This window comes from Aphelocoma coerulescens, chromosome 5 (assembly GCF_041296385.1).
Source record: "Aphelocoma coerulescens isolate FSJ_1873_10779 chromosome 5, UR_Acoe_1.0, whole genome shotgun sequence".
Classification (NCBI taxonomy): domain Eukaryota; kingdom Metazoa; phylum Chordata; class Aves; order Passeriformes; family Corvidae; genus Aphelocoma; species Aphelocoma coerulescens.
In genome coordinates this window covers 51,338,848-51,583,162 of record NC_091019.1, presented here as the reverse complement: position 1 = coordinate 51,583,162, position 244,315 = coordinate 51,338,848, and the positions used below count along the sequence as shown (strand labels likewise).

The window sequence follows — 244,315 nt, the reverse complement described above, 5'->3', positions numbered from 1 at the left end:
TATTTTTAGAGTAGAGCTGAAAGCTTCTCTTCTGTAAATAAATAATAGTATGATTGCAATATCTCTTTCTTTGTGGGCACTATCCTTGGGTTCTTTGAGATTTCCTGAGACAACCTTTAACATTTCAAAATTTCTTCTGGTATTTCAAGACATTCATTGATGTGTTTCCATGAATGATTCCTCACTCCTACTCTTCAAAGGCCAGCCCAGGCACTTGATTCTGTTTTGTTAAAACATGAAGCTACACCCAAGCCTTTGCATAGTCACATCATTCATGGGAATTGTTCCTCTCTGTAACCTATGAGGGATTGTGTTGATTTCCTTAAGATTCTGCAGTGTTCTGAGTAATGCACGTGCATGTGATTGTCCAGACTGGGACCTTAGTCTGGAGATTGTTCATCAGCAACTTGCTGCACATGTTCTCCAACCAACATGTGAAACAAGCTACAAAGGTTAGTTTTCGACAAAAATCTTCAGAGCATGGGGTTTCTTGGCTGCCTACACACAATGCAAATACAATTCAAAAATCCAGGACCAGATTTCCCCAGTCTTCATGAGAAATTCCTGTTTTTCAGAAACATTTTGGTCAGTAAACTTGCTTTGTAGATTATGTGACATACAAACAAAAAGGAAGAAGGCCCTCCAAGATTACATGGATTTGTTATTAAAATCAGTATCCCCAAGAATACTGGAACATAATTCATCATTTAAAAATATTCCTTTGGACCATGACATCTGATGCCATTCAAGTAGGGCAGGGGGACAGAAAACCTGACTGCTTCCAAAACAACAGCAGCTGCTCGACAGAGATCCCTGGGCTCCTACAGTGACCAGAAACATCTGCTAGCCCAAGTCTACACCCCAGGTCAGTGAAGAAGAAACAAAACTCATAGAGACATAGAGCTGAAGGAGAGGTAATTTCACTGACTTCTGAATGATACCAAGTGGAGGTTTACATCATAATGTCTACAAAATTTCTCTGTATATACATCTGTATAAATGGAAAATTTAAAATTACCAAAATTAAAAGGACCAAGCTGTTACCTACTGCTCACATACTACCTGCAGGAAGGTTTAGTGTATCCCTTTGCCTTTCCTCAGGGTTGTGCTCACTTGGAATTACCCAGTCTGATTTGGTGTGAGTTAACAATGGTGTAAGTGACAGCATTCGGTTCACAGCAGTGTAGTCATACCCATGGATGAAAGAGAATTACAGAGGGATAAAATTACAATTTAACCAGAAGGTTAATAAAAAAGAACTTGCTGATTAGTTAGCCTTCAGTGCTTTGGTTATGATGTCATTGACATGGACAAAAATAATCAACTAGAAACACAAAATATTAAAAAGGAGGTTATCTCCTTAGAAAGATAACTGCCCAAGTAGCCTATAAATAGCTCTGAAATTAAGACGTCTCACACAACATCTGGAAAAGGAAGAATTCACTCCTTGACCTCTTGCACCCTTGTCTCCCACAGCAGGATTAAGCACAGTTGATCCTTATCAGGATATAGACACAATGGCTGTTTGATGGTCGAGCCAAGAAAGAAGCAAGCATGGCCAGAGGCAAGGGGAGGACACACCAAGATAATGTAGAAGTCCTAAAGAATGCTCTCTGTGTGCAGGATCTCTGAGACAGATCTCTTGCTGTATGAAGCATTTTAGCTCTGCTTGGGAAATACTAACAGTCACTTAGATAAAAATGGAGGGGGGGGGGGGCAACATTCATGTGTTTGAACGCAGAATCAGTTTTCCAAAAAATGATGCCCTAGCCAATCTGTCACCTAATGAGATGCACTAGATACCAGAAACCTCTTAGTACAATGTTAGGTATAGCACATATAGTATCACCTTATACCAAGAGGTTATCCTGCAGCCAGTACAGGTGGAAGGAGGACTCACTGCCCAGCTCGAAGGATGCTGCATGGTGTTGCTGCTTAAACAGTCATTTCCCTAACTCTTACTTGCAGCCTGTCTGGGTTAATAAACATGTTATATTTTGAAGTCTTCTTTTTTTTTTTTTTAAAGAATAATTTTGTACTATAATTTTAAATGGATAGTTTCAATGTCCCTTTAGCCTATAACCATTACTTCATTTCTAGCAGAAAATGAGCTTTTAAGTCTTGCATTGTTCTACAGCTCGTGAACAATTTGCATTGAATACACCAATTGAATACACCAATAGGGACTATTCTAAAGTTTTTTTAAAAATAAATATGTTGCTAACAAAAATTATAATTGAATTCTAGCTTATTTTGATCATCAACTGGTTTAGTGGTGTTCATACAAGATCACTGCAAGTATTCATGACAGAATTATGTAACCTCTTTGGAAAGCAAGGTGAATGAGGATCAGTGACACTGGCACACCTACTGGTCATAAACACTAGTGACATACAGGCAGTAGTAGAGAAAACTTCAAAGCAAAATGTAATTAATTTTCAAGAGGCTAATTTTCTTTCACAGTTTTTATGTTGTACAGTTGCCCATACTTGGAGGTACATGTGTGTATTTTACCTTCATTTCCTGGGGAGTTTATGTGTGATAAGGCTCACATTAACATTTTGCGTAATACTAGTTTATCTATACTAGGAGCTTGACCTATCAGGCATTTCTTTCCCCTGCAATTCCACTGAAGGTTTGAGCAGGTCACTGCTTCTGAGGGTGGGGATGGCTCCCTTGCCCAGTTCCCCCTTGAGCACCAGCCATGCTTTATCCAGCGCATGTTTGGAGGGTGCATGGGAGGGTGTACAGGCTGCATGCCTTGGAAGTGCTTGCAGACCATCCCAGGAGATGAGCTCTCCTCCCAGCCTGACATGGTGCCATACTCCTCTCCCAGTTGTCTTGGGTCCTTGGAGTCAGTGAAGGCAGGGGTTTGTAAAGTGACCATGAGGCTACGGCTAGAATTTGGCTTTCAACTGGCAGAATAAACTTGTCTCCATAACAAGTAGTGATAATTCAGACTGAGCTGGTTTCCTCATATATAAATCATTAACCAGTGGCCAGTTCTCACTCCTCCTCACTCATCTTATGACTTCAGTACAACAAAGGCTTTTCCACCCACATGATACTCAATGACCCATGCCTAATGAGGCTTGAGTTTGTTCGTTGGGTTTGTGTTTTGCAGGTGGAATGTTCTTACTTCAGCAATTTGCAAGGACAGCCAAAACTGGCTCTGGTTTGCTTTGTGGAAAGGGAAGGAACTTATGTCACACAGTTGCTCTCTCACATTCTTAACGCTCAAGTAACTCGCTGCAAAGTGAGGTAGGTAATACGCCATTTGCCGGGCTTGTGATGATTTACAAGCCACTCAGAAAGCTGATATGCACTCAAAGGAAGTGCCGCCACTCATTCCCAGTATCACGAGTATGTGTCATTTCCCTTCACTACACTGCAAACACATTAATTCTGAATCACATGCTCAAGAAAAATTACACTGAAATGAGCACACATGCAAACTGAAAGAGGAGAGGCCAAGCGCAGGAATGCTGAGCTGCAAAATTTCAGGAGAAGAAAGCAACTCTCTAGAACTACCCAAAGAAAATGAGAAAGTAGGTGTGACCCTTGATCAAAGACTTACGGCTCTACAGTCCACTCTGGGGTGCCCTGGTAGAAGTGGCCTTATGAGTGAAAGTAACAAGGAGCTGGTTTTCCACTCAGTGTGGTAGAGAATGGACACCTCAGAAAACACAGCTGCTCTGACTTTACTGTTGGCATACAGCTGAAGTAGCCCAATACAGGGTTTCCACACCTGAGACACTTTATCCTTCTTTCTCTAGTTGTTTAGAATTTGCTTTTTAGGTTGTTGTTATTACACATGCTGCCATGTTTGTCTTACATGGGGTTGCACATGGGACTGAATAGTGTGATCACCTCCCCTCTACTGCTCTTTTCACAATGCAAGACCAATCTGTTCTGACAGTGTCCTCCCAGCCAAGGGACTAGAGCTCTGTGGATAAGGAAACGATCTCTCCAAAGCTGACTCACAAATGTGGACAAACCTGAACGTAGGTTGTACTTAATCTCCTGTCAGTGCTACCCAGCCAGCTGGTAAAGGACACTCCACTGCTGGAGAGATGGGGTTTTGCTGGGCTATAAAAGTGACACCCTGCAGGGATTTAACCTCCTGCTGCACTTCCTTAAGGGTAAGCTATGAATTTTATTTCCTTGAGAAGTCCCATGGGCTGTACTCTGTGTACCAGAACTCCTGCTTTCTCCTCCCTCTCTGTTTTTGGTGGCACCAGTTCCTCCTTAGGCCTGCAAGTACTGCTGAATGTTGTTAAACTGTCCTCAGTGTCAGCCTGCACATATCCAAATCAGTGACGGAAAAAATGAGCCCTACGTGTTTTTTCCAGGAAGTCAGACAGCAGTTCTCTGTCTCATACAGGTGAACACTTTCTCACGCCGGTAACTCATTAGGACAGCATGTGTGATCTCAGCTCTTTCACAATGATGTTTATAGTCTGTGCCACAGTTTGTAAGGACTGGTCTGAATGGAGGCTGGTTGCTGATCTTTAACAGCATTTCTGCATTCCTATTTCTTCTCTTTCTAGCCTGTTTTATTCCTCCTTTCTTGGCCTCTGACACAGTTCACTCACCATACCATTCCAAAATCATCATCGAGGCCCCCTAAAATCCAGTACTGAAACACATCCTCCATCTGCCTGCTAATGAAAATCCTTGTCACTCATGGGATCACCATGTCAGTTTTAGCAAAGGAACAGCCACAGCTTTGGCTGAGAAGTGTTTGCTTAGGTTTTCTAAGATCTTGAAGAACCGATTTAATAAATCCTTGTTTGTTTGGATGACTGCACCTTCCATCTTCCACCACACTTTTCATTATGTCACTTGGATACAAATGCACGTGGTTTTAAAGTTAAATCCTTGATCTGCAGTGAAATAATTAACCCTTCACCCTTGAATTCCTTGCTACCATACAATCTAGTTTTTACGGAGCTAAGAGTTAAAGCAATAGTGACAACTGAAAGTACTTGAGGCAAGTAGGTATTTGTTCACCATGGAAGGCCAGCCTTCGTCATACATATATAAACTTTTGGGCTTGGGGAATATAGGTAAATAGCATAGTAAAGATACTGTGTCCTGCAAACAAGTATTTGTACCTACAGTTACTAGTGCTGACTCAGGATTCTTGAAAATAATCTCTCAAGAAAATACTGTCAAGAATAAATAACCTGCAGTTTTCAGCTGTTAGACTTCCTGGTAAAACACTGGTATGTGATGGCTGCACCCATCCACACAGATACATCATTGAGTTTTACCAAGTTGTAACCCATTTCAGTCTGTTTGGCGGAGCAGTCTCTGCAGGGCTGTATATTCTCTCCTCTCTGAATACTTTTGTATATAACCAAACAGAGGTTAAATATGCAAATCCTCAGCTTTGGGGTGAGAGTGCATCCTTGCTCCTATCCTACAATCACTAGTGATATCGGCAAGGGTTGTGGCTATAGCACATTCACCTCCCAGTGATTCTGGGTGCAAGGCTGAGGAGCAACCAGTGCTGCTGGCAGTTCTGCACAGGGAAGGCTGGGAATGTGGGCAGCAGGTTGGCTTTCCCTTACTTCCTGTACCTTAAGAGTGCTGTATACTGGTCTGTTTACCTGGGAACAGAGCAAAACAACCTGCAGCTGGGTTAAAGTGTTAAAATTAGGGCAGAGAGGGCTGGTAGCTTCTGTTTCTAGTTATGTCATTTCTTAAATGGCTTTAAGTACCTTGCCTTTTCCTTAGGGATGTGCCCAAAGCTCCAGCTTGGAGGTTAGTGTTTGTCTCCTTTTGAACCAAGCAATTTTAGATGGAAGAACAGCATGCCAGCTTCTGTGAAGGACCAGTCATGGGCCTCCATGGATCTTCTTCCCAGCTCCCTCACTTCCATGGGGCCAGCAGGCTTTAAACTGCAATGATTTCTGTAATGGCTTTTTGTCATCACCCTCTTTCAGCAAGGTAAATGAGGTTTGCTTTCACCTGAAAATAGAAGACCAAATAAAAAGGCTTTTTACAACTGGAAACAATAAATTATTTTTTGTGGTTTTGGGCCTTTTTCTTGACTTGCTCCCTTTCAGAAAGGACCTTTTGTGTGCTGCCCTTGCTCTGTGCGCGGGTGACACCTGGCTGGCCTCTTCTTCCCGGGGATAGGAACATCTGCTCGTCCTTGGGCAGGCCTGTGTCTGCTTTTGGGAGACAGGCCAGCCCTAAGGCTCTGAGCAGACTCTAGAGAGATGATGGTGTGAAAATACAGGGCAGGGCAGCAGCACCTGGCCCTGAGGTCCCAAAAAGAGAGAAGGGAGGAAAGGGGCCAGGCAGGTGTTTGCCCTTGGCTTGGACAGGCAGGGACCTAGGTCCCGAGGAAGCTGGGAGGATATGGAGAGCTGCTTCCTATCCCCTCTTCCACATTGAAAGAGGCATTTCTGGGCAATATCACAGGCAAGTGGGACTGTAACAGTGTTTGGGGAGACAGCCCAGAAGTACCCCACAGGGTTCCATGATCCCAGCCTAGTGGGAGATCATATCCTTGGGAGACTGGGCTTCACAAACAGCCCAGGAAACATTCCCCAGGTAGGGAAAGGGCTGTGCCTGTAAGGTTTTCACTGGCATGGGTAAGAGAGGGGAGAGAGGATAAAGTGTAGGAGTGACAGTTTCCAGCTCCCCACAGGCCTAGTGTCCCCCCCAGCCCCAGCCCAGCCTGAGCCCCACGAAGGTGTCTGATGCCTGGGGCTGGGGATGCTGCCCTGTTCACTGGATGAGGGTGCACAGGGGTGGCCTGGCTTCCCACACAGCCCTCAACTTCCCCAGCTACTGAGGCTCCCTGCCAATTCCCTCCTCACTCCCTTCATAGAGCAGGGGAATATGAAAATACAGACATACATTTAAGCCATTGCCTGCATTTGGACTTCTCCTTTCAGTCCATTTCTAACTGCAGCATTTAAGTCCCACAGATTTTCACTGCTAACTGGTCACAGCTAGCATTCCTTGATGTGCTTTTGAATCAGATGAACTGAAATAGTTCTGTAAGATCTATCATGTCTCTGGATTGTAAAATACAATTATTTCTAACTAGGTTACACTAATATTTTGTAATTCATTCTTAATATTATTCTTCAATAAAGCTCTGCGCAAACAATCTATCCCACAGGAGGAACTTCTGCCAGATCCCAGATGTCAAACACATTTCCTTCAAATACAGGAGTTCGTGACCTTTAATGTTTGTTAATGTGACGCCATGGAAATTATTTATAATAAATAAGCATATTTCAGACTCAGGTGCTCCATGGGCCCTTTTTCAGTGATACAACAGCCTTTCCTGATACAGGTATTTCCTGTTTTGTTATGGGTTTTTTTCCTCCTAACAATGAAGATTTGGGAATAATTTGAAACCCTATTATTGAACCAAGTCCAACTACTGCACTAAAAGGCAGACTGAACCTTTTGAGATAACACATCTTTCATATATTTCCTGAAATCAGCAACAGATAAGGTTCTAGCTTTCTCTTTTATCCTTAAACCTGAAAATGCAATTTTTAAACTGCAGACTTTATAAATAAATTGTCTTACAGCACCGAATCAAAGAGGAAACTACTGGAATTGTTTGGATCTAAATGACGTTTAGATCATTTGATATGCCAACTGATTTTTGCATGTAGCAAGCTCATTTTAAAGCTGGGCTAGCACCACCTACCCACAGTCTTCCTGGTATAAGAGCTCTAGAAAACATCTGAAGGTGTCAATATGTTGATAACATTTAATCTTATCTTTTTTCAGTAGGTGTGACAATGACCTCCCAAACCTGTGCCAGATTAAGAGCATCTGGGTCTTAATGAAGTCAGGCAAGAAAAGGATGCAATTAGAAAACACTGCAAGGAGCATGCCTTGGTTCTGTTTCATGCTTTTCTCAACTACACATAAAGGTTTATAATGCCTCCTGAGTTTACTGGATTAATTATCTTGGATTCCTACACCAGCCGCAGCAACAAATGCCTCCTGAGGAGGAAACAGAACCGTTTGCTCCTGCACCCACAGTTACTCCTGTTCATTACTCCAAGCTGAAACTGATGGCCTGTCCAGAGCAGCACCCTTGTGCCTCAGTGGTTATTCACCCTGGAACCTCTCCTTGCCTTTGGATAGTTTGGGGCTGGCAGCCATTTACAATGTTAAAGGCCACTGGGTAGCCCAGAAGCAACTGCTGCAGCTCACCCAGATGTGGGACTGCTGTGGAGAGACAGGACCAAAGTGTTCTGCTGCATGAAGGATGAGCCCTACTTGGATTTATTATCAGAATGTATTAATGATGTGTGTGTGCAAAGAAAATCTGCCTTACAGCATAAGGCAAAACATAACAAGCCAGCAAAACTGTTTTCAAATTCACAGTACATCAAATCTGAATGAGGTAAAGAGAATGTCTAATTTGAACAGCAAAGTACCTCCATGTAATTGCTTGTCTAGGCATTGTAGCAATATTTTCAAATGGTACTGGACATTATGCAATAAAGCTGTCCTTCTGCAGATCTGTGGGAGGAGGCAACTGGCTGCAGTCTCAGATGGTGGACAGAATTACAACAGGTAATGTCAAGAAAGTGCGATGTTAAACATGCATTTGATAAAAGGAGAAAATAAAAAATAATAGTCATGGACTGAATTATAGCAGCTTTCTATAATGAAGTGTGTGGACCCCACCCAGCATCTGTGGCAGAGGAGGGAAGGTGTCAGCTAAACCCAAAGGTTATGATGGGAATGGAAAAAAAAAAACAGGCTCCAGCTGAGAGCAGGACAAGGAGGATGAGGAAACAGTTTCATGTTTCTCCCAAAAAAACCTCAGGGGACAAAGATTACTGCTGCAAAAACTTTAATGGTAGTAAAATCCTCTGGCTGCAGAACTTGTTTGTAATGAAGGTGTATTAACTGCTTTGGGACTTCAGCTGAAAAGTACTCTGCTATTTCACTGAAATCTAAGTTGCGAAATCCTTTTTTTCTCTCAAAAATCTCTGCCTCAGAAAACTTAATTTAGTGGTTACACATGGAGTTTGGCTATAAGACATTGTAGGCTGTGTGCTGGACTTGTCCTGATAACGCCCTGCTTTTAGGTCCTGACGGCTGAGCTCATCACTTGGCTATTGCAATATATACTGGAATTTAACTCTGATCATAAGTACATCACTTGATGCTAGTTTCTGAAACGAAAATATTTCATAAGCAGTAGTGTTAGATGCTTGCTTGCTCCAAAGGATTCTCAGCTGGGAGAGAGCTGGGAAAGCTATTTGGAATCATCAGCTGCTTAATTTCATGTAATTCTTCATAAACTAGGCAAGAACTTCTATCCAATTATGTTTTCCACTTTTGTGCTTAAAAGATTTCAGTGTGCTCTGTGCAAACATTGATTCAACCTCTGAACCTATTGATTTTTAACATGGAAGTTGGCATGTCTGTAAGTGTGCACAGGTGGTGGGATCAGGTTTCTGATGCAAAGGATCACAAAGGAGAATTCAGTCCAGATTTATACAAAGCTGCAGCCTCCATCAGCATTCCTGCTGAAAACTTTGTTCACTGGAGCATTTGCACAGAGTGAAGAAAAAGTGTCTTAATCTGTTTCAAAGTGTTTGCAGATGTAAATAATTACTTGAGATTCGTGTCAGTATTTATACGTGGGGTTTTTATTATTCCAGGTCCAGTTCCTAAAGGTTTGAGGCCCAGAGATGATAATACAGACTTCTGCTTGTAGCTACTTTCTATAGTCTTCTGGCTACTCCTCTTTCAACAAGAAAAACACTGGGAAGTTGTAATCCAATAGCATAAACAGGCTCAGCAACAAGTGAAAAAGTCTGCTGTGCAGAGGTTCAAAACAGATGACACAGGCCTCACTGGGGAATATGAGAGGTGAAGCATAGCCCAGACTCATAAATTCTCCTCTATTGGCCCTGCGTGGGTCTGCTCAAGTATTTCAGCCCTGCATTTCTGGAGCTGGGAGTGCTGTGGTTTGGCAGAGCCAGCCAAAAGCAGCCCAGTTTACTAGCTTGGTGTTAGTACCAGTGGTGCCCAGAGTGGAAGCAGCATAAGGATCAAGAGCAGCTGCAGAGAACCAGGAATTAGTGAGGATGTGTGGTTGCAGTGATGGTCTGGAATGGTCACCAGAGGAGAGGGGGGCCGACAGCAGGAGCCAGTGAGGCAGGGGAGTATCACCAGGTTTCTCAAGCGAGGTTTAGTTACAGAAAGATACAGCAGAGCATGGGGCACTCTGGATGCTGCCTGGAGGCTGGCAGAGAAGGAAGATCATATTTGCAGCTGACAGAGGAGCAGGTTGGAGGAGCAAAGAAAAGATGTAAACTGGTTTCACTGTTGATCTTCAGACTAGATTTGTTTGGAACAAAAATCTTTTAAGGAAGGGGGGAAGTTTGTTTCCCATCCCAACTAAAAAAAATCACAGGACAGTAATGGTCTCCCTATCCATATAAGATCAGGTTGTCCACATCCCTTACCATGCGGAGCTGAATTTTGTGCTTATTGAAACAAAATTCCCAATTTTCAAACAGCTGAAAGAAGACTGAAAGGTGTCCAAGCCATCAAAAGAGCCACTGGGATGTGTTAATGGGCCCCCTCAAATTACAGGACACAGTCTTGCCTTGATGAAAGAAGGAAAGCCATATTGCAAACTGATTTTTTTTCCTTTAACTGCCTTGTCTAAAATACTGTTTTTAATGTATTTTCCTTCACCACAGAGGCGACGTGCAGTCTCAAAGGATGGCTGCTACTGCACTGCAACTCCAGCAGCAGGAGAGCCATTCAGACAGGACTGGAAGTCGTTGAGAGCCCAAAAAACCCTTGAGCATGACAATGCCAAGGTAACGATAGCAGCAAGCTGCATACAGGGCCTTATCAGTAGTTAAACACACTTCTGTGAACAGTGAAAATAAAGCTGTTCGGTCATGTAAATTAATTCAGTTAGATGCCTTGAAATGTGTGTTTAATGTGCACCTTAGGAGGACTCAAATAATTCTGGCAGCATATCAGGTTACTGGTATTTCTTTAAAACAGTGACCACACATAATCTCATGAGTTCCATTTACAGGAGTCAGAGCCTCTCTGCTATGTGATAACCCAGTATTTGCAACTGGCACTGTGCAGAGATGAACAGAGATGCTTTGTTAGCTCAAAATTTATGAGTCTGTGCTTTTGGCAGAGGGTCTCTCTGCCCTTACAGCTCTGGAGCTTGAAGTAGCTGTGTTACACTGCATGATGACAGGCATGAAATTCTTACTTAGCAGCAGATCTGTGGTGCTATTAAATTTAAAATGAAAAACATCGTAACAGAAAAACTACAGCCTCAGTGGATGGGGAATCCACCAAAGACTGCAAATCAAGAGCTATTAGGGCAACTGCAGTGCAAAACTTCAATGATTAGAAATTTTAATGCTCTCAGACTGTAAAGAACATTTATTTGGGGAAACACACCCTTTTTCCTACTAATCCAGCCCCCACTTTGACTCATATTTGCCTCTTGGGATATTTTAGCACTTCCAGTTATCAAAAACTAGACTCAAGGAGAGACCACCTTGAGACTCACAGAACTTTTCCTTCCTGCAAGGAAATTTCCAAACCAGAACTTCCTGCTGAAAGTTCTGAACCAATCATCTGTGTGTTATCCCTAAATTACCCTACAAACTGGGCACTCTCGTGGCAGGGGCTTTCTCACGTGTCCCTGTAAAGCTTAACTTAACACGGACCCATATTCCAACTGGACATGCAGTTTTCTGAGAACATTGTAAACCATGAAAAAATTCCTTTTTCTCTCCAAAACAGAAGCCTCGTTGTGCTTCTAGCAAAGCGAGGCGCAGCTCCGGCACCGACTTTGCAGGTGTCATGGTCCAGCAATAGCCAAAGAAGAGTTACGGGCAGCCATTGAGAGGTAAGTCTGCCCCAGCGAGTAGCTCTGGTGAGGAGGGAGAGTCCCAGGCGGCCGGGGAAACTCCCCCTCCGCGATAGGGCTCGGTGAGTAAGCGCGGCGGGGGCGCACCTGGCGGGCCGAGCGGGCGGCGGGGCGGCAGTGCCCGGCTGTGAGGGCAGGCGGGGGCCGGGCGGCACGGAAGGAGCGGCAGCAGCGCGGGGAGAGCGGCGGGCGGCAGCCCCGTCCCGGGGCAGCTCCGGCGGGCAGAGGGGCGGCGGCGCCCTCCAGGCAGGTACCGGGCCGGGCAGCGGCAGCGGGGGGCCAGGGCGGCACCGGGGGCCGCGGGCAGGGCAGGTGCGGGCAGCAGGAGCTGCCCCGGCGGAGGCGGCCGGGCGTCTCTGCTTCCTATCGAGCGGCAGGCTTTGGGAAATCTAGGCAGGTAGAAAAGTAGTAACTGTTTTGAAGTACTGGGGCATTAAATCTTCATATAAATTAGGTCCGAGGTTCAGCTGTACTTAGAACAGTTTTTGCTGTGTGAAAATGGCCTTGTAAAATTTAAATGTTCTGTGTGAATTAACAGCTAAGTGTTGTCACAGGCCAGCAATAGCTAATTAGATCATCTTCTTTAGGAACGCTTCAAGTAATTAGAGATATGGTTTAGCCAAAACTCCAAAGGAAGTTGTGAATATAGCCAGACAGTCTCCCTCTGTATGGGATGAAATTAGTATCTGAAAACACATTATATTTACTGAAGTATCCTGCTGTATCCAAGAGCACTGCTAAAGCAGCAGGTATAACTGTAAGTCGTTTCAAGCTGTTCTGTTCACTGTTGTTGAATGCATACCATGAAGCTGGATTCCTGGCTGTTTCACATGACTCTGGTTATTAAACAGCAGTCTGAAATAAATGCCATCTTTAATTAAGCTGGTCTTGCAACTCTCCTTAGATGTGGAAACATGCACAGTGTCTCATGTGATGCATTTCTCTAGATACGAATGAAAAGGTCGGTATTATGACCATTCCTACAATGCACACTTCCAGTCAGTGCTGCTGTAATTGTGCATGAGAAGAACAAGATCTCGGGATGTCCACTGGGCCACAGCTGTCAAGTGCCTTCCCATCTAAACGATCCTGTGAGCACCCACACCTTGGAGCTGGACCCTTGCAGTCCTAACCCTCAGTTTCTGATCTCAGCAGGCTCCGGTTTTTCCCAGTGATACTTGCTGAATGCATTGAGTTTTGCTGCCTTATGTGCCTTTAGTTTTTACAGTGTTGCTTAGTTGGGTGTCCAAGCTGTCCCAGCATCCAGAAGCGAGGTGTACCTTGATAAGTTATTCTTGGAGAGCCCAAGTGTCTTTAGATTACATATCAGGGGATCAGGACTACTTAAAAACCATGCAGGGGAATACATTGCCATGCTTTTTCCCCCCCTGTTCCTGTTCTTTCTAGGTTTTGTGTATAGCTGTTAGACAGATGTGAAGAATTAAGTTCTGAATTTGCATCTTTCATTTCTCAAGAGAGTGCTAGACCCGTAAACCTTTGTGCTGTCTGGGCTGGTGGTCTCTGGCTTCTTACTTAGGAAACTTTCACCTTGCTTTCATTATGTTCATTAGGTGAGCTGTAATCTTACAACTCGGTGGCTAGGGCATGAATCCAGGAGTGGGGAAGTTTAATTTCTAGTCTTTTTTCCAACTGTATGCTAAATATTAAAATACATATTTGCAGAATACATGTGGTTAAGCAATATTTAATTTCAAGAGAATATATTTATTACTAAAGTGTCCCTTGATTCTTGCCAATACTTATAAAATGACACCTACATAAAAATGCTGCACCCAGAGGTTATGCTGGACTCCACAAATGTCACATGAATTCCACTGCCCTCCCCTGCATTTAATTGAGATGATGGATCCCCAGGTGATTCATTCCTCTTTATTCTTATGCTGTGGAAAGAATGAAATGTGGGCAGGATTGTTCAGTCAGTCATGTGTGTAGGCTGTTAATTTACAATGTTGGAAAAAAAGTTTAGGCACTGGTCTCTTTTTCTTTGTCCTAAACCTCAGACTTAGTTGTTTTACTTGTTTGTTTTGTCACTTGTTTAGTATCTGCCGGTTTGCTTTTCACTCAGCCTCCGTTGATCGTCTTCGTGGGTGGGTTAGTTTCAGTTGCAAGTTACTCTAAGTGCACTCCCCAGAATTGGGGCTTGGCTGTGAAATGGGCAGTCCTGCTCTGTCCCCCATTTTCCCCACTGCATTCTGACCCCACCTTGTGCAGTCTACCACAGGGAGAGTTGGAAAACTTTTTTTTTTTTTTTTTTTTTTTTTTTTTTTTTAAGGAAAAAAAAAAGGTTTGTTTATTTTGGTCATTTAATTTTGTATCTAATCAGTGAGCTGGGCCAACTCACTGTGCAGCTGCATGTTTACTGCGCCCTACAGGAATGGCTATTGGCAAGGCAGAGTTGAACAGCCCCTCCAGTAGCAGCCAGCCCTTAAAGCGAGTTTGGGACAGGCAGATGCAGCATGTGTGGTGGGCAGAGCCAGAGGACCTGCCTTATCAGGACAGCCTCAACTAGGAAGTCAGGCTTTGGCTAGCTTAGGCCGTCTGTCTTCATGTCTGTCCTACCTGCTGTGGCTTATACCAGAAGTACACTTTGGTGGAACACTGAAGTTTTTTGCTTGATTAAGATGCTACTTACTTCATTTGGTGAATTTTATGTGATGCATATCCTGACGTATTGCTCCCCTCTCTGGACTCTTGTTTAATTTTATGAAAGAATGGCTTTGTTTACTCTGATTTGTTATCTCCCAAGATACCTTAAATCTGGTAAATATTCTCTCTAATCTAAGTAGGACAACATCCAATCTCTGTCAGCAGAGAACTTAAGATCTCGTCTCTTTAAAGTGAAAGGCAGAGCAAGCTCTGACTTGAAGCAGAACAGTCTCTGAGTTAAGCCATGTTGTCATTCTAGTTAGTAATGCTGCTCAGGCTCCATCAGAAAGATTGCTTATGCAGAGAGAAGTTAGGTTGATAGCCTTTTGCAGCCAGGATGGATCTTCACATCTAAACTGAGAAGCCTTGTGGGAAGAGGTTCAGAACCTGGGTTTTCTTGAGCTTCTCTGTGTTCCATTACATTTTTTTTGATGATCTTAATACATCAAACCATGCAGAATTAGTGAGGATACTTGTCTCAAGCTTAGTATTTGTTTGCCTGTCATTGTAGCTGAAGTTTGCACTAATTCACTGCCAAAAGAAAATTATGTCATCAATCTGATGCTTATCTTTCCTGTAAATTGTACTCTGGTGATTTTGTTTTGAATCTTTGTTTTCCAGTGATCTAATAACCAGACTTAAATGTGAGAAAACAGATAATTAGGTCGCAAATTAAGGCTATTGATGGTCTTGAAGGCTAATGGAGGCCTTGTGGTCACTGCAATGGCCTGAAGAGTGAGTTCTGGAGATGCTCCTTTGGCGATTAAAGCAGCTTTGAAATACAAAAAAAGCAGTCTAGAAGGACCGTGCCCAATGACTGAAACCTCCATGGCACTCCATTAATTTAGCACCTATGCTTTGGAGCCTGGAAGCTGGAGGTGAACTGGTGTGAGGAGCTGCAGCCTGGGCAGGGGGGGCCTGGCTCCCGGCCCAGCTCCCCTGGGCACCACGCTGGGCCCCGGAGCCCCTGCGGCCTCATCCGCAGAGTGTGCTGGGGGTACAGGGATGCACACGTGTAGTGCCTCAGCTTTGGCTGAAGCATGGAGAGCCGAAGGCTGCCTGGCTTTTGTGGGACAGCCTCATCATCAGAGGTGTGGGAGGGCCCCTTCTTCCCACAGGAATGCAACCCCTCTCTCCCACAGAGTTCTCATGCCTCTGGGCATGTGGCTTTGCCCACCCTGCTTGTTGAAGCTGGGTTAGGTGGTTCATGTGGCCAGAGATGGCCCAGCTCTTGACCAGGGCTTGACAGGGGCTGGAGAGGGCAGAGAAATGGTGAGGCTGTGGCAGAATTCTGTTCATGAAGTTCAGGCCTGCAGTCAGTCTGCTGTGCATGTACGTCTTCCAATAAGTAAAGTGCCTGCCATGCAGAGAGGAGGGTTAGTCAGGACAAGGGTTAAAAGTCACTTGAGCAGTTCCTTTGTGGTTAGTGGTCAACTGATACAAAAGCAAGTTGTGTCTCCTGTTTCTGAAAGAAATTCTGTTGTTTAGCACTCCTAAGTGACAACAAAACATTCTCAAGACCAGTTTCATTTTGCAATAGGGGGAAATTCTAAAACTTTTAATTCTGTGTTGGGTTTGTTGGTTTTTTTTCTCCATGATTTACTTTTGCAAAAGGGAATTGTTGGCCTCTAGATTGGGAACTATGTGACTTTCCTGTTCAGGTTCTCTGTCCTCTCAGCAGTGACCAGAGTTGCAAAAAAATTTCTTCCATGAAGCCTTAATAAAACATATCTGCCTAAATTACTCTGGCTTTCATTCTGTTCAGTGGTACACGTACTTCCAGATCTAGTTTCACCAATGTGTGAAATCATGGGCCCAAAATCTCTTCGGAAGAGTGTTGATTTAAACTCAATAAGATTTTAAAAAACTCCATACATTTATGGTGTAGCTATTGTTCACTGTGTTAAACAATTCTGTCCTAAGGGAAAACAGGGAATGGTAGCTTCATGCTGCCAACTTCTGCTCTCAGGACCTCTGCCTTCTCAGAAGGGAGCAGAGCCCCAACACCATGTCCCAGAGTTGTAGCAGCATTTGGCCAGTAATGATTGGAATCTTGGATACTGCCATTAAATTGAGACAGTTTTGATTTCTGCTGTTTTCTCCCAGTGTCTGAGCAAACTCCTTGAAAAATGCCTCTGTTACACAGCGCCTGGTTACCACTCATCTGCCTGGGCAGCTGCCAACAACTCCAGCCAGTACAGCTCTCCAAGAGGCACTGCTGGGGCTGTTAAAGCAGTTCTGGGTCTCTGGTCTGGGTGGATTTAATGCAAAAAGTAATAAATAGTTGTACTTTATAAAGGCAGTATCCTTCTGGACTTTTATTTCCATGTGTGTTTAGGCAGCTTCCTGAGCTCTGTACACATGCCCTGCAGAGCCATACTCCCACTCTGCTTTGGATTTGAATTAATTAAGATCAGTTCCCATTTCCTGTTCTTGATTCATTCATTTAACCTGTTTTCATATATGAAGTGTACTTGAATCACCTTTCCTTTCTTATTCTCAGACATAGTTTTTTAACTTTCATTTTTGTAGCTTACGTTTGCTTCCTCTCACCACTGTGTAACTGGTTTGACAGTGACAGTATGGAGCAGAGCTGCTGAACAGGGAATCCTCACCCACTGGAAACTCCAAAATTGACAGGCTTTTTGTTTTCATCATGAAACAGGATAATAATTATGTGCAAAATAACTATTAAAAAACCGCTTCACCTAAAACAAAGTAACAGATGTGTGTGCGCATGTATATGTAAAGAAATAGTCCATCTTTGCTCTTGTGAAACTATTTTTCCATGCAAAACTGCTTGGGTTTCCTTCTTTTCTCTTCCCCAACCCCAATATACAGGAAGAGCCATTTGCATTAGCTGTCGGGACATTATATGTGTACCCATGTGTTTTCTGTATGGCTCTGTGGTCATGGCAGTGGCTGAGAAGTCCTGAATGCCTTTTAATGCTCTTTTTCAGTGTTGCATTGAGTTGGTTTCCAAGGGCCATCTTTTCAAAACTAGACACATTTAGCCATGTTAGGGAACTCCACAGGCAGATGCTCTTGCCTAAATACCTTCTTCTTGGCTGTCCTGTTGAAAAATGAATCCAGATGTTTCCAGTTTTCTTTGGTATCAGAGCTATAGAAGGACTGCTGACAGTTCTATTTTCGTGGCTTCTTGGCATTAGCGGCAGAAAGAGAAAAAAATTTGATTAAAACCTGACACAGAATACATAAAGAAAGTCTTAAGTTTTAAGTTAGATTATAAAGTAACAATTGGTGATGTGATTTGTTCCTAATCTGCTTAGAGCAAAGGACTTATCTTATGTTGAATTCTTTCCATGTTCTCATCAAAAGCCAAGTTCTTTTAACAGATATTTTAGTCTCTTCAGCTTTCTTTTCTGGTGTCCTGACTTCAACTCTTGCTTTGCTGTTTTCCATCTGAATCCAGAAAGGTCTGCAGTCCAACATAATGGATTTATTCTTTTGTGTTTACTGCCCCAATACATACAATATTGTACATTCTTGTCCAAGTCAGTGAATTTATCTTCAGTTCACAGGAACAGTGTTGTCAGATCAGTAATTGGATGAACTGGTTACTTGCCTAATGCAGCATTAGGAAGAAACATGATACCAACTTTTACAGCCCAGAGCACAGGGGATTCAGCATATTAAAATCCCAAGTTTTAAGCTTTATCATGGGATAGATTTATAATGTTTCTTTCTTAATTCAAATATAAATCTCACACAAGAAAAACTGGATCAGATTTATGGAAATTTTTCTTTTGGCCCTTGTAAATTATATTATTAATGTTTTGTATACTGGGGTAGGATGGGATTAAATCTGTATTTAAGGGCTGCAGGTGCAAGGCTGTCATGCTGAAGCAGAGTCAGGGTGTCCCTGGGGTCCGTGTCAGAAGGACAACTTTGGATCCTGTACTCATGCCAGGGTTTGTTCCCCTTCTCCAAGGGGTGCCTGAAAAGCAGAAGCAGTTGTTCCTGTAGCACAATAGCTCAGGCACACACACCTGCTCAGCTTTATTTTTCTTCGGGGAAGTAGGCAGGAGCAATTAGTTCTTCTTTGTGATGTACTGTGTTGCTCTGTGCCTGGGCTGCATGTGCAGATGTGCTGAAAGCCATTTGGCCTCCTCTAGGCTGGAGCCCTGGGAAGAAGCAGCTGCTGAGCTGAATGAGACCACAGCTAGATTGCACAAGTGATCTTTAGGGTTCAGCTCAGGGCCTGCATGAGGAGAGACATACATTAGATCATACTTGTCTGGGCAGAGAAGCTGGAGGGAGGAGGGAAAGCTGGAGTGGGACATGGCATGTTCTCTCAGAACGGCATGTGGGAAGATGTGGTTGCTCCAGGAGAAGTTTCTGCCCTGGTACAGTTAGAGCTAGACCTCATTGGCAGGAGAACATGCAGAGCAGCTCTTGGGCTCACAGTGAGTTCTGCTGTTACTGCTATGAGAACACCCAAGCTAAGAACTGGTCTCTGAGGTGCTTTCCTTTCCCTCAAAAGAAGCTTGCTGAAGTTAAATAATATTTTTGTATAGTTGTCACATCCTGACTGACAGCAGTGACATATTAAGCACTCCTGCTGATTACAAGAGTTTAAACTTTACCTGCAACTGTTACCTGTAGGAGAGCCCAGCAAACAGTATCTTACCTGAATGCTATGGCAGTCACCAAAGGGAGTGCGGAGATGCTGTCTGCAGGCTCCTACCTTCCTCCTTCACTTGCTCAAAATACAGTCAGAAAAATGCAGAGCCAGGGGTGGACTGGTAACAATTTGGAATGTCAATACAATGCTCTGAGAGCAAGAGCAGTCTTGCCCTTTCAAGTGTTAATTAATGAAATATTTTCTCACCTTAGATTATCCTGTGATATTGTTGAGTCTGAGGTGGATAGTTCCTGGAGATAAAGTATTGGTAGTGAAGGAATAGCTATTGGAGTATTTTCTGAAATAAAAACATGTCTTTCTGCTGAAGTTGCTTAGTGTAGTGCAAGCGTAACTGGTTGAAATTCAGTGGTGTCAGAAGCTGAGGGGAGTGGGACAAGGGCTCATAATGGGTTTTCTGGACTTCTAAAGAAAAATTCTGCTTTGGCAAACTGTAAGTGAATGAGAGGAGGTTGCAGCACAGGACTATGACAGTTCAGACCTATGATCTATTCCATTCAGTTTCCTGTTTCTGTGATCAGTGAGAGGATCCCGTAAAACTTCCCCTGGTGGGCTGCTGTGTCATCATTTACCAGCCATGGGAAGGTGCTTCCTGTGCCCAGGCAGTTGGTGGTTTGTTTGCATCATGGAGTGTGACTTTACCATCTATTTCTGTTACCCGATTCAACTGCATAACTGCTTAAACAACGCTGGGAGCCTCTGTGTCCCAGGAAGGCTGTGCAGTGGTCTGTCATAAAATCCCCTTCAGCTAAACTAGGTTAACAATGAATGGTCTTCTCTTCAGCTTTAAATATGTAATTGCACTCTTCATTTGCTGTACTGGGAGAGTTTTGCATTTCTTCACTATGTTTCTGTTGAACTGTTTGTAAGATATCTCTCACAGGACTGCCTTTCTGGTTGTATGCTTCAAAAGCCTTCTCATAACTTCTCTTTTTCTGTTGTGTTATTTCAGCATCTTCTTTGTGATCCACTGCTTTCGGGGTGAAATCCCTTTTTCTTTCCAGTAATAAAAAAAGAGAAAATTAAAATAATGTGAGGCTTTCTTGGAAGGCAGAAGAAGGGCAATAATATCTAAATGCAAATTTCCAGAGTTTTCATGCTCTTCCAAGAGTTGTGGCTCTAAGCAGAGGAGGGTGTATGTACACACACCCCCACCCACAAGTTACTGCAGATATCACTGTTGTGGGGTTCTTCCAGAAACAGATATAGAAAGGAGCTTCTTATCCCGCACCTGGTAGGTGTGTGTTGGCATGACATTTTTTGTTTCCTTTTTTTAATTCCTGCAGACAACCTGCTACTGCTGAAGTTTATAATGAATGGGAACAAAAGCTGTGTCCTCTCTTTCCACATGCTCAGATCCACTTGACGTACCTGTCTTTCCTGTGTGGGCAGTACAAGTCAGACCTGCCTACAGTCCCCCCCCAAAAAAGTTGGGTTTTTTTTAACCATGGGTTTTATGTCTTTGGTGAGTTTATGTAGGTACGTGTGCTCTCCTTGCTGCTATAGTAGCAAAGTACCTGGCAGCAAATGTCTCAAAACCATTTAGCTGTTTTACTAGTGTTGGCCAGTTTTGAGATGCGGTGGTCACCAGCCATCCCTCTTCAGCTGAAGAGCTGTGCTGAGAGGGGTGCACAGCTCCCAAATGCTCTCCCCCAGAAGCAAAACCACAAAACAGCTGGCTGTGGAAGTTAAGCCTTCGGCAGCATCTGCACCATCAAAAGATAATCCATCTGACCTGCACCAGCTTTTGCTGCACTGGGCTTCTGTTAAACATCTGGAGACCTGAGCTGGTGCTGTTCTGCTCTCTGAAGGATTTATATGACTGAGATTGACTGCATCTTCTGGATCCAAAAGGCAGAAAGTCATAGGGTGGCATAAGAGGTGGCATAAGAGGTATCATAAATGGGGTGTTTGGCTGAGGTGTGAACTAGCAAGCTTGAGCTCGCTTTCTCCAGAGTGCAGATCCTCAGATGTTGCGAAGTGTCCTGGCTCTGCTGGGGCTCCTGGAGTTGTAGACGCTTATGTCATTCGAAGATCTGGCCCAAATGCTTTATAACAACTGATGCTCCCTATTTCCGGATATTTTGTTTTACACATCCTGCTGTGTGAGAACTTACTGTTACTAGAATTTTGCTGTGGTATGTTTCTAAAATGCAGATCTGAGAATGTGTTATATATGTTTATGACTGGCAATAAATCTCAAAATGTTTGAAGCCACTGGTTTAGCCGGCTTTCCCTGTTTGAGAACAGCTATTTCACCTTTGTTTCTATTGTGTGGTTATAAAGGTGTTACCTGTTCAACTCCTATGGAGCAGTGCTGTGACTAAATGCAGTAAAATGCATTGGCAGCCTGCAGTCTTGTTGCAAAACACACCCTTTCCTCGTAAGGCAGTAAAGACCTGACATTTCTTTTCAGACTACTTTCAGCTTTTAACATTTAACATTGCGATCATCCGTTTTCTATCATGTTCTTTTTATTTAATGAGTTGTTGAAAATATTTACTTTCTTCTCCAAACATCTCTGTCTTGAAATGGTTCTGGAGGCATCTGGAACTAAAGTCTTTGATACTCTGTTTATCTGATTTTAGCTCAGTCAAAATTTCTATCAGAGGAATCTGGAAATCATTAAGAGAATTTATGTTTTCCATCTAAACCCATTAAAATAATAGTGATTATAATTCTCTAGGCTCAGTGTATGTGTGTGGTTAGGTTTTAAACTGTCATTTCCAGGATGTTCTAATAAGGTTGGCTCTCTTTTTGCCTTAGTGTGGAAGTCCTTTGGCTGAGTTACATTTGCTTATCTTACTTTGGCTTTATACTGGGAAGAGAGAAATGAAATGGCTTACTGAATTTGGTGAAAAACACCAAGAAAGAGAGAATTTGACACAAGAGTGACAAGATCTGTGTTCAGTTCCCTCTTTTGCAAACTGATTTCTCTATCTCTGTTTTTTGTCTGAAAATGAGGGATAATTCTCTTTCCCCCCATCCTTTTGTCAGTTTAGAATCTCAGAAATGGAGGATGTTCTTGTTATGTGCATATTGCCTAACAAAAACTGACCCCAAAAAGTAGAGATAGTGTCAAGGAGTCTTAACTTCTTGTTAAAATGGATGACATTGCTGGGAAGTCAGTATTTCTTTGTGATTTGGTGGTGCACCTAACGAATGTCTCTATAGTTCTGGTTTATTTTATGAATATAGTCCCAGATAAATTCATGTTAGTACAACCATTTAACAACTGTTAAATTATATACTGAGGATTTTTGGGTAGCCAGCACCAGCAAAAGGATCTGGCATGTGGGATAAGTTTAACCTTTGATAGAAATGGCAGCTTCTGTCAAGATCATGAAATACTTGCTTAGTTTTGTACAATGTTTTTCTTCTTTTTCAGTTAATAAAATATACAACAGAACCTGCTAAATTTCTTTCTCTCCCACGTGGTTAAGAGAAAACTTTTGCATGCAGTGAAAGTTGTATAAATAACTGTAGGCAGCTTGGAAAGTACAGATACAAGAAAATATATTAACTGGGAGTCAAGCCATCTAATTTACTGCCAGGATTGCTCAAAAAAAACAAACAAACAAACAATATTTACCACTGTAGCTTAATTAAGTGAATTTAAACTTTTAAAAGTAATTGAGGCCATCCACGTTGGTATTCCATGAACAAAGCAAAGTGCTCTAAGCAGAACAGGGGAGCACTGTGTCCACATGGCCTGTCTCTCAGCAAATGCTGTCATTTTTTTAATAATGTGGCTGTGGTGTAAGTCTAGGGACCCAAGGGCAAGTTTTGTCACTGAAACCATTACATTGCTAAGCTTAAAGAAAAGGTAAACAGTATTCTAGTCTCTTACTCATGGAACTTTCTTCTCAAACTCATATAATTAAGCTAAAACTGAAATGGAGGCTCTAAGATATGTGTCTATATACTTTGGCACTCACTATTGATATTGCCTTGCCTATTGCTGAAGAACAATCTGTAATCCTTACTCTTTTTTACAGTAGGCAGTGATGAATAGCATTATATTTGTCTTCAGATAGAAGAACAATGTATGAACATTTGCATACTGATAAATGGGGAAGAAAGATAATGGTTAAAGAGTATCACAGCTGACTTGGCATTACTGTGAAAAACGTGGTCTTTTTTAATGATAGAAGAACAGAAGGTGTAGAACTGCATTATTACTGTTTCCCTCATTACCCATATGAAGCCCTTTCTTTCTAGGTAAGGCACTCACCCCCTGTGAAGGAAAGGCAGCTGCTTGTGACAGATGATTTCCATTTGTTTATTTGCTCACATTAATGGTTCCAGCTAAACAATTCACTACCATGAACTGAATTTTCTCTGATGCAGAAAAACAAATTTTTCCACTTTATGTAGCTAGAAAGTACGGCAGTACTAACATTTTGGTTTCTTCACCAGCAGTAGCGAATAAATTCAATCTGGACATTTTGAGATAAAAGTCTGTTTTGCCTGTGCAAACTGCCACTGAGGCTTAGATACCATTGTTGCAAAGCTTAGAGCAAACAGAGCAGCTGTTTCAGTCCAGTTTAAACATGGTGAACAAGAGTGAAGCATATTAACTCCAGCTGTGTACTGATAACAGCTGGGAAGGAAAATCACTGCAAGGAAACCCAAAGTAAATTAGCAGCCTTAGCTATCGTGAGTGTGCCTCCAAGGGAGGAGCAGCAGTGAAAATCTGATCCTTAGAACCATGGAGAATTTAATGAGAAATTCCCATGCCTCCTTTTGTGCTTCTGTAAAAATGCAGAGCAGGTTCTGGAGCTGGTGGCATTGCCTCTGAAGATTTTTGATGCAGATCTCATGTTGTACTTTCACTCATGGGCAATTTTAAGATGAAGGCAAGTACTGAGAGGGATTCTGCACAGAGTAATGGTGTCTGAGTTAGGTGAAGTGTCCCTGGTGTAGTATCTCCACTTGACATCTGCAGAATTTTGAGGAGCTTTTAATGAAAGAAAGATTTGGGGGACATTATAGCTATTTCCATAGAATTTGTATGTTTCTCTAGCTGTCTTTTAATATACAAAGAAAATTACAGCACTGTTCAAGCTGCAGGTGGGAATGGTCTCTTTGTTGGAGCATAGATGCTTTCAGAAATTTCTTGCATTTGAAATAACTAATAACAAACATGTCCATTTGTCATTTTTTGGTAAAATTGCATATTTTCTCTGTGCTTTGCCCCCTATCCTACTTGTTGTCTTCCCCGTCCCTTCAACCTATGTTCATGTTCTGTTTGGTGTCTTCTAACCTTCATGGAGTTGGAACTGTGTCCTGGTTATGTTCTACCTTATGTACTTTAAGCGGATGTAAAAGGACTAGACTTAGCTAAAGTTTTGGACAGGAGGCAACACAGCTGTCTGTGTCCCTCTGAAAAGAGAACATAAGGATATGAATAAAGACATTTAAATGAGGCCAGTTAGCATTGTCATAAAGTTCTTAAAATGTTAACCAGCTGTTAGAGACTTGTTCTCATTCTTTTGTAGATTACATGCCTCTTATTTTGTTGAAAGTCAGCATGCTCTATTTCTGTGTGCACAGCAAACAATAATATAATAAACCAGGTCTTGAGTTTCATGTGTGTACAATTATGAGAAAGCAGTTGTTTCTCAAAGAAGGCAGTTTTGGCATCATTCATAAAGCCTGTTTTTAAGTTAAAAGTATGGAGTATGTCGAGTGAAAAATGTAAACACATATAGATGTATGTGAAAATAGTAGGGGGAGGAAAGAGGATAGGAGAAACATGATCAAGGGAAACAATTAAAAACACATCTTGCAAATGACTTGACAATATCATGTCAAAGCAGCTGTAAAGCTGAGCAAACTCTAAAGCCCAGTGGCACACACAAGTATGAGGAGAATTTTAGGGTTTCCAAAAGACAGGGATCTGTCTGAGTGGATCACTGAAAGTATTTGAATGCCATATGTTAAAATTATCTCTTTCCTTGTGCTTTTATATAAAAATGATCAGTCTCAGTGAGAGAAATTTGATGGCTCTGATACTTTTATGACTGAAGTAACTTTCTAACTGATCCTGAGACTGTGTCCAAAAAGCAATTGCATTATTAAATAGCTGATAATACTGCATTCTGATTTCAGTTACTCCCATCTACTGTGGTTTGTTTTATTGTGTTTTTCAGGTATGATAGCTGCACTGGATCACTGATTGAGGTCCCCTCTAAATTATAACACTGACAACAATGGCAACAGAATGTATAAAAACCTGCTGTAAATGGTGTTTCTGCCTGAACAAGGAAAGTAAGTGAGTTCTGACATAATGAGGATTTAGGAAAAGTTTTGCTGTTTTCTTAGATTTCCCATTAATAAAGTGACCATGTTAACCCTGATAAACTTGATTTCTCTTACAACATCCAAAATTCTTTCCATACCTCCACTTGGAGATTGAATGCATGCTTGTTAGTGTTATGAATTGGAACTGAGAAATAATACTTCTCTGAAGTCTGCTCTTTGCAGTCTAGAATGCTGTCCAAAAAAGCCAGCTTTTTTACCCAAGGCTGTGTAAAGGTCTTATATCTTTCAAACTCTCAGAAATTGAACGCAGGGGTTTTTTTCTTTTTTTTTTTCTTTTTTTCTTCTTTTCTTTTTTTTTTCTGTGGATATTTTAAACTCTGTCAGGATTTTCTTTGGTGTCTTATTTGTTCAAAGAACTCTTCTATGATACAAGTGTAGCTCTTGTGAAAATTCACTTAAGAGGAAGGTAGCTATAAATATAGAAGCTTGGGCAACAAAGAGTTTGGATCAGGACAGGTGTCAGGAGGATGAGTATCTTTTCCTGGTGCTAGTCCTGAATGCTGTAAAACTGAATGCTAGCAGCTGTTAAGTAATGTATCAAGCAGAGATATTATTAAAAAAAAGAGATCTGTTCATAGTATTGTTCAAAAATTAATGCACATGTGTACTGTCTGTTTTTCTTGCTCTTTATTTTTAGCAGTTTCCATGGTGCAGGAATCTGAAGCAGTAGCTGCCAGCAAGCCAACTATTGTAGAGAAGCCTCCATTGTCTTCTGTGTCAGTGAAGCGTCAAGTTGGCTGTTCAGAGGATTATTTGCTTTCTAAACTGCCCCTGGATGGTCAGGAGGTACCATTTGTGGTCCCTCCATTCAAACTGGCTTATGTACAGCCGAAGAACCTTCCTAGTATCTCACATACTGGAGGGATTAAAGGTAAAATGCAGACAGTATTGCTGAAATAGTTGTTTATCTTCTGCTACTCCTTGAAAGTTGTCGAGTATTTCTACTGAAAACATATGTTTGCAGAACTTTTCTAGAAACCTGGTCTTGTTTCAAAGAATCATAGATTATGCTGAGTTGGAAGGGACACACAGGGATCATCACGTCCAACTCCTGGCCCTGCAAAGGACACCCCAAGAGTCACCATGTGCTTGAGAGCATTGTCCAAACACTTTTTGAACTCTGTCAGGCTGCTGCTGTGACCACTTCCCTGGGGAGCCTGGGAAGCTTGTTTCTTTTCTCTCTGGACACACAGAGAAGTTTTGGGAACTGTGTCATCCCACTGTGAATCTCTGTGATGCTGCATGAATAAAACTGAATGGGAGGATTGCACACCAGTGCTCATACTCAAAAATAATGGAAGACACTTAAAGGAAATGGAATCTTTAGAAAGAATTTATTGGAGACAAGGAAAGACCTAACTTATCCCCAGCTTCCAGATCATTCAAGTAAAAGGAGGAGGGTGTTCTGGTTTTCATGGTTAATATTCTGGTATGTTTTAACATACTAACACATCTTGCTTTTCAAATTTTGCCAATAGATGGCTTGTGCTACTACTTGGCTGAATTTTTTGTCCCTACTATTTCCTGCTCTTTTTGCTGCTTTTTGGAGGCCAGGGGGCACAGATCCCCTGATATGAGGTTTCATATGATACTATTAATTTTTTGCTTTACAGCAGTCTTGTGCTTCAACCTCTGTTACTGCCATACTCAAACTGCCAAAATGAGGTATGTGCAATTTAGACACAGTAGCATTTTAAAAGAATAGGATCCTGTCCCACTAACATGAGTTACAGAGCGTATGCTATTGTTAGGCTCTTAGTCGTGCCAGGAGATGCATACAATTTGGTAAGGGAAAATTTTGGCACAGGGACATACCTTAACAGTTGTTTCCTCTAGAATTGCTTTGCCTCAAGGACATGATAAGCTGGTAGTACATTGTTAGTCCCATGTGACTGTATTTCCTTTCTGAAGGTGAAAACCCTAATAACTGAAAGAAGTCAACCATATGTTGCATAATAACTAATGCAGTACTACCTAACTAACTTTTTTGCCTTTGTGTGGTTTTATTCCCACCCTTCCCTCTTCTCACTAGGTCCCTGCTGTTGCATCTTTCCTGCTCCCGCAGGCCTATTACCAGACTTCCTCCCACCTACTGTTGCACGTACCACTGGCACCATAGCCAAGCTAAGCAGCCTAGCAGAGCTGTTCAGTACAGATGGGCCATTCTGTGCCCCAACTTCTAGTGGGCTTTATTTGGGATGTCTCACCAGCCATTAACAGCAACTGAAGAGCTGGAGGTGGAACATGTGATGCCCCCTCATCTCTCAGCCTCACCCCTCCACTTGCCTGCTATTTCAGGAGCTAGTTCTTGTAAATCCATAGTTGGATATGCTATGGAAAAGCGGGACATGCTCCTGATAATCCCCTTCCTTACTGGGTCTAGGTTTAGGCTCTGCCTTATCTCTTGTTTTATCTTGTCCTCAAGATACTGTACCAAGAAGTTCAAGATACTGTACAGAGAAGTTCATCAAGGACTCTGAGGCATGGATGTTCTCCAGAGAGAAGGAAGATGTGTCTAACAGCCTTTAGATTAATGTTTTCCTTGTTCATGCTGTTAACAGTCAGTGACTTGTCTACACTGAGAATTCTGCTTCCTGATCATTTCTGAGGGACCTGGTATACAGACTGGCCCTTAGGGTACAAGCTGATAGGCAGGATGACCTAACTCTTCATAATTGTCTCTCTTGAGCAAATATTTTAAATGTTTGAACAGATATTTGAAAAGTGACTCTTACATCAAGTAGGAAACTTTAATTTCTCTTTCCAAATATAAATGCTGATTTTTTTAAGTACAGCTTTTTAAGCTGCATTAGTTGTGTTTAAAAATGCAGTGTTTACTTTTTAGGGAGATTTACTAAGTACAGTGAAGTGTGCTGTCGTTCTTTCTTCACATTAGCCAAAGCACCAGCATACTCAAAAAATGTCTTTAGAATACTTTTTTCTTAGACTGTTGTTAAATATCTGTAGAAGTCCAAGTTCTGCTCTCAGTTCCTCACCATTTTCTGTGCACATCTGGCCATTTTCCTTTAGTGAAACAGGACATGCTCAGTGTAAGCTCTTGGCAACCCTTCTGAAAGCAATTAAGTTCTGGCAGCTTTTCTCTTCAGTGCTCACTGCAGTGTGTCTCATGCTCTCACAGAAGTAAGCTAGCAGGAAGAAGTGTGCTCCTGGTCTGGAACACTGGATTTTCCGTCATCTGCTGTGTAGCAATTCTTTGTGGCCTGACTTTTAGTGTTCATCCTGATTTTCATCATGCTCAAGCCCATTGCACTTGAGTTCTTGCTTTATCACTGCCCGTGTTCCGCCTCAGTGTTTTATTTTTTTACTTTACTACTAGCACATGCAGGAGAGGACTCTTGAGCAGTGATATTTTGCCTCTTATGGTGCAACACACTTGCAGAACTGAAGGCCCTTTTCTGCGGGGTAAAGAACTTTTTAAGAGATAGGTTGAAGTCCAGGGAGGTGAAATGAAGGAAGCAAGTATCAGAGTTTGGCAGAATCCAGGTCACCCCATTCTCTAATGCGCTGTTACACATGGCTCCTTTTCACGCCAGGCAGTAAAGAACACTACAGCAGTGAGTGTTCTTCACCATTTTGCTGACCAAGACATACATGTTTTTTCTGAAATGACTATGGGCTGAGTAAAGGGCTGGGATTCAAAAGCATTCTCAGATATGTCTACTTATGCCTCAGCCAACAATTCAAGTAATGTTGGACCAGTGACTTTACCATGGACAGACTTCCCATGGAAAGCAGATAAGGAGACGGCAGTCACAAGCTGCATTATCTTTCTTTATGAGATCTTCCTCAGGGTCTGGGGATCTGTTAGTTCAGTAAGAATATGCTGGGGGTGGGGAACTAAATAAATTGGAGGTTTTCTGTACACATGGTGCTACTTTTCCTGTTAACTTCTGTCTTGCTGTCCGTCTTTGGAGCCTTCTGTATTTAACTACTTGGGCTTTTATTGCAAAACCCCAAGAGAGGGTATACATAGTTTTTTACTATGCATAGTAATTCCAGTGTTTGCTCACACACTGTGGAAACCTGACATAACGTGAATGTGTGTTTTCTTTTTCTTTTTTTTCCCTTTACCCAAAGTAGATAATATTGAAATATTTTGTCCTTTGCCCTGAAGGCACTCTGCCTGCCTTAGGAAGTCAGGCAGCATGTGTTATGTCTGGAACTCTTGCATTTGATGTTTACTTGTGCTCCACAGAGTCAGGCAGAGCCCCGCTTGGTGAGCGGAAGGCAGAACTGCACGGCGTGTACCAGTGGCCCAGCTATGACGTGTACAACCCCTTCTATCTGGAGCATCGGGTTTCACCAGACCTCATCAGGCGCTTCCAAGCAAAATCAGATAGTAGGAAATTATATGGGTCAGGTGAGAAGGCCCTCACCCTTGCTTTTCTGTCTTACTCCCTTTTTCAGGGTTCATAGGTAAGCGGAATAAAAGCCATTAGTCTACAGGAGACTTGTTTGGTTATTGCAGTTCCCAAGCTGGTCTGTGTGCAAGACACTTCTTGGTTGGTGAATCAATCTGCAGAGCCAGCTCTGCTTAATTTTCAGCTGCACTGTTACTTTCTGTCTTTTGGGGGCTTAACAAGGCTTGCATGCATCACACAAAGGTAGACAAATTGGCAAAACGAGATACCATAGCTGCCTCCAATCCAAACCAGGATGCAGTACTGGAGATTTCAGCTACCAGTAAGAGTGAGGGAGATGGAAAAAGGAAGCCAGGCAGTATGCTGAGTAGGAGGTGTGCCTGAGGAGTACATATATGGGGAGAGGAACAAGCACCAAAAAACATTCAGAAGCAGATGACAAGCACAGGTGCAAAATGGGGCATGATGCTATATGCCAGATTTTTTTGTAGTTCGCTTTTGAAGCTGCAGCAATGTCCCCACTTCTGTGTGTAAGAATGAGGGAGGGCTGTGAGATAGTAAAAGTTTAGATAGAAGGTGTTTGGCTATCTAGGTAAATACTGTCCTCTGTGCTGTTCGTTGGTGTATGTATCCTATAAAGAACGCTGTTCAGACTGAAGTAGATGAGTAGTTGTTGCTTGTGATTGCTATGGCAAATGCATTCAGAAAACTCAAAACACTCCAAGAAATGTACACCCTCTCCATGAAATCGGAAGCTGGCAACAGCTCGCGTTTTTAAAGATGTTTTATTTAGAATGGCATATCGTGCTTATTTTCAGCTGGGGAAAAATGTCTCAGTCTGTGTCCTGTTTTAAAATAATTCTGAATCACCACAGAGACTACATGAAAAGACTATTCTGTATCTTTTTTTAAGAGAACAAAAAAGCACATAGAATTTCAGCAGCCTTTGACACATGTGGTTTTACTAGGCTTTGTAAGCACCTGTGGTGGGAGCCAAATGGGTTTTATTAAACTGTCTTGAACATCTTCCCTTCAGCTCATCATCTCTTTTTCCATTTCTCTTCAAACTAAGTAAACACTTTACTAGTTTTGTCTTAGTAAGTGTAAACACAAGAAAGGTTATTCTAATGTGTCTAGAGTACAGTTCTAAAATGCCTTTTTCCTCCAGAGTTTTTTGACAGCTGTTTCAGAACTTAGAATTTCATGTGCATGTATAGACTATTAAAGCAAAACTCAGCCTAGTTTGTTGCAGTGAGTGCTATGATATTTTTCATGTGTGTGGGTTTAGAACTACGGAATGTGTTTATTTGGAAGATACGAAATTAAAGTCTTGAATTGTAATGTGAAGCTCCTTCTCTTCATCTTTAAAAAAAAACTCTACACAAACAGAAAAATAAATTCATAAATGTTTTTCTGAAATTCTAATTATTATTGGTCAACAACATATTTTTATGGTTAAAACCTTTCTGCTCTTTTATCAACAACTTCCCACATAAAAATTGACTTTTTTTTCCATTAAAAATTTAATTTTTTGAAAAAGCCTCTCTTCCTCCCTGTCCCATCCCCATGTTCCTGGAAAATGTTACTAGAAACAGCAGATCATACTGTCTTTAAACCATTTTGGTCATTTGTAACCTGTAGGCTTGAGCAGATATTTTCCAATAGTTCGTGAAAGTTGTTCTTAGCTGAGTTTTCTTTCTAGCAATTAAGCTAACATGATTTTTATTGTTCTCTTTGTCTTATTAGTTAGTGATTTAAGACCCAGTGCTTTGCCTGGATCACTTGATGTAAGCCGTTCGATGTTTGATCTCAGGAGCCCACCTCACCGATTCATGAAGGTGAGTTCCCTTGTCACCAAGATTATGCTGAAAACTCAGCTTACTCCGTGTATCTGTTCCCGTTGCATTGTGTTTGCAAAGTAAATACTGGAGGGCATTGCACTGTGCACTGAGAGGACTAAAGGGAAAAGTTCAACATCTTGACCAACTCGAAGAGGCTTTTTCCTGGTGTCTCCTCTGAAATTTGTTGTTCTGGCCCAGCAGGGCTGTTGAGAAACCCAAGTAGGCTGTTAGGCAGGACAGGAGAGACAGCATGTCATGGTTCATCATCTTGTGGTTTCTCCCATCAGCTGAAAAGTGGAACACTGGAAGTTTCCATTGACACAAAACACTGTGTTTATTTATTTCTTCTTTAATAGTCATGTCTTACATAGCAATAAAGTTGTGTATATTCCATGAGCAAAAAAATCTCTGCTGGTCAAATGGGTCCTCTAATGCATCAAAATAGTAATTGCATGCTGCTGGATCAAGAAACTAGCAGGGAATGAGGCAATTATTTGAAATTCAGTATTTCATTTTCATCATATGTTGTCTGATGGTATAGTTTCTGGGTTTTGCATCTGTTGCTCTGAATTTAGTGACTCTTTTTTTCCTGTCCCCAGAGATATGATTCAGTTTCCAGTGTACCTAGCAGTACCTCTTCCAGGAAGGATTCACAAGGCAGTAACAGGAGTCTGGGTAATGTTTTGTTTGTTTACCTTGTAATGAAATATTTCCCTTTGCACATGAAACATTAAGCTGCTTCTACTCTACTGTTGATGTTTTTGTTTGGAGTTTGGTTTTTTGGGGATTTTTTTTGAGATGAATCTGACTAGCAGGTCAGCTGGAGATGACTTGGCAATTTGAAATTAAGAGTTTTGGGCTTGCACTGTCGTGTTGTCTGGAGATTGAGCAAATGAGACTTTGAGAAGTTCTCATGCTTTTGAGAAATTCATACCTCAATTTACTATGCAAGTGAACTAAGAAATTACAGACACTGTGTTAGGATAGGATGCAGCACTAGGTCCCAGGTCTAGTCCTTTTTCGTGTATCAGTATTTTTCTCTGTGAAGTGCCTGAAATCCAATACCCATATTACAGTGGTAATTAGACAAGAATATTGCATACAAACCCAGTATCCTTATTTATGAAAGACTGCTGAAGGAGTGGAGCTACTGCAAAATAAACCCTCAAAAATTAATCAAGTCCCCACAAAAGTCACCCTGCTAGAAGTCAGTTTGACCCAGTCTCCTCAAAAAGAAGACTGAGGCAATGACCTGGTTCCAGTCATGACAGAGAAATGCTGGGTACTAAATGGCTCTTCTGACTTGGAGACAGCATAATAATAAAATGTGTAGTAGACAGGAATTGAAGTTTGAGAAAGATAAAGAGGAGGCCAATTTATAAACTTAACAGTGAAAGAGATTAAGGGAAGTGATAGGATATAAATGTGTTCTGGGTGTCTCAGGAACATGCCTTTTTTCTTTCTAAAAGTTGTTTGAGTATAACACAAGTTAATAAATTCAGTTGAGATAACCCAGACACATGGTGTGATTCTTGGCGTAGTCTCCTGTGCAGGGCCAGAAGCTGGACTTCTATGATCCTTAAGGGTCCCTTCCAACTCAGGATATTCTATGATTACATGATTCTATTCTATGAAATGTGAAGGCTTTTAGCTATGCAGAAGGTCAGGGTACTGGACTTGGTGGATATTTTGTCCTTAAAATGAAGGTGTTAAAATATTTCAAACTTATTTTGGGAGAAGTTTGCAAAGATAAGCAGCCCACCTACTAGTGAGTTCCCTTATTTCTGGAATGAACTTTTAAGATACTGCATTACTTCTAAAAATATTAATTGGCTTTCTTCCATAGATACTATTACATTATCAGGTGATGAACGAGACTTTGGAAGACTGAATGTGAAGTTGTGTTATGTTTCATCTGTAGAACAGATTTGGATCACAGTTTTACATGTAAGCAAATATAAATAAGTTGGTTACTTATTCAAATGACTATTCTACTATGCTAATTGGTAATTGTCATAAAATTTGTCTCTCTGTTACTTTAATGAATACTTTAAAAAAAAAATTACTTGTGTTAATATAAACAAAGTTCAGTCAAATGTAATACTAGGCTTCAAAGCATCTTCCTCTCCTTTAATTTTTTTTTCTGTTGCAATCTCTGTTCTGCTGCAGTCAGTAAGAAGAAGTAGTAGATATCTCCTTATATTACTATACATATGTTAATATGCACTCTGGTTGTGAAGAGAGGAACTGTTCAGCACAGACTAGAGAGCTGAGCTGGTCATAGGCGTGTCCTGCTGTGGACGTTTTCCTGTGGAAATCTGAAGGCAGTAAATGGGATCAACTGTGGAGGCAGCAATTAAGTGGCTTCTGTGATTCTATGACTTTAACAGTTCCTTCAGGGCAGAGCCCTAACACAACTTTGAGGACACCTAGCTTCTTGTGGCTTTTTTGTCAGCAAATGTGATACGGTTATGCTGGTTGTTTTATATACTTCCTAGAACTGTGAATAACTTTCAGCCAATGGAACTTTAAGTAGACCCTATAACTACATCAAATGGTAAAAGTCTTGCATTGTCTAAACGGACTGTTTTCAATGTTGCAGTGCAAAGACCTGAGCTGGCCTTCTAGCTGTGGGGAAAATCCTCCTATCTGTGTCAAGGGAATTCTCACACTGCCCAAGCCAGTGCATTTCAAATCTTCTGCCAAGGAGGGCTGCAGTGTAAGTAGAGGCATGAAAAACACTGAGAAATACTTTTCCCCAAAAAAACTGAATGTGACATGTAAATGGATTTTTAAAATGGGCCAAACATCCACTCCTATGCCATATTTGCCTTGGTAGCTGCCCAGGTGTGTTGTACTTCCCCCAACTTCTCAAAATCCTATTAAAAGCCTTATTTCACTTCCTACTCCTGTATCCTCTCTTGCATTGTACTCTTGCCCTCCTTCTCTCACAAGCTGGCAGGATAGATATGCTCATAGGGGACTGAACCATGAGCTGCTGGCCTCAGCACCTCCGTGGTGGGGGACCAGAGGAAGACGGGGCATACCTGTAGGTACACACTCATCCAGGGAAGGTAGCTGATGTACTGCCTCTGATTTGTCAGGAGACAATATTCACACTTTGGTCACTACAGAAAATAGTAAAAATTGGTCACATGGGACAAGATTCCAGACAGTGGCGGTAAAGGAATTTTAAGGGGGTAGAAGGTAAAGCAACATAAATCTCCCATAATATGAACCAAAGGTGAAAGAAAATAAAATTAGCTGGAGAGACTGTAGCAAAAGGCTAGAGAATCTGTTATGACAATGTGTGTGTGCTGTTGTAAAGCTCCAGAAGAGATGGCCACAACTCATTATGGTAATGAAAAATAATCCAAAACTTGACCCCTGTCAGGGTGTGACAATGAGGGGGTGAATGTGTGTGGACTTTGCCCTATAAAAGCACACTTGTCCATGGCAACCTAAAATGGTAGTCGGAGCAGTGGCAATAGAACCAGGATGCCTTGGTTTCTCGGTTTTGGGCTCAGTGGGATTCTCTTAAAATAATGATGTTACTCCTCTGTTTTTCTTTCTAGGATATTGAATTTATGGAAACTTTTGTTTTTGCTATTAAACTGCAAAGCCTGCAGGCTGTCAGATTGGTATTTAAAATCCAGACACAGACTCCCAGGAAAAAAACTATTGGAGAATGTTCCTTGGCACTGCGGGAGCTGAGCTCACAGGAGTCGAGTCATTGGCTGGATATATCTCCTCCTTCCAAAGCACCTGTAAGTGCCAATACTGTGGAAGTATGTTCTTATCTCACCTAGAAAGAGTTGCTGGAAATGAAAGTAAAATAATTCAGGAGTAAAAACTAGAGGGGTTCTTTTTTTTATTCCGTTTACCCTACTTCCTTGGAGAAAGGCATTTTGATGGGGAAAAAATGCAGACTTTTGAACTCTGCACAAAACTGTTCTGGTCATAAACTGCAGATGTTTCTAGGAAAAGAGCTGGAGCAAGCTCTTCCACACCATGGCTCACAGCTTGAGGGAGGGGCATTCTGGGGAAATGTTCAGCAAAGAACACCGGGTAATTGTCTTTTCTGACCAAAAAAGCATCAGAAGATCCTTAGGACTCACAGCAAGAGCTCAGAGCAAATGGAATCTGCTTTTTTTATGGAAGAAAAGTGCTAAGATCTCCAGTGGCCTCAAACTGCAAAGACAGCCATATATTTAATGTTCAGATTGCATGCTGTGAAGTAATAATTCAGACAGTTCATTTCCATTAATGTAATAAGAAGCAGGTGGTTCTCACAGTGGGATTTCCTTTCCCCCTACCCTCACTTTGTTTATTTCTTTTATAGATTGTGTCTAGACATTTGTATTTTCAGCAAATTAAACTTGAATTAGCAATTCAAAAGCAAATTTTATTTAAGTGTGTCTGAGTAATATGAATGATACTCTTGATTTCTAACATAAGTTACACTTGACATTTTTTAGTTCTAATGTGAAAAACCATATTGCTTCAAAAGCAGTCAGATAAAGTGACAGAGGAAGGTGGTTTATAAAGCATTTCATCTCAGTGTAAATTTCTGAATCATCTCATAGTTCCTCAGTCTGTGTTGGCTTTCCTCACCATTATATCCAAGAGCCCTCCAGATACTCTGGGATTCATCCCCTACAACCCCTGTGAGGCAGCAAACTGCCTCTCTGCCAATAGAAAACCAAAGCTCAGAGTCGACACAGAAGTTTTGTGGCTGAGCTACAAAGAGAATTTGGGTCTCTTTGATGAACTGGAGCCTGACTTTTCTTTATCTGACCTGTTGCTCTCTTGCTTAGTGCATTTTGGTTCATTGAAGTGCATTAAAACTTGAAGGCAATAAAGACTAGCAGAGTCCATTTAAATGAAGGCTGTCAGGAAAGGTGGGTCTCCATTGGCTGTTTCCTGCTGCTCTTACAGTGTTCTGAGGACATTAGAGTCTGACAGGAGAGCAATGAGGATGACTCAGTGCAACTTTGCCCCTGGCAAAAATTCTAAAAATCCCCCCCAAGAATCAGACTGGAGATCTCGATACATATACTATGTGTGTGTGCCTGTAAAACATGAGTACTTTCATAACACAGGAAACTACACAGTATGCAGTCGCCCTAAGCAATCATGACATTAAGTGACAGTATCTATGGAAAACATTGCTTATATCTCCATATTGCAAAATTCAAAAGGGTGGGAGGGGGAACTCTGAAGGTTTTTGTGTGAGTGGAGCATACACGGTCTCTCGCTTCCACACCCAGTTTAGTAAAGTTGCAATGGCACGTCTGGTTTCCCCTGTGAGTATCTGCTCTTACCACTGCAGAACCTGTACCAGGTGAAAACCAAGGACTAGTTTCTTTGCCCAGTATCCCTGGCCACAGCCCATGAGGGCCATATGTGCACCACACATAAGCAGCTCATCAGTGGAGCACATGTACTGCATCTATGACAAGTGCAAGATGCACTTACTGTGCATCTGCAGGTTCTGTATACAACACATGCTTACATTTCTCTCCAGGAAATCCCAGACAGAAATGTGGAAGCCCAACATATGACAAAATTCCTGTGTTTCCTGAGTTTATAAGCAACTTAATCCAGATGTTATGGCAACATTCTTCTGCTTGTAGGTGTGCCGTCCAGAACTTCAAATAGGAACTTGTTTTCAAGCAATAAACAGGAGGATACAGTTACAGATTCTTGAAGCACAAAACCTTCCTGTTTCATCTACGCCACTGTCATCAAGTAAGTTACATCAGCTGTTTCATGCCTCCTGTCTAAAAGCATTTGTAACAGGTAAATTGCTGCGCAAATGGGTTGGCAATTCATAACATTCCTTACAAGCCTCAGACTAACATATTGTGTGGTAGATTTCCATTGCCAAGGCTTGTTTCCCCAGATGTCTTACTTGATTATATTTTGTTTGGTTTGAAGATATGTGTTTATGTATTTTGGAAGATTTTTATCCTAGTATTAATCCTGACATACAAGAGCATTAGCTTGCACTTGCTGTTTGGATACTGTGTTAATCAGTTCAACATTACTGAACATACTCTGTGTGACTAGTCAGGAAAGCTATTGTACAGTTCTTTTGGCCAGACTTTTGAGAAATTGATGCAATTTGAACCATACATATGGATCTTGTTGGTTCCCTTTTGGGTGTGTTGTGAGTAATCCTTTGTGTGCTATGCCTTTTTCCTTCCCTGTTGTGCTAGATTTCTTTGTGAAAATCGGAATGTTTAGTACAGAGGGGATCATCTATAAGAAGAAGACTCGCCTTCTGAAGTCCACTAATGGCCAAGTGAAGTGGGGAGAAATGATGGTTTTTCCAGTTAGCCAAGCAGAACAAGGAATTAGCTTTCTAATCAAGCTCTACAGCAGAAGCTCGATGAGAAGAAAACACTTCTTAGGACAGGTTGGTTTCTGCTAAATAGCCTGATATCCTTTACTTAAAATCTAGTTCCATAGGTTTCTTGGTATGAATTTTAAAATACTTTAAATGAGGCAACATAAAATAGTAAATTCTACTAAACTCTTCTGGATGTAATCCAAGCAGGAATGGTACTGAGCTCTTAAACATGCACCAGCATCAGAATGGGAGTTGACATTTGATTTTTCTTTCAAAAAGAAATCCTAATGTCAGTTTTGTGTGGAGTATTACTATGTGACAGATTCCTTCCAAGAGAAATAGGATCTCCTCTTTGCCTTTAGCTTTCTAAAGCTAAAGAAAACAAACGTAGCACCCACAGGAGCTCCATAACCTACAGTGTCCTGTACAGCAAGGGGGTGTTGGCTCACCATAACAATACACTCACAACAGGGATGTGTACAATGGTACAATGTGTACACCACTACAATGAGACTGCTTTCCTGGGTAAAACAATACTAAAGTCAGTACAATAGTCTAACTATGTATGATCAAGTAATAGTATAAGTGTCCAAACACAAAATATTTTTCGCTTTTTTTAAAGTTTTTTTTTTAACAGACACAACTTCAGTAGTATCTCTTTGAAAGCATTTCTGTGATCATATTTATTTAACCACCATAAAACTTAGTAGTCTGGTCTCATTGTTCTCTCCATCCTTTTCCCCTGCTTGTTCTAATTTACCATCATCCTGTCCTTTCTGTCTCTCCTCTTCTTCTTGGTATAGTGAGCCATTGCTGTTTTTAATGCTCTGTGCTCTTCCTGACCCAGTTAGATGCAGTAACAGAATTTTAATATATGCATAAATTAATAATGTAGACTTGATTTGGAGACCCCAACTGTAACGTCTCATGTCAAATGGAGGACTGTGCTGTCCTTAGGTACAAAAAATTATACTGTCTCATTCTGGTGATGGTTTTTTTGCCTGCTGAAGACATGCAGCTACAGAAGATGCCTTTGTGCTATAAGCTATAGAAATGATGTGCCAGCAAGAGTTATGTGAAGTTCCTCCATTTTTTGTAGCCTCATGTTGCACCTGTCCCATCTTCCTGTTGGTAGAATTAGATTTGAAATAGGAAAAGAAAAAAAATTGTTATTTTTAGTTGTAATACCTTGGGGGCAAAATAACTGGGTATGATTTTGCAGTCACTTAGCAATATGTGAGATAATCTGATGAGTTACATTTAATCGTGGATATTATTTTTCAGGGGAGGAAAACTTGTGCTCCTCAGAGGTTATTTGGAAAAGGTTGTTTTAGCTCATGAAGGCAGACATTGCCACATAACACATGAAGACATAAAATATGGCTCAGGGAAAAATGTACTTTGAGCAATTGGCTGGGTAGCTGGAAAAAAAAAAAGGATATAGCTGGATCCATTAACTTTGTTCTTCAGAGAATGATGTTTAATTGGATGCTGTTCTAAGCAGACAATACTTAGATTAGGCTGCTTTTACAGGCATGTCTTTAATCATGAGCAAGATGTACATTGAATCTCTGTGGATGAAACATCAGCTGTCTGTGGTATTCTGGAAGACATTATTCTCACTTCTGGAGGACTCATGCCCCAGCAGTATAGGCTAAATGTACTTCATGGTCAAGGTTTCTGAGAAGTCTTAAAAGGACTCATTCTTGGAAGACTTGAGGAAAGAGAGTCCTGTAAATAACGCTACCTCCTTACATAAGCAGAATTCTTTTGGCAATGGAGGCTGGTGATAATGTTAAGGGGGAAAATTTCCTAGTTGTGCTTCATTTCCTCATTTAATGGCCACTATCCACTAACTGAATACTGAGAAGAAACGGACTCTTACTACGTGACTATGTGTGGTATGGGCATGTTAGTAACCTCTGTGGAATGCAGGTTTGGCCCTGGCTGTGGGAGTGTGCAATTTTAAATGCTCATGAAAAGGCTGGACAGCTCGTGCCGGATGCTGGATGGCTTGGAGCCAACTGTATCCAGACACACAGAGACACCACTGGCCTGGTGAGCCCCTGACCCCAGCACGTGCATTTGAATACAGCAAGGAATGCTTTACTTAAAACATCTTATTAAGTACAGAAACATTATTATGTAGTGGGTTCTCTAAACTATTTGAGAGGCTAAATTTAAACACAGACTCCTTGTGTTCCCAGCTGAAAGCCAAGATATGTTAGGACTAGCAGAACTGTATTTGTTGCTGTTATGCTTTGGTCACAATCTATACGTTGTATCTTGTTCTACACTTTATTTATTTGGAACTAGTAAAGGCTGGGCTTTTGTTATATCATGTAAACTCTTTTTTTTTTTTTTTTTTTTTTTTCCTTAATGCAGATCTGGTTAAGTCCCAACAGCAGCAACAATGAAGCAGTAGAGCAGTGGAAAGATACCATTGCAAATCCTGAAAAAGTTGTTGTTAAATGGTACAGCATTGGTCCATCTTGAAGACTGGAGATGAAATTCAGAACTGATTTTTCTATGAAAATCCATATGCTGTCTAAAATAGTATAAATAAAAAGAAAGATACTGTCTATGCAAGTTCTTCAGAAGTCATCCACTGCATCATGCCTCTGTGGAAACAGGGAAAATTCAGTTTCACCAAGAGAAATACCAGCTAAATATTATTACAAAGAAGACTTAGGAACTGGAGAAAGTGCTCATTTGATTTCACAAAATCCATCTTGAAAAAAAGATGTTTGCCCCATTTGGGCTTCATAAAAGCACAGAAATTCAATTTTGGAGAGAAGCAGCTTGAATCAACTCTATTTCACACTAGTCACTGACATCATGCTCATCTGGAGTCTTGTCTTTGGTAGACTCCAAAGTCCAGGGTATGGGTCAGGTCAGTGGCTTGATTCTGGGTACCTGTGAGCCTCTGGGGTTGTTGGCACCATTGGATCACAGTAACACATGTCCAAGCAAGTGGGAAAGCTGCGGCAGTAGGAGAAGGCGTAAAGGGAAGTACACAGTAAGGCAGTACCCACAGGCTTTTCTAATCTCCATTTTGGATGAAGGGTTGTTCAGAAGCCTGTAGCTTGAGCTTGCCCCCATCCTTTTCTCAAAACAGAGAGATGGAAAGATAAAAGTTTCTCTGACTTAGTGATCTTTAAAAGAGGGGCCCTCCAGACTTGCTCTGTTTGGGTAAATTGTGGCTGGAATCAATGGAATAGTACAAAGAGGCAATGACCCTGCCTAGGATCAGAGCCAGTATTTTTAGATTAGTTTCTTACATAGAAAACTTATATGTAAACCACTTCCTATCTAATCAACATGCTCTAGCATTTGCTTACATTGCCAAAACACAGGCTAACATGTACAAAGGAGTAAGCAAAGATTTACTCACGTAAGTGCTTTTTTATGTTAATTAAAATGCAGCACTGTAAAGGATTCAGACTGTGGTTAAAGGATGGGCTGCTACTGCAGAAGTATTTGTTACATGTCTAGGATGCTAAAAAAATTACATGTGGGAGTACATTTTCATTACTTGTTTCTACTAAGAAGAAATGACTATATTTTTTATTGCAAATGGTATTTTTCCAACAAAATCCTAATACTATATTTTCTGTTAGTTCCAATATTTTCAGGTGTTTATTCACAGTTATTTTTAAGGGGGGAAAAGACCAAGTATATAATTGATAATGTATAAATCTAAAAGCACAGACCTCTGCACTATTTTAACTACCTGATTAAAAAATTGAATAATTGATAATTGAAACTTTTTAAACTTCAACCATCCAGATTGTTGTTGAAATTTGGTATTTTGAAAACAGAAGGATTTTTACAGACTCAGACATATTCTGCTTTTCGACCAGTCATTTTAAGAAAACTGAAAAAAGGTTTTGCATATCACTTGGAGAACAAACATCACTTCTAGCTCTTACTCTTTGCAAAGCTCCCAGTAGGCCCAGAAGATCTTGACTGACACTGATAATTTTCAGCCAGTTACAACAGTCAGGAGGAGCCTGGCCTGCTGGGTGAAATGAAAAAAGGAAGTGGGCTGAACTGATATTTTTGGAGTATCTTTATTTGAATACATGGATTTTTTTTTTCATTGTGGCTGAACATTTTATTAGTCATTGTGGCAGTAAAAAACCCGTGCAAACTAACTCTTTCCTGATGCAGAATGCCATTCTGTTTAAAAGAGAGGACAGGGAATATCCCAGTGTTTTGTAGACTTTAATTACCACAGCAGTGATTCTGCAGTTTCCAACTCAGTGCATACTGTGTAAAATGGATTTCTGGGGCTGTTTTAGGACACCTACCCTTCTAAAGGCCTAACTAGTCTCTTTTTTTCCTATGTTAATATTTAATCTGTTTATAATAAAAGCTATGAACAGAAAACATTCCTCTTTTTTTCCTAATTGTTTATACCAATGTAAAGTAGGAATTGAACTTCACTTTGAGATGCTGCTAAACTCCAATCTTCTGCTAAAAATGTAAGAAGACTGTGACTTGCTATTCATCTCTTGGAAAGCTTCAATAGGGTGCATCAAGGTCTCAGAAGCAAGTGTTCAAGGCTGGAAATTTTTCAGCATCTCACATGAAAATGGGAAAAAACAACCTTCACCTATAGTCTGGACTGATGCAGAGTTACTCTAGAGATCCATGATTTATGTTCCCAGTTTTAGTGCTTCCTGATTGAAATACAGCTTCATGATCAACAAGCCTTGTCCATTTGTATCTGTCTTATTAAATAGGATTTCTTGATATGGCAGGGAAGAAGGAGGTGGAAGGGAAGAATGTTTACTGTGATCCTTGTCAACACTCCTACAAGATGCTTGAGTATTTCTGTGCACTAGTTTTCTGAGCTGCAAGCGGGAAGCCACTTTTTTTCTGTGAGAAAATGCCAGCTAACAAACTCTGTTTCATGTAATGCTGCCTGTAGGGGAGTTAACTGCTGCCACATGGAGGAGATAGATACAAAAGGCTTCTCCATGCATGATGCACACAGGTACTGCAGCACTCTGAAGAACTGCTTTGAGGCACGGCTTCATCCTGTGCTCATTCCCTGGCTTTGGCGTGTTCTGCATTTGTGTGCATTCATGTAAGAATTCAATGAGTTCTTAATAGTTGACTGTTGTCAACATTTGTGCTTTTTGTCACATAAAGCATTTTTTGTTGGTGATTCATTGGGTCTAGAGCTTATTGGTATGGTTGGTCTGTTAGACAACAGTCCTGAAAAAACCATGAGACATGGGGATACACGCACGTTCCTAGCACCAGTCCCAGGTAAAACTGCCTGTAAAATGGGCTGTTCAGCAGGTATTATTTCCATTTCAACTGTCTTAAAATGCCAGCTAGAAATCACGTGGGACATCTTGCTTTTTAAATGCAGAATATTTTGCTTTACTTCTTAGTGACTGCCTCACTAAAATGCATGTGAGACTTTAGCTCCTTCAAATCCAGCTCCTGGCTTATTTGAGACTAAGGCAGTTTTCCAGGAAAGGAAGATGATGCATCATTTGAAGACCAATCCATGATACAAATTACCAAGGAACTTCATGTACTCCAGGATACATGCAAGAAAAAGGAAAAAGAGGTGTCCTGGGGCACTCTTCTAGTGGTCACAGCTGTACGTTGTCCCTCTAAAGCATCCTCAGTCACTATTTCGGTTGTTACATCCAAGTTTACTGTCATTGAAATTACTGTTAAAGCTGTTTTGTCAGTTCACTTTATTTGTAGATAAAAGGCACACGTGGTTTATAGTTGGATTTGCTCTTGCTTCTGCTTAGTGACTCACACAGCTTCCTAACCAAAAACAATTCTGATGAAAGCAGCAGAGGTTCAGAGCTGCACCAGTTTTATTTTTGTCAGCTCCCAAATGGATGTGGATGAACTGGAGGAACAATTATGATCTTATATTAAATGTTATTCATACAGAGATCTGTGCCTGCATAGTTAAGAAACCAACCATAGACTAAACTTGATCAGATTTTCCAAAAAGTGTGTGTATAATTTCACTGGTTAATTAAACAATCCTGGTTTTTTTATTTATGGCTAATAGCATTCTGTATGTAAACAAGGTCAACAAATTTCTTTTTCAAGTTTTTACGTCTCAGTGACATGCCATGGCATTTTTTTAAGGAAAGAAAAGTGATATTCTACTGCAGAAGATGAGTGGGTGTAACAGTTTGTAAACCGCATTATCATACAACATTATTTGGAAAATAATTGTATTTCAGCATCAGATCTTATGTGATCACAACATAAATTGAGCCATGTTGTTAAATCCATTAGGCATCTCTGGTTTTTCCTTTTGTTGGCAGAACATCTGTATAAAACAAAAGGTGATTTTGTAAGCATTCAATTAAGTACATATGCTATTTGACTTGAAAACTGTTTGCCTGATGAAAGTTCCTTTTAGAGTTATGAGTCGATTTTGCAGCCAGAACATAAGCTTGTCTAGAAGTCTGGGGCAGGGTTGTCCCACGTCTTATTTTCATCCTGCCAACACATATATGACATGGCTGCATAGTTGTGGAAAGCTTGGCATATATCACCCTGGACATGATATGCCCTCCTTGTTTTTCCAGCTTCTGCTGCAAAAATTACATCACCATGTAAATACAGCCCTGTACATGATCTCATGCTTGCTGCATAGAAAAAGCCATCAGTAAAATCAGCACCATGTTCCACAAACACTGCTCCAGCACATGTACATTCTTTTCTCTAGCTTGCGGTGAGGAACAGGCCATTGTCTCTCAGTCCATGGCAGAACTCCCACTGTGTTCAGCAGAAGCAACCAGTCTTCAAAGCTGGTTTAGTGATGGTATGATTTATCTAACAAAAGGTTACACACAGCTCTTTTTTTTGTATCTATTTTTAAAATAGATTAAAATGTCTTCACAGTGATGTTTCTGTAGAAACTGAATAGCATGGAAGTGGATCTGCATATCTTAATGTAATGCAGTTCTTCCCCTAGGTTTCAGAGTCTTTAAAATAAATCCTCTGTGCTTATTTTTCCCCCATATTCAAGTGTGCAGTTTTTTCATTCCTTTGATTTGACTGTAGACTACTCTTGTCCCTCAGCATAAAGAAGTCTGTAGAGAGTGTCTGGTTTTTGCAGTTAGCTTTCTGCGTTTCTAGTAATGTTTCCCCATTCTTTACCTAGTATTGGGACTAGCATTATACACGTGTAATTTGTTGTTTAAAGAACTAGCTACAGAAGAAGGCTTTCATCCCAGGCCTTGGCTTGTGTCTGATGCTCTACATTTCTGAGCTACCTTTGTTCACAGCTTCAGTGGTATGGTTCTTTTGGTGCTCCCCAAATTTCTGTGTTATCTACCACCATTTAATACAACAATGGGACAAATTAGTTGGAATTTTTTATGTGTACCTGGGTATCTTCATTTGCCTTTTTCCTCCTCCAAAAATTACCTTAGGAAATCATTTTATGTGATGAGAAGGAGCAAACTGCTTTTGCTTCTGACCTTTGAGGACAGTAGTGTTGTTTGACTGGCACCACAGTCCTTTGAGACAGAGGAAGGCTCAAGGAAGAGTCATAAAAAAGTGCACCTCCAGGTGGAGGGAGGCCTGTACCTCCTCCATGTATGATCTGGGAAACACTCATTAGCCTGGGGACTGGGATCCCTTGTCAGATGCACATTGTATTTTTATCCTTATCTTGCAAAACTATCTGGAGCTGTGGAGTGGCTCAGTAGAGAAATTTTCCATAGGAGGAATGATATGGTTCACATATTTCTGTGAAGCAGAGGACTGACTAAAAGATCTTGAAGGTCTTTGAAAAAAACAGTCATAGGAATGTACTTTGTAGTTTTAAATATAGCCAAGCTTTGTCACTTGTCATAGGAGAGGAGTGGATTCTTACTTTGTGATACACAGCAGAAGAAAAGGGCATGTACACCCTGAAAGAGGGCTGGCTTTCCTCTGCAGTGGAATCATTAGTCCTTTCAATACTGAGGTGGAACTATGCATGCTTAGCTTCCTCTTTTCCTGCAGTAAAGGCAAGTTGGGTGGTGAATTGTTAAAAGGGAGGTAGTGAAGGAGGTATAATAAAAGCAGTGCTTTTGTTTTAAAAAACATTGCTTTTCAAAGCAATGTAACATGCCTGTAACTATTGACAAAGCTTTTATGTGACATGACTAAGGACAGATGATTACGCATTTAAGTATTTGCTTAGGTTCTACCAATACTTCTTGTCATGAGACTGGATTCTCTCTGTATTTATATGGTGCTTCATTCTGTTGTGTTCATTGACCTTTGAGCTCTAGACCTAATTATGCCTGATTTCCTATGGATTCATCCCTTGTGGCTCATTAACTTTGGTGTGCAAATCAGGGTAGACTTCTGCCATCTTTTTGCTGCACATCACACAATTACAGAGTTTCTGTCTGTGATGCATTCTCTCATTTCTAGAACAAGATGAGCTTATGGCAGCTATTCTTTCACCTGGGAAACTGGGAACTGGCTCTCCCTTTCCTACCTGCATGTTCTTGGGTTTTCTTAGAACCTTTGGAGACAGAATTATCTGTGACATCTCTGCCATCAGTCAAATTTGGCTGTAATGACTAATGGGCTCAAAAATGATTGTGGACCTTGAAGATAAATGAGTGAAAGCAAGCTCTGCTGCTTCTGGACCCTGGGGCTCAGCTGTTTTTTCCTCTGCTCTGCCACAGGCCAGAGAATCTTTTCAGATCAGTGCTGATCATGATTCCAGCAATACCAGTTCTCAAGGCAGTCTCTCTGAAGACACATTTCTCAAAGCATAGACATTTTCTTTAAGCATGTCCCTCTGTATGAAAAGATCAAAGCACTAGTAAAGGCATATGAGCCATGCCAACTGCATCAACACTTCAGAATTTTGGCAGTTCAAGCCATGAATCCAGTATTCAGGTGTAGATCCTCAGCTGGTGCAATGGAAACTGGACTGTCCCAGGTAAAACTGCCTGTAAAATGGGCTGTTCAGCAGGTGTTATTTCCATTTCAACTGTCTTAAAATGCCAGCTAGAAATCACGTGGGACATCTTGCTTTTTAAATGCAGAATATTTTGCTTTACTTCTTAGTGACTGCCTCACTAAAATGCATGTGAGACTTTAGCTCCTTCAAATCCAGCTCCTGGCTTATTTGAGACTAAGGCAGTTTTCCAGGAAAGGAAGATGATGCATCATTTGAAGACCAATCCATGATACAAATTACCAAGGAACTTCATGTACTCCAGGATACATTTTCAGAGGGTGAAAGCGGTATTTTGGGCTTCGGAATAAAGAATCTTGAACTGGCAATATATTACTGTTGCAAAAAAAAAAGAAAAAAAAAAAAGAAGAAAAAGGGAGGTACCATCCTGAGACCATAGTTAAGAGTTTTGCACAGATGACAGTTATGCATTGCTTCACTTTCTACTGGGAAAGCCCCACCTGCAGAATAGTGTTGAGCTGTAGTCATCACCTTTCCAGACAGATACAGAACAAAATGGAGAGAGTTTAAAGGAAATTATGATATCAAGAACAAGAAGATCTGACCTGTGAGTAAGGAGTAAGGTACTGGGTGATTGAAGATGGAAAAGAGAAAGTATTGAGATAAAATTCTAATATTCTAATATGCAAATGTTTGTGGAAAAGGAAGACAAAGATTGACTGTTCTCCATGTCACTAGGGATGAACGGAATACTCATGTCATCACAGATTACAAGGAAGTTCCGCTAGAAAATATCTGCTTTGATTTTTTTTAAATGGCTCAGCAATATTTTACCATCTCTATAAAATACTGAAGAAAAAGCATGTCCTCAGATATAACCTGAGTATCTTAAAAGTTTGACCATTACTGAAGATAAATGAGAAGGTGGTTTTCTTTACTTCTTTATTCTGCTGTCCTGCAGAAGAGTCTTTAAAAAACAGTTCTTACCAGCAGTTCAAAAATGAGATATGGGAAGTTTTTAGTGACATCAAAATTATATCTCTTTTTGACTGGCTTTTTAATCCTTTCATGAAAGTTTGGCAGTTCTCAGAAGTAAGACTGACCAAAAGTTAATGTTGTAGAGGGAATGTGATGCACTCACCTCACTGCTGATGAGGAAATAACCTTGAGCAATTCACCCATTGGGTAGATACCTATTTCTGATACAGTAATGGTCTACATGGTAAATACAATGTTAGTATGACCATAAAGCACGACTTTCAGCAAACACAGCATCTCCACCTTTTGTTTAATCCACTAATTCCTTACTGTCTGTTCTGTCCCACAAACTTTGCCCTGTAAAAGCTTTCCATTACATCAGGTATGAACAAAAAGCTAAAACAAAGATTCATTGACTTCCTCAGTCAGGGGCCTCATCACGCCTTCCTTGGGCACCTTTCATTTCAAGGGGTGTGTCAAGTATGCACGGGGTTCCTTATCAGGCCACCAGCCAGAAATATGAGTTTATGAAGTACTATTGAAAAAGTTTAGCAAGTGTTGTTTTCTAATCTCATTTTGGAAGCTCTTTGAGTGATTTTCACTGCCCAAGCCCACTTTCATCAGTGTAGTTATTAACAGTGACTTTTAATGAAACAAGATGAAGATGCCTGCAATAAAACCATGATGGTATACAACCAGGGTTGAATTTGTTCCAGTTCCCTCTCCTGAAACAAATGGGACCATACTGAAATCAGTAAAATGCTTTAAATTTGAGGGTTTTTTTCTTTTTAAGTCTCATCCCATGGTACCATTAGTTTTTTTTTCACTTAGAAGCTGGAATCTGATATTTCTGTCTATGGGGATGGCAAGGACTTCGTCAGAGAGAACAGCTATGCTAATAATGTAGAACAGAACACTGGCAGCAAGAAAACATAGCCTGTTATTGGTTTTAAGCTGAATTTGCCTTAACTTGGTGAACAGTTGGTTGCTTTGAACTTGAACATGTTTTGACTTAGTAACAAGTAAAAGGTAATTTAAAACCCCCCACATTCTATATTAATGGGACACATAGGGTAAAGTTTAAGAAGGTAGCTTTTGCTTATGTATCTTTAATACATAGTTGGAAACTCAAGCAGCACCACTGGAGACTTTTAAAATTAACTTATTTGCATTTCACCCCCAACCTATCCACATTTATAATATAGTCTGTAGTATAGTCCAGATGAAATTGATTAAGCATATCCTGAATTTCAAAGCCCTTCAGTCATGTTTGTAAAGAGTTTGACGCACAAGCAGCTTTGCTGATTCCCAAACAAGTTCAGGTATAACAGGACTAGGCCTACCATGTCTAATGTTGATTTTCTGATTATGATATTTTATTACACTTCATTTATACATTGAAACCATTTCTTTTTTTCTACAGTGCTTCCTGTTGGCAATGTGCCACTGTGTGAATGGCATATAGTCTTGACTCCTTTTGCAGTAACGTGTGGTCTAATGCCAACTTTTTGTTTAAAAAGGGTGTGAAAGGATTTGGTCTATGAGAAAATGATGCTCAGCATTAGCTCTGACATCATTTGAGCACCTGCCTCACGAATAACCCCGGATACTCTCAGAGATACAGAGCAGAATAGAAATTTTTTTAATCAATTTCAGCAAGAATTCTGCTATAAAATCCCAAATGTCCTTTCTGTCTTTAGTTTCTAGCTTAAATAAAAGTTTTGGTTTTGTTCATAAACAAATTTTATGGTTCATAAATCAAATACCTAACTACTATAAATATATGCTCTGGACAAAGGCCAATTTTGATAACCATACTTAGTAAGCGTCAAATTAATTTCCAAAGCTGTTTAATGTGGTCAGCAATTTCCCATCTCCATTTGTTGTGCAGCGTTGCTAGGTGCTCTTAATACCACCTGTGATACAACCTCTGCTCAGCTGATTTTGTGAGTTTTCCTCTGGGCACAGAAAGCTTTTAAAATGCATAGGTTGTGTTACAGCAAAAAAACCATCAAAACAGAAGTCATGAACAGATATTTTTATAGATGAAAATGAATATGCAGATGATCTAGTTTGTTTTCTAATTACTTAGACCTTCTGCCTTGGTATGAGTATTAATTTAAATAAAAAGAACAATGGCCATAAATGGTTCCAAGATTTGTATGTGAAGCTCTGCATGAAAAATGGAACAGAATTAAGTGACTTAACTGAGTACTTATTGTCATGTTCTCTTCATAAGATGTTATCTTGTGGAATAGACAAAACAAAATATTATTTAGTTCCACTGCTAATTTTTTGTAAAACGTTTAGGTCTCAAGGTAAGGTCTTAGGCCCTTAGAAACCAATGGAGTTACTTCTGAAAGGTCATTTCCAGTGCTGTTCTTTTCCTAAGGAGAATATGTCTGTTACTAAGAAATTACAGAATCATCGCTGATTTTATTTATTTTCTTGATAACCTATTCATTTAGGTTATATTCCTAATATTCCTATACCTATATATTCCTATATAGATTATATTTAGCTATATTCCACAAAGGTGGAATAAGAAAGAAGCAGAAGACGTAAGAATAAGCCATGCCCAAATGAGTATGGGGTATTAGAAAGATGATGCGTGCTTCTCTGTGTGAGTTCATGCATCTGGTTTGTGTGTATCTACAGAGGAATCTGCAAAAGGAAGTGTAGAAGAAACTGGCAGAAGGACCACAAGATAGTTGTGTGCAGAGTAAGGCCCCCAGAAGAGCAGAGAAGCCTGAAAGGTAGCAGGCAGCTGACACACGAGCAATAGAGCTGAGCTTGGCTTGACACTTGTGCTACTCTGGCAATACCAATGATTTCTGAAGACTATTTGATTATTCAGTGTGCTCTGGCTGCTTTAAGATGCTTTGGAGTAAATCAAACCAAATAAACCTTTCTTCATAACTATCAAGTTAAAGCATGAAAAAGCAGAGATCAAAGTAATTTTCATGCTCAAATGACGTCTTTTTCATATCTTTAATGTGCTACTTTTTCATTAATCTTAATTACAAGTTGCCTTGGTTTATCATTTTTAGTTTAGGAGTAATAACAACATCACTCTAAAGTCATCTGGAAAAAATTGTCTGGATTTTACTCTACATTATGAAATCCATTTTCAAGTAGTTTTGTCAGGAATTAATTCCCAGCATTGGTTGAAACAGCTTTTGCGGAAAATTAGATCTTTATTAAATGCACATTTTTAAACAAAAAAAAACTGATTTCTGGGGAAAATCTTGTTTTCTTTTAAATTAACTAATTAAATACTCAGAAACAGTCTTTTAGCCAAAAACTGAAAAGCCTCATTTTGGAAATACTCTCATATCTTCCTATGGGAGCTGTAGCTCAAATGACTCATTGTCCTCTATTAGGAGTTGCTCCCTGCAAGGAGATTGCAACTCCAAGGAAGCACTGCAGGCAATCGACATGACAGAAGACTGACAGACACAAGCCAAACCTGAAACCTCGGGTACAGCTCCAAGGAACCAGCAGGATGACATTTTCTAGACTCTAGCTTTTGGAACTCTTAAAGAATAGCTGGGAATGTGGCTTCCTCTTGTATTCCAAGATTCTATACCTTTTCCGGCAACGTAAAATTTCCAAGAGCAATTAAATAAAAATTGCTATCAACTTGTCTTTCTCCTTGCTCCTTTGAAGCTAGCATTCTTCATACACCGGAACATGGGAACTATACATGGTTTTGATACTGTGGGAGTTTGGCACTGGTAGTACTGGTCCCACTATCTTCCAGAACTGTCATCTGACAGCTAACTTAAATCATTTTATAGCCAGTGTCTGCACATTTGTTTGCATATACCAATTACAATTTATATAACCCTAAACTATATTGTAAAGAAAGTTCATCCACAAAATATCCATCAGCATAGCTTAATAAACAGTCTTATCTTACATTAGGCTTCCACTCTTTCCCATTCAACATATGGTTTCACTTTGAAAGATCAGACTTACAATAAACTGTATCATCAGTACGCTGATAAATGCTGTAATTCATAACAGGACATCTGTTTGAGGAAGATTTCCCATGCCTACTCAATGCTTGATTGCTTTCTAAAATACTAACTTTTGCTATATATTTAGATACTGAGTACTGTATATAGGAAAAGATATTATGGTTCTTGACCATCTCTCCAACAGTTTCAGTTTTTCATTTATCTACATGTACGTGCTGGTGTTTGGATACTTAACAGAGATACTAACCTCAATATCATTTGTACTTAAGAGACAAATGGGGTCTTAACTCTACCTCAGTGGCCCTGGGTTTGCTGCTCTTGTAATCTGACACCTCAGAAGTTCTGAATAGTAATTTACATTTCACAGTGCAAATGTAGTGGAATCACCAGGTCCCACACTGGGTGCTGGAAGGTTCCTGAAAACCTTCTGACCCAGTTGAAGACATGGGCCTGCCTGTATGAAACATTTTGCTTGGAGATCAGATGAGATGCAGAGGTGACAAAGATCCTTGAGGTTTCTGAGGTTCCTTGTGACTTTTTTTTAGTCTTTCTTCTATTTGTGACATCACTGGAATATATACAGTTTCCACTTGAGCCATCAATCAGTGCCTTTTGCCTAGGCAGTGAAACAGGTCACTGCAGTGCAACTATTTCTCTGTATGTGGTAATTGTGGATGTATCTACACAGCTCCCAAAAAAGACAAACCACACGTATCTTCAAAATAACAAGGCTAGTGTGGGTCAATGCTCAGTGCTTTTTCTTATAAACATGAGTCTGCAAAGAAATGCTCCCAGGAGAGTACTCAGGTAAGACATATATAGAGTGGTATGAAGATTGAGCACTTTGTAGGGCTTGGAGCCTGCCTGGTGATGTACTGTCATGACCTGTAAACATGGGAAGGGATTAAGGTTCTAGCAACATGCTGACGTGGGAGGTTTATGACTAAGTCAATCATCCTGTTTAAAATGCAAACTTGTACTCATCAGAAAAACATACAAAGGGGCCACTTGTAGTGCCCGGAGCCAGAAATTTCCAGGTTCTGCTCTCACAGGGCAGCTGGCAAAAGACAGATTCTGAAGATGAAACAGAGGCAAGGCAGGAGATGATGGAACTGGAAAACCAGGCACCCCTTCCCTGAGTGGTACAGAATGCTAAGTCTAGCAGAAATCATTAGCCCACCCTTGGCATTGGATGCAAATCTATGCCTCAGATAGCAAGTCCTGGATCATTTGGCAGATGAAAGAGCCAAAGCCTAACCAAGCTTTTCATCAATCTTATCACTTTATTAAATATAATAACACAAAGATAATGCAATCAAATAAATCTATAATTAATATATCATCTCATATATCATATCATATCATATATAATCTCATATCATCGCATATCATATCCATATAATATATAATGAATATAATAAATATACAATAAATATAATAACACTAAAATACATTTTGTAACACCCTTAGGTGAATGAGGTCACAAACCAAATGCTGATCCTGAAGGTATATGCCAAATAAATTACATTTGGGGTTGTTCCAGCCTCTTGGGAAAGAAACAATTCTCCATGTAATTGTCATTCTTGCGCATTTTTTGGCACAGGACCATAAGAGCACTGAAAGGTTTTTTCTTCTATGTCCCCAAATCAAAGCTTTACCAGCTAATAGTGGAGGCATTTGGATATCCAGATATGATGGAATGAACAGTTTCTCCTTTAACTTCTTGACATGTGAATAGTGTACCAAGCTGGTATCATGCTTTAGGCTGATGAACTGCTCCATAGGCTAGGGAAGGCAGGGTAGCTGGAAAAAACTAGATTTGCTGTCAAATTGCTTCAAAATTGGGCTGTAACTGAACAGATGAGCAGAAATTGGGTACAGGCTGATGCCTGTTTATTAAGTGCTTCTCTGTTTTTCACTTTGCAGTGCACAATGAAAACCAATCTCAAAAGACCACCAGTTTAAGAGGTCTATGCACAAAGATCACATGAATGAATAGCTCATTGTGAATTCAGTAAATTTGCATCACTTTTAGGGTTTTTTCCTTATTCTAGGATCTTCTGTTTGTTCCATTTGGCCATTTCTGACACGGATTTTGCTTCCTCATTCCATGTACACCCAAAGCTCTCTCTTCAAGTTTAGCCAGAGAATCAGGTGTCCAAGAAGTAGGATCAGTCTCATCATAACAATCTCTTGCAGCAACAATGTGTTCAGTTGATCAACATTAAATTTTATTACAGTTCTTTCCTGTTTAGTTGCAAACCTGTTTAACCTGTAACGAGTGCAAATGTGTTGCTTGTGGAAGTGAGGGACTTAAGAGTCTTATGCAGGCCAGCTCAGTTTTTAGCAAATAGCCCCACCGAGACTAATGCCCACATTCATGGAAATACATTCTACATGTTTTATAAAGCCAGGCAATACGCATATTGCCTTTCAGAACCAATATCATAGTTCTGTAAGACTGCCAGGAGAAACGAGAGACAAACATCTTGGCCATTGAAACACAGGTTTGCAAGACATATGTCCTCTCAAGACAAGGTATAAACCACAGATCCATTACAGAATTCCTAAACATTTCCCACATGAGCAAATAAGGAGTGAATAGTTGTATTTGCATTCCTTAAATTTTTCATTTTCATGAGTTTATATCAAAAAACAATTGCTTACCATTTGGATCATGTTTCTTGAAACTTTTGCAAATCCATATGGGTGTTTTTGTGCTTTTGCTTTTTTGTAGTCTTGGATTTCAACATCAATTGTTCCCATGGTAATGTTCAACACCGTTGTCTAAACACAGTCTGGTATCGCCTCAAGTGTGTTTTGGCACAATGACTTCTTTTAAGTGATGTAGGTTTGGGTTGTTTTGGTATGGTTTTGTCTTTCAGTACGTCAATACTTAAGCAAATGGCTGAGACTGTAGCTTATTACACACTCTACATCATAAACAATCATATTTCTCTTTTATTTTGTATTACCCAACTCTATGTTTACATCTGTTGTCTAGAAGCACACTCAGCCAATGCCATCTTTCCTCTATATGTGTGTGATTAATTCAAAGAGGCCCTGACTCACTCCTGAAGCTTTTGGTATCTAATTCAAAATTAACATTAAAAAACCTAGCATTTTTTATTTAAACACCTGGCCAGGACATACATATTGTGACTGTAATTCCTTTCAGCATCAATCTTAAATACTGAAGTGCAGCTAATTAAAATCCTGTTTGTCCTTCAGATGTCTTTCCTGCTGTTGTGTGTGTATAGTGACGTACTAGCTTCTCACTTCAGTGGCCAAACTAAACAAATGGAAAATAATTCTGGTTTGGGTAGAATGGAAAACATTTTAGTCAATCCAAAACAAAAGAGTTTATTTTTATTTCTTTTTATGCATCACCTGGAAAATAAAATTTTAAATGAAACCTAACTTTACAATTATAGTTTTGTCTCAATTTTGCATCAATAACACATATAGTCCTTTTCTGTATTGTTTTTGGGTCTCAAAAAAAACCACTTTTTATTAAGTGGTATGTGATTTTGTTAATAAGTGCTATGTTCTGAGAGAATGTTTTTCAGAAAATCTAGTATCTGCTACTAATACAGCTCCCTAGTCTACTGGATTGTAGGAGGGGGAAAGCCATTTAATTTTTCTCGCTGTGCCAAAGAGGAACTCCCGGGACTTTTATTTATTATCTTCTGTTGAGGGGATTAATTTTATATTCAGCTGTCCCGCGCAACCCGGCAGCTCCTTCTCAGAACCAGCTTCGCCCGGGCCCGCATCCGCGTCCCGCAGCCGCCACGGCGGAGCTGCCCCGGGCACGACTCTCCCGCCACCCCGCTCTGTGAGGGACGGGCAGCGAGGCCGGAGCCACCGCCCTCGGCAGTGCCAGCCTGTGCCTCTGCCCGTCCCCTTCGAGCTGCCTGTCCCCGGGTCCTTTCGCCCCGCTAATGTTAACCACCAGCAGCCAGCGGCACACCCGGCCCGCGGGCCGTGGCTCTCTCCCGGCGGCGCCGGTGCCCGGCTCCCGAGTCCCCACAAGCCGCCCGCAGGGAGACAAGATGGCGCCCGTCCCACACCGGCGGCCGCGCTCTGCGCTCCTCCTGGGCCGCCCGGCGCAGAAAATAAACCATCCTCTTGATCTCTCCTGCCACGCAGTGGCTGCTGTGGAGAACTGTCAGAAACCATGTCTCGGGCCTCGGATAAATCGGGAGGTTTGAGGGCAGATTTAATTCCCCCGCCCCGTTGTGGTCAGTTCGAAAGTACAACTACCCGCCCCCTTCCTCAGCACCGGCTCCATCCAGGCTCGTACATCAACACACTCCCAAGCCAGCTCACAGGTTGTTCTCACGCTCTTCGACTGTTCTTTTCTTTTTGGGGGGGAAATAAACACTAAGAGTGATGAGTTTAATGTATTCTAATACCGTTATTATCTGTTAAACTGAGCGTGGGGCCAGAGCCGCACTGGAAGCCAGCAGCGGCTGGTGCTGGTCTGAGGCGGCTGGGCCAGGTGTGGCCCACAAAACACTGGAGGCATCAGGGCTGCCAAACCCACCCGCGCTCCTTCAGGGGCCGCGTGTGCCCCCTCGCAGTGGTGCTGAGCAGCACTGGGCTCTGTGGGCTTAGCAATCTGCTTGGTAGCTCCAGTCTTAAATGGGGAATGGCATGATACCAGCACCACTCTAGGGACTGCCAAAGTTGAAAGCAGAAACAACCACTATTAGGCAGTTGTCGACCAAGAAAAGCAATTCCTATAGGTAAATAAGTAGCCCTGTATCGTCTTATAGATGATTCAAAGGGAATTAGGCCATCTCAAATTGGTTTGGCAATTTCAGCACATGTTGCTGCCTTCAGTCAGGTGAGAACCTGCTGCTCCCCTCGTTGCAGAGGGTATGAATAAGGAGTCTCTTTTGATTTGCAATTCACAGGACTGGATTATGATGTCCACAGAGTTTTTTGGTAAGGAGCCATCTGATGCATTTGTCTGATGAGCTGGAAATACACAGATTTAATCACTATACCTCAGAACAGACATGAATTGGGAAATATTTCTCTTTACCAGTCCAGTATTTGTCTTACCTCAAGGAGATACACAGACTACATTAGGCTAGTTCAAATTTACCCCATTGTCCAGGAAGGCTTTTAAGCCAGTGTCTTGCCTTCCATCCCATTTTTAATACTACTTGGCAGAATGAATTCCTGATCTTCCTTGAAAAGGAATTCCCTCCATTTAAGGTCACAAAATGTACAGTCAAGATGGTATTAGTTTTAATGTCCAAGGAAAGTACAGTTTAAAAATAAGGCTTCGTTATGCCATTTCATTTGCTGAAAAAAATGAGTTTCCATGCTGCTTGAAAAGGAAGACTGATGGCCCTGTGCTTCCAACAATTCACATACACATGTGCAAAACAGATAGTTTCTGAGTTGGCTCATTGACTTCTCCATCTTTCTAGCACCCAGATTGACAAGAGAGACACTTTTGATCATTCCTGGAAATAAACATTTAGAACCTATTGAGACCCTCTTTTCAGGTATTATTCCCTAAGGATCATATTCTCTCTTACTGAAGAGTCTCATTTATGGCCCATTGAAGCCAATGACAAATTGTCCCTTGACTGACCCAAAGGTCACAGATGAGGGCCAGGCAGGGAGCAGGCCTCGGTTCTGCCAAGTTTCAGCTAAAGACACACAATAAAGAGGCAATGCCTCTCCTACAGAACTTAGAATCTGAGATAAGAAATAATAGTAATATGCCATTTCCTAATGTTCCCAAGAAACAGTTTGAAGGTTCATAAATTTCAAAGACTTCATTGCAAAAAAATTCTTCCCATTTTAACATAGAATTATAGAATGGTTAGAATATAACTGGGCTGATGAAGTTCACCTAGGACATTCTGAAAGTTTTCTCTCCCCCATCTAATGATGGTTCCAGCATTAGCTGAGAAACACTTATTAGCACTAGAATGAACTTTGAAAAAATTCCTTTTTAAATGGATGCAATAAGCCAAGCACTTCCCATGTTGCCTCTGCTAATTCTGGAGCTAAATGTATTTGAAGAGAAATGTATCTCCTTAACCTTTGTTTTCTCATTTGGCTGAGTCTACAGTGATCCTGAGTTCCATGTTTGCAAAATGAGATTTGCTGCTAGAGTTTTACTGCAGGGTCAAGTATGATGAAAAAGTATGCTGAGAGAAAGCCAAATCCTTCTTAAAACACAGATGTCTTAAATTTTCCAGATGTCATCCATGTCTAGCCAATAGGGTGGGGGGCTGGATGCTGATGGATTGACAATGAATGATCAACCTTTCACTGTTAGACCACCAGTTCTAAAGAAGCATAGAACAGTGAGAATTACCAATTACAGGTTTGTATTTGATTCTAAAAAATATGCTTGCTGGCCATGACCCATTTCACAGTGAACAAATCTGCACTTCTTAAAAACTTACAGCAATGTAAGAACTCATTATCACAAATATCAACTTATACAAACTCTTTTTTCTTTCAGCATCAGATCTTTTAGATTAGGTTGGGGGGGAAGCATATATTATTCTGAAGCTGCACTTCTGCTGCTGCTAAGCAGTTCAGGCCTCAGGAATGCAAAGAGAGCACCCAGTAGTAGCAAGGAATTTAGAAAATAAAAAGTCAGCCACACTTTTATGGAAACTTATGGAGATTAGACCTGGGGACACCACTGACCTTTAGATTTCTGTGATAGGAAAGGAGCATGCTATTTACAGTAAGTATTTGGAAAGCTCTCACAGCTTCCTTGAGACTAAGAAATTGGTTTGGCAGTATGGACTGTGCTATGACCTTCTTTATACTTCCCAGTGATTGCTGGGTTTTTTCATGATTAACTTTCTGGTGAGAACTAAACTTAGAAGATAAGTCTTATTATAATAACTAGTAATTTCTTTCATTTGAATTAAAATTCTCTTTAATATAAAAGCTTCCTTTATTTCTATTTTTTCTCTTCAAATGTTCTTTTCTGCTGTTTTAAGTGGCAATTTTCCTTACTAAGCACAAATTTCCACTGCTTATTTTAATTGTCATGTTTTACTGGCTTATCATTGCTTTTGCACCACTATGTTTGGCAAGCATTGTCCTCCTCCACTGATAATATACTGATACCATAATGACAACATGATCTTATTTTTGAGAGAGTGAGCCAACAGGTTCTGTAATACATAAAAACCATTTTACAGACTACATTGTGCTTTGGATCAGTGTTGGATATCAGAAATTGAAATTCTGAGATTAAAAGTCTTTTCCTGGCTATGTTGGAGACATTTTTAGGTAAATTAGGGACAATAGTTTTCACAATGGTATCTCATTTTCATCATCAGACTGAGCCTGTCTGCTTCTCAGGCATGTTGGAACTCAGCTTGGTGACATTTTTAAAGTACTTTAACATATTTGTAAGTGTTACTTGCAATTACTATTAACTCTATGAGCTGAGCATTGTAATATAGAGATGTTAAGTTGTTCTAATGTGTATGTTGTGAGAATTGTAAAAGACTTACTGCTGTTGTGACTTTCACAGTCCTGTTGACTTAAGGGGCTGTTCTGATGTCTTATAAATATCTATTTTTGTATGTATGTATACATATACATTAATATGCACAGGGCATATATTGGCTATGCAGGGCAGTAGTGTCACTACTGATTTTATTCCTTCAGTTTCTGCTTCCACCTGTTGAACTTCCTCATTTTGTACTTTGTTCCAGGATGTTTGCCACAGATGACCAATTATTTCCTGGTTTTATTACCCTGTATTTGAAGCTTTTTCCTTTGCAACTTGGGAGGGCAGAGGACAAATTTAGATATGCTGATACCATCACCTATGAATAAGGCTTTCCTATGGACTTGTGTTTGGCCAGCTGGTAGAAGTACAGTCATGTCAGCAGTGTATAGCTGCACAGCTGTTTATGGCACAGTAACCTGTTTGTCCACACTTGGCTCCCTGTTCTGTAAGAAGGAGAAAATCCTAAGCATTCAGAGCTGACTGATGCTGTGATGTTTACTCACTGTCTATACAAGGATAAATATGGATATTTCTAAAAGAAATTACCTCTTAAAAAAATAGGGGTCTTAGTTATTTTCTTTAGATTTTGTTCTTTGCTACGTCTGGCCTGGAGTATACAAATCCTGCCATAAGTCCTTCAGAGGGAACAACATACCTGATAACAATTAACAGTATGTACAGATTATTGGAAGCAGATGTGTGAGGGCTGCTTCAGACACTGCTGACCCCTCCATTCAGCTGGCTGGGAGCACACATCTTATTGTTTCCAAGGTGAAATGAGATGTGTTAATTCCCCGGGAGGAGAGATTGGCAGCAGGTAGCTCTGGTTGTCAGCCTTTTTAAACTGCTGCTGCTGGTCTTCACAGGGTCAGAAGTGAAATGTAGGCGAATTTTGGCTCTGTAGTGACTGAAGCTATTGAGGCAAGACTGGTAGTCCAAGGGGTGAAAGGTGACAGAGTCAATATCCTTTACTCTCAGGAGGATCTGGGTATCAGGGGGGCATTAGCAGTAGCAAATTTGAAATGGAATGTGTTTCTTTCTGTGCTAGTAACCTTAATGTACATTAATGCACATTTGAAAGGCAGGCTTTGTTTTGATTTTGGTGATGACCACATGTCACTTAAAAAGTAGATCTTCTTAGGCATAGAGTAATAGATTTTCTTTTATATGCCCATTCTTTATTGAAGTAATAGTATTATTGAAGGTTTATTTAGTCTGTTGAGAGAAGTTACTACACAAACTGGTTTGTGATTTACAAAATTTTTGAACTGAAGCATGCAATTCATTGAACTGAACAGAATTACTTAATTAAATGTGACTGGTAATAAGTGGTCTCAAAATTTATGTTCAGTCATGTACTTGTCATACAGTTTTTCTATGAAAAATATAACTGGAAACATGCACTTGCTGTTGGACTTGGCATCTCAATGTGGTCCTGGGTAACAAACTCAAGGTGGTCCTGCTTGAACAGGGGTGTTGGACCAGATGCCATTCAGCAGTCTCTTCCAACTCCAGTCATTCTGTGACTCTATAGTCAGAGGCCCTTGTGGGTATTTTGAGCATGAACTCAGCCTGCCATGGCACTGACTACATTACAGTTTCTTTTCTGTACCAGTAGCAAGTTCAGCAGTTACCAGTCTTGCACCCTGATTTTAGTTGTGAAACTTAAATCTCCACCTTGAAAATACATATTTGTCACCTTTGATTAATTGCAACCTATGACTTTCAATTTGATCCTCAATGTTCTCCACTCATAAATTTGTCTTTTTGCATAAAACACATAACTTGCATATGTTAACTTCAGACTGAAAGTAATGATGTATATGTAGTTGTTTTCATTAAGATTATGGCCTCTGTGATCCTAGAATTGCTACAGCACATCTGCTTTCAAGGAAAAAAAGGTGTGTACCAAGAATTTAACCAATTCTATCAGTTATTCATCTATGAAGTCTGTGAAGTATTTGACCAGCTTAATTGCAATGAAAGAATAGCAGAAGACTTCTCAAGGTAAAACATGTATTTTTCTAAGAAAACCAGCTATTATTAATATAGCATAAATGAGGTGAATAATATGGAAATGAGAAGGAAGCTTCTACTGATGTATAACTCTGTAGGGCTTGTTTCCAACAAACAGATCATGAAAAACACCCATTCTTGCATCGTCCATTTTAAAATGAAACAGGACAGGTGACACTCAGTTTTTCCCAGTACATACGGGATTAGCATGAGTTGTAAACTAGTTTTAATGACAATGCTGACACACTTGTTTCACTAATTTTCTGTGTTGCCACAGGTCATGGCCCTATGTAGATACCCTGCCTGTCATTTATTCTTTGTCTTGTCTACTAGGCATCTTTGCAAGTTTCTCAAAATTAGACACCATTACAAGAGAAATTACATGTTTAAATACGGCTTCATCCACTCTCATTCCTTCATTCCTGATACAGTATTTTGAAGTTCAGTGCTAGAGTAAGAAATGTGATGACAGCTAATTGAAGGTGAGGTGAATAGTAGCAGGTGGCAGCTGTTTATTTCAAAGAGGTGAGTTGCAGAATAGAAACAAGTATGTAGTGGGAAGCTAGAAGCTGAAACTTCCAGACATATGGATATACTGAATATGCATTGCCCAGAAAAGAATGAGTGCACATTTTAGGGTAGGCCAAACAACTTTGAATTGTAACCCTGGGGTTCAGTTGCAGCTACTTGAATTTGACTGGGATGTTACCAGTGAATATTCTTATAAGAATGCAAAGGGATGTTTTTAAACAGAATGAACAAAGATTTGAGCTTCTGTATAGTCAGAATAATTAGATCTCCAGCGGGGGGTGGTGCTGGTGCTGCTGTTCGTTTATGTTCAGAGATTTCCATTTCCTGACTAGGAGAATAATTCGTGTGCTATTTCCTTGGAAGTCTTTTTGGAGTGCTGACCAGATTCCACCTTTCTTGCCTTGAAAAGCTTTTAAATGATTTAGCTATATCCAAATGCAATTAATATAATTCGTTTTGCCTGTTGTTATATTTGCCTGAAAGTTAACTTGTATGATTTATAGATTTATTTTTATGTCAAAGAGATTCAATCACTACTGATTTCTTTTTATTTTTCGTAGAATGATCGTTTCGCTGTGCAGCGCCGCCTAGTGCACAGACCTGCTGCTGCATCCAGGGACAGCTGCGACACTTGGCACGGCTGGGAGGGATGAGGAGCCTTTCCCGGATAGCTCATGGCAAGCAACATTATTCATTCAGCTCTTGAGAAAAAGAAGCTTTTTTATTTCCAGCTTTCCTTCTCCAACATATGTGTAGGTTTTGCCTTCTCCTGACTTTTAATTAATTCCTAGCTTAAGTATAGTCTATTCTTACTTTCTTGCTAGTCTGTATATTAGTTGCAGGGCCATTATACTACTACCTATTGATGCTTAATGTGTTATTTTTCTTCAGCTCAAGTCCATGGTTCCTGTTTGCAATATAGGAGGCCACAAACTGGAACCCCACATTTCCAAGGTTTGTATTTCCAAACACCAGATTTTTGCCACATGGAATGCTTTTTCACGTAGTAATTTCTCTCTGTTTATAGAAATGAGGTATGTATACAAGAAAAATAATTTTGAATTTGAACGTAATCTAACCTTTTTTTTTCCCCCTTAAGTAGTAAAGTAAAGATGTAAGGGGTCCAAATCTGCTGTTATAACCATTTTGGCAAAGTTCCAGAGGAACTTAGAGAGGAACCAAGCTCAAAATTATTAATTTCATGCATTTTCAATTACTGGACCTCACGGTTTTGCAGGGTTTGTACAATTTCTATCAGCGGTCTCATTTAAATTATGAAACTTTCTAAAATAATAGTTATTCAGCATCAGTACCATGAGCAGAAACTGATCTTTAGTGTGGAAATCCTTCGTTTTAGGGTTTTGTAGAGATTACCAAAGAAGCTGTCTGTAAATAATTTTTTGTTACAAAGAAATCTCAGATCAACAGGGAGAGGTTTCTTTATAAATGAGGTTCTGTGTTCAGACAATTTAGTCTATGCACAGTAGTTTACAGACAATTATGAAAATAAATGGCACTTTTACACTTGACGAAGTAGACAGGTACTCTTTTCAAAAAATATTAATTAACTAAGAAGCAGTCTCTTCAGTGGCTCTGCCTCTAACTATATGTACTAATTCAGAGGGACTATTTATTTAACAGGAGTGGCTATCTAGTGATGGAGGCAATTGTTTTCAGTTATTACATCTTGAAGATTAAAAAATTGTAAAAGCAAATATGGTACAGCCATTCAGTCACCTTCATGAGCAATAAGGGAAGCTTTTTCTTCCCTAAGGCAGGTGCAGAATTTAAACCTCCTTTTGCCATGAAGCACGGCATGACAGCTACACAAAAAAGCTCCTGCATTAGCCAGTCCTCACACATACTTTGTTAATGCTGTTTTACCATGAACATGTTCTCTACAGAAACATTAATTCTTCCTGTTAGTAAGTTCTGAGTGAAGTTCCAGGTTAGAATACTCGATAAAGAGACAAGATCTGTAGAAAGCAGTAGTAATATGCTTTATTAGTTGTGTAGTTGGCAGAATCAAGCACAATCCTTCACCTAGTTGAAGAGCAGCAGGCTCCAGGCAAAGTATTACAGTGATACCGACACACAAACAAGGAAAGTGTAGCCTGTGACCATGCTAAGCGTGAGCAGTCATGCTTCATTACTTGCTGAGAGGTCATCAAAGGACATAGCAAGCTCATCAGTCATATACCATATATTCCTTGTTCATCTGCTACAGAATGCAGATGGCTGTAATTAAATAACTCATGTATTGTCACTGTATGGATTGAATCTTGACAGAGAGACTGTCCTTTCTCCCCTTCCATTTGTTGTAGTTTGCTAAATATAACATACCAGGATAACATTGGCTTATATAGATGATATCAGGAAAGTATAGATTTAATTCAGCTGTCTTTTAATTAATCTCTTCACTTGACAAAAACTAGCTAGCCTGTATAAGGAGAGAACTCTTTAGAAGTCACTCTCTGTGGCAGAACAGTGATTCACTAATCCAAGAGCGGATTTTAATTGAATGTTTTGGTACTATATTTTGCAATGAAGGAGAATAAAATGTGTCATTATTTTTGTGTGGTGAAAGTTCTGTAAGAATTAAAATCCATTTGGCTCACTGCTCCTCTATTATAAAAAGAAACCTATCAAGTTCAATGTACATACATAAATTCCACTTTAGGAAGAAGGAAATTGTGCATAAAAAATTATTGAAATCAATGGGAATTTCACCATTATTTTTGCTGTGCTTTGAGTTGAGACCTACGTTTTCCAATCTACAGATAAGTATACAGATACAAAACCCTTTATTCTTGTAGAACCTTCTTGAATTTATTAGATGTAAGTATCCACTCCAATGACCACTGCAGGATAATGTACATGGTATCTTTTCAGGTATCTTAGGAAAAAACATTCTATTTTGTTAACTTCCCAATTTGCTTGGAAAAGATTATTTTCTTCCCCTTGCTCTTTTGCTCTGAAAGTATTTCTTTAGGTGTATACCAAAGCAAGAGATCTGATTGAAGCACTGAACCTCAATTCTACTCTGTATCATCTTAAGCAGCACAACTTTTGTCTTCCCTTCATGTGATTGTTTATTTCTAATTTTGTACGTTTGGAAACATATGCCAGGCCTGAGACTAACAGCAAGTGTTGTCAGTTTGTACTGTGATCATTTGGGAGCTTTGCATCTACCTCTTTTGAGTAGAGTCTGATAGGCTGGAAATAAAGAAGCTAAATGTTTTAAAATTAGTGGAGGTCAGCTGTCAAAAAAATTCAAATAAGGGTTGTAAAATATCCTTTAAATCTGCAAGGAACAGTTTACTTGTCATTGTACACAACTTCAAGAAGATTTGATTTCTGCAAGGAATTGAATCAAAAATATCCCTATTGTATGAAGAAATGCCAGGCCGTTACATATATACAGCTGCATGTACATTTTAAATAAATAATCTGGACTGGGTGACAACAGCAATGCAGTCAGAGTAAAATTCAGGTAAGAGATAACTATGAATCCTGTAGTACCAGTCCCCATTCTACCACAAAGAGAATGATTTGACCTCTGTATTTGTAGCTGCTCTTCAGTTCCCTCCAAACTGAGTGTGCTTGAAGAGGCCTTTTCATCCAGCCCGTGTGGCCAGGTTACACTTGCCTGCTGCAGAGGGTTTTGAGTGTTCACCTCACCCTCGGAACACAGCTCGGTGTTGCTGCATAGGCAGACCGTGCTGTATATGAAAAACTACATTTCTGACTTACACCTTTTCACTTACTCACATTGAATTTCACCTGCGCTCTTATAATCAGGCTCATGATACCATGACATCCCTCTGCAACTCTACATAGTTAGACACAGTGTGTACTGTGCTTAGAATCATTAGTGACATTCATCACCTTATTTTTCATTCCTTTCCAATTCAGTTTTGAATAATTTGAAAACAAACATACAGAATGCAAAGACTGGGGTACTCTACAAGTCACCTCCCTCCCATGGGATGCAGTCCTCTACTACCTGGCATAGGTAAATACTCTTTGCATACTTTGTTCCTGACTATAAGTGTTCTGCTGACAATGGCATTACCAGAATATTATACCTGCTGAATCAATTTACATAGTACCAGCCATCATCCAGTAATACAATCCTTTTGTGCCATTTACTATTCATTTTTGCTGACAATTTAAATGATCAGTAAGAAAATGTTCTAAAAGAATACCTTGGATGCTATTTAGAGATTTTTGACAGCAGTCACACAATCCAGCTAGTCCTTTGCTATAAAAAGGAAATACTTACGGTATTACAGATTCTACCATTTGTGATCAAATAAAGGAAACTTTAAAAATTATACCTATTCTATGGACAACATGTCCATTGCAAGGTGTAGAAACAGCCTGTTTTATAAAAACCAAGCCTTTTCATTATTTCCAATTGACAAGAGCTTTTATTATTGGATTAAGTTGCATCAAAATACATTTACATATAATAGTAGAAATTGAGAATAACTAACTACCTTTTTTTCAGACCTTTTAGGAAGTAAACAAATTATTTGGCCATGTATTGTGCCCATGATATATCACTGAGCAGCAAATAATACTTTTTGAGCTTAGTTCAACCAGAAGGAGAGGCAATATCAAGAGCTCAAAAATTCATAACCTCTATAAAGGCCAAGTGATACAGTATTGGTAGGATGAGGATACTTAATATGCTAGTATTTAATACTTTCAAACAGTAAAAAGGAAAAGAGTGTTGGCCAAATATTTCATAGCTTCTATTTTTACTTTTTTGATATGTTGTTTTAGAAGTTGTAAGCAAATAATAAATGTTCTAGCAAATGTAAAAATTCACAATTTGATTGTGGAAGTATGGTCAAATATGACATTCTTTATCAATATTTACTTTTTCAGCTTTTCCAAAACAAATCCACCAGTAGTAATTCTGATTCACCAAAGCACCTCTGCTTTGAAAGAAACAAGTTCTGAAAGCAAGGGCACAGCCCATTTAGCACAAACTATTGGGTTTGCTTTTAGCTCGGTATTGATGACATCAGTATCACTATTGCTAGTTCCAAAGATTCATAGATTCCTTAGTGTTCTGGTTTAGGAATGGTGCTCCCCAATTTAGTGCTCCCACTGAGACTCCAAACCAGGGTGCCATTCACTCACTCCTCCTTCCCCTCCTCCCTCTGGAGGGCTGAAGAGGAGAATTGGGGGCACAAAAGGCAAAGGCCACAGGTTGAGAGAAGAACAATTTACTGGGAACAGCAATGAGATAAGAAAACAACCAGTAACAGCAGCAGTATTAAGAACAAAAGACTCCCTTCCCCCATACCCAGAAAATTACATGAGGCATTCTAGAATAACCTCCATGTCCTAGACTGTGCCCCCTCTTGACTACTGCAAAAATTAACCCTGTCCTGGCTGGAACCAGGACACTTAGTCACCTACACGATTCATACAGAACTCTGGAAAAATCAGGAGATCCTTTCCTGCATGAGCTAAAGAAAAAATAGATGCCATATGTAACGGAGTATTTATGCAACTCAGCCTAAACAAAATAGTTCTGTTATCAGTCCTAAAGTTGTATATTATTGTTGTTGTTGTTATTATTTTATCAGAAGTTTTCAGACACACACAACAAGAAACAGTAAGTTACATAGCATCAGTGGGTATAGTAGATTATTAATACCAAAACTACCTGAGAAAATCTCTTAGGTTACCACCACTTCTTACAATCTATCATGTCTGCTGACAAAATCAGTTTGACAGGCATTGTAAGAGATGTCTGTCAGTCCTGAGAGATTTGTATCCTTAGCTACCCCTTTCTAGGAAATCATTTGAACTCTTCTCAGAAACTGCATATTTTCAATAGGTAGATGCTCTATGGTTTCTACCTATCTTCTTGTTTATTAGATAAGTATTTCTCCTCCACAAGAGTTCCTTGAATTTGAAATCATGGGCCTGTGTGAAGTGATTCTTCAAGTGTGTCCACTGTTAAACTGATGTATTTTATCTTTCTCTCTGGCTGTGTCAGATTTTTTTAATATATTCCAAATTTTTAGAGGTAGGTGCAAGTACAAATAAACATGGAGGGGAGACAGGGCTTTCAATCCCATGCTGGATTTTTAAGGAAACTGCTTAGCAGCATTTACTGCAGTCAGTGATAAATCAACAGAGTAAAAATTTGGTGGTCTTTTAACACTATTTCTCCATCATACTCTCTCCTTCATAATGTTCAAATAGCCTACCCTTCTTTGTAACATTCTAAAGGTCTGGGGTTTTTTAAAGAAATTTTGCCATTTAAAAGTAACAAATTCCCACATCTTTTGTCTTCTCCAAACCACAAATCTATGTATAAATGGTTCCTCTGTACATTTCAGATGTCATCATATAGAAATCTTTTACACTCTTTGCTGTCTTTACTGGCCTATTTAAGGATCAGGCAATGTCAGCTGAAATGCATGGACTACCTTGCATGAATGTGTGCTCCGAAACAGCTCTCTCAGATGTCACAAGATACTTTACTATGCATTTTAGCAAAGAAAAAACACTTTTGCTGCTTTTTATGAGTACTCACATAAGAAAGAAAGATTATGGAACTGTATTCTGTGTGTATGTGCATGCAGATATCCTAGCTATGTCTATGCATAGAGACAGACTATAAACAATTTTATTGTGGCTTCTTAGTTTGAATTTGATACAGCTGTTTCACTTATTGAACAGCTTAGGACCTTCTGCCAATAACTGGGCAATAACTGCAGAATATATATGGACAGGGCTTTATGAACTCTATTAGCTAGAAAGAAGTTAAGTAATCACTCTTTGTCTTTTTCAGCAGACAGGCAAAGGAAATACAATCATAGAATCTAAGCCTGTCCCACCAGCTCGTGGGGAGCTTATGAGGACCTACTCTCAAATATTGTTTCATCTGTGCAGGTCACCTGGCATCCACATCTGGTATTTGCCTGTTTGCTTTGACTGCAGAAATTTTTTCTTTAAATTTTTTTAAAATATTAGGAAAGACACACACTTTTTACTTAGGGAATTATCCAAAACAATAAGGAAATTATACTTCTTGTTATTGGCCAGTTGGAGCAGCTCTGGTAGTTGCAGACTTCTCACTGGGACACTGTTCACATTGTTTTTCCTCTGTGATTGTAACTGTTGTGGAGAAGTTTCCCATTGAATCTGAGGAGAGCAGTCCCTGCATAAACAGATGTTAACTATTATGAAGGGTTTAGAGGACATTGGTATTGCATTCCACCTTTCTAATCCCAGTAAGTTGCAGATGCATTTGAATATGAGTCATTAATTTGTTACAGTAAAGGGAGCATTAATATATGTTCCCTCTTATTTCAAGCTGTGAATTGTGGTCCTGTATTGCAATGCCACTGTTTCATATTCAGAATAGGCCCACCATTTCTTTGGAAGCTTCATGTGAAATGCAAGTTCCAGTATTTTACATCTCTGACAATTAGTAGCAGCTCCCAGATCACAGCTTTTCCTCAGTTCACAAGTCAGCAGGACTCAAAAGATCCTACACCTTATAGATGCAAAATTTACTTCTTGGCAGTTTGTCAGAGCCCAATACTCTCTGACCAGGTGATTTTAGATATTCCACATGAGGAGCGTTTCATATCAAATTTACTTCTTTGGTATAGTTGGTATTACATGGCAGTTCAATTTAGCAGAGTGATGCAGCAATCAGTTGAAATCACAACACAAGCATAATATAGCAGTTGCAATATTCAGCTGTAGTTAAATCTCTGTTCTAATGTGATTCTCATTACTGGTCCCTGTATGCTCACTGTCATAACACTGGGCATCCCCAGTCACCTGGAAAAAATAAATGGATGGAATCCAGCTCAAGCCTGTTAATCCCTTCAAAATTTACCATTTGTCCAATTTTTATGCTTTATGTTGTGCCAAGCTACCTATGCACTGCCTCACCACCTCCACCCCCATCCCCCAGTGTGGGTCTGGCTGGCTCACAAAGACATTGCTCTTTGTTAATAGTCTTGGAACCTGATGATTCACTGAAGCAACTGTCTGTAACTAAAACCAAGGTTACCATCCAGTTTACCTGGTATCAAAATAAGTTCAGCTTCCTTTATATTACATTATTCCCTGAACTCATTGGGGTTTGCCCTTCTTTGACCTCTCGTCCATTGCAGGGGTGTGCAGGTTGGTTACACAGCTGAAGTGCCAAAACCCCTGCTGAGTCCAGCAGTCAGTGGATGTTGGTACCCTGCATGACTTGCCTTCCTTGAGCAACAGTAAGACTTACAGAAGTCCTTGCTGAATCATGTCACTGCACAGCCCAGGATGCTACAAGCAGCCTGGTCTTGTTGTGAACAGTAAGGGATGTCAGAAGCTAGCGCTCTGTGAGTAGCAGCTCCTGCCTCACATTTCTGCTGAGTTGTAACCTAAGCTTTTAAACTCGTATCAATTTGGATTTAAATGCATAAACATTTCCCATTTATTTCAAGCATGCATATAAATGTGGTTATAGCTGTCTATAAATAAATAGGCCCTTAATTTTTTTTTCTTAATTGTGATATGCTTTGAACATTGTTGTATAATCATTTTAGAAATCACTATAGTATTTAGTGGTCACTATAGAGGCATCTGGATCTGGTGCTGGGTGATATGGTTTAGTGGTTTAGGGGTTACAGTGATAGTGCTGAGTTTACAGTTGAACTTCATGATCTTAAAGGTTTCTTCCAACCTTGACGATTCCATGATTCTATAGTAGATTAAGATGTTGTCAACTGCAAGGTGATTATTAGCACTTCAAAATCTTTTATGAGCTCACAAGTCACTTCAATACCTCATTTTACTTAGTGTTCATTCTGCTATTTCTTGGCTAATTGCTCCTTTTTCTCTTGAGTTTTTGCTTACTCCTTCTACTTCACCTTCCCTGAGACAACACTCCCTTTCAGCCAATCTCTACTCCTTGGGCATAACTTGTACTCCACTTTTCCCCATGACTTTGAGGCAGAGGCCCCTCAGATTTTGCCTCTTCCAGAAAGAAGCTCAGGCTGTTTTTATATTGCTCTTACTGAAAGCTGATTTCCATACCTACCAATACTACAAGTATAGTAAATTTGTAACATTCTTATCTTCTGTCAGCTCATAATCCTGATGAGGTTCAAAAGAACACTGCTGTAAACAGCCCTTTCCATCAAGGCAACAGTTCCTATTCCATGTGCACACAGTTACTGCCCCTCACTCACATACACAACTTCTTAAATAGCTGGTGCTTAGCAGATCACTGAATAGGTCAAATTAATAGAACAGAAGCAAAGTGAATGTAAGTAACAGAGATCAGTACATAAATAGAACCTTACTCTAACAAAACAATGTGTATGGTTTGATAATTATTTTAATTGTGTGAAAAAAATGTGGATTTTGGTAGGATATGTCTTGTAAAGCACGTTATTTCTATTGGTAACAGTTTGCATGATAAAATTGTCTAGGAGGAGATTGTCTTAATCACTAAGATAAACATCTCCCACCCAGACTTGAGAGGGGTAATTCTGCAGTAATTGGCCTTCACTAGTTAAAACTGGAGTTTACCCCAAGTGACCATTTGTTGAAAAGACAAGCATGTGGTAATGGTATTAGTGGTGTTCAAATCACTAAGGAAACCAGCATCTAGATACTAGAACTTAGCATTCTAAATCAGGAGGAAAAAATACTTCAAAGACATATTTCCTAAAGATTACAGCATTTATGAATGCAGGCCCCTTTAAGAAATTTGCAAAATTTATGCTCTTAGATACCAAAGAACACCTTTGAAAATCCCAGCTCTCAGAGGAGACAAAATCCTGTTCCATGCATCTGATGTGATATGAGCTACACTTAACCTGTCTGGGGAGGCAGGAAAGAATTCAAGGTTTTCTTGACACAGCAGTCAGTCCTTCATCCTATGCTGAGCAAGCACCCTGCTGATGATCAGAGAGTAAGACCAGGATTTATAGCTGATCATGATGGGAGTAGGTGACCTATCAAGATGCTTATATAGTCTGCATACATTTCTTGGGGTGACTTTATGATATGTATCCCCTATCACCTGCTCTATGCCCAGACATGAATCCTTTGCCTTTCTGTGCCTTTAAAACTGGGTCCGAGAGAAAGAAAAAAAGCCAGGTGAATTTTTCAAAGCAGTTTTGTGTTCAAGGACACAGATACACACTCCCCTGCTTTCTGCTCAGCTCCTTGAGCATGGGGCTTGAACCCACGACCCTGGGATTCAAACGGGGACAATACCCTTCAAGAATGCTAAAATATTGATAGTTGGTTTATTAATTTCAGGCCCAGTTATTAGTTTCAGTAATACCTGTCTGACCTTTCTCCCTCTTAAAGGAAAAACAAACAACTGTGCTGCTGCCACTGATGCTTGTCTACTCTACAAATATACTGGTAGTCTTGCATTGGTTGCTGTGGCTGGAATTCTGGCTGGAATTGTTCCCTCCCATAGCTACCTGATGAATCCATCCTCTGCATATAAGCCCTTCATTCTGTGTTCTCACTCACTGCAGAATGACTTTGTAGCCTAATTGTTGAACTCTGGTCTCTGATCTTGATGCTGTTGTTATTGGTCACTGGAGTAGGAAATCAAAACCAGTTCCAGCCATCAGCCAGGAACTTAAGACACTCTTCCTGCTGCAGTGTTACAGGTTGAACCACCATGCTTCCTCACACATGCTGTATTTCTGGCTTCATTTCCCTGTGTAAATGCCTAAGAGCAAGTATTTCTGCACTAGGAAAGATGGAAACAGCCACATCCTCAAACAGCTTTATAAACTAACAGTCAGGATTATCTCTTGAGGAAAGGGTTTGGGCTCAGGCTGTGGAGAAGTTGAACACAGGGCTTGTACTTTCTGGGTGAGTGCTCTGACTAGTAGAGTTGTACTGCCAACAACCAGCACATCCAGCAACAGCTGGCTTTGGAAAACTAAAGTAGCTACACACACATTTTAAAACTGAAGGGGGCACCTAAGATTCCTTTCACCTAACTACATGTGCCAACAGGAGAGATCTCCTTAGGAAATTGATGTGCCACTCCACTTACATTTGGATCCTTATTAACTTGTGTGGGAGCTGAGAAGTTACTTGCATAGGCCACAGCAGGCTTGGTAATGCTCAGACAAGTGTTGAAAAAACACAATGACAAAGGCAATGGTCACAAAATGAAGCACAGGAAATTAAACATAAGAAAAACCTGGTTTACTGTGAGGATGCATAAATACCACTTGGGGACTCTCCATCCTTGGAGATATTCAAAACCTAACTGGACAAGATCCAGAGCAGCCCTTTCTAGTAGATTCTATTTTGTGCAGGGGATTTAGACCAGGCAGTCTCCAGAAGTCCCTTCCAACTTCAATTATTCTGTGTTTCTGTGAACACTGAGAATTTGAAGGCTAAACAGAAAGGCAAACTCTGACCCCAGGCTCAGCTTCTTGTTCTTGAAACTCAGATAAGTCCTATTTTTAGTACCCAAATCCTCACTGAGATCAAAGCAAAGAAAACCAGCTGTGAGAACTTCCTTTACACTTGCATGTATTTTCTTTCATGTATTAACATGCTTAAACTTAAAAAGAAATGTGTGTGGTGTGGGGGTGAATGGGTGTGTGGGTGGATGGGTGTGTGTGTGCGCGTGTTAAAAAAGAAACAACAAGAAGAGGGAGGGAGCTGCTTTGTAAGAAAGAATTAAACCCGAGGGCTGGAAAGCTCCGAGCAGTTGAAGTCAGAAAGGAAGCTTTCAAATCTACACTTTGTGCAGATTTTAAGCGTGAAATAAATGGAGATGGAAGGGCTACAGACAAAAAAAAAAAAAAGTTAAATATCCTTCCACAGTTACTTCTGTAACTTCAGCCAAACTGGCAAAGAAGCAATTACTGGTTTTGCGGAGGGAGTCTGCACAGTTATGATGAAGAAATTTTCCATATTACATTCATATAGCTTTGAATGGAAGTGAGTTCTAGAGTTTGAATTTTTTTTTCCTTTTCCTTGGGATTTGCTTCAACTATAGAGAACTAAATACACGTCTTTGCTTTTCACTCAATTTTACAGCTTATCTAATGCTCCAAGTGTGTTTAATAAACTTTATTGTTGGCAATCAATCACTACTGGAAATGAATGCAAAAGAGGACTGGGATTAAATTGATAGCTACACACTGGAATTCTGTTTGTAGCAAAGTCATTACGTTTACAAAAAGTGTCCATTACAAGCCATTAAGAGAAAAAAAAATGAATTCTGATCAATGGCTTTGCTTCCACATTTTTTTATTCTGAATGGTTGTTCAAATACAGTATTATTTTATTCTGAATAGTTTTGGAAAATGGGAGAGTTACATTTAGACTGAGTCAAGAAAAGTAATTATTTATTTTATGTAGTGTAAAAAATAGTTATATAAAATTTTACTGAAATTCCCTGGTTATCTTTTCTCAGTCCTTGGATATTATATTAATAAACATCAACAAAGCATTCCTCTACATAACAAAAACTGTTCAAAAAATGTTATTCTTTATTAAACTTCAGGTAAAGGAAATGTCCCTCTTCTGGTTTTGGCTCAATCTTGTTACGTTATTATTATTTCTTATATTCTTTCATATCTTCCTCTAAATAGTCAGTTTCTTTCTGGTCTTTCTGTTTGATTCCATAGAGATGTGCATTCAATTACAAATATCTCATGAGATGTAGTTCAGAAGGATTGAAGGAAATCAAACTATAGGCATTGGGTGAGATCAATCTTTGTAAGAATGCCTTCTGATGGAATGGAACGACTTTGATACAGAAGGGAAATCTTAGATGGGTAGTGGGACATTTGAAGAACTGAAAAATAATCTGAGAACTCTGTTATGCTGATTTGTCATAAGGAAAGGTTATGAAATGAATCAGTTAAAGAAACAGTAAATGTCTGCCAGGGCATGGAAAGGTCATTCAAGAATTTCAAACATTAAATTCCTCACTTGAAAACTGTGGTGTTTAACCCAACATTTCAATCAACCAGGAGAACAGATGACAGACATGTCACTAGTTTTTAAAAACTAGTAATTGCAGGGGTTATCTGAGGAACTACAATACCTATGGTCTGACTTTCATGGGTGGCAAACTAATTGAAATTATTGTAAATAGAACAAGTAGTAATTTGAGTAAATGAAAATACGAAGAAACAATCAATATGGCGTTTGAGAAAGGAATTTGCATAGCAAATGTAGCAATCATGAGGCTGAGCTGGTGATTTTTATGTATTTGGATTTGTAAAATGCTTCTTTGAGAAAGGTACCTCACTAAGAACTTTTGAAGAAGTTAACCTCTCATGGAATGGGAGCAAGGATAATCCATGGGCAAACATCTGGATGTGAGATCCAAAGAAATTATAACTTTCCGCAAATAATAAAGAAAACAGGGTTCCACTGAATCTACAGCTGTCCAGACCCTGCTGTACAAGCTATTCACAAATGACAACATAAAGGTGTATACTGAAGCAGGAAAGTTTGCAAAGATAAAAAGTTGTGCAGCAAAGTCACAACTAAAGCAGACAGCAAGGATTTGAAGAAAGTTTAACCAATGCTGAGCAGCCAGGCAGTAAAACCTCTCATACAATGTATGCGTACCAAATTCAAACAAAGGCACTTGAAAGAAAAATACAAAACAGAGAGCTCTTAGCTGTAACTACTCATGAAAGGATTTGGGAATTATTTGAATAGGCAACACCATGCCCTGTGACAAGAAAAGACAAACTGAACATTACAATTATTTCCTCATGAAAAGAGTAGAGAACAAACCAGGAAAACCTCATGATGTTGTACCAACCTTGAATCTCAAATACGTGCACTTCCGGTTATTGATCTGCAAGACCAGTGCAGTAGCACCAGATAAGATACAGGTAAATTAAGCAGTAGGGATCAGAAATAGTGAATAGGTCCTATTCAAGGGAAACTGAATAGCACATTTCTTCATGGAACAAAGATGATGAGAGGTGTAGAGAATATAAAATCAGTGGTATAACTATGGTAATTCATTGTTTCTCAGAAGCACAAAAGCTGTATAGTAATTTGAAACAAACAAAAGGAAACTCTTTTACATGTCACTAGTTGTACAGAACACTGAAACAGATGGACCTTTGATCTGAGCAGTGTGGCAGTTCTTACAGTCTTGTGGCTGACACTTTTTCTCTGACTGTGTTCAGTGTCATGTTGAGGCAACATCAGTTGAGCAATATGAGAAGCTCAGTATAAAAATAACATCCTTTTCAAAGTATTCTTTCCATTTGTATCTACCACCCCTCTCTACTGTGACAGGCATTGCCAATAGCTAAAAATATGCAAGCACATAAATAACATCAGCACCAATCGTGTGGCAGTGATCTGCTTGTAGCATACTTGTCCACATCTTTTCTGTTACCAGTTTTACCAATTCATAATTGGCAACTGCTTCTCCCAAATACTCTGGTAAAAGTATGGCCTTTCCACATACACTGCAAACTAACAAAATCAGGCTTTGTTACATTAAATGTAAAACTATGAACTCTTCAACGACACCTAAGTACACTCTAAGGCCATTCCTAACAGAAAGAAGAATCAATGAAATGGTCTTCTGATCATTACTGTAGGAACATTACAGAAGGTGAAAGTCAGTTTTGAAATGAGTAGTTCCAAGATAAACAAATTCAAACCAGTCTCTTTATACCTTTGCACTAGATTAGTAGGCAGGAGGAGCAAATTTTGCAATGCAAATATATGTCAGTGCAAACATGGTATTCACTGCATTCTTTTAAATGGCTATCTTTGCTTTGGAAGTTACTAATTTATGTTCACAACACAGCAATCTACAGGGTAAATCTACAACAACTGTCGTTATCCCAGAAACCTCGTGTATTTGTGATATGGTAGCATGCATTATAACACAGAAGAGTGGCAGCATATGTAGGAAATCAATTCATTGCATTCCTCCAGTTCCAGTGACTGCTGAACTGTGGCTACAGAAAGATACACAAAAGATGAAAATGGTTTTCCTCTCCTCAAAGAACTGCTGTTAAGAAAGCTGAGTCACCATTAGGTGGTGCCTAGGAATTGATATAGAAAGAGAAGAACTTCCTACCTTGTGCATTTATTTTTGCAAAAGAACCATGAGCCTGTCTATTCTTTTGTGCACGTTTATCGGAAGAAATTATCAACAACAGCCTACAAATTTCTTTAAGGACAATGCACTGTGCAGAAATAAATCAACAGCAAAATCTGACACTAGATTGGAAAAGTACATAAAATAAGTGTATTTTTAATATATGCTAAAATCTGGCTTTTGCTTTTCGGATTAATAAATTAAACTGCTATTTTCCATGTAACCCTATGACCTCCTAGGGGGTTATTTCCAGTACAGTGTTTTGGAGGGGGAAAAAAAATCCCTCAGGATCCCTAAGTTCTTCTGCTATGAAAGATCTGAATGAGATAGCTGGAGGCAAGAAACAGCACAGTTCCCAGTTCTGATACCATTCAGTGTACTGCAATTAGAAAAGTGCCATTTAATTGTCATACCAAAACCATCTCCTCTTTAAATGGCTGAAATCTTGTTTTGCTAACAAGTTTTTCTTTCATTTTGTGAAATGCATGGATTTGAGTTTAAACTACTATAAAGTTGCCTAGTATGTCCTGTGCTTAAAATGCAATTGATTAACAAAACTTGTATATCCTATTAAACTCATATTTCTGATTTTCCCCCCAGACTGTTACTTTTCCCATGTCCATGCCTTCACCATAATTTGTGGCTACAGTGGATTCTCTATACAGTTATTTTGCAATATTATCAGGGATCTTTTTTCCCCCCTTGCCACTCCTCATGCCTACAAAGAGGTTATACTGAACTAAATGAATCCCCAAAGTCACTTCCTGAGAAACTTGAGAACAATATTTGCAATGTGAAGAAGAAGAGCACCACATATGGGATAAACATGCTGATTGATAGGGGAAGGCTTTCAAGGCAAGTATAAGACAGGAAAGAGAAGGATAGGAAAAAACCTCTAAAAATGTGTCTGGCTTGAGGGGGAACCAAGTTATGCAGGACCTTGCAAGCATAGAGAGTAGTCCTACAGCAGGGAACATGGTACAGCAGAGATTTCAAACTAGTGATAGCTATGAGCAGGATGGCAGGTGAGAACATAACCCAAGCACAACTCATTTGGGTGTGCTGAAAGGAATTGGGAGGAACACAGCAGAGAAATAAAGAGGGCAGCTGTATGAGTAAAGGAGGAAGATGAGCTTGCTTGGATCCATGGTTTCCTCATTGAGAAGGTCAGGGAAGGGATTTAGTGCTGGTCCATGTCATATATAAAAGGTAACAGGAAAGTATAAATCATAATCCAATGATTTGGGATTATGAGAAGTGAGAAGCGCAGAGGAAAGCAGGAAGGGATCAAGGTTTCAGCTTTACTGACTGGAATTAGTCTTGTTTTCCTTCATCTCTAGTTGCCCTAGAATACTCTCATTGCTGGAAAGCACTGTAAGATCTTTAAGTGATGAAGGCTGTTCCAGGGGACCTCAGCAAATGTCAACTGGCAATTCTGTTGTCCCCATACATGCACATTAAATTGACTGGCTATATTACACCACATATCTGAAGCAGTCGAGAATGTCTTGACATCAAGGAACCTCAAACACCTATCATAGAGCAGATGTTTACAAGATTTTTTATGCAGAAGATTTCAGAAAATTTAAAGAATTCTCACCATACTCTTTTAGTCAGTATTAAACACAAATAAACACATATAACTGAGATATATTCTTATAGATCATACATTCTCTCATTATTATTTTCTCAGGTTCTGTCACTAATGAAAACCATAAATGTCCCAAATAAATCCTGCATGCTAATTAGTTTAGACAATTGTTAGTGAATATTTAATATCTATATTCTAATAGTATAATTTCTGTACAGTGAAAAGCTGCAGTGATGATTAATGAAATTGTAGGCACTCACACTGTCTTTGTTAGTAATGTCCAAATGTGGTCCTAGTTGTACTTATTTAGGACTGTTTATTCTCTCTGTGGATTTAGTCCCACTGTCCTGCACCAGGCAGTGCACAGCAGAGCTGTGTCACTGTAGTCACCCCACACTTCAACACACTGGGGTGTGAAAGCTGCCAGATCCCTTTGCATCTCACTGCTCCAGACCTTACTGGCCCACACGCCTTCTTCCTCCTGCACATCCGCTGATAATGCCCACATGCCTCTAATGCCTTTGCCCATTAGTCACAGAAGTGTCTGACTTGAGAGCTCTGCTTCGAGGCCACCCATGCTCTGCAAGAGACCCTCATAGTAGATTAGTACATTGGACTACTAAGTTTGACCTCAGCATCGATGTCACCTTGCAGCAGAGGATTCCATCACTTTCTTCAATGAGCAATGAAAAAAGAACAATTTTTCTTGTTTTGATCATCCCACCTACTTGCTGGACTTCTTGCTCCTCAGTTCTCATATTGGAGGGAACATTAAACAACTGACCCTTGCTGACTTTCTTCATGCCTTTCAAGATGTTAGAGATGTCTGCCAAATCCTATCTCGGGTATGAGCCCAAATCCTATCTCTGGTGTGAGCCAGAAGGGAGGTAATATATATGGAAAAACAGGAGACTAGGCTGGGAATGTAGAATCAGAGGAATTTCTGTGTTGCTATTGAGGCAAACCCATTCCATAACAATTTAGGTTGTTTTTTTCTAGGTAACAATAAGAGCAAAACCTCCAGTTTTGCATTTGGTCTACTTTACTTTGCTTTTAGCTAGAGAGGGGATGCAAAGTGAGGACAGTGCACATTTCCCTCCCTAAATGCTTGGCCTCTGTTACTGCAGAGCTCCTCCACAGAGCCTGGTATCACGTTCTCACCTCTGCTTTGTTGGCTTCATATGCAGAATGGAAGACACTAGAGCCAACTATAATTAGTAAAGTAATCTCTTGAGTAGTTGGATGTGCTCCCAACCTGTTTATATTACTCAGTTGCAACTTGCACCACAATCATTCCTGTTCTGTGCAAGTCTTGAATTATTTGCATCTCTAAGGCCATCATTGTCACAAATACTGAAGTGACTCATATCTTTTAAAATTGAAAAAAACAAGCTTATATTGAATTGCTGTCAGAACAATTGCTGATTCTAAATTACTTCCTTGAAAAAACTCATCTTCCTCCTTTTTTTCAGGACATTTTTTCAGGTTTCTGACATATTTTTAAATTTATTACAATTTATTACATACAGAAGTATTGTAACTTTCACTAGCTTTTGTCCAGGAACCTGATCCTAAATTTACACAGGTCTAGTCCAGTCATCCCAGATGGCCGCTCCAATTGAAGTACGAACCTGCTGAGACTCTGTGTGTGTGTGTGGATGAGTGTCCACCTACCTGTGTCCATGTGCTGCTGTCTTGTTCTGGTTCTGACAATGTCCCTTCTCTACCCCTTTTGGCCTTTCTCCCTTTTCACTCTAAATCCGCCTATGTAGTTCTTATTTACACAAACTGGAAACACCTTTAACACCTTTAACATTCACCTCAGGATGTGCCTAAGGTAACGAGGAATTTATTTTAATGAGAGTATTGCAGCAGATAGTAATTTTTAGGTGATTAGATAGAGATATAATAGAAAAATAGAGGTAGTTTTTATCCTTATGGGTTTCTGATGGACTTTCAAATCTTCCTAGAAAAAGGGTTATGACATGGATCTCATACTCCTGACTCTCTATCCATCGCTTTCTCAAAAGACCATCAAAAGTGTGGGTCTAAGAGAAGCCTGTTGTAGTCTGAGTTATGGATAAAGTACTGGAAACCTAATTTTACAAAATACATGGGAGCAAAAATTAGGAATAGGAAGTCTGCCACAGAAAAAGGGAGAAAAAAGGACTCAATAACTCTTACTAAAAACTTTACAAACACAGTCCATGGGCAAAATAATACATGTAAAAATAGAAATATGTACTGCACAAGGACAGCTAGCACAATTCAGATGTCTTGGAGTTCCCCTCTCAGAAGGAGGGGAATTTTCACTGCTGGATGAATAAATGACCCAGGAATGTTCTCGAAATTCTTCAGTCTTTTGATAATGAGGCCTACATATTTAGATAAAACATAGCATTTCCAGAGAGGCATACAGGAATTCAAAACAAATACAGACTTTGCATGACTGCAGTTGCAGAGAACTCTTAAAAGAAAGCTCTTCTTGGAAGATAAGGGTCTTTTCAGTACTCTGAAAATTGAGATGACAATAGGAGTTGAAAGAAAAGAGATGACATTTCTGTTAAGGGGCTTCGTATGCACATTATGTAGGAGGAAGAGTCACAGAATCTTAACTGCTGACCTTCACAGGTTCATGTTTGTGGTTCAGGTACAAGAACAGGGCTACTGCTTCTCAGGGATCTGTGGCAGGATGTGAAAGCTGAGCCACAGCATCTGAGACATGATTCAGAGGGTATGGCTGCAAAAGAGTGCATGCTCCAGGAATCTGAGATTTTGGAGTGCAACAAATGGATCTGCAAAAAAATAAAGCTCTTCAGAGCAGTCCTTTCTGATCCTTTTCAATTTCTTAAAATGTGTTAACTGTGAGGACACCAGAATTATAGAATGTGGCATTAAAGCTACTTTTATTCCTGATATTACATTCTTTTACAGTGTGCTAGTTTACAATACACCCAAAAGGTATATTATAGGATCTTACAGACACAGAGCAGTATCAGAAGTTTGTGTTGGGTTGCTTGTTTGCTATGCAGCCTTGCTTCTCTCAGAGCTGCCTTACTATTTATTCCCATAGATGTGACCCTGTATTTGGCTGTATCTGAAGGGTCCCATTTAGGAGGTGTAGGTCAGAGCACAACCAGGCCACACCCTGGCTGCCTAAGCTGCTCACCCATCAGGTCTTGAACAAACACTGTTTACAGCTCAAAATTTTAAGTGAAAGTGTCACTGCTTGCCTTAAAAATGCAGTGCTTACTGGGAAGCACTTATGAGTTCACAGACATTTGAAAAGCTGGACTAAGCCAGAATCAGCTGCCAGTAACCTTCCCAGCTGTCCCAGGCTAAGCCATTCCTTCTACATCAGCACCTTCAGTAAGTGAACCTGTCTGTTTCTGATCCTTATGTCCTCATCCATTTCTTGCCATTCTTCCAGGCTCTCTGAGTCATACACAGCTTTATGTACAGAGCTTTTACATTGACTTTCTGAACATTACAAGAAATCCTAAAAAGCATAAGTCCTACTCTTGATTTCTCACAATCATCTAGGATCATCTACACTGATCAATAGGTCCTTTTGAGCTATGCCAGTCACCTCAAATCTGACCCATGCAGTGTGAGCTTTCTTCACAGAATACAATGTTGACTTTCCAGAAAAATACCTGAGAACTATTCATGTATATTATATCTGCACCATTACCCTTATGAGCAACTTTGTAATTTAACAATAAATTAAACATCTTTCTCCCTAAAGCCACATGAGCTGCTACTACTATATGCCCATCTTGTAATTCTTTATTGCATTCTGTGTGAGAATTTATTGTCTGTGACTGATGTCAGATAAATCAGTCTACTATTACTGGGTTCTCACTTGTCCAGTTTGAATATTTATAGTCAGTCTTCATGTCTTGCAGAATTTCTGCAATAATTTAAGCTTTATTAAAAGTTAATAAGGTTTCATGCTTCCTGAGATCACACATGCAAGCCTCTTTAGGACTCTCAAATTCAAATTCTTTAGGACATGCATACCTGAATATGTCTCTCTCTAAGAAAAGTTGTTTAATATCCCTCTCAATAATGACCAGGAAAGCACTTAGTCATCATCATATGATGCAAATACCTCACACATTCTTTCAAGTATAGAACAAATTTATTTATTAAACTATTATAATTTTTTTTATGTATCAATATCAACATTTTTAAAAATCTTGATAGAATAGCCCTATAATAGTGTTAAGATTTAGGAAATATGAGCTGTTCCTAAAACTACCAACTATGCATAACTCTTGACATTCTTATCCATTTTTTCTGTGCTTCATAACTTGTAATGATTGCTAGGTTTGTTTTTTGTCTACTGTATTTATTTCAAACTGCTGTGTTTGCTTCCCCACTAAACTAGAAACATATTTTTTCTGAATCTCCCCTCTTTCTTGATCACAATATTCTGACTCCTTTATAGACATCTTCTTCTTTGTAGACTCCCCCTATTATGATAATTTTTCTATATAATTTTTTCTTTTTCCTCAGTCATTCATTTCCACAGCTTTTTGGGGCACAAGTCAGAATACATACCTTGGGAATGAGAAGACATAGCAAGTGTCCATGTGTGTATTATGGATTGTAACCTTGTTTTCACATACTGAATACAGCCATAACTATATACTCAGGCAAGCACAGACTTTCATTCTAGCGATAATCTTCACCATAATAAATTCTGAAGTTGTTAGTTTCCCTAACATATTTTTTTTTTGTCAGAAAATAGTTAGCTAGGAGTTTTAGGAGCTCTAATAATGCCTTTGTACATAGGACCAAAGTTATATGTGTGACCTGAAGTTCTTCATAATAACAATGCAATTTTCTTTCCCACAATTATTTTTAGACACTGAAAGAAAAGTTACCTTGTTCTTTAGTCTTGACCACTGTGCAAGAAAGTAGCTCTGTATGGTAAACCCAGTTTAGGCTTATTCCTATTACATTGATCCATGTGCAGTTACTTTCCTAGGAATATGAAAGTTTAAAATGGTATTCAGTACTCCATCTCATCATTTATTACTCAATTCCTGGTGAGCCAAAGTTTCTGTCGGGGCTAGGTCCTTTATTATTTACAGGAACTAAAGGGGCCTAAACCTTTAAACTCAGTTAATAGCAGCCTCTCATGATGCCTGAAGATATTTCCTTCTGGACACAAACTGTCAAACCTCTAGAAATGGGGAGAAGGAATTGAGGTGTGACATGACAGACTTGCTTTATTACTCATTACTCCAAGAAAGAAAGAAATAAAGTTTCTTTCACAAGTACTTTCTAGCATGGGGAGTTGCTCTCAATGCCCAACCTTTTTTTCTGGAATGACAGGGGTAGAAATGTTTGAAAAAATCAAACCCCTTGCCAAATATAATGAGAATTGGGTTAAAACCTGACAAGTGGCCACTATTGTTGGACTGAGCATTGTTCAGACTGGTATCAAAATAAAACAAGGCCCATTAAAAGAAGCTGAGCTGAACATTTTCATAAAGCAAACTATGCAAACTGAAATCTGATTAAGTTCTTGTTTTCAGTTAAAAAAAATCAAAACTGCAGTGAGCAGTGTGGTCTCTACTTAATCTGATGGCCACAAGAGGGTACAATTTGTAAATGGTACACGAATATAAACGGTCCTACAGAGTTTTCTCTAAGTGACATCAATCTTTTCTGAAGCCACAAAAATCCATCTCCAGACTGGCTTGAGAAAAGTTTTAGCACAGCACCTGCTCAGGAACATCCCCTCAAGAGCTGCCCAGGGCACCAAAGGAAGGTGACAAGCATCTTTCTGTGCACATGCTGTGTGGTGGTTCCCCTTCAGCTGGGCCCACAATGCACAGTTCTCAGACATCTGAATCTCTTCAAACCTGTCGCTGCTTTAGCCAAGCTGAGAACCATGCTGAGAACAACAGGCACAACATACAATCAGCTATGTCACAGGCACCCGAACAACACTCTTGAAGGCTCTTGTATTCTTAACCAGCCCTGGGGCATCAGAGCAAAGACCAAATGACTTGAACTGGGCACATCAGGAATCACAGAATATTCTAATTTGGAAGGGACCCATCAGGATCATCGAATCCAACTCCGGGCTCTGCACAGGACACCCGAAGAGTCACACCATGTGCCTGAGAGCATTGTCCAAACACCTCTTGAACTCTGTCCAGCTGGTGCTGTGACCCTGCGGAGCTTGTTCAGGAAGCTGGCTATCAGTCCTGGAACCAAACACTGTCTTTCTCACTGGGCAAACAAAGTAGAAGATGGACAAAGGAAAACACGGCTTGACTAGAGGCTTCCTTGTGACACATAATTAATTCTGAGGTGAAAGCTGCAAATCTGTGGTTTTGTCTCAAAGCACCCGGAATATAACTCACTTTGATAAACAAGTATCAGTACTTGTTCAAAAGCATGAAATAACAGAGTATATATTGCAGTGTGCTCCCATGTACACTGTGTATCTAGAATGTACTGTGAAATGGACTCTCTTCTGCAGTGGTGCTGGTGTTTTCACATATTTTAGGGAAATCTGTCAAACATATGCTCAGATGTTGGCAGCAGTGGCAGAAGCAGAGCCTCGACAGCTTCTATTTGTTATTGGAATTGTTTGATCCCATCTTCGACTGCGGAGATGCAATAGACATTGAACCAAAAGCTGTTTAACTTTGGGATCACTCGGCAAGGTGTGACACGAGAGGAAAAAAAAAAAAAGAAAGAAAGAAAGAAAAAGAAAACCATAAAGCCGGGGGCCGCCGGCGCCTCCCCCAGGCCCGCGGTAGTGGCGCGGCCACAGCCACACGCGCGTCCCTCGCGCGGAGCCGCTGGCTCTTTAAATGCCGGCGGGCGGCCCGTGCCGCCGCTGGCTGGGAGACCCCGCGCCTCCAGTGAGAGGTGAAACCAAGATGGCGGCCGCGCAGTGAGTGAGGCGGAGCCGGGGCCGGAGGGAGCCGGGCCGCACCAGCCGCTGCCGCTCGCCCCCTCCCTCCGCAGGGCATAGCGTTTCTCTGCCGGCTGGGCCGCCGAGCGCCTGGAAGCGCAGCCACGTCGCAGGGCGCGCTGGGGAGTCGGGACTGAGCCGCCGCAGCACCGGGAGGAGGAGGAGGAGGAGGAAGAACAACATGGCGGCGGAGTTAGGCTGGGAGTGAAGCCGCCGCCTGCGACCGGAGCCCATGGGGAAGACGGGGCGCTGAGCTCGGCTGGCCATTCACCCCGTCCCGGGACGGGCAGTGTCCGCAGGCCCTGGGCAGCCCCGGCGGGAAGGAGGGCGGCTCCTTGGAGCCCCGCGCTGACGGACGGCGAGCGAGGGGCTTCGGGCCTGGGCAGCTGCTGCACAATAGAGCCGGGCTACAGGCCGGGGCGAGCGGCCCCTCTCCCGCCTGCCTCCCTTCCTCGGCTTCCCTCCGGCCTTACCAGCCTCCCCCCTGTTTTCCTCGGCAGGGCTCCGGTTTCCAGGAACGCCTGCTCTTGTCACGCTGGGCCGGCTGCTGTTCGCCGCGGCTTTCACTACCGTGGATCCCCTTCTCCTCTGGGATCCCTTCTTCACCGCCTCTCCTGCCCGCCCTTCGCCCTGCAAAGAGCTTCTTTCCTCTCTGCGGCTCTCCCTGCCTAGGCTTACTCGCCTTTTGTGCAGCGTCTGACTGTACCTGAAGGAGCAGCTCCCCTTTTCACATCTTCACCTCGTTTCCCCTTCTTCCCAAATCCTCTGTTATCCTCGATAATGAGGATTCTATTGGGGCACTGAAGAGGAGTACGAAGAGTTTGCTTGGCGTGCCCGTGTGGGGCTGCTCCCTTCTTTCCCGCTCCCCTCCCCTGAGGGGGGCCTGGCCCCCGACCAGCCTTTTGCTCCTCCAGCGATTGCAAGCCAGAGTGGTGGCTGCGGTGTGGCAGGCGGCAGGATGACGGACACCCGGCGGAGGGTGAAGGTGTACACGCTAAATGAGGACCGCCAGTGGGATGATCGAGGCACGGGGCATGTGTCCTCTTGCTACGTGGAGAGGCTCAAGGGCATGTCCCTGCTAGTCAGGGCAGAGAGTGATGGTAAGTGTGTACGGCTGAAGGTACAGTCTTTCCTCTGCCTACCCAGAAAGGGAACTGGGTGTAGCTTTGTGTCTGTTGCCTTAATGTTTTGCTGCGTAATTCAAGTGGTATTCCTAAAAGCAAGTAGTCACTAACCAGGGTTCATTCGTGCCAGGCCAAGTGAAAAATAGAAGATTGCCATCAAGTGCAAGCATAATAGGCACTTGGTTCATACTGAATACAGTGTTGCTTGCAAAATGCGTTCAGATCTGGTTGTAAATCTTGCATGAGTTTGGATATCTAGTGGTCTAGTTTCAGAACTGATCACTGGATGTTTCTGGAAGCGATCCCCTCATGAAAGTTGTTGTTCAAAACTTAGATCTTGGTTTTTAGTATTTGTTTTTAGGAAGTCGTTGGATGGCTAACACCCTGCTTTTTCCACCTGCTCTTTGGTAGCTTTTAGAATTATGTAAGGCATTATAACAGCTATCAACAGTTTTCAAATACAGTTACGGTAGTAAAGACAATACAATGGACAGAACAGCATTTTCAGAGATGCGTTTTGTTTTTTTTTTTTTAAATGGAGTGAGACTTCTCAGTCCTTCAGCAGTTCTAGGTCTTCCTGAAAATAAATTTTAAATGATGGATTATTCTTTCACGTTTCTGGCAATGTATGTCAGCAGTATAAGTTGAGTAGTAATATCTAGCCCTGTAGCTACATGTTTGGGCTAGTCTTGGCTGTTGGTTAAGTGACTTCGTGACTGCTGTGATCAGAGATTTTAAAATGCGTACTTTACAATATCATGCTTGTACCATTTTGCTTTTAAAGTCTGTCAGTGCATGACTTACTACTTCATTAGATGTATAGCTACTGTATTTAGTGACTTGTAGATCTAGTTGTAGCTTGTGGCTGTCAACAGACCTTGTAATTTTATTTATTAAGCTTTTTTATTGTAGGAAGTAGGATGAACAGCAACTTGAGAATCATTAATCCTTACTTTTTGAGAAAGTTCTGACAAACTGTACAATATGTAACCTCCACAGCAAAGCTCATAAACTGATATGGAGGAATCAGTCATCTAAATAGGATTTTGGTAATTGAGCTTCTGATAAGTCCCCAGAGAGATCTTGTAGTTTCTTGATTATACTTTAAAAGGTTAAACTGATACCTGATTTTTATTTATTTTACAATGAGGAGGATGCATTTAAACCTTGAGCAGCTTCATAGTGCAAGAGAAAACATTTAAAACGGAAATAGATTTAGTTTAATTTCAACATGAGAAGGGAATTAAAAAGCTATCACCAAATTTTTTGACTAATTTTTACAGTGTGTTTTGTTGTAGATACCGTCCTGGGTGCCTACATGGCTATGGGGGTCATGTTTAAAAACTGTTATATTTCCTATACATTAAAAGTTTTCTGATTTTTTTTTTTAATTTTTTTAGAAAAGAAATCAAAAGAACTGCAGTTCCTAACCTGCTTGTGAAGAAATAGATCATTCATACTAAAATCCATTTATTAACTTGCAGTGGGATATGGGTGCTTCAGACTGATTAGAACCTGAGTTGGACTTTTGTTGCCAGCTCACCTGTAAATGAACATCTATAAGAAGGAAGATAGAAATTGGTATAAAAACTAAAATTAAGTCATTGCTTTGTGTTGCATAGCTTAGATACTCTAATCAAAGCAGAACTGTCTGAAACTTTTTAATTGCACCTAATACACAGGTGTTTATTTAGTAGGATAGACACTTTAGACCTCTTTCAAATTGCATACTTTGTACTTCGAAGTATTGAGTAATATACAGAGTTAAAGTTCTTAATATAGTAGGTAGTATCATTCCTGGGTAAATGTGCACTCTATTAATAGCTAGTTTTTCTAACTTGCTTGTGTAAACACCTCATAAAATTTGATTTATATTTTGTTTACTCCCAGTGTCTATTGTTTGTGGGCTAATTTTGAAGGCAAATAGTCATTTTTACATGTGAGCAAATTATTTGGAAAAAGGTAATGCCATACCTGGGTTTTATATGCTGTGCAATTTGTGTTTCCTTGCATGCTTTCTTAACTAAATGAAATAGTTGACTGTGATTTTTAACTTTTTCCCAGTTATCAAGGACATACAAGTAGTAGGAATGGACCTGTACACCATTTGCCTCCATGTTTCCACTGCATTTTTGTATTGTCTTTGTCAGCTCCTCCTCTTTCCACAATGAAACTTCTTCCTTCCTGCATTTCTAAACCAGCTTTTCCTAGCCTTTGAGCTGAGATTCATCCTGTGCACACTGGCATGCTCTTACTGATTTACTCCAGGAAGCTGACAGAAAACCTCGGGATATGCCTGAAGGTGCAGGCTCCATTTCCTGAGTGGAGGAGGTCGTGGGGATGTGAGCAGTAGTTCCTGATGTGTGTGGGAAATTCCCACTCCTGTTAAAGGACCAGTTTGGCTATGCACAGATCAACAGCAGAATTACCAGTGGTTTCTTTGGCTGACCACGTGGGCTAGCACATAGTTCAGTCTTAGGATTTTGCAGCTGTGACTTGGTGTAGTAGGCTGCTTTACAAGTGGTTGAGATTTTATAGCTCAGGGTGTTCAGATAAGGGAAATACAATCAGTATGCCATGTCCAAGGTAAGCTGTCATTTGGAATTGGAGGAGTAAGAACTCAAGAAAAGGGATTATCTGTAGGAGTGGTTTTTTGACTTGTGCTGGTGTTTAACCAGAAGTTAAAAGAAAATAATTTAGAGCAGATAAGTGATTTGTGTTGCTAGCTAAATGTCTAAATGTTCCCAGGCACTAAACTGTTAAGAGTCATTGGCAGACAATTTGGAGTAATCAATTTTAGAACAGAAATACCATGAACTGCTTTCATATCAGGTATATTATGCTTTGAAGCATGAAGTTGTAACTTTTTTTACACTTTAATAGCTATTCACTTTTTATTTTAAACCCTGAAAGGTTTCTCTGTGTGATTCCTAGTTGCAGTGTATTCTACTTGAATTGCAGAGCAATAATGAAATCTTTTTTTACAAATTATCACCTTCCATGTGAGTTTCTGTGTGCAATCAGAAGCCTTTAATTTCTTACCCATTTCTGATGTGGTATTTTAGGTTGCTGTGGCCTGTCTTGTTCTTAAAAGGTCTTTGTGCTTCTTCGGGTTTACTGCATGGTTTCAGATCGCCTTCTTTTTGTTCTGAGCCCAGATGACTGAAGTGACCTCTAAAATTAATGTTTCTGTTCAAGTAATTTGTGTTAATTTGAAGGCTTAAACCTTTAATTAAAACTGACTGGTCTTGTATCTAAACTTTTTGACAAGCCAGTGTTAACCCCTCCATTGCAGGCCATATTTGCAAGCTGTGTTTTAGGAACTCTTACAATCTTCATTCAGAAGTTGTAGTTTGCTGCTTCTGAAGTCTGTATGTTAATAACTTCTGCCGCAGGGCAAGCACCTATCCTCGCTGTTTCTGTAGTGCAGGTATCAGTAAACCTGTACATCTAGCAGAAGGCTTAGACGAAATTTGGCTTAAGTTTGTTTTACCTTGTTCAAACTCAAAAGGACTGATTTTGTTGGCTTGTTTTTAGGAAAGCAACACAGTATTTATCTTAGATCAAAATGAAAAAAAGCGTGGGGGAGGATGAATTGGGGGGGGGGTTGTTTCTTTTCTCCTGGTTCTCCCCTTTCCTTAATATTTGGGTTTGACCCTCCAAAAGTATCTTTTACTCAGGAATAGTTTCTTGCAATTGTAGAACATTTTCTTGTGCCTTGGTTTGAGCCATTTCTTGAGTTTTTGAGGATTAGTTTCTGTGATTAGGTTGCAGCAGAGCTGATTGCCCACTTAAACTTCTGTGTGCATCTTGCAAGAAACAGCTCTTGAATTGAAACTTTCATTTAAATGTAAACGTGTTTATTCTGGTGAGGGCTAATGAGCAGCACTGTTTTTTTTCTTTTGAGGAAGACTCCATATAACAGTTTGGTGGGAGAGGAGCAGTGTTCCAGATTACCTGGTCTCTTCCATATGCATATTTGTAAACAAATCTGCAACTTTGCTGTTTAAGACTGTTCGATTGGGATATTTGATGTCTCTAAATATAATTGAAAATCTGTATGTAATCTCTTTTGAGCAAGTCTTTCCCTCTACACACATTTCTTCTGCAGCACAGAATGGTGTTTTCTACTAACAAAACCCCCAGCTGTGCTGTATTGCATTACAGTGGAAGGTAACAGAATTTTGCAAATCAGTTTTCTTTTTTATTGGTGGTTTCAGATGTTATTTTTTAGCACCAGTGTTTTGCAGTTACCTTTACAAATTCATTCAAGGCTGTAATTTTAAAAATAACTAGATCTTCATGATTTTGGAGCACTTACTAAAAACATAGCTTGTATTAAGGTGAGTTTTCAGGTCTTACCTAACTTTGAATAGATTCATTGGGTCAATGAAGATGAAATTTTGTTGGTGTATTTTTATGAAGTAGACTGGATAGTCTTAGCATTTTCTAGGATAGTACCAATGGAAAAATACCTACACAGAAGGTAATGCTTATGACAAAAGCATTTGAAACAAGTGATAATGACTTTGAATGGAAAAGATGTTTATTTGTGGTGTGTTATATCTCTGGAACCTTTTTCTAAAGACTATATCTGTGTTTCAGACATCTGTTACTACTGCCTAGTTTACATGTGCAATAGCTAAGACTTAACATTGCCTCCTACCAGGAAGGGGCTTGATCCTATAAAACTTTAGGGTATGAAATAACCTCACTGAACTAACTAGTAGAATAGTCACTGATTTTTGACTTGTTGAACCCTTTTTGGGACACTTATTGCACAAATAAAGCATCGTATTCTCCAGAAGGATGGATTTGGGGCAGTTACTAGTCATAGAGCACAATTTACCCTTCAGTATGTTTCTCTCTCCAGATCAATATTTTTCTAGTTCTTGTCCCAAATGGTGAGGAATAAGTTGAATCATGTAGTAGTGAGAAGCAATTCAAACCTTACAAAGTTTGGTTTGTCTTTCCTGCAAGCATCAGGTTTAGTAGAGAAGAAGTAATGCTCTTTTTTGATAAGTCTAGTAAAGAAGTGATTCTCTAGTGTCTGCTTCTAGCTTGAAAGATGAAGTGTCTGCATTCAATTGTTTCAATTTTTTAAAATAGTATTTTGTCAAATGGCATTCAAGTTATGTATGGTATTCTTCTAATGTTGGGATTTACATTTCTGTAGGTCTGTGTTCAGCCATTGAAATACGATGTTGAAATTATCAATTACTTTTGATTCTTAGAAGATTGCAATTCATACTTGCTGGTATTAAATATTTCTAGACATTAAAGACTTTCTAGAAGTTAGTCAGCTAATTTAATAGCACAAGTAATATTCTAAAACTTCATGTAGTAGAAGCTGGGATTTTGAAAGCATGACTGACTCTGTGTAGCTGATGATTGTAATGGAAAAGGAAATGCTGGTTTTAGATGTTCATTAGGCAAACCCAAAATTCAAAGCTCGAGACTATGGCCAAAATATGAGCAATATATTGGATTCATTGGTAAACCTCATCTTAAATGTTTTCATTCTCTGTCCTGCTCTATGGTTTGTGATTATTTTTTTCTTTAGTTATGTGGTTACACTTAAGCAAATGAGCTGCTTTGGTAAAAGAGCTTGTGCAAGTTAGAAAACTGGAAAAACTCAAAAAAAACCTGAATAGTGTTTTTGGGCTTGAGGCAAGAGAGCTTTTTCTTTGTCTTGTTTTCCCTTGAGGGGTATTTATTTCAGTTTTGTTGTTGAATTGTATCTGAGTTTGTAAACAACTTTTACTCCAAGAGCAGTTGAGACAGAGTGATAGCTTCTCAAGCCAGCTTCATTAGCGAAGGCTGCCTCTTGTAGAACAACAGACTTAAAAATTAGAAACCAGCAGCCTTTGCAGGTACATTAATTAAAAAAAAATACTTAATTGTAAGTATAAGTAAGATAGTAAGCTTACTTATAGTAAGCTAATGGATATAAAAACCATTGGTAAAGCTTCTGAATTCATTAAGTAGTAACCTTTCTTATCAGACAACAGAATGTTCTAATACTGATGTAATTCTTTAATGATACCAGTCTTACGGCAAGAGAAGTTTTGTGACCTTCTTCAGTCTCTGCCCTCACATCCCCCAGCCTAATACCTTCATCAGTGTCAGACAGGGGGACCGAGTGTGCTCTCAGCAGTTTTGCAGGTGACACCAAGCTGCAGTGGTGTGGTTGACATGCCCAAGGGATAGGATACCATCCCCATGGACCTGCACAAGCTTGAGAAGTGAGCCATTATGAACCTCATGAGGTGCAAGTGCTGCACCTGGGTCAGGGCAGCCCCTGGTATCAGTCCAGGCTAGGGGATGAACAGATGGAGAGCAGCCCATATTCTAGCAGTATGTTTGCCTTAGAACTATAGTGATGAAACTGAGAAGTTAACACTTCCTCTTAAAGAATGTTTGGACTTTTCTTAAAGAATAAATTTAAACAGGTAAGTGAATGGAGAATGCCACTTTAAAGGGGTGCTTGCAACCTTACGTTTTAGTTATATGATTGACAATGCAAGTTAATTTATCAGTATTTCTTCATGTAAGCTGAGTGAAGTTCTGCAGATATGTAAATTTAAGTCCCACTCTAGCATTAGTGCAGCTGAGTAGCAAGGTGGATGAGGGAAGTGATTGGTCCAAGAATAAAATCAGTTTTAAGGGTTGTTTTTGCATAGATCAACCCTTCAGGTCGTTTAAATGTGACAAAATAATACTAACATGCAAAAAGAAGGGAAAGAAGACCCAGACGTGAGAATGGAATTGCTGTTCTATGTCTTACATCAGTAAAACCTGCTGTAAAACCACTGTTCCTGAGTTTATTGTGTGAAGTTTTTTGGTCTTAGCAGTCACAGTGGTTACTGCTCTAAGCATTAGTTTCTAGATATGCTTCCCAGGAAAATAAATGTTTTAGCTAACCTTTAAGAACAAATACCACATGATTACAAATTTCACACAAAACAACCATAGATAATCTCTGGAGTGCAGTTGTGATGCTTTTGGTGTGCTGACCTGCAGACTTTATCATCTCTAAAAGATTTTCTGTGGAAAAGTCATTACTCAGAATAAGAAAGGTTTAAAATTCAGTCCTCAGAGCACTCTTAATTATTCTGTACTGGGTGAACAATATCTCTGAGGGACAAATGAAATATAAAGTTCAAGGATAGGGGTTAAGAGACTTATTGTTGCTTGAGGAAAGAGTGGTCAGAAAATTCATGTGGAGATTAAAATTTTAGTGCATATGTGAATAAGTGGAACTTTTTTTTTCTAGGCTCTCTTCTTTTGGAGTCCAAAATTAACCCGAACACTGCGTACCAGAAGCAACAGGTAAACATACTTTTCTTTTCCTCATGTTTAAAGGCAGATCCTTTAACAATATTCAAGCAACAGGGTAGCAAATAATTTTTTTGCCTCTATTGCAAATGATGTTTTATGTTCTTGTTCAAAAGTAGGCGACATAGTGTGCACCATTTTCGTGCATTACATGATCATGTGTTATTTCTCTGCATTTTTGGTGAAGTTATACAGCTAAATTGCACTCTGTTTTGTACCAGAAGTTTCTTTGAATGAGACAGGCAAAACATAGTTGTGAAAATCACAAAGTAGCTGAGGTTCCTGAGGGTTATAGTATCTGAAACTTAGTATCATCTGGCTTTTTTCTTCTTTATATTTCAGGTGCTATAACTTTAAATGTATTTTTATTCAAGGGAAGACTAGAAGGCTTTAAAGCTATTGACATATTAACCTTTGTTTGTCTTTTACTTGGAAGGTGGGTATGGGTTACTACTGCTCCAAAGCATTCTGTATGCATAAAAGCAGCTTCTCACCTTTAGTTTGGATCTTGCTTCAATTATTTAAGCCATATATTGTGAGCCCCTAAAGAATGCTCATGAGGTGGGTGAGAAGTGAACTGTGTGGGTTTTGTACTATATTTGCTGCCCTTAGAGGTTTAAAAATGCTGAACCAGATTGTATTTTGTTGCCTGTTTGGTCAGCTCAGACTTGTTAAAATCTTCTCAGGTATAGTTAATGTATTAAAACACTCTTCAGTCTTTTAACTTTAATAGTTTATTACAGGCATGGACATACTGTTGTTTTGTTCACAGGTAGTCCCAGTAGTTGTGTAACTGCAGCTGTTTGTAGGATTGTATTTTGAACTGAATGGGGAGAAGCCAGTATGGATTAGAAATACCCTTCCTTGAAAAATTTAACCCTTGTCTGTCTCTTGGTAGAATTCATAATGCACCATTAACCAGCCGTACTGAACAACTGACAAGGCCAGTGTGGATCTGGAGAATCAATTCCAGGGAGTGAGAAAGGACAAGACCAGCAAAAATGCTAAGCAGACTTAAGTTTTAGCTGTAATCCTGACTAGCTTGAGGTCATGATTCTATGATACAGTAACTTGAGCTTTAAAACTCCTGAAGTGACACTGAATATTTCACAGCTCTATGGCTTAAAATGCTGATCTGGTGTGAACTTGCTTTGCTGGGTTAAATTTGTTCAAAGAGCATTGAGGGGTGAGTTTTGTAGCAATAGGCTGTGTGCCAGATCAGACATGAAACCTACTTCAAGTAGGCGTAAAATTGCAAGATTGGTGCAGACCACCACACATGCCTGTCAGTGTAACAGCATTTCCTACTCTGGGTCAGACATGTATTGTAATCTAGTGCTGCATAAATCATACTGGTCATTGTGAAAATATGGCTAGAGAAATAAAAATATTAAACATGAATCTGTCCCGTTAGAATAGCACTGTACATTCTCTGTTCTGGAGAAGGAAAAGTGCTGTTTTTAAAGCTTTCAAATGCTGTGTAGACAGAAATTTTTATTTGCAGGTGGATTGTTAATATTATTTAAGCAAACCAGTTTCTAATACAGGTTGAATATGGGGCTCCACTCCAAGTCTTAGAAATACCAAATGTTTCTTGGCGTGTGTATTAAATCTGCTTTGTAGCCTGTTTTCTTTCATGTGAGGCCTACTTATCCTTTCCCTTAGTAGACGGCAAGTTCAGAGTTTAAACCTGATTCCATATGAGCTAAGCTTGGAGCTTAGCAGCTGAAAGAGTAGGTTTTTTTCCAGCTCTGCTCCTAGAACTCTGAACGGCTTAAGCTTACTAAACCACAAGAAAATCAACTTGGTACTTTAAATCCCTCTTCAAAAACTGGTAACTCTTTATGTTGGCAGAAATTTCAAGCCACCTTGCACAAGATGCATTTGTGGAACTGAGATGGAAGAGTGAGTGAGATCTTTCTTTTTGACTGCAGAAGGCCACTTAGGTCACCTCACTACTAGTGAAATTGCAGCCCGAGGTAGAAGACTTGCTTTTGAGCTTGCCTGCTGTTGTTAGTTGCACTTAAAAAATTTCAAGAAAAATCTCCCAGAAATCTAAGACTTAAAACTTCAAAGTAGCTGTGTAGTGTTATGATCTTACCGGGCTTTTATCTTAGAATTTTGTTGTGAGGGTGAACCTCCATGCTATTTTAAGGGGTACATAGCAGCACATCTGTTTCTGCTGTGGCACAGCATGTAGCTTGTGAGCACTTTGAATATCTAATGAAATAAATAGATGAGTTCTGGCCTTCGTCTAGGCTGACATGAGGCTTGTAAGAAGAAACAATTTTTTATTGGACCAACTGAAACTATTTGTGGTTGGAAGCAAGGAGAAATAATGTGTACTGAGTTCTTGGGGAAACTTGCTATGCCGGTTGCTTTGGATCCTTCAACAAAAGAAGCCTATAGATACATTTGTGATAAACAGTGAAGTCTTTCCACTGGTGAAAAAAACCTCTACCTATGCTCTCTATTACTGCCATTGTGAAACAGATGGTCTCGTTAATTGTTGATGCCACAAATTATGCAATCTCATGGTATACATATGTGTATTTTAATAACTGCATAGTTTAGATAATTATTTATCAAAATACTAGCATGAAGACCTGAGTACAAATTTGCCTTGCTGCCTTTTTTGCCTTGGTGTGTTAAAACATTCATGGAAACTAAAAACAAACAAAAGCAACTGACCCATCAAAAAAACCCCAACAAAAACTATACCTGTGAAGCTGAGCTTGTAGTATGATTTTGTCCCAGTTCATACATCAACCTGAGATACTTCTGTTTGCACAGTCTAGTTCCCAGACTTACCTGCCATCTGGAGCTTTGAAATAATTTATTAAGGCATGAAATTCATAAGACAGTCTCTTAACTACCTTTTCAGTAGTCAAATAAATTGGTCTGTCACAATGAAGAGTAGTTTTCTGCTGTGTTTAAAAAGAAAGATAGGTCTGTGTATCTGATTCTGCAACACAGAATTACAGTGGAAGTGTATTGATGCTCTGAACCATGTACTTCCTGGCAAACTCATCACTACTTATACTAAAACTAGAAGAAAGGAAGCCATATGAGGAAAAACAGCTAGAAAGAAAACAACTTGAGAAACTAATGTCCTGTGGCTCAAAAAAAGGGCTTAATATTTCTTATGTTAAGGTACTAGTTGTAGGCAGAAACTTCTTCTGAAAAAGCAAAATGTGCACAGTACAGCCACATGAGCACCTGATTTGTATTCTTGTTTACAGCTTTATGTTAAGTTTTGTTGGTGTTTTTATTTTAAAATGTTACAATAATGGTCCCATAACTTTGCCATGGAGTGAGTATACTGGATTTAATTACTGGGTAAGTAGCATACACCTTAAAAGCAGATTTTGTTTAGTAGGTGGAATTTAATTACACAAGGCATTGCTGGGTCACACATGGAATACTTAGTTTTTCTCTTCTGGTGTTGGTTGTTTTCTTAATATTCTAGTAAAGGTAGAAGATATTTTAGTTGTGGGTTGGAGGGGGTTAAGGCATTAAAATTTCAGAATGTTAATGACAAAGATGCTGTTCTTAAACAAGTGATCCTTATTCAGAAAATGGATAATTGCACTAGTATATTAGGACAACACATCTCTTCCTATGCAGCCTAAAGGATTAAAAAACCTTCTATACACATAGCATTTATCTAGGGAGAAACCTGATACAGGTGTGGACTGGCGTATAGCTTTTCAGTGTATTTTGGCAATGCTTTAAAAATAGAACAGTAAAGACTTGTATCCTCAGCTTTTTTAGATGCATCCATGTGAATCCTGTAAAGCAGTGATGAAGTATGTATTGCGTCCCTTTCTGTGCCTGATACAAGGAAGACTTGAGTTGCTTACAGCTTCCACCTACGGAGTCTTGCCTTTGCACTAGAGGTGTCTTGTGTCCTTTGCTTTTGCAGTCTCTTTTTCAGTTCCTCAGAAGAATAAAAACTTAAATTCATCCAGAGTACTATCTGCTAGCTATGTAACTTGAAGGTGGCCATCCTCTAATAATGGAGAGCAGACTTACTAATAAAAAAGCCAAGTTTTGAAAAGATCCAAAAAGGCACTGACAGAATGCTCAGAGAAGATGAACTTCATACCCTTGCTGTCATGACGAGCGAGTCAACAGTGAAACTATTTCAATAAAATTTCTGCATATTGTAGCAAAGATAGTAAGGAAAAGTGTGTGGCTTTGTGGGTTGAGGGAATAAACAAGGGGAAGGGTGAGCTGCTCTTGGGTTTGGGGTGGGCCGGTTCATCTATTTTAAATGAACATACATTTCTTTTCCTTCATGTCTCTTTTCCTGTGTATTCTGATTTTTCTGCTGTTGCTGAGTATGGCCCGTGAGTCAAGGTTCTGCTGCAGAACTAATAAACTGATTTTATTCCATGGGATTCATGGGAATGCAGCTATGAAATCACTAACTAAAAAGCTGTGTTTGATTTTTGAGCTTTCATAGAAGCTAGTAGAACACAATCTGAGTATGCCTTTGACATGTTAATCAGTCTTTTGAATAAATTGTTAGCACATAATCAGGTTCTAGGTGAAAAAGTACATGAAAAGTACATGCAGAATTGAAACTTTATATTACATTACTTGAGTGGGTTTTTTTAGCTTGAAGATTCTGCCACAACCTACCACAATACTGTATATTTAACTTAAGAAGTCTGGGTAGTTTGAGTAGTTTATTTCATAACGAGAAACCTGAAATTATGAAGCTGTACTTTTGATTGTAAATATTTAGATAGCAAGGTGCTGAAAGGTGGCTTGGCATGTCCAGGGAAGTGTCTGTAAACAATATAAGGGCTTAGATAAGGAACTAGCAATCAGGCAGTCCAAGAGGGGAAGAAACAGCCTGGCTGTGTTGAACCCTGTGTGGGCCAGGAAAGTGTCATAGGCCTGAACCATGTGAGGGCTAATAGGAAGAGATAATTTGCTTTTTTAAGGCTGAAAGCAAGAATTTATGAAAGACTTACCTAATTTAAGGGGTCACCACTTCTTGAGTGTAGCCTAAATCTCATAGGGATGATGCCAAGAGAATGTTTTGGAGCTACAGAGAAGACTTGTGTTCTCCCTGGACATGAACAGTAGTGAGAGTCCACTGTCAAACAGTAACAGTTTTGTTAATTTAATCACATTGGGAAGGAAATCGTAGCAGAATCAATTCTGAAGTACTGGTTGCTCTTAAATTCTTCATGATGAAATCCCAGAGCTTGCTTTGGAGATTGTGTGAGTGCTGTACAACACACCTGCTAATCAGCTTTCTAATAGTTAAATAAAACTGATTTAATGTCTAATAAAAGTTGATCTTTAGTGAGTGCTATGGTGAGAATTTTAGACTGATAGTATGTATCAAAAACTTTTTACTCTTGAGGAAAGTCAGAAACCTTTTGGCAATAGTTTCAAAAAATGAACAGTTGTAGGGTAGTTACTAAACCCTGTCCTTCTTAAGTGCAGTTGCCTGTTTCCTGAGTTAAACTATTGCAGGTTAGCTGCTGAGGCATGAGGTCTCAAATAAAACTGTAGTACACAGTAGTGCTTCTGGAGAACCTCTAACCACAGCTTCCTTCATGAGGGCTTGATGCAGCCAGCAGTGGGAGAAGCAGCACAGGAATCCCCCATTCTATTACAAATTTTTGCCTCAGACTATGCCCTTATAAGGACTAGAGTGTACAAAGCTATCCTCTACTTGTAGAAATGATTGATACATCTTTATGGGAATGTTAAGTACCTAGGTCTCCTAAAAAAAGGCCATACTCAGAACTTTTCATTAAATTTTAAAATTCCTCATTTTATCTGCGCAATCATAATGAGCACTATTATAACAGAAAACAAATTCATGTAAATGGTCCTAAGGAGACAGCAAATTTTGTATGGGCTAAGATAGTGATGACACATCCAACTGGCACTACTGTCAAAATATTTTTTTTGCAAAGCAGCAAATGATTTTTCAATCTTTGAATAAGATCATGAACTCTATGTAAATAGCTCCTAATTATCATTCTATTTTAAAAAGATCTTGCCACGAACTGTGATGCATCTTAAAAATATGAGGAGCTAGAATGCTGAGATTCTTGCAGAGAACTCAGTATAAGATCCTTCAATGATAAAACCATTGCCCAGGTTTGTGACAGTTCACACACTGTAGCTGTGATTTAATACTGCTGTTTTACATTTTAATTGTTTAACAAGGAGCTAGATAAGGACAAATTTTAGATGTTCTAATTATCCCATCCAGTTCCTTGTGTAGATGCTGATATTTTATATGAAGTGCAACAACAAAGGACGTGCCTTTGATCCAGCTGAAACAGAACTGCTATTATGAATCAAATAAAATTGAAGATTTAATCCTCATCAAGGTGTAATGTGCAAGACTTATCTCCCTACCTCTCTAACCAATAGCCACTATTACTAAGCATATTTATCCTTACTCCTGTTTTCTCTTTGGAGGAGGCATTCTTTAGAAATTTCAGTTGTTTTCTGGAGTTTCAAGAAGTCGTGTTTGACGTTTGGAAGCAACAGATACTCCTATTCCATAGTTGAGAGATCCAGAGTAGTTACTGGGACTCAGCTTACACTGAGGAAATGTTAGATCAAGCATATAAAAAGGTTTCTTTCAATAAAATAAACAGAAAGTAGAGTGTTATTGATGTGTTCTTCTATCTTTAATTCCATCTAGAATTTCCTTCAGTCATTTCTTCATACATGTATAAGTCTTGTACTGTTATTTTTGATGATTATAAGCTTTGTGGGATTAACAAAATGAAATTATAGTCACAACTGCCTGCATTTAACAGTGAATTTAAACTTAGACAAAACTGTATATTATGCAACAGAGTGAAGTACTTTTTGTTTCATGTTCTCTTTTTAAAAGCCCTTTGATGCAAGAAAGGTTGTACAAACAAATACAGTTTACTAAAGATCCAGAAAGTAGCAATTGATCGATTTCTGTTGAGGAACCATAATACAAAACCCTTCTGTGATAAGACAACAGATACTAATAATTTTAAATTTTAATGTTGGCAATTGGCAAACACTTTTCTAATATTGATAAGACAAACTGGATGATTATTGTTCTGCTGTTCACATTATTTCTTTTAGGAATTTTTTGTTTTGTTTTCCAAAGAAGAAATAACTAAAGAAACCCAGAATGCACAGAGGTGTGAACTTCTGTAGATGATCTTGTTAAAGGGAAAAATTGCTATGCTATGGCCAAATACACTTCTCTACATCTGTGACTGTAGTTTTCAACAGCGGGTTTAACTTTCTGTCTTCTGTTTCATTTTTCTCTGCCTGCCTTCCTTCCTCTGTCTTGATCCATGGCTGGATGTTATTCAGAGACTTAGAGCTTTTGTTTATTAAACTTAAACAGTTAATGTAAATAACACTGTCCTTGCTTGTGTTCTTCTAGTCATTTTCCCATTTGTTAGTTATGTTGTTTATCAAGAAGAAAATACATTTTGGTCTTCTGGAAATGACTCGTTTAGAAATCTAACTACTTTCACCTGAATGGAAATGTAATTAGATGGGAATGTTGCAAGTTCTGCTAGGGTCTACTTAAAATGTGGTGTTAGGGTTGTTTGGGGTTTTTAATTTAAAGAAGCACTACTCAGCATGAAGCTAAGGATAGAAAGGCCTTGAAAATTACTGCAGTAGAAATACAATTGCAGAGATAAGTGTATTAGAATTTGAACCTGATACTTTCATTTAATACTGCAGTAAGGTACATACTGTTTTTAAAAGATTGTAAACAAAAAAAAAATTTTTTGGGGGACCTTCACTTTTCAGATTTTTGTAAACTGATTTTTCTTGCTCTATTGGAGTCAGCAGTACCAGGTGCTATCAATCTGTTATTACCAGAGTATTTGCTCCATGACCTGTCTTTTAGAGAATAAACTATTAATTATGATTTTTTTTCTTCCTTTTGTATTTTGGAGGTGGTCTTCCTAAATCCCTTTCTTCTGTGTACCACCTCTTCCTCAACCCTTTGGAAAAGGAAAAGGTAAACTATTTGCCATTTACAAGGTAAAGCCATTAGTGCCTCTGAAGCAGTATAGCTGCTCTGGTAATGGCAAATTGATTATATTGTATTCCTTAACAATCCTGTTGGAGCTGGCTGATTGTGCTGTTTAGATTATAGTTTAGTTAAAGGTGTTTTCTAGTAAGTGCATATCAAAATCTAAATGTAAGGTTTCTCTTTATTGTCAGTGTTCATTGTAGTATTGCTATAAGCAAAATCTGTACTTAATGAAGTAAGAATTCTGTATATTATGTATGAGTAGAAAAATTCTCATGTCTCTTGTCCTAGTGAGTAAATGCATGGTTTAGCACTATAAATAATGTGATTTCATGGAGCTATATGTATTTACTGTGGCTATATTTCAGCTGTTACAGGAAGACAAAAGACTAATGATAAAACTTGATTCAATACATATAAACAATGCTGATTTTATTTTCTTCTTTTATTAATTTATTTTATGTAGTTATTCTAAGAGTTACTTAGCAGACTCTCTGTAAACTACTTGATCAAATACCTTATCAGTGTGTGAAATTGCTGTTTGCATCATCAGCTTCCACTTTCATGTATTGGTTTTGCATGCAGTATGAGGGCTCTGATAAACTTTTGAAGTATTCTAGTAAGCAGATGAGAGCTTCAGTGTCTGGGTAGTCAACATAGCTAAGCATGGTTTCAGCTAATTTCTAGAAATCTAGGGCAAAACTTCCTTCCAGAGTTGTAGTTTGGAATAAATAAAACTCGTGTGATTCAGTGTAGCGGGTAGGTGTAGTCCCAGGCAGTCAACTGTGCTGTTTCTCTTCTTCAGAGTTTGTAGCCATCTTGGGAGTACCTTTTAAACAGCTGTTCTGTGCATTAGCAGAGTGTTTTCTGGGGCCTACAAAAATGAAAAAATGTATTGTAACTTTGATTCTACAGAAAAAGTGCAGTTTTTTGTGGTCCAGTGGAAACATTAAAAAAAACCCCTAACATAAACCCCCACAAAACCTGTTGCTTTTGTTATAGTATTTTATTAAAGAATATGTTGAGGTGCAAGTGCATTTTTTTCTAGATCAACCTTTTTGAGATTTACAATGTTATGGTCACATAAAGTAAGAACATATGTTTCTGGAACTTCTTTTTTCTGATTTATGCAGAAATGTTTTTAATCCTAAGAATCTCAGAACATACAAAAATTTTATGAAGTGTGATTGTTGCATTTGTATTGTAATACTGTCCTGTCATAATTAGGTGTCAGGGTGTTCTTATTTTAAAATTTTACTCTTTAAATACTATTGAGGTTTGTATGATCTGAAATACATTGCCTGAAAATACTCTCCCTCTCTTTAAAGGATACCTTGATTGTGTGGTCTGAAGCTGAAAATTATGATTTGGCACTTAGCTTTCAAGAAAAAGCAGGATGTGATGAAATATGGGAAAAAATATGTCAGGTAAGTTTGATAAATGTTAGATGGAGACAACCTAATTCATCTTAATGTTTGTGTTCAAAACTTTTAGGCTGTTCTGAGAGGCAAATTTGAGCAACAGTAGATAGAAAGTAAAAACTATCATTTTAGCCAGCTCTCCCAAATTTTGCATTTTTTAAATTTGAAAACTTTCTCCTTCCTCCAGAAATTTAATACAAACCTAATCTATGTTTTGGGTACTTTTTTGGAGCTTTTTCAGGTCTTTCTGCTTAACATAACTTTTTAGCACTATTTTTGCCCAAGGAAGTGTAGTTCAAAATGAGTGCTTAAAAAGTTGCCTAACAAGTGATGTCATAATTAACTTTCTTCTGGTTGGCCATAAGGGAAAAAATTACCTAAGTTTTATTGTAGAGAGAAGAATGTATGTGAGTTCTTAGTTGAGTTTTAAAACGTATTTCTTATAGGATGTACCGTAAAATGTAATTTTATATATGGTATATGTAATAAAACCGTATTTTATTTACATTTCTCTTTCTACATTTCTCATTCTTCTGTTTCAGGTGAGGGGAATGTTGAGTTTCTCTCAGAACTTCTTTCCATGTAAATGTTTCCAGGCTAAGAAAGAGTGATCTGATAGTAGGAGATAGCTCTATCCCTGTATTATCACCTTAAAGATAATGTTTTAAGAAATCAAACAATTTATATGTAGCATGTATATATTCTAACATATGTTTTAGCACTACAACCAGATGATCGTATAGTCACTGAATCAGTGTTGTTTGTGAATAATATTTGTTGGGGCATTAACTGTTGACCCAAAAGAGTTTAATCAATGTATTCACTGATGTTAGTCCACTTTATCAGTTCTTGTTTGGTTTTTTTATTCCCTTCAAAGCATTACAGCTTCTCTTAATTCTGTGCTGCATTGTGTGGGATTTCTCTAAATTATTCTAAATCTCTGCACTCTTTCTGTTCTTAACAAACATTTAGCTCTCCCCACTCTGTGTTTTGAAGTTTGTTCTTAGTGATTTCAGAAATAAAGCAAAAGAAACCTGGTTTCACAATTACATGTATATCGATTACTCCTTTTTTTAAGAATGATTCTTTTCAGCACTTTACCACTTAGGTAAATTAAGTACAGAAACATTTCCAAGAACCTTAGCAGTCAATGGCCCAAAAGCTGAGGACAGAAACAAAGTGGAGAAAAGGGGAAGTTTTGTTCTTAGGAAACACCCAGATAGGAAGGCCAGCTTCCTCACCCTCATGTAAAGATCTAATATTTTTGTAGGAGACCAGTGTCTTTACATCCTGTTTTGAGGCCATGCTGTTGTATTTGTGTCTAGTGTACTTTATAGATCTTAAGCTTCCTCGGTCATTAAAACTTCTGAAAGGAAAGCTTTGATATCCTTTATAGAGAAAGTGGTTGCTGCTGTATTAGCAGAACAATACATGGGGTTTAGCAGCATTCGAAGTATAGGTTTGCTGTTAGAAATGAAGCATTATTTCTCCCAGGGGTTTTTTACCGATATTCAAGATTAAAAAGAACAGCACCTTCCACTGTTCTGCACAGCAGTGCCTCTCTGAATTTGACACATCAGACTCCAGGGAGATGCTAAAATTCAGATGTTATTAAAGCTGATATACTCTGGTACCCAAGCATCTGTGTGATTTTTTACTAATTCATATTTTCCACAGTTTCCTCATATCTCTGGAGAGATCTTTGCAAGTCCTGTGCATTATTTTTCTGACGGTCAGTTTTCACTATTCTTTTGTCAGTGTTGGTTTGAGCTTTTTTGTTCTTAAGAGAAGATTCTCTGTCTCTGTTGAGTATTTAGGAAGTGCACAGTAATGGATTTTGACTTGCAGCTCTCCAGGACTGAAAACAACAGATAAATTAGCAAGACTGGCCTCTCTCCTCTGTTTGAGGTAGTGGAAGCTTTGAAAAGCATCAAGAGCAGTTAATAGCCTATAGATAAATGTTTAAACTACCACTAGAATAATGTAATACAGATTTGCATTTGAAAATCTGTCTGCAGAGAATAAAGACTGGAAACAAACAGCTTAGTTCAGTAGTCTATTAAGAAGTTGCTGTCCATATTAATAATTGCAACTTTCTGGTTTTATTTGAAGTACTCAGAAAATACAGGTTTTTCCTTATTCTTCCTCCCGTTTTTAGAAAATAAATAAAGTTAAATGTCTAATGCAGAAACAGTTCTTTAAAGCTTTCTATTTGAAGAAGTCTTCTCATTATCTCTGTTATTTTCCAAACCAGCTATGCTCAGTGTCAGACTAGATTAGCATTTCTATTTTGCCCATACAAAGAAAAAGTGTGTGATACTTAAATGGTGTTTTTTAAAAAGCATTCAAGTAGCAGTAAAATTAAACTCCACTTTTTGACACATCTTATTTTGCAGGTTCAAGGCAAAGACCCTTCTGTCGATATTACTCAGGATCTTGTTGATGAATCTGAGGAGGAACGCTTTGATGATATGTCATCACCAGGTCTAGAATTGCCATCCTGTGAACTCAGCCGACTAGAAGAAATCGCGGAACTTGTGGCATCTTCACTGCCTTCACCGTTACGTCGTGAAAAACTCGCACTAGCACTGGAAAATGAGGGTTACATTAAGAAGCTCTTAGAAATTTTTCATGTGTGCGAAGACTTGGAGAACATTGAAGGACTACACCACTTATACGAAATTATTAAAGGAATTTTCCTTTTGAACAGAACTGCACTTTTTGAAGTCATGTTTTCCGAGGAATGTATAATGGACGTAATTGGATGCCTAGAATATGATCCGTCTTTATCACAGTCACGGAAACACAGGGAATTTCTGACTAAGACAGCAAAATTTAAAGAGGTGATACCTATATCTGATCCAGAGCTGAAACAAAAAATACATCAGACATACAGAGTACAGTATATTCAAGATATGGTCCTACCCACTCCCTCAGTTTTTGAGGAAAATATGCTATCAACACTTCATTCTTTCATCTTTTTTAATAAAGTGGAAATAGTTGGCATGTTACAGGTAAGTTTCAAAAATTCATAGTCTCTTACTTGCGCTTGGGCAAAGAAAGTTGGGTAAATACTCCTGGAAAGATTGAGGTGCTTCGGTGGAACCTTCACTTCTGTGGTTCTGTAAGTGATTGTGGAGTGTGACAGAAAAGGCATGGATTTGAGTACTGAGTTGTCAAATACAGGTTCTTTAATTTCTGGGTTTGGACTAGATTCTCTGTAACTGATTTAAATGGAGCAAACATGTGGAATATTGAATAAGGTTCTTTGGAATGAATAGTACTGTTTGCACTTTGAATATTTGATTTTAATGGGAGTTTTGAGGGTTAGTTTTTCTTCTTTATTTTGGGACTTTTTAGTCACTAGACATAGGGATATCTTTTGTCACATTACTATGAAAAAGATTACTTTGCCTAAATTTCACAATATAATCTCCTACCACGATGTAGCTGTTGCTAATTTCTAAGTAAATTAAATTAGCTGTTTGGAAAGTACAGATTAAGAACATAAGACTGCTTTAGATGCTTGAATGTTTTCTTAGTTTGTCTTAGTAAGTCCCTAAATAATGCTGCTTGGAATTACCAGTTTTTCATTAAGTATGTCTTACTGCAAATGTAAAGAGATTATTTGATATTTTACGTAGCTTACCCATGTCTTAGATGTTCTGCACCAACCCATGAACTTCCTGAACGGTGTTAGAAGTGGGTGGCACATCTCAGTAAGAGGAGCTTTCTAAAGCTTTCAGCTAACTCAGCAGGGTGTTACAGCACTTGTATTTTGGTTTGTAGAAGTTAATTATCATTATCTTATTTCTCCCAGAGTTTAAAAAATGAATAGTCAGTGTGTTTGTAGGGGCTGTCTGATCTGGAGAAATGGACCAAGTGTTAGATGTTACTGATTGGTTTAACCTTATTTATCTTCAGTTTGACTCTCAGGATGTACCCTGTATAATTTCATGGAAGACATAGCAAAGGAGAGTGAAAATTCCTTTTGCAAACTCATAAAGCAAATAATTGTCAAAACTAGGCCTCACAACTTTTCATCCATCACATTCAGTTATCAGAATACTGATATTACTTAATCCACTCTATCGGAGCTTTAATCTGTCAGGTGAAACACCTGGGCCATCTTCAGTAGTACTAGGCCCCAGCTTGTGCCCAGGTGAACCAAGCTGTTCATGTCTGTATGTGTGTCACTGATCAACAAAGTCACAGTTGCTTATCTGAAACAGTTAGAAGGCCTTAATCGTTTTGGAGTTGCCAATTTGAAGAAGTTTCCAAGTCTGGCTTTGAGAGAATGTTGGTGAAGATCCAGTTAAGGGATCTCAGCTGGACCATTCAGTATGACTATTGTCTCAAAAATGTCTTGCCCTCTTTGCAACAGTTGCTAAAAATCAAATTTCTGAAGATGGTACATTTTGACTTGAGAAGGAGGAGGGGAAGAATTATTCAGGAGTCTTGGTGACAGTGGCTGATTCTGAGAGGGGTCTTGAGAAACTGGGCAAGAAAAAAAGGGCCTGATCCTGCAAAATCATTAAGGGTGTGTTTGCCAGACATCCCAAGATAACTTTATTGAGGACTAGTGACTGATGAGTTTCATTTTTTTGTCTCTTACAACTTGTGTTAGGTTAATGGATGTAGAGCAGGTTTAGGTTAGTATACCAAGGTTTAGTATGGTTGCCAGACTTGTTAGTTGCAGTCTACAGTTGAAATAAAGGCTCAGATCTGATTTTGATTTGTTGTGTGACAGCAGATTTTTTAACCTTACCTTCACTTCTGTTGCTGTTCTCTGTGGTTGAGAATAAAGTATGTTTCATGTATGTTGGAGCCAGAAGAATTAACATTGCATTTCAAAGTTAAATAAACATTTCGAATTGTTGAAGTGCTTTTCACAGCTTTGAGGAGCCCAGAATGATAGCACACAAGAAAGATAATACATGCTGTGCTATATTGCATTTCCTAGTAGTTTCACAGTACAGCTCTCTAGCAAGGAGGGAGAACTCCCTGAATTTATAAGTAAAAATCTGTTGGAATTAATTTGATGTTGTTGATCAATTTTTGGTTTTGAGGGAATTAAAAAATACTCACAAATTATGTGTCCATTGCATTTCTAAGAGTTTAAAAGGTTTGATTGACAATTGATTTTTCAAGTTCTTGCAGTGTAGCTCTAACCCAAGGTTTCAGCCTACTTACCTGGCATTTATTTATTCATTGATTCATAGAGCAATAGGTCAGGTTGCACTCTTCTGTAATCTCTGTACTCTAGTTTCATTTCAGCCCCCCATTCCTACAGTCTGTGTATAAAATGTATGATGCTATTGCTTCCCATTTCTTTAAGCAGAATAAATAATGCTCTGAGAACTGAATTATAATACTTCTTTTGTTGGTTTCACTTCTGTAACTAATTCCTAAGGGCTTTCTTCCATTTGTGTGTGGTTTAACTGCGTTCCTGTAGCTGGTATCACAATACTTTGTGTGTGTGGAGGGGGTGTTACTTCATGAAGAATGTATAGTTCTCTGTAGTTCCTGCCATTCATTATTTTAGATCATCTCAGATCTTGGTACTCACTAACCTTACATGTTTGCTTAAGAAGTGGTTTCTTTTAGAAGTCATTATTAATTGAAAAGACTCTGGGATGCTTTGTGGTAGTTTATTGGAAGCCATGGATGAGATCTCAAGTTCTTAGTTGATGCATGATAAAGGTTGTCAGTGCCTTTGCTGTTGACTTTAGGTTGTCTCTCTTGGACCATTGAGGATGTGAAAAAAGAGATCTCTTCTTGGAAAGTTTCACTTGGCAGAATAAAAGTAGACTCCCTGAGTAGCTGATATCCCATGACATACTGCAGCTCTTATGTATACAACTGAGTTGTTGGGTATTCTGTTCTTTTCTCTCTCTCTCTGGCTGTGAAGGAAGGGAAAACTGTTACCTCCATCATGGAAAAACAGTGAGCTGTAACAAGGCCTTTCCATGTCAGGCTGTGTATTAACCAGAGTGGCACCTTACAGTAGTCTCATCTCGATTAACTCAGCCAGACTTCAGTTTCAGAGAAGTGACTAGAAGTTTGTACAAGACTGTACAGATTGTGTCTTAGGCTTTTTGACAGGCTGAGTGACTTTACTAAAAACTACCACTGTGTTTTATTTAAGGCATTTATGGTCAAGATAGGCCATTTACAGTCATTAAAGGTCACTGACATTTAAAGTCAGTTTTTAGTTGTAATTAATGAATATTGTAAATGAGAATATACTGATTCTTCAGAGGTCTGGCTTTATTAGAGAGACTTTGTATGTGTTTAAAAAAAATAAATTCTGTAGTCACGGAAGATATTTGCTTCCATGATTTTGCTTTCTTTGGTAGGCAAATAATTGTTGCCCTTTTGTGCTAAAACCAAAACCAGAAAATAGGTAACCTTTGGCATTAGGGTTATGAACCATATTCTTCCCTCCTTCTTCATGAAGGTTAGCTTTTCCATAAGCTTTATAAAAATGTGCTTACATTGATAGGCTTTTCTGAGAACTGGAGGTTAGTTTGTGATTGGATTTTATAAGATAGGTCAATTTAAGTGAGCATGTCACCATCCCACTAAACTGCATACTGTTGTTGCATGATGAATAGTAAAGCCATGAAAGCAGTATTTCCAACCTGCAGAATTAACTGCTGTGAAAATCTACTCAGTTACAGGTTTTTTCATTCACAGTGTGTAAGATACGAGAGAGGTTTATAACATTTTTTTGCAATTTCAGCCCCTCCTAATATGCTCTTACTGCTTGGGGTCCAACCTGTTCTAGTCTTGAGATGTCATAGCCACCAAGAAACCTTGCTGAAACATGGAGTTCACCAAGTTTTGAGAGTGGGGGTGGGACAGGTAAGTGGTGTTTCTTGCTTTATATGACGCTCTTTTGCAATTAAAAAAAATACATACTGATGTTCACACTGGAGGCCACCAGTTCTTTCCCTTTGTATTATTAACTAGTTCATAAAAAAAAAAACTTGCAAAACTGCGCCATAGAGTGAGCAAACACTATTTCCTTCTGTTCTCTCCCCCTTTTCTCATTGGTGTGCTCTTTTTGCCAGCAAGATGATGTGATGTTTTTATCTTCCAGAATAAAGAATATTGTTAGGATTACTTTTGGGTATGTGCATGTAGACTTCGGGGTCTTTAGTTTTCAGAGAAGGAGAAAAGTGGACATATGTTAAAATAATTTTTGTGCCTGGTAGAGCAGTGATCAGATGTATTATTGTACTGGTAAATCAGAATTTTTAAATACAGAAATCATATTACTGGTAGTCCCTATATCTCTTTCCAAGAGCTAAAAAATTGCAGGCATTTAGGTACATCTGTATATTTTACTGTATTTATGTGTAACAATAGGCAGGTTTTAATTTTTGAAAGTGGTTTTACAGGTAGTTGCTTATTCTTAACAGAGTCCTGTGGATGCAAACATAATTATCTGTAGTTGTTTTAGAGGAAGAATTGTGTTAGTGCATGTTGGTAGTTTTTCCCAAATCCAGTCTTCTTTCTCATAGTAGTTGGCTCAGTAATAACTGGGAATTTACTTCCAGCAAAATTCACCATGCAGTGAAGTGTAAAAGGATACTGCTTTCTGGGGGAAATGACTTGGTGAAAGACATTTGTGAGTGGTGCATGCTCATGATTTTTGGGATTAACTTCTTTGTTGTAGAAAATTATTTTCCACGTGTACAGAAACTACAAAAGTGATTTGGTGGATCCTCACTACTCTTCCAGCATGTCGATTCACGTGGAAGTAATGCGTGATGAAGGCATGTGTGGAAAGGCAGTCTGATATGAAGGAGATTTTAAACTAAGAAATCTTCTGTGTGGTAGCAGGACGGAGTGTGTGTTTGAAGTGGTATTTATCTGTTTGCTAGTAACATTTCATGAAAATTTCACTTTATGGGCTAAAATACTGTTTCTGCCGAAAATGACTGTGAAGGTGGAATTTAGGATGGAATGTGTGCTCTCTTTCCAGTTTAGGTGGTGTTGAGTTTCTTGGATGGGTTTTTTTGAGATAAGTAGGTTTTATGTCATTTATCTGTAATCACAGACACAAAAGCATCTGATAACTGAATGTTAATTACCAGAGAGGCCTGGTTTTCAAGAATCCTTTTTTAAGTGCCTTTTGGGAGGAGGATGACTACTTTGAAAGTTGAATCACAAATGTAAATAGTGTCTTTTTTTGTGACCCTACCTTACCTGTGGGTTTTCTTGTTTTTAAAGTCATAAATGATTGAGTGAGTAGTTGGCCTGGCTTGTTTTTATCTTCATGAGCTTTGAAATGTATTAAATCCTAGAAGCATCTACTTAGAACTTGCAAAGCATAAATGACTATACTTAGTGTCTGGTATACACATAGTTTAAATGTTGCACTTTTAATAATTTCTGTGCCTGGGGAAAGTACCTAGAATCCACAATTACATCATAAACTATTGTTTGCAGTTTTGTTCTCTTGGAAAACAGTTGTGACCTTCACAGCTTCTAAGATACAGCGAAATGTGTTTTGATACTTGTCTGCGTGAAAAGACCACATACTGCAGAGAATAATGCATTTGCACTGTGTTCACAGACATATTTTGGGGGATTTTTGAAAGCTGAAAAAAGAAGAAAACATGTAAATTGATGTAATTCTAGCATTGAGTGTTGGTGCTTTGTGACTTCTAAAATATGTGAACTCTGTTCTCAGACTGTGCATTTCCACAGATCCTGGTAGTATTGTTCAGAAATGTTTCTTCAGATATATTGCCCTTGTCAGTAATTTTACAGCTTGAGAGAGAGAATCTTGTATTTAGAATGTTCTTTGCAATGACAATTTTTCTATGAATGTGAGAGGATTGTGTCTCTTCTCATGAACAGCAACCTGTCTGCCTTTCATTAAGCATCTGGAATGAGATAAATGCTAGAAGCTTTTCAGGGCTAAGCCATAAGTGTGAAGTTAGTAATAAGTTGTTTTTATTTTCTTGGAATAAGTGCCATTTACTGCATATTATGCATGTAAGGGTGGGATGTTTCAAATCACTCAGATCCATCTTAACTTGTCTGATTTTAAATAGGTCATGGTTGTTTTGAAGCCTGGAGATTTCAGGTAATCTTGTTAATTTAAAAGTGCAAAGTATTTAATGGAGTTTGGGAGAGGACATGGCATAGAGAATATTTCAATATTATATTTAATGATGGATTGTAAAATACTGTATTGTGGTCTATACTTGGAATGCTGAAAAATAGTTACATACTGAACTTCTGCAAATTCTTCCTGAAACATTAAGTGCCAGCATTGAAGTCTTTATCACTTGCTAGTGTTAAGTTCCCTCTACAAGTCCCATATGTTTGCAAGCCCAATACCAGGGTGAGTGGGTTGCCCTCTGCTGCAGACAGCCACATCTTGAACGGGTCAGGAATGTGGCAGGATATGGTCAGAGAGCTGAGCTGGGGTCCTGCCCACGCCTTCCTGCCCAGCCAGCTCCTGCCTGTCCTGCTCTGCCACGTAGTGCCAGATGTGCAGCTTCCTCAGTGAACTCTATCTCTGGGACACTGAAGTCTCATAAATGAGACCCACATACCACCAACAGTACAGGGTCTCCTCCTTCCACAACATAAAAGCCCCAGTTTGATGCATTGGGTGATATTGTATACCCCTGTTTTTATTTTTCAGAAGTACACTATTCATGGCTCTTACATATGTAAGAGCCATGGTTTGCTGCTGCTGCTGCTGTTTCCATTATTTTTTCGCAGTGATCACTCTAAGATAATTTTGTGGTATTGACTTGCCTTTCTTTACTCTCAGGTATTATGGAAGAGGTGAAAAGTTGCTTTCACAGTGAGAATGGAAATAGAGGTTATGCTTTCCAGCTGGGGATAAGCATGCATCTTTTCAATAGTTTTCATAGATAAGATTAATTCTACATCTTGATCAAAACAGCAAAAAGAGAAATGAAAGCAAACTATGTAGCCTTTCCTTAAATGCACTGCTAATCATGGAAAAGAACCTGCATATTCTTCAAAAGACCTGGATTTTATGGGGTTTGGTTTTGTTTGGGTTTTTTTAAATTAATTTTAGTGACTTAAGTATGTCAGTATGTCTACTGTGGGTTACTTACGTTACCTGTGATGTCTAATGGGTTAAATATTAGAAAATTTAGAAAGCCATGTAACAGCTGGATAGCAGGTAGTCAAACATCCTTATATTCTCCCATCAAAGCTTAAGGTATGTTTCTTGAAATCAAAGACCTTAACAGTTGTTTTGAACATATTTGACTGTTGATATCTGAAAATCAAAATTTACACCTGTGCTTGATCCTCCAGAGTGAATTTTGGTATACTTCAAATGAGGTCTCTCCTATCTCCTTTTGTTTGGATTTTGAAATAGACACAGAAATAGCACCTGAACTTGTGTCCAGAAATCGCTTTTCTTCATTGTCTGTTGGGTCAGGTTAGGAGCACAGCTCAGCATCAGACAAGAGGAAACATGGCATATTCTAAATGTAGGGTTTACATTATAGTGCAGTGAGATATAGTAGCTCATGCCAGCCTGTTGTGGATTTATCTGTGTTGTGCAGTGCCATGTAGAGATCCTGATTGTGTTGTGGCAGTGGTACAGCAGCCTTAGCATGGTGTGCTGTCAGAACTGAGGTACTCACTTTCTCAGCAAGGCTGCATGGTGAGCCTGGATGAGGTATTGAGGTAATCCACAACATAAGAAAGTTTTTGTGTGTATATCTGAAGTACTTTCATGGTTTTGCTTTATGCAATGCAAACATAAGCAAAGCAGCTTGGATTTCTGGCACTGTGGTTTTGGGATGGAGGGATTGTTGCGCATGGTGTTACTGACATCACACGAAACAACACTGGCAGCTTTCTGAAAAAATATATTAGTTTCTGATGTACAGGAATCCTTCTTAGCAAGTGCTGTTTTATTATTGTATAATATTGGGAAAAGGATGGGAGAAAGTTTATTTCTGTCTTAATAATCTCCTAGTTGTTAGGACTGTAAAGTTCATGGAAAGCTAAGTGTTGCTGTTTCGTTCAATCTAAATCTTTGTAATGTGTTTGCAGCTGTTTGCAGTTTTGCTAAGGTACAGCAGTGTGAAAGTAATGGAATGGGTTTTGATTGCTGTCAGCCAGAATGCCCAATAAATTCTGCATGTAACAGTTGTTTTGATTTGGTCTCTAGAATTCACCCTTTTCACAACATTGAGGGGGAAGGAATCTCACCTCATTCCTGCTGTTAGGTGGCTTTCCCTTCATTGTGTTCTTGCTTTTGTCCTGCTGCAGACATCTAATACCATTCCAAAGATATAAATGTATGAGAGTGTGTGCACGCATAGGGCTGTGTGGGAAATCATGTTTGTAAGTGTATGTAAATAGCTGAAGCAAGGGTGGTGTGATTTAGGGGGACTGACATGTGACAAGGGGGAAGGAAGTTGAAGAAGGCAAAGACAAAACAGAGTTGCAGTAGAAAGTAGAAAAAGGGCAACTAGAAGGCAACACAACAAACATTGTAATTGAGAGTGAATTGTTGGGGGGTGGAGTGATATGAATATGATTAAAGCTCAAAAACAAGATATTAATTTACTTGAAAATTGAATTAGAAAGTTGATACGGGTGTGATTAATTACAATATACAAACATATGTTCTCTTCATTCCAGGAAGCATGGTCTAGAAGAACTTTATATTATACTTGGATGCCTTTTGATATTGTGAAATAAACAAATGGTATTGTTTTGCTTTTGTAGGAAGATGAAAAATTTCTGACAGACTTGTTTGCACAACTAACAGATGAAGCCACAGATGAGGAGAAAAGACAGGAATTGGTAAGAAATCTTTAAAATATACATGTGACAATTATCACAAAGTGACATGTGCATCCCTTTTTTTTTTTTTTTAATTACTGACTGGTATATTCCTGGTTTTCAGGTAAATTTTCTGAAAGAGTTTTGTGCATTCTCACAAACACTGCAACCTCAAAACAGAGATGCATTTTTCAAAACTTTGTCAAATATGGGCATACTGCCTGCACTAGAAGTCATATTGGTAAGTCATTTCAATTCTATTTGTCATAACAAGTTTGTTTATCTTCAGAGAGGCTTTTTTTAAAAAGTAGCTTCAGCACAAACTTCAGCAAGTGCTTTTCTTTTTATTTGCTTCATTTAGCTTGTCCTAGCTTAAGATTCAGAATGTTCAAAATATTTTTGTAAAACTTTAAAAGCTGTTACAATATGTCATTGGTAAGTGCCTTGGCATTCTTCAGTTTTTGTTTTCTCATTTGCTTTCCTAGCTTTGCTTGCTTTTTGGTATCCAAATAAGTAAGCAAATAGGGAAATAGATCAAAGGGCAGGGAAACCATAAAATTTATTTTACCTAACTGCTGTCAAATCTACAAAGAAGAAGTGAGAGTTAACTTAGTTTTAGAATATGGTTTTAGCAATAGTTAGGTATGATTTGTGAAAAGGAATTAAAGCTGTATGTTTTCTGGTTCCATTTAAGCTTTTCAAGAAAACGTAAATGGTTTTATTTGACTTTCCCAGGGTATGGATGATGCACAAGTACGAAGTGCAGCCACTGATATATTTTCATATTTGGTTGAATACAACCCATCCATGGTACGAGAATTCGTCATGCAGGAAGCGCAGCAGAATGATGATGTAAGTAGAGAGTCCTCAGAAATGTGTGTATTGTTTTTGAAATTACTGGGTTTTGAAATTACTGGTTTATATTTATGACTCTGTGAATGACATGAGCCCTTGTTTTAAAGAAGTATGGAATTTGGTCACAGGATACTGAACTGCTTTGTGTTTTTTAAAGAGTTCTGTGAGGTGAGATGAGTGTTCACCTGTTCACAGATGCTTGTTGCATTGTATAATTTCAGATTTGGCAGAAGGGAGTACCATTTGAATTGATTTTTCTTTCTCCCCCTCCTCTTAGGATATATTACTCATTAACCTCATTATAGAACACATGATTTGTGACACAGATCCAGAACTTGGAGGGGCAGTACTACTCATGGGTTTGCTTCGTACTTTAGTTGATCCAGAAAATATGCTTGCCACTGCCAATGTAAGTAAATACCTTCAAATGAAATTACGTTAGGTTTTTTTAGAGTATTTGATGATATGTGTTACATATATATTTTTTTTTTTCATTCCTTAGAAAACAGAAAAGACAGAGTTCTTAGGTTTCTTCTACAAGCATTGTATGCACGTTCTGACAGCCCCTTTATTGGCCAATACTACAGAGGACAAGCCTAGCAAAGGTAATGACACTCTGGATTTTGGGCACATCAAGGCTGTTGAAAGTCAATGTCTAGAATAACTGTCAAAGGATATTTTCTGTCTAAAAAATTTGAGTCTGAGATTATGATACATAGTTCAAAGTAAAATGCTGATTCATTATTTAGTCATTTGAATAATGCATAGGCATAAAAGCAGAGAAACCTGATTTAAGAAGTGAACAACTTTTGCTGCAAATTTGGCTTTAGCAAAAATTAAAATACCTGTATAATTTTTAGGAACTCATGGGGCAGTTCACTGACATAGACTTGTAAACATGTCTAAATGTTTTTTTAAGGTCAGGGATTACTAGAAATGTTGCAACATTTCCCCTGGGAAGGTGTGCTGAATTTGAGGGTATTGTTTCTAGATCAGACTAAGAAAGCAGAGATCAGTAATGAACTAACTGTTCATGCTGGCTACTAGCAGCAGTTTGAAGACCCCAAGATATTTCTTGCACAGTACTTTAGTTAAAAGGCATTATAGATCACATTTTTGGTGCAAACTCAGTTAAGATACTGCATATGGGGCAATAGTTTATGATGTAGATGTGTGGACATCGTAATGTGATTTGGTTAAATAAGCCTGACTGCTTGTGTTAGGGTGAAGTTTTGTACTCTGAACCTTCAAACACCAATTTAAGAAAAATGTAATTGGTTTCATATTTTAAGAGAGTTTCTTGCCATATCTGTATTTATAGAAAATACTCAATCCATAACAAGCTTGTTCAATTTCTGTTTTAAAGACTAAATATATCCTGCAGCATGTTCCATAAAATGTCTATGGGAAAATAAAAGAACTTGGAGATGTTTACTGGAGTGCAGTTGGATATTTGAAGTTAGCTTCTGAAAGCAGTATTCCAGATATGTTAAATTATTTTGATTTTGTTTTATTACAGATGATTTTCAGACAGCCCAACTCTTGGCATTAATACTGGAATTGCTAACTTTCTGTGTAGAACATCATACCTATCACATAAAAAACTACATTATTAACAAAGATATCCTGCGAAGGGTACTGGTTCTCATGGCCTCAAAGCACGCTTTCTTGGCATTGTGTAAGTTTGAAAGCTAAGGAATAAACTAGAATTTTGTGAATGTGAACTGATACATTTCTTCACTCTGCTGGAAAACTGTTCATAGATCATGACAATTTTTGACTGAATACAGAAATTCTACTGTTATAGTCTATGTTTCTTATACTAGATTATAGATATATCAGCTACTATTAGTAAATAATTTTGCAGTTTTAGATACCTTTTTATCCTGAAAAAAGAAGGATTTTGCTTCATCTTAGTGGAGAGGGGAATTGAAGAGATGGTATGTCAGTATTGAATATACTAAGAGAAGCATTGAAGTTTTGATGGTTTTTTAGTAGAAATTATCAGAGGTAGTTAATTAGAACTATGACTACCTGACTGTGTTAAACTGCACAGAAGTTCAGTGTGCTGCTCTTCATACAATGGTAGTTTCTTGACCATGCTCAGCCCAGTAGTGTCAAAGCAATGTGACTTAATTCTGGAGGCAAGTAAGAGATTTTCTCTGTAGTTCAGTTGTGCACATAGAGTTAAACAAAGCCTTAAGTTGACTGGGCAGTACCATACAATAAGAAGGACCTTTTACATTTTGTAACTGAATAACCTGTACACATGGCTGCTAAGCAAAATGTGTTGCCAGGTGATACTGTACTTTCTCTTTATGCACGGACATTTTCTCACTTGTGTACACTTTATAGTTTCAGAAAGAGCTTTAAACTGGTTGTAAATCAAGCCTTTGCCTTACTATATGTGTGAATAAAATGTCGTTTACTAATTTTAAAATTAGATAGTTTATATCCTAATCAGATAGTACTAATTAAATCTAATCAAACATTTGAATAATAGGGATGATAAGCAAATTTCTCAGTTCTTTACTGAGAAAACGTTTTACCTTTACTGTAATTTTAAAAATCAAAAATAGATTTTTATATTAGCAGTAGTATAGTTAAACAATACTATATGAATCCTTCAGTGAACAGAGATCATTTCATTTGTACAGTTATGATGAAGGATTTCTTTATGATAGAGTAGATAAGTAATCAGCAGTATAGTCAGGAGTATTGAGAAGCAGAGAACAACTGAACGTATTGCTGTATATGAACTGAGGCTGTAAATTGCCCTAACTGCTCAGTAATTTCTGCAATTTTGCTTTTAACTTTAAAAACTCCTTTGACAACACATCTGTTTCAGGTGCCCTTCGTTTCAAAAGAAAGATAATTGGGCTAAAGGATGAATTCTACAACCGTTACATAATGAAAAGTTTTTTGTTTGAACCCGTGGTCAAAGCATTTCTAAATAATGGTTCCCGTTATAATCTGATGAACTCTGCTATAATAGAGATGTTCGAATTTATCCGAGTGGTGAGTGCTATTATATGCTGAAGATAATTACTGTACTGTTTAGTCTTGTAATTCAAGATTACTTTTCTTTTTGCTTTTGCCCTAAATTATGCTATCACAATGGGACCATGTGATGCTGTATTTATATGAACCTTGTTTTATATCACTATTACAAATTTGTACATGTTCTTTTTTACATTCAAACAGTACCATTACTTGAAGATTAAATTCACTTGATACTGTACTCACAGTACCCAGATTTGCAAAGGCAGCACTAATCAAATCTCATCATGCAGATTGGATGGGCTTGTTATGACAGGAATATAATTAGAAACTACTGCTACAAACCCATCAAATTTAGCTGTGCTCTGTAATGTCAATTCAATGGAATATGGAAATACACAGAAGAGCTACCAATCTCTTTTGATTGTTTTAATGGAGTGCTACCAAGTTCCTTCCATGGAGAGTCTCTAATGGGGCCAAGCTAGGGTGCAGACAGTTGTAGAGGAGTAAGTCACCAGGCATGGTCACCTCTTGAAATCTTCAGTGTTGGTCACCTCTTTTTTCTTTGAGTTGGGACTCAAGGTAATTCCAGAATAAGATGACCTGATCATCATGAAACAGTTGATTGAAAACTGGTTTTGAAGCTATGAAAAAAGTTCATCTTTGTAGGTGGTTGTGACCTGTACAGTGGTGTATTGGGTTTGCATGGCAAGGTTTTGGTGAGCAGTGGCTAAAGGAGTGGCTTCTATAGAAGCTGCTGGAAGCTTCCCTTGTGTTCAGTAGAGCCAATGCCAGCTGGCTCCAAGATGAATGTGCCGCTGGCTCAGGTCAGAGCAGAGATTCCCCTGCAGCCTATGATGATGTCCATGGTGAGACAGCTATCCCCCTGTAGCCCACTGGAGGTCCATGGTGGAGCAGAGATCCACCTGCAGCCTGTGGAGGACCCCAGGCCAGAGCAGGTGGGTGCCCAAAGGAGACTGTGACCCCTTGGGAAGCCTTTGGTGGAGCAGGCTCCTGGCAGGACCTGTGGAGAGAGGAGCCGCACCTGGAGCAGGTTCACTGACGGGACTTTTGATCCCATGAGGGGCCCTTGCTGGAGCAGCCTGTTCCTGAAGGACTGCATGCTGTGCACTCTTACCAGTATAAAAATATCTCTAAGTTACAGTGGGAAAGACATTTTAGGCTTGAGTTGGGTATAGTTTTTATCAGGCTTTAGGTTCTGTCATATTTTGAAGGAGATACTGCTAGAAAATTGATGTTTTGCTAATCAAATAGTTGAGGCTCTAGATTTTTAATTACACTTCTAATACTCATTTTTGCATAAGCTAATGAATACAGTGCTTGCTATGGCATTCTCATTTCAAATACTTTTTATATTGTATTAAATAAACTAATTTGAATGAAAATAAGTCACTTTATGTTTGTTTCTTCCTATAGGAAGATATAAAATCATTAACAGCTCATGTAATTGAAAATTACTGGAAGGCACTGGAAGATGTAGATTATGTGCAGACATTCAAAGGACTGAAACTACGATTTGAACAACAAAGGGAAAGACAAGATAATCCAAAACTTGACAGGTAAAATGCACTAAATGTTCTTAATAGTATATTGATGCTTTAATTATCTTACCAGACTATTGATGGGCTGTTCTCTTATACTGGGAAATGGAGATAATTTAGACTCCTGCTTGCATCTCAAGCCTTGCTGAATTTACTTGATTAAAAGTGTGATTTTCAAATATGTTGCTACAGACTTTTGATCAACTTTCAGGAAATGTTAGTTGCTGGACCCCAAGTCATAATGCTAATTTATCATATCTTAAATGTATGTGCACTACTTTAATGAGGTTGGAAGCCTACCAAGTATCTCTACCGAGTTCATTTATTTAAATAGCAGATTTCCACTGCTGATTTGAAAGCCTGCTCAGTTGTGAATTACCATTCTGTGGATTTTTCTTTCAAAAATTTACACATCAGATTTCCTTTTATTTTAGTTGTGGGAATAGATATTTAGATAGGTTTTATCAAAATGCCCGAGGAATAGAATAGCCAAAGAAATTTTCAGAGAATGCTTTTTTTGTCCCTGTTAGATTTGCTGATGGAGTAAGAACAATCTGATGCAAAGCTTGAATAGTTCCTTCCATTTGCCAGAACAAAAGTTCCCTTCCATAGTACACAGGTGCCCAAGGTTAAAAGGTTGAGATGTATAAAAATAGGAAGTTTAGGCCTTTTTGCTCCATTTCTTTTTGGTTTATGTCTAGTTTCATTAAAACAAAATGACTGCTTGTGTGAGCAGATGAGTTACTCTTAAGAATTGTTAGCAAGACCTGTTTTTGTTCTGCTGTCTTGAATTAGTTTGGAAACACAGTAAAATTAATTCTGAGTAGTCCTACTAGGATATCTTGAAATTTCAGACTTCTATTTCCTGCCACAAGATTTCTTAATACTTAAATTTGAGATTTGTACAATTAAAATGAGACTGTAAGTGTAGATTTATTTTAAAACATTGAAGCACTTTCAAGAGCATGTGCAGGATCTGCAGTTTTGAGTACTGAGGTGTTAAAAGTGAGATGTTATTATTTTGGCTTATGTCAGCTAAGCTTATGACAAACAGCTGAAATTCAAGGCTGTGATTCTTACTTACATTAATGCATGTGTGGGAAAGAATACCCAGCTGCTTTCTTCAGCAGTTTCCATCCAGTATAGCAAGTAAAGCTTTAGTTTTTTTCTTGGCCTAAGTTGAACTAAGTGGTTGTGCTGCATGAGTTTACCCAACAGAAAATAGAGCTTCAAGAGGTCTGTAGCTCAACCTTCTTCCTACATTTTATATAGTGGCTGCACAAGTCCTGTCACAATCCATGTAATTTTTAAAGTGAAAACCCAGAAATAATAAAATGCACAAATAACAAGAATCTGTTTACATATTTTAGCAAAGAAAGTTCAGTAAGGAAGGAGACCAACATTTTGTGGACATGGGCCACAAAAGTATTCATTAGAGTTCCACTTAAGTCATAGTTTTGTGCTGTTAGCAGAACTTGAGTGTAAATATAACATAAAATGATGCAGTATGTATAGATAGAGATGAATGATAATGCTGGCAAGCAACTTACTTATAACGAGATTTATTATTAAAAGTACATTTAGTGTTTTTATTCAATAGTGTGTAATGTTCTGATTTTTCCCTTGTGGCTTTTTCCTGCAGTCAGTAATGCAAATGTCTAGGTTGTATTATTAACATTTTGATCCCAGCAACACAGACTTCATGAAAAACATGAAATTTCATCCAGTAAATTGTGAAGTGCTTCATCAAATGCTTCATCATGCTGCTGTTGGAAACTGACTGTTAAAATCAACATCTAGCAATGAAAATGTTTTCAACCTCTTTTCCACTTCTCCTGCCCCATTCTTGAAGGGCCACATCCCTGTCCCTCTGCTCCAAGACCATAATACTGCTTCTGTGAGAAAAAAGTACGGTGGAGCTGAAATAAACCAACGCTGATAATAGATCAAACAGGGAGAGGTAGCAGTTCATATCCAAGGCCCTGAAAAATGGAAAATACTGATAAGTGACCAAAAGTTGTAACAGATGGATGTGGCAGAGAGAGATAGCTTTCTTTTAAATGTATCTTTTTAAAACTGGAATCATATGTAAGTTAGATTTTTTTTTTTAACTTGTTGGACCTGAATACTAACAGATTACAAAATGCTTTCGGAGAATAAGTCTGTATTTCTAAACTCTTTGTTTTACAACTTTTTATTTACCAGTGCAAACTGATAAACCAAGTCTGAATGCAACACTTCAGTAAGATTTATTAAAATTACTTTTAATAGTGCTGTTTATGTGCTACAGAATTTTGTACTGATCGAGTAGTCTGTGCTATTAGCAGAGTTGTACTTGATTCTTTACATGGAAAAATTTATAATGATATTTGCATTGAAAATACAAAGGTTCACATTAGGGAATGATTTGCTGGTGTTTTTATTGCTCTGCAGTGTATGGATCTGTAAACTGTCACTAAGTGTCGAGTAGAAGTTTTATTATTGAGTTGATTTTTGAATCTACACTTTTCAAACTTACTGTTTTGCAGCATGCGCTCCATTTTGAGAAACCACAGGTACAGAAGGGATGCAAGAACCCTGGAGGATGAGGAGGAAATGTGGTTTAATACTGATGAAGATGATATGGAAGATGGAGAGGCAGTGGTGCCCCCTTCTGACAAGCCTAAAAATGATGAGGATATTATGGACCCTATCAGTAAATTCATGGAAAGAAAAAAATGTAAGTGATGAGAAGATGAATGCCATAACTTGTATTATTTAGTCCTACTGCAATGACGGATTTGCATGTATTTATTTTGAAATTGCAACATCAATTTGGTGGACCACCCTTTAAAACAGTTTTGTTGTCTTCAAAAGCAGAATGTGTTGTAGATTTCTTGAAGCATTTGAATTTAAATCTTAACTGATAGTCAAGTTTTTCTGTGTTTTATTTGGGTTATAATTCAATGTTATGTATCGAATATATATAATACTGGTTTATAACTCAAATTTTTCTACATAAATGTTCAGGTGATACCACTGGTAGAACAAAAGTGTTCATTCCTGGCCAGTGACAACAGCTGGTAGGTGGTACAGTAGTATGGAAAAAAGTCTATGATGACTCACTTAATTGAGTTATACATAAAGACATAAAGTATTAAGCCTTTCCCCAACAGTGATTTGTGATTAAATGTTGGACTCAATGCTTTACTTTTGCTTTTTTTTTTTCTTTCTTTCCAGTGAAAGAGAGTGAAGAAAAGGAAGTTCTTCTGAAAACTAACCTTTCAGGTCGTCAGAGCCCAAGTTTCAAGCTTTCTTTTTCCAGTGGTACAAAATCTAACCTTACCAGCCAGTCATCTGCAAGTAATCTGCCTGGATCCCCTGGGTCGCCTGGGTCTCCAGGCTCCCCTGGCTCACCTGGCTCAGTTTCTAAAAGCACATCTCAGATGGCAGCTATTACAACTAAGGTAATTTTGAATGGTTGTAGGTTGACTTCATTGTTACAGAGTAGGAATTTGCTTTTGCATCTCTCTGAAGTTTGTGTGAGTCCTGACACGTTAAGCAGTAATGGACTGTCTGGTTTGTGTGAGCTTCTTATCTGGCCTTCAGCATTTTTAACAAGATCTGCTGTATGTAGAAGAAATAAAAGCTCTTCTAATGCTCAGACTAGTCAAGTAGGAAGCATGCCACTAGTTGCTCTTAGCAGTGATGTTTACTGTGAAATACAGACAACACTGTACTTCTGTTAAATTGCACTGGGATATTTGACAGGTAAAAATAAATATTTTGGAAACATAGCCAAATCTTGGTAGATACCACAATGCCCTGCTGCATCCATTGAGGATTTCCACTATCACTACTTTTTACTGTTCAGAATTCTATAATTTACCTATATGAAGGAAATAAATTGCATTGAATGCTGATTGCTGTAAGCCAGAACAATTTCTGATACCCAAGTGTGACATTTTTACCTTTGAACTGACTTACAGTTTTGATTTGGAACATACTGAAATAGAAGAAGAAAGCCCCTTTAAAAGAGCATTGTAACTTGGAGTGAATATTCAAAACAAGCATTTTTAAATACACTTTAGGACACTGTTGAATTTTATCAGATTTTTGACTACAAATGTTTGAACTGAGTCAGGAAAGTAGAGGGACTGCTGTTTTCCCAGAACAGAGGGGCAGATAAGGTAATGCTGATACAGTGCAGTTCAGATAATGAGAATTTATTTTCATAACAAATGTTTCCACTTCTGAAAGGTGAGATATGTATATCAGTTGTTCAGGTAATCTTGGAATAACACTGATTCATCCTTGTTTTGCAATGCTACCATTCAGCTTGTTTATCTAACATCTAGTGAAGGTAAATGGAGGTTTAGGTTTTTTCTTTCTTCTACTCAACATGGCTTTTGTATTTGGATTGCATTATGTTGAAAACACCTGGATTAGAAGAGTTTGGCTGATGGAAGAAGCTAAGGACACTTCCTCTAAATCCCTCTGTGAAGGAAACTGCTTGCATGACCCAAGAGTTAGTCAAGGACTTTTTAAAGGGATGGAATTGGCTTGGAAATCCATTCAGTCTGTTAGAGGTTTGTTCTCTCCCAGACAGTGTAATTCCTTGAGTCTGAAATGGAGTCTTTACATATGGAACATATTGGATTCAGTATTGACTCCACAAATTCAAGTAGTGGTGGCAAAAGAAAAATGTTCAGCTTACAAAGGGAAACATGCAGTGCACTGGAAAACACTCATGGATTCAGGCATAAGGTGTCTTACCTTCTTTCAGAGTAAAACATGCCACAGCTGCAAACTAGAAACAGTGTTGAAATTGGGTTTTTCATTAATTACCAGATGTTGTTATTTTAGGTGTAGTATACTCAGTGTTATGTGTACGTGACTGTACAGAATATGTGTAATTGTTTTTCAAGTTGTATTTTGGTATGCAGTTGACTGAAATGTTCTGGTTTGGATGTCCATTATTAGGTACCTGAGTAAGTAATAGGACCTTTGAGTAAAGTATTTAACTACAACTGCCATTGTAGTCAAATGCTGGTTAAGCTTCAGAAATTGCTTAACATAGTATAGTTAGGGGAAGTTTCAGAAGTTCATGCTGCTGCTTTTTCATGGGTCCGGAGCTGCCTAATCCTAAATTTGTGGGTATTTGCAATATAAGGGAGTTTTTAATGTTACTAGATACATTTCATTTTCAGCTGACAAGTTGTTTAAACTTTGTAACCCATACACCTCATTCAGTTACATTTTTCAAAAAAATTCTTAGTCACTACCCAAGTAAACTAACTTTTGTGAAGACAACGTGTGTCCTAAAAGTATCATAATTCAAAAATTCAAATTGAAGGATATTCTGTATTTGTTTCTGAAGTGCTTCCAGATTGCTCAATGTAGTCAGCTCTACTCAGTAAAAATAAACTATGTCTTCACACATGGAGCTGCAGTGACACTTAGCAAAATTATGTAGATTTTTGGCTTTACCTAAATTTCAACTGGAAATATTTCCAGTTGGATAAGTAAAACCCTATTTTGGCTTTATTAATTTAAACATTTTTCAGAGAATGTAATTTTCATTCATGCTGAAGGATTTATTTTTGTTCTGCTTAGTTTTATTCAAAACCACCTGAACCAGTGTGCTTATGGCAAACATGTTACAATACAGTCGTGAACTATTGATGTGCAAACATTTTCTTAATTACAATAATTGTGACTGTCTTTGTAGGGAGGCCTTGTTGGGCTTGTAGATTATCCTGATGATGATGAAGAGGATGATGAAGATGAAGAGGAAACTTTACCTTTGTCAAAGAAAGCAAAGCTTGAGTCATCATAATGGCAACTGCTGAAGAACATTACCAGTTGGGGAAGGATTTTTTTTCCAAAAACAAAACAAACCCACAGCAAAGCAGCAATCTTTTGTGAATTACTGTGTATGACACAGATCAACCTATACAAATGGATTTCTGCCAATCAAGTGCCAATTCAAAGGAGCAGAAGAAGGAGAAATACTTTGTTTAGGGGAAGGACTTACGCCTTTGAGTTCTCCAGCTTGGACCACATGTTGCCCTTTTCTCAGGGAAGGAAATGGAAAACAAAACAAAACAAAAAAAAAAGAAAAAAAAGAAAAAAAAAAAAGCCAACAGGGCAGGAGTTTTGTTAGTGGAACTCTGGATTGGCTGGTCAGTTGCTACAATCAGAATATGCTTTCTTGGACCATGGATGAGACTTCTGAAGAAAAGGCAGGTTTTGCCATAGTTCTTCACTAGTTAAGAATGCCAGCAGTTTCTTTGTATAAAAGAGACCTGCCTTTGAAATCGTACATTCTGAACATTTTACTCAAGCTACAACAGGTTTTAAAAACCTCTGCGGGGGAGGGCCGAATATAAAGTTTCCTCTTTTTTTTTAAATCTGTTCCCTTTGCCCTTTAAACTGCAGAAATTTTTTTTGAGGTGGGGGATTTGTTTGTCCCTTCTTGATTAAAGATTGAGTGGAATTCTAGATGTGGTCACTTTCGTGTCATAATTTTTTTTTGCCCCCCTGAGTGTATGCTTAGTTGTTGAGTATATATTTGGGACCATTAAAATTTTTTGATGTAATATAATCTCACTGTTGTGCTGGTACCTGTTTGACACTGTGTAATTTTGTTCTGCATCACAGTTCTTACTGTTGTGTTAAGGAATTTATGGAAGATGGTATCATTTTTATTGAAAAAAAATCTTGCCACAATGTTCATAAAAGCAATACTATTTTGTGACTAAATATTTTATATTAAATTTTACAGCAGCACCTGTTGAGAGAAGAATCAGGGAAATAGGATGAAATAAAAAAAATTAAACTTATAAATAGGAAATTAGTATTCCAAAGAGACTTTGAAATTTCATAACACAGAACAGTGATGGTAACTAACTTACCAAAATGCAAGGTGGATGAATTAGGAATACCAATATACTGACTCATTTGACTTAGGAAAATGGCATTAGTAGTATTTTTTAAAAATCTCTGATTCCCTTTGGAATACCAGTTTTAATGACTAAAAGATGGTTGTAAAATAAACTCTTTACAAGGACACCATCTTTTGAAATTTATTCTAATACTCAGTTGAAAAACGGCAATTAACTTGGTCTAACTCAATGACTGCCTTTTTCCCCTTTTCCCAAAAGTCTAAATAATACTAATTTTATCCTGCTTTTAGGCATTTTTATCCTGCTTCCTTACTCCTTTTACAGAAGATGGCTTTGCACAGCAGTGCTTACTATGAAAGGGCATTTATTCAGTTCCTTTGCAAACGAGAGACCCTTTCTTACATTTGTTTTCAAGAGCCAGTTTCCTTTTGGGCATTCAAAGCACCAGTGTTGCAACTATCACCATGTTTAATACGTAAATGTGTCAGTACAAATAGAAATAAGAGAATTGAGAATCTGAGGCGGGATCATCAGTGATCACACTCAAGGGTAGGTGAGCACTTTGTTTCTGAACACTGTAGATGGCGTGGCAGGTTCTGTGCCAACTACAAAAGACAAAGCTTCAGTGCTTGGGTTTTGTCAGTATATACCAGCCATTTTGGATTTAAGTAAGAGTGTGCATTAGGGAAAAATTATTAGCCATCTTTTTCTCAAAGAGTTCATTTGTAATCACTTTCTAAGGTTGAGTTATTGCAATCTATTTGAAATGTCTGTAATAGGGCAGTTCTCAGCAGTAAATTTTACAGAGGTCAGGAGTTGTGCACGGGGTCACTACAGGATTAGACACAACCTACTGCTGCAGGCTGAGTCCCCATGCTGTCTCAACAAACTGTCTGAAACCTGATTTTTGCAACTTCGGTGTCAGAGCAGACATTGTGACAAGGAAATCTGCCAGAATTAATTAGCCAGAACCAGAATTAATTAGCCAGAACCTAAATCCAGCTCAAGCTGTCAAACTTTCCTTGAGCATAAAGCTCTCAAAATTTATCCATACAGTCGTCTTCAAGTCTTCCAGGCTATATCTCAGGAAGCCATTCTTCTGAGTTGGTCAAAGGCCCACTTTTTGTTAATGTTTTTTTCTGTTCCTTTAGCAGTCGAGTGCTTGGATCTTGTGATGTTTGATACTTCAGTCTTCCAGACTTTCAGATACTTTCATAATACTTGTAGGAATCTTGGATTTTGAAGCATTGCATCTAACAGAAGTAGTAGTATCCTGAAGTTACTGGGCTTAGTCAAAATAATAACAAAAGCAGGAACTTTTTGAAGTTCTTATATTTTTATGAAGCTCTAAAAGACTGGTAAAACATTAGGCTGCACATCTTTTAATGCTTTCTAACTTACGGTTAGTTGTCTTCCCAATTATCTAATGCTTGAAGCCTTACAGGACATGTCTGCACTTGGATAATACATTATTCCGGAAAGTTGGAAGTAGGTGAATGGTGGCTATGCTCTTGCCCAGTGATACTCACTTTTGTGTTCATAAAAATAATGAAATGTACTTTAGAGGGGAAAAAAGGAGAATACTGGGATTGCAAGAAGTGATGGATAATTTAAAAAAATAAAAAGTGGGTTTGAGTTAATAGGTGGAAAAAATGATGTTAGGGAACAGTGCTCTGTTCTAGATCTTTCTCTGGGCTGATTTTTTAAAACCATTTGTCCTCATCCCAAGACAGCTGCATGTATATTGTACTAAGCACAGCTAAGTCATCTTAGTTGCATTTTAATTGTGCCCTGAGGTGTGGTTTACAGAGCACCCATTCCATATTTACAGACAAGAGCCAAGGTGTTTGAATAATCCATAGAGACCCCTCTGCTCCTTCAGTGGCTGAAAGACTTGATGGCGATTCCTTGAATGTACTTCCAAGCTTTGAGCCTAGACTTGCTGGGAATACCAGACAGAATGTGTATGAAGTACCTGGTCCCCCAAGGAACCCACACACTAGTGAAAGTAATTCCAGGTGATCTGGAATATTCTAATTCTAATTCTAAATCACAATTCTAATGTGTGCAGAGTGTGGCAGTATTCAAGTTAACAGTGCACATCACCAAAAAAGAGATCTCCTGTGTCATGAAGGTGAAGGGATCTAAAACCTCATGTATCTAAACAGTGAGTTGTCTCTAGAATGGACTGTCACTGCTGGGTGAGACACCATGTTCTCATGGAATTAAGTGCCTAATGTACTAAGGATGGAACTGTTTGGATGAGGTTTGCCTGTGTTTTTACATCCCTGCAGAGATGTTTAATTGGAGAACTGATGGGGCTCTGTTCTCATGTTGCTGCTGTGGCGCTGTTAAGCAAGTGGCTGCCTTTTCTACCCAGCACAAGTGATGTTGGTTACCTTGCTAAATGATGTTTCCTGGCATCTGCAGAGTGGCCGCAGAAGTTCAGCCTTAGCTGTCTCAACCATTCCACAGCTGCAGAGGCATCCTGGAGCAGTGCTGTCAATGCCTGAGCAGCACTGCAGTTCCTCTGCCTTGAAGACATTGACTCCCATTCCAGGTAAGCTGTTGTATTGGTTTGGCACGGCCTGGTTTTTGCTAGCAGGGGGGCCACAAAGGTGGTTCCTGTGAGGAGCTCCTGGAAGTTTCCACCATGTCCAGCAGAGCCAATCTCCGATGGATCTGAAGATGGACATGCTGCTGGCCAAGGCCGGGCCAATGGGAGAGGCTGGTAACGCCTCTGTGATGACATATTTAAGAAGTTTTCTTAAAGTCACGAGGTTTTGGATTCTAGTCAGAGAAGAGGAGGAGGTGAGAACATGTGAAGGAAAACAACATGGTGCCACCAAGGTCCGGGAGAAAGGAGGGGGAGCCGAGATGCTTCTGCAGGCCGTGGTGAGGACCGTGGTGCAGCAGCTGTGCCCCTGCAGCCCACGGGGGATGCAGAGATCCACCCACAGCCCGTGGGGGAGGTGCCCGTGCCGGAGCGGGTGGATGCCTGGAGGGGGCTGTGATCCAGTGGCAGACCCGCTGGAGAGAGAGGGCCCTGCTTCCAGGCTGGAGCAGCCTGTCCTTGGAGGACTGCACCCCGAGGAAAGAGAGAGCCCCGGCGCAGCAGTTCGGGAGGGCCGTGTGCCCGTGGGAGGGGCTCACGCTGCAGCAGGGGCGGTGCGGCTGCTGCTCCTGAGAGCGGACCCACGGCAGGGAAGTTCAGGAGAACTGTCTCCCATGGGAGGGACCCCACGGCCTCACAGGGGAAGACTCCTGGAGCAGCGGAAGGAAATTTCGGTGATGGACTGACCAAACCCCCAGGCCCTGTCTCCCTGCGCTGTCGGTGGGAAGGAGGGAGGGGCTGGGGGAAAAAGGTGTTCTAATGGCTTCTTTTACTTCTCATTATCCTCCTCTGATTCTGTTAGTAATAAATTCACTTCCCAACTTAAGTTGAGCCTGTTTCGCCCTTGGAGTATTTCTCCCGGTCCTTATCTCACTCCTGAAGCGTTTGTTTGGTTTTTTTTTTTCCTTTCCCCTCCTCTGCCCAGCTGTGGCAGGGGAGGGCGAGCGAGCGGCTCTCGTGGGTGCCTGGCATTGGGATTGTCAAACCTCAGCAGCTGTGAAAGGAGATGAGATGGGTCACTCAGTGTAAAACCAGGCAAGCATTCAAAGAAGAGAAGTTGCCACAGCTTAAGTTTTTCCAGATAAGTTGTCCATGTGCATGTTCTCCACTTTCTCTTTCTGGCGTCCAGAAGAAATGAAGGAATATATAGTTCATACTTCAGAAAGGAGGCAGGGCATCTAGGCATGCTGTAGACACAGGAAAACCTTCTGTGGGAGGGCCTATAATGCCTACCCTCAATCAGAGCCATAATTTAATTCATGTGAGGGAGGTATAACTTACCGTATTTTGGGGTTGTCTTGTACAGAACCAGGAGCTGGACTCAACCCTTGTAGGTCCCTTCCAACCCATGATATTCTGTGGTTCTATTCTGTGGTTCTGTTCTATGGTCCTATGATTTTTCATCAGTGGCTGGTTGCCTGATGAGCTTGTAGATTTGATTTGATGTTGCTCTAGTTGCAACCACATTTACTGGCGTATGAATCTTGCGGGGGTTTTATATAAATTATTAGAACAATTGAAAGCTGAAATGAAACCCTGTGGACTGCTGGAAAAAAGGCAGTTAAGAAAGGGACTCTTTATCACTGGACAGCCTTAGTTTTGTGCCTTCTGTCACAACCCCTCAAAACTGGAATCTTTCATTAGTTCCTCAAATTCGTCTTCCCGCATATGTTTGACTCTTGCACACAGAAGTGAATTTGGGGTGCTATTTGAGCAGATAGTGGGGACTCAAGTTTCCTCATTCTCATGTTGCTCACTGTTCCAAGAAATGGCTCTGTCCTTGGTAGGTATCAGAGGTGGTGGTCCCATCCGTACTGCCATCCACTTCCCTGCTGAGGCTTTGTTAACTTCTCCCTGGAGTGTTTTCCTTGCATGTGAATTTATACTTTTCTTCAACTCTGAACAGCCTAAGTATTTCCCAAAGCTTCTTGTAAAACTTTTGGCTGTGCTTGCCTATTATTTTTACCTCACGCCCAGTGTCATCAATATGGATATTGATATACTCTTGTATAACTCAAATGTCAAAACAGCAGTCTGAAAAATGAAAATTCCCTAAAGTTTTGGACCTTCAAAATCACATTCTGTTTTTATAAGGACATTTGCTAGTTACAATTGAAAGGAATTGATACTTATGATTTGAAATATTTTTCATATTAATAAAACATAATCAAAACACGTTCTATTTGATACATTCTACCTCTTTCTATGCATTCTTTACTTCCCTATTTTTCCTTTAAAGCAGACAGTAACAGTTCCTAGTGTGGTCCTACTAGTTCTTTTACTTGTCTCATGATTCCCAGTTAGTGCTGCTGATGTAGTTCTTCTTTTACCTCCTGACAAAGAAACTGAGAAATATACACGGCAATCTTCTGCCTTCGGTATGGTTCCCTGCCCTGATGGGAACGCAAGTCTGGATAAGGTGCCCAAGCCTTTACACAATTATTCTCTTCAGTAATCACCTTCTCAACAGACCAGGACCTATTGTGTCTTCAAAATCTTCAAGAAGACACCTTCCCCTTGCTGCTCCTGCCGCTTCAGAGGACATCTTTCCCAATATGCTGGACATGAGGTTCCCACCCTACTGTATCTCCTGAACTCACTGCATTAGATCACCCGGACCAGCCTTTGCTTCTAGCACCTCTTGTGGTTATGAATCTAACTGAAATTAATTTATTTTCTCTTCTTGCAGGCCCATGAGCATTCCTCCACTGCTGTGACACTCACTGCCTCTCTGAAGGGTTCAAGTCAAAGTGGTTATGTCATCATTTTGTGTTTGCCTGGGATGTGAGTCTTCCTCCCTTGCTTTCAAGTTCATGCAAAGAGCCATAAACCACTGGTGCGCCTTCATCTCCTCCCCATATCTTTTGCTGAGTATTAACTCTGTTGTTTGCCTTGTGTATTTGACTATTTATTTTCTATGGACTCAGAGGTTTATGAGATACTCTGCCCAAACTCCCTCTCCTTGTATTTTAGATTCTCTATCATGTTGGTCTCCTCAGGAGCCTCAGCAGCTGGCTTAAATTTCAGCACTGAACAAATATGTGCCAAAGGTTAATGCTAGTTTTTTCTGAGAGTTTGTCTCTGAATGTTTCAGATACCAGCCACAGACTGTTAATCATCGGCATCCCCCCCTGCCTCTGCATTCAGATTGATTCAATGCACATTAGCAAATACTTCTGGGGTTTTGTTTGTGGTTTGGTAGCACATATGGGTTTGTTTCTTTTTACTCTCATTCAAATTTCTCTAACATTGTTTCTTTACCACCTTTGTCTAAAAATGAACAATATTGGAAACAGCACTTCAGAATCAAATATTGGGAGGAGCAAAGCTATCTTCTTACCACCTTCTTTTTCTCCTGGCACCCATTGTTTACAGCTCCAGAGTCTACTTAAAGCAAACATGCTCCATAGCTGAGAAGTTGGTTGATGAACAGTCAAGTCATACTTACAAAAAAGCTGCTTAATGACAGTCCCAAGCAAAGGAGGAGAAAAAGCTCTTTCCTGATTACCATGAGTTTAACTCTTGTATTGTAAGCACATGAATTCCGTTATTCCCATCCCTCAGCAACTTACACTTCAGACAGCAGATGAATGGTAGAGCTTTGTTGATGGTTGTACTCGTTGCTAGGGGACAGTCTGAGGGGGGGGAATCATGCAATTTACAGTCAGCCTAAAGGAACATTTAGAAATGTTTGAGCTTAGAAAGTTCCTTCTGTAGTCTGTGTTGTTGAAAATCAAGCGCTTTGTGGTTGTGAAAACACCTTTAAAAATACACATGATGATAATGGAGGCATTAAACACACTGGTGTCTTTAGTAGCTTGTGTCTATGTATGTGTCTTAAATCACAGTTCTGGTGCTTCTTAATTCTTTGATAATTATGTTGTTAGTTAAAAGCTGACCATGTGAAATGGTGTCAAAACAAAATTGTTGCAAATCACATTAAACTTAAATACTATAAGTTTTCTGCTAGTACATGTCTGGATCTGAACTTTCTTGGGTATATCCGTTGGTATTTGTTTTATTTTATCTGCTGTGGGAAGGCGGCAGCTTAGGTACCATCAGAAATGAGAACTTGACCTGTAGTAGGAAGGTGAGGTTTTACAAGACACATCTTTGGTGGAACACAAGGTGGGTGAATAAAAGTGCTCTCGCTATAAATGCTAAGGCATAGTTTGGAGAGGACGTGGAGGAAGCAGCACACACCCAGCCGGGTGTGACAGGTATGACGCGGAATTACCGACGGGAAACCCCTCCACAAGCATTTTGGGGGCTCAGAACCAGAGTATGTATTCTGCCCAAGTCGGGCAGCGTGTCCTCCGCGGCCCCGCGTGCAGGGCTGCTCTCAGCGGAGCTCCGGGCAAGCCTGGGCTTGTTCCTGCCCGGGGCAGCCGGGCTCTGCCGCCCGCAGCGTGAGGCTCGGGTGGCTGGGGGAGACTCGCAGCTACTCAGCCTCTCCCAGCGTGCGTCCCCCCGGCCCGCAGCCTTTCACAACACCGCATACCCCTTACCCCATGCGTGTTGAAGCAGTTTATCAGTGTTTTCCAGACTACATCAGTGCTCCCAGCGCATTTCAAAGCAAGGAAATTATTATTTCCCACTGCTGCTTTGCCTTCGGCATCCGACGAGAGCGCGCAGCCGCTTCCCGCGCCTCCGCCGCCAGAGGGCGCCCGGCCCCCGCCCGCCGAGGCCGAGGCAGCGGCACCCGCATTCCAACCCCATTCCCAGCCCCTGCCCGTCCTCCATACTGCCCGGGGCCAAGTATTTCCTGTAACGCAGGCAGGCACCTTGAATAACGCGTGAGCATTTGGCAGCTAACAGCATCCCCAGGAAAGTTTCCCGGGTAAGAAGTTTGGTTTTTATAACTGTGCTCCATGATGCGCCCTCCCTTTCAATTATCTCTCTACTGGCAACACCTGGATCGGACTATGCAGCTGTCGCTTCTTTTCAGGAGTCTGTTTGTCCTACAAACGAGTTGTATCCAAGTTGTGAAAAGTGGGAAAGCATTCTTCCATCTTTATTCTGTCTTCTGTGAATAGGTCTATATATTTTTCAAATACTAAGTTGTTTTTTGCTCGTAAACAAGTTGCAATTTACATGTACCAGCGTAGCAAGTGGGAGTTATCCGTCCTTATCTACAGGGCTGCCTAAAACAAGGATCGCATGAAGCAGATCATTAAACCCGATCTTTAGTGGGACAATCAGGCCTCTACAATGAACACTAGTGTCTATCATTTGGTAATAGTTTGCTTGCAAACTGCTCTAGTCCCTCAGGCACAACAACAGATGTCTCTCCCTCAGCCGATGCACAAACACACGTGCACCCACCCCCGTAACAAAAATACGTATCGAAGGTAGGTGGTTAATAATAACCAGAATTTCAGATATGTCGTGTCTGACTGTGCAAGATGCAAAATATATTTTTTGAGTTCAGTATGATCGAACAAGAAATAGTCAGAATGCACTAAAAGGTGGCTGATGCACAGGCTGATAAATACCAGAGATAAAAGATTGCATCTGTGAAAAACAGAGCAAACTGTCAAACAGAAATCCTGGCACAACACAACCCCATTATGTGACACCGTGCATTAAACTGGTTAGCTTCATGACTAAATTATTTCTCTTCAAGTTCTGAGCCTGGGATAAGTAAAGCAGCAATCATCCAGATTACCCGGCATTATTTATTTTCCTAACTGAAGATTGGGTAAATTCTGCCCCGCAGGAAAACAGCTGGCACCCCGGTGGGCGGTCTGTTCCCCGGGCTCAGCCAGCCCGGCCCGGCCCGGCCCCGCCGGACCTGCCCCGGCGGCGGGAGCGCCACGGGCACCTGCTCCCGGTTCATTCCAAGAGGGCGCGCAACAGGTTGTGCCGCTCGCTTTGCTCCAAGTTTCCCCTCTTAGTTCTTTGACCTGCACTAAGGGGTTTACGCGGCGCGTCTGGAAGCACCCCTACGAAGCACTTTGTGGTGAATTTCGCAGCTTTTAAAGCGTAAACTTCAGACCCGCACACTCCCGCTCAGCGCTGGCGCCGTTCCCAGCGGAGGAGGGCGCGGCGCCGGGCGGCTCCCGGCAGGTACAGCCGCCCCGGTCGCGGCCGCGCGGGCGAATTTCCTGGCGAGGCCGCGCATCACCTCGGTGACAGCGGGAACGAGGCGCAGCCGCGGGGGTGCGGGGCCGCCCCCGCCGGGGCGGGCAGAGGCCGCGGGCCGCTCTCGCTGCCGCGCGCGGGCGATGCCGAGCGGGCGGCGCGCCCCGACCCCACACCGCATCCCGCCCCCGCGGCCGCCGCCCATTGGCCGGCGCCGGCCCCCTCCGCCCCTTCCATTGGCGGCGGCCGCTGCCCCTCACGCCGCCGCCACCGCCCGGGTCTAATTGCCGGGGCTCGGGCACGCCCCGCCACAGGTACCGCGGCGGCCGGAGCGGAGGGGTTGTGGTGCTGCTCAGAGCCATCCTACGGGAGCTCCGCGCCTTTGCTCCTGGGCGTTTGGCCTGGCGGCTGAGCCCCCTTCTCCTGGCGTGGCTCGCTCTTGCCTGGGGAACTTCTGCAGCCGCGGGGCGAGCTCGGCGGGGGAAGACTGGCCTGTTGCTGTCGGGAGGAGGGAGCGCGGCGAGCGGCCCCGCGTGTGCCAGCGGGGCGGGGAGCGATGAGCCGCGCATTGTTTGCCCTGTAGGCAGCGCCCGGCGGGCAGTGGGGCGGTGGGCCATGGGCTCCGCGCCTTTGTCTCCCGAGTGAGCCGGCCCCGCGGCCGCAGCCTTCCGCCGCCGCCCGAACCCCGGCGACATGGACGTGACCGTCTCCGAGCTCCTGGAGCTCTTCCTGCAGAGCCCCTTGGTGACCTGGGTGAGCAGAGCGGGGCGGCGGGGAGCGAGGGGGCAGCCGGCGGGGCAGCCCTGTCCTGCCGGGGTTGCCCGTGTCCGCCAGCCGTCCCCCAACCCGCTGTCCTTCCTCCGGCAGGTGAAAACCTTCGGGGACCTGGGGAGTGGCGACCAGGATAACCTCGGTATCTACATGGACCTGGTGGATGGCGTGGTCCTGAACAAAATCATGCTGCAAATGTGAGTGGGGTCGGAGGGCGGCAGACATGAGGGGGCGCGCCCCGGCCCCTCCCGCGGGTGTGGGGCTCCGGCCCGGAGCTTTCCTCGTGCGGGGAGGGCGGCCTGGGCCGGAGCGGTTTTCGTTTTGGTTGCTCTTCGAAATTTACAAAAAACAGTGGGGGGAAAAAAGCTCCGAACTAATCCAGTTCTATAAAATATTCTTTAACTTCTCTTTCTGGTCTTTTTGCGTGGAGTGTGTTTGTTTTTCCTTCTTTTTTTTTTCTTTTTTCATTTTTTCTCTCCTAATTGTCTCAGTTATTCACGCATGCTACAGTGGAAGGTGTGTGGCAGTACAAAGAAGGAAATGAAAATACAGTATCATATAAAGCTTTACTGGGAGGGTTTCATCTGAACTTTGTCTACTCTTGCGTAAACTTCGATACTGAGTACATAATTTGGAAAAAACCCTTAGTGCTACCTCTTTCAAGTGGCACTGCAAGGCCGTTGAGGGATCTTAGAAACTGGTTAAAAGATGGAGTGCTGAAAATACCCTAACATTGAAATGAATCGTTGTTAGGACTTGTGCTGTGTTTTTAACCACATCCTTTCCTGTTGCTGATCTGCTGTGCTGTATGTAGAGCCTGACTGTTTTTTCTTTTCTCTGTATTTGCTTTTAAGTATTCTGAAATATATCTGAGAGTTTGTAGGGAGAAGTATTTGCCTTTCAGGGGAGGAGAGCTTGGAAGTCACTCAGTTTTGGCAGTGCACTCTCTTAAGTGACTGAAATCAATTGAAACTTGACTGGCGTTTTGCAGTGTTAATCAAAGTATTTAAATTAAGAATTCATATTAGATTCTTTTTGAATCTTGAGAAATAACATTAAGTCTGACAAGCAATGCCTCACCTGCTCAAGTTGCCAAGTTTTGTTATATTCTGATACCTGGTTGTTCCACGTGAGAAGGTAATAAAATTTTCTTTTTATTTGATGTTACCAACGGTGAAAATTGTGTACTGGAACTTAGATAGTGAAGCTGGTGAAGATCCATGATTCAGAACAGAAGCCAGATCAGCCAGCACACATGGAGATAACAAACTAGTGGTGTAAAATATTAGCAGGGATAGAAGCCTCTTGGAAAGAGAAGGCATAATTTCCAGCATTTTTTAAGGAGTAATTACTCTTTAAAAAAATAATTTTCTGGAAATTAAAGCCTCAAGTAGGAATGCTTAGATCCAGGTTTGTAGCTTTCCAATGTGTGGGAAATTAAATTTTGATTTATGACCATTGTGTTTGGCACAGAGATGACCAACCAAACTATCAAGGAACAGCAGCTGAGTCGGCTGCAGGTTTAACTAAACAGTAGTATTATCTAAGACATTTATTTAATTATATGTGCAATCATCTTCTTATTTAAAACCAAGAAAAAAATAACTGAGTCACATTTAGTCACAAATTTATGGAGTTATGTGGCTTTTGAATGACTGTGGCATTTTTATGAGAGCTTTATTAGGTGGTGTGTGCAAACTTAAATATTTGTATTTGGCCATTGAACTAAGTCTAAGGCGATGGAGTTGTTAAAGTCGAGGGAGCAACTGAACAGTGGTCTGGAGACAAGGAGAGAATGATAAGATCTCATGGAAATAAGGAAGATAAGCATATAGGCTGGCTGAGTGCAGTGACACCAGTTGGTATTTTGTCTGCTCTCATGTGATTATGAGAGATGCCCTGGCATGTTTACTTGTTTTAAGCAGTCAGGTAAATAAGTTGGTGGGGTTTTGGTTTTAATTTGTTTGGGTTTTTTCTCCAGGAAACATCTCCGCCAGTGGTGTCTCAGAAAGTGAAATGTGGGAGGCACAAGCACTGTGGAGTAGGAAACTGTCCCATTATACACAGTCGGGCCTTTTTTCCCCGGAGATTTACCGGTGCTTCTAATGGTGACTAAGGAGCTTGAAACCAAAAGCTTTGTACTGAGACCCCAAGACAGTTTAATTTAGGAAGGATTGCCATTTTGTTTATGTATCCTGACCTAGCAAGGTGCTCAGGAGAGGTGCTGACTGACCTTTACTTTTCCCTGGTTTTAACTTTAGAAATTGCAATGCAATTACTGCTTGCCTGTAAGTCAGGAAAGTCTTGCAAGGCATGTTTCTGCCCCACAGAGCTTTCAGAATAAAAAAACAAATGCGTTTTTAAAAATTCTTGCTCATTGTTTTTAAGTCTTGGTCCCTGAGGATAGTTTTCAGTGCTTGGCTGGAGATTTCTTCCTGCTGGAAGCGTATTAATGAGAGCCTTTGATAAATCTAGAATTGGATTTGCCATGCCGTGATAGTGTTGATTGCTTGAAAGCACAGGTGCGGACATGTGCACACATGTAGAGAGTAGGGGGTGGCAGGGTGAAAGAGGTGGGCTCCTGATGTGAGCAGCTGCATCATCACTTGTGTGTTATTTCACTTGGATTTTTTTTATCCTGCTTGCCTGATTATGGGAACAGAAATAGCAGGGGCACACAAGCTTGCATCTAAACACCAGGTGTGATGCAGTACTTTGCTGCAAATCAACGTGTTTCTTTCAGTGAAGATTTTGAAATCCAGATTCTTGGGAAATTCCTTACTAAAAATACAACATTTCTGCCCTGCAGCAAAGCAGATTTTAAGTTTCATTCAGGGCAAAAAGGATAGGTGGATCTGTGAAGAAATCCAGATGTACCTGTTCAGTGGAGATTGCTGAGTGGAAGTAAGGCTTTAGCTGTTTGAATTGCGGGTGGGCTGTAGGAGTTCAGTCAGCCCCTAATTTCTGTTGTAATGGTTTGGATTTTCCCCAAATGCTGTCTGGCAACTTTGGGTGGAGAAGATTCCAGCTGCTTTGTGTTGTGGTGTCAATGTTTTTTAGGTGATGGGTTCATCTCAGCAAGGCAGCTGTGTCACCAGAGAGATATGTGACAGCTATCTATCACTTTTCCTCCTGTCAGGTCCCTGTGGCTCTTTGACAGGAGGTGAAAATAGGGCTGAGCCTTCATTTCATCCTCTTCAGAAATGAACTGCCCCCGGGAATGCCAGCTCTGAATAAAATGTGGTTTGCTCAGGCTTGCCAAATGTAGCCGTGGCACAAGGGCAGAGGAAGGGAACCTGGCCTGGGTTTAGGCAGACTGTAGTCAGTAGGACACCAGCTGTTGGGCTTTGCTGGTGATCCCTTTGCTTACTGGTAATCTCTAAAACAAGCAAGGCTATTTTTAAGAAAGTTGGGCATTGTTTGGTTCTCAGTAGGGGCACCTAGCTGTTAAACAAGTTAAATTTAGTAGCAAGAGTCAGACAGCAGTGTTTGGTTTCCCCACTTAGATTTTAAAACAAAACAAATGATTTTTCAAATAAATCTGTTGTAAATGAGTGGTTTTGTGTGCTTATGTCCTGCTCAAGTGTATATCCCAACCTGATAATTCATGAAGGACAGCGTTGATTTTGCAGACTTGCAGTACTGGCTGAAAGCTCTGCATACAAAAATGTTTGTTAATCTTCAGAGTGCTGTTTCAAGCTTGTGTTGCTGATGGATTTATGTATACCAGGTTAACGAGTTTCTCTGCAGACATACTTAAAAGAACTTTGTTCAGATGGCTGTGTGTCGCTTCCTGGTATGAAATCAGCACGTGGTGACGCTGCATAGTCTGCCTTAGCGTTACAGTTGCAGCTGTGGTATAATACCTACAAGAATAAGCAAATATTTGCCCCATTTAACTTCCCAAATGAAACTTCCTATAAGAAATAGTGTGGAGGTTTATGTAGGCATGTAAGTGTTTTCACGTTGGCTTATTCTAATTCTTCTAATTGATAATTGACTGCTTTTCTGTCAAAACATTTAGCGAACAGGAATGTGTGTTAGGAATACAGCCGATAACACTGTATAACTAACACTGTATTTGTGTTAAAATCCCATTATAAAAATGCACAGTAATAGGTTTTTTCCATTTCAGTGGCAGCTGTCATGGTTTGTGGTGCTGTTGATACGTTGTCTTTAATTTAGACCACGTGACAGGAACAGCCACCTTGTGAGTGCCCGCTCTTTGTGGTTTCTAGAAAATGGCATGAATACCAGAAGGTTAGAGATGTGCATCTGTTTAATTAAAAATTTTAGAATCTTATTTAGAGGTGCATTTTTCCATCATTTTCTAGGCAATTTAGGAATCTGCCAGCCTTAGTAGCATTGCCTCACTTGATGAGAGAGGAAGAACTTGGGTGGTAGGAGGGTTAGAGTGGCCCCAGAGTGGTGTATTTTTGATTAGTGCCTTGCCTGCAGAGCGAAGTGCTGCAGGATGCTGGGTCAGTCAGTTCCTTCTGGCGTCTTATAACCCTTGGGCCTGACTTGAGGGGTTTCCCCTTGCTCATCAAAATGGCTTGTCAGAAATTGTAAGAATGGGATTGTCATTTTAAAATTTAAGTGGGTTTTTTGTGGTTACTTTTATTAACTGATGACTTAAGGGATTGCATCTTCATGCACTTGTGTTGCTAGCCCCATGCCTGCTGAACTTGTCACTTGATCTGTCTCCTGACCCTTCCTTTTCTCTCTATTCCTAGAAGAGTCATGAGAGTGTACAAACCAGATGACTTCTTTAAAATGTTTGGGTATATAGTGAGGTTTGAGATTTTTCCTTCTGTTTATTTGTCTTGGATGGGTTTTTACTGGTTTATGGAGTACCTCCCTAAGTCACACCTCAGCCATGCAGTCTCAGTCTTATTTAGATAACCTTTTTGATCTTGAGGAGTAGGTGGTTTTCAAAAAAAAGAAATGTCGTTTTCATTAGATTTGTATGTAAGGGAAAGACCAAACATCAAAAGACTGAAAAGGCATCTGAGGTGGTGTTCATGGATTTTTCAGATATATCTAGACGTTAATTTGTTTGGGTTATCTGGTTAGTGTTGGAAAAAAAAAGAAAATCTCTCTTTAATTTTCACTGTGATCCTTGGAAACAGTTCCTTTCTATAAAATTCTTGATTTCACCATACAAGATGCTATAATGTACAAAGTGTGGTACCAACAGCTCTGTATTCTCTAGGATAGGGTTGTCTTTAAGCACAGAAAGAAGAAATGGGATCTTGCCTGTTGAGAAGGAATTGTTTCGTTTTCCTGCAAAGACAGTTAATCCCTGTTGCAGTTTGAAGTGTTGGTTGTGCTGGACTTGCACATCTTGTGCAGAGGGTCCTCTCTGAAGTGAGCTGAGGTATGAAGCTGGTTACACAACATGTTCAGAAAACTAGGGTTTTTGAGCTACCTTCTATTTTCAGAAAAGCTTTTAACTTCCTTGTGATGGAGAAGTGGCAGGAGTGCCAGAGCTACACTGTGCTGCAGCTTGGCTGCAGGTTAAGAGGACCCTGAGGTCAGTGGCATTAAGGGCTCTTGGAGCAATCAATTACCCTTAACGAAGATGATAGGATAAAAGCTCTGCAATTGCTTCTGAGGGCCTGATCCTGCTAGTGCTTCTGTTTTTGTAACACAATCTCCACTGTGCAAAAATGAGCAGATCTTGTCTAGGAAGTAGTTGTTTTGTGCCTTATGTGCCTTTGAAAACCTCATCCAAGTCCTGCAGTTCCACTGCTGCAGCTGTTGAAGAAATAGCCTCTCCTTTCCTGTGGCTCGTCAATGTGTTTTGTGGATTTTGGCCCCATTTTGTGCAGTTCTGGGAAGGATTGTGGAGTAGTGACTGCTAGCCAGTCAAAGATCTCCATTCTTGGCCACAAACCTGGAACACTGCCAGACAGTGCCATGGCAGCATGCTGCCTACATGAGCTTTCTCATGGAAATGAGAGCTGTAGGCTGACCCTTCTGTTTGGCCAGCTTCTCTTTACTGAATGTTTCTTCCCTTTTAGCTTCCCAGTTTGTTGTCATGGCCTTGCCTAAAAAAGCTGTATCCAGCTTCCTTTGAGGTTCGGCATCTGCTCAGACAGTACTGAAGGCAGGGTACTGTCTGAGCTCAAGCCCAGGTGGCATTTATGCTTTGCCCTCAGTGTCGAGGACCCATCCTGTCAAACTGTTCCAAGTATGGCTTCTGCACTCCTGTATCTGAGCATCAGTAAAATGGAATACTTACTACAGATTTTACTTTAAAAGCTTGTTGCAGTTGCCTCTTTTTGTTCTTTCTTTCATAATTTATTACAGTACTAATCCACATGCAAAATCCTGTGTTGCTGGAAAGGCTGTGTAGTGTCTTGCTAGTTTCGGTCATCTGTGCTTCACATTGCTTAAACCTTTGTACATAAATACTGTGTCTGATGTTATCTGCTCTCAAGGCAGTTTTCTCTCATCTGTGGAATATCTGTGTATTTTTTCATACTTATTCACACAGCACTGCTTTCACTCAAGAGGTGCTCTGGAATGGTTGTGCATTTAGAAAAAAAAGTAAAGGCTCTTTGACATACTTATGTAAACGTTGGCAGATATATTTTAAACATAAATATTGGATCAGTTCGTCTTTTATTTCCTTGTCAACGCTCGAGTTCAATAGCTGGCCCTGGAAGAGCTGTGAATGGCTTAATTAACAGCCACAGCAGAGCTCTGGGAGGCAGGTGTTTGGATTGTGTAGGAGTCTGCTGATAAGAGTCATTATTAGAGAGCAAACAAAATGCTTTGATCTGTGCTATTGGCAGATAAGGATTTTTGGGTTCCTTTTTTTGCAATGTCTCAGAGTGTACAGAGAGGATCTGACATTTGTATGAAATTATTTGCAACCTTTTTCCCATGTCTTATTTTTTATTTTAGAAATAAAGTTGCTTCAGGTACAATTTTGATATGTTTTCTTTAAAATCAAACAAGAAACATAGCATGTATATGAGAGATCTAGTTAGATGATATGGGTGTAATAAGTACAATATTCTTCTTTTCCCTTTAGTTTGTAAGGCCTCTGGTCTTTGCAGTTTTTTTTTTTTACATCACTGATCAAGTATTAATACCCTCTTCTTGTTGTAAAACTCCAAAGCCAAGGAAGGCATGATAGTATTTCCTAGACTTGCCTTTATTTGAATAAGGAAAACCCCATATTATCAGAGACTGCTTTGATCTAGCTTGCACAAGCTAGGTAAGTTCTCTTTTCAGGGAAATATGGGTAAGAAGGGAAGCTGCCCTGAAGTGCTGTGTGGGTTGCAGTAGGGTACTTTGTGAAATGCAGGCAGTATTGCCAACTTATACATAGGTGTAGAGGTAATGAGCCTATTCTATCATGAATTAATGTATACATACCCTGTATAGTTGTCAGTGTATTTATTGCATAAACTTAAATGTGTTATTGAGATCTTAAGTCTTAACACCTGTTTAATTAGTAATATTTTATTTTCTTCTTCCTTTTTAATAGAGATCCTCGACCAACCAACCAACGTGTCAACAAGCATGTAAATAATGATACCTATCTTCGGGTCCAAAACCTGACCATCTTGATCAGAAACATTAAGACTTACTATCAGGTGAGCTTTCTGCTCTCTGCTCATTGGTCTGTGGTGACTGCTGTACTGTTTTAGCTAGTGCAGGGGCTGGGGGCTCAAAGAAGCTTGCTGCAGGTGATGCCTTAGGTTTTAACTTCATATTTTTCAAATTCTGTACTGCTTAGTGTGTAACTCTGAAGCTTCTTGAAGCCTGTTAATTTCTGCTCTCTCGTGCTAGGTAGACATAACAAAGTCTCTCCGGGCCTGCTCTTCAAGGACACCCAGACTGTCCTAGGCCCAAAAAGTATAAACCGAAAGCCTTTGAGGGGGCAAGCTGAGGGGAATTACATCATTAAACTGAAGCTTTAATTGGAGAATTAACTCTGATATGCAAATGAATCAAACCTATAAAAGTGTGAAGAACTCGTGACCTGGCGTCCATCTTGGCAATAGCCTCTGGCTCCCCAGGGGGCACCTTTGAAGGCCTTTCAAATAAATACCTACCTTATTCCCTTACTCCTGTCTCGTCTCTGTTTCTGCGAGGCCTCTCAAGGCATCACAGGAAATGGAGGGGAAATTGTGTTTGTGTAAAAGTACTTCCAGCCATGCTTTCTCTTCTGAAATTGACAATACGGTTATCTTCTCTATCTATTCCTCACGGCCAGAGGCTGCTTCCTTGCCTTCCTCTTTTTTTTAAAGAAGTTTTTGTGCTCAAAGACTGTCATAGCATTTGGAGATGCATATACTAAAAGGGCTGTTTTGTGGTAGGATTGTGTATGTGAAGGGGTTTGCTGAAATGGAAGTAGTGTTTCTAGACAGAAGACTTTTTAAAACAGGAAACCTTTTCTTAAAGGGGCTGCTAGAAAATAAAATCTTGATGAAGAAGTGTTTTTAGCACCAGAATATAAACCTTAAATTGACAGGAAAAGTAAATCTGTGCTTTGCTTGAAGGTAGACTTTTTACACTCTGTACTTTGGTGTTCAAGTAGTTGTTTGTTCAGAACTCGCTCTAAGAGAGCAAGTGCAGGAATGACTGCAGAGTCTCACAGTGCACTTGTTGGGTGCCTTTCTTGAACTGTCAGTGTTCCTGTACTGTAACAGTGCTCCCCTAAAACCAGGGTGGTGACAGCTGAGTGCTTTTGCAGAGTTACAAGCAGTTGACTGCTGCTGGAGAGCCACAGCACAAGTTCAGTTACTCTAAATAGATTTTCTGTATGCACACTGTTATGTATATTTGGACTTCTTAGTGAGAAGGTAACTGTTCTGCTGTTACCTTCTACACATCTTTTGCCAGATTTGAATGCTGTGCAGTGTAAACCAGGCTGAAACCACTTAGGATTGTTAAAATGCTTCTCTGTGTGTCTCAATCATATAACGAACAAGCAAACTAAACTGTAGGAGTTGATGTCAGTGTGTTTACCCTGGACACTTCATCTTTTTTGTATATATAGAAGAGACTGTGTATTGGTTTTGTCTTCAAAATACAGAAGAGATGTAGAGTAGTGCCTTTTCATGCCATTCTCTTCCAAAGCTTACCTACACTGCTATTCCAGATTGCCACAACTCTGCTCCTGGACTTGCTTAGGAAAGCCTGAAAGACAGGCACTTGTGGAAAATGACAAATCCAGATGGGGCATATGAGTCATCTGTGCAAGTTCCAGCAGCCTGCTAGGAAAATGAAGTAACTTAGGTTTGAGATGGTGTAGGGGAAGGGTATCATGTGTTTCTGAGGATAACTGATCTGTGTCTCTTGTTGAGATCTGGAGATGCTGATGCAATGTGATGTCATTCCTGAGACTTGTGATTTCTAAGGGGAAATTCCATTTGGTCATAACTAGAGGCTGAAGTTTGGGGGTTAGTGGGTTGGTTTTTTGTTTTGTCTTGTTGTTGCTGTTTCTGTTACTCAGTAAATAGTTAAAATGTGTATGGAGTCTACGAGAGAGATTAGTCCTAACCTTCCTTCTCCTTGCCCCCCACAAGATTTAATGTCTGAGAGTCTGGTTCTTCATGTGTTGAAACTTTCATTCACGTGCCTTTTTTTCTTTCCTTGAAGCTGATACTCTGACCTCTTTTAAAAGTACCTGGAGAGAGATCAGAGTCAGGAAAAAAGAAAAGTGATTCAGAGTCATGTGTTATGTTACTTGTTGACCTAGCTGTTGAGCTAATCCAATAAAGCTAGCAACAACTAAAATAGGTTAAGACACAGAATTTTCAATGGGAAACAGTAGCTGAGGCTTGCAGTAGCAGTTGTAACAGTCATGTTCCTATTGTAATCCAGAAGTTAAGTACTATGAATCTTGCTGCCTGAGGACAACATATACTGTATGTAAACTAAGTAGTCATGAGAGCTTATCAGTCTTTGCATTTGGTCCTGAAAATGTAATTACAACAGAGTTTAAAATAAAATAACTTTTTTTTGGTGATAATAACATTATATAAGAAACTTATTTTTCCTTGACACAATCATATCTTCAGGGCAAATCCAAGGTCTTGTTGCTAATCTGAGATTCCCTTTCATGTGGTGTGTGCAGCCTTCAACTTCCCATAGTCTGGGGGTAGTTGAGGCCATCTATGCTGTAACTGAGCTCTGTGTGAGATTGATGCCAAGTATAGTGTTGCATCTCTACTCGTGTCTCTGTTAGATGTTTGGAGGTTTTCTTGTCGTTTAGGATATGATTTAAGTAGGTTTTACTAGGATTTTTTTTAACATGCAACCAAATAGATGCTTTGGAATATTAAATATTCTTAATAATTAAATATTGTTAGGCTGCTTCTCTCCTGAATATTAGAGATGTTTTTAAATAGGCTGAAGTTGTGGGCATTGTTCGATGAAGTAGTATTAATACATTAGCCGAAGTTAAAGTGAGGGTAGTGTCTTACTGACTGAAAACATGTCTGCAGACTGTGAGGGATAAGTTCCTGACAAACAATAGGAACACAAATTTTCTGCTTCCTCAAGAGAAACAAAAACTCCTAAATACACAATACTGGCCTTGACATTTTACATTCCTTTTTGCTTAATGGGCTAAAGTCAAGTTTACGGCATAATTGCTGAATTTGGTAGACCAGGTCATCTAGAATGAAGTGGCATTTTCCTCATTGTTTTTCAAAGGACATTGGTAGGTATGTAATAATATTTGTCTTTCTCTGTACTGGGCAGGAGCAATCAAGAATATGACATAAATTCATGGTACTGTAAATAGTATCTGAGGAAGGTGACGTAAGTGCCTACTAAAATTAATGCTGATATTCAGAAGGTAGCTGAGATTTCAGATCATGTAATTGTCTAGTCTTTCTGTATCTAATATCAGATTTCTAGTATATCTGTATAGTTGATCTCTTCATTAAAGCAAAATTCTCGTTTATAGAGATAATACTTCAGAAAACAAGGACAGGTCTGATCCAGAAGCACAGTTCCAAGTATTACAGTGTTGGCACTTTACTGATCTCATAAGCTGAGGGTTTCTGCTGGAAATAAGTATTAACAAGACAGGTTATTGGTGGAATTTGGGTTTGATTTAAGCTTTAAAGATCAACCCCTAGATGTGCTTCACCGGACATAACTTGGGAGGGATACGTGCAATGAAGAGGCTTTTTTTTCCATTTGAATAACCTCTCTGTTTTAGAAATTTCCCAACTGAATTTGTTCATTTGCAATTTTCTGAAGAGTTGCCATCTTGCAACTTTCAGTTGCATGAGACTTCATTGCTGGTGGCTGCTGAGAAAAACAGTGTCAAGACTCTTAAAACAGAGGACAACATTGGTTGCTGCAGGCTTTGGTGGTTTTTATTTATTTGTTGGCTACCAGTGGTACTATGCAATGTCTTTGCATTTCCCACTCTCTCAACAGTTGCACCTTTGCAGGGTTTTATTGACTTGAGAGGCCCCTCTTTTGAAACTGAGCATATGACTCATTTTGCTGTGGGATTTTATGAGCATTCAAGATAATGTCATTAATTGCATTTAATAATGGTTATGCTACTGGTTCACTGGAGAAATGGCTGATCATAAAACTTCTGGAATTGGTGCCATATCTTGGAAAAGGCTGAACACAGCACAAAGTTTTCTTTCCTCATAGTGTGAATTTTATGTGACTCTTCTTGCTCTGACTGAATTCCAATGCCTGGCTGTCTTTAAACTGAAAGAAGATGGAAGGAGAAAGCTAGAAAATCTGAAGGGTATTAGCCTTTCCCTTTGCTGTATTGTACAGAATATATAATCCTGTAGGGGCTGCTGCTTGAAGATTCCGTGTAAGTTCAGCTGTCCTGATATCTGCAATGCTTGGATAATATGCTCATACCTGTAGAGTTTTAGAAGAAGCCTAAGGTAGGCTGCCAGGGGAAGCTTGAACTGGCTTTACTGTGCTTCCTCTGCTCATGTGTCAGTCTTTGGGTTGAATGTTTTTTCTAAGGAACTAAAAATCACTTTGATACCAAAAAAAAGGAGTTTTGTGAAAAGGTCTGTTTTGATAACAGGTAGTTTCCTAACCTTCAAAAATGTCAGCAATCACTCCAGCAGTATATACTGCACTCTCAAGCAAAAATTCCTAGCATTTACATGAAAAACTTAAATCTGACAGAAGACAAGAATGTGATCATCCCTTGGCTAGGCCTGGATGGGTATTATGGTCACATCTGGAGTATGCAGATGAGAAATGCTGTTGGAAGAAATGCTACACTGTGGTCACGGCTGTATTTTTGTTGTGTCTATTCCCTGCAGTTGTGGCCACTAAATACCTAGCAGATTACCTTGCATTTCTAAAAAGTTGGAAATGTCTCTTAATTAAAAAAGAGTTGTACTGAGCCACAACTCTGAAAAGAGTTGTGACTGTGTGACATGTGCAACTTAAGTAAAAAACTCGTAATAACCCTTAGTGTTCTCATTAAAAGGAGAGGAGGGGTGGGTGAAGAGGAAGCAATTCACTGAATTTTTAGGGACACTTTATCACCGCAAATCCTACTGTCCCCACCTAAATCACTTAGCTGGGCCCAGAGATCATGGGGGGCAAGGATGCCTTAATTTTAGGGCATATTTCTTCAGACCCGTGTCTTCCTTTTACTTCTCTGCTCTATACGTGAGTAAAACAAGTACAAGCAGCAGAGTTTTTATCAGGTGCATTAAAAGGGTATTTAGCTGCCTGTGAGTTGCTGAGGCTGTTTCTAACCTATGGAATAGAGATGAGTTTGTGTTCAGGCTGAGGCAAATGCTGTTTTTCCTTGTGGATCAGTGAAGGTCTTGCAATACCAGTAGGTTCCAGATCAGTAAACAACTCCCACTTCTGTAGTTGAAGCACTGAGTCGGGTTTGGAGCTCTTAACTGAACTGCAAAGAGCAATTCAAACTTGGAGCTCCAGATTTGGGCACAGCTTAGGGACTGGCAACTGTACTCCTACTATAAATAAAGTTCTGGAAGTAGCAGTGTCCTCTTGTGTGAGCTGGAATCTTTCCCTACTAGGCAGGCTACTTCTAGAGGGCTAGTAATCTAGTCCTTAGCAAAGTAAACACCAAAATGCTAGAAATGCACATAAATGCACACACCCTGAAGTCAAAAAAGTATTTTTCTTTTCTTAGGGGGAAAGTTTGCACTCCCAATGGCCTACTGAAATTAGGTAAAACTAAACTTCTTTTTGCTAGCTTTGTGAGCTTGATGTGTTAAGCTACACTGTGCCTGAGTGACTGCTTTCCTTTGACTCCTGTTCCCTAGGGAACAGTTTTGGCTTAGGGACAACCTTTCTTCATCTTGAGCTTTAAATTCCAAAATTATTAACTGAGAGTGTCAGCTTTCTCATGAGCAAGGTATCCGAAGCTTTAACAGACACACTTTTTAATTCAAATGCTTTACTGATCTCATGCACTCCCGAGTGCAGCTCTCTCCCTTTTCTGTACAGTTGAGTGGGCTGTATTCATAGAGCCTCCCAAATTTTCTGCTTTGGCAGTTGTACTGTTGTGCCTACCAGAGGTAGTGTGCATGTTCTCGTGGCGTGAAGTTACAGCTGCACAAAGCAACAACAGTGAGCAGCCATGAAGCCTCTCTGTCTTTTTCACAAGCCTACAAGAAATAAACAAACTCTTAGGACAAATAAGTTATTTGTAAGGTACTGTTGTAGGGATGGGCTGTGTTTCAGTAAGGCAGTGGGCCTTTCAGGGCTCGAGATTCTGCCACTGGCACAACCTGGAGTAGAACCTTATTAGCTGTGTGTTTGCTTCCGCCTCAGTTCTTCATTTGACTTCTAGTTAATTTAAACTTGCTACAAGCACAGACTATCTATATGTATTTATGCAGTACTTAGCTTAATGAGGCCTTCTTGGTTCTGCAGTGACAAAAATATTTTGAGTTAGGCTTTCTCTTCTGCAGGAGCATGATCATGAGACATGAAGGTTGTATGTAAGACTGGTATTGTCCACAGTGAATTGTGAAGACATTCACTTATTAGTGGTGGGTGCAGGGCAAGGGAATGACTGACCTTGGTGCAGCCATTCTGGGAAATGCTGAACCAGTGATGTTAGTCTTTGGTCTAGTTCTTCAGCTGAAAAAGAGTACCACTCTGCTGCAGTGGAACAAACATAAGAATAACAAAAATCATGATCGTTGTATGGTCCTGTTATCAGGTATTTCAGTGGGAAAGAGACAGACAGGTGACTCATCACTAGCAGCCAGACTGTCTGATGCTTTGTTAGTGAAAATTATCTTGGTCATTTCCAGAAGAACTAAACAAACATTTCTGCTTCAGAGTTGAAATAAGTTTCTGCAGAGGTCAGTTTTAAAAGTGTTCCCAGGTTGGTGAGAGGTACCTATTCCAGGTGACTCAGTAGCATGATGTTGGACACCTGATTGAGATTACTGGCTGTGACTCCAGAATGCATTTTGGCTGATAGATTGAATTTTATCTGGAAGTTTAAGGGAGGACTAATTTTAGAGACATGTTTTTTTCCCCTTGAGGCTCTATGTGCATTTTAATGCAGAATGAAATAGTGACCTCAAACAGATGGAAGAGAATGGGTTGACTTTTAAACTACTTTTTTCCTGGAGCTAGAATATGGGAAAGGGCAGAGTACCCTGACATATATCTGCAGTCTTGTCTTTGTTTTGCTTAATAGGCTTGAGGGATGTAAATATATTGTGCAGACAAATGAAGAAACTGAGCCAAGGAAAGAGAGGAGCAGTGGCCTAAAATAGGCAAGTGGAGGTGACCTGTAAAATTTTACAGTATGGAATAGCTGTTTGGTTCCCACACAGAAGCATTTACTTAACCTCTGACATGTTAATGAGAGCAATTCTTGGGATGTCTGAACTGCAGAGCGCATCCACAGTGTCCTTTATATGGCTTTAAAAAGACTAATGTGAGTGTGTGTGACTTTCCTTAACGAAAGCCAAGGCCTAGTGTTAATCTCCTTGACTGTTGCTGTGATTACCAATGCTAAAGCCACAGAGTATTTCAGTCCTCTACTTCATATGTATTTTTGGATATTAGGTTTGAGATGTAAGTCACTGTTCAGACAGCCATGTTCAGTCCTGCTGCCTCAATTTTGGACAAATGTCCTATTTTTGTCAGCTGAAATTTTGTGAAGGAGGGAATTAAGTTTTATAGAGCCTACCAATTTTGGGCAAGTTAGAAAACAGCCTGCATGCCACTTATAGCTGAATATAGAGTTGAGGTTTATTTTTTGCTAAAAGATAATAAAAAATGAAAGCTAAAGATTGCTTTGTTGCCTGTGTTTCTGTAATGAATTCCATGTCATTTAGTACTTTTCATTCAAAAGTCTTTAAAGAGAGAAGATGAATTCCACAAATGTATAAAGTATGATTGCCAAACAGTCCCCTAATTGCATACCAATTCCCAAAGCAAATAACTTCTGCTTTTTAATGGCAGGTAGTAAAGGAAAGTGATTTATATTCTTATTTTAAAGGCATGTTCTGCCTGTGAAAGTGTTTCTTAATCCAGTGTCACTTTCATTGAGGTTATTGTTACATTCTGTATTGTGACAGGGTTCAGTCCACAGTCTTGCTTTCACACAGCTCTGACTCTGGATTAAGGTTTGGTGCTCAGGCTTGTTCCTGTCAGTTCCAGGCAGTGATCTGAGGCCCTGTGGTGTGGAGCAAGCAAAGGTGTCTCTTTGTGCCTGTAACTCAGCTGGCCTTGGCTTTCCACTCAACAGCATCCTAGTTCAGCTTGTGATACAAAGCTCTGTAATGAACTTTCACCTTTTTAATGGCTTATTAGACCCGTAAGGAATTCTTCCACAGTGTATTTTCATCTGAGACAGGTATTTGAGATATCTCTTAAAGCAGTGCTTCTCTGTCTTTTAGAAGGAGCATCAGGTTTCAGAAATGTGTGGGAGATCTTGGATCTAACACAGAGTTTTATTTACTTCTGAAAACTTCTGTGGTTTGTGTTGTAAAGGTGTGCTTGAGTTTGTGATGACCTCCAGTACTTTGGCAAATGTGAGTGCTCTTGGGCCCAGAAATAGGTGTGAAGGTTGTGGAGACACCTACCCTGGTTAAGAGTGGTGGGATTTACCCTGCTGAGCCCTGAACCTGAGAAAGTCATGGACCTGGGGACAGGAGGGAATTTTAGCGTGCTGATTTCTTTGCTGAAGACAACTCACAGGAAAGGGTATATTTCCTATTTTACCTGGTGTCTGGACTTTGCACCAATGCAAATTAAGGAAGGCACCTGCTCATGAGTGCATAGAAATTGTAATGCTATCATTTCCGCATGTGTGCATGCATCTCCCATTTGCACGCATTGGTTTTTGAAGAGAAGGATTTATAAAATGAGCAAACTCTAAGGAGCAAATAAAGCGGCAAATTAAAGTGTGTGCACATTGTACTTTGAGTAAGCAGAGTGACTTTTTGAAATAGCTGTTTAGATGGGCTGTTTGAATGTAAGCTGTGTGTGAGATTAAGAGATGGAGTTGAATGAGAGTTAAGTGTTTAAATTCTGCTGGGTCCTCATATGGCCAGTAAAAGTGCCTAAATAAAAATCAGCTCAGCAGACAGAAATGGCCCCTGTGGAGCTGCTACTGTCTGTTTTCTTTCATAATTAGCATTATTAAAAGTCTCTAGATGTTTGTTTAATTTGTTTTTTAGACTTAGAATGACATCAGTTGTGTGTGTTAGGTGATCAAGATAATAGTGATAGACATCTGCTCCTTTGGGGGCTGGTAGGAAAGACTTGTCTTTGCACAAAGGAAGAATATTGTATGAATGCCATTTAATCATTTTCACAAGACAGGAAGATATTTATTTAGTGCGAAATTAATATTTTTTAACTACAGTAGGTGATGCTCTTTCTCTAAAAAAAGTCACCTTTATTTACCTTACATTAAAGAACTGCCTTCAAAAACATCTAAGTTGTTTGCTGTATGTTTAAGAACCAAAAGAAGATAAGTTCCCTGTCGAACCTTAGAGTTCTTGTGTGTCTTGGGTTTTTTTCTTCTTTTTTTAATGGTGCTCCTATCTGTAATATATCCACTGGAAACGTATTTGCAAGGGAGTGGAGCATCAAATTTGTATCGCAGAAAGACCTGTTAGATGTGCAGTGTATTTTATAGGAGGAGAGGTTGGCACTGAGTTTAATGCCTGATTCATTTTGGAGCAGCTGTGTTACAGTAAAGCTAAATGACTGGGGTCCCAAGGGAGGCATGAGCATTTACTGGTAGAAATTGGAAGGAGCTGAATTTCTTTTAATTTTCTTTATACTACAGGCAGAACTACCAAGTATGTTAAAATACTCATTTGTCAGGATGAAGTTTCTGAAGAAACAGCATCAGTCCCAAGAAGCAGTTATTCTAAAAGTAAAATACATTTCACTTAAAAAAAAACAAAAACAAACAAACAAACCAAAACTAACCAAGCATAAAAAAAAGATGAAAAAATCCCAAGCAAAACCAGCCAACCAAAAACCAACAACAAAAAAATCCAACAAAAACTGCAGTCACCAAAAACCCTACAGCCAAAACTCTTCTCATTTGACTAGTAACCTGTTTGAGTTGCTTGGAATCTCTCAAGACTGTGTAGTTACTTCAGAGCAAAACAACAATTCAGCTACAAGGAGTTGCCCCTTTAAGAGGTAATAAATGTCTCAAGGTCACTTCTTCAAAGTTGATATTTTAAAAAGTGAAAGAAAACCCCCAACAACCAAACAAAAAAAAACCCACTCTCTCTTTTCCTGAATATGCAAAAGTGTCAGTGTTGAAAGCTTTCTCTTTGTTTTCAGAGTTTGTGGCAAATGCTTATCTGAACAGCATGTGGATGTATCTTTACAGTTTTACATGCAGAAGGAATGATTCTGTAGTAGAAGACCACAAAAGCTGCCATTATTAGAAGCCTTGCTTACACTTCAGTGCTCTGGCACTTAATCTAGCTCCCAGCATCCAGTCATGCAGAAGAAACTAAACCAGAGTGCTCTAATTCTCAAACTTGGTTGAGTTGTCTCGCATTTCTTCCAGTATGCATTTCCTTTGTAGCCTGAGCCAAAGTCTTGATTAGAGAGGTGATTTTCATCCCCCCTTTTTCACTTAGCCCATTCTGTTCTTATAAATTGCTAGGTCCAAATTCTGTGCAATTGAGGGATTCAGATTTCAAATAATTTGTTTTTGCTTGAAGACTTGTCTTCCCTTAGACACAGCTGCAGTTTGGCCTTTTGTTTCCTAAAGCATTTCAGTTAACTTGCAATTGTCCTTCCTTTGTATGGCATAGGATCTGATTTTAAGTGACACTGACTTGATAGACTAGAGGTGCTGAGCATCTTGCATAGCAGGGTCTTCAAACAGTTTTGGTTTGATACCCTTGGATATTGTGAGACCAGAGCTGTCTGCCAGACCATGATTTGTTTTGGTTCTTCTTGACATATTGCTAGCATATTGCAGCTTTTACCAGTGTCAAGGTATGTATCACACTTTATCAGTGCTTAGAGGTTTTGTAGTGTTTATGGCAGCCGCTTTTAGTATCTGCAGAAGATACACTGGCTTGCTTTCCCAGTCTTGAGCTTAGCAGGACACCTAGTTTTGGAGGCTTTGAGTCCTCTGCCAAACCTGCTGTAAGAGACACACTCAGATGAGAGAGCTGAGTTGGCATGAGAGAGTAAAAAGCAGTTGTTTTTGTGACACAGTAAACTGCTGTGCTCTTCTAGCACACAGATTTTGCAGTCAGGTTTGTACTGTCACCCATTTATAAAGGACAGTTCATTTAAAGCTTCTTTTCAGTATGCTTTTAAACAAGTAGAAATACACTTATAGCCAAGTAGATATAGAGTTATTACCAGTAGCTCTTGAGACTCTAAAGGAATAATCTTAAATACCAAATACATTTAAAAAACCCCAACTTCAACAACAAAAAAAACCCAAACCCACAAGCCACTTTGATCTTACTGATACTCATGCAAGTCTCTCCCTTCAGGTTGTATTAATCTTAATTCCCCTAAATGTTTTGTAAGTTAAGAAAGCTAATGGTGAAGAGTGATTTATTTTTAATTGGTTAAATGCCATTGAATGCTGCTTAAAACACAAGCAAGTTCCTGATCAGCTGTTTTTGCTGTAATAGGTAGCATATAATTCCCAGCTTAAAACTTCAGCAGTAACTCAAATAAAATACTTCAGCTGCTTCTGCCAACTATATTTAATATGCAAAGGAGGTGACAAGCAGATTGGCTTTCAGCACGTTTGTTTTAAATAAGCTTTTCTATGTGTGATACTTTTGAATCAGTGAATCTGGGATATTAAAGCAGCTGTCTGACCAGCATGCCAAAGGAGGTTATCAGGTCAACACTAGATTTAAGTCATTGTAGTCGTGGGGGTTTTCTGTGTGTGGGTTTTTTTGTTTGCTTTTGTTCTGTGTGGGGTGTTTGTTTGGATTGTTTTTAATATATAGTGTTGCAGTTTGAGAGGTTTGTGTAACTGGTAAAGAGGTGCTGAAAGATATATCTGCCTAAGCAGAGAAGAGGCTGGGAAATACCCAGTCCTTGTGTTTTTCATCCCCAAAACAAAGCCATATTAAAAATAAAATCTCACACACACACAAACTCCTCTCCCCACCACCCACCCCACCCCCCATAAATCTATATCAAAGACTAGATTTCTGAGGTGTAGGTTTTATTGTATTTGTGTGTGTAGTTTTTGGAGTGGTGGTTGGTTTTTAGTTCTTTTCCTAAGAAAGAGTAAATTCACTCTGCAGGTATATGCTGTGACCTTGTGGTTGTTTCCCTGTTTATCCTCTTTGTCTGGTGCCTATGATGGGGAGTGTTTGACTGCCACAGTGTTCTTTTGTTGGGTTGTGTACAACCATTGTCTTTTCTTTGCTGGGATGATAAAGAATGGGTCTTGCCTAACACAGTACCAAAAAATTGTGAAAGGGACAAGTGTACAAGTCTGGAGATACATACCTGGAACTCCTTTCTCACCATGCAGATTTCTTGTACTGTCAAGTTAATTTAAGAGTTACAATGAAGGGTGCTTGAGTGTAAAGAAAGAGATTAAACTGCAAAAATGTATGTCTTAGTATTCAATACTGGTCAGTTCAGATATGTTTTTGACGTGTTTGATGTAACACTTGTTTAATATTTCAAACATCTGTTTGATTCTACAGCAACAAAAATTACATGAGTACATAGGATGGATTTTTAAACTAGTTTTATGCACTGTGATAATTTTGTTTTAATTGTTGTCTTACTCCACTTTCAACTAGGACTAAGGGTTTTTTTTTAAAAAGTGCTTCTTCCCCTTTCCTACCTTCTTGGCCATCAGATGAAAAGTTTAACGTGCCCCAAATGAAAGATTTCAGGTCACTTGTAAGAAAAGAGATAGTTTCACAAAATGAGAAGAAGTGGTATCAAAGTACATCTGTGTGACTTACATGAGATAGGTTAAGAACATGAAATAAAATAAGTTGAACAGCTGTCAGAGAAAAAGACTATGAAAGCCCTGACCCCAGAATACCTGCACTCCAGATGTTGGTAGATTTACCTGGGAGAAAGGGAAAGTCTGAAATACGATCCCATTTGCTGGATTTGTGGCAGCTATGGCACCAACAACTGTGAAATCTTTGGTTTATTGCCAGGTAGATCTGCTGGTGTTGATGGCAACTTTGACTTCCTTAAAGCATGAATCTATACAAACTGAAATGTGCAGCTTCCCAAATGCCCAAACCTTGCAGCACAAGCCTTCTGTCAGATGAGTGCCAGGTTCTAAGGACTGGATTTCTGTCTGTTGGGTGTGTTGTGACTGTGGTGGGCACAAAGCCTTTCCAGGTGGGCTCATGTGGGTAAGGCACAAGAGCTCAGGCAGCAGGGACTGTGCCTGGAAGCAGAGACCTCTGGTGAGGTACAGGGAGCTCAGTTTGTGTGTGTTCCCTTGGAGTGCTGACACCCACCTGCCTGGACAGACTGGAGCTTTGCAGTCTTGAAATACAAAAGGAAGCTCCCATTGGATAGACTTTTCTCCCCCCAAGTACAATGGCTGAGAACTGCAGCCATGGGCAGCTGCTTCAACAAGGCAGCTCCTCCCCACATTCACTCATGAGCCTCTGGGTTTATTTATCTCAGTGTAATCTGTCCTGTTGGTATCTAGCTGGCTGGTGTAAGGCATGTCATTTAATTACTCCCGTGTGTACGTGAAGAAGCATTCAAGTGTCAGGATGGAAGTGCAGTGCTTTTTGCTTGGTGTTCCAAGAAGTCTCCCAGAAGGGTATTCTGGTCTCCTTTTGCTAGTCTTAAATTAGGAAAGGATTTTAAAGGATTGTTAAATTTTTGTAAGCTCTGATGCAAATCTTAAGGTATTATGGAAGCTGTGTGTTCATAAAAAGGGTGAATTTGGCTTAACTGAGATCAACTCACTGCCCTTACTAGGGGAAGAGAGAGGTTTTTGCACTGTTAGTCAGTTTAAGCACTCCCAGTTTGTTTAATCATCATTCCCCCTGTGTGATACAGGCCCTTTTGAGTTCCACGTTTGGCACACACTGCTGCTGTATCAGAGAAATTATGAATGGAGCAAACTGGTTTGCTGGCACTTGGGAAGTCATTGAAGTTTGTGCTTAATAGAACAACCATACTGAGTAATGTAATGCAATATTAAATACACAGCAGCCTAAAGTAATTTCTGTTTGCAGAGTGGGGACAAGCCTTTTTTGTTTATTTTTTTAGTGTGTCATCAAAACAACTATTAAAAGGGAAAAAAAATATTTTTTAAAAATTATTGTCCTTCCAAGGAACCAGCTAGAAGAGGGTAGAGCTTAACTACTACTACCTCTCACCTTTTTAATGACAAGTCATTAATTTTTCTTTGATATTCAGAGCAAGTCTGTTCCAGTTCCCAAGACATATGCTGTATGCCCTTGAGGAGTAAAGCAATTAAGAATTACAAGGAGTATTACGCATTGCAGAAATAAGCAACCTGCTGAAATAGTAACCTGCCATGTGTTCCTAAGTCTCTCTGTATGAATCAGGGCTTTAAAGTGGTGACTGATACATGAAGAATATGTCATCTTTGAGATTAACAAGACAGCTGCACTTGAGAGGAGGAACACATTTATTTTCACGTTCTGTAACACTGACCTTCCTTCATGCAAGAAAATTCAGGCTTGAGTAGCTGCTTAAACTGCTGCCTCAGTCCTTAGGATAATATTGCTCTTCTGCTGAGACAAAGCAGGATACAGGTTTGGCTGAATGTACTTCATTACACTGTAGCTCTAATACCACAAACTCTCATTTCCTGAGTGTATTAACTGCCTGGGATTCTTTCTGAGACTTCCTCCATTGCAGAAATAGGCCATTTAAACTAGTCTTGCTTTCTTGGGTAACCGGCCTCTAATAATTTCTCTAGCTTTTTCTCAGTTTGATAAGTAACCCTGGTTCTTATGATGTTTTAATACCCTGTGGTGTAGCAGTACCTCCTGGTATGGAGTAGTGTCTCATTCTTGACCACTGGATTTTATGCAGACTGGTTTGGGAAGAGCTTGGGAACGCAATAATTCACTTTGAAGAACTGCTGTGGATCTGTGTTTCATGTCTGTCTGGACTCAGGAATTCAAACATTGTCTTCTGTGTTAAGCACTGGACTGCTGTCTTCCTCAATTATATATATGTGAAGAGCAGAACACTTGATGAGGCAGATATACTGGAAACACATCAAAGTTTATTAAAACACACATCAACGTTTAATAAAAAAGTTGCCTAGTGAAAAAAGTTAGTGTTAATTAAAGAATCTGTGAGTACTAAGAGTTCAGAATTTAAAGTTCATGTTGCTTGGCTGCCAAATCTTACAAAAATAAATTCTATGAGAGGTCCAAAGAGCAAGAACTTACACATCTCGCTCTATATAACTGAGGTATTTTTAATCCGTAAGGAGGAGTGGTGTGTTACGAAGTAGTGGAAACCACTTTCCATTGTGTGCATTCATAAAGAGGTGCTCATTAAAAATGCATTTTTAGTGACCACCTGTTATTTGTTTAATTTGGTGCTTTACTACAGCGCTGTATTATTTTTGTCATCCTTCTTTTCCAAAGCACATTATTCATCACTTTGAACCATATGGCCAGAAATATATTCTGAACATCTGATTTCTGTGCTGGCCATTCCCTGGGGAAAAACCCTTGTGTCCATGTTTATGACCAACCAGCAAAGCTTTTTGTGCCATCTTTTCATGAACATTTCTTACCTTCTGCATACCAAAGATGCAATTAGGAGATTCACAGCTGTGGTGCTACAAGGCAACAAGGGGGTTGCACTTGATTAGGCAGAAAAGGCCTCTTTGCTCAAATTCATAAATAAAAAGCAAGTATTATGGGAACAGGGGAGGGCTCTCTGCATGTCCTGTGTCCTCTACCTATCTCTCTCTTTCCTTTGCTCTTTCCTTGCCTGGAGCGATACCCAAGAGTCTCCCCTGGCAAAATTTCACAGAAGCTTGTAAGAGTTTGATTCCTCTGGATTAGTCTCATAAAAATGAGTATGAAAGATGCCTGTGGAGTTGTTATAATTAATTTTCCTTGTCTGCTCCAAATCTTCTGTAATGTACAAGCATAACTGGGGATAAAGAACCCCATTAAATGTGCTGCAGCCCTGCATTTCAGCACTCTGGCTTTATTGACTGTGTATATCTCCCCCATTTGGAGATAAGATGTTGGCATGGTGCTGTCTCCCACTTATCTTTTGTGATAGCAGTGAGTCTGGTAATGCTTGCATGAGTTGTGCACTCTGAACAGAGTGTGTGTACAGTGTACTACAGTGCATTTTCCCTTTAATGGGGGGCAAGGGAATGAATAGATGGCAGAGTGTCCTTTTCCTTCAGTCTAGTGTGAAATCTTGTATTTAACATGACTAGTGGGCAGGTTTCATTCTTATTCTTCTGGCCTGTGCACGTATCAAAAACCTGCCATACAACCTGGTGTAATCAGCAGTCTGCTCACAGGAGGCCCTGAGTTTGAAACAGCAGGAGTTTTGCAGCTTGGAGCTGAATGGTGTTGGCAGAGCTGTTTGAAGAAGTTTGCTTAGTTCCTGTGTGCATTGTGCTGAGCCAATTTCAAAGGGGCTGTTGCCTCTACTCGTGAGAATGACTTCTAGTCAAAATTCACAAGGAATCATGTATCTACTAGTCTGAAATGCAGCAAATACTCCTTTTATTTTCAGTTTCAGTTATGCCTGGTTTTGTATTGCTGCTTAGAAAGTAACATCAGTGGCTACAGTTTAGTTTGGGGGAGATTCTGGTCTTTACTACTGTGTGTTAATGTTTGACTTAGATCTTCTGCATATTTTCACTATCAAAAGAAATTGCTTCATTTGGAGGTTCAAACTAAAATGCCTTTTAGCACCCTATATTTACTGTGAATCTCAGTGTTGTAGAAATAGAAACGTTGCCTTATGCTGAGATTTAGAGGAACAGTGGATTTGGGTACTGCTATTGAGGTGCCGGAGTACCTCGACTTGTGTTAAGGTACTGTGTTACAACTGCTGGATTTTCTCTGATTACTTCCTCCAGGTAGTAAGCATCCATTTCTTCCTTTATAATTTGTGGGAGCTGCATGTTTTCTGAGCACTGTGAAGAAAAATCATTAATTTGGGTGCCCAGCTTCAAAATGCAGGCTATTACTATAAGTTTGAAGAGCACAATTTATTTTACCGTAACATTCTTCTGGTGAGTGACTGTGCCAGTTCCCATAGAGCTCCAGTTTCTGATTGGCCATTCATCACTGAACTAATTCATGATACTCTGAGACAAACAGGTTTGTCAGAGTAATTCAATGCCTGCACCAAAGTATGTTTAAACAATGATGCAGAGCCATTTTAATAAGTTACATGAAAGGCTGCTACTAAACCAGAGTAAGATAGTCCTTACTCCAGCATTTAACATCATTGTCATTCCCGAGTTTGCAGTGGAGCTCGCATGGCTCCTTTTCATGTTTTACAGTGGAACTCCTTGCCAAGGTTTTGTGCTTTACTGAGGTGAGGGGTGTACACACTGTCTCTGCAGATAAAATTTTGCTTGTGCTACATTGCTCTGATTGTAGTGTCCCTTAAAATTTCATGGGGGCTGCTTCTAGGAATCAGACTTCTTCCAGACCACCAAGGACGCTCAGCATGCTTTGAGTGCTGCTAGGCTTAGATCTGGTACTCAGTAGATGCAACAACAGTATACACTTTTGTATAACCTGTATCTTCTGAAATACCAATAGTCTTTATTTCTACAGAGCAACGCAGCCCAGATGTGCTGGATGGGACGTGTTGCTGTTCTCTGCAGCCTGAGGCTTGAATTTCTGTTGCCTGGAGCAATTTTTCTAGGGATTTACCCTGCCCTCTGTTGCTTCCAGCTCATCATGGTTGCTTGGCGGTTGTTTTGTGATCTGGTTGATACGGAGCTCAAAGTCACTTGATACTTCATATTGGGTTTCCCTCCATTATGTTGCTTAAATAATAAACCTGAGCTCTGCTGATGGAGGTAAGAGATACTAGCTACAAGTGAGGCAGCTTGGAAATTGCTGAGAACCATATATGTCTTCCACCTTTGTTTGCCCTTCAAGGACACTGAAAATTAAGTAGTATGGTTGAAAAAATAACACCAGTAATAAGAAAGGGGGTTGGCACTATGCATAGTTCTGCTTTTTCTACCTATAGCCAAGGCAGCACCTTGTGTTTGGGGGCTCTTGCTGACTTTGAATCTTTTGTGACCATTTTTTAAGGTTTTCCTTGGTAAATACAAGGTCTTGAAAGTTGCTTTTTCCTTCAGCTATAAATGAGGCTTTTGTCTGAGCATATGATAGATGACATCCGCTTTCAGGAAAGCACAAAGCATCACATCTTAGAAGGAAATAGTATTTTGTTGACATAAAAAAAATGTAGTGGTCAGAAGCCTTAAAACTGGCATAGTACTGTTAGAAGCTAATCTATCCTAAATGTTAATAATGACATAGTGACACAGCTTCTGTCTGTCTCTCTCACAGATAGCATAAAGGAAGGATTTTCTAGGATGCAACAGTATCCTTCACGTTTTTTCTCTTATCATGAGTATTCCCAGGGTATTGTAGGCATTGAGTGTGCTGTGACTACTAGTCAGTACTGATGAAGAGAAGTATAAAATGTGGTGAAAAGTCTTCTCTTAAAACATAGTAATTACTTAACTGAGTTTTCTGCATCAGAAGCTCACCATTGCTGCTTACCTCTGGGGAAGCCGTCTGCTAGGGTTGTCATGAAAGAACGCTTAAACTGAGCTCTGTGGTATGAGGCTGGTGGGAGAGCAAGAAGGGTAAAGCTCTGCTGAGTTAATTAATGTTAACAGTTATGAGTTATCTGCAAGATCCGCAGTAGATTACACAGATTGTATTAAGCAGGGCTAATGAGTCCTTTCAGATACTTGAAGGAGCTCTGTTAAGAACTGGCAAGACTGAAAATTCTTCTTGAGAAAGTGTTTGCATGTGCAAGTATGCATATGTGTGTGAATGCATAGCCTGGATTGCCATTGATAAGTAAATTTTGCCTAGCAGCTACCACACAGGGATATTGGCTATTTCCTGTTCTGTGTATAGGTGAAATTGTGGCAGCTGTTGGAAGGGATTTTTTTCCTTTTATCTATTTTTGGTCATAACTCTCTTTTTGTGAAATATTTCCCCTGCTGTGCAGTAAGGAGATCTTTGTTATCCTGTGATATTAACTGCTGTTTGAATTGTGGACTCAATGTGGCTTCATGGCTTTTCAGCATTAATTTTTAAGGGCTTTCTCTTGCATATCTGTGAAATAGAATGGTGTCTGGGGTTTGTAAGTGTCTAGAGGGTGAATTCATCGTAAAGAAGAATCTGGTGATTGCAGATGTAAAATCTTGACGTACCACAGCACCTTGTGTTAGGATTTTTCATATTCATTCAAAATGCTTGTGCGTTCATTTTTTTTAAAAAGTGTTATAGCAACTATTTTTTGGTGTATATTCTCAGACTCAAAATAAGTTGGATAACTGAACTGACCCTGAAAGACTAACCTTAAATTTTATCAAGTATATGATGTATCACAGTTTCTTTCATCACGTCAGCAGACTTTTCAGTGTTGTGTGTTTAAGAAGCCACCTTGTTGCTGTGTGGTGTGGGGTAAGACTCCTGATGCTCTTGCTACTGAGCCACGGGGACTCCAAATGTGAGAATGTGGGGGACAGTTTTCCTTATAGAAAATCAGATGGGGTTTCCCGAAGGATTTTGCTTGTTACAGGTTTGAGCAGTTATAATGATCCCGGAGTAATAGGGGGGAGAAATAGCAGAAACACATACACACAAAACTCGGTATGTGTAGATGTATAGAGATACATAGTGCATGTACCTATATCTTGTTAGAGGACAGTATTTGTTACTATGGGACGCCCAGCAGGCAGGGGCAACAAGAGAACTTCCGTGAGATGGGAATGGCACAGGAGAGGGCAAGTCCCCCAGCTGTCCTGGGGTGTAGAATGTCCGGGGGCTGCCCCAGGTCCCCTCCTGGACCCGCTTGCTTTGGGTGGGTGCTGAGCACTAAGCATCCTGAAGCATCATCCTCTTTGTTCTGGTAGCTCCAGGCTGGCAGTTCAGAAAGGGATCAGATGCCAGTGAGAGGTCTCCGTGGGGTGGGACCGAGGAGGAGGCTCCCCGGTGGCAACAAGCTGGGCAAATCAGGGAGGCTGTTCTTGGCAGCTTGACCTGGTAATTGCCTTGTTGGGTTTCGCCTGACCCGGCTTTGCCGAGGTGCAAATTACTGGCAGTAAACTCCGTGAATAGCTGAGTGTCAGCTGCGAATAGCTGTGTCTCCTCTCCGTGGGTACCTATGCCCCTCCTCCGCGGGGGACGCAGTAACTCTCCAGATGGAAAGGTTGTTTGCCTTTGAAAATCAAAAATGAGCATAGAAAATCCAGAAAGGGAACGATGATATCCCAGAGGCTATTTTGAGGACATGGCTTCCTTTTCTTGTCCTCTCATTTTATTCACTGCTAGATTCTGTGGTCATCTTTCTTCTCTTCTTTTTCTTCTATTGTAACTGCAACTCAGTGTTAGTGGTAAAACTGATGACTGTCGCAGTAAATGCTGGGAGTGCTTTCTTTCCCAAGGGTGCTTGGGTTACCTTGAAAAAGTCACTGTGAAATTTACTGCAGCTTCTCCACCTGTACAGTGCAAGAAGTGTTGATGGTCTTGAAAATTCCCTGTGTGTTCCCTGCCTGGGGCAATCTGCTAGCTATAAAGAGAGACACCACTGTACATTTGTGCCTTGGAAAACTATCTGATCTGACTTGAAGCTTCTCCCTTTACTCACCTTAAGAAAAAATTTTAGACTGTTGCTACAGTGGCAAAGCACATGGCTAGGGATCTGTGGGTGTTTGTTGAACTTGTTAATATTGGGTAAATTAGATGATAGTGATAATGTGGTGATGCATTGAAGTAATGATGTTGGATATAAATTCTGCTTCAGAATAGTTGGAAAGCTCATAACATTAACCTGCAATGATACCCGTTAAGAGCTTTTTTTAGGAGTATTTGAGAGGGGCATGCCCGAACTGCAAGGACTCTCTGCTTCACTGGTATTTGAGTTTTTAGTGCCCCTCTTAGCTGGTTGGTACTGGGAGTTTGCCTACAAGAGAGTGTCAGGTGGTTGTAGCAGAAGCACCTAACATAATCAAATGATTAGCAAATACAGACTCCTTTGGTTTTGTTTTAAACTACAGACCTCACCAGTGAAACGTTCTGTTCCCTCTACTTCCTCAATCACCTCATTTGTCCCATATCATCATATTGTTGGGTCAGGCATCCTTGTAGGGTGGCTCAGTTTGTTCCCTGTACCTTCTCCGTGCACGCTTCCTGGAACATTAACTTGCTGTCCAATACTAGGTTGCCTACAAGCTGCCCAAGCACAGGTTTTAAGTTTGTTGGAAACTCCTGGTTAAAAACATTTAAACTAGCTTTTGGAAATTGGACGGTTTAAATTAAACTTAATTGATTTTTTTTTTTTTTTTCCTTCACATTTATAAACATGCTAGGGGAAGTGTGACAAGTACTGACAGGCCAGTTGCTCAGTTCTCTAACAGGTATTCATCAAGCACTGTCACAACCCCTTTCTTCACTGGGAGAAAAAAATTGTCCTGGAAATACTGCTTTTCCTGAGTTAAAAGATTTTCATGTGTTTCAAAGCAAGCAACGCTAACCAATAACCTAAATGTTTATCCCATAAAATTCCTGTTGGTCATCACTGCTTGAATACTGTCCATGTATTTACAGTTTCTCAGTTTCTAGGTGTCATTTTCTGTGTTTCTCCTGTGCTACCCGTTTGGGTTTCTCAAAATAGTTTACCAGTGTAACGTGAATTAAGTCTTGTTTGTTCAGGGAATATTATTCTGGAAAGACTGAACACATTTGTGCTTGTTTCTGAGCCTTTAACTGCCTTATATTTGAGCAGCTCTGAGGGTGTTTGGATGTTTGGAAGGCAAAGCACGGCACCTTTTGCTCACTTTTGACATGCCCCCATGGCAGTCAAGATGGCTGAGACAGTAGGATCTTACTCAGCATTAGTAAGAGTGGCAGGGTAAAGCAGCTTGTTTCTTTTGGGGACTGAGAGGTAGATGGGAAGGTTTTTTGTGTGTTCCTGCTTCAAGCAGGACATTAAGAGTATCATATTGGTAACAGTCAACTTGGATGTTTGTTTTACTTCTATTACCCTGAGTCACTGATGAAATTTGACTCACAGATTCACATTAAAGTCCTTGCGTCTGTTAGGCCTTCTGTTTACTACTGAAATATTTTTCATAATACTAGAAATCATGACATTATCCCGGTTTTGTCTCCTCCCTGCTTTACTCATCTTTTTTCTGGTTTAACAGATATGTTTTCTTATTTAAATTTCAGTGTTGCCTTGGCTTTTCAGTATTTGTACTAGAGAAACCTCAAAATTATTCCTGTCACACATGCCCCTGTGCCCTCACAGGATTAACAGTTTGTTTTAGAGTTTTCCCCAAGAAAACACATTCTTTTTCAAGCAGCATTTGTACTAATAAATTACTAGATACTGTCAAAAATGCAAAAAGTATACATTTGTGCTACCTAGCTCCTGCTCATTATTCATCTTTGCGAAAGTAGTATTGCTACAATGTGTAACTCATATTCCTACATCTTTAACTCCTTTTTTCCTCTACTTTTGGCTGCTGCTTTTTCAGGAATTGTGTCACAATTGTCACTCCAGTGGCTGCCTGCTTCTTTAGAGTCTTGGCACTTTTTCAGAGCCTGGACCTCTATTACAGTGTTGAAGCTGCAAAGCAGATGTTTAGTTCTGAACATCTAAGTAAGCCTCACAACTTGCCCTGTACTTGCCTTGGGTTAGTGAATTTTGGTCTTCTTCCTGGCACTATAGAAATTGTGTTAAGAAATTCAGTGTATTTTATCTGAACTGGTGTCATGTGCCCAGTTAGGTGTTTAGTCTGTATGTTTCATATAAACACATAAACCCCCCAAGATTTAGAAATGCTTGTAATAGGAGAAATGGCAGAAAACAGATCTTGCACATAATCTTCATTAGAGAAGCTTTTATTGTGTTGGTGTTTGTTTTTTGATAACAAGCTGTATTTTAATATTATAATTTTTTTCACTCCAGTGACCAAGGGCAGTGGAGTAGAGTTTGTACCTCGGAGCTCTGCATGGCTAATGTGTTTTGGTATCAGGCTTCAGTGTAAAGCTTAAATATAGTTGCTCAGTTTTAGAGTTTGACGTGAAAATTTTTGATTATCCCAGTGAAATATGCCCAGTGTATGGAGAAAACTGACTTCCTTTTAAAACAAGTGAGGATGCTTGGTGCTGAGTTTCAGAGAATTCAGTGGTGCTGAACATCAGTCTGTTCTGATGGCCTGTGGTGTTTTTTTAGTGTGTGTTAAGGTGAATTATTACAGCCCTTAGAGACCACTGTAGATTAGCTGAAAGTGTGTTCAACAGATGGATTTCATTTTAGCTGGTTAGATTTGTAATGTCAAGTGACAAGCCTTTAACACAGCACATTTCATATTCCCTGTTACTGCGTAAACCACTGCAGGACAAATCAAAGATGAAATAAAATAGAAGTCAAGAGTAATTTGTCAGGACACTATTACAAACATGTGTAGTCACTTGCACATTATTTGAAAAGAGAAGTTGAGGTTAAATCGATAGGCTTTTTATTTGTAGCAAAAGTGGGTAAATTAGTCAAAGGTGCTCCTGGCAATACAAGCAGGAAAACAGTGTTCCACAATTGGATTTTCTCTTCCCTGGGTCAAATCAATATTGCTACTAGGCACAACCATAGTTGTATGTTTTATTAACATAAGTGATTAATCCTGGAGTTAGTGAAACTAGGATTAAAAAAATCTGCTGCTATACATTTTATTGTTCAGATGTAAATGTACACTTTTGTACTTAGTTTGATTAAAAAATAAAAGTCCTACACAACTGATGTGTCAGCTTCTCCATTATTTATTCCATTACATATATAAAAGTACCTTTATTTAAATACACTTAGATGATTCTTTTTTGTGATGTGAACAATGTGTGTTGTGAACAATTTCATCCTAAAGCAAAATATGTTTATCAGGACTTGTTTTGCTTCCCATGCCCTCTGATATCTGGAGTGATTTAGTTCTCTCCAGCCTGAAGGACTTAACTAGTTCATAAAGCAGCAAGTGTGCACACAATGGATCATATTATAACCACAGAATCTTACTCTCATTTCCTTTCTCCGTTGCTTGTTACTAATTTTTTTATCAGCCTACCAATACCTTGGGTATTTATAACAAACTCTTTGTTCCAGGGGTGTCTTACTGTTTGTACAGCTCCAGTGCATGAGGTTTTGCTCCTGGATGGGACCTCTGCACTACTCTAATACAAATAACAAAACCTGAGCCATAACAATGAATTGGGTGGATGATTATGCCTGAGTCCTTCTAGGTTTTTTGAGGGGTTTTGTATGATGGACTATAATATGCCATCTAAATCTCATATGTGTAAGTTTTTAAAATAAAATCTGATCTTACATGGTGTATTTCTATGCTGAGTACATTTTTGTCATTTAGTGGGTTATCTGCACCCTGCACAGGCTGAGCACAGTTAAGACTAGGTATGATTCCTTCACATCCCCTCCCACTGAGATTCCAGTCTACGATTGTCAGAACTGATTATTTTCAGCAGATGAGGCAACAGTTATTTTAGTGGCTTTTGGGTTTCCACTTGAAGGGTCTTTAGAAATGTGCTTTGTAATTTGCTGGGTTTCAGTAGGAAAAAAAATCCCTTTAAAGACAGCTAATCCTCTAGTTGGTCACATAACGACTACAATTGTTGCAGAGATGAGCAAAGTTCTTAATCAAATTTTGTCATGTATATAATGTGTTGGCAGGGAAACAGTGAGCACTGAGTCACATACATGGTGTCATCAGGCATGCTTGCATGGTAAGATGTACATGGAAAACATGTCAATAAAACATTTGTGTTTCTCTTCCTTGTCATTTCTGTGCAACAACTTGTTTCATCTTGTCTAATCTTTTGTGAGACCCTGCCATACAGTTCACAGGATCTTGCTGTGATTTCTCTGACACCATTAATAACTGAGATAATTACAGCACCACCCCCAATCTTTATGAAGTTTGTATCTATTGGAAGACAAATATATTTTTCATCTAAAATATAACCTCTTTAGAGGCCACAAAATAGCTTTTCATTATTATTTTAATACAAAACTGGAAACTTTGAAAAAAACGTACTTTAAAAAAACCCCCTTGTGTCTCAATTTGCTGTTTAAAGTGTGTTTTACTTTAAAGGTTGTTCATTAGCATGTTTGCTTTTCCTTCAAATTCTGATTCCAGAAGAGAATTGTGTTTGATTGTCCCTTGGACTTGGGAGTGCACCTTGCCTTGGAAATGCAGCTCCCAGCCTGCCTTTGTGGTAGCATCCAAAGGGGCCTTAAAATGTGTAGGGGCAAAGCTGCCACCCTGTACTGCTGCTAGGAGGCTTTGGGCTGGTGCAGATGGCCAGACTCCTGCTGAGACGTTCTCTAAGGATTCAGTGTTTTGCCAAATGTTTCCCACTCCAGGGATGTTTGTGAGATCAGATCCACACTGAGGTTATCAGAGTAAGATGTTGGCTGTGCTGCACAGATAGGACTCTGCTGAGCTTTCCTGCTCTGTTGGCCTGAATTGCAGCTAAAATGTAAGCTGAATTCCCTGGCTCGGTACTCTTTGCTTTTGCTGGTATAAATAAAGCTGATGATGATTTTTCCTCATGGGCATTTTAAGTAGGAAAGCACCATTTGGCTTCCAGTCAGCTGGGCAATTAGCATTTCATAGCCAAGCAATGTACTTAAATGGAATTGCTTGGCTTGAGCATTGAATTACAATGACTGGTAGACTGCCTCTCTCCTTACATAATTTATTTAGTACTCGCTTCTTGTTTAGGATTCAGGCAGAGGTTAATTTAATTTTGCATGAGAAGCTACTAGTTACTCTATATTAATGCTGTGCTGTATGGTAATGCAGGGGAAGGTTTTTGTGTAAAGCTTGTATTTGTCTGGTCTCTCAGCCATGGAAAGGACAATTTTGCCTACTCCTTTTCTAGCAATTTGTTCCTTGCAAGAACTGTTGGCACACTTGAATTGGCACTAAAAAAGTGCATCTAAGAATAGTACCTTAAGACCATGCCGTTGCACATGTATTTTTGAGAAGAAAATATGTACTGAAATACAGTATGGACCAAGGAGACTTTGTTCCTACAAAATTACAAGAGGCCCACTTACCCTGTTACAGGTAAATACAGTGTTAATATGTGACCACGGTGACTTGAGAGGGAGAGCTTCCACTGCATCTCTTAAGATCTAAGGCAAAGAGTAAACATCCGGTGTTGTGTGATCTTGGAGGGATAAAAAGAGGGCGTAAAATATCCCTCAGCACTCCAGGAATGATTAGAAACTTTAAGATGGAGGGAATGAATGTGTTTGTTCTGGTGTTTAGTAAGCCTAAATGCTTAATTTGGCACTTAGAATTTTATCTTTAATCTTGTATGTGTCTTGATTTTTCCTAAGGCCCTTGACTGTTAGAATCAATGTGGGGGAACTTTGGCTTTATTTTGTCTTAAGCTTCTTTTTAAAAAAGTGATTGCAAAGAGTTTGCAGATGTCAAGCAAGTTCACAGCAGGGGCTTAGACACCAGAAGGCTGCTGATAAGAGCACAGCGTTTATATTTATGTTTAACCTTACGATTTCTAGGTAATTCACTGATGTTTCTTGGTGTACCAGCCCTGGAGAGCCTAGGTGCTTTCAGTAAAACTTACCTCTGGCTTAGGCAGTATCCTTCTCATTGCTGGGGTGTCACGACTGTCCCAGCTGGCTTCAGGCTCCATGTCTGTGTGGGCAAGCACTCAGTGTGACCTTCACTTGAAAAGCCCTCCCTGTCGTTACAGGGTCATGTAACTGCTTGCTCAAACCTTTGTGGGCTTTATCTACTGAGTTTTGGGTGTCTGGCTCAAGGAGTGTAACACTTGGCTGCTGATCCTTATATTTTGTGATCATGGTGTTGATGTACTATCTAGAAGTATCCATTCTTGCCAACCATCGCTGCTGTCAAAAGACTTTGGGCAAATCTCTTCGAGTTTAAAATATCCCGATCTTTGGGCAAGGAAACATTTCAGAAACCTACAGGCACTGCACTGAGGGCTGACAGGGATTTGTTTTGATTCTTTAAATAACACTTCTGATACCAACTTTTTTTTTCATGGAAATCTCACTAGCAACAAAAAATAAATTAAAAAAACAAACCATATTCTGAGGGAGGTGATTGCTGACTTGCAGTAACTGGCTTCTGAATTGGTTAATTGTCTAGCTGTAAATCTGGCAACTTAGATCCTAATGGTTCTAATAATCTGGGAAATTGTTACCATGTGTTGTTGTTGTAACCTTTACTGTTTTAACCAAGCTTTAGTTGTGCTGTAAAAATAATTAAAAGGCTTCTCACACGAGGAATTAGACTTTTTGCATGTACAGTTGCTCTCGAGGGTACTCTGGGATGCTGTGGGCTATTTAAAATGTTTGAAAACCCTGTTTCCCTCTCCAATTCCTGCCTGGATGCGTTGCCCCTAGCCCTGCTGGTTGCCTGAGGCAGAGAGACACAAGCACCATCTCTGTCTCTGTTATGGAGTCTCACAGCTATGTTTGATTTCAAGCATAATAGCGTCCCTTATATATAATGCAGTAACATAATTGCTGCCCCTGTGGGGAAATGCTGCGTTTTATCTACCATTTCTTTCTCTCTCTGGGCTTCAGTGGCGTGTCCAGGTTCACTCAATGCCCAGAGTAACTGTACCCTGGGAGATGGTTGGGTCCATGGGGCCCTTTGGTCCCTGTGCCAGTTTACAGGCTGGAACAGCAGAGTTTTCTGCCTGAAGTTTGATTTCACAGGGTCTTCACGGAGGAGTGATAAGATGTGAGGGGAGCTGAGAGTCCAGGCTGAGGCACAGCATTTTACTTCTCAATCTGTGTTACTGAAAACAAGAAAATACTAATAAATGATAGACGTTGAAGAATTCCTGATTTGCTTTTAGGTGAGGGGGGTACTGGTTCTATTTCCAGATGTGGGATTTTGAACAATGGATCTGAGATCTGGTCACATTATCCCAGATACTGTCAGTCACTGAGTGTCAGCTGAGCTTCACTAACTTTGTGAGGTTTCAGTCTGGACAAAATCTGAGCTAAGTTGATCAGTGTAGGAGCTTTCCCTTAACATGTTTTATCTCATGCTTGCAGTTGTGAGTGGATGGTTCATTGGCACATTGGTTCACAGAGGATAGTTTGTTAAACTGAAGTAACTGTTTCTCTGACTTGCTTTCCTGAGCTTGAAAAAGGAGAGCAGTGGCACTGGCCTTCCTTTATAAAGTGTTGAGATCTGCTGGTGAGCTGCACTGCATAAGTCAGGTGTTATCACAGGCACTAATCTGAAGGTGAAGGCTTTTAGAATAATACAGATAATTATCTGTTTAAACATTTTACTTTGAAAATAAACGGGTCAGAGTATCACGTCTTGCAACAATTGGAATCTTTCAATCTGAATTAACAAATCACTCTTCCAGGCTTGGGGCCATTTCAGCTGCTATTCAGTGACTGTCAGATTCTTGCTAGAAGATACTGAGCTCAGACAATTATGAAGGAGTTCAGACATGGTTGTGTTGGATGATATACTCAAACAATTTTGCAGGAGGAGCTCATGGGAATGTTAGCAGCATAAAGGTTAGCTGTAATGTCTTTTGTGTCTGCCAGTTAAATAGCTAGCGATCTGATGATTACACAAAGACAGCGCAAATTCCTTATGCATTCCTGCCTCAGTGCTGTTCCACGTGCTGGGTGACTGGAAGCAGAATTCTTTCTCCTCTTTTTTGCCATGGAAATTGCTGGTTTAAGCTCCATACTTCAGTATATGCAAAGTCTGAATTTTTTTGTTTGTTTTTGTTTCTTTTTTTTTTTTTGGTTGGTTGGTGTTTTGGTTTGTTTGGGGTTTTTTTGTTTGTTTGTTTAAAGCCTCAGTGCCATGCAGTACTGTCATAGCACATATTGCACTCCAGCCATGTGGTCTTATATCCAGTAGGTTTCACACCTGTTTTGGTAACAGATGCAAACAAACTTTGTTTAATGTGTCTCAAATGCCCAAAATACAAAATGCATTTGGCTAATGAGTCAGGGAATGTTTGGTCTGCATTAGCCTAGCTTCATATTACATAAAGGACTGTAGAACCTTTTTCCTTAACAGCTCCAAAACCCCTGTTAGCTGTGACACTGTGATACTTCTACTTCATCCAAAAGCAGAACTGCCAAGGAGTGTTTTTTGGTATGGATCAGAGGAAAAAAATTAAATGTGTTGTATCCAAAACATTTTTTTAGAATATGCACTCTGCTTATCAAAGGCTGCAGGCTCTCTGAATTATTTCCTCTTTAAATCAGGCTTAATTTTCCTCCTGTGGTATAACTTTGAAAGCAGAGAAATAACAATGGGTAGCTTGGAGGGGAAGTGTTAGGGTGAATGGGTGATTGTTTCAGGAAGTGTGTTTCTTTGCTGGGCTGTGGTGCTTTTTCCCCTGGTCTGAATGCTTTGCGAGTATCAATGCATGTGCCCTTCCAGTGGCCATGGGGTAGTCTGGGAAATGGAGACAAGCCGGAAAAAGGCACCTGCCAAACATTTGGTAGGGTTGTATCTGTGAAACAGCATTTCAGTCATACAGCTGTTTTCCTCCCAGGCTTTTTATGTGAAATAAAAACTTGCCTGCAAAATGTTTTATCCCGATAATCGCAAGTGGGTGCTGGTAACTGCAGCTCAAAGTTAACAACTGTATTGCTCTGCTCTTTGTTTCTGGAGTGCATGGCTGATTCTGTTACTGTGCAGAGTCCCCTTTGCAATGTATTTATTGGAACAACTTTAAGCATTTTGCCTGCCCCAGGGTTTGTAGCCTTTCTTCTCCCCTAAGCCATTCTGTGATTTCAGAGCAGCTTCAAACAGCTGGCATTTACATGTTGAACCTGATGCACCTCCGTTCTGTCATCTTCCCTGAAATAAAACAACCCTTAAATGATGTTCATGACATGCTTAATTCTGTCTTACTCCTCATTAAAAACAATGCAAATAAATCTAGATGCTTTATATCCAGTTTCTCTGAGCAGTGCCAGATGCCTGGTCAAGGGCTTTTCCCCACACCCACTTCCCCAGCCCATCCTTAAATTTTCAGACCCATGAGATAATTTGACCAATTATTTGAGTTACTCAAACTTCACAGAGTGGCTTCAGTATCTTTGAACCAGCTGCATTTATATGCCCTGAAACATGACAGCAGCTATATGTTGCGTATCAGATAATACAGATCATGCCTGGGGTAAAGGCATGAATGATTGGTGTTCCTGGCATGGTCATGCATTTATCCTGATTAGTGCCCTGGGACCCTTTAAGTTCCATATTAGCCATTGTTAAAAGAGGCGATTAGTGCATGTTAGCTGTGCAACCTTGATGCTGTCTTCAAATAGTGATTTCTCTCTCAAGTGGGGCTTCCTCTTGTGACCTTTGACCTGCCAGTATGTTAAAAGTTTTGTAATTGATGGAGCTTTGTATTCTTTGTGGTGGGATTGATTTGGATTCCTTCACGCTGAACTTTGTCTGTTCTCTTTTGTTTAGGAGGTCCTCCAGCAGCTGATTGTAATGAATTTACCAAATGTTTTAATGATTGGCAAAGATCCTCTTTCTGGTGAGTAGTTCATCAGGTTCTTCATCTGTCTCCTCTGCAATACTAAATCTGTTTTGTTTTCTTAAGCTATTCTGTAATTCTGTTCTAATTTAGGTTGGAAAACACCTTAAGGAGTCCAGCCCTTAACACTAAACTATGTCCCTAAGCACCACATCTATGCCTTTTAAATACTTCCAGGGATACTCTATACTCAACCATTTCCCCGGGTATCCTGTTCCAATCTTTGACCACCCTTTTAGTGAAGAAATTTTTCCTAGAGTCCATAGGAGTATTCTTAAGCCTTCCCTGGTACAACTTGAGGCCATTTCCTCTTGACCTGTGGCTTGTTATTTGGGAGAAGAGACCAACCCCCACGCACTACAACATCATTTCAGGTACTTGTAAAGAGCAATAAAGTCCCCCAGAGCTTCCTTTTGTCCAGGCTAATCACCCCCAGCTCCCTCAGCCACTCCTCATTAGACTTATGCTCCAGACCCTTCCCCAGCTCTGTTGCCCTTCTCTGGACACACTCCAGCCCCTCAATGTCTTTCCTGTCATGAGGGGTCCAGAACTGAACACAGGATTCGAGGTGTGGCCTCACCAGTGCCAAGTACAGGGGGACGATTCCTGCCATGGTCCTGCTGGCCACACTATTGCTGACACAGAATGCCAGGATGCCATTGGCCTTCTTGGCCACCTGGGCACAGCTGGCTCATGTTCAGCTGCTGTCAGATGGCATCCCCAGGTCCTTTTCCACAGGGCCAGTTTCCAGCCACTCTGCCCCCAACTTGTAGTGATACCTGGGATTGTTGTTGATCTAAGGGCAGGACCTTTACTGCTTTGAACCTCATTCCACTGGCCTCAGCCCATGGATCCAGCCTGTCCAGATCCCTCTGCAGAGCCTTCCTACCCTCCAGCAGATGAACACTCCCACCCAGTTTGGTGTTATCTGCAAACTGAGTGAGGGTACCCTCAATCCCCTTGTCTAGATCATTGATAAAGATACTAAACAGGGCTGGCCTCAGTACTGAGCATTGGGGAGCCCCACTTGTGACTGACCACCAGTGGGATTTAACTGTTTGGACTGAGAGTTGCTCCCAAGGGACTCTGGCAGCCAGTCTCCTAAACAGGCCATAATACAAACATGCTTTTTAATAAACTGTATGTATTTGTAGGCAAATGACAAATATTCGAGCATCTCTGAATCTTACAATTTTATGTATCTAGAATGTAACACTGAGGTATTTATATACCTGTATGAATAAATATACATGTGTATTTGCATGTGATGCATATATATGTGTGATGAGTGAGTTCTTGCCAAAGCCAGAGCAGCAGCTATTTGTTTGAAACCCGTGTCTCTTCACCCCTTGCTGCAAGTGACCTAGGATATAGTCTGCCATAGGACAATGATGTGCTGTCCTTCAGGTGTTCGTGTGCCTGTATGAGTTTAGTTCTGAATCTGTGTACACACCCAGGGTCTTGCAGAATTGCCAAAAGATATGAAGGAACTGTTGCGAATAAAATATGGGAAGAAAATTAAGTGAAGATGGAGAGAAAAATACGTATATGAAAAAATAAGAAAAAGTGAGGAAGAGAATGGACAAAAAGAAAAACATTTGTCTGGCTATGTTGTTTAGACAATGATATCTGTTGCATGAAGTAGCACATCAAAAGTAAGATGGAAGCCAGTGAGCTCATGTCCAGAGTTCAGTGCTTTTGGCGAGACAAAATGAAAGCTGTTTAGCCTTAAAATGAAGTTGACTTCTTTGAACCACATTTCTGAAATGGAAAGTTTTGTTGCTATGTTTCTTACTTTTTCTTTTTTTTTTTTTTTTTCTTTTCTTTTTGCCTGCCCATTCTGGCTCTGCCTGAGCCCAGTGCTAGTGCCAAGGACATTGTATTTGTTTTTACCAAAGAAGGTAAACTGAATGAACCCTGTCAGCAGTGATGGGGAATGACATGGTAATCAGCATCTCCAGAACAAATAAATGGTAGAAACCCTAGCAGAAGATTCTGTTTTGCTGCTCTTAGCAGCTGTAGAGTGTGTATGCACAGAAAAGCATTTGTCAGAAAAGAGTATTAGATGTTGGATCACTGAAGCTCATAGTCTTGGCACTTCTGTTTAAAATTGAGCTGAGAGTAAGAAATCCACTTCTTCAGCAAGCAGAATAAAGTCTGCAAGTCTTAATTGGGCTGTACAGGCTAGTGTTATGGGCAAGGAAGAAGGTCAAAATACAAGAGCTGTTGTTCTTCTCAGCCATATGGGTAATGGGCTGCTTAGCATCGAGAGTGCTACTGAATAGAAATGTCTGGGCCAGCAAGGCAGCATCTCTGCTGGCTAAGTGTCATGGGGAAAGGCTGGCTGGTTCCTTGTCACAGCCATTCCTGAGCGACAGCTGGCAGGAGACTCATAATGTGGTAAATACAGTTTTGGTTCCTGGGAAAGCTGCACATTTGAAAGCTGTCCTGGGTTCAGCTATAATTTCCTACCCTTGACCTGCTGGTTTTTGTCAGTACCTTAGAGCTCTCTTTGAAGAAAGTACCTGTGTCTCTTGTAGGAAAGACGCTGGTCATCCATGTGTTCCTGTCTTCTAGCTCCTTTAATTACAACCAGAAAACTTTCTTCTCTGAGATCTTTTAAAATGTGGTGGTTTAGTTTGGCTTTTTTGGGGTTTTGTTGGGTTTTTTGTTTTGTTGGTTGGTTGATTTGGTTTTGGTTTTTGTGGTATCTTAAGTCAGCAATGGGGAAAATAAATTTTATCACTGGAATTATTGGGACAGAACATGAGAAGAAAGGATAAAAAATGCAAAAATGTAACATCTGGATGTCTAAAGTTGATGGGGTATGTGTGCAAAAAAAAGTACAAATTTCTTATTTAGCCATATTATATAAGGATTTTTGAGAACCAGTCCCAGCCTAGACATGACCAAAGAAGGTGGTGAGCAAAGGAAGACTCAAGATGTGTTTGCTTTCAAGAATGTATTCAAGGAGGAGAGTGTCTGAGGAGCTGATCTTAATCTTACTGTTGGGTAGGCATTTACTAGTAAGACGTGCAGGAGAAATGGTTATAAAGTGGAGAACTTGAACTTCCTTCAGGAGGAAGAACCTGACTGAGGGCTAATGGGAAGCTTGGAAAGAGGGAACAGGAAGGAGATGGCTGAGGCAAAGGTAGTAAAACCAATGCAAAAAGCTGAATGAAGGAACAGGCTGTGATGACCAATGTAAGTGAGTGATGACCTGGTGATGATGTCTTTGTTTCTGTCTTGCAGAGAGGAGTCAGAGGAAGGCAAGCAGCACTTGGAAGGGGAAAAACAAGCAAAACAAAGATACACTCTCTCTTTCTCTCTTAGTGAGGCAGAGATGAAATCCCAATTTTGCCTTCCCTGTCCTGTAGCTAAGTTATTTCACTGAAAGGTACCTCTTGATCAGAGGAAGAATCAATCCCATGGTTTCATTGCAGGAACAAATCCAGTATTGCTTTGTACTGTTTGAGCTGGGAATGCTCTTAATGACTGTATTGACTCCACAGGTCCAAGACCAGAGAGCTGTTAAATTTGATTCACTGTGTACAATTTCAGTGACTTATTTCTTGTAACAAGCCCATGTGATGTTTTGCTATGCACACTTTTCAGAAATTTTACTTTTGCCCTCTAAAACACAGCAAAAAGTGGTGTTACAGGCATTAAATTATGGATTGAACAGCACTGAGGCTGCGAATGCTGTTCTTGCTATTTAGCTTCCATTTGGCACTCACCTGTTGACTGTTGGGGGCTTCTGCAGCTCTGCTTTGAATGTGAGATTATTGGAAAAACAGAGTTGCCATCATAAAAAAATGCAGTAGCACTTGGGCTTTTGCATAGGAAAAGGCACATGTCTGCTGGGTTTATGAGCTTTACTTGCTTTCATGTCCTCTAGTTTGGTTCCAGGCCATGGCAAATTTGCCTACTTTAATTCATTTGTCCATGGGCAAAAAAATCAGAAATATTTGTTAGAAGATGAAGGCTTGACTGTTTTCTAGAATATAGGGAGCTAAAAATAAACTTGAAAGTTTAATTAAAGGATTTTTAAAAAATTTCTCAGGAATTTGACTTGCAGAACAATGCAGCTGATATTAGAGGATTTATTCTCTTCGCTGCACTGTGTGGTAGACAGCTACTACCATTAAATTTCCTCTTGGCTTCTGTCTTTCTCATTTGTTTTTCTTGCTGAACAGCTTTTTCAATTCATTACTGCACCACAAATCCCCCTGTGTTCAATAAGAGAATCATCAGCCTATTTATCATCTATGACATTGCTGTAATCACTTTTTCATATTATGTCTGGTTTTAGCGTGCCTTATAAACGGCCGCTCATTAATGTGGCCACACGGGGAATACCAGTACACAGTAATGGTTGTGAACCTCTGTTTAGGTGCATTTTTTAATTTCTCCATTCCTAGACATTTTTAGCTTTACACAGCTAGTGAGTGTACTTAGAAACTTATGGCAATTAATCTTTTGAGACAGTCATAATCATGAGGGGGGAGAGATTTTAAGTTGTTTTAGATCAAGAACGGAAATGAGGTTTTACTTGCCTAAAATAGGCTCCTTTTTGTCCCTTCAAAAAACTTTGCTGTTTATATACACTTTTCAAATTACATGTTAAGTTTGTGAATGAGAGACCCCAAAGTCCCTGCTAACAAGTGTCTATAGAAAACCAGTTTTCATTAAAATTGTAAAAGTTGTCTACTCTCACTTGGGTATTTTTCATGTCTGGTTTCCTTCCTCATTTTGTTTCACAGTCCTCCAGAGGCACAAAGGTTCATAAAGTATAAAGTTAATAACAAAACAGTGCCTCAATAGTGTAAATTTAGCATTCAAGTTTTTCTCACTGAGGATGTTGCTGGAGTTGGGAAAAACAGCACTTGTGTGTTTCACCCTCCCCATGTTCTCTGCACACCCTCCTGCTGCTGCTTGTGAACACTCCGTGTGCTGGTGCTCCCACTCCTGTGCTGGACAGAGTAACATCAGAGTAGAAATACAGAGAAACAGGCAGCACAAGCCCAAGATTGTACTTACTTGAACCTGCTTGTTCCCATTTCCTCTGACATCTTTCCATCCCCCCTCTCATTTTTTTCATTGTGTTCTCTCTGTACCTTTATCCTCCTTTTTTTGTTGTTGTGTCTCCTAATCCCTCTGCCCGCCTTCTCCCGGAGTCCTGCCATCTGTTTCCCACCCTCCACCCCCATGAGAGCAGAGGGATCTTCTGGCTCTGGCACAGAGAGGCTCCCAGGATGCACAAGTGGTGTCTGGGCTTTCCCTTCCTTTATTTTCCAGGAAACCTGCTGGCCTTCTCTCACTCCTGGGAGCAGATGGGCTTTCTGCAAATGCTCCAGGTGGCTGGCTGGCTCCCTTGCAGCACAAACACAGGGCCTGAGAGCAACTGCCCTGGAATTTTAAGAAAAGGCATAAAAGTGTTTATTTCTTAATTAGCACCTTTCTGTTTAAGTGATGGTGGTTTGACTCTTGTCTGTTCAGCTTGTGGGTACCTCTCTGCTAGGAGCTGCCCCAGACCTAAATGTTTGCATCCTAGGTCATAGGAGGACAGTGTCTTGGTAAGATCAGCTAATAAGCATGAGTAGACTCAGCAGACTTCCTAGCTCTCTGGGAAGCACTTGTGTCATCCAGGTGAGCCAGCATAGGGGAGCTGGCACATTCCTGCTTATGCAGTTGCACAAGGAACTTTAGCATCTTAAAAATGGGCACAAATCAAGCTTTTTGGAAAACATGAGAACCATTCACTGTTTAGAAGGCATGATTGAATCGGGGATGAAGGTTACTTGCTTTCCTTCAGCATGCATTGCAGGATTAGAGGCGTTGCAGGGCAGAAGCACTGGCTGCAGTGTAGAACTTCACTGTGGTGCTCTGTAATAGTCCTAGAAGTGCTTCTGATTCACTTTATCACCTTGGGCACTCCACTGAAGTGTGTGGTATCTCAGCTCTCCTGTGGGCGAGATGAAAAGGTAGAGAGGGGTAATTAATCCTTTCCTGGCTTGTTTTGAGGTTTAATTGAAAACTCTCTCTAAAGCACTTCAGATTGTTAGAGAGGTTTTTTCATACTCATACCCTATTTTTTCTAAAAATCTCCTGTAATAGTGTAATTCTACAAGGCTTTAAAACGTTACTCAAATCTAGCTTGAGTATGAGTGATCTGGGAGTGCCTTAATGTCAACAAACTGTCTCCTCCCCATGGAAAACAACTTCTGAATGAAAGCCTAAGGAATGGAACTCTTTAATCACACATGATCTTCGGAAGCACTTGTGTGGCTGGTGTATCTGCTGAGTGGACCTTTAAGCCTTAAAAGTGTTTCTAGTCAGTAGTACAACCTCATTTTCATTACATGATGTAGCATGTCTGCAAGCATAGAAAAATTTATTAAAAAAACCTGGACTAATCTGACATGGAACCGTGCCATAAATCAAATCCCTCCTGATGGGAGAGAATTTTCTAAAAGTCCTTGCAAGGAGTTTCAAAGATAAACCAAGACTTTTCCTTGAGTTTCAGTGCTGCCGGATAGTTGTTTATTAAGTCTTATCAGAGGAACAGAGCCACTACCGTGACCCAGGTACAGCATAGAGCACAGAAAGCAGGAGTGAAGTCTCTAATTATCAAGATTTACACAGCCTTTTAAAGATAATTTAACCAATAGTTACTAAAAACGTATATTATTTTCACTTTTCTACCAATTATTCAGTAACACAACCAGGAACTGTGGAATTCTCTGTCCAGTCATTCCAAACTACTTTTACTGCAGAGCATGGAGTAGTAGAGGAAGGAGAAGAAGGTTTAGAGAACAACAACAATCCTCCATTTTGGTATTTTTTACTCTTACCTATTTACTACAAGGAGAAGCCCAAAACCTCTAAAAATTTTCACCCTGTGACAATCTTACATAGTAGTCTATCACCTAATTCACACCACTGTATTTTCTAGTTCTTGTCTGATCATTGGTAATTTTTTTCCAAGGTTGGAGGTTAAAACAGTGTTGTTCAGGGGGGTAAGAACCCTTAAAAACAGGCAGAGAAATATTCTCGGTACTCTGGGTTCCTACATAGTCCTGACAGCTATATTTTCACTGCAAGCTGCTAGGGCAGAGAGCAGACTGCTAAATGTTTCGTTTAAAACAGTACGGAACTAATAACTCATGATTATCTTGTCTTAATTTCTTACTCCTTTCTATAAACTCTAGCTTGTCCATCCCTGCCATGGCTTGCCATGTCTGCCTCAGCTTCACTTCCTCATGGATGGACTGGAGTGGGGTAAGGTCTCACTAAAAAGGCTGTTTCCAGGCAAGGTCAGTCCTTGTTGACCTTGCTAAGTTACTTTGCAGTAATAGCCAAAGGTGTTTCACCTCATAGGGTCATGGAGCAACACCAATGCCCATCTGTTACCTCACTGAGAAAATAGCAAAGCTGTGGTGCAGAGAGGTAGAGCATGGTTTGAATGGCTTTAAGTAGCTCACATGTCTTTAGGATGGTATAGATGCTGTCACAGTTGGGAAGTAGCCCTGGTGTTTCTAAAATGAGTGATTTCAAGCCACTGTGCTCACCCGAAGGATAATTGGGATGCCATGGAGCACAGATTGGAATTTATGGTTGACAGATGAAGGTGCCCTGAGCACATAAGGGTTACATCTTGTGTCTGGCATGATCCAGAGCAAGCAGCCTAACTCCTTCAGTCTCTCCATGGAGATGTTCTGCCTGGGTAAGTTTGGGTCAATGAGAGACACACTCAAGTCACTTGCTCTCCATAATTTAATGACTTGCTTTTGTGTCCCACAGGCATGCTCTGCATTTAATACTTGGTCTGTACCTGCTTTGAAGATGATGTAGAATGAAACCCAGTGCTGAAACTAATGAGAGCTCAGTTTCTTGAAAAAATACCTTCTGACCAAACCAATAGTCTCTCAGTTGTGCCCTCAAAGGAACTGTTCATGAAGTAACAGATTTTTTTTTTTTGCTGTTGGTGAAGGGTTTTGTGTCACTGTCTATGCTTAAGATTGTGTTACTGAGACTCATACAGAACAGACTTTCACAGGCTGAAATGTAATTTGTGTGTTAAATTGTAACTTTTCAGGAAAGAGGAAACCTTGTATTCTGCTACATACGGGGAGAAGAGTGAGAATGATTGCATGTTTTTCAAAACCAGTTTTTAAATATTCTGTAGGGGAATAAGCTATATTGTATTTACAGGCTGAAGTGTGAACTAGCATGTTTAAAGATGGCTGTTCCTGTTGAAGGGAAGAATTTCTGCTTGCAAAATCATAATGGTTACTAATGCAAGACCTGGATGTTGAGAATTGTAGTGTTCATTCATACAGTCATGATGATTTTTGTAGGGCATTCTTGAGTCGTTTTAAAAGATGAACATTCCTAAAAGTTGTCGAAAATTTGTAGGTATGTTTAAATACTGGTTTAGGACGTTTGTGTGCTCGGAAATCGGGAAACAAGTTACTTCCTAAGCTGCCTGCACGTGGCCATGCTGGCTTGCAAGGTTGTGGGAATGGCAGGAACCCCCGTGGTAATTTAGGTCAGTGCCTTTGTGCAGCTGTGGGGCTGTGGCAGTTTAACTGATGAGTCAGATTAACTCCCCTTCCCTGGCCTTGGGTTCTGCACATGCCTCTGACTTTCTGCCAAGGCAGCCTCACAAGGGCATGGTGTTGGTGGAGGAGCACAGCTGCACTCAGAATTTAGTATCTATGTAGTGATGGGAGTAATTGAACACCCAAGTAAAGCAGGGTATAAAATTAAAGTGTTAGTCCCAATTATACACTCAGGAAGAATGCAGATGTGTAGGGATGAGAGAAAACTATATGTGGCCTGTTTTGTTTCTTTGTTTCTCTTTCCTGATCTTCCCCCACTGTGGATGAGGACAGGCTTTTTCTGAAGCTAGCTCCGTAAAGATGTTTTTATTTCCTCATTAAACTCCTTGCCTTCCTTTTGCCCTCCTTGCCTTGCCCTTTGTCTTATTTTGATATACATAATGTCCTTTACCATGCAACAGTCCACATTAATTTTGTTGAAACAAGCTGTCTCTAAGCTGCACCAGTTCCCCTTGTGAGGCTTTCCCTCCCCTAACCCTAGGAAATGGCCGGCAGGGCTGCTGGTCGCAGCAGGGTTCCCTGCAGCAGCAACAGGGATGTGTCTCCTCTCCCCACGGCTCCCAGCATATGGTCAGCTCCTCAGTATCCCTTATACATCACTCATTCTCTGTCCTCTTACCACATGGGGTTTACGCTTCAAAGTGTGAACAGGCTTTGATGCAGAACACAGGCAGAATTTGTTTGCTAAAACATCTCTCAGAGAGAATTTATAGGCACAGGATGGTATTCAGCTTTGGGAAGTCTGAGTGGCAACTGTTTTACAGAAGGAGAATTTAGGGCAAGTTCTTTGTGAGTAACCCTCCTTTACTTCTGCCCATGGTGTTTTTGTTTTATTTTGGTGGGGTTTTTTGGAGTGGGGAGAGCTGTTGGTGGTTTTTGGGGCTTTTTTGCACTCTTGTTAATCACAACCCAAGAGACAAGGATTGGTCATAGGCATTGAACTATTTAAAGGAATTCTTTTTGTGATGTATTGATCAGAAAAGCCTTAGAAAATGATAGGTGAGGATAGCACATCAAAGGAAAAATGCCTTGCTGAAGTTGGGATTTTAAACTAATCCATATGAACCGCATTGTTGCGTAAAAAATATGGTAACTTTATAACAGGCATATATATTTTGTTCAGGCACTTGTTCGAAGGTCTTACTTCTCTTTTTAGGCACGTATTTTGGAGAGGATCACTTGGACGTAGTTTATCTGTTATACACGTGTACTGATGACCTTTTTTCCTCTCTAGGTAAAAGCATGGATGAAATCAAGAAGCTGCTCTTGTTGGTTCTGGGATGTGCTGTGCAGGTGAACATTCATAGAAAATAAAACTTTTTTGAATCTGGTTTTTTTTTCTGAGCTGAGAAAATCTACCCAAAGATCAGTGCTATGTGAACAAATCTTGAGCTCAAGACAGCTTGTGAGCTAAATTGTGAGAAACACAATAGGTGAAGGAAAGAAATGCAGGGGAGAGGAAGCACGTTGTGTGATAGCAGTAGCCTCAATTTGTTGCTACTGCTTAATCAGACACAGGATGTGTACTTTCACAGCTTCGATAACACAGTGGGATGAGATAAGTTTTGAACAGTGCTCTTGATATCAAGCTTGCTGTTGGTTTATTTTCTTACTGTTTTAAAATAAAAAGTGGAACAGTACATGTTAATGCCAAACAAATAGTTTAACAAGTCTAAATATTTGTTTAATGAATCATGATTTTATTTGCACAATATTTTGATTTAATATGGTGTCGAAAATACCAGATTAATAGATACTTTGTATATTAGTGTGGGGATCTCTGTGTGACATTTGTTTAAATAAATAGAGAGACAATGCATACAAAACTGCAGAAATGCACAGCAGTTACTGGATAAAGAAATCAGTGTTCTGCCCACCAAACCTCTGAGGCAGTAAACAATGGCCTCGTTTCGGGCGGGCCTTTGCTGATAATTGACCTTGTTTGTAGATCTGCCTAGTGTTTTTGTCATGCCTTAGGACACTTACCCTGCTCAGCTATGTCAGCTCAATTATGTCAGGGTAAAGCTGTCTACTTATTGCCCCTCTGAACTATGTTAGTGTTGCATTGCAGCACAAAGAATTGTTTTGGCTGCTGTGCATCCTCAGTCCTCATTTACTGGTCTGAGGTTCTTCCCAGTGAAGTAAATGGTTGAGACTCAGAACCAGGCCCCAGAAGGACACTGTAAATGAGTTTAAAAAAACCCTTTTAAATACTGCTTAAGTTCTTCACAGTGCAGTGTTGTTACAAGAAGGCAATAACGTTCTTAGTGCACAATCACAGATATACAGATAGCAGATGTCTGCCTCTTCTAAAGCCTTAAGTAAAAGATTTACTGAAATCTGTTTGTCTGAAATGTCACTCATTTTTATCCAGAATGTTTCCCGTTTTTTTTTATCTAAAGCATATGTTGATTTAGTCCAACAAACAACATTGGGTGTTGATGTGGATAATATCTAAAGTGATGCATCTCTCTTCATTGCCAAAACTAAGCAAAATGCAAACAGCAAAGCAGACAGGTTAAATGATGCAGTGTAAATGAAGGTTTACATTTGTGCAGCTCCATTAATGAAGCTGTGATGATTTCTTCGGGCTGTTTCCCCACCTCTTGATCACATTGCATGTTGAACTTGTTTCTTAAGAGCAAAACCAGCCATTTAACTTAGCCTTAATTGTGCTGACTATAAAGTTTAAATAATTTAATGCAATTTGGTTCATGCTCCATATGGAGCAGTGAAGTGTTGCACCTTCTAGTGTGACAAAGTATAGATCTTCAACAGTTTTTTATTAGCATTATGGGTTGTTTGAGTTTGGGGTTTTTTTTTAATTTAAATGAAAAATTGAGCAGTTAGTTTTAGGGTATGTAGCACTGTTTCAGGGTGTGCTTTCTTTTAACAGTGTGAAAGAAAAGAAGAGTTTATTGACAGAATAAAACAACTGGATATTGAAACCCAAGCTGCCATTGTGTCACACATTCAGGAGGTAGGATTCCTAGTATTGTCTCTTTTGATGTTGTATCTCTCCCTTCCTTGACTTAACAGTCAATCTGTTAAGGATATTTTTGCTATAAAATATTAATGCTTAGAATTTCATAATGGATTTGTGAAATTCACAAAAAGGAAAATTGAATATGTTACTACACTCAAATTACAAGGTGAAAATAGGTGTTGGGATCATTATTTGGCTCAGTGGTCTTTTAGAGATGCTGTGGTAAATGCCTTGCTTGCCACTTAAAGTTTATGTAGAAGGAATTGTTGTAAGGATCCATGTGCAATATTGACAAAATCCATGTATATCTTAGAAGCTGCAGAGCCCCTTGCACCACTGGTGTAAACACTTAGTCCCCAAGCCCTGTGGTAGGTGACACAGCCTGCCCGGTGACTCGCTTCAGTGGCCTCTGAGCTAGATGGTCTTGAAGAGCTGAAATTGAACGTATAGTCTTTTTAAAAAGGTGTTTGATCCAATGACAAGCATCCTTAGACTTCTAGGACTTCAGAAGAAGGAAAGGCCATGGATAGGCTTGCCAAATAATACAGAAAGTCTCTTACTTTGAAGAGCCAGGTGGAAGTGCCCCTCAGTGGGAGTGGGTGCTGACTGTGGCCAGGTGTCAGTGCATGCAGGTGTAGAAAGCCTGGTACAGTCAGATTTGAGGAACAAATAAGGAAAGTCTTAAGACAGGAATTTTTTCTTAACATTTAAAAAAATAATTAATTTTTAGGAAAGAAAAAAAAATCATGATGAGGTAAGGACATGGTTGTAACAAAAGCTGGAACAGTCATTAACTGAGCTTGAGAGACTTGCCTGATGTTTCTGCTAAATGATTCAGAGTAAATCAATTTAGGTAGGGTAACAGTTGAAGGATACACTGCTAGCAGCAACCAGAGGTATTTCTGCAGCTGATACAGCTGGGAGGAGCTGTATCAGGTGCAAATTGCAAATCCATTGAAATTGGGGATTCTTCCTAGTAACATTCAGTGTGGGATCAGTCCTTTCTCTGTGGGGATCACCTCAGGGTCAGTAAGACAGTTGCATACTTCTAATATGCAAGTGTGCATGCTATTGATCATAATATTTATCTGATCACTTTTAAAACTCAGACTTTAATAATTATAAAAAATGTAAATACCAAAAATTTCTGGGTAATGTTATAGTTAAGGTAGTTGCATTTATTATTTACAGCCTGGGTTTGGTGAAATGGATATGTTTTTCAATTTATCAGTAGAAGAACCTGGGGGATGCTGCATGTATGGTGAACAAATTTTCAACTCAGACAGTGGAAAGACATACTTTTCTGTTCCTATTCCTAGGTGACTCACAACCAGGAGAATGTATTTGACTTGCAGTGGCTGGAGCTCCCAGATATGGCCCCAGAAGAACTAGAATCTCTCTCCAGGAACATGGTTTTCCACCTCAGGAGGCTCATTGATGAGAGAGATGAATGCACAGAAGTATGAGGACATATCTCTCCCATACAGAGCTGATGAGAAGCAGTAGATGAGGGCTCCATTCCTTCTCTCATGTCTTGTTTGTGGACTAGGTTTCTCTTTCTTCTGCACCTTTCTACTACACCTCTGAAAATTTGTAGAAAGTATTTGACTTTTCCATTGGTTCTTGTGTAAGCACTAAGATGTGGTGAAATGACTGGTGAAGAGGAGTTGAGCAGTCTCTCCATGAAATGGAGACTGAATGTCTCTGAGTGTCTGTCTAGTCATTCATGCAGTGCTTCCTAGTCTCCATTGGCATCTACCCTCCTGGGCTCCATTGTCTTGTCTAGTGTTTTTGATTCATCAGTTCCTTTCCCTTCAGATCTCTGGAGAAGCCTCACCTTCTTTAGCCTGTTAATTGTCTGTCATGCTTTTGACTGCGATTGTGTTAGTTAAAACTGTTAGTTGTTACAGGTTTTTATGAATTCTTCAAGGAAAACAGACTTCTTATTTTGAGCATTGGAAGGGGAATGTTCTAGTGGTCAGAGCATAGTGGAGATTCCTTTCCTCTTCTGTGTAACCTTCATTCCTGGCTGTCACTAAGATTCTGTATCATGCTAGACCAATAATTTCCTAAATCTAAAAATATTTTTAGGTATTTTTAAAACAACGTATAAATACGCTATTTATCTCTTGGCACTACATAATCTTCTGTATTTCCAGGTCATTGTAGATCTCACTCAAGAGAGAGACTATCTGCAGTCTCAGCAACCACCAAGCCCTCTGAAAGTACCAAGTCCAGATTCTTCACCAAACCCTGCCAACCCTCTTTCTAATGAAGAAAAGCAGCACCTTGCAGTTGAGCTGGCGGACACAAAGGCTAAATTGAGAAGAATCCGTCAGGAGCTGTAAGTCACCATTATTTTGTGCTTCTGGAGAGACTTGCATATTAAGTCTTGTACATCCTGAAAAAGCAGCAGCCTGTTGGCTCCAATACACCAGCTTCCATAGGAGCTCTCAGAATCACACCTTTCAAATCAGAGCAGTAGGAAGCTAGTAGTGTCTTCCATCTTTTCTTCTTTCATAATTGGCTTTTAAATGTAGTGATGGCTGCTTCCATTCTTCTTTTTGTCTCATCTCTCTCTTCCCCTCCTTCAAAATACCAACTGCTAGCTCTGCATTTTAACTTGAAGTAGAAAGTCCACAGGCCAGTGAAGCAGGTGCACCAATGAGATTTAAACAGAGGAACTTAGTATAAAAATAGAGTTGCAAACTCAGATCTATGATATGCGTATGGTATAATGGGAAAATGATGAAGCTGTCATAATAAAGAATATGCTGAGAGATTTGTATCTTCTTTTACAGATTCCTGGCAGTGTCCATATAATCAATATTGTTTCAGGAAAGAAAAAAAATTACTAAGATTTTTTTCTAATCTTTTTCAGGGAAGAGAAGTCTGAGCAGCTTGCAGATTCTAAACATGAAGTTGAGCAGCTCACCCTAGAGCTGCAAAAAATAAAGCAAGAGGTGAGATGGGCTTGTTTTACTGTGACAATCTTCCCTATTTTAAAAAAGATCCTATTTCAGTGTGAGGCTAAAATTACTACTATGCCTCTTTTGTAATGAAGAAATCAACTTAGTCCAGCAAGCTGTTCAAAGATTATGGTTGTGGCATAGCAGTGCTATGCTTTCCACTTAACTGTTGAGAGCAGTCTCATCTGTTCAGCTTGCAAATAGCCTAGTAGTGCCTGAAGCTTATGCAGCATCAGGCATTAGTAATGTCCAACAGGCTGAAGAACCTCTCTGTCTTGTAGAGAATTTACTGGCTACTAGAAGAATTCTTACTCCTTAACCAGGGGAATGCTATTTGTCTACACTTAAAATCAGTAAGTAAATACAAAAAAATAAAGTTTGAAGTACATGCTTAAAAGTGTTAACTTAGATTTTTCTCCCTGCTTATCCCTCACAGAACATGCACCTTGCCTCAGATGCTCGCTCTGCCCGAGCATACAGAGATGAGCTCGACTCTCTGAGAGAGAGGGCGAACCGTGTGGAGAGACTCGAGATGGAACTGGTTCGGTGCAAAGAGAAACTTCACGACGTGGAGTTTTACAAAGCTCGCATGGAGGCAAGTGAAAATTAGGAGAAGGATTTGTTAAGTAATCCTTAATGTGTGGCTTTTGTTGCATTACTAGTTCATGTGTCATTTGTCATTGAGCTGACTGTAGCAGAACATCAGAGCAAGTAAAATTTTCATGACATACATCATAGCAGTTGACTGAGCATCATTAAACTTCTTTCAGTAGAGAAAGGACTTGGTGCACACAAAATAAATGCCCATTAGTTTAAAGAACTCTGCTTAGTTCAGCATTATGTGGCTAAACAGGACAAACCTTTTCTGAATGTTTTTTATTTTTTTTTAGCGTCCAGATCCTTAGTTTAGCTTTAGGTAAATTCCCTGTGTTCTAGAGTTGTTCTTTGACCAGCACTTTAAATACCATGTATTAATTAGTTAAGTGGATGTCTGGGCGATTTTCCTTAGGGTATTGTAGCAGATGCAACTGTTGTTAAAATGGCATTTTTAAGGATGACCTCAGATGACAAATTCTAGCCACCCCTTTTTGCAACTGTTACTTATAGTAGAAAGGAGAAAAAATTTAGATCCTCCCTAGTTATATGAGTGGGGTATGTTAATGAGAAATGTGTGGCTTTGCCCCAGTAGTAATGTCAGTTACTCAGCTTAGTCACCTGCAGCTATGCCCATCCTGGAATTATTAATTGAATTAGGTTGCAGAAGACCTTGGAGATCATCTGGCCAAACTCATTGGCTCAGCATGGCTGACATTAAATTTAAGTAGGACTGCTTTTACTTTCTGTTCTTTCAGTTCTTTGAGGCATTCACACCAAAACTCCCAATAATCCACATATGTAACACTTCAGCCAAGGTCAAATAAATCCAGACTGCTGAACAAATGGAGGTTTGGTAATTGACAACCTCACTATAATTAGATAAAATCCAGGTCTGAAGTAGAAGAGTGATGTTGCCAGGCCTCTTGCTGAGAGCATAGACCTTATTTTTCTGCTCTATAAACTCTACTTTGTAGGTGATTTTTTTTCCCCCTTCTATAACCTAAGGGGGCAGCTAGCTGCTGCTTCTTATGAATAGGTTCACTAAAATGGATGGTTATTAAATGTAGTAATAGACTACAAAAGCCTGTCTTGCTTCTCAGTAATTCTCAGTTTGCATTTGGAAGTACAAAGCTCTATCTCTCTCTGTTTTCCTCCCTCAAGCTGGCAAATCAGTCATGCTCTACCCTGGCACACTGGCTATCAGTGAGCCATCCTGGTGTTCCCCTTCTGACTGTGCACTGGTGGTGCTTAGCTTTACCTGCTGCTCAGATAATTTACCTGGAGCTTGGAGAGTTTTTGTCCCCTTCATCTGAGATCAAGGGAGTAGCCTCCTTGCTTGCCCCAGAGCCAGCACTTTCCTGCACTGCTGTCTGCATGTCCTGCACTGCTAATCTTGCTTAACACAGCATTCAGTTAAGAGACCTTCCTGTTAGTTTCAAGTTTGTTCTAACTCTCCTCGCTCTCTCTTCCACCCTGTCAGTTTTTGGTGGAACTGTGGAATGTCAGAGATGAGTGCTGGCTCTCCAGGGATACCTCCCTGCAATACTGTCATGGTTTAACCCCAGCCAGCAGCCAAGCCCCTCGCAGCTACTCACTCACTCCCCCACCAGTGAGATCAGAGAGAGAATTGGAAGGGTAAAAGCTGGAAAACTTGTGGGTTGGGATATGGACTGTTCAGTAGGGAAAGCAAAAGCCACACACACAAGCAGAGCACACCAAGGAATTCACTGCTTTCCATGGGCAGGCAGGTGTTCATCTATCTCCAGGAGAGCAGGGGCCCCATCATGTGTAATGGTGACTTGGAATGTGAAGCACCATCACTCCAAATGTCTTCCCCTTCCTTCTTTTTCTCCCCACTTTATATACTGAGCACGATGCCATATGGTCTGGAATATCCCTTTGGTCAGTTTGGGTCACCTGTCCTGGCTGCATCTCCTCCCAATCTCCATACACCCCCAACTTCCTCGTCAGCGTGGCAGTAGGAAAGCAGAAAAGGCCTTGGCTCTGTGTAAGCCCTGCTCAGCAATAACAAAAACATCTCTTTATTATCAACACTGTGTTCAGCCAAATCCAAAAAACAGCCCCATACCAGCCATTGTGAAGAGAACTTACTCTACCCCAGCCAAAACCAGCAGAAATACAGTAGTGGGACAAGGAATATTTCCCATCGATCTGGCACATGTCTAATATGGAGCCCTAGTGTGGCCTTTAGTAAAAGTTGTCGCTATTGTAGGGGCTGAGCTTTTCTAATGTGCAGCAGGATTGCATAGCTGTCTGCAGGGTGCTCTGTGGTTTAGAATAGACAGAGAGTTTCACATTCTCACCACTCCCTCTCCCATCATTGATGAGGTTTTGACACAGCCATGGACTGCCAGCATTGAGCAGCAGGCAAACTCCATTGGTCTCAGGCTGATGCATTCAGAGGATTCCACAGGGCACTATTCCATGTTTTTATGGTCATAGAGTAGCACAAAGGCTGTGCATACTAGCCAGTATCCATGGGGGCTCAGTTTTCTGTCAAATCTGACTCAAGTCCTCTGCCCCTCTAAAAGAAGAATTAATGTCTGGGGCCAGTACAGTGTCTGGTTAGATTTGTTCTGGGATGTAACACAGTAGAGATTCTTACCTCTAGACTGTACAGTGATTATTCATTTCGTGGTGTTTACTGGTTGCTGATGGCTTGCTAAGCTCTAACCCTTAAGACTGGAACAAATCATACAGAGCACAGAAGTGAAAATGTAGGTGTGTTCAGCATCAGTCATTGTTCTGTGGTAATGTGATATCTTAAGGCTCATAGAGTCTTGACAGGGCTATTAATAAGCAGTGCCAGATTGGTAGGTGAGAAGAAAAAGTGGATTTAATGTTGTGTATCAATGCAGAAAGCTATTAAATGAGTCCTTAAATCCTTTTCCTTCCTGGTATTGCAGGAGGAGTGCAGAAGGTTCAAATCTGTATGTCAGTGTAAAACATTTGGGGCTTGTGTGTTTTTTCCTTCTCTGTATGTCTTGACAAATTGTTTAGGAGTGACTTTTTAGTTGAACCATTGTTGAAGGAACATGAATGTGCTCTGGAGCCTTCCTGCTGGGGTGGCTTAATGAGCTGTGAATGTGAAGGAGCAGCTCAGTGCAGGGCTTCCTTCATGGAGGTGCTTCTCTGCAGCGCAAAGCTCCCTTCCAGGATTCATCTCCACTGAACCTTTAGCTGTTCCACAAGATGAGGCTATTTGCTGAGGCCAAGGAGTGTGCTTTGCCCAGTTTTCCTCCTTCTCACCATAATCAAATTTCTATGCAGGATGACAGGAGTAATCTCTTGTGAATTAAAAAAAGGCAAAAGCATCTCTTGTATGTTTTCATATGACTGTTCAATGATTGTCACAAGATGTTAACTGTGCCATGGCTCAGTAGCAACAGCTTCTGAACTGCCTCGAGGCAGGGGTTTGAACGGGGTCTGGATGCATGTGCAAATTCTCTATTTTCAGATTTAAGCAATTTCATTGCTACTTTAGTTTCTGAAAATGTTTCCCAGTGGCAACACACCCTGATTGTGCAACCACTTATCCCCAGAGTTAACTGTAACCATCTGAATGCACAATGCACATTCTTAAAGCTATTACAAGTTGCAGTTGATAGGGCATCAAACCACAATATGTAATTCAGTTTAGAAACTGCAAAAGCTGAATTAAACTCAGTGTATTAGACAAAAAAATACACAGCCAATTTGTTCCTGATTTTAAAATGAACTTAAGGTTATAAAATAATGTTGGTGCATTTGTTAATTCAATTAAAAATAAACCTTAATTTCAGAGGAAGCAGCACCACCTCATGATCACCACCTGCTGACTGTCTAACAAGTGTGATTTGTAGCTAGAGAGATTTTTAGGTCAGCTGTGTTATTCCAGCATCTTCTGGGAGATGTTAGTGCTGTCATGTTTTAGTTCGGACAGCTTTGCTTCCCAGGCCTTGAGATGTAACTCTACAAAGCTCCCATGGACTAATTATTTAAATTATATGAACATCTCAATATTAAGACAACCTCAGATCATGGTGATCTGGGAGTGAGCAATGTCTACCTTGTCATAGCAGGCATTTCCACCTGGTTATTAATTTAATATTTCATCAGAACTGTTTTGAACTGGGATGACTGCCCATCCTGGGCACTCAATGGAAAGTGCCTCAGTTTTCCATACACTGCAGCTCCCACTGATTTTGTGGTTTGTACCAGAGCCTGCATATATGCATGTACTTGGCACATAGCTTGACTCTTGATGAGACATTAAAATAACTAGTTCTTGCTTGGTAGGCAGTTTTAAGGATAGTTATGAGGTCATGTTTTTGAGGTCAGATGCCACCTTAGTTCTTAGGGCTGTGGTCCACATTGAGTGTGGTGATCTAGCAAAGTAAACTCTTGGCACGTTGCTGTTTCATTACAGATATTCTGGCAGCTTCCATAATAACCCAGCAGTTTTTGTGCCATGTACTTCCTCTGGTCTGTCATCTGTTTAGTGTCAGCCTTTTAAGTTTACCCATCCTGAAGTGACCCTGTTAGATCAGACTTGGCCCAAAATGCAGGTTCTGTAACTTTAGTGTTTCAGTATTATTTTAGTTACTTGCATACTCAGACATTTTAATTGAAGATGAACCTCTTCACAAGCAGTGACATACTTGTCCTTTTAATGCTACTATAGTAGGGAAATTTTTTCTCTCATGATTTTCAAGTTAGTAGCTGACCCACTGAGAGATCAAGGGCAGTATGGTACTGCATAAGGTAGACTTTCCGTATTATACCATATACAGTCAAGCTGCAACAAACAATTAAGATTATGACTGGCTTTTAAGTGATGCCCCCCTGTAGTATCAAAAGGCAGGGGGAGTGGCTGTCATCAGACACTCTTAACTTGTTCTTTACATCTATCTTGTTTCTTTTTCTTCTTTTTTCTTCTCCTTTTTTCTTTTTTGTTTTTTTTTTTTTTTAAATAACTGAGCCATATAAGGCTTCTTAAGGCTGATTCCACCCCAAAAAATGAGAAGGTAGTTGCTGATTAAGCTGTGAAAATGATTTGCTTATGCTTGGTGATCTTTCAGGAATCTGCTTGGTTTGGGTGTTTGTGGTTTGAGAGACCAGACATGAACACTCTGTCAGCAGAGACATCACATTTGAAGTCAGTTATCCAGGAATAAACTTGTCAAGCATTTTGTCCTGTCTGTTTGCACATTTTCTGGTTTTGCATATATCATTGGAACAGCAGAATGGTTCAGGAGAGGAGGGAGGAAATCCGAGAATGACGAAGTTTCTGTAGAGAATCAATCTGCTTCTTGCCCAGTTGTAACTCATCTGGGGAAAATTCCTTACTGTATCCATTTAATCTTTGAAATGCTGATGCGTTCCTGCCATAGAACATTTGTCTTGTACTCAAGACTTATCTGAGGATCAACAAAAGTAAAAGCTAGAAGTGAGGTATTATAGCTTAAAATGAGACATATTTGATAAATTTGTTTAAAACATGACCAATGATTCATGGCCAGATTTCATGCTTTGGATATTTAATGTTTCCAGAATAAGATCCTTGAATGCACAGAGTTTCATTTGTTATTTGCAAGGAATGGTTGCAGTGCAGTATAATTAACGTGTTTCTAATGCTTTGGCTACAGAAAAGTAATAAATTAAACTTCTACTCAGTAAAACCAGATCCAAAAGCTCTAATGAGTAAGCAACATGGCTTGTGCAGTTAATGCTCATGTGTTTAGTGGGGAAGTGGCAGGGAGTGTTAAGTGATAAGTATAAAACAACTTCTGTTGTTCAAGTGAATTAAAATTCTGTTCATGAGGGAGAGAGAAACTTTATTAAACAGGCATTTGCACATAAGTGTACTGAAACAGGAATGCGGATATTGAATGTATTGATGGATACTGTTCCCCATCCCCTGAAAGTAAATAATCTGGTTTGAAGCTGGGAAAACAAGGGACTATGATAAGTTGGCAAAGAAATTGGTATTACAACAGTGGAATTGGAACTGAACAGTTGCTCTTTGTGCACCTCTTGATCTAGCCTCATATAAAGCAAATGAAACTCTGTTAAACTGGTAAAATTGAGGAAAAAGACCCTAAGAAATATTAGATTTACTTGCATAATGACTCCCAGGTAATGAAACACAGTATCACCTCTCATTAAAATATTACGTAAAAATCTTCTTATGAGACAAACATGTCAGATTTCTTTCTTGTTTTTTGCAATGCCACTTTATGAAAATTGGTCTATGAAAAGTCAGTAAGAAATTAACACTTTTTTTCCCTAGGAATTAAGAGAGGACAACATTGTATTGATCGAAACAAAGGCCATGCTAGAAGAACAGCTAACCATGGCAAGAGCTCGTGGTGATAAGCTGCATGAATTAGAGAAGGAAAATTTGCAGCTGAAATCCAAACTTCATGATGTAGAGCTGGTATGCACTTTCTTTTTCATTATGCTAATTTTTTTAACTTTTGTTTTTATGCTACATTACAAGGGCATGTAGTGATAGGACAAGAGGGAATGGCTTCAAACTGAAAGAGAGTAGGTTTAGATTAAAATGTAAGAAGAAGAAATTCTTTACTGTGAGGGTGGTGAGGCACTGGAAGAGGTTTCCCGGAGAAGCTGTGGGTGCCCCATCCCTAAAAGTGTTCAAGGCCAGGTTGGATGGGGCTTTGAGCAACCTGGTCCTAGTGGGAGGTATCCCTTCCCATGGCAAGAACTGCATAATCTTTAATGTCCCTTCCACCCCAAACCATTCTATGATTCTGTGATTCAGGACATTATAAAGGTCATGTCATGCTAACTTTTACAAAGTGGCCGGAGATTCTGAATGCTTTTCTGGGTGACTTGATGAATTTTTGGGCTATGGTTTCTGAAAATTTGAGAACCACTGAGGCAGCACTTCAGTGTCCATAAATGCAAATGGCCCAGATAGTCACAAGAAGCAACAATAGATTCATTCTCCAGATCTGTTTTCAGGAGTTAAAATTCAAATTACGAGGCAGGTGCTACTTGCTGATCCATATGACTGTGTCCAAGTTCGATGTGATGAGTTGAAGCTCTGCAGAATTCAAGGTTCTATCTGCAGAATTTCCAGTGTATAAGAGCATGATGCTGCATGTTTTTGAAGAGCTTAGCTCTGGAGACATCTTGAATCCAGCCTGCCTTACTAGTTCTGGCTTGTAGTGGCCCTGTAGAACCTGATAGGTTCTCGCTGCCATCCCCCTCTCTCCAAGTGTATTGTGGGCCAGAGCTGATGCTAAACAGGGCCAGCTGGGCTTTGCTTTCTGTGGCATATATGGTAGCCCACAGCAAGCATTTAATGCTGAAGATGTATTTCGTTATAAAACCACAGTGTTTAAGGAGATTCTTCTACCCTCAGTATACACTGTGCTTGTAGCAGCTCGACCTAGAATTTTACAGATGAGCTGAATATGTGTTTGCATTCATGTGTGTCTTGCACAGGACCGGGACACAGACAAGAAGAGAATTGAAGAGCTGCTGGAGGAGAACATGGTCTTGGAGATTGCACAGAAACAGAGCATGAACGAGTCTGCACACCTAGGCTGGGAACTAGAACAACTGTCTAAAAGCACTGATCTTGCAGATAGTGAGTACCAGCTGGGGTAGCTGTGGTGTTTGTGGTCTGTTTCAGAGTAGACAGATTGGTTAACTGAGATGGGAACAGAAGTTGAATCGAAGATTGGAAAACTTCCCTCATTCAGCCACTTGTCTTTGACCTTAGTTTTTTTCTTAACTTCTAAAATGTATTCCTTTAGTATCTTTCACTTTCCTTTGAAAGCATCAATGTGTTTTGCTTTTGTTTTGTTCACCACTGAGAGAGTGACTTTTAAGTATCACACTTTAATAAAAATTGAAAAAAAAAAGAAAGCTTTGGAAATGACACAGCAGAAATGTCACATTAAATATTTCTAACTGAGTGGTTGGGTGGAGTCTGTGATCTTTAGTATTCTTTAGTACAGTTAATACAGACAATTAACTGGTCTTTAAGTCCCAGGAAGTAGTGTATGCTGAAGTCATTTATTTTTACTAGATACTGAAAAATGTGTGCAGTTAAAATAACTGGCTGTTTTTTTTTTTCTTTGAGTGGTTGATTTGATTTCCGTAACTATCACAAACATAACTAATTCATCATTCACTGGACAGGTTTTAGCATTGATTTCTGTGTTTAACATTTACTCTTATCATACCAGCCTAAATAATGATTTTAAGTGGAACTTGGGAAATACAAGCTATTTCCTCTAATTCAACATGCAGCTTTTACTGAGTATTCACCTTATTTTGCTAAGACTTGCATGTTTGGCTTTGTGTACCAGGAACAGTTGAACTTGAAGACAAAGGAATAAATTAGAGTAAGCAGATGTTTTCAGTGAAACTGTCTAGAATAGCTTTGTTTTGTAAAACAGCTGAGTGTGTGCCTGACACCAATTCTGAAATCTTCTTGCTGTCTAGGATCCAAGTTCTCTTCACTAAGATTAATGACTAGTTAATTGTTATTTGTAAATAATAATCTTGCAAAGCAGGTTATGTTAGCCTGAGAAATGAATGTCACTCTAGTACTCCTTATATGTAATCAAGGATATTGCTCATTGTGTTAGGGGGGGAAAACAGTTCTCTCAAAACTTAGAAATTTTGATCAAGAGTATTTCAGGAAAATGTAAAAATATCTAATTTTCTGGCCTGTTTAAAATACCAAGTTTTGTTCCCTTCCTGATTTGCATTCACTATCAGTGTAATAGAAGGAAGAATGCTAGTTTTATTTTGTTACATCTTATTTACTAATTTCTGAAACATAACTTTCAAAATTAGCTTGAGTGATTTATCACTGCACTGATGTTTAGCATTTTAGCACTGGAGCTTCAGAAACTCTCTGATTAACCAGAGAAAAAGAATAAGGAACTAAGAACATCCACAGTCTTGTATTCAGTAGGAAAATAAGATGGTGAAGGAAGCTGGATTCTTTTTTAAAAAGAGACTATTCCACTTTGGACTTTTACATTATCTCATGGAAGTGCTGTTGTGATTTTACAATAATTCTCTTTAAGAAGTTTTATTTCAATCCCTGTTGCTGTTCTGAATGCAGCTTGTTTGTCACAAATAGAGTCAAACTGCAAAACTCTTTTGGAAAATCTCCTGTTCCTGGATATCAAGTTGAGTCTGCAAGGGTGATAGATAGAAGATTTTACCAGCCAGTTTGGAATATTTTTTCGAAATAATTTTAAAAATAAGCATGGTAAAAAGTAATTTAGATGGACTTTGCTTCAGAACAGAACTCGACTGGAGTATTCAGTTAATGTTAACTATTTGAGTCTTCACTTGACCAAAGCTCTCCAGGTGATGCCCCATAAAAGAGACAAATAGGATTTTACTATTCTCAGAAAGTTGCCAGCTTAAAGTACTCAGTATGCTGTAGTGCTTATTTAGAAGGAGTTATTAATTTTCTTAGATTTAAAGACTGTTAAAAGTCAATTTCATATGAAATGCGGTTTTGAGGTGATGGGTAGCAATTATTTCATGTGAAACAGAAGATTGCTCTTGTAATTGTTCAAATGCTGGGCAGAGAAATTAACAGAACAACAGTAAGGCCTGGGTGATGGATTTTGAGGCTGAGAGGTAGTGAGACTTTGATGTACAAACATTGAGTAAAATAACATCTGTTGTAAAACTTGATGCAATTTTTTTAGTTCTGAGATTTCAACTTCAGACACTTCTCAGAGCAGCATTCTGATGGGTGTCCTGTGCCTGGGTACCTAGTAATAAATTATTCTCTCTGATTCAGCATATTCTTGATTAAGAAGTTGTAAAGATAAGCACTGGAATACTCCTTTGTAAGAACTTTCTTCATTACTAAATGTGATTGGATACCTGAGTTTTCACTAGCTCTTGGAAGTGCACCACCTTGCTGTTTTAGCAAACAATTAGCAGGGGTTTATTTTCTGCCTCAATTTATTTCCTCTGATGAAAGTATGAGATGGTATCAAAGTATATTTTGCTACTAACATTAGACACATTCCTAACATGACTAAAGGAGATTTAAGAGTTAAGAAAGTAAGCAACTTTTGAGACAGCTGGCTGTTCAGATGGCTGTTTGTTCAGATAGTAGCCTATTTATTAAAGGTACTAATGGTTATCTGTGAAAATGGGTTCTGTTTTTAACCAAGTCTTTACTTAGCAGTCAAGCTGAAATTGTAAGACTGACAGCAATAATCTTCATCTGAGTGGATCTCACACACCTCAGAAGGAGATGTTTGTAAATTGATTAGTGCCACCTTCTGCTTCTCATGTTTCAACAGCCAGAAAGTCCTTTGTGTTTGAGTTGAATGAATGTGCTTCAAGTCGAATACTGAAGCTAGAGAAGGATAATCAGAGCTTGCAGAACACAATCCAAGAGCTGAGAGATGCCTCCTTGACCTCCAGAGAGAGCAGCCTAAGGTTTGTGGAACTGGAAAAGGAAAATCAACAGCTTAGCAAAAAGGTAATTTGCTCACAGGAACAAATGGGGCTCCTAGTTTTTTAAACACAGTGCACAAACGACTGTGCAGCATTCCTGAATGATGAGAGTTTTCAGGGAGTTCACCCATGATCCCCATAAGACTGACCATGGTTTTGGTCCCATCTATTTAATTGCATTCTTATGCAATTAAATTCTAATAATTTTATTTATTGCCTTCTACTTCACTGCCTGCTTATGTGCATCATTGTAAGAAAAAGTGACTGTTCCCGTTAAATGAAAGCTGGTTTTCAGTGCCTGTTTACCCCTGTCAGATTGTACTGTTGATTATGTCCTTTTCTGTTGTCTCACAACCATCACTACTAGGAAAGGAAGCCATGGTCACAGTGAACTACTTTAGTTTTCTGAAAGTTTAATAATTTTTACATGTAAGTCAAATAAATCACACAGGTGAATTCAGGTTAGTATGTTCTAAATGTCTTTCTGGCTGTCCAGAGTCCAGGATCTGCTTTTTCTTTTTCTTGTCCTCTTTGCTGTTTAAAATTCTCTAGTGTCTTTCTCTGCAAAGATCTCAGTTCTTTCAGTCTTTGTAACAAACACGTAGGTCATCACTTTGTAAATTTACTTACATATGTGTGTGTTGCACTCTGTTATTAACTGTGATGACATTTAGCTCAAGTGCCAGCTCAGTGCTTGTCCTTGTGAAACAAACTGCTCAGTTCACCTCCAACTACCAGCCTTATTTTTGTCTGACTAGTAACTTGAATCCTTAACTCTGGTTAATTGAGCCAGATGCTGCTGGGAAAAAAAGATGCTTGCTACTCTTAAGTATAAAACATTTTCGTGTTGGATTTTTTCACATTCCTACCATTCATAAATGATCCAGAATATAAGGCTCATTTCTCCTTTTGCCATTACTGCTGTAACCTGTGTGTGTGTGACATTGGTGCAATGATATTCGTTCTGTTTGGCTTGCCTGTGAGCTAACTGAATGTTTCAAAGGATAAGGGGAGAAGGCATGTAGATATGAAATGCTGCTTGTGGATGACTAGATTGTAACAAGCCCATTTCTCTGCTGGAAGAGAACAGGTATCCAGCGCTGGGTCATTCCATCTTCTGGAGAGATTAATTTGCTAAGCTGTGATCAGTTCTGCTTCTTTGCTTTCTTTTGTGAGCAAGGAAAACTGCAGAGATTCAGTTCACTCTAATCTTCCTTCCACACTTTTCATTTATGACCTGTTGTGTATAAGTAATTCAATCCAGCTCTAATTTACATGCCTAAAATTGGAGAGGGAGGCATAGAAAGCACTCAGCAGATACCTGTGGTGTACAGCCACTCAAGTCACTTGAACAACTGTGGTCAACCTCTGGCTTTGCCCTAGGCAGATTCCTGTGGGCACCTCCTGTTACAGCACTAAATTGGTGCCAACAGTTGTGATTCCAGAATTAGTCTGAAGTTTTTGAAGATGATGAATGCTTTGACATGGTGGGGTCACCTAAAGGTCTCGTAGGTCTGTAAGACAAAAAACAGTAGTAGGGAACACCTGTATAGTGAAAGGAGAGCACCACATGTATCAAAGCAATGAAAAAAAAAGAGGCAGGCAAAAATAGTCCTATTAAGAGCAAGTGAAATGCCTGAACACTACACCAGAAAAATACAGAATATGATGGGAGCTGTTGCCTGAATACCACAGATGAGTCAAGTTGAAGGACTTCATCTCCCCTTCAGGGAAATTTGGGAAAACAATTAGTAGACAGCATTCTGTCTGGTTTTTATCAGCATACAAGATTATTTTACATACGTAAAATAATCTTTGATGTGAGATGTTTGAATTTGTTCTAATCTTGCCTTTCTCAAGTATGTTTTTGTACTTCTCCCACACATGTATCCCCTCAATTAGAATATAGCAAGGTGTGCCAGGGAAATAATAGGCCAAGTCTCTTATTCACTGCAAAATGTTTACTACAGTGGGCAGGGGAGAATGCAGGAGCTCTGGAAGAGCGTTAAAGTCAAGCATGTATAAGTCAGATGACAAGAGGTAAAGAAGTATTTTTCTCAAATGTTCTGTGTCTTTGGGGTTCTTTTGGTAACTTTCCTGAGATACCCATAGTAAAATCTTGTCTCCCTAAAGTCGTTTAATTGAGCTGAGCTACTGAGTTTGTTGCAGCTTTCTCTGAACAGCTCCTTTGAGACCAATGAACCTCCACATGGTTACATTTCCAACTGCTGAGCCCTCCTTATCTCCAATCTGGGCAGCCCCTGCTTGTTTAAACACTTCCTGTAATAAGGCACATGTTGACACAGGCAGAGCCCAGCCTCCAGCTATTTCCCACTTGTAAGAATTAGGTTTAATACCCCTTTCATTGACATTTTCACTGTTGGCAGAGTTGATAATACCAAAACAAAAATGAGCTGATACTTGTGCAGAGCTGTAGGTGCTCACAGTACTTTGCAAGCTTAGAAAGGAATATCTCCTGACTTGGGGTGTACAGTTCCCAGAACCTCTTGGTTCTAAATACTGAAGAGCTACTGCTTTTCTGTTCTTCATGCATTACAAGTACGACTTCAAAAGGAATAAGTAAGAAAACTTTTGTTTGTTGTAGGACTGGAGCCTTACTCACAAATCTTTCAAATGCAGCATTGTCACCTGCTGGGGAAAAGAGGGCCAACAGAGCACAGGGAGTGGGAATTTAAACTTGCTCTCTCCAGTGCTTTAGTGTTTTTCCTCTGTTGCTGTTTTAGGTTGGTGTTTGGGGTTTTTTAGTGCTGTTGCTCACTGAAGTGTCTTAATAACTTTGTCTGCATTCAGTGGTAGAGTAAGACCATCAGTGATGGAGTGGCTAGGAGGACACAAGTTCCTCAGGAAGGGGAGCACCTTAATCACTTAGAAGGGGAGAAACTTAATCACTTTTGGCAGGAGCACATCAGGGCATTCAGCAGACAGGTGAACTAAGCATTTCTTACTGCTGTGCCTTATATGCTCTGATCATAAATGGCATGAAGAAGATTCTTGGCACTGTGAGAAAAACAATCCACTTCCTCCTCTGAGATTGGCAACTGCAGAAGAGAAGGATTTAATCTTTCAGCCATAGTCCCTATCTCATTTCTCTCTGGTCTTCAAACTGACTTAAAGTGTAAACAGTCCTTGTGTCAAGCTGTGGCTGATGTGTTTTGGTGTGTTCTCTCCATACAGATTGAGAAGTTGCAAAATCAAATTGAAAAAGAGAAGCAAAGCAATCAAGACTTGGAAACCTTGAGTGAGGAGCTGATAAAAGATAAAGAGCAGCTACAAGTTGTCATGGAGACTCTAAAAGCTGACAAAGACAGACAGGTGCAAACTTCTCAAATGTAATATAACAACATGTGCTCAGTAATGGTAATTCAGTGATGCCATTTAGAGCATCTGGTTCTCTCAGGGAGATAAGGCAATTTGAGAGCTATTTAAGTGCAGGTTGAACTTGTTCAAATCTAGGTTAAAAGCTTCTTCAAGTATAGAAGCCCAGCATGTTTTGCTGATTTCTGCTCTTGTTACCATAAGGGGATCTTCAGGCTGTTAAATGAACAGAGATTCCCCCTTGAGGGAAAAAAGCCCTTGGATTTTACTAAATGGAATACCATCTGGTTTTAGGATGTGCAGATAAATCCCCATTTTATTGCTGAAGATTGGTCTTTTGCCACCTCTATGGCATGATCTTATGCCACCTGTATGCCAACCAAACCTGATGGTTTGGTTGAGGTTCTTTAGCCACCCAGCCTTTTTGCACTATTTTAAAGACATGCTGAGAAAGTATTTATGTCTTCTGGATTGACATTTTAATTGCCCTTCAGCTTTTACCACTGTGCAGTTCATGTGCAATGTCTAGAAATTCTCTTGTTACAGGTTTGTGCAAGTATCATATCATCTTTACTAATCTGACAAATAAAAAAATATAGACAAAGATCATTAGAGACTGGTCTGAATATTCTCAACCTGTATGAAAAATTTATAAGTTTTTGTGAGGCAAAAATTAAATAGCAAAACATCTTATTTGTGTAGTTCTTGTCATCTTGAAGGATTTTTACCCACACTTCTCCCTGGGAAACTGCACTTTACCAACAAAGTCTTGCATTTCAGTTAGAACAAATACAGATTCATTGTGGCAGGAATTAATGCATGGTTTGAAGGTACGGCAGGAAGTAAAACCAGAAATGTTCTCAGTTGTCAAAAAGAGCAGTTTGTGATTTTTTCAGGTCTAGGCCCTTTTGATTTGTGTGGATGTCGTCTAATATAAGAATCAAATGCAAATTGCAGTCTAAATTGCAATTGCATCAGCTGAAATTTGACCAGTGGGGTAAGTGTACCGTCCTTACAGGAAGTCTTTAATGTCTTTAATGACATCTGTAACTGCTCTACATTTTCAAGCATTCTGAGGTTCCTGGCACCTTATCAGAGATAATTTCAGTCTTCAGATCCTAAAGATGAGGACTTTGGGACTTAAGACTATCCTAGACTAAACCTAGACAGAAAAATACCCTCTATTAGGAATGATTTGTAGCAAAGCATCTTCTCCAAGGTGTTCTCTGAAGGTCCTCTGTTTACTTTCTCCTTCTGCCCTAGCCTTCTTGCATGGTAGCAGGAATGTAGCGCACAGTTTTTAATTTATTAAAATCGTGGGTTACCAGAGGTAACAATTTTTTTCAGTAGTTTGGGTTCTTGGTTATAGTCAGTAATTTGCTGAGAAATTTATCTTGGATTAAATGGATATGATTTTGTTAACAATCATCTGTCTGCTTTAGGACTAATTTTTACTGCACTTGTAGATGAATAACATTTGCACAACTGTTTATGTAGATAAAGGACCTTAAACAAGAAAATGATCACCTTAATCAAGTCGTCTTATCCCTGAGACAAAGATCACAAGTAAGCAGCGAGGCAAGAGTGAAGGATATCGAAAAAGAGAACAAAATCCTTCATGAAACAGTTACCGAGACTAGTAGCAAACTGAGCAAGCTGGAATTTGAGAAGAAACAATTGCAAAAGGATTTTGACCAGGTTAGAGAAAAAGTGGAAAGGGTGGAAGAAATGGAAAAAGAGCTCCACCGACTGGAGAGGGAGAATGAACAGCTCACAAAAAAGGCAGCAGTGATGAAAATAGTGACAGAAAAAGTGGAAGTTCTTGAGCAAGAGAATGGTGATCTGGAAGTGGAAAATAGGAAACTAAGAAAATCCTTGGACACATTACAAAATATTTCCATCCGGCTTGGTGACCTGGAAAGGGACAACAAGCAACTGGATGAAGAAAACCTGGAGCTTAGAAGAGTGGTAGAGACCATGAGATTTACCAGCACAAAAATGGCACAAATAGAAGCAGAAAATAAAGATTTGGAGAGGGAGAAAGAGGACTTACAAAAGAATGTGGAAATGTTAAAAGCAATGAACAAGAAATCAGAGAGGCTGGAGCTAATCTATCAGAGTGTCAACTCTGAAAACCAGAGACTTCAGCAAATGGTGGAGAACAGCAGTAAAAAGATCCAGGAATTAGAAAAAGAAGTTCAAGGAATGGAGAGTGAAAATCAGGTCCTCCAGAGGAACCTTGAAGAGCTAAAGGTTTCTGCCAAACAGCTAGAGAGGTTAGAAAAGGAAAACAAATCCCTAGAACAAGAAATGTCTCAGCTAGAAAAAGACAAAAAAATGCTAGAGAAAGAAACAAAACGGCTTTGGCAGCAATTGGAGCTGAGAGATGCTATTTTGGATGACAGTAAAGTAAAGTTGGCAGTTGCTGAGAAGGAAAACAAGACACTAGAAAAGGAAATTGCTCGATTCAGAGATTCATCTAATAAACTGAAAGAGTTTGAAAAGGACAATAAAGACCTCCTAAAGCAAGTTACAATTGATAAGGGAACACTAGCTACATTGAGAGAGGTAAGCAACACAATTCTGCTGGGTTGTATGCTGCTATTTTTTTTTAAAGCTCAGTGAAGTACTGAAGGGAGATATCTGTCCCACAGGAGATCTTCACAGCCTTAACAACTGTCCCTGGAAAGTGGAACATGCCAAAAACTGCACTTGGTGCAGCTGTGCAGTATTCCACTTTGTGTCCACAATACAGAGTCTCAAAATTATGTCTTTTTTCATGCAGAATAAAATTTTAAAACAGCTCTCATGTGGTGCCTGTTAACCAAAGACTTTGATACTTTCTCTGACTATGACCACAAAATTGTTTGCTAACATAAGAGCTCCAGCAGGGGAGATTGACTCTCAGGTCTAGAAATTTCTAGCACTTGCTGAGGACACATGGGCATCCCTGTTCTGAAAGAGACAAAACCATCCCAGATGACCAACCTAAACCTTTCAATAAGAGCTGCACCAAGATTTGGCTTTACAGCTACCTTACATGCAGCATCTTTCCCCACATGCTTCCCTGCTGAGTGAGAGCATGCTAAGCAGCAGTGATCTCTCCCTGCACCAAGCATTAGGACTTTGGCAATCAGAGGATGTGTGTGCCAGAACCTGGCACTCTTATAAGTGGCCTAGGAGCAGATTCAGGTTATTGCAACTTGCTCTCATTGCCTGTCCCAGCTGCTGTTGTCCTGCTAGAAACAAGATTTCCTGTGAAAGAGCATTAAAAGGAAAAAGGGTCATGCTGCAGTAGCTCAGTGAAATAAGTAAGTTTAGCAAGACTAATACAGTAGGTAATCACTTACTTTAACGTTTAGTTTTATTTCAATTTTTGAAGCATTAGTGTAATTTTGAGGAGGAGAAATAAAGTCTGTCAGAAACACTTGACACAATCCCAAGTTGTTTCTGTCCAACTTTCCTTAAAAATAAATAAAATAATATAATTTCTGAGAAGGCTCCTTTTTAATCTTTTCATTCTCAGACTTCTGCAGATTTTCCAGTGGTGCAGACCTCCATACAGCAGCCCATCTTCTTTTCCTTAGTTACTTTCTATAGATCCTGCTGAAGGAGTTAATGGATGTTGAAGGGACCCTTTTTTACAGACCACTGGACTGGCACTGACCTTACCCATACATTTTTTTCCCTTGCCATGTGAATGAATTCATGGCTACATTTGTGATATCAGAGGACTCTTGAATAACTAGAGTTTCACAAAGTATTTTTCTAAAATTTTATTCTATTTGATATTCAGAGTAGCTTGGTTTTGGTGTTTTTTTTTTTTTACTTAAAGTGCTTCAGTAGCATTTCTGTTCTTTCTTCATGTGTTGTTTAAGAAGACTTTTAGCAGAAACACGAGCAATGTAGATCTCTATGGTGCCTTTGTATTTCAGAGAATTTTGAATGGTAGGGATCTTCACACTTAGCCATGCACCAAAAGTAATTTGTGCTTTTTAGAAACGCAGGCTGTCTTTCGAGGCCATTTCCACACAGATCACTTTACTGGCATAACAGCAAAGCATTGTCCCAATATACCTTGTGGTACAGTGCTGTCAGGTCTTCTCCTTGTGTGACTTCTTGCTGGGTTCTGCTTTAGTTTCTTCCCAAAGAAACCTAAATGAAACCAGGCTGCATTAGTAGATACCAGAATAAGTGAGCAAGGTCACAAGTCCAAAGCTGTCCTGTCTCTTATGCTAAAATAATGCACTTTTTAAATTTTGGGCAGTAATTTACCGTATGTCAGAAACTCAGTGCATTATTCACTACTGACCCTGTTACCAAGTCCCTTGCTAATAACATCATAGCCATAGTACCTCAGAAGACTTCCATACTAAAGTCCTGTTGCTCCTCTCCGTGTGTGCCAGTGCTGGCAGGGCTTTTTGTCCTAGCTGAGAGGTGGGAACTCCCTCTGCTGGTCCCCTGGCCTGCACACATCCCTGTGTGGCACAGAGATGGAGCGGTGTCTCCTGGTCCTCACATTCCCTCGTTTGGTAGGCAGGCACAAAGCCAGTGTTGGCAGAAGTTGTTCAGTACAGTGAGGCAAAGGCCAAAAGAAGCATTCTGCAGATTTATTTCAAGTGACCTATAAATAAAAGCAGTCAGTTTAATTCTGCACTCAGCTGTCACTGATGAAGAATTTTAGCTGACCTACTTGAAACTACGATTTTATCCAATGATTTTTTCAGTACTCTTAAAAGAAATGTGTAGTGCTGGATAATTATCACCACCCTTTGCATAGCAACTAGTCATGTTGATGCTTCTTTCAGGATTTGGTCCTGGAGAAGCTGAAGAGTCAGAAGTTGTCTAGTGAGCTGGACAAACTGAGCCAGGAACTGGAGAAGATGGGATTGAACAAAGAGCTGCTGCTGGGGGATGATAATGGAAATGACGACACGTAAGAAAACTGAGCTCTTCTAGTCATTCTTTTGACTCAGCCTAACTGAAGCCCTTTGCCTTTCTTTTTGTTTCTCATCTGTCTCCTTGCCATTACCCTTAACAATTTTGGAGATAAATCACATTTTTCTGAGGCAAGCTTGGCAGCATACTGTAAGTTTTGCAAAACATTTTTTGGATGGAAGGAGGAAATGCCATTTTCTACCTCCATGCTAGCAGTGTTACTACAGTTCCTCTGTGCTCCCCAGCAGAGTAGTTGGGTAGCTATTTCAGTGTGTACTTCTCTTCATGATCTCTTTAACAAGAAAGGATAGTGTCTATTAAACAGTGTCTGTCATTACTTCATGTAATTGGTGATCCAGATACCTGTTAGTATAACATATAGGTATCTATATACATAGATATATATACATATAGGTATCTATATACATAGATATTGCCTAAGAAACATCTGATGGCAAGGAATTCCTTTGTAAGTCCTATAGTAATGAACAAAGAAAATCCCAACAACCTGTGTGTATTTTGGCTTCTTGGTAAGACCTACTTAGAGAAACATACCCATCTTGTAGGAGTCTTTAGACTGTGGATTTTCCTTCTTGTCAAGAATGTACGAAAGAGCCATGAGAAGAAATTTCTAAAGTGTAATTATGGGAAAAAGAGAAAAACTTACTTTCTTTCAAGTTATATAACTCTTTTGATACTTCTGTAGAACCATGCTGGTGTTAACCTCTATTACAATTGATTGGATTTTCCATAAGTGAGTTCCCCAGCTGTAATATATCAGTAGCAATCTGCAGCACTAGAGGAAATCATTTTCGTGAAGAAGCGAGCACATATAATTTAACATGTAGTGAGATTGGGAATGGGTGAAGGTGAAGTCTTCTATTTAGATGGTGGCTCGTATCCTAGTGGCATACACTGAAAAGCTATTATCATATTTTTCAGAAAATACAAGGTTCTGGAAAGCAAAACTGAATCAGCACTAAAATCAACACTAGCTGTGAAAGAGGAAAGGATTGCAATGCTGGAAGCGCAAGTGAAAGACTTTCTGAACTTGAACCAGCAGTTACAGAATGATCTAAATATGGTAAGAGCTGAAGTGAATTTTAACTTTTCACAATGTAGTTCTGAACACGTAAATGTGTTCACATGTTCAGAGATTCTTTGGTTTGAGGTTTGATTTTTTTTTTGAAGAACAGGTTGTCTCTTCTCTCTGCCCCTCCCTATACACATCGTTCCCAAGAACTTTTTTTCACTGGACTGCCTTTTTTTTTTGTCCCTTTCTATATAATGAAACAAAATTCATAAAAAAATTTTGTTCTAGGGGCACATCAGCAAGGGTTTTATTGGATAATTGCTCTTTTTAGATCTGTTTTCCCATGTTTTTTTTATTGGCATGGCTGTGTTTTTCTGCCTTGTTTACTGGAAACATAGGCTGAGGAAGACTGCAGTTGAAACCTCTCACCTAGGAAGAGCCTGTTTGTTAGGTGACAGTGAGCTTGGGTCAAAAGACACCTGACTGGAGGCCAAGAGACGTGGAATCTTCCACCTGTCTGTGTCTCAGCTACCCTGTCTGTGAAGTGGGGTAGTGGTTGTTGAATCTCTGAAAGTCTGTACAGAGCAAGAGAGGAGTGACATATCCCATCATTATTAATGCATAATCCTAGTTCCCTCGGTGCTGAAGGTGCTTGTTGACTGTGTAGGTGAAGAAGGACTTCGATGCACTTAAGCAGACTCAGCAGGATGGGCAGTATGCTCAGAAGTCACTGAGGAATTCAGCAGAGAAGCTCATTCCCAACCAGCAAATGAATGAGAAATTGGAAACGGGGCACCAAGAAGCTACCACAGAGCTGCTGAAACTGAAGGACAGGGCAATTGAACTGGAAAGGAATGTAAGCCTTCTTCTATTTCCTCGTAGCTCGTAGACTTCTCTTGTGCTCATGAGTGGGTTGCTGGAAACTGGATTTTTGAGCTTAAAGGAATCTGATAGGTTTTCTGGAGCACCCAAGTCTACCAAATTTCTTGGATGTCTCTTAGGACTACATGGGACTTAAGTGCTTCATGTGTCTTGTGTCCGTCTTGTCCCATCTTTGCAGGGATTAATGTGTAACACCCATCCTACCTTCATTTAATGCTGAGAAGAGTTTGCTTTATGCCTTTGTTGCAGGATGATCATCACTAATTGGTTCTCATCTTTGATAGGACTCCAGATGATCAGGACAGCTGTTTCTTTTCTTCTTGTCACCCCTTCAATGCCATCTCTCTTTCAGAATGCAGCCCTGCATACTGAGAAGCAGCTGCTTAAGGAACAGCTAAAGCATTTGGAAACACAGAATGTCTCCTTCAACAATCAGATCCTGACACTACAGAAGCAAAATGTCTTCCTTCAGGAGCACAACACTGCCCTGCAGACGCAGACAGCCAAACTCCAGGTCAGGGCAGCCTTGTGCCTCTGTGCCAGGAGGTTGGATTTGATTACAGTAGTGTGGAGAAGATGACAGCTAATAATAAAACGTTTGTGTTGGTAGGCTGATGCAATAAAGATGAGGCCCAGAAGGTGGGGCTTAGTTTGAGGTCTGAATTTCTCTAAGCTAGAAGGGAAGTTGGCTCTGTAGCTAATGTCTGGTAGCTACCTTCAGCAGGAAGGTGGTTAGTTAGAGAGAATTTGTTAAAATCAATACAGCAAAATCTAGATGTGTTATTCCAGAAGCTACACTTCTGAAATAAAAAAAAACCTTTGCTCTTTGCTTTTTTCTGTTAATGCTATGCCTGTGAAAGAGCTTGGAAGAAATGAAAAGAGGACACAAGTCAGCTCCTCGTAGGTATTGTAGCAATGAGTTCCAATCACAGTTTTCAGGCTTTCAGACAAAATGTCAAAGTTGCGAGTGGAAAAGATACTCATAAAAATTACTTGAATTTTAAAAAAATAAACTTAGTTTGAGAAAGAGACCAGTTTCAAAGGACAACATTGGATTACCTCTATTTTTCTTCTATGACTTTCACTTCTCAAGCTTTTCCTCTAACCTGTTCAGAGATGGGTGTTTTGGTTCTCTTTAATTATTTCTCACCTGTAATTGACTTATATTAGCAACATATAAAAACAATGCACCATCTCTCTACTGAAACCAGACTTGTTATGAGTACTGCTCACATACACAGTGTTAGGAGTATTGTCCACGGACACAGTGATGCAGTTAATATTTTTGAGTTTGGGTGCACTTAAGTTTCATTATTTGTACACAACTGTGGGGTAACTTTTGACTTTGATCATGGTTGTCAGAGATGCAATTGAGTTGTGAGTATTCCAGATCATCTCAGTCTTCGGGCTCAAGAGCTTCTGGTAAAAAACAGTGGTTTTTTCAGTTTGGAGGTTATTGGGATAATTTTCATACTGCTGATAGCATGGCTTTATGGGGTACATACTAGCAGTGGTAATACCAAAATTATGCCAAATTGTACATAGATACCTTAAGTCTACAAGGCAGTGGCTTTATTCTTGACTAACTCTATATTGATGTAATCTGCTACAAAATGTTTGTTGTATCTACCAGCGGAGGTGAATAAGTAATACTTACTTTTTATTTGAGAAACTTTAGGTGGAAAATTCAACTCTCAGCTCCCAGAGTGCTTCACTGATGGCCCAGAACACTTTACTCCAAAATCAGCAGACAGCCAAGGAGAATGAGAATGAAAACCTACTGAAACAGAAGGAGCAGCTGAAAGCTGAGTATGAGTCATTGCTTCAGGACCATGAACACCTTGCTTCACTGCATGAACGGCAGTCTGTAGAGTATGAAAGGCTAATAAATCAGCACAGCTGCCTGAAAACATTACACAAAACCCTGGATCTGGAGCACAAAGGTCTGGGTGAGAGGTACGCTCACTGCTCAGGGGTATAGTGTAGCCAGGATGTGCCCATGTTACAATTTTAGCCTTAAATGTTGTCTCCAATTACAAACAGAAGTTTCAAAGTTGTTGCCCTGAAAAAGTGCCTAGTCATTCTTGTTGTCATTGGGACATTAGATGAAAATACTTGCAAAACTCTAGATTTCAGATCTCTAAAGGTGTCAGAACAGAGGTAACTCTGGTAATATTTAGCAAACAGTGGCTTGGATCTTGGGGATGCTTTGTCAGAAGTAGCTTAAATGCTTCCACTACATTTAAGAATTTGCCCTACAACAACATACAGCCTTAAAAACATTCTCCACTTCTACTGTGTGGGATCTCTGTTCTAACCATGAAGTCTGCAGGTCACCTAGGTAGTTACCTATATGTGCCTGGTGTGTATCTTGAGAAATTTCAATAATTGAACTTTGTGGCATCCATGTCATGTCAAAGGAGGCTCTCTGAAGGAAGCTGTATTGATCTAACTATCAGATAGTGATGTATTATTAATTTTCTTGTAGTTCTCATAATCTAAAGCTTTTGCTTCAGGCCTTTCAGTTGAATTAGGAAAACAGTAAACTGTTAATTGTTTAGTCTCTAGTCACTGTCATTTTCTGACAGTTGTGCGTGGGTTGAACAATATACATGATATATTACTACAAAAATGCTGCTTCTGCCTACCTCTCAAACTTCTCTTTTACATTTCAGTGATTTTCCTCAAATCACTTGTATTTAAGTTTAATTTCTGTGCAAGATCATGAATTGGGTTCAGAGCAACTCAGTGGTGATCCTTGATGGTGGACTGAAAACTGGTGCTATACTTTTCTTCTCAAAGATTAAGGAGCTGGCAAATAATGTGTGGTAGATTTTTATAAAGTACAGAAATAAACTTATTGTGATTAAAATATTCACTGGGGCTGTGTGACAGAACAGCTGCTTGGCTGTTGACTAAATGAGCTGTAAGTGATTACACACACTGTTCCTACTTACCAAGTCTCTCTCAGACTGATTAATGGTTCTCATTGATTCAGGCTTTGCTTGAGATTACTACACTGCAGTCTGTTAAGGCAGTTTGCTGTATTCTTTCTTTTCTTGATGAGTACCAATAAGCAGCTCTAGCCTAAGGAAAAGGTGTTTTACAAAGAATAGGTTACCTAGAGAGGTAAGTGCTCGGATATCCAGTGTAATCATTAACAGTTTGGACTCTGTTTCTGACATGTGATTCCTAGTGAGAGGTGTTGCAGGGGAGCAGGTGGTGGCCTTCTCTATGTTCAAAACAGGTTGAGTTTGGCGATTTTAAGAGTGCAGTATCCTCCTCAGCAGATCAGTCTTAAAAGATACTTATCAAGGTGATTTGTCCAAGGAGCCCATTTGGCTGTCAGGAAAAAAGCCACAAGCCACTTTTTTAGTGCATGTTTTGTTCTCCCTCCATCATGTGCTGCTGAGGGAGCAGAAGGGAGAAGGAGTAGCATAAGAAAAGTTCTCTTATACCTCTTCTTTTTAACTAAGGTATTTAACTGCTAAGACAGAATATTTCACTTTCAAATTCAGCTAGAATGCACCACCTGCTAAATTTTCACTGGAGCAGCTCAGTGCAGCCAAGGTGTTCTCTTGTGTGGCATTTAGGAGATGGGTTTTGCTCATCAGAACTCCAAGGTGATTGGTTTTCCTCAGCTGGTGACAGTACCGTAATCATAGTTCTGTTGCTTAAGGCAGGATTACACTTCCACACAAACCTATGACTGCAGCTTGTCTAGAAAGATCCACAGCAACTTCAGTTAGCTTGTGCACATCCAACAGCACGTCCCCAAGGTTTGTGTAGTTCACTCTGCTGCATTCTAACCACAGAATGTTTTCTGCACCTGAGCAAACTTCGTTAAACCTCTCTTGGTTCTGTCTGCACAGTATTAACACTGCAGTGGGGATTTAATAATGGGTGGTGTGTTACTGCAGTGAAATGGCCTGTCATAGCCCAACGAACTGCAGCTGTGTGGGTTTGGCTTAGCAAGTAAAGGAGGTATGTTAGGGTCATTTACCATTAATAGCAGTTTTTTGACTTTGTGGTGTCTGGCTGACCATCTCAGAGAACACAGAAGGGTTGGCTGCTTCTGCTGCATTTTAAAATTTGCTTTGCGTATTACTAAGAGAAGGTAATAACTTTCTAGCTACAATTGATTAACTGATCCCTGAGCATTTCTTTGTGGCTTAGTCTGGAGAAGCCTAACCCTACAGAGACACTGGAAAAAGAATCCCTGCTGTGTAGAATTACATATTGCAGGGAGCTGTATTATTATGTTACCAGTGCTGCCTGGTAATTATTTTTCTGGGTTCCTTTTGCCACACTTTCTACCATAGCTGAGCATTTTCAAAGTTGTCTCAGTCACAATTACCTACCCATAGTATTTCTCCTCAAAAAGCAGCAGAAAGAATAAAAGCCAAAAAGGAGTAAAGAGGACTGTGATAGTTCAATCCTAGGAATGGATTGTGTCAGAGCCAAAATAGATTCTATATGCGTGTATAAGAAAATCTTTTTAAAACTCTTTGTCCAAGAGCCTCATGCTTTAAGAAGTGAAATGACCATGAGTGCTGAATAGTTTACAGGAAGGGTAACCTGGTCCCTGGTGGTAGAACTTGTCAGGTTGCACAGATTGTGCTCAAATTGTAGACTCCAGGCTGAATCTGTAGTACAAGAAGGTTTTGGCTGAGGATTAGGGCTCTGGACATGAAGAATCATTTCTATTTTTGAGACAGTCTCCTCTTTCTTACCTTTCACCTAACAACTAGGGGAGCAGCTGTGGTCTACCTCAGGCTCCATGTGGCAGCCTGTGGTGCTGGGCCTGGCTGGTAACACTGGACCAGTATTCTGCTTCTCTCTAAGGAGCCCTCTTTAAAATATAGAGGGCTTGGATAAAAATGAACAGAGTAGCCCTATCATACAGAGACAGCAAAAGAATTTACAGCACAGTTTCTTCCGAGACAGCCATGGGAATCTCTGCCAAAGGACTAACAGGAGTTTGTCTTCTCAGACTCTGGATTGGCACACAGTCTGTCTAAAATGCTTCTTGGAGCTCGATGTGAAACCTTCCTCTGCTTTCAGGTTCTTCCATTTGTTGTTATGGACATTGAATTTGAAATGTCCCAGACCCGAATAGAGAAAGAAAACAAATAAATAAGGTTAATTAAACTCTACTGCTGTTACTGGGAATGAATGGCATAAAGCAGCTTTTGTCTGGGAGACAGGTACTTTTCTGTGTGGCCCTTCAATGGACTGGAATTTGGGACAGGCTGTAATTTGACGCTGGGATGAAGGGAATGGTAGCCTGAAAGAAAAACAAGTTGGCAGGAGTCAGTGTATTTGGTGCTGTCTGCTGGTTTTGGTTTTGGTTTGAAGTTTTCCTGACTGCAGAGTAACTGTGCTCTGCATTCATCTCTGCTGGCATGAGAGTCACGGAAAGATGATGCTTGTTTCTCTTTAGCTTTTTAAGCAATGCTGCATCTTCCACCTAGATTCTGTTTTAAAATTGCTTGGAAGAATATTTCTCCATTACTGACACAGATGTATCTGGTAGTTTGGGGCAATACCCTTATATTACAGTCACCAAAAAATGTGCTGATGACTTTTGACATTCACTGCACTGGTGGCCCCAGTGGCCTCTGCCAGTGTATCTGTACGGGCACAGATTCTGACAGAAGCCACCAGAGGAAAAAAAAATCTGGGAACAGCTTGCTGCCTTGTGAAGTGATTTCAATCCACCTCGTTCTTCGCAGCATTTTCTGAATGCAGGTGGTGTAGCACCTCAGGGAGGCTGAGCCTCCCTAATCCATGCCTGTGCCAAATATCAGGGGAGTCGTTCCACACATCAGTTACTTTTGCATTCCAGAGATCAAAATTAAAGACAGTTGATGGCATCAGCCCTCTCTCTCTCCCCATCTCCCTGCCCTGAATGGTTTATCCACAAGTTGCATAAACCAAATAACAGTGGAAGCCTGGATGTGAACACCACTTTTGCTCTTGGTTTTTTCACTAGTGAACGAATAGAGCCACTTGAGCAGGTGAGTCAGCCCCTGCTTAAAGGTGTTTTGCTGTCAACTCACTGATACTCATCATCTGTCTGGAATATGCAGAAGATTAGTAGATGTGCAGGATGCTATTACCTATACATACAACCTAATATACATGAGGTGGTTACCTAATAATCTCTTGCTCATTGCTCTGCTTTCTTGTTGCTTTTTGGGAGCTGCTTTCTAGTCAGGTTTTTGACTCTTGCCACCATCAATTATTTGTGATTTGGATTCTGGTTTAGTGGAGCAGTTTCGATGCACTCTGCAGAATCTCATGCTTTCACCAAATGACCAAAATCTGGAATTGAAGTAAGATTCTGGCAGTTGTGTTCCAGTTTGCTTAAAAAATGCTTTTCTTTTTCTTTTCTTTTTTTTTTTTCCTAAAGTCTTCTCTGCTGACTTGTATACTAAGTTGAATTTTCATGCATAGTGTGGAATTCTTCAGCTTTGGTAGAAGTTTAACAACATAAAGGTGGATGAAATAAAGCAAGCAGGAAAAAAAAAACCTTTCTGGTCATTGGGGTATTACCTATTAAAAATCCTAATCCAGAGGAAGAAGAATGTTTAAATGAAAGCTGAGGGTGTGCTATTCTTCCTTTTGCAGATACAGCAGTTTAATGAAACACAAAGCAGAATTAGAAGAGTTGGAATTAGTTTTAAAATCTGAGAGAGAGGTTCTGCAACAAGAGAGAAGATCAAATGCAGTAACCACTGGGGAAAATCAGAAGCTGAGGGAAGAACTGGACAGGTATGGTTCCTTTGCTAAATTGTTATATATTTAATTTAAAAGTCAATTACGCAAAACATGGATATGTTGCTTTAGCTCTGAAGTACCTTCATATAATGTCTCTGTTGTTTTTTCTCTATTTCAGTATTGTTAATTTGGTAATTTTAACTCATTAAAGATTGTCAGCTTCATGAATACTGTCAACCGATACTGTTATTTGGTGCTTCAAACCTGGGACCTTTGCTCATACAAAATAAGCTTCCACATGGGGTTGGTTCAGTTCACAAGGGTTTTCTGCAATGAATTGTTTCCAAGCACTTGCCTTTAGTCAGAGCTACAAATGCCCAATCCCCCCAGATGATACTGGGGTTTTTTTTCCCTTGAAGAGAACTGGTTTATGGTTTTTACACAATATGATTTTAGCTCTAGGAGTTACCATTGTTTATTTTCTGCTGTCCAGAGAAAACTGCCGTTTCTGTTACTAAAAGCAGTCTTAGAGACTCTTGATCAGTGGATAGCTGTTCACTCATGGCAGAGCCCCTTTTGAGAGCCACCCCCAAAAACCTCCCCCTAGCCTTGCTAATTACTACGAAGGTGTTTTGAGAATCTGTTTGGTACAAATAAGGGGCCAAGACCACTTCAAGTTAAAGCAATGTCAGGTTGAATCATATTTAAAAATCACATTTTAAGTTGAGCTACAATTGTACAAGTGTACTTTAGAGCAGTGCAGAGCTCTCCAGAGGTTTTCTCAAGTTTTCTGTTCCTAATTCATTTTCTTAGGGACAAAGACATCGCATAATGTTGATTGCAGGGCTGATAGAGAGCCAGGCTTATCTGTCAGCAGATACAGAACTTAATCTGTTTGTTTAGTTATTTAATGTTATGCCTTCATGATTTGTAGACATTTTTAGATTTACCTAAAAGTGTAAAAGACTGCCACAGTATCATCTTACAACACTACAGTGTTTCACGCTTCAGAACGCTTAAATGCTCATATTTCATGCATCAGGATAAAAACAAAAATGTGTTTTCTTTATTTATGCCAGATAGAGCTGCCTTTATATAAAAATGCTCTTAAATACTTTGTGCCTCAGAAATTTGTGGTGTGTTTCTCACATACTGAGGAAACAGCAGTTTTATTTTTCATGTATTTTCCTTTCAGTTCTTTTGTAGATTTGAAACTTTTTTGTAATGTTATCACTACTTCTTAATAAAATTTTATTATATGCTTAGAATAAAAATGTCCTTAGGAGTTACTCTTTGGAACTTGATTTAGTGAGAGCTGCAAACAGATGTGGTGTGGGCTTTGAATGTGAGGTCGTTTCTGTGAAACATCCTTCTTAAGTCTGCTGTCTTCTTCGTGTTTAGGGTGAATTTCTTGCACAACCAACTAAAGGCAGAGTATGAAGGGCTGCATTCACACACTAAAGAGCTGAAAACTTCCTTGAACAACTCTCAGTTGGAGTTGAATCGTTGGCAAGCTCGCTATGATGAGCTGAAAGAACAGCACCAATCCATGGATATCTCTCTGACAAAGCTGGATAACCACTGTGAGGTGAGTAGCTGTAGATACACAGCTGCTGCTGCTTTTGAGTTAGAGAGCTGATATTTATTGTGAAGCTTTTGACATGCTATGTATAGAAGGCCAAACTAACAATGCACCCATAATAGTTTGAAGTGTATGGGTTTGTATCTTAGGTTGCCATGCTACTGTGTTACCTTGATTATGGTGCACTCCAGGGAAGCCAGATGCAGAGGAGAGATTAATTTGTCTTGTTTAATAGCTCCTGTCCCGTCTAAAGGGAAATCTGGAAGAAGAAAACCATCACCTTCTGAGTCAGATTCAGATGCTGAGCCAGCAGAATCAGATGTTACTGGAGCAGAACATGGAGAGCAAGGACCAGTATCATGAAGAACAGAAACAGTACATGTAAGAAAAAAGAGATTTCAATTGTGAAACCTAAAAAAGTAATCTAGATGAATATAGACTACAAATCATCCATCAGAGCTAGAAGAGCAGGCAGTGGAATGATAGGTCTTCTTGATATCTGTCAGAAAAGGGGGTGTTTGGTAGGCGATAAGTGTAACTGGAGAAAGCACAAAATGTTTTCACATTTCCTTACTGCAAAGGGATGTTCACAAAACACCTGGGGAAGCACAGCTCTTTCCAAATAATACAGATGAACCTATGTGGAAAATTCAGTTAGAAAAGATTGGATGACAAACCCAGTGGTACTTGTCAAAGAAGAAGAGTTTGGGAAAGTTTGGAAAGATTTTTAAGATTTTGGAAAACAGCCAAGTTGCAACAAAAATTTAGTCTTATGAGAGTAATTTTATATTTACGTTCCTGAAGAAGAGCAAATATTCATATTCATCTTGTTTTTGTCATTTGTATTTCAAGAAATACCTGCTTTCATGTTGTTTTTAAGGATACAGACATCAACATATGTTGCTGTGTCCTTCATGCACAGGTTGACACGCTGAAGTGAGATACCCTGTTTAACGATACTGTGCCTTTATAAAGAATCCTGTTTTCACTGCAGTGAATTTCTCTTATAGATATGAAAGAAGGAAGAAAAACTGTCCTTAATCCCAAGAATTTTAGTTTAAGCACATCAGGATGATGTGGGAGTTACTGAGTTCAGTTTTATAGCAGTACTGGCTTATATGGTTGAAGTGTTAGAAATTGTTTGCTGAAATAGGCTGAATACGGTTCAGCTGTACTCTGTTTATCCTGGTGTCTGACTGTTCTGTGATGGAGGTACATTTGCCCTACTACTTGAATGAAAATAAGATTTGCTAACTTCCACTGTGTAGGTTAATAAAATAATGAGTAAGAGATATAGTTAATCTTAACACCCACCAAACTAACTCTGCCTGAGATATTAGTAATCTAGCACCACCATCTACTGTTGTTCTTTCACCTTTCAAGCTTATTGCACAAAAATCACCCACCAGCATGGTTGGTAGGCTTTTGCATTTGCCCTCTTGAAACAGACTGTAAATGAACTTAGTGGTATTCTGAAGGTTCAGGATAGGAAGGTATTTCAGTCTCTTTCCTCTCTTGGTGGCTTTTGGTCTTCAGTTTTTTGATTATGCCTAATTACATACAGATGATTCAGAATATGCTTTTCCCCCTCACAGTGATAAATTAAATGCCTTAAGGAGACATAAGGAAAAACTTGAAGAGAAAATAATGGATCAGTACAAGTTCTATGATCCTGCTCCAAAAAAGTAAGTTCCACATGGATTCGGTTCTGCTGTACAGATCTGTGAGGACGAGAAAGGGCTTTCTGTAACTGGGGATAACAGAAACTTCATCTGAAGTAAGGGTGGTGTCATCTCCACTTGTCTCTTCACTCTTACTCTGAAAGCTATTCCCTGAAGCAGCAGGTTGTGTTAATGTGGAGTATAGGGCCTTGTGCGGGGCCCTCTGTATTAATACATTAATCTGAAACAAAATTAATTGGGAAAGAGCCACTTTGCTCCCAGTATGGTGACTAAACAGCACTAGGAGCTTTCAGAGCTGCTCTTTCAAAGCAAGGGATAAGCAGTCTGTTGGAGAGAAAGGACTTAAAAATTATGTTAAGAACAACAAAAAGGAGCCAAGCTAATTCCACCATACCTAGTTCTGACAGCCAAGAGGCTTCGAAGCAGCTTTCATTTCTTTCCTCCTTAGTCTGTTCTTGTAGTGGAGTTTTTCACACTGTAAGAATGTCTTACATGGGTCTGTATGTGTAGTTTAGATTTCTAGCAGAGTGAACAGTTGTCTTTCTCACGTTTCTCGTGCTGAAGAAATATTTCTGTAAAAGTAATTTTGACTTTAGTAGAAAAATGGATCTCAAGTGCTGTGAAATTTATGCTACCTTTTTTGAACCAAATCATGACAGTAAACAAATAAGAATGTAGGATGGCTTGATGGCTTTAGCACAACTGTAAACTTCTTTGGGGAGTATTTCTTGTAGCATTTTCTGAATTCCATTCACAAAACCTGCTTTATCAGGAAAAACCCCTGGATTGGAGCCAGAGCCTTAGTCAAATTAATCAAGCCAAAGAAGGAGACTCCAAGGGAGCGGTTGAAACCAGCAGCAGAAAGCCCCACATGGCATTCTGAATCCCCAGAGATGGTAAACTCTCCATCTGCTTCCCAAAAACTGAAATATCAACATGAGGCTCAGGATAATACCTCTCAAGGGTCAAACCCTGTGGAAGAGAGAGAGAACCCTGGGGGTTCTTCAAACAAAGGTAAGGAATGCCCAGCCCAAATTTATAACCTGAAAAAATTTTAAAAAATATTTAATATATAGAGTATGTTAAGGCTCAATCACGTTATATTTTATGTCCTTTTTTTTGGTTTTGGGATTTTTGGTCGGGGTTTTTTTTGTTCAGTTGGTTTTGGTTTGGTTTTTTTAGTACAATAAAAGTTTTAGTATGCATAAAACCCTGAACTAGAAATTTGAGTAAAATCTAGAAGGTAATGGGTTGGGTTTGGTTTTAGTTTACTTTCTTCCTTTTATCTACTACTACCCCCTTCACCTTCTGTGTAAAATTCCTTGGTTTGCCTAGATGTATTGCATGTTACTGAATAAGTTGGTTCAAATAGTTCATTTTACTGGGGTTTTGTTGCAAAGCAGTTTAAAACTTGATCATGGAATAGTGTGTAGTTCAGGAGAGGCTGCTCTTTGAGGGGCATGAGCTGGCTGACAGCCACTGCCAGCAGGTGGTGCACATGCAGAACAAATAACCCATTTATTGTAAATAACTGATTTATCATAACCTGGTGATTTTGGAGGACAATACCATGTTTTGATTTAGAATTGAAGAAGGAATTTTGTAATGTAAAATGATGAAATTATTTTTTTTAACACTAAGGCATGTGTAAGGAAGATGAAATGGCTTTCTGTTATGTTAGTTTATACAGTAAATCAGGTATTCCTAATTATGGGAAATTTAAAAGAAAGTTCATCAAAATAAATACTCTTCATCCTTATTAAAGGTAATATATATGTCCCAAGCTTTGTTTATTCTATTGAGATAATTTCTGTCAGCTTCTATATATAGATTGTTGTATTCCAGGAATATTTTTCAAGAAGCAAATTTGAAATTGATACTTGAATAAAAATACCTGTCTTCCTGCTGTGGTGGGTGGGAAACAGAAGGGGGGAGCAGCTGAGAAAAGTGGAACTCTTATTATAAACTACTGCAAGTATCTGTCTGTCTGAAGGTTTTGTTTTGATTGGGTAAAAAACCTTTCTCTATTCTAATTCTTCAAGGTCATTTATTCACTTAAAGTAAAAACAGATGTTTTATGGAATAAGATCATCCATATGATTCCAGGAGATGTTAAGTGTTTAACATGCATCAAAAGTTCAGCATGGGAAGTTGGGCTTGGGTTGCCACAGAACAAGGCCCTTGTAGAGTGCCAGAGATAACAGAAAGTCTCTGGGGCTTCATTCATTTTGATGTTGTGTGAAACACACTTCTGTGGAGATGCAGATCACCGGTACTAAAGCCTAGAAGACATCCAGGAAATTTGAGTGTGTTGTCACTGAGTAACATGTACACCAATTTAATTTTATATTATAAAGCAAAAACATTTTGAATGCTAACAGTAATTTCTTAGTGGACTTGCTTAAATATTGTGTGTATGTGGTAATCTATGACTTAACCTGAGTCAGATTAGCTATGTTCAGCTATGCATTCATCAGTCCTCCATTATAGGTGTTGGTCATTGTTTAGCCGTATCTGTTTTTATTGGTTGTGTAGTCTTTAATCTGTGTTAAGACATTTTAAATTTTATTTATAAGGCTTTTTTTTTTTTACTTTTTCTTCTTCTTCTTTTTGGGATACCTGGGTGATAACAATTTAGCTGCACAGCGCAAAAAGATTGCCTTTTTGAGAAGCAAAAGCAAGGATAAAGAAAAGTCTCCTAAGTCTCCATCGAATCATCAGTCTTTCTCTAATCGGCTCCGGTTCTGGTCTTCTTCCGACATCCCATCCTCTCCTAATGAAACTCTTTCTTTCCCGGAACTGGGAGTTTTCTAATAACTTCTCTGTAGCATTTATCTTCATTTATTTCTGTCAAATATTTAAAAAAAAAAAAAAATCATCCCATATGCCATAAAAGAATACGCACATTGATAGAAACACTCAGCATGTCTATACAATACTCTAAATACAAGCAAAGATTAGTGAACATGGACTTAAGTTTTCCTGTAGAAGATGAATCACTCTTGCACACTGTGGATCATTTCTTCAATGCAGCACACTTTAGGGGACCTCATGGCATACAGTTTGCGTATGTATATTGGCTGTGGTGCATGTTGTAAGTAAGTGAAGTTGCTGTTCGCTTCAATATTTTCTTGCAGTCGTGTACTTGCATTGTGTCCAGTTAAAGTGTTGAACTGATTTGCTGTTGCTATGCTTTCTACAGTGTGGTAGTCATACTAAAATACAAAGAGTCTCAAACTCCAGAGATTTTTCCAATAGTCTGTGCTACTAAATTATTTTAAAAGACAAGTTTCTTAGCATCTTTTTCTGCTTTTAGATAGTCTAGCTTTGAATATAGAGTGGAAGCTACTGGAAAAATTATTCTCAGCCAAGTATCTTGATGCTTGCATTCAAACCTGATATTTGCAAGGTTTTATACTTCCAACTGTGAAAATTCATCCTGAATTGAGCTGATGTTTTGGTTTCTTCTGATTCAGTTTCAACAGATTTTTTGGAAGAAGAATGTAGATTTGTTCTCTTAAGACTGGGAATAACCTTCATTAATCCATTGCCCAGAATTCTTGTTGTCTAATAGTCATGACCTGGTGGCTTCTGAAATGAACATGTAGGTTCAGTCCGCACCGTGTTAGAGAATTAGATGCAGCATGGGCAGTGTGCTACCAGGAGCTCAGCAGAGAGGCCAAAAGATCTCGTTTCTCTTCTCACTCTGAGAAGTGTCCCTGGTGGCACAACCAGGGACTCTGTCAGAATAGCCTATTGCTGCCCATTTTGGGATTTGTAGAGAATGTTAATCTCCAGGGTAATTAATATTTTTGGCATCCATAGAAGGTTTTAAGTGTGCCTACGAAGTCAATTAGAAATACAGATTTGCATGTGAAGCTTTAGCCAGTAATTGTCCCTGAAGGCGTGGTATAAGCTTCAGTTCCGAGAGCAAGTGCTGGCCCTGTGCAGTGGAGTCCACACAGACCTTGGGAGAGAACATTGTTCCTGAATGAAGTCAGTTTCCAGGGGCCGCCTAAGATGACAGCACCTTGGTCCATTTCTCTAATACCACTTCACAGCTGCTCTGTGCTTTGAACTGTCTGTCCATTGTCTCTGCAAGTTGTTTATTTTGACTGCTGCACTCTGCTGCATTTTCAACATTTAGTTTCTATTAATCAAGTATTCCATAGAAATATATACAGAATCTAGAATCTTGCATCTCATTAAGTGTGTTTTCTGTAGTACATTCTTTAAATTTTGTTCTATGTATGACTTAAAAGCGTTACATTAATGTTACGAGAAATTAACCTGCTTCATCAGTAGAAAAGAATTTTTTCAGATTCTTAATCTAAGTAATATTCTAGCAGACAGTTTTGTTGTTCTCCTGCTAAGATCCCAGGAATTCCACTTAAAAATCATTGCACCAGAACATCATAAGAGCAGTTTCAACCTTGTAAAGACTGAGCTCTTACCCACAGCAAAGATCTAAGCCTGAAAGCAGTTAGCTTAGTGCATGGATCATGATAGATAATTTTCAAATCAGCATTATTTTTCTTTGAATAAGAGCATGACTACTGTCACTCTTTCCTTATTCTGTTTTATTACTGAAGTAAGTACTTACAAAATGCACCTACAAGGAATAATGTTATGGGAATTTCACACTTCACTTATCTTTTCTGGATTCATGTCTTTGCTCCTTTTCTTCCTTCTTTCACAGTAATTGTTGCATGTATAATATCAACCCTCCCACCGGCACTAAGCAGCCCTTGTCACTCCCACACTTTACAGAGAGCACACATGATTGACAAGCTGGTGGCAGAAATTTCCTATCCACTGCTGCACTGTTTATGGAAAAGCTTGCCAAACTAGCGCCTCTGTTGTGCAGTTTCTTTGTGCCTGTTTGTCATGTTTGTATGGGCAGAGAAATACAAATCCCCTAATGCTATTTTTTCATTGAGTCTTATTCATTTACCTCTTTCCCCACCAGCGCTAATGGACCTAAAGCAAAAAAGGAATTCCCATCACGGAGGCAGCAATGATAATGTTGAAATTTCAGCAGACTCTGCAACAAAACCCAGCTGTGTGGAAATGGGTCCCAGGACTTACTCAACCTCAGCTATTCACGTGCACACTTCCACTCCCGTCTCTCGGCTCCAGAGCAGGCCCAAAGGTGTGTGGTGCATTTGATACACCGGCTGGTAGTGCCAGGCATGCTGCTTCATAGCTCCTGCGAGGCTGCTAGTGGCATTCAAGTACAAAGCCAGAGCACTAGTATTTTCACTCCTACTTTATCTGCTTAATGGTTTAACGATGAAATACAGGGTTTACTCACTCTTGTAATGTCATCAACTTGACAGACCACATTTGACTGTCAGTTCTTCAGTGGTTCCCTACCCAGTGTTTAGAAGATGGGTCTGTAAAACCGTCTTGATCATCTCAGTCTTCTACATTGCTAGAGAGACTGGCCTGAAGGATTAACCTTTGTGTTGAATTGGCCTTTTAAGTTTTATGTTCTTTTCCAGGCTATAATTCAGAAGATAATCTATGTGAACAGTCCCCGGAGGTGGAGTTTGCAAGCACCAGACAGCATGGTAAGCTTGTAGCATGTGTGAGTGCTCTAAACATCTGTGTTAATACTTGATTCATTACATCCACTTGAACTGTCCTGGAGTATTGTAGTTACATTAATGTTACAGAAGGAGGTGTAGTAATGCAGCACCATTTTGGGAATGTGGTTCCAACTGCTTCTAGTTTTCTGCTGAAGCTTTTAATGGATGTTTTGCCAAAATAAATTTTCAAAACAATGTTAATGTTGAGGCAAGCCTTCCCCCACCAACAGACCTTTTAATGCATGTCCTACAGGTTTGTTGGTGATTTTTTTCTGAGAATGTTTAATTCCTTCCTTAAGGGAGTGAATCAGCAGTAAGAAAAATTCTGTGTGGGGCTTGTGGATGCACAGTGGCAAGACTGTTGAAGCAGCAGCACTGCCTGCCTAGAGATTGTGGAAGACTTAATTTGCAAGCTGGCTACCAGCTCCTTCCAAAGAAAACTGAGAAAGAGACAGCAGCTTATTGTTGAGCTTTTTCAGTATCTGCATTACTTTATAGTTAGTGTAAAAACAAAACCCAGAAGGTACTACTTTGTGCAAAAAATGAGATAAACAAGATGGATCCTAAACAACTTGAAAAATGAAGATGGTTTCTACTCAGTCCAGATTTTGGCATCCTGTGTATATTATGTTGTTAATGTTTTCAAAGTGACTTAGTTGCACAGGTCCTATTTTCAGAAGGGAGACTGATGCCAAGTCTTCTAGAGAATCAGAGGAACTTAAGATCTGTTTGTTCAGCTCTTGATTTTTGTTTTTCAGTGTCCAGGCCAAACAGTTTAGAGAGCAGTAGGAATGCTTCCAGCAGTAGTTCACCTCTCAATTTGAAAGGTAAAGCTTTTACAGCTGAGTTATGACAAACAGGAAGTGAAATTCCATGAAACTGTGTAAAATGCCATTTTCCTTCCAATTAATTTTAAAGACTGTTGTTTTGAAATGGTAATGATTATGCAGTCTGGACATGGGAATCAAAATGCTGGCAAGAAGTGCTTTTCTAAGATTGATTCTGGCAAGGGGTGGCTTTTAAGGCACACAGTCAAGTTTTGCTTCAGTCTGACTGGTATTGTATTGTGGGAAATATCAGGCCATTTATTAGACTCTCTACAACTTATTAGACTCTCTACAAGAGGTCTCTGTGGTTCTTACTCTGTACACAGCTTGTGTATGGAATCAGTGTGCTCTGGAGATTTGCTTTTGCTGAAATTGTGTATCCTTGAAGGATGCCAAGAGGGAAAAATCCGCTTTCTGCTTTTCCACTGTCAGGTTCTAGCTCTCAGATCACACAGCCTGGGAGATCTTTTAGTGATTCACAGGTTGTAAAGAGGCACCTCAATATTATCTTATTAATATAAGGCTTATTAGCCTGCAGTGCTATTTTTATTCTTTGGAGAAGTAGTTGTGCTTGTTTAAGGTGCTGTAAGACTCTTACTAGTCCTGATTTTTCAAAGCTCTGATTGCTTTGAGTTCTGTAGGAGAAAAAGTAAGGTAAAAAATGTCACCCAGTCTGTGTGGAAATGGCCCTGGATTATAAAGTTCCTACCTGAGTGTGAAATCTACTGATATTACATCAGAGCAGTGTCATTAATGGTATTTATGCTTCTCCTCAGGTTCCTTAGACCATATCCATGGTAGAACTGAGAGCCTCAGCAGTGAAGATATGGTGCCAAGCAGGGAGGCATCAGCCTTGCTCCGAGACACCTATTCCCTTCACTCTGTTGCTGCTTTCTTAAGCCCTAGCAGGCATGAGTCCTCCTCCCACCGGAATGGTTTGATGTCCTGTGATATACCTCTGAAGAACAATCCATCTCAGTCTTACACAGGCAGGCAGCGGTCTGCCTCACCTGGCAGTGAGATGGTAACTTTGGAAGAGTTCTTGGAAGAGAGCAACAGGCTGTCTCTACCAAGTGTAAGTAAATGAAGCTAGATAGCCCATTTCAGATGTCAAAAAACTGTTAAAAGCTGATTTAGGAGGATGAGGGCATAGGGAAACAGAGAGAGACAAGATGATCCTTGTTCATATACGTGAGTACGATGATGTCTTGCAAGTGAAACAGTTTCAATAACTAAGGCAAAATTAGCTTTCACATAGCACTCTGCTAATTTATTTTGGTGTATGAGCTATGACAAGTCAGATAATTCACTGCAAGTACTGTGTATTGGACTGCTGGGGCTCTTTGCTAGCAAATGGTTGTGGTCAAGGTTTTGTATTACCTCATCAGATCTCAGCTCCAGGTATTTTTATTTATAAACTGGTAACTTGTCTGTGTAATTTTCAGCACTAAATCTATAATTAGGAATGAAACCTAGAATACTTTTCAATTGAAGTGCAAAATATGCAGTTGTTAAAACCATCTTAATCTGAAAACCATCTCTTAATCTGAAAATATCAGTGCATTTGAGAAAGACTATTTTTCTTGCAGATGGAAGTTTTTGATACTTTTCACCATGTTTGTATGTTGACTGGTGCTGCCCTGTTGGTTCAATGACTGCAACAATATGTCTCTTATTGAAGTGCTTTTTGCAGGAATTAAATGTTTGTTTTCAAGATGGCATTTGTCTTTCACTGCTCAGACATGCTGTGCAACGTGAGGCAGTGCACTATTGAATAGTTATATACCTGTAAGGAATATCTTAACAATTAATTGATAGTGTAAGTGAACAGAGATTTCTGTTTTATGAATGCTTTGGTAAAAGTATTGAAATCAGCAGAGCTGTGCCATTTCATGGCATCGATAAATTCTAGTCCTTGAATCTTCAGAGTAGTGTTTAAATATACCTCCTACTCCCTCATTATTCCAAGTACAATTCTTAGCTTTTAGAGATGTTTAAAATTATTATTTTTGTGTGTGTCTATAACTACCTGACCATGTCCATTTTCATTCTTTCTGTCATCCTGTTCCTTTTCAGCATCGGCGCAGTTTAAATGAGACTGAAATGATTTCATTACACCAGTTTCTGTTAGAAGCTGATGCACTGTATCCCTCTTGCTACTCCCTATGTCCTTCCATTCATCAGGAGCATTCGCAGTCACTCGAATCGGTCCTCAGTGTTTCATGTCCTGACAGCGTGAGGCACAGAACAGGCAGGGGCAATAGGAGATCTGCTTCATTCTATATCCCCAGGGTATCCATTGTTCTTATTATGAAGGCAACAGCTGCTGACTTACCACAGCTTTTGCTAGCGTATTAATACCTATAGAAGCATACTGTAACTCTTAGTTGTTATTTTAAAGGCTGGCAGATCACTTGCATTAATTGCTCCTAAAGTATTTGCAGTGCTTGTTCGTACACATGCGTGTTTTCGGAGGATTCATCATTCTGTAATGTTAATGTGTGTAACAGCTGTTTAAATAAAGTTAAAAATAACCTTAATGCTTTAACAGTGGAGCTTAGAAATTTTTACACTGCACTATTACCATTGATGGTGTTTGGTTATGAAAAATGAGTTTTTTGACTGGAAGAAATATTTGGAACACTAGTGAAATAAGTATATTAAGCTTTAAACATGCTCCCTGAAGAAAATGAGTAAATTTAATTAGCTTGTTCAGCACGTTGTTTGTAAAGACAGCATGTCCCTTAACTGTTCTGAGCATGCCTTTTACTAATAGTACAATGGCTGCTGATCAAACATTGCCATTTTTGGATTTCATGGACCATCCCCATGAAATACTCATTGTATATTTTCTTTTACTGCCAGGTTAATTGTCTGACTTGAAATTTGCGAGTTCATAGTGGGCAAACAATTTTTGTAATGGTATTTTTGTACATTTCATTGTATCGCACATGCAGCTTTTAACATATATAGTATATTGAGTGGGAGAGGTGAAGGGAATCAATGGAGAAGGAAGGAAACTTTTTTGTCATGCTAGCACATTTCAAGGTATTGTCTTCTGTTACCTTCCTGAAGTTACTGTAGAGAGTTATCCAGATGAACTGTATTCTGGAAGATGACAGACATCATTGATATCTGCTGATACCAAAGGCTGATGTCATCAATATGATATTGATGTTAAAGTGATGGTGGCTGATGTGAAAGGAGGAAAAAGAGCTGCTGTCCAGGTTGCAACCAAAATGAAACTTTTAAAAATTATGACAATTAACCTGGCAAACAAGGCTGTCACAATCTAATTACAATAAGCACATTTTTCCTTGAGTTGGATTTATACCCATTTAAGCATTCATCTCTTTTGTTCCCCACTATATAAAATCTATGGTTGTGTTTGGCTTGAATTAAGTGGGAAGGAAGACTATGTGAATACAGAGTTCTGCATGATTCTTTAAAAAAAATGTGTTGTCATTAATGTGTGATGTGCATATTTTCTCACACCAGGACAACTCCACTAACAGAGATGACTTGCTCAGCGATTATTTTAGGAAAGCAAATGAGCCTTCAGGTACTGGGAACTTGCTGGTTCAGCTGTCCAGAAAGGAGGCTGCTAAGATGCCCACTAGTCATGTTGCTCCAACTGTGAAGATGGCCATTGCTGGTGAAGAAGGAAGAACAGCTAAGCCTGACAATTACATGAAGCCAAACCTCAGACAAGTTGAACCTGATGCTCTGGCAAAGCCCCAAGGGTCCCTTAAGCTTCCTCACACGCCACAGCACCAGTCTGGCAGCGGGATGCGGCAGATGGCACAGCCTCAGCAGCCTGGAACTGTGAGCAGGAGGAGTACGTCACTGAGCAGGGCATTTAGCTTAGCCTCTGCAGACCTCCTCAGGGCTGCTGGCCCAGAGGCCTACAGGCAGGAGAGCCCTCAGAGGTCAGGAGCAGAGCTGCATGGGGGCAAGGATGCTGTCAGTCAGACCACCAGAGCTTCTGTGCCAACGAGCTCCCAGGCACCATTAAGAGAGAGGCCGCAGTCTGCAAAGGTGGCAGGTTCCGTGCAAGGTGTTGATTCCCGCTGTCGGCAGCTTGATGCGAGGCGCCTTTCCCTGGTCCCACCAAAAGATGAGAGGCCACTCTCCTTCCATCAGTTCTCTGCCTCACCCACTGCATCCACCAGCAGTCTGAATGCTCAGCAGCAAGAGCGTGTGAACCCTGGGCAACACTACTCGTCTGCATCGCACACTCCCTCAAAAGTCAAACCCAAGTCAGCACCTCGTACTGAGGAGGTGGCCACAGTGGCCACGGCCAGAGCTGTTTGCAGCAGCACTGAGGGAAGTACTTCCCCAGGGCAAGGCCAGGGTGATGCCCTACCCACCAAGTGCCAGGGTAAGCTGTTAGAAAGCAGCTCTGGGACTGTAGAGGAGCCCATGAGAGGAGGCAGCTCCAACAGCACTGGTGGGTCTCCTGATCCCCAGGGGGATCAGCAGACCGTTTGGTATGAGTATGGCTGTGTGTAACCCACAGGTGTAGCTGTAATATGTGTGTTTGGTATGGCTGATGTCCAGGTACCATTTATCTAGACACTGTCAGGTCTTAAAAGGCATCACCTGCATGCTGCTCTGAGTGTTCTCTGGGTACTGTTCTGTAGTTGGACAAAGTGTGATTAAGAGAAGCAAGGAGCAAAACTCCAGTCCTCCTGACACTGTTGTGCCTAAAACAAAGTGGAAGCCTGACCTAATCTCACAGCAAACTTGGCACCTGATTCTCACAGGTTCTGAGCATTCCCCAGTCCAGCAGAATCTTAGCAGGGTCTTTCTGTCGTTGCTGCGCGGTGCACCCTTTTACATGCATTAAAGAAAAGTTTCACAGGTCATGTGTGTGCTAAACCCAGCCCCCCCATTGGTAAATAACCACACTGAAAAGGTCATATAAAAGCCAAATTTCTCCCCTAAAGATAGAACCAAATGCTTAAGTAGCATAGAGATGACGAGCAGAAGTGCATGGCTTTTAGCCATGGATCTGGTAAAATCTATTTTTCTAGCCACAGCTACATCTTATAGAAGGTATGTTGTAGACTTCAAGGATGACATCTCAACCTTTCCCTCTTGGACTGTGTAAACACAGTGGCCAGCATAATTACCCCACTGCCTTCACTATAGCTGCAGCTCAGTGGATCCTTGACTGCAACCAGAGTGGTGCTGCCTTTTGAAACTTGTTTTATCTTTTATACAAACACTGGAACTATTGCAGCCTTTCAGGGGAGATGCCATTTCAGTTGCAAAGGTGGCATCTCGTGTACAAAAGTGTCTTGTAAGTATGTATATAAGAAGACCAAGTACTGTATAAGAATGCTGTGTAAATTGTGTTATTACAACCTTGTGTGCACGACAACCCACATCGTAAGTGGTTTGTGGGATTTTGTCTCTTAGAAATCCTTGTTTGTCTCCAAGAATTTTTCTCAGTATAGAAAGCAAAATAATTTTGTACACATGTGAAAGAAATATACTTTTAAAAATCTATTTATGCGCAGAGAAGTTCCTTGTTTCTGTCCAGAGTGTCATCAGCTGCTTATGTATATATGATCAAATGCATATTTTAATTCCATGTTTGTAAAGCTGTTTTTCTTGCAATAGACTAAATCCTTAAAAAAATACTTGTTTTGCTGGTTCTGATTTAATTTAGTAAAAGATAAAACTGATGCATTTAATGATGTTTTTATTATCTAATATGTAGCAATCCCATTCTGAAAATTACAATTGTTTATAATAAAGATTAAAATAAAATTGATTGATGTACTTTTTGTCCTTGGAAAAATAAAAACCCCCAAAAATGTGGTTTCACAGTGCTGGAGATCTGTCTGCAATGGCTCTTTGTAAGCGTTAGTATTGGTTTGCATGTCTGGGTGAAGTTTTATTTGTTTTTACAATATAAGAAGATAGAAAGACTTCTACCAGAAGTCCTTTTGTTTAATTGTAACCTTCTTGCTGAAGACTACAGGAGGGTTGAACATGCAAAGTAAGTGACTTACAGTTCACTCTATAATTGGACTGTTAGATTTTTATGTTTCTCTGACCACTTCAGACAGGGCCAAACATGCCGTCAATTTTGACTAAGTTTGCATCTTGTATAGTCTGTTTTGTAATTAGCTCTTGGGATGCCTTATGAAAGTGAGAAATTATTCATCTTTCAGCATGTAGAGAATGGCAAAAAACCCCGTTCTGCCTTCTCTGCTATTTTAATTGCAAACTATAGTTTTGCAACAAATTTAAAATCATGTGTGCTCTATGGCAATTTTGGAACATACTGAATGTTCTTAGTAAACTCAAATTCTTCTTCCAGAAATTTTATCTCAAAATGGATTCTTGGCAAGACCACTAAAGGTTCAAGACTGGTGTTTCTCCCTTGTTTCAGCTCCTTTTTGGAGGGCATGTGCAGGCTGGACTGCTGAGGAAGCGATCTGTGACTTGTTAGTTACTGTAGATCTGCTTTTGCTATAAATACCTGCCCAGTGGCACACCGTAGTTGTCAGTTTCTGAGTAATTTACAGTTATTTACGTTCTCAGTTCTAGTGAGTTTGAATAAAAAGATACTAAGTACATATGTAGTACCATTCAGGTGTGGGATAATTTTAAATACAGATGTTATGCGATGGAACAACTGTTGAAGCTCACAGTGCAGTGGCCCTGCAATGGCCTTTCTGGGAACGTTCAGGAAGGTTTTGGGATAGGTGCCTGCCCTGCCGTGGCAGGTGCAGTTATTTCGCAGTCTGCTCAGTTCATTATTGTTGTCAGCTCTTCTTTGACAGTCAGGGTGGCTCCCGGGCCGCGCTCCCGCCGTGTGCTGCGCCAGCAGGTAAGGAAAGGCTGGCCGGGGGAAGGCCTGCCCACAGCCCCGGGGCTGCTGCTGCGCTTTGTCTTCCTGAGGCGCGCAGAGCCAGCGGTAGCGTGAAAGAGGCGTTCTGGTGCCTGAGGGGGAGAAGGCAGTTGTGTTTAGAGAGACAGAACTCGGCAAATCCTCTCTAGTTTTGTGCGGGTGGAGGTGCCGTGAGGCACCAGCTTGCGTGAGGTGGCGGGAACTGTGGGGAGAGGTGTTCCTGTGAGGGTAAAGGATAGCGCAGAGCTGCCCGACCCTTTCTTGATGCCTTCCAAGAAGTGAAAATGAAATCGCAGCTGTTTCACACTGCGGCTGTCGCGGCTGGGCCAGGCTGCGGGCGGCCACAGTGAGCTGGCAGAGCCCCCAGCTGCCTGTTGGACAGCGGGATAAAAGGATCTCCGGGAGCCCCGGCCTTCCTCACACTGGCTTTTCCCAGCTCTGCATGGGCTGTAGGATGCTGATATTTCCTGACAGGAGGGAAGGGTGTGCTCTCTGAAGGTTGCTAATTATGTGCTAAGTAGTGCTGCGAATGGTTCTGGGTTCAACGCTTCAAGCCGTTCAGTGGCTCATTAATTCTCTAGGTCGAGTTTTCTATTAAAGGACGGATTTTTGAAGGGGATCCATCCCGAGGAGGCAGCTAAGTTGCGAGTAGTTTTCCAAGAAAGCCGAAGGGCACTTTGTGACTTTGGCAGCACCCGCTCCCTGCAGCGTGCTCAAACTCTGAAGTCAGTGAAGCTGTTTGACGCAAGGAAACAAATGATGGTGTGCGTTTGAAGTATAATAAATGGCTGCTGTGGGAATGGCTGCCAGGAGGTTGCGTGCTCTGCAGTGACAGACTATATCCTTAGCGGGAAATCTGAGGTCCTTTACAGAGATAGCGTGTCATGGAAACCTTTTTCCTATTAGATATTCTTCCACTGTTCCTCAAATTTGGGACCTGATTATGAAGTGAGCAGACCTTTTCTGATTTCAGTTAACTGAGTTCAGAACATAAAAGCACCAGAAGAAGAATTTGAAAAAATAGAATTTACTTTTTTTTTTTTCTATAATGAGGGAAGTTCAAAGCGTTAAGGACATTGTAAAAATAACTAGTGCTTAGCTTAGGAAAACTGTGCATCAGCATGTGGTCGGAAATTATTTCTGATTGTCCAGACATTTGGGGACATACTAGCTCAGCCACAGGTAAATTACTTTTAAGACAGAACATGGAAGAAATTTATCCAGAAATTGTTCATTCATGTGAAAAGATTACAGCCTGGATGTTAAACTGATGTACAAAGAACAACACTTTCTTTTTTTTTTTTCTGGTTAAACATGAACCCAGCTGTCCACAGAGCATTTAAATTGTGGGTTTGCGTTTTCAGATGAAGGGGGCAGTGGAGTGTGGAATCAGTTGTGGTAGATTTCACAAAACAAAATTTATCCTAAAAATTGCTTCTCTGCCTATCAGGATCATGGAATATCAGATCCCAATGGCGCTGGCAATGTTCAAGACAAGGTGGAAAATTTGTGAATGTTTTTACAAATCTCCAGTACCAGGGAGAACTGACCCGATGTAACAGTGCAGGGTGAAATAATTCATTTACCAGAAATAACGAATGAAGTTATTGTTATGAAGGGCTCACAGGGACTGGAGAATTAGACTGGGCCATGAAGGTCTGGCTTGAAAGCTGGTGCTAGAGGCTGCTGTATGAACTAAGAGAGAATGGCATCAGCTGAAAAAAAGTCATTATTTAAGAGTACTGACAGGAGTTTAAAGTTACTGGGAGAAGGTATGGCAAGTGTTCCAAAACTAAATGGTGTTTTTCCAGCTACAAGAATTTTTTCAAAAATATGAAGAGAACAGTAGAAAACAGAGAGCTGCTGTTCAATAGCTTCTCAAATAGGAAAGTCCTTAAAAGGCTAACCTGCGTCCTAAAGACAGAAATGTGAGTTGGTGAATTGTGACAGAAAGCTGAGGTTCGTTCAGATTTGGAGGATTGTGAAGAATCCCATTAAAGAGTAACATGGATGAGTGGGGCACCCCAGCAGAAGAGTACTTGTGCTTCTCTCAGCTGAAACGTGGAAGAGACAATTTATTTATTGACTCTTGTCAGGGGTTAGGATATAATAGTAGGGAAGCAAAACTGGGTTTTCCCTGAGAACAGGACGATGAAAATGTGGTTATTCCACAGAAACTAGGAATGTAAAACATGTCCAAAACAAAACACAGGATGCCATGGAAACTGTCAACTCATCATTCCCAGATGTTCTAATCAGCTCTAGTTAAAATACTTGAACATTTTTAACCAAAGATTATCATAACTGAGGATTACGTAGCTCTGATTGATGGTGAGACCATGCCAAAGTGCGTGATGTGTGTGTTGCATACCAGAATGAAAAAGAGCAGCAGATCTGAGCACTGGCACCAGCTGTATTGCACAAGGGAAAACAAAAGCAGCCCAGCTCCCTCCGCAGTGAGTGACATCCTATGGTGTGATCTGAAACTCTGCTAAAGGAGAGTGCGCCTAGGAAAGGGAAAGTGAAGCTATTGGTGAGACTCATTGCACCAGGCTCTTAGGAAATCAAATAGATTAATAGAATATGGTGTTATAATGGTTTTGGTTTATGATACGAGAGAGCTCATGGGAGAGCTAAACAGCCTGTGCTTTAGGAAAACATCATCAGATAGAAGTATAAGAGCCTCCTGCTTCCTCTCCAGCATCACATGCTGACTGCCTTTGGATTCCACGCTTGGAACAGTGAGCACCTTCTCCATGTAACAAACTCTGAAATTTGCAGGTCAAAGATCACCTCACTTTTTGCAGTTGTTGAGTGGTCTGGAAGTGCAAAATGCACTAATGGCAAGAAAAGCAGTTTGTGTTTGGGAGCATACTGCTAAGGAAGAACATGAGTGTTTGAGAAGGATATTCCAGATGAAGAAGCACGACTTGCCAGTGGACTGCTGAGGCATTCTCTAGAGACTTGCATTGGAGGGAAGAGGGAGTTTTCTGCAAGAAGTGGAAAAGTATGTCTGAACAACTGAGGTGAGCATTTCACAGGGCTATTACTATGATTGTTTTACCATTTGGCAGGGTATTTTGAAGGTTATGGGATTTGGAGTCTATGTTCCCTTGCCATTTTAAGTACCTCTGACCAAAATTACCCCATTCTTGTTAAACCCATGAAAAAGTTCTTCCTTCCACCTTTGCAAGAGGATTTTTTTCTCTAGTTATGCAAAACTTGGACTTGCATTTGTGGTCACTGTGAGCCCACAAATACCTAATCCACGAGTGAGTGTGGTTTAAGGCTGCTGGGGATGTTCAGCTGCAGCATCTCAGCCTTCTACAGAGATGGAAAATTCCCAATCAGTTTGAGTGCTTCTGTAGGACCCTTTTGACTATTTGTAAGGGAAAGTAGAAGAAATCATACAAATCAGGGAAATGTCTGTGAAGGAAAAATCCTTGGAACTTTTTTTACACCTGCAATCCTCTGAACAAGGGTTGCTTGCTCATAGCAGTGCAAAAGCCTGTCAGAGTTCAAGGGGAGTCTGGATGATGCTCTTAGTCATGTGACTGAGTGTTAGATAGTCCTGCCGAGAGCAGGGAGCTGGACTCAATAACCCTTAGGAGTCTCTTCCAACCCAGTACATTCTGTGATTCTATGAAAAGGCAGATGGAGAAAACAGGTGGCACAAAGTGAATGGGATAAACCTTGTATCAATTTAGTTGGGATTTAACTAAAATTAAGCTGAAGTTGGTAACCTTCAATTTGCTCAGTCTCTTGAGCTTGCTTACAGATTTTTTGGTCCTTCAGTAAATGATGCAAAGGGGTAGAATACTTTAGGAAGCTGTATGAACAGCATTATGTAAGTAGGACTGTACAGCTTATGTACTCCCATTTCCATCATACCTCCCAGCTTTCTGATACAGTTGTTCTTTCTCAATGTGGGGTAGTTTTAGATCAGTTAGAGCACAAAAGGTTTAAAGCAGCATCCAGTGGGGGAACCGTTGTGTACACTCCAGAATGCAGCTTTGGTACCTTCACTGGCAAGAGGATCTCTCTGCTATTGCTATTTTTTCTTGTGTTTCCACACAGTAGCATCTTGCTCCTGGATAGCTGAGGCTTAAAGGAGGTGGGTTATATATGTTTGATGGGTAATAGTATATTTTTAACATTTTGGTATGCTCTTAAAACTACTTCTTCCAACAACAACCAACCACATGGTGTGTTGGTAGAAAGTTCTTTAGATGAAAAGGAGCTTTCTTGCTAGATCCTGTCCAACAGCTCAGATAGTGCAATCAGCTACCACAGTCTGATCAAGCCCATTTCACCTCCAGCAATTTTCCTTCCATTGTGACTTCTCCTTGCCAGCGCTAGACATCTTTCTGTTCTTCAGCGCAGAGTATTATCTTTATTCTCTGTGGGAATTAGCTAGCACTTAAAAATATTAGTAGGATGATAGATGCATTTAAGAAGATCCATTATCACTTTTTGCATATTGAGGCAAAATTGTTCCTATTTAGTCTTCAGTATTTTTAACAGTACAAGTTTCCACATCATTTTAATTGTTTTAGAATTTCCTTCCTTGCTTGTTTTGGCTTCTTTAATTGAAAAAAAACTTGGAATTCCTGAAGCCCAGTTCTATTACCCACATTCAGCTCCCATGAACACAGATCCTTTTCCTTGTTTATTTAACCAGCCATATCAATGGTAACAGGTCCCATTTGGCAGATCCTGAATTCCCACCCTGCCCTACGTGAACACATGCTTGTTCTCTTCTTATGCAATCAGCCAAATGAATGAAAACAGATACCAACAAGACTTTATTGTATCAAATTTCATCCAGATGAATTTTTGTAACTAAAATCAGAAGAAATGTTCCCTTCACGTGTTAAACTCTCAGGTCATATCTGCTTAACAGGATTTACCTGGAAAAGGAGAGTATGCTTAGAAGGGAATCTGAAACTGAACATGGGAAGGAAAGCAAAAAGTGAACTCAGTGACCCCTGTCTATTGTTTTTAGCACGATGTCAGTAGCAATGTTTTATTGGAAAGCACCATTATCTGAGGAACTATGAACATTCATGCTTTGATAGAAGACTGGGGACTATATTGTCCTTGAAGTATTGGTTCAAGGGCATTTAGGCCCCATCTTCCTCACTGCATTGGGGCACTGGTGTATGGACTACCTTATGACTACAGTTCTTCTCAAACTAAAATTCCCAAATCCATGCTAGTAGGGGGAAGAGGAGCAGCACAGGAGATTAAGTCCACATGGCTGTCCCTCTTGATGAACTCCACTTATCTGTGACCAGCCTTCTTTCCCATAGCTGAATGGAAGTTCATGCACACATTTATAGTGTACCAACCCACCCACGATCATCCACAGGTCCTTCACACAACCAGCCACACATCAAAGCCTGTGTCTCTAGGGGCACCATAACTGGGGAAAGACTTTATTAAGTCTGTTCTGTAGATAGCAAGAGCAGAGATATTTTAGCCTGGATTCTGGACTAGCTGTAATGACTACCAATAACTTCACTGCCCTTGATGCCGAGATTTTGAAAAAAATTTTTGTTAATTCTGGTAGTCTTGGCATAGAAATTTCTACATTCTCCGCTTCCTTTGTGTCTGTGTCTGCGCTGTTCAGTATTGTGAACAGAAACAGGCAGAGCTCCTGGATGGCTGTGTAATGCTCATATCACCTCACTCTTCACTCTTTCTGTACGAGTGAGGCCTTTCTGCCTTTGTAGGCAGAGGGAAGAACTGGGTGCTTGAAGCTGTACCACAGGGCACTCTAGGGCAAGCCAGCTGATCCTCTACAGGTCCTTAATCCTCTGCAGATGATGACCAGTAATCCACATGGTAGCCACCATACGGTATTACTTGGTTGCCAAGTTCACCTCCATGAAGCCCATTTCTAGCATCCAAAATGAAGTCTCTGTGTTGGATATTTGCAGTCTAGGTGCAAAAGATTGTTAAATTGCATTTTCAGTGTAAATGAATATTGTTCCCTGCCTCAGGAAGGAACTAGAGAGGTGTATGTTACCTGGCAAAAACCCCAGCCCTGTGGGGATGGCTTGCTGTCCCTATCCAGCTTACTGAGTCCTTGCTGCCCTTCCAGGTTCCTGTCTCTGCTGCGGTGGGCAAAAGTAGGACATTTTGAGTGCTTTTGAATTTAAATTTCGAAGGAGCTTGGAAAACACCAGCATAGTGAGAACAGAGAGAATTTCCTGCTGGTCATATGTTCCTGTGAACAACCTGTTGCCCTTCCAACCTGTGGGAAAGTTTAAAAATAACACATGGTGCAGTGCAGATGGGGACAAGAGCAGAAGCAAGGGAAAATAGGAGGAGAACATCTAGATAAAGCAAGATGCCTGGCTGCAGTGAAACCTCTGAAACAAGTGAAGCATTGTGTTGCACAGCCACCCCTCCAGGAAGTTTAAGAGCTGGCCCAGCAGTGACTCTAGGGTGGTACCAGGAAGAACATTAGGAAGTCCTTGTTATTCAGCTATAGAATATGGGAATACCTCTGTGTCACTGTAAAAGAGAGAACTTATTTTCCTCTTTTCCACACCAAAATGGGTGCTTGAAAGGATTTAGATCAAATTTCATAGGAAAGTTGACCCTCATAGGCAAAGCGTACACCAGGTACTGGGAATCAATGCCAACACTGCCAGAAAGGGTCTCTGCTGGAATATGCTTAAGGAGGAATGCTTATGACTGGAAATGAGATCAGTGTGGGTGAGTAGAGGCCTAGAAAACATGATCTACAAAAAACACTGGAAAAGTGGGGCTGCTTACTCTCTAAAATCTAAAGAGGGACAGCATGTTTAATCCTCAGACATTTAAATGATTGATATTGAGAAAGGTAGCAATAGACTGTTTTTCATGTACATTCACAGAAGGACAATAAAAAGATAAATTAATTGGAAATTAAGCTTCTTAAGAACAGTCCTATCCAGGGAATAGAGACATTGCAAAGGGTGAGGCAGAATCTTCCTTAATGGCAATTTAAGAGAAGCTGAAGCTCTAGAGGAGCTAGTCTAGCTTTTCTCAATGGGTAAGGAGATGGTCTAAATGACCTCCTTCCTGCTGCATTTCCATGGCATCTGTGTCATTTATAATGCCAGCTTAGCTCCATTTTTTTTGAATCTTGCTGCTTCTAGTTTTGACATATGCAAGCCAGGAGCAATTCAATTCAATAGTGTTACTTAATCATCACACACATTAAAATGATTTGACCAAAGTGAGCAAAAAGCTAGAATTTCTACTTGGAGCGAGTAATAGCTATTTGTCAGCTTTAATAACTACTGTATAATTCATGGAGATAAAAGACTACAAAAATGTTATTTCTTTTCATTTTGAGAGCCTTAAATATGGTACAACATAATATGCAGTGGCTGAGTGTGTGTGATGGAGGTGACAACACATGGCTCTGCCCCCTTGGAAGTGATGAGGGCAGTTGGCCCAAGCCCCTAAATCCCATTATTTTAGTTCCCTGCTTTACAGCATCTGCATGCTGAGGCAAGCAAAATAGAATGTCTGGATGAAAAAGAAACAAACATAGGATTTTTCCGGAGTTTATTTTGCTCTGTCATTTTCTGAGAGGGGTGTTTATGGAAGTCATTGTTTCTGCTCCACTTGCAAGGCATAATTTACCAGCTGCATGGGTCAAGTGCTGCCTTTTTAGCCCACTCTGATAGACCTGTATTGTGTCTGATGACCAAGGTTCAGGCTGTGCTTTCTGGATATTCTGTCCACCTGTATCCAACATCTGAGTAACACATCTTTGAGCATGTACACGTCAGCATGACAAGACAACTGCAGCCAAGGTGGGAACTAGGAAAGAAATACTGCCCACGATGTTATCTTTGCCAGTATCTCTGCTTTCCCTGGTACCCAAAGGGTAATCACTCTCTGTGGATCTTCTCAGGGCTTGTTCCCTATCTGCAGCCTGGACCCTGCAGAAGGTGGAATGCTTTCCCTGCAGCCACCAGTGAGAACTGGATACCACATGATCTCTGCCCTGACGTGCTCTCAGGGAAGGCAAGTAGTCAGTATAATGCCCTGTTGCTTTTTACTGAAGAAAATGCACGTACTACCAAGGAAGTTACTGCACTTCATTTTCTTAATACCATATTTTAGAAAGTCTTTAATAAAAGTGTTGCAGTATCCAAGGGTATAAAATTTTGGATTAAGAGGTATTGAAGCAAATGTTTTATTTCACTTCCTGAAAGGCCCCAGTCTGCGTGATTTTCTTAATATATGTATTCTTATATATGTATATAAAAATAAATAATAAAGACTAAATGAGTACAAAATAAAAGAAAACAATTTAACCACAAACAAAAAAACAACAACAACAGAAAAATTTAATCAGAGGAGGGAGTATTCCAAGTAGTCCTAATAAATGTGACAACAACCATTCATATTTCTTAACAGTGCAGAGGGTGTTCAGCCTCTGGCTGTGCTCCCAGGAGCCTGTGCCTTGCCTGTTCAGCCAGGTATGCTGCCTGACCTCTGACATCCTCTGAGCAGCACAGTGAGCCTGCAAAGGACTGTTCTCTGCTTGTTGCAGCCTTTTATGACCACATCCAAGAATTTCCTATTTTTTCTGCTCCATCCCTCCTCAGAAACTTAGAGAGGTTTCTTAACCCTGTAGATAACTTTAGATCTCTGATCTGCCAGAGGCCTTGGCAGAGGAAGGGCTCTGCCATTGGGTAGCCTGTTGTACCTGAAGAGCCCTTTGACTGTGTTTAGAATGAGGAGTTATTTTTGATGCTGTTTCTGATGTTAGCCATGGGTACTCCTGGAGTATTTCCAAGTTTTCTAAATAAATGTTCTTGTGTCATCTCTCTATTTTGGTTTGTTTTATTTTTTCTATTTTGTTTCTGTGCTTATGTCACTCTCCTTTCCACCAGGCTGGAAATGGAGAACATGTCTTGGAGTTCCCTGCACAAGATTCCTGTTTCCAGTCTCACTGTGTCTGGCTGTCCTTGGAGCACTCTTGCCTGTTGCAGTGAGAAGAAGGGAGCCCTGGTTGGGTGCTGTTCTGACCATGGGGCTGTTCTGACACCAGGGCCACTGGTGTCCCTACAGCAGCATGGCAGAGCACTGCATCAGGTGAGTTACACACCAGTTTAGAGCCTGAGCTGGTAACAGCTTTTGTGTCCAGCTTCAATGGTGTAATTTGTGGTTATCTGTGTTTTTAAAAGCAGTGTGTTTCAGTTTGAGTGACGGACAATTTAATACATATCCCACAGTGCAGCCTTCACTCCTGTGGGAATAGGGGTAGTGCTGTGAGTTAGCAGGAGGTCAGCTTTTTCATCTGCTCCACTCTTCCTGAGTGACCTTGGACAAGCCCTACGATCTGTTTATCTGTCTGTCTGGCCCTCAGTTTGTCTGGCTGTTTAGACAAGAGAGGAAGGAACTGCCCCCCCTCACAGCCCTTACTCTTTCACAGCGAGATAAGATGCTTCCTCGTGCAGAGATCACCTTCTGCTGTGTTTGGATGTAATGGTCTAATGTCTGCAAGCTCTAGAAACAACTTACTGTAAATGATACTAATAACAACACTAACACTGTATACTTTTCAATAGCCTGCATGAGGCAACATCTGTGTGTGTTTAGATAAGCTGGAAGCAGCTGTATTTGGCCTCTGCACCAGCTGCTGTGATTGCA

General features: G+C 40.0%; 4 protein-coding genes across 18 annotated transcripts; all 4 read left to right on the top strand.

Annotated features, from left to right (window-relative positions):
- The first annotated feature begins 11,558 nt into the window (after window positions 1-11,558).
- TC2N (tandem C2 domains, nuclear) lies at window positions 11,559-44,206 on the top strand. Of its 5 annotated transcripts, none has more exons than XM_069018107.1 (12): window positions 11,559-11,905; window positions 25,412-25,529; window positions 26,224-26,454; window positions 29,800-29,964; window positions 31,712-31,803; window positions 32,406-32,481; window positions 33,653-33,753; window positions 34,409-34,525; window positions 35,382-35,573; window positions 37,443-37,557; window positions 38,028-38,227; window positions 40,547-44,206. In XM_069018107.1, the coding sequence occupies exons 2-12, from the start codon at window positions 25,472-25,474 to the stop codon at window positions 40,655-40,657; spliced, it is 1,458 nt and encodes a 485-aa protein (XP_068874208.1). In that variant the 5' UTR covers window positions 11,559-11,905; window positions 25,412-25,471; the 3' UTR covers window positions 40,658-44,206. The 5 variants fall into 5 exon arrangements, with proteins under 5 accessions (XP_068874208.1, XP_068874204.1, XP_068874207.1 ...); XM_069018103.1 differs by having other exon boundaries at window positions 11,560-11,905; window positions 26,221-26,454; XM_069018106.1 differs by lacking the exon at window positions 11,559-11,905 and adding an exon at window positions 11,945-11,988 and having other exon boundaries at window positions 26,221-26,454.
- Window positions 44,207-85,674: 41,468 nt separating this feature from the next.
- PPP4R3A (protein phosphatase 4 regulatory subunit 3A) lies at window positions 85,675-127,383 on the top strand. 3 transcript variants are annotated; one of them, XM_069018099.1, is made up of 16 exons: window positions 85,675-86,866; window positions 94,167-94,222; window positions 98,003-98,107; window positions 103,583-103,681; window positions 106,072-106,689; window positions 115,427-115,504; window positions 115,608-115,724; window positions 116,219-116,335; window positions 116,616-116,747; window positions 116,841-116,943; window positions 117,858-118,016; window positions 119,187-119,356; window positions 120,776-120,918; window positions 123,429-123,619; window positions 124,120-124,346; window positions 126,611-127,383. In XM_069018099.1, exons 1-16 carry the CDS (start codon window positions 86,725-86,727, stop codon window positions 126,716-126,718), a joined length of 2,565 nt encoding a protein of 854 aa, XP_068874200.1. In that variant the 5' UTR covers window positions 85,675-86,724; the 3' UTR covers window positions 126,719-127,383. The 3 variants fall into 3 exon arrangements, with proteins under 3 accessions (XP_068874200.1, XP_068874198.1, XP_068874199.1); XM_069018097.1 differs by lacking the exon at window positions 98,003-98,107 and having other exon boundaries at window positions 85,676-86,866; XM_069018098.1 differs by lacking the exons at window positions 85,675-86,866; window positions 94,167-94,222; window positions 98,003-98,107 and adding an exon at window positions 94,582-94,664.
- A 196-nt stretch (window positions 127,384-127,579) lies between these two features.
- LOC138111773 (uncharacterized) lies at window positions 127,580-134,330 on the top strand. Of its 3 annotated transcripts, none has more exons than XM_069018100.1 (3): window positions 127,580-131,075; window positions 133,091-133,185; window positions 133,777-134,330. In XM_069018100.1, exons 1-3 carry the CDS (start codon window positions 130,464-130,466, stop codon window positions 133,862-133,864), a joined length of 795 nt encoding a protein of 264 aa, XP_068874201.1. In that variant the 5' UTR covers window positions 127,580-130,463; the 3' UTR covers window positions 133,865-134,330. The 3 variants fall into 3 exon arrangements, with proteins under 3 accessions (XP_068874201.1, XP_068874203.1, XP_068874202.1); XM_069018102.1 differs by having other exon boundaries at window positions 133,091-133,237; XM_069018101.1 differs by having other exon boundaries at window positions 133,091-133,237; window positions 133,698-134,330.
- Window positions 134,331-136,809: 2,479 nt separating this feature from the next.
- On the top strand, window positions 136,810-233,577 carry CCDC88C (coiled-coil domain containing 88C). 7 transcript variants are annotated; one of them, XM_069018089.1, is made up of 31 exons: window positions 136,810-137,238; window positions 137,353-137,453; window positions 144,761-144,869; window positions 175,463-175,532; window positions 185,391-185,449; window positions 187,053-187,136; window positions 188,462-188,602; window positions 189,302-189,486; window positions 190,024-190,105; window positions 190,548-190,706; window positions 197,001-197,147; window positions 198,182-198,326; window positions 201,031-201,212; window positions 204,383-204,520; window positions 206,021-207,091; window positions 209,332-209,459; window positions 210,404-210,545; window positions 211,162-211,350; window positions 211,729-211,890; window positions 213,055-213,332; window positions 218,010-218,153; window positions 219,501-219,687; window positions 219,917-220,062; window positions 221,277-221,366; window positions 222,136-222,377; window positions 226,333-226,515; window positions 226,868-226,936; window positions 227,713-227,781; window positions 228,558-228,856; window positions 229,858-230,073; window positions 231,280-233,577. In XM_069018089.1, exons 1-31 carry the CDS (start codon window positions 137,179-137,181, stop codon window positions 232,291-232,293), a joined length of 6,291 nt encoding a protein of 2,096 aa, XP_068874190.1. In that variant the 5' UTR covers window positions 136,810-137,178; the 3' UTR covers window positions 232,294-233,577. The 7 variants fall into 7 exon arrangements, with proteins under 7 accessions (XP_068874190.1, XP_068874191.1, XP_068874192.1 ...); XM_069018090.1 differs by lacking the exon at window positions 227,713-227,781; XM_069018091.1 differs by lacking the exon at window positions 211,162-211,350 and having other exon boundaries at window positions 231,280-233,576.
- The last annotated feature ends 10,738 nt before the right edge of the window (window positions 233,578-244,315 follow it).

Coding starts and splice junctions, on each gene's coding strand:
- TC2N (XM_069018103.1), top strand. CDS start 25,472: ATGGCAACAGAATGTATAAAAACCTGCTGTAAATGGTGTTTCTGCCTG. Junction 32,482..33,652: donor AGGCAGTAACAGGAGTCTGG/GTAATGTTTTGT, acceptor TTTCTTCCATAG/ATACTATTACATTATCAGGT. Junction 33,754..34,408: donor TTTGGATCACAGTTTTACAT/GTAAGCAAATAT, acceptor TCAATGTTGCAG/TGCAAAGACCTGAGCTGGCC.
- PPP4R3A (XM_069018099.1), top strand. CDS start 86,725: ATGACGGACACCCGGCGGAGGGTGAAGGTGTACACGCTAAATGAGGAC. Junction 116,336..116,615: donor AAGCGCAGCAGAATGATGAT/GTAAGTAGAGAG, acceptor CCCTCCTCTTAG/GATATATTACTCATTAACCT. Junction 120,919..123,428: donor GATAATCCAAAACTTGACAG/GTAAAATGCACT, acceptor ACTGTTTTGCAG/CATGCGCTCCATTTTGAGAA.
- LOC138111773 (XM_069018100.1), top strand. CDS start 130,464: ATGGATCTGAAGATGGACATGCTGCTGGCCAAGGCCGGGCCAATGGGA. Junction 131,076..133,090: donor AGCAGCGGAAGGAAATTTCG/GTGATGGACTGA, acceptor CTCTTCTTGCAG/GCCCATGAGCATTCCTCCAC. Junction 133,186..133,776: donor ATTTTGTGTTTGCCTGGGAT/GTGAGTCTTCCT, acceptor CATTGTTTACAG/CTCCAGAGTCTACTTAAAGC.
- CCDC88C (XM_069018089.1), top strand. CDS start 137,179: ATGGACGTGACCGTCTCCGAGCTCCTGGAGCTCTTCCTGCAGAGCCCC. Junction 190,106..190,547: donor TGCAAAAAATAAAGCAAGAG/GTGAGATGGGCT, acceptor TATCCCTCACAG/AACATGCACCTTGCCTCAGA. Junction 198,327..201,030: donor AAGCACTGATCTTGCAGATA/GTGAGTACCAGC, acceptor ATGTTTCAACAG/CCAGAAAGTCCTTTGTGTTT.